General features: G+C 49.4%; 2 protein-coding genes across 9 annotated transcripts; both read left to right on the top strand.

The window, feature by feature from the left end:
• Window positions 1-8,022: 8,022 nt before the first annotated feature.
• ENO1 (enolase 1) lies at window positions 8,023-20,352 on the top strand. Its single transcript, XM_040084748.2, has 12 exons — window positions 8,023-8,141; window positions 11,487-11,580; window positions 12,855-12,950; window positions 15,113-15,171; window positions 15,800-15,869; window positions 16,049-16,182; window positions 16,320-16,542; window positions 18,041-18,238; window positions 18,477-18,678; window positions 18,853-18,961; window positions 19,362-19,420; window positions 19,887-20,352. The coding sequence occupies exons 2-12, from the start codon at window positions 11,496-11,498 to the stop codon at window positions 19,954-19,956; spliced, it is 1,305 nt and encodes a 434-aa protein (XP_039940682.1). The 5' UTR covers window positions 8,023-8,141; window positions 11,487-11,495; the 3' UTR covers window positions 19,957-20,352.
• A 9,704-nt stretch (window positions 20,353-30,056) lies between these two features.
• Window positions 30,057-202,325, top strand: RERE (arginine-glutamic acid dipeptide repeats). Of its 8 annotated transcripts, none has more exons than XM_058423346.1 (23): window positions 31,420-31,436; window positions 51,020-51,147; window positions 85,270-85,740; window positions 95,799-95,869; window positions 117,236-117,341; window positions 119,453-119,549; window positions 122,529-122,633; window positions 135,050-135,098; window positions 137,452-137,576; window positions 138,403-138,502; window positions 144,778-144,876; window positions 161,714-161,794; window positions 187,766-187,928; window positions 189,929-190,021; window positions 190,757-190,956; window positions 192,028-192,189; window positions 193,309-193,422; window positions 194,048-195,405; window positions 195,622-195,844; window positions 196,299-197,022; window positions 198,253-198,399; window positions 198,562-198,742; window positions 199,425-202,325. In XM_058423346.1, the coding sequence occupies exons 3-23, from the start codon at window positions 85,416-85,418 to the stop codon at window positions 199,456-199,458; spliced, it is 4,557 nt and encodes a 1,518-aa protein (XP_058279329.1). In that variant the 5' UTR covers window positions 31,420-31,436; window positions 51,020-51,147; window positions 85,270-85,415; the 3' UTR covers window positions 199,459-202,325. The 8 variants fall into 8 exon arrangements, with proteins under 8 accessions (XP_039940738.1, XP_058279329.1, XP_058279328.1 ...); XM_058423345.1 differs by lacking the exon at window positions 31,420-31,436 and adding an exon at window positions 49,563-49,710; XM_040084806.2 differs by lacking the exon at window positions 31,420-31,436 and adding an exon at window positions 49,563-49,710 and having other exon boundaries at window positions 50,968-51,147; window positions 196,302-197,022.
• The last annotated feature ends 16,807 nt before the right edge of the window (window positions 202,326-219,132 follow it).

Here is a 219,132-nt window from a genome sequence, read left to right as displayed (position 1 = left end):
GGGCACAAAGCACAAATTTGTTTTGGGGTTAGGACAGAACCATAATTTTAATTAAGTTCTTTAAATGTATTTGGTTATTGAGCTTTCAACTACGAGCTGAGTGTTATAGAAGTCCTCCTGTATAAAGTATTGCCCACATCAACTTCCATGGTTCTTGGAGCTTTTTTAGTGTATGTGGTATTGAACCTGGCTGGCCTGAGACTTGTCTTGGTCAGCTCTTTCTACCTGGACATAATTGCTGGAGAGAAGAATGGCCAAAGTGCCTGGGGACTCCAGGTAGCACAGCAGCACCGTGCCTGGGGTAAGCTGGGGGTTCACAGGTGAAGACTGGAACAGGACTCATCTCTGCACCGAGATTTAGCCAGTGAGAAAATCTGATGTTGTGTGTGTCAGCCATGAATATTCTTGGCATGATTTCTTCCCAGAGGCAGGGGAGTTTCACGCAGACCTCAGCCGTCCCCCTCGAGCCTGGGCTGCAGTAGGAAATAAGCCTTTTATCCCACGTCGTTGGCTTCCATGCACTTCACTTTTATCTCTACAGCTTCCCCTGACTCTTTGCCATCTTTTAAATCCTGCTTCTCCCAGGCTATTCTCTGTGTCCTCTGGCCTAAAGCTCAGCTCAAGTCTGACATTCTGAGTATTGGCGGCCACATTAAAACCTTGATGCGGCATTGAAGTAGCTGCCTCAAACCTCAGTGCTCCTTTGACCCAGAACTTGAAAGGGTTAACTCCTCTGCCTCTGAATCAGCAGGAATTCCATCGGGGCTTGCAGTCAGAGCTGCATCCCTCCCCAGCCCAGCAAACATTTGACCAGGAACAGGCTGTTTGAAGTGAGATGGACAGAGTGCCTTCAATCAGGCCGTCCAGGTTTTTCTGAGTGAGTCTAAACCCTCTTCAAACAGAGCTCTCTCTGCTGAGCTTGTGCTGGATGAGTGAGGGCATCCAGAGCCTACACAAGTTTTATGAAAGGCAAAGATCAGCCAGTGCTGGCAGGCCCAGACCCATGAGGAAAGCTGACAATAGCTGTGCGGACTGAAACACGAGATTCTTTTATTCAACAATTCCTGTAATGTTTCTACATCTTATTTCCAAAACTGGCCCTCTTTTCTTTGAAATTCTGCCCATGTTCTTTTTTCTTTCTTCCCTTTTTGCCCCTGGTTTTCAAGTACGTACAGAGATCACAGAGGCAGAAAAGCACTGGAATTCATTTCTCCAGTTCACACAATCCCTTTAGACCTCCTTCATCTTATACAATATTTTGATGTATTTGACTAAATTTAATCATAGAATCACAGAATGGTTTGGTTTGGAAGGGACCTTAAAGAACACCTAGACCAACCCTCTGCCATGGGCAGGGACACCTTCTTAACTTCTGATATAAATTCAGACACCTTGATGAATCTGCTGAAGCTTTGTGGAAGAAATGGGCTTTGAGGCAGTCAGAGACAGACACCAGAGATCTACACCAGTGCTCCTAAAGGCAGGATTTGCCCATTTGAAAGCAGAGAGGTTTCCTCTGTGATTTCCATTTCACGGTCTAACAGATCTCAGCATTAGCTACCTGCAGTTCATTGTCAACCTAAATTTTCTTTTGCTCAGTTTCAGCCAATTACTCTTAGTTATAGCTGTAACCCTTGGATTATCTTAAAATAGTTTTCCCTTTTTAATGTTCACATCACTTCTGGGGTGGTTGTCACCTTGCTGCACCATGGGCAGGAGCAGCCTTTCACTGCCATTTCCCCAAGGTGGAGAAAAGGACAATGTGATGCTATAAAAAGGAGAGAACATGGTCAAATAATCCCTCTTCATTTTCATTTCCAGGAAATGTCATTACAGCCCTTGTAATGTGTCTTTAGGGCTGCTCTACAGACTTTGCTGAAAGGGGATTTCATGTTCTGGATCTCAGCTTGAGACTTTGGAAGAGAGCAAAGCGGGGAGACAGGATTGGGAACGGGGAGGCCAAACCTGCCACTGCACTGAGCGTGAGGAGCACTGGAATGTGGTCTGAGTGTGGGGATCGAAGGAGCTGTGTGGAGAGAGAGCCTTGGAGAAACGTTTCCATCATCCCAGGGCTCTGTGCTGTGCACTGGATGGGACAGAGAAGGAATAACTCAGCGACAGCGCAGCGTGCACCAACACCTGTTCCTGGTGTAATTAGTGCTCGATAGTATCTGCACTGCTCCCTTGAAAACGCTCCGTTTGCTCCTCATCTCCCAGAGTTATGGCAGGCAGGGGAAGCACAGCTGCTGCTCCATCTCTCTGAAAACTGACATTAGCAGTGCACAAACAGAGGAGAAGACCCCAAGCCCCTTAACAAACAAAACAAACAAACACAGTGCACAGAGCAAGTAAAGGCTCTGGAAACTCCTGCTGCCCATTGCTGGCTAAGCACTTCTCCTTTCTGCTTTCAGCTGCATTGTGTGTTGAGCAGCTGTGACATCCAGTGGCCAAACACAATACGCTGGGTCTGGTACAGACCTCTTCGTATGTGGTAACAATAACAGAGCCCTTCCACGGCCCTTTTCATCTTTAAAAAGCTGTATAAGCACGAATTCATTAACCCGTGCACAGCTGAGCAAGGCAGAGCGATGCAGCGATCCCAAAAGTACACGCAGGAAGGGCACCACTCTCCAAAGGCATGGCCATCAGCTCTCCAGGCACGTGGAGAACCTGCTGCAGGAGCAGAGTGCAGGACCTTCAGCCCCAAGGCAAGGAGCAGCCGCTGCTGAGTGATAAGGGATCGGGAAAGTGCAGCGTGGTCAGCACACGATGAAGAGGCCACACCTCAGGGATGGGTTGTGCTTGTTTTCCCAAGAGCAAAAAAGTCCATGGTAAAAGAAGGGAAAAATGGGGAAAGCTGAGAGATCCCTGCAGGACCAGAGCAGCTTGTGAAGAGATTCTTTGTCAGAGGCCTGGCCTGAGGAAAAAGCTTCTGCAGAGAGTTTCTGAAAGCTTCAGAGGACTTTGCTGATAGATGTGGAAGGTAGGGAAGGCAGCACAGATGTGGATTTGGATTAAAAAATGCAGTGGTGGAATTGAAGAAATGTGACTACAAGGAGATGCCACCTTAATCTTCCTTTCTAGCCCACACAGCAAACCAGCCTTGGCAGAGATGCTGTCTTTTACATGGGTACCTCTGGGGCAATCCAGACGCGCCCATTCCTTTTGCTGATAAAAGCAAACTTCAGTGAGATGCATTGACATCCAAACTGGGGACAGATGCACCCAGTTTTTCAATGACCAAGGAACCAGTCCCTGCTTTCCCGAGGTCATCAGTGCCCCAGTGTTTGCTTGCTCAGCTCTGCAGTGCTTTTTTCTGCAGGCAAGGTCACTGCAGGGACCTTCAGAAGGAGCAAAGTGCCCAGAGTCCCTCCTCTCCCAGCAGCTCATCACCACTGCACTCTTGAGGAGATGAAAGTGATGATGGGAGCTGAAAGTGTTTCCCATGAGAATGAGGCTGATTTTTAAGGCAGGAAGACAACATGAAGGAAATTTAAATCCTACTGTCTGTGCTGTACCTGTTCTGTGGCAAGAGAATCCTGCTTGATAACTCTTGTGCTTTACATAAGTATTTTGCACTTTTTAAGGAAACAAATGAGTTGTTATTAGACTACTCTTTTTTTTTTTTTCCCCAGGTTATCATTTAAAAAAACCCCCAACCCTAAACATCAAATACAATTTCTAAATGTCTAATCAATTCCTAGCTTGCTTTCCCCTTTATAGTGGAATATATTTCAAAGAGAGGGGAAGAGGCTCCTGCTCAGCAAGGAGCCCCAGACACCCTGTGAGAGGCAGTGCAGGACTTGCACTCTGGCCCCTGCAGAGAGGATCACTTCATGGTTTCAGCATGGTTGCAACAAGCAGCTGTGGCCTTTGGATCCATAGTGCCTGACAATTAATATCCAGCTGGATCAGAAGCTCTCAGTGTCTGTACAGATCACCATATCAGATCACCAGCTCCTGGAAATGTACTCTGGTATCGTGCATCGGTTCCCTTCCAAATAACTTCCCCATGCCCTGGAAATGGATGTGGTAGTTGTGAATGTAGTTTAGCACTTAGAGTAGTAAAGAATATCCTGCCTGGTAGCCGGGTGTCTCACAGAGCCCTCGTGTGCTCAGGGAGGCTGGTGATGGAGCCTAGCACAGGTTCACAGGTGCACACAGCCCCGTGCCCACACCAACCAGCACGGACTAACCAGCCCTTCCCTAACGCCCCGCGAGGAGACAGGATAATGAAGACAAGTTAAGAGCATTAAGAAAGCCAGCGGCTCTGTCACCTCCAGCCATTTCACTATTCATGTGCCTAAAGGTGCCTCACTGCAGGGCGAAGCTGTGAGACAAAGGCACGGCAGAAACCGGGATGAAAAGTGAGGGAGAAGGATGTAAAGTCAGAGGAGGTTCTGAATGCCTGGAAGAAAACATCTTAAACATCCCACAATTTAACAGATACCCAGAAAGAACATTAGTCAGACTCTGCCATTACCTTTCCAATGAACCTTCCTTAAAAACACCGGGATGTGCAGGGTCAGTGAAGAGCAGAAATCTGAGTGACAGAGCGCTCACGTCTGCATCCGATGGTTTCCCTCTGGAGATCCCAGCTGGATCTGGACTGAGCGAGGTGCAAAGCCTGGCTCCCCGAGATGCAGAGCTCCCAAAGGAACCCGCTCAGAGCACCAACAGGCTGGCACTTGCTGAGGTGTCGGACGGAGCGGGCGAGGGAGGTGCTCAGGCAGCCACCCAGACGCATCTTCAGGTGTTCTGGGAGGCACTGGGGGGAAAGAGAAGTCCCTGAGCATGCGGGAAGTGCTTTCAAGGTGCTCCGAAAGCTCACGCCCTGGAATGTGCCCTGCACTGCGAATGGTTATTAACACTCGACTGCATCGCAAACAAGTCCTGATCTGTGGTGGTTCTGCTCCTGCCTTGGCACCCTCAGCTGCCTGAACCAGCGATTTCACGCTGCAGAGCTCAGGAGGCTCCTGCCCAAGCGCTCCGCCAGCACAGGGAAAGGCTGGCCTGGGAAAGGCTGGCCTGGTTGGCTTCTGTGCTCACCAGCGTGTCGCAAGCAATCAAAACCAATTCTATTTATCACACTTCCGATTTTACCTGCAAAGCACGAGTAATGTGAGGCCTTGCAGTGGAGGGATTTTGCTCCTGAGAGGCATTCTCCGTTTCTGGCTGGTGGGTGCCTGTGAGCCAGGTCTGTTTTTCCCCATCTGCTCCATCAGCAGTTCCTCTGCTGTGTTGGTGTTCCTGCGTGGGCTGTCGAACGGGAACACTGGCTTTATGTGTCCCCAAACTGTGTCCACCCCATTAGCCATACAGGCCCCTTCCAAACCGTGAAATATTTTAAGAGTGTACTGAGTATTTGATAAACTGGTAACAAGCTTGGATTCCCAAAGAAACTCACGCTTCCTAGATCTCTCACAGCCTTGGGGATGCTCTTTGAAGGAAGACAAAAAGAAAAATCAGGCAGGATACACGACTGAACAGCAGCACTTTTAATATCAGACGCCCTGAGTTTAATTTTAACACGTATGGAATGGTGCAATTTTAAATCTGCTGATCCAGGAAAAAAAATTATACCGGCACCTGACCAGTGCCAGGCCTGTGCTCAGGGACGCCTGACCGCTGCTGCCTGCAGTGTCCCCAGCTGTGCCCCCTCGGGGACACGGGGAGCACAGGTGTCCTGGCACGGTGTCCGTGCCCAGGGGTCCTGCCGGGATGGGCAATGCAGGCTCCCAGCCCTGGGCTCACTGCTCACGCTCCAGCCCACGAAATCTGCCCTGCGCTGCCTCTGTGCCCGCAAGGGAAGGAGAGCGAGGCAGGGGACAAGCCCTAAACTCTATAAACTCCTAAAGCCCTAAACTCCTCCCCACAAGTTCTGAGCTCTTTCTCACAAGGAGGGGTTTAGGCTGGCCGCCCACAGCCAGTTCTCCCCCACAGCTTTGCTTTGGTTGAATGGGAATAGGGCAAGAGCTCGATGCTCCAGGCAGGGGGTTTGCTTTAAACCCCACCTCTGCCCCCCACCAGGCTAATTATGACCTTTCAGAAAACGTTTTGTCCCCAAAGAGCACCCTGCTGTACTTCAGCATCAGCCTTTGCTCGGCTACTACAATGTTAATTTCCCTCAGCCTCAGGCTTTCTTGTGCTCCATTTTCTTTAGCTCATTATAAGACTTGACACCTCTGTGTGATTTTCCTTCATGGCAATAAAGGCACTTTTACAAAGTGCAAAGATAGTGAAGCATCTCTAATCCAGCAGTTAACCAGCATCAAAATCCAGCTGTAGGATTTCCAGCATCTGGACTGTGTTTTTACAGGGAATGTTCCCCTCTCATGCCCTCACACCGGGAAGAGTTAGGCTGCAGGATAAGCCAGTGCTGCCAAGGACTCAGCCATAAGAGGCACAATGCACAGTTTTGGGGAGGGCTGGCATTGCAAAGGATTATCTACCTGTGACAGTATAATTCCAAGGGCTTTTCCTGCCCAATGGTGCCTTATCTGGGCACAACCCGGCTGCATTCTGACCTGGTTCGTGGCTGTGCAGCCACAGGGATGTGCGGGGAGAGCACAAACCCCACCACAGTGGGGACACAGGGCACTGTCACAAAGCAGCCTGGCTGGCACAGCGCTTCTCCCTGCTGTCCCGGCCTGGGGCTCACAGGGCATCCGAGGGCACTGTGGAATGCCTCGGGAAGCTCAGTCCAGCAGACTTCCTTTGCTCTTTATTAGACTTTAAGCTTGCCCCAAGGGGATGTTCTCAGGAAGGAGAGAAAAATGTGCCCAGAAGGTACATCAGGCACAGGCTGGCAGGGCGAGGCAGGGCTGGGGGAGCACAAACTTCACTGATCTGTGAGCAATAAAACGGCTTTGTTGGTGCAGCCGGGGTGAACTGGGCACTGCCACATCCTCACAGATTGAACACAGAATGCTTTGGGTTGGTGGGACATTAAAGCTCAACCCGTCCCACCCCTGCCACGGGCAGGGACACTTTCCACTGTGCCGGGTGCACATCCCAGCACCCAGAACACTTGGAAAAGTTCGTGTTCCTGCTGGCACACTGCTATGAGGGGTCACAGCCCATCACTTTAGTGTTAGTGCTCCTTCTGCCCCCAGGAAGTGTGATAGTTATTCACGTCAAAATCAGAGTGAATATTTATTGTGTTTGTAATTAACCTTTCCGTGAACTATTACAAACACACCCACATTCCAGCCTTCCTCTTTCCAGGTTTACTCGTTATTCCCACACCCTCTCAGTCTCCCCGGCCCACCCAGGCCTAGCTCCCGCAGCCTCTCCTCATCACGGAGATGCTCCAGACCCCAGCTTTGTGGCCTCCCCGGACCCTCTCCAGTAGCTCCTTGTTTTTCTTGTACTGAAGAGCCCAGAACTGGACACAGCATCCAGATGGACACAATTGTGAGGAAAGGCTGAGGGAACTGGGATTGTTCTCCCTGGAGAGGAGCTCTGGGGCGGCCTCATTGTGGCCTTCCTGTGCCTGAAGGGAATTTAGAGGAGAGATGGCGAGAGACTGCTTACAAGGGCAAGTAGTGACAGGACAAGGGGGAATGGTTCAGACTGACGGAGGGCAGGTTTGGATGGGAGATTAGGAAGAAATTCTCTGTGAGGTTGGTGAGGCTCTGGCACAGGGTGTCCAGGGAGCTTTGGATGGAGGGTAACTCTGCAAGCGTCCGAGCCCAGGATGGAGGGCGCTTGGAGCGAGCTGGGACAGTAGGAGTGTGGCTGCCCAGGGCCGGGTTTTGGAGCCGGCTGCTGTCCCGTGTCCCTCCCGAGCCAGGCCGTTCCCGCCCGCCATGCGGCTCCCCCCGCGCTCCGCTCCACATGGTCTCGCCCGCTCCCCCTCGCCCGCCTGGGCCGCACCGGCCCCGCCCCCTCGGCGGGGATTTTCCACGAGGCCGCGGCCCGGCCGCACGTAGCGCACGCACGCGAGCCCGCCGCTGGCGCGAGGCGGTCGCAGCCAATCGAAGCGCGGCGAGGGGCGGCGCGGACCAATGCGCGCGGCCGGGGGGTGGGCCCTGCGCGCGAGGGCGGCTATAGCCGGGCGGCCGCCGGGCGGTTGGGTCTCAGTCAGAGCCGGGGCGGCGACAGCGGTGCGGTTGCGGAGCGGGGCTGCCGGCACAGCGGTGAGTGCGGAGGCCGTAGCGCCTCTCGCTCAGTCCCCCGCGGGCCGAGGGGCCGCGGCTTCCCTTCTCCGGGTAGCAGCCGCGGAGCCTCGGCCGTCCCCGTGGCTAAGGGCCGGGCCGAGGCTCGGTGGTCCCCGGGGGGTGCAGGCCGCTGTGTGTTCCCGCGGCACCGGCGGGGAAGGGAGGGCCTGCGGCGGCCTAAATCCCGGCAATGTGCAGGGGTGCGGATTTAAAACGGGAGGGTATGGGGGTCAGGGTGGGGCCAGAATCAGGGGAATATGATGTGTCCAGGTAGGGCCAGAATCAGGGGAATATGATGGGTCAAGGCATCCTCAAAGACAGAGTTTAACCTCTCTCTTTTAATCATTAACAGTCGCTCTCGGATTTCGTGTGGTGATTTGGACCTTCCCCTCTTTAGTGGATGTTCTTCAGCTTCCCACCTCAAATATTTAACGTTTGCTGGTGCCCCATCCGTGCCCGTGGTCTCTTAGTGGGTAATTAAGCGCTGGTTATCCCCAGGCAGCGCTGGTGGGGAGAAGCACCTGGGCGTGCAGGTGTGGATAAAGAGGTGCCTGTTAACCATCGTGCCTCGTGCGGGGCTGCCGGAGAGGATCCTGGGCTCGCTCCTGCTCCGTTACTTGCCTGCTGAGTCACAGGGTAGGGCCACGGCCCTCGGAGCCTGGCAGGAAGTAGTGAAGTTTGTCATCCAAACCCACAGGCTGAGCCAACGCAGTTTCAGGCCTCCATCTTACTAAACACCGAGAGAGAAAGTGGTTAAACGTGTCTGTGAGTTGCTCCCTGCCAGGCATTCTTCAGAACCCGTAGGATCGTGTTGTAGAGGTGAATTAATACCCCGTGGAGTGCAAAGGAGCTGGGCTGGAATGTGCACATTTGTCCACTTTCTGGGAGTGCTTTGGCAGCGGAATTAATACGTTGGGATCTGATAGAGTGCGCTCAAAGGTCTCATCTTTTTTCGGAGCGCTGGTGGTATGAGAGTTAGGGTCATAAGGACCTTTAAGTGTCAAGAGAGGCTTCCACTGATAAATGTGGCAGGCCTGTAATAGGACACTCATTAGGGCAGTTATTTCCATGGCTAAACTTTAGCGTTGCTTTTTAAATCTCCATTCAGATGCTGGCAGCACTCAGCCTTAACCCTGTATTGATTTTAAAGAAGTGTGGCTGCACAGTAGCTCACAAAAACAGGTTTTGGTGGTAGGGTTGGCTATAAAAACCAAAAATATTTGGAAATAAATTTTTAATTGGCATAATCTCCAGTTGAGAGTGCTGCATTCCCTGTGCAGGGCATGGGGTCAGATGAGGAATGGGTGGTGATTTCTTTGACTTGAGCTGGCAGGGGGCTGTTACTTACCCTTGGGGTAGGTACTCCTGGGCAGGCCAGGCGAGCTGGAGTGTGTGCCTTCCCCCTGAAGGGAGACAGTGACCTTGTCAGCAGCTTATGATGCAAAAAAAGGTTTAAGGCGGTGTGCTCGTTAAATACCACCGGGGTATTTGCGTGTTTGGCAGAGGACAAAGGTCTGAGCAGACAGTGCTGCTGTGACCTCTACTCCCTTCAGTCAGCATTTCCATGGTTAAACCTGGGCACAGGCTGACCCTTGTGTTCTAGATGAGTTGACTGAATTGATTGAGGCAGAATGCATCATGGTGAGCTAAACAGCATCAGTTTTACCCTACAGCTCAAAGGGAAAAGTGTTTCTTGAATATAGATATGGAGAGTTTGCAAAAGGAGCATCAGGAATTTCTGGGGTGATGCAATGCTGTGAAATGCCTCTTCCTGCCAAAGAGGGAGGCACCTGTGGTCCTTTGTCAGGGATGCTGGAGTAATGTCTGACCTGGCAGACATTCCCGGTGGAAGCTCTTGCCGTGTGTATTCCTGAAGTGCCTGCTTCGTGAAGGTCAGCAAACGGCTCTCACTGCAGTGAGAGTTCCTGGGAGCTGGCCATGCTTTCAAAGGATGAGGCACCTCAAGTTTTGTGGCAAAGCCAAGGTTCTGAAAATGAAAGTAAGGTCTAGCAGGTGCCAGCCTGATAAACTCTGGAAGCCCTTTTTAGATAAGTAGGCATTCTTCCTATTAGCCTTTACTCAGTGCATCTGCAGAGAGCTGAGTGTGGGTGGGACTGATAAGCAGAGAGTTGCAGGGATTTATTTCTAGCTTGTGTGTTCACTGGTTGAAGCTAAGTAGTGGCAGCATGAAGGTCAGCTCGAAGAAGTTGTCTTGTTTCATATTTTAGTCATCTCATGTGTCAGTGTGGGGGTCTGTCTGAAATCTTAGACAGCATGCAGGGGCAGGACAGCTGGAAGGGACACTTGAAAGCCAAGGGGGGAAAGCAAAGGCTGCCTGTGCCTTTGACCTGGGGAGGGCTGAGTTTGCTGTGGGGGAGGATCCAGTGCGTGCAGCTACCCCCTCACAGACTGTGAACCAGCAGCAGTGTTTTCTAAGGTCATGTTTTTTTAACGTTGCAGTAACTGTGGAAGGATTCATGACCATTTCTGTAAACAGGGTTGCCACCCACATTGGCTTGCCAATAGAACAGCTTCCAGATAGTTCTTCTGAAGATGAGCTTTCCTCAGTGCAGATGGGCTGGATTTGGTGCCAGTCTATGGCTTACAGGCATATGTATGACTTGGGTTTTTAAAATGTGGCTGGGCTTATGTAAGAATTCCCTTACTGCAGTTTTCTGAGGTGGATAAATGCGAGAAGGGAGAAAGGAAGTATTCATAAGATTGGGGGGATTTTTATTCCTTTTAAGATAAAAAAGTTAAGAGGAAAAACTATTCCTGTAAATGCTCAACAGGGTGTAACTATTAATGCAAGCTTTTAGTGAGAGCTGTGACTGCTGCTCTTCCGTCATTGGTTCCGTTTGGCTCTGAGCAGCTGCTGTGCATACTAAGAGCACTCTGTGTGTGCTGAGAGCTACTGCACTCTGGTCTCTTACCAAAGAGAACTCCTAACTGATAGCAGAAAGTTGCTGTTTTAGGATCTCTTGTCTGCTCTGACGTGGTGAGGTGACATTCCTTTAGATTTGTCATCTGCTCCTGCTGTTCTGTCTTGGGTCTGATGATACTGCAGTCAAGTCATTTGGAAATATCAGAAGATTGTCCTTTGCACATAAGGAAGTGATTTTTTTTTTTTATAACAGAGGTCATGGGACTGGAGGAGCTTGCCCAGAGAAGCTGTGGCTGCCTCATCCCTGAGAATGTTCCAGGCCAGGCTGGATGAGGCTTGTCCAGCAGCCTGGTCTGGTGGCAGGGTTTGGGATGGGTTGAGCTTTATGGTCCCTTCCAGCCCAAACCATTCAATGAGTAATTCTAAGCTCCTCTTTTCAGGTACTAAAGATGTCTATTACCAAGATCCATGCCCGTGAAATCTTTGACTCCCGTGGGAATCCCACTGTTGAGGTAGACCTCTACACCAACAAAGGTGAGTCCTCAGCTGCAGCTGTTCATCCCTGGCTTAGATCCCATAGAACTCGAGGCAGTCAGAAGTACACAACCTGTGCTGACTTTTTCCTCCACACACAAAACTTGTTGGAACTTGCTGTGAGACTTGCAGGAAAAGCCTCTGCCTCGTTCTGTTGGATGAGTTTGCTGAGCTCGAGTCCCTGGCCTGGGCAATGCGGGGTTTTTTGCTGCTTCTTACAACCTAAACTGTGTGAGAGCTGTTCCAAGCCTGCCCTCCTTCCCTTGGCCCAGCATAAACTGTGATAGCACCTGGAATTTCTGAGTTAGGGCCACTGTTCCTGTCCTTGAGCAGCTGCTAATGGCCCTGGTTGTCAGTGCTCCCCACACTCTGTATGAGTACACTTGAAGTTTAATTCTTAATTTGTCTCCACTGGTTTTCTGTAATGCCACAGTTTTCTGCTGCACAGCTGAATTTTGGGTAATGATTTCTTCTCTGCCCAAGTACTTGGGCATGAGTAAAGAACTTGTCTAATTGGGCTTTCACATGTAACATCTTATATTTTTAATTGTTGTAGGACTTTCCCTTGGTCTGTTAGTCGTTCATCCCACATCTGATAGGATCTGACAAAAGCATTGTGCAAACTCATACCAGTGTGGTTTGGTGCAATGAGCAAACACAATGGCTGTAATACACTGACTAAAGAGCTGATCTTTCTGCCTCAAAAGATTAATGCAGTCATTTAATGAGACTGCCCCCACTAAGCTCGTTGATTTAGTGGGATAAGGGAAAGACTGGCAGCTGAAGTTGGCATCTTGAACCTCAGGCAGAAATGTGCGGATTTGCTCCAAGTTCAGCATCCTTGGCTGAAGGAATGGGCTGTCTGGGTGGCTCTGCTGTTGCCAGAGGATCTCAGAACTCCTGTTAACAAAATAGGTCTCCTAAATGTCCCTCTTACGCCATGTCCTAGAAGAATTTAAGGGCTTGCCTTTCCTGAACTCAAAAGCAGATCCAGTGGATGAAGCTATCTTTTTGGACGGGGAATGGATGCCTTCCTTAACTCTTGAAATGCACAGTGGAAGAGGAGAAATCAGTTTGCTGTTGATCAGTGTGAGGGAGGTGCTGATAAATTGGTGATGCTGTAAATGAGCAGAGAGCCCTCGTAGGATCACTGTATGTGAGCAGAGGTGTGGTTTAGAGAGTCCTTCTCCCAGCTCCAGGGCTGTGTGGCAGGCTGGGATGGTGTTTTGTGGGTTTGAGTGTGCCAAGGTGTTTTCTCTTCCTGTTGTGAACAGGTCTGTTCAGAGCTGCTGTTCCCAGCGGTGCCTCAACTGGAATCTATGAGGCTCTGGAGCTTCGTGACAATGACAAGACACGCTACATGGGCAAAGGTAAATCTGGGGCTGTCACTGTGTGTGCTGGGCTCCTGTCCCACGGTGTGTTCTGCACAGGGCCTGGCAGCTGAGCAGATGGGGTGACAGCAGCGTCCGTCGGGCGTGGGCTGTGAGCTGGGGCAGAGGTTCCTGCGGTGCTTTCCCGGGCACAGCCTGGAGGGTGACTCTGCCTCCAGCAGTGCAGCTGTGCCTGGTGCTGCAGGGCAGGGCACCTGCACAGGTGGGTGTGCACGCCCAGCCAGGTGACCATGTCTGCTACAGTGTGTCCAGGTGTACTTTGTTACCCTGCTCCTCTTGCACGGTGTTGGTGTGTGGCACAGCACTTCACCAGTGTTGTAATCTAAACCTCCAGCTCCAAAAGCCTTGGTCATCCTGCAGTTAGTCACAAGGTCTTTTCATAGCCCCCATTTTCCCAGAGCCCTTAAATCTCTCAGCTCTGACACTGTAGACTCCTTAGATCCCAGCATGTTAAATCCTGAACCTGGTGTTTTATGCCAGCTGCTGTCCATGGCGAATGTGCAGCTCTGCACTGGTAGTCCTGGAAGGTGCCTCTGTTTCAGACCCCACAACCGCTACATCACTCTGGTTTTTTGTCTGCCATTACAGGCAGCCAGGATAATTAACTTTGTGTTAGTGGTGTAATATTTTACTCGTCTGGGGACTGGTTGTGTATTCTGAAAAGAAGCTAAACCCAGCAGTCACCAGGCTGGCTTGAGAGCAAATATGGGTGAGAATGAATAGCTGCAAACAAAATGTCATTGCCTAATAAACATCCCAGTAGTAATTCTTGTGATTATTCTGAGAGCCTGGACAGTCAGGGCTCCTTCTTGCTGCTCTAAAAGCATTGGGGATGCCTTTGAAGTGTAAGCAATCATCTTGACTTTTGGCTGGAAGAGAGAATTATTTTCAAAATTTACTGCCAGTCAGGTGAAAAGAAGCTGAAATATTTTTTTGCCTATTAAGAAAGAGCAATTAAAGTGGAGAGCTACTGAACTGAACTTGGAGAGCCTTGTCATAGAAGATTCATGGCTGTTAATACCTTAACAGAGAATAAATGCCTGGATGACTGAATGTCCCAAAAACCTGAGGCTCTTTGGCTGTTTACCCAGGGCACTTTTTCTTGCAAAGAGTAAATGTGTATTTACCTCACTGTGCTCAATGTGTGTGCTTAGACCTGTTAAATCTGATGCAATGGGCAGTTCTTAATGGCATTTAATTAGACTGTAGTTAACAGGCTGTAGCTGAAGGGCTTTGTCAGCTGGGAAATAACGCGAGTTATGGAAAAATAATCATCAAATGGGATGAGTTGCAGATAGCTGGTAGGCCTTTTGTAATAGAGATCTGCAGACTTAGACCATTTGAAAAAGCAATTAATATTGTTTAGGATGCAGTCAGTTAGCATTCATCATTCTGAAGCTTAGATTTTTGGAAGTCTTTAAGCACTGGACAGTAAATAAGATGATGCTATGGCAGTGTTACAGAATAGTGCCAGGTAGTGAAGTGCCTGAGCTGCTGTGTGTGTAACTTCTGGGGAAACCTTTTCCCTCCCCTTACTCCTGGATTCTGTGAGCTGATAGGAGAGCCCATCCTAAAACCTCTAAATCCTGTTGTTTGGGCCTGCAGTGATGGCAGAGTTACAGAGACCTGGGTGGAAAGCCCAAACAGAGCCTTGCACAGCTTCCTCTGCTCTTTGAGCCTTTTGCCTGCAGTCCATTGCTCAGTACCACGCTCCTGCTGTCTGTTTGTGTCCTCTCCTGCGTTCCTGTGGGGCTGGCTGTGAGTCTTCACCTGTGCCTTGACTCTGGTTTCGCTTCTGTCAGGTGTCTCCAGAGCTGTAAAATATGTAAACGAGTTCCTGGCCACAGCACTGTGCACACAGGTAATGGATGTGCTCCCAGTGCAGCCCTGGCACCGGATGAGTCTCTCCTGGCATGGCCTGGCAGACTAACCTGGCATTCCTGGACAGTTCCTAGCCAATGCACCCCTCATGCGCCTCCCAGTCCAGCCAGGGGCCTCTCAGTGTTCACAGCTGGCCACGAGCTCGGCTTGGGCTGGGGCTGGGCTGGCATGAGGTGGTTTTCCGGATGTCCCTGAGATCCCCTACTAATCCCTGCATAACCTGTGTGTTGACCAGTGTCTGATTTGCTTGTTCCTTCCAGGTGTCTCAAAAGCTGTTGAGCACGTCAATAAAACGATTGCACCTGCACTGATTAGCAAGGTAGGAGCAATCTGTCTTCTCTTAACATCTCCTACAGCCAGGCAGTGTCCAAACCATCCTCTGGTGGTGTGTGACCTGGGGAGTGTCAGCCTTTGTGTTGGGGTGCATGTGAACAAACTGACTATGGCAATGGTTTCACTTAATTTACTTAATGAGTGCAAATCTAACACGTAATGAGACATTCTCCTGCAGCCTGGTGTTGTAGTGTGCACAGACACTTCAGCCCCTGGGAGCTGCAGTGGTGCAGCCAGGATGCAAGCTGATTTATGTTTCAGAGAGGGGCTGGGTTTTATCCAAGCAGGGTAATTTGGAAGGGAATCTGAGGGGATCTAGAGACCTCTGCTTGAGTGAGATTCCTTTGAGCTTTGTGGGCACTAAGCCCTGCCTACAAAGGCTGGGGCAGAACTGAGTGACAATTGGTAAAGTGATGACAAATCGAGTTCAGCTGTCAGCCTTGGGCTGCTGCAAGTGCCCAGAGGCTGCTGCTGTGTGATAATGACAGGAATTGAGCTGCTCAGCTCTTGGTAGCTGCCCTTGAGCGAGTGTTGGGGTCAGTGCAGTGGTGGGGAGGTGAGGGTTTGTGGACCTGTGCTTGGTGTCAGTCAATGTTTTGGTTGCTTCTCTGCAGAATGTGAACGTTGTGGAGCAAGAGAAGATTGACAAGCTGATGCTGGAAATGGATGGGACAGAGAACAAATGTGAGTGGGTTTGTGTTGCAGTGAGGGGTGAAAAGATGGAGATGGGTCAATATAATTCCATTTACCAGAACCAACAGCCAGTGTTGGCCTTGTGCTGTGCACTGCCATAGTTCAAACCATGGGCTAGTGTTGCTCTCCTTTTTTAAAGACACATCTCTAAACAATTTCTTGCATTTCAGCCAAATTCGGTGCTAATGCCATCCTGGGTGTGTCTCTGGCTGTGTGCAAAGCTGGTGCTGCTGAGAAGGGTGTCCCCCTGTACCGTCACATCGCTGACCTTGCTGGAAACCCAGAAGTCATTCTCCCAGTTCCCGTAAGTGCCTAGGTGGGGCGGGCCAAGGCCTGGCTTTGACTTCAGCCTGGTGCTCTTGGCTCAAGCTCTAGACAATGAGGATGTGACTGTGAGGGCTGTTGCCACCTTCCAACCTGGCTTTTCCTGGTTCCTCCAAGGCTTTCAACGTGATCAACGGGGGCTCCCACGCTGGCAACAAGCTGGCCATGCAGGAGTTCATGATCCTGCCCGTGGGGGCAGAGAGCTTCAAGGATGCCATGCGTGTCGGGGCAGAGGTCTACCACAACCTCAAGAACGTCATCAAGGAGAAGTACGGCAAGGATGCCACCAATGTGGGGGACGAGGGTGGCTTTGCCCCCAACATCCTGGAAAACAAAGAGGGTAAGAATGGGCCAGGTGTGGGAGGAGATGGCGCTGATAGCCTGCCCAATATCAGTGACAGGCAGGATCAGTGGGATCAAAGGGGTGGAACTTCCTGCTGTGTCTTTGCTCTGTTTCTTACCCTGACAGGCATCCTAAGATGCTCTGCTGATGTGGTCAGGTGTTGGACATCAGCTTATGCAGTTTGACAGGATGGTTTTTACTTCAGTGCCTCATTACTCTCATTCCTGTAGCAGCTGAAGGGAATCTTGTGCCCTTCCAGTTGAAAAGTGATGGGGGAACATCTGTGCACTGCAGGTGTCCCAGAAGTCAACAGCTAGAGATCAGTGGAGTTGTTTTTCTGCAGACAAAGAGGGAAAACAGTTTGTGCTCTGCCTGGTCATGTGTGGGAGGGCACGAAGGCTTGCCTGGGAAGCTGAGGCAGCTGCTGCTTCCATGGCCAAACAGTTCTGCTCAGGAACCTGTGGGAGAGGCAATTTTTTTTGTGGGAAGCAAAATATCTGTTCCTACAAAAACTATTAGAGGAGCTTTCTCTGCCTGTCCAGAGATGGAGCTGCTGACAAGGCAGTAGAACACAAGCTCAGCTCAGTTGCTTTTTACTTTACAGCTGTTTGTTTTGTTACTGTGGAGGGGATTGGTGAGCTGCAGTGCCTCTTTTGAAGGTACTGAGACAGCGCCAGCAGTTGTGTCATTTGAGTCCCAGTGTCACAGGCAGCTTTGCTGGGTCTGTACCCTTGCGGACATCAGTGAAGGCGACCTTGAATGACAACTACATTCCAAGGATTTTTTGTTGCTGGCTGCAGCTGCTTTTGCAGTTTGTGCTACATTAGCATCTTACAAAACACAACCAAACCCACACAAAAAGAGCCCAAACAAAAAACCTCCCCAACAACAAGAGAAAACACTTGATCTGAGCTTCCTGCTGCAAACAGCCTGGCTGGTCCCAGCTGCTCCCCTGCAGCTCAGGAGTGGTGGGGACTCTGCCAAACACTAACACAGTGGGCAGTATCCAGAGACTTATGCTGAGTGGTTCTGTCCCCTCTAGTGTGGGTAAATGCACGTGGAGAGGAGGTAAATGCCAAGAGAGGTTTCCTGTGCAGAGACAGGCTCTGTCTCCTTGCTGCCAGGGTTTGGATGCTCACCACTTCCATGGTCAACACCTGCTCTGGAGCTAAAAGGGATTAGAGTGCAGGCACAGCTTCCTGCCCACATGCATAAAGTTGAAAGAGGATGTTAAATCTGGTATTAAGCTTTCTGGGCTGACATGCAGTCCTGCCTGAAGAGATTAGGAATCCCATAATGGTGTCTCAAGGGTATTACAAGCTAAAAGCAGTATTAGAGTAATATCTTGTTCCAGTCAGTTCAGAAGTGGGAGAATGTAAGAACCTTTTCCTTTGGGCTTTCTGAAGGGCCGAGGGAGGTGGTTTGCCAGGCGAGTGTGCTGCTGTCTGGGGCTGGGGGGCTGGCAGGCACTCAGGAGCCCCTGTCTGTGTTGCAGCTCTGGAGCTGCTGAAGACGGCCATCGCCAAGGCTGGCTACACTGACAAGGTGGTCATTGGCATGGACGTGGCTGCCTCGGAGTTCTACCGCGACGGCAAGTACGACCTGGACTTCAAATCCCCTGATGATCCCAGCAGATACATCTCCCCAGACCAGCTGGCTGACTTGTACAAGGGCTTTGTCAAGAACTACCCTGGTAAGCCACTCATCAGCGATAAGCACGGTGGCAGTGGTGAATGGAGGTTGATTGCTGGAGGAGGGAGTTGGGGTGCAGCCCCTCTTACAGGAGAGATTGAGAGCTCCAGACTCAGCCTCTCGGGGTCTCGGGACTGTTCTGGGGAGTGGGTAGCACTTGTCTGCAGCACTTTGGTGCCACTCATCCAAACAAGACCTTTGTGCTGGCGTTGTCCTAAAGCTGCTGTGTCCCTCCGCAGTGGTGTCCATTGAGGACCCCTTTGACCAGGATGACTGGAATGCTTGGAAGAAGTTCACTGGCAGTGCCAACATCCAGGTGGTTGGTGACGATCTGACTGTGACCAACCCAAAGAGAATTGCCAAGGCTGTGGAGGAGAAGGCCTGCAACTGCCTCCTCCTCAAGGTCAACCAGATCGGCTCCGTGACAGAGTCCCTGCAGGCGTAAGTTCTGTCCTCTGGGCCAGGCCAGGGTGGGGCTGGTTTTAACTGGGGGAGGTGAGCATGCAGAGCAGATCTAGGGGAACAGAAATCTGAGGGGGTATCTGTGAAGCGAGAACAAGCACAGGCTGTTGGGCACAGGGCATGGTGTGAGCTGCTTCTCTCCATCTCTTGCAGCTGCAAGCTGGCCCAGTCCAATGGCTGGGGTGTAATGGTGAGCCACCGCTCTGGAGAGACAGAAGACACCTTCATTGCTGACCTGGTAGTGGGTCTCTGCACTGGCCAGGTTGGTATCTGCAGCTGCTGCAGTTTGGCTTTTGGCTTCATGGGGTATTTGGTGGTGAAGTCAAAGCCATGGTGTGCACTGCCTCCAGGAGTGCAGATTTGCTGTGTCTGTTTACAGGGAACTGATTTGTTAATAGAGTGTGACAAGGGAACACCTTATCTTGTGCAAACTCACCTTTAACCAGCAATGTCAAAGGTCTTAACTTGGTGGCTGTACTGGGGTTTCCTGGTGCTGCAGCTGATAGCAAATGAAAAACCTCTATTGCTCCCAAGGCCTGTTGTTTGCATGTGTAGATATTGAGCCTGATGCCCACGCAGAGCTTGTGATGATGCTTGTTACTCTGAACAAGCTTTGTGTTGGCACTTGGAGTTCTTCACTAACTCTGTGATTTCCCTCTCAGATCAAAACTGGTGCCCCGTGCCGATCCGAGCGTCTGGCCAAGTACAACCAGCTGCTGAGGTGAGCCTGGGACTGGGAAAGGGCATTTATTCTGCTGCTGCTTGGGGCCACAGCGTGGGCTTTGCCTCTCACAAACACCTGCGGGACAGGCCCTGGCAGAGGTGCTTGTGGGTGCAGGTGGCTGTAGGCTGAGGAGGAGCTGGGTGGGTGAGGATGCGCACGGAGCATCCTGTGCTGCTGGGCTGAGACAGTGCCCTCTGTGCACGAGGCACTTCCCTTGGCAAGCATCTCAAACATCTGGGTCGAGCTGTGTCAGACGTGTGGCACTGCAGGGGCTTGGTGGGACCTGCCTTGGCCCTGTAGGACCTCCAGGGCCAGGTGTGCCAGGTGTCCAGTGCCACGTGGACCAGGTGTGCCAGGTGTCCAGTGCCACGTGGACCAGGTGCTCGGTGTGAGGCCCGTGGCTGTGCTAGTGCAGGGGCTCTCTGCTGGCTGCTGACTCCCCGTGCTCTCTGTCCTTCATCAGAATTGAGGAGGAGCTCGGCAGCAAGGCTCGCTTTGCTGGGAGGAACTTCAGGAACCCTCGTGTCAACTAAGTGTGGAAGAGTCCCCCCTGTTCTGGTCAGCACTAGTCATTGACTTAGATCACAATTTACCTGTACTAGAAAGATAAGGGCAGCTGAAGGAGAAGACCAGTCTGCAGGTCCTCTTCTCCCCTAGATGATCCCTTCACCCAGTGTTTTCAGCAACTCTGGTCTGTTAATTGTAATGCTCTGCTGCTTCTGTAGAACAATCCCTGGGGGTGTTCTGTGTATTTAACACCCTCAGGGGTTATGACATTGTGATTCTGGGCATAAACACTTTAGTTCCCTCCTCTGCCTGTCTGATCTTCAATGTTTGGGGCTGTGCGATTTGCAGTGCAGGAAGAGGTACCTGCAGACAGAGACAGTAGTGTTTTTACATGTGATAAATAAAAGCATCAAACAACCCAACAGCGTCTGTGGCTTGGAGTTATTTGAAGGATCCTGGGGAGCAGGGATTCCCACATTCGCAGCGTGGAGTCATGGAATGATTTGGTTAGAAGGGGCCTTAAGGCTCATATTGCCCTTTTTCCCAGGGGTTTGGCAAGAGTTTTTGGGGTGTCTCTGCCCCCATGGTGCTTCTGTTACTGTTTTGGCTCTGTCACAAGGAGCAGAATTGTGACCTCAGTCCCTTCCCAGACAGGAAAAAACAAATCAAGACACAACTGCGCGAGAGGCTGTCTCAGGCGGTTCTTGGTGCTAATGGCTGTTTTTTCCCGGAATGGCAGATTTGTAAGAGAAGCGTTAATTTCCCGTCCTGTTAATGACCTGCGCCGCTGCCCTGGGGCTGGCTGTGCTCAGCACTGCCCCCCCGTGGCCGCGCCGGGCCTCGCGCCGCGTCCCCCGAATCCATTTTGTGTCTTTGACCGTTCAAACGCGGCGGGCGGCGATGTACAGCCAGCCGTGCCTTAAAGAATATCCTCACTTCGGCGGGGGAATAACAAGGAAACAGCCTTCCCTGGGCACCTGCCAAGGGTGTTTCCTTAGGAGATTTATCTCCTTTCTCAGGCTGCTCTTAAGAAGAGCTTTGCTATAAATACCAAATTTACCAGCCCTGGCTCAGCACCCGCCCGCGGCCTCCTCTCTCCCACATTTGTCCTTTCCTCAGGCCTTGCTCTGAGCTGGTTGCACTTCGTGGCACATTTGAAGCCCACTGCACTTTTCACACTTAGCTGATCTGTGAATTAGACCTGTTAAATGAATAAACCAGCTAATTACACACAAATCCTATCAAGGGATTTTTTTTTGATTTCCACCCCCCCCCCCCCCTCAAAGAGCCAGCTGCTAATATCTGCAGAGTGATTTAGGAGGCTTTTTTAGTAGAGCTGTGTTCAGGAGCACGAGTAGGGCTGTTCCTCACCTGGCACTTCAGTAAGTGAAGTCCAAATGCTCAACGCCCTAACCTGGGCCTCTCTTTCCACCTGGTGATTTTCTTTTAATAAGCATCAGAAAGCAAAAGGAGCTGGAAAATCAGGTCACTGGTTGCCATAGATCGACCAAAGCCCGAAGGGCAGTGAGGCTGTGGTGAAATGAGTGACATGAGCAGGGCCTGGCACCGGGGCTGCTGTGCTTGTGTGCAGCCACATTAATGTGGGGAAAACCAGGCTGGAATCTTAGCTCAGTCCCGGCTCTGACAAAAGCCCCTTCCACTTGTGCTGGTTAACGCTGCCGCTGGAGCCGGGCATGAATTCATTATCGCTCACACCTTGTCGGAGGAGGTGGAGAGAACAGTTACAGGTCAATTACCAGGTGTGTCCGTGCCTTAAAATAACCGGGAAATGGCAGGGTTGGAACATTGCTTGGGCTGCACAGCCCAAAGCTGGAGTCTGCTCTATTGAACCGCGTGTTCCTCCCCGCACCGTGACTCAACCCCGCCGTGTCAGGCGCTGTGCTCACCTGTCCCATCAAACCCCTTACGTAAAGCTTTCAAGTTCAATCTCAGAGAGTATTTGGGCCAGATCAGCAAGGTGCTTCCCGCTGCAGCGGATTCAGGCTCTCCCTAATGAGGCTGCAGCGTTGAAAGGAGTCACTTGCAAAGGAAGAAAAGAGCCCCGAGTGGGGAAGTGCTGGAGCGTGGGGCTGGGGTTTGTAGATAAGAATTTTAAGCGTGTTAGAGAAAAGTGAATGATTGGTAACGCTGTGTGTGTTTGGAGTGGGGGGAATAAGTGAATAGGGAACAAGATTTGATTGCTGAAAATCAAGAGCTGAACCTGCAGTGCTGGAGCGGGGGGAGCTGTGTCTGCTCCTTAATCAGGGCTCAGCTCCTGCTGCACAGCTCCTCACCTTTCTGTGCTGTCCCCACGGAGTTGGACTCGAAAGGCTGTGCTTTATAACAGAGAGCAAATGTGGCACAGCCAGTGGCTTTATTACTGCAATAATTTGCAGGGATGGCACTCCTTGGAGCAGAGGAGGCATCAGCTTAGCAAACACGAGCTGGGAGGCTGCTCTGAGAATAGCAGCCAGGCTTAGGAGCAGAGCTGTGCTGACTGATGGGCAGAGGGGAGAGGCAGGTGGTGCTCCTGGGAGCCGTTCAGGTAACAGGATTTATAATGGAGTCCTGCAGAGGAGCGCAGTGGGGAAGCTCTCCCGTTACCCCTGGCTCTGTTTCTAGGTGTGTAGGGGTGGCTTTTCTGCCCTTAGCCCAGCCTGCTGCTAGCAGTGATTTCCTCACGTTGGTTTTGAGGTCTCGTACAGGCCCTGGGCCGATGAGTTTGCTCTGGACAGGAAGGAATGTTGCCATCCCTCAGTGATCTTGAGAAACCAGATGATTCAAAGTTTGGCTTTGCTGCCAGATGTGAGCCTCTGGTGGGAGTGAGGACATCCCTGCTGACCTTCCCTCCCAGCAGCTGGGGCTGGGGCTGAGCTCTGCCAGGACCCCGGGGGTGGCTGTGCCACCGGGCCAGGGCTGAGCCAGCCCTGCCCGCCCCCAGCAGCTCCGGGGCTGTGGCCTCACGCTCCCTTTCACAGCAGCACTGAAGGAGCTGCCAGGCACCAGCTCAGACCCACCACTCCCTTGGGAAGCTTTTATTGCTGTTCATTTGTGTTGCAGGGTGAAATGATTTCCCTGCAGATAGGAGCTGTGGGTGGGTGTGAGAACGCAGGAACCTGGCTCCTCTGAGCACGGGGAACGTGGCCTCTCCCTGCTGGGTCACCAGGGTGGTGCTGGAGCTGCAGCTGGAGCTGTCCCATCCTGGCGAGACCAGGTCTGCTCCTTTCTGCAGGGAGAGAGACCCAGGGGGAACCAGGTGCGCTTTGAATGCACTTTGTGTCCATGGGCAGACACTGAGACTGGAAATGCAGGGTGTGGAGAAGGGGAACGAGGAGAAGAAGTAAAGCCAAACCAGCTGCAGACCTCAGTTCTGCTGGGAAAACCTGGAGGTAAAAAAAGAAGGGGAAGAAAACCCAGGGGGGAAAAAAAAAAAAAAATCCCAAAAAAACCCACAAGGAAGAGAACTGAGGAATGAAGGAAGAAAAGGGGTTGAATAAAGAACTCAGATGATAAAAATGACAGATAAAAATAAACTATGAGGAAGAAAATAATCACAAAGCCCAGATGACTTCCTTGTGCCACACTGAAGTGAGCGTGTGGTAAAATCTCGGGCCTGAAGCAGAGGCGCAGCTCTGTCTGGAAACACACACGTTGAATCACCCAGGTGCCAGTTACAGGAGAAAGGAGGAATTCGGGCTAATTCTGCAAAATGAAGCCCTTGGCCGAAGGCCAGGCAAGCCGACACCTCGCTGGCAGCGGTGTGTGTGGAGCAGCCGGGGCCAGCGCGGCTCAGTGTCCCCTGCTGATGGGGCTGGGGGTGCCTGTGGTGGGCACGGGGCGTAGAGTTCCCTTGGGAAACGAGCCGGGAAAGCGCCTGGGCGGGAGCAGTCCCAGGGCGGGACTCGTGCTCCCAAGGAAGGGCAGATGTTTCCAGGTCCGAGCCCCCGAACAGGAGGGGTGGATGGCTCCAGCAAGGCAGGCAGGTTTCTCTGGTACTGAACAAACCCTGAAATGCTCTTGCCCAGCTGGTCAGGGTGAGGGACGTTAAGAGCAAGGCTCTCCAGAGGACAGAGGCCCCACGGGGCAGCCGCAGGTTTGACTCCTGCTCAGCCCCTGCACGCACCCAGAGCTCGGCTCTCTTGTGTCATTTCCCTGCCGCTCACTTGTCTCACTGTCCCCAGCGGTGGGTGACACTTTCCAGGGCGCTGGGGAGGATTCCTCAGCCGGTTTTGTACCGTGCTTTGAAGATAACAAGTGCTGAGGGGGAAAAAGAGACGGTGCTTGAAATGGAAATGTTCCCATTCGGTGGCTCTGTTCTCTCTCCCTTCAGAAAAGTCCATTCAGAGGTGCCATCAAAGGCAGCAGTGTTGCAACAGCAGAGAAAGAGCAGCCACAAGAAGGAGGTGGGAGTCAGGCACCTCCTCCTGGAGGAGCAATTTGCAGTGGGAAGGACAAAAACGCGAATCCGAAATCAATCCATCTCTCCCCTGAATGCTTTGGTCATTTATAACAGCTCAAAGCGAAGCCGGTCACTTAGGACAAGAAGGGGAGCTTGTAAATCCATTTACTGCTTCCTGCACTGGAGGAGGAGTGGTGGATTTACCATGGGGATGCAGAAGGTGCCCGGCTGAGGTGTCCCATGGGGGCAGGAGAGGTTTGCAGAAAGCACCAGGCCAGAGCTCGGGGCTCCTCTTCCCTCCCCCGCACGTCAGATTCAGCTGGTTCTACATCTGCCCGTAACTGTGAGCACTCGGTCGATAATTGATTATGAGCAATCAATTGATATTAACTGTAAGGAATGTAGAAATGAGCCAGCTGTGCTTGTGGCTGACAGTGAATTCCCTTTAGCAAAGTCCAGGCGTTCAGAAGACATTGAAAATACCCACTCTGAGCTGTGTGAGATCCCCGCTGGATCTGCACAGGGCTCCTTGTCCTTGTGCATCTGCGGGGCATGGCCTGATGGAAAACGGCTTTGCTGCTGGAAAGGAGATGGAAAAGCCTCGAGATTTTGTGTGTGTGGCCACAGAGCTGGATTGTGTGAGTGAATGTGCATGAACTCAGAGTGCAGTGGCTGCTCAGACACGAGGCTGCGAGGCTTGAAAGTGAAAAGGTACCAAAAAGCACAACAAAAAATCACCCCAAATCCTCCGGTGCTTGGATCCCTTTCCCATCTCCCTGCTTCAAAGGGCTGCTGTCAGTTTGTGATGTTGGTACCATCCAGCAGCTGTTTGGGGTTGAAAGCAAGTTAGTTCTATTTCATTTGTTTAGCAGGTTTTATCTGGTATGTAAATCCCAGAATGGGTTCCTGTGCCTGTCCCTAGGTGTAAGCAGGATACAGAGCTGAGCATCAAGGGGTGATGCAATTAATCCCGCTCATGAGGAAAGACTCATTAGTCATTTGCAGCTTCAGCACCGGTGCCTTTCAAGGTGCACAAATCTCTCGTTAGACACGTTTCATGTTCTGCAGATGCCATTTTGTCCCCTCTCCACATGCACTGGAACATGCCCAAGTTTACAAAAATGAGAGGAGCGATTGTTAGGGCTGAAATTTTTTTGTTCCCTTTCAATGGGATTTTTTTTCCCTTTGCACGGCGCACATCCTGGGCTTTGATAAATGAGTCTCACCAGACACTGTGGTAAGCCAACCTCTGCTAATATTCATTATGCAGAACCCACTAGGAAATGGTCTGAGTCAGGGAAATTGAAAACCTTTAAAAGATAAAAAGGTTTTAAATTTTTTTTTTTTAATTTAATGAGGAAACGAATTTATAACATTTTACATTTCTGGGATGTTTTAAAATATTCAAAATATTAAACCCAGAAATTTCGTGGTTGTATGTGCTGTGTGTTAGGAACCTGAGAAGGTCACACAGGAAACAGAGCTTTTCCCCCCCAAATTCCTGGGGTATTTGGGAGGTGTGTGGGGACGTGGTTTGGTGGTGCCGGGTTAATGGTTGGGCTGGGTGATGTCACAAGGCTTTTCCACCTTAATGATTCCGTGACCCATGCGTTCAAAACTCCCTGGCAAAACAGAAGGGCTGAGCCAATGCAGAGAGAAGGCACTTTGAGACGGCAGGAAATGCCTTGGAAGGTGCCTGAGGATCTGCAGGGAGCCCCCGAGGTGGGGCTGGGTGTGAAGGAGTCCCAGGACTCCCTGATCTGGGTTCCATCCCATGGCAACCCCGAGGAGCTTCTCCCTCTCCCCGAGGCCCCGGGGGACAGCAGGAGAGGCTGTGCCATGGTCACCTGCCAGCTCAGCCTGTCCTGCTGGGAACTTGTTCCTCCAGCCCGGGAGAAGTTGCATCAGATCAGGGAATAGCACAGGGCTTTTCGCCGGACTGCTCCCTCCGCTGTGTGTGAATGTGCCCAGACTGATTTAAATCTCACTTCCATTACTCCTGCTTTCATTGCGACCCATACAGCCGCTTCTAGCCAGAGATCTCTGTGTCCAGGAGGAGCTCACACATATCCAGAGCACTGGCCTCCAAGTGGGATGAGCCTTCCAAAAAATTCTCAGGTAATATCTGTGGAAATGAGATTTTAAATTCCTGAGATTTCTACAGTAAACAAAACAAAGCAGAAAACCCCCTAAAGCAAACAGTTTTCAGCTAAAGGGCTGGTATTCAGATATGACAAAGGGAAAGAAAGAATATAATCCTTTTTTGTGAGTGGAGTTAGGTCATCTGTAAAAGCCTCTCAGAATATTATCTCCCGAGCTAATCGCTGTATTGACATTTGCCTGTTTCATTAGGGCTGAGTTTTTACTGCATTGCTGAGGTTACAACCTGACTCATCTGTCATGGTCAAGGACTGGTTTGTAATTTCATGACTGGAGAATTAAAAAAAAAAAAAAACCAAACAAAAAAACCAAAAAACAACCCACCACCAACCCTCTCCATTATTTTAACTAGTTGGGTTGAAATGGTGTCCACAAAATTCTCACTGTTGGTGTGTTTTGACCTCATAGCTCCTAGTTAGATTTTTTTTCTCGTAGATTTTTGTTTCAATCAGTTGGCAAAGTGTCAGTTATTAAAAAAAGAGCCAGGCTAAAACAGATTTGTAAAGAGATAATTTTAAAAAGTGAAATGCACCACAGAGACTGCCTCATGGAGACAAGGGTTAGCAAAGGGAGAGAGAACCACCCAGCAGAATTTTGCCACTGTTTGGTTTTGTTCCCCTGAAATGGAGGAGATGGAATGGCAGCAGGTGAAGGGTGGTGCAATTTTTCCGTGATGACAACAACAACAACGCAATAATAGCAATAATTTGAAGTTCCTTATGTTTTCTTGCCTCAGTGGATCTGGATGGTGCCCAGAAGAGCTGAACTCTGTGACTGCGAGCCCTGAAAGGACAAGGCAGGGCAAAACCCAGGGAGGGTGTGGGAGATGGGGAGCAGGAGCAGGATGGGAGCCAGGAGCAGAGCCAGAACACTCAGCAGAAACTCTGCTGCTCAGATCTTCACAAACATGCGGGGTAAGGACCAGGAATGTGAGGATTAACATTCTGTGTGGCACGCTGGAATTTAGGTGTCTCTGTGGATTTGCCCAATTAGGCTTTCTCTGTGTCAGCAGTTCCCACCTCCCGGCAGCGCTGGGACACAGAGGCACAGAACATCCAGAGAGTCACACTCTGCCTTGCCAGAGACCTGCAGGATCTCACAGGGACAATCTGCATGAACATCAGATATTTTACACATAGAACACAGAACGTGCCCACCCATATCACCAGCGACCTCTCTCCACGTGGATGTGAACCACGAAAACCTGCAGCGACCTCGCAGAGGAACAGAGGTCTCTCTCAGCAGCATTTGGGTGTTCCTTGATCTTCCTTGTGTTAACTAAACCCCGTGCCTTTAGCTGGGAGAACACTGTGGGACAAGCTCTGTGGTTTTGGTTATTACTGTCCACAGGGAGAGCTGCATCTTGCCAAAAAAAGAGACAACCCCAAAAAAGCAGCAGCTTCAATTGCTATTCCTGCAGCAATCCCTTGGCTATGAACCAAACTCATCACCAGGGCAGAGGGGAGGAAAGAGGAAGAGAAAGGGACAGAGGCTGCCGTGGAGAATTTCCCCATTGCAGAGAGAGTGACTGGGAAAAGCTGAAGGCAAACCTGCCTTTGTGGCAATTCATGGAGATTTTAATGCAGACATCCAGAGGCCAAGGAACATGAAATTGTAATTAGTGTAGAAAATAGGAGAGATGGAATCGGGCTCTATCAAGGACAGCCTAAGTGTAGCTCGGAGATGGCTGTGTCAGACACTGAACTGATGTGCATTTCCAGACCCTTATCTAAATTAGTTATTAGAACACAATCAGCTCTGTGTCTCACCCTCTGGTGGTAATGGCCCCGAAGTTATGCTGGGGATAAATTTGTCCTGTACGTTCAGGGCAGAGAACTGAATTCCTCTGATGTGCAGAGCTCAGATCTCCTTGTGTGTTCTCTTCTCTGCAATGAGAACAGTTCCCACTTCCCCCTGCTGAAGGCAATAACAGCCTCAAACTTATCTCTGCAGCACCACTGGAATCGACCACGGAGACAGTTTACAGAGACAGCAAACAGTTGGGGTTACACGAGTGTAATTGAGGGCAAAATCTGCCCTGACACACCCGAGTGCCTTTTCAGAAGGAAGATATAATTCCACATGAAAATGCTCAGATCCCCGGGAAGAATGTGTGACTTTCTTTACAGCCATGTGATTTATTTTGCTGGCCTGTGGAGGAGAGGTGAGGTTAATGTTAAATAACAAGTTTGCTCTATTTTCAGCTCCGGTACCTTCACGTTATCTTGTCTAAATATGTGATAGCTCAGAGATGAAGAAGCTTAAAAAAAATCTCCTAAGTGACCAAGTGTTTTATTAATTGCTACTCAGTAATTTGGAATTCTGCTGTTGTGTCAACTTCCTCGCTGCACAGAGCAGCAAGAAGCAGCATCAGCTGTTTATCCAGCAAAGCACTTATGCATAATCTGAATATCCAGTGCAGGGCCAGTAACAGCAGCTTAATGTGACTGATACAGAGCGTGAACCTTAGAGAGCTGATGGACTGGAGATTCTGACACAGCCAGAAAATTCTGCACCTCGCCTCCCACTGAAGACCCTTCAAACGCATTTACTCGAATGCTGATAACTGTTCACTAATCCATGAGAACGAGACAGCTCGGGGCAAACACCGCCCGTTGGACAGGTCCAGGACACATCGCCCTCACCGGGGCCGCTCTGCCCGGCACCAGCCTCGGGCACCGGCATCGCCCTCACCGGGGCTGCCCCGTCCCCGGCCGGCTGGAGCAGCCCGGGACAGCGGGCTGGGCTTCAGGGGCTCTCCAAGCCGAGCTATTCAGCCACTCCATCAATTTCCGCCTGCAGCTGCACCGGGGAAGGCTCGGGCCGGACCTCTGGAAGGTCGGTGTTGTCAGGATCTTTGGAAATTCAGAATTTCCTCACACGAGGGGTGGTCAGACACTGGCAGGGGCTGCCCAGGGAGGTTTGGAGTCTCCATCTCCGGACTCAGTGTCTGGGATGGGGACAAGGTGGGCACGGCTGGACTCGATGATCCCGGAGGTCTTTTCTAACCTCACCGGTGCTGCGATTCCACGGCCGGCGCCGGGGCGGGCACGGGCTGGGCGGAGCGGGGGACAAAGACACCTCAAAACAACAACGACACCCCCAGGGGCGCTCGGGACAGCGATCATGAACCCGGCCCGCAGAACCAGGGGAACAAATGGAGGAAGAAGGGAAGAAAGGGATGGGGGGCAAAGGGAAGCGCTGCCGGGGCCGATCCCGATCCCGCCCCTCCCTCACGCCGCCTTTGTGCCCGGCGCCGCCCCCGCCTCCCCTCGCGTTTAAATCCCCTCCATCCCGCGCTGCCATTGGCTGCCGGGTCACGCGGCGTGGCGCGGCGGCCAATGGCGCGCGGCGATACTGGCGGGGCGCGCGGCCGGCGGCGTTGCTGGGCGCCCGCGGTGCGTGCGTGCGCGAGGGCAGGGGCGGGCGGGGGCAGCGCGGGACCGGCCGCTGCTCCTCCTCCTCCTCCTCCTCCTCCTCCTCCTCCTCCGTCCCCTCCTTGTTCCCCGGGAAGATGCCCCTGGGCTGCCGCTGCTGAGGCACCGCGCGGGGTCCCCGCCGCTCGCTCCCCCCGCGCCGCCGCCGCCGCCGCCGCCGCTTTGTCCCGGCAGCGCCCCGGAGCCGCCGCGGATGGTGTAGAGCCCGCCGAGGTGGGTGGGCGGCGGGCGCGCCGCGGGGCCGCGGTGGCGGGGAGAGGCCGCGGCCGCCCCCGGGGAGCGCGGGGAGGGAGCGAGCTCCGCCGGGGCTGCGGGGATGCTCCCGCGGGGGCACGGAGCGCCTCGGCGGAGTTCTGCCTCTGTGTGTGTGTGTGTGTGTGTGTGTGTTTGGGGGTTATTTGTTTGCTTTATCTGCGTTTCTTTATTTATTTCGTTGTTTTACTGCTCGTCTTGTCGTGTCTGCCTGATGCTCCATAGGAATAATGTGCTCGGGAAAAGGCTTAACTTGTTAAGCACCCAAATAAAGGGGGTGTATGACTTATGTATGATTTAAATGCACGCACCCGGGAGAACGACTTAGCTTGTTTTAAAAGGCACGCTTGCTTTCATGTGTGTAGGTATGGAATCCTGAAATTAAGATTTTATGCAAATTGATTTAATCACAACATTTTCAGTAGCATAGAAAGGGGTGGGGTTTTCTCTATCTTCTTTTTTTTTTTTTTTCTTTTTTTTTTTTTTCCCCTCCTCTTTTGTTTGTTTTGTTTTGTTCCCATTTCTCTTTCTAAAGCGTGAAAAGAAGATGCCCAGAACCAGGAAAGTAGTAGGAGGTAGACAACATTGGAGGCTTCATTGCTGAAACTGACTGCTCAAGAAATTGCTGGGGAGAAAACAATATGATTCATTGTTGAGGTGTCTCTGCCCTTAGATTTATTTTTACAGGCTGCTTACAGTTATTTTGGTTTGCTGAGTTCTTATGCTGAGTTTTTCCTCGAAGCAGCAGCGTTCTTGGAGATGAGGAGCTCAGAAGGTTTTTATGCAGTCAGCAGGCTGCTGTCTGATGGCTGTTTACTCCTGGCTTACATTGGCCAATTATTGAAATCAAAGGTGTTATTTTGCTTGTGCACCAGTGCAGCTGGATTGAGGAGCCTCATGCACTAGTTCATCCTGTTAGAATTCGGTAGAAATGCTTTCTCAGAACAGATCTGAAGTGACAATTCAGGTAATGTGTCTGTTGTAAAATGTGGGGTTTAACCAGACGAAAATGAACACTGTGTCAAAAGAAGTAGTTCTTGGTTGTGAAAGGCGCATGTCAAATTTTTGAATAACGTGCAATGTACAACATTTTTTTATTGTTCTGGTATTTCCAGGCAAACATTTTGGGGTTTGTTTTTTTTTTTTTTCTTTTTTTCTTTTTTTTTTTTTTTTTTAAATATCCAGCTCCCTTAGAATTGAGAAATCCATGGTGGTTAAGAGGCGTGGAAACGTTTCTATGATAATAAAAGCACTCCAGGTAAAGACGTCTCCTCCCGGTTTTCCTGCCCGAGTTTGCCCCACCGATGATGGAGGGGGTTCCTTTCCGTGCCCGGCGTGGCCCAGGAGCGATTTTGGGTGTTTGTGGCCGGGTCTGGAGGGAAGAGCAGGAGGTGGCTGCACACAATGCCCGGGCTGGGAGCTCATTGTTCTTCTGCTCTCGCCGCCTCCGGGACTCCGCTCTCTCGCACGGCGCCTTTTTCCGCGGAGCAGGGGCAGACGGAGCCCCAGCAGCGCTTCCTGCCCTTCCCTGCTTCCCCAGCACGGCCTTTTGGTGCCTCGGAGGAGGAGAACGGCGGATTCGCGGCTGAAGGGCGCGCAGACATCGCGTGTGCGCTGTGCTGTGCGCGGAGTGACCGGAGCGGGAGCACGCGAGGTGAGGTGAGGCTGGGAAGTGCACTCCACTGAACCCTGGCAACTTTCCTTCCTTCCTTCCTTCCGCACCGGCTCCCCACCGGCCTGGGAGCTGCTGAGCCCCCCGTGCTGCCCCTGGGCTTGTCCCGGGGGTGTGTGTGCCGGGGATGCTGCTCTCAGGGGAGGACACGTCGGTAAAAGCCTCGGGAATGACAAAAGCAAGAGGAAGTGCAGAGGTTGACTTCGGTGTGTACACGGTTCCCCTTCCTGGTGATTGTTTCAGGCTTTTGTTTTTCCAGCAGCATCTGTGAAAAGGCCCAGAGCAGCTGTAGGATTGTAGGATGTCTGGAGCTGGAGTCACTGAGTGCAGCCCCTTCCTCCTCGTGGTGGTGCTGAGGATGGAAAAGAGCAACTGCTGCACACGGGCTTCACATTTGGGGTTGTCTGGCTGCTGAGGTATGGCCAAGTCTCAGTTGGCTCGCTGGTGACATCAGCTAGCTGGTGATGCTGAGGTGTGCAGAAGGGAATGAAAAATAACGTGGTTGTTGAGCAAAAGTTGCCAGTGTGCTGGATCCTTTGGAAAACAGGAAACAGTGGCTGTCATAGTTTAATCATGAGGTGTCTGAGTTTTGGGTTTGACTCTTTAGCTGACTTCAGTGGGCAATTTTGGTAAATGACTTCATTTTCCTTACCTGGATAAAATGTGGTGGTTCCCTCTGGGTTGAGGACACTTTTTGGGTATTTTTCTCTCACTCCCAGCTTTGGTGTGGCCGAAGACTGGCTATTGTCCTCGTGAGTGCTGTGGTGTGAGTTCAGAGAGGTGCTGTGGAACGCTTGTGCTGCCTCTCTGTGGCTCTGGGATTCCTGTGCCTGGGAATTTGTACTGTGCAGAGACTGGGAAGGGTAACTGCACCTAGACAAAGCTCCTGATATTCCTGTGTGAAATAGGGAGCGTTTCCTGAGCAGAAAAGGCAAGTGGGACCAGGAGAGACAGACCTACCCTCAGCAGCCATTCCTGGTGGCTTAGCAAGCAGCGATTCCTGTGCGTCCAGGGATTTGTTTTACCTTGGTGGGGTTGTTTGCATGCAGAGCCCTCCCTGTGGAGCTGTGGCTGTGGATCCAGGGCTGCCACAGCAAAAGGACAGTAAGTGACAACACTCACTGGTTCAGAGATGTGGTGTGTGTGATTTTTGAAGCTGTGAACTTAGAAAGCTGTGCCAGGGGAGGGTCAGGTTGGATTTTGGGAAGGGCTCTTCCCCTAGAGGGTGGAATTGTCACAGCCCCGAGGCTTCCCGAGCTCCAGGAGGATTGGGACACCGCTCCCAGCAATGCCCAGGCTGGGATTTTGGGGTGTCTGGGCAGGGGTGAGAGCTGGACTCTGATCCCTGGGGGTCCCTTTCAGCTCAGGAGATTCTCTGATCCTGTAAACTGGTTGCAGCTTAGGTGAGAAAAAGGGCATTTTGATGTTGTGGTTTAATAACTGACTTTTAAAAATAACGCTCAGTCTGTAAATTTATTCTCACAGCTCCAAAACGCATCTTTCTGTTGAAGCCACGCCGGGTGGTTGTTTCGCCCATAAAGAATTTATTTCACTTTCGGGAGAGGGAGGGGACCCAGGTGTGCTCGGAGCACAGAGAACTCAGCGGGTGTGTGTTCGTGGAGGGGTCATGGCCCTGCAGAAGGTGCCTGTCCCCCAGCAGGGCTCTTCACACCCTGGCATTGCCCGAGGGCAGCGCTGGCTTCACTGGGAGCCTCGGTGCCAGGTTACACTCTGCTCTCGGTGTGTGAACACAGTGCCCGAATTGTGCTTCATTTCTAGCTGGAAAAATAATGACAATTGGAAAACAATTAGTTATTATGTGATCCTGAAATGAGATGAAGGGAGCAAGGACGTAAATTAAAAAAGGGGTGGCTGAGGTTGGAGTTAACTGTTAAAATCCCTGACAATCTCAAAACAAGCAGCTCTAAGTTTCTAATGAACTGGTATTTGGGGTTTTTTAGGTGGTGTCCTGGCTAGACTAACTGTTTTTAATGTTTGGCTATTTTTCACTTTGGTTTTGCTATATTTTGCAGTTGTCTCAGTTGCATGAAGTCTAAACAAATCGTCGTGCTTGACTTAAAAGGGATGCATACTCTCCGATTTTAGCTCAGAGCTTAAATTTAAATCAATGGACTTAAAATATGGTGTATTTTTAAGTGAAACTGATCTTTGAACCATAACAGAACAAACCCCCTATTGATTGGAAACCCGTTTATTTAATGTGTTTTTTTTTTAAAGCGGCCTGGAACGAAGTTTGCAGGTTAGTGCAGTGGAGTTGGTTTGTTGGAACAGGGAGATGGGGAAGGTGGCAAAGGGAGGTGAGTGTGATCAGCTGCACTTGGGGAATGGCTTTTCCAGCAAGCTGCTGGGAAGAAAATCCGTGCCCTCCTTGGAGGGACGGAGGTGTTGGGGAGCAGGATCCACAAGGCAGCTTTGTGCTCTGGCTGTGGGTTTGCCAGCAGCGTTTTACACAGGCTTTGCTCATGTTGGTGGCTGTGCCCAACTGCTCCTTTCAGAGAGGCTGATGGGGGAACAAAGGAGCAAACAAGATATGAATGCTGCCCTGGCTCCTTCTGCCTTCGCAGCCCGCAGGGGCAAGGGCTGCCTGGAAGGGACTGAAAAGCACAAACAGATCGAAATATCAGCCCGGCTGTGCCCGCCTCAATAGGTGTTGTGTGCTTCGGCTTTGCGTTTGTTTTTTAATGCAAATGTTTGTTAGTTCACTGAGCACCCAGAATTGTACACTGACCAAGAGAAAAGTGAGACTAGCGAGGATACAAACGTCACTTTTCCCTCTGTGCCCAGCGGGGGTAATGATCACCTTTTTTTCCTTTTGTTTTCTTTTTCTGTGGAATTCATAGAAACGTGTGTTTGGAAGGCACTGTGTCGGAGCTGCTGGTGTTTCTCCGGATTCCAGACAGAAAGGGTTCTATTTGCATTTGGCATCTTGGTTGTGTTACAAGTGCAATTCTGAAAATGTGGATCACTTTAGGTATTGCATAAATTCGATAGATTAAAAAGTTTTGATGATTGAGTTACTGAAAGATGGGCTATTCTCTGACTATGTAGGTTGTCTTTTGTTCTTCCTCCAGAACACGAATGAGAGGCCAGTTCACATTATAAGATTCTGGATAAGTGGAAGAAAAGGAGTGCTCGTTAATTTCGAGGTCTTAGTTAATCTATGTATTTAATCTACTTGTCTGTAATAAAAAAAAAGTTACTGTGGTATTATTAATCCCTAGTACTGAGAGTCAATTTTGGCCTGTTTCAAATATGTAACAGGATTTCTCTTTTATGATGATGGGTGTTTCGTGATCTTTTCTAGTACGGGCAGTGAGGGCTGGAGTGTAAATTTATTTTCCTGATCAGCAGAATTAATGAAGGTTCTGTTTTAGTGTTTCTGCTGAGGAGACAGGAGCTTGTAAGTCCTGAAGTTTTCTCCCTCCATCTCTGCTGCCAGTGAAATCCTCTTTTTTCCAGTGTCCTTCCTAACAGCTGAGTGGGCAATAACATGGCTGTGCCTTCGGGCTCCTGGCTGCCAAGCAAAACCCCAAATGCTGCTTTCTGTCTGGCCATGCCTTACTGGGGATGTAATTAATTAGAGAGTTTTTTCCTATCCATCTGCTGGCTTGCACAAAACTTTCAGGAATGTTGGTTATTGCTGAGATGACTGTCGTGGCAGGCTGGTTGGAAATTCATTATGCACTCCAAGTTACTGGCATGAAATAAGAGAAGAGGGAATTGGGGAGGGGGGAAGGGGGAAGTGAGGTGAATTAGGGAAGTTTGTTTTCTCTGAGGAAAGGGCATAAAGAAAGAGAAAGGAAGTTGTGTCATCCAGTGCTAATAAATATTTCTGTCGGGGTGATGAGCAGTGTCTCCTTTATGTTGGTCCTTTTCATGTGGCCAGCTGGTTTGGGGTGGAAGCAGACAAGTTCTTGGGCACTGGGCCCATCTTCCTGCAGATTCTCCTTCTTTTTTGTGCTCCTTGGAAGCATTGGCAGTGTCAGCTGGGCTGGGAGCAGGCATCTCCTACAACTGCTGGTAAAATACATAGGGGAAACGTTCCTGTCCTGCACTGAGGATGAATAAAACCAGTAAGAGCAGAATTTCTTACCAGTGTGAAGTCGCTGTTAAAACTCTTAGAAAACCTGGCTTTTCTTTGGTTTGATATGAATTCTGTGTGTGTGATTGTAGCATTTTCCCCACAAATGTCAGTGTTAGACATCCAGCAGGTGTTCAGTGCCATGGCAGCACGTGGAAGGTGCCGGTTTTCCTTCCCTGAAGGACAGGTGACTTCCAGCAGCCCTTCTGTGTCTGTGCTTTAGGAGATGGCTCTGGACACTTCACTCGGGGGGCTCTGGCTCCTGGGGTCTCAGCCCCGCACCCAGAGCTTGGCTCAGCAGACTTTTAGCACTGCCTGTTCCATAACCACGTGTTGCATAAACTGACACACGGTCTCATTTCAGCTAATATCTTTAAAATTTGGACAAAACCTAAGCCAGAGAGGCCTTTCATCTCTTGCTGCTGGGCTCACAGTGGTCTGGAGGGAGCCGGTAGGACCGCACCATGTTCTAAACCTGAGCACCTACACTAATTACGTGGTTGCATTGCAATGTAAAGCGGGATGATCTAGACTTGTTTTGGTGTGGTGAAATAGAGAATTAAACCAAAATATGATGATTTCTGTCAAAGCTTACTATTTTGGCAACCAGTTTATTCCCTGGTTTAAAGAAAATGGCAAATTCAGTTAGTAATTAACTGTGCATTATAGGGTGTTAGGGGATCAGCAGCTTTGTGCTAAATATCAAAGCTATTAAATATATGTGTTTAAGGATTATGAATCTTCTTAAACAAGTGCATATATGGCAGTAGTCTGCTGATGTCAGCATCCACAAGGGACTGGAATATGTTTGCATGAAAAGTGTCATGAATATGAAAGAAGAAAGTGCTGTAGATCATGGAATTGTAGTGCTTTAAGGGGTGTATTTCCCTGAGAAATAGCCAGTAAGAAACGGTGGTGTCAGACAATGGGGACCTTCAGATGGGCGTTGACTGAAGGAAGGACGCAGGTTCATCAGAGCACTGGGTTCCTGCTTTAGGTGAATGAAGCTCAGTTTACCCGTGGCTGTGTGTCCTGTGGTGCTGCCGTGCCAGGGGGTGCAGCCTGGCTAAGAAGGAATGCAGTGTCTCCCTTAAAGATCTTCTAATGAGGTCGGTGCAGGAGATTTAAACACTTAATCCTCATTTCTACAAACTGGGAGTGAGATGCAGGAAATCTAATTTATGTCTCTAGGGTCATTCATTTTCATGAAACTTAATAGACCTGGCTCTGACTGCTCCTTAAACCACTGAATTATGTTACTTGCCTTCCATGAACCCTTCAGAGGAGAGCCTTTACTCAATGATTCAACAAACCTATTTACCTGTACACTTAGAGATTCCTGTGAGTCAAATGCCCAGCTGGTAACTCCCCACGGGCTTATCCTCTGGATCTGCCCCTCCTGTCTGTGGTAGATCAGGGAAACCTTGCTCTTGGAGGAAAGCTGAGGCAGAATGCAGGTTTTCTGCTCTGCTGGAGCAGCCCTGGCTGCTGTTTGAATGCTTCATCAGAGTTCTGAGCTGTTCGGGGCAGTGGGTGAAGAGGCAGCGGTGCACACAGTCTGGTAAGCTGAAGGGTGTTTTTAATTGTACTAATTTCATGGGGACGGTTCTGGATTTATCAGTGACACTTTCCTGTCTCTCCCACAGAGATTACAGGAAATGCATGTGACGTGTTTATTTTGTACATCTGCTGGGGTTTTTTTCATAGTTCTGCCCATTTCCCCGCTGTAGACTTTGAGACACTCCCTGTTCTGCTTTTTAGTGATTATTGTGAGTGTTTGAGGATGTTTCTTTTTCCCCGAGTCTCAGTCCCTGTCACAGCTCACCTTCCAGGGCTGGCTTTGTTAAACAGCCTGTAAACAGCATATCTGCTCATTCTTCTGGCTGGAAAAAGTCATTTGATTCTTATTTCCTGCTTGTCTTCATGCTGAATAGCTTCAGTGCTTCATTGTTGGGTTTTATTGTGTAACTGCTTCTCTTTGGAGCGTGAGCAGTGGAACTGCTGCGCTCGTGTTCTCTGGGTCCGTCACTGCTCTCTGCAGCCCTGCCTCAATTAACGTGCTCTTCCCTGCGCTAATTAGTCATCAAATAACTCTTTCCACAGCTTTTGTCCCAAAGTACGAGTTCAGCAAGATGTGGAATGTAATTACTTTTGTGTATGTTTAGTCAAGTCTTGGGAGTCCCCAGAAGTTACCTCCGTGCTTCTCCTTGCTGGGAGAACATCTCGGATGTTCTTGGAGAGAAGCGAAGGCTGGGAGGGATCCTGAGTGAATCTCTTGTTCATGACATTGTTGGAAACTGAACGTCTTTCCTGTATTGGATACCACAGATATCATAATTGGGTAATATGTTTAACTTCTGGAGATGATAAAGGGTCAGGGTACAAGCGGACAACAAGAGAGACTGGGAAGATTCCAGGTTGTTAATTCCTGACGAGAATTTAGATGTTGGTATCACAATATTTGGATCGTGCTCCAGACACTTAAGAAACTCTCAGAACTCATTGCATGACCTTGAGCCAAGTAGCTCATTGCAGTTTTGTTTTTCTGCTTACAAAAGAGGTGTGAGGGAGCCTTGTTATCGGGGGTTTTATAGCTGTTGGGCAATAAGAAAGTGCCAATTTGCTGTGTCTGTTTACTCTGCTAATCTAAAATTGTGTTTGACTTAGTTAAACATGACGTTTCCTTTCCTCAGTGATCGTGAAACAGGCAGTTAATGCATTAAAAACATATATATATATATATAAACATCTATAGATAATGGTACACTTGCATCAAAACATCGCTGAGCTCTGTTCCATGTCACTGCAGATCACCAGGCTCTCGCTGTACATTTGAGTTTATGACATTTGCTCTTCTTTTACTTCAATGCCTCATTCTGATGGCAACTGCATGTTGTGTCTTTGTATTTGTTATTTTATGTCCCAGTATATCTATTTGGTATTACTTGGCCATAGCAAAGTAGTTCAGGATCTTGCCATACCAGCAGCTGTAGAGAATATCTAATTCCTTGGTGTTGAATGGAAATTATTCTTATTGTTTTTTTAAATGCCTCTTCCGTTAGATGCCAAATTTGAGCTTATATTAATTTTTTTTTCCTTAAATCTTTCAGAATAAATTTCTGGTTTGTTGTTTTCCATGGTTTTCAGAAGCCTTTTTATGCTGTAATTCTTGTCCTGGATCAAGTTTGCCCTTAAAATAAGCTTTGTAGGAATAATCTTGCTCTTAGTTTTCATATTTGTGCTTTCAGTGGAGCAGAAGGATGGGGCAGGAACAGCTCTGAGCATTCCTGGTGGTGAGACCTGCCCTTGGTGTCCCTCCCGTTGCTGATGGGCTCTTGGCTCCTGCAGGGAGCACTTCCCAATCAATACTGGAAATCCTCCCTGGGGAACCTTCCCTCTGCCTCCTGAAACTGCTTGGAGTTGGGATTTCACTTTCAGGTGCACAGAGGTGAAGTTCTGAACGAGCCTTCCAGGATGGAAGGAGGTGGAGTCACCCTCCTGGAAGCTGAGGAAAGCCAGGGGGATATTTCCTCTGTACATGTTTGGTTTTAATAAAAATCTGTTCTGTAGAATCCAGTTCAGTAGGAACGTAATTTGCACCTCATTTAAATAAGGTTCTTTAAATCAGTCTGTGGTCCAGTGGGTGTATGAAGAATCAAATCTGTGTTCTCTCTTCCCTGGGGAGAGGAAGGGCGGGCTCCAGGGAGGAAAATTAGGCAGAAGAGATTAATACTTGCAGTGCAGGAAACACTGATCCCTCTGTGATCTAAAGTTTCTGTCTGAAGTCCAACCAGGTCTATTCTCTGTGTGCCTGGATGTGTTTTTGAGCTGCTGTGGCCTTCTGTCTGGGCTGAGATTAGAGAAGAGGCGGTGGCTGTAGTGAGCTGGTGTCACAAGTAAAACCAAAATATTGCTTAAGCTCTAAAATAAAACCTAAACGATTATCAGGGAGCATGGCTGTGGCAGGAGGGTTTCCTTCTGTGGTGACTGTACCTAGGCATGTGCATGAGTTTGCCTTGTTTCTTGAATGTGACTTAATTATTTTCCCCCTCTGGCTGGGTTTTTTGAGATCCACTGCGTTAATTTTCCACATTATGTTGATACAGAAAGGCACCTTAAAAGTACCTCTTGGCAGCAGCAAAGCCCTTGTTTTCAGTGCTCATGCCTCAAAAAAGACTTGAAACTTTGAAAGGAGCGGATTTTTGTGTGGGCAGAACCGATTTGGGTAGCATCCCTTAAGCGTCCCTGGGAGATTGCTGCCTGCTTAGTTCCTTGATGTTCAGAGTTCTCAGGTCATCAGTTCCTACTTGCAGAAATAGGACTTCAGGGGCCAGTCATCCATAGCACAGTTTGACTTCTGCAGCTGTGGAAAAATGTCTGGTGTTTCAGAAGACTGCAGATGTTAAGTGTTTGTCAGGAGGAGCTGCCGAGCGTGGCACGTGCCTCGTGTGCTTGCTCTGGTGACTTGATTAGCTCTGAATTTGGACTGCAGATAAATTGGCTGTCAGGAGGGGCTGCGAGTGTTGTCTCTATAGCACAGTGCAATTTTTAGGTGGGTTTTTTTTTTCTTGGTTTTTGGGGTTTTTTTTAAGCCACTGGTATCAAAACAAACCTCGAGTGCTCTGGGGACTGAACGCTGCCTGGATTGGAAGCGTTCACATTAGTGAGAATCCGCTTGGAGGTGAAGGGTGCGCTGGGAGTCTGACATTTGGGGTAGCCCTGGGTAGTGAAATGCATCAAATCATTGAAGAGGAGGGAGCTGCTAAATGCTGTTACAGTGCAGCATCTAAAGGGCTTGCCTTGCACATGTGAGAGTCCTTCCTCTGAGCCACAGCACCCTCCCAGGTCCCTGCAGGAGCTGGAAATCCACGGGAATTGCATTTGTCTGCTCCGATTAGTGGAGTGTGTTCCTGAAAGGACAAAGCCTTTGTACAGTCTGGCTTTTTTGATGATCCCGAGCTTGAGGAAACCCACATTTCTCTGTAGTGGTAACTCATTCAGCTGTGTCTAAGATTTGATTCTCTCTTGTAGGAGGCAAAAATATTTGCTATGCCTTTAGTTCTCAGTGAAGTGTCAGAGCTGAAACACGTTTAAAGGAATCTGTGTTAGATCACAAGGTTTAATTTTGCTTGCTTGTGCGCTTTTTTCCCTCCAGCATGGGATTTCTTGCTGTTTTCTTGGTGTGAAAAAGAGCCCTCACAGTGCCTTTCACCATGGCACAGACTCATCCAAAGGGAAAATGGAACAAAAAAATGGGGAAAACTTACGGGTTTGGGGAATGTGCTTCTCAAAAAGAATGTGACAGCTCACCTGCACATCACTTCATTCTCTGTGTGTCAGGAGGGTTCACCAGAGGTGTATTTGCTCATCTGTGTTAAAGAGAATTCCTTCTGTGGCTGAGTAGCTGCAAAGCTCGGAGTCTCTCAGCTGGTGATTCTGGTTTGGGACACAGGTGGGTGCCACTTCTGCGTTTGTGACAGTTTGGCTGCTGGCACCACATGGCAGGGTGAAATTTTGGGTTTCGTTATTCGCAGAGCAGTGAGGAGCTGGACACACCCGTGACCACTGAGTGGCCATCGGTGGCCAGTGTGGGCCTGCCTGGGCTGATTCCTGCTTGCCACACATATGAGGCAGTGACTGTGGTCAGAGTAAGCAGAAAAAGCTTTCTGGAGGCTCTCAGGCAGCTGAAAATATTTCTGACTGGGTTTAGGAGCAGAGGAAAGAGCTGTGCAGATGATTATTAGGGGAGCTTGGGAGTGCAAACTGTATTTATTGGAAAGAAGCCAACTCTTAAACAGAACTGTAAAGACCCGTGCTCTGATCAGCTTTTGAATGTGGAAAGAGCTCCCCGGTCTGAATTACAGGGCTCTGGTTAAATGATTACATGAGGTATGTTTAAAAATAGCAAATGTCTTTTATGTCCAGTCAAATAAGGTTCTTGGCAGTCAAATGAAATCTATGTTGACTTCTATCTGACAGCCAAGTGACTCAAATTCTATGCTTCCTAAAGGAAAATGGCTTTTTTATTTTTAGTTTCTGATTAAGTCCATTGTAGCCTGTAACAAGAAATAATCTTGTACTGGATTTTCTTCGTAAAAGTAGGATCCATAGCTCTGCAAGCAAGCTTTAGTTCAGCTGTTTAAAACGGGGAGGGGTTTAAATGCTGTGCTAAGGCAAGTTAGAATTTGTGAGGGCTCTTTTTTCAGTGGGAAATGGTCTGTTGAATGCTTCTCTAGCGTGTTCCTGTGCACTTCAGTTTGCCAGATTAACAGAGCTATTAATAATAGCCACTCCTGCTCCTTCAGCCTGAAAGAGTTGGTAAGCATGGAGCTATATGTAGTTTGTATTTTTAATTAAACTTGTACTGGGATTATCTTGTATTACCAGCTACCTTCTAGAAGATTATGTTCATAAAAGGTTCATGAGTTGTTAAGTGGAAGAGATTAAAGTGATTGTTGGAGTGTTAGTAGAATTATTTGTTGCCTACGCAGCATTTGTTCATAGCTTTAATTTGCCAGTAATGGCAGACAAGTAAAATGCAAGCATCTGACTTTTAAAATCTACACTAGCTGACAAAACCAGGCCATATTTCAGAGTGATTGTCTTTTTTATTATTATTCTTTTAACGTGCTGTTTGGTTGTTTAGAAATATTGAGTGAAAGAATATTGTTTTCAGTGTTTTCGGCACTCTTACATTCCGGTGATGCTCTTAATGGTGTGACCAGGAATGTATTTTATTAAAAAATGGAAAACCACTTAAAGCGTGGAGGGGATAAAGGAGCACAAAGAACTGATGGGCAGATGCTGGAGGAGATGGTTTCTATTATAGTGGACTTGTAAATCCTTGCTGTGTTGGTCATTTAATCAATACAGGAGAGGTGTTGGAGGCATCCTGTGCTTAGGGAGATAATGTCTTTAAATGCGGCGCTTAGGATGATTTTATGCATCCAAATCTGTTTAGAATGAGCTGTGAAATAGGTCGGGGCAGTGATGAAGAATACCGTGGGTGTCTCTGCTGTTTCAGAACCCATTAGCGAGTTGTGCCTGCCTGAGCCCTCTCCTTGTGCCACCGGCTCCATCCCGGAGCAGGGAGCGCCTGGCCTCGTTCTGCGCCGCATGAAGGGTGCCTGTGTGCTGCAGCAACAATGCAGCTGCAGTGGGAATAAACATCTGCTCGCCTTTAATAATGCATGCCAGGCAGCTTGGGGAACTCCGGGCTGCGCTTTAGACGTGTGCTTTAGACCCAGGCAGTTAAAACAAACGGGGCAAACTCACACGGTGCGAATGCTGCACGGATACGCTGTGGGAAAGGGAGTTATTGCTTTGAAAGATGATCCGTGGGGTGATGTTTTGTGTGCAATGTGTTAGTGGGTAGAGTAAACCCAGTTTGCAGTGCCTTCAGTGGTGCTGAGGGAATGTGTGGCACTGTTCTGCTCTGGATGTGGTGTAAAAAAACCCCTTTCCCCTCTCCCTTTTCCCAGGAAGTTGCCCCGTAGTTGTTGGGGTGTGCGTGGCTGCGCTGGTGCCTCAGGCTGGGCTGTGCCAGAGCTGCAACCCCGGCTCCACATCAGCCCTGGCTCTGCCACAGGCCGGTACCCAGCTCTCCGGTGTGGGATGCTCGAGATGATTAAGGATTCTGATGTTAATTGCTCTTCGGTTGCCAGAAATGTATTCTGTTAACAATACGTCCAATTGCTGTTCCTGCGGCTCTGCCTGTGCCCGGGGTGAGGCTGCTCCGTGCTGGCACTGCCAACGTGCGCCTGCCCAGTGTTAGGGGCAGTCCAGGGTGTGGGATCGACTGGGAAGCTCACACAGCACCGACCATTGCCAGGCTGCTCCTGGGAACTGGGAAAACACAGCTCCCGTCTGGAGCACCCTGCAAACGCAGGTTTTCACGGCCAGGCTCGGGCGAAGCGCATCCCTGTGTTTCCAAACGTAACTCCTTGGTTCCTGAGTGCTGCCGGCGCTCAGGGTAGTACCCAGCCTACAGGCCAGTCACCACGTGGTGGCAATTTTCTCAGGAAAGGAATCTGCCTGGATAGAAAGCCTGGACTTCCCTTGCTCAAACATGAAGAATGCAAGTGTGCTTTAAGTTAGGATGTGAACTACTTTGATGGCTCTGTTTTGCAGATGTGGTGAGTTTGAAAAGGTCTGTAGATCACAGGAGACTATTGAGAAATTAACATTAGCTCTGTCCTTGAATTTAGTATTTCATGCATGTCTAGCTGGTAAAATGCTAAATGCAATTTTTTCAATTATAAAGGCTTAGCAAGGCTTAGAGATGATTTTCTGAGATTCTAAAATATGTACTATTTAATACATAATGCAAAAGGAAAAGCTGGTTTCTTAATGTAAGGACACGAAAATGGAAGCAGCTGCAACGTTATGCCACCCTGATGCAGCTTTGATGCTACACTTTTAGCAGTGGATTAAATATTGATACCTCTTTCTGCCCCCTCACCTCCCTTAAAGCTTTTGCAGTTGTTTTTAAGTGTTTATAGGAGAGCTGGTCAAGCTTCTGTAGTTTTTCCCACTAGATTTTTGTGAAGTATTAAGGGTTTATACTTGTAGTTTAGAGGGAAGAACGTATGAGCAATTCTCTTCTATAAATACATGGATGTGTTGGTGAGCAGAACTGCAGGACTCTGTAAGCTCCACGTTTATATGGGTAAGGAGGAGCACGATGTCCCTTGGCTGCAGCAAGATCAGACCCCAGATCAAGTAAACAGTATATGAAATTAAACGATAAAATGCAAAAGAAATGTGTGATTATATCCCAAATGAAAGACAGATGTGAGGAACCCAGGGATTACACGGGCTGCCATGAGAACCATGCAACAATCTGGTGTTTGTTTGAACTGTGTGTTAGCTCTCCAGTGTGGGTTACATCCCCCTGGAGCTGTTCAGGATGCTGGGGAACGCTTCCTGCACTGCCGGGCATTGGGAAAGGGGCAGGTTAAGAGGAGATTTGTAAGGCTGTTGGAATATTCTGCTCGGGGTGGGAACACTGAGTTCAGTGGGACAAGGAGCTGCCTGGCAGGGTTATGGGTCAGGGACAGTTGTCTCTGTGTCCCTGGTGGCATCTGAGGCTGAGCAGCTCCCTGTAGCCCTTGCACTTAGCTTAGTCCCTCGCCAAACATCTCAGCATCCATAAGCTACCTTGTATTTCTGGCACAGATTCTCTGAGGGATCTTTCCCTGCTGCCAGAGATGCTGAAATTTCCCCATAGTTAATAGAATCATTTTAGTGAGCTCAGGGTGGCTGCAGCATTATAACTGGAGTTGGATCAGGATCACTGAAAATGTTTCAAGGTCCTGCTGTAAGCTCTGTAAAATACTCGGTGTGCTAAATTCCTATGTCTTTATTTAGTCCTTATTGTGGTGGAAATGAAGTCAGATGTTGCAGGACCGGTCCGTACTGACCCAAATAGCAACAAGCTAAATTTATTCTTTTTTCGATTTCTCTACGTTGCATTGCCTTGCTTTTTTCTACCCTGGAAATGGAAATTGTGTCCGAACTCCCTTGCAGGATCACATCATTGACATTCCAGGGACGGAATGCAGTCGATATTCCCTGGTCCTAATAAAATGTGGCAGCTTTGCAGTGACAGCCCAGGATCAGCCTGGAGATCTCACACTTACAGCACTGCCAGAATAAGCCCTTTGACCTTGTTTTTGTAAAGAGCCATAAGCGCTGGTGTGGTGCTGTGGGTGATTCCTTAGGGCAGGTGGCTCCTCTCCACCGGCTCCAGGCTCCTGGATGTTCCTGCTGGAGCAGAGTTTGGGTGTTCCCCACATGAACTTCTTCTTTGCATGAGCCCTCCGGTGTGTTGGGGCGTGTGAAGTGGATTTATCTGTGCCTTGCCTGCTGAAAGCTCTGCTGGGATGGAGAGGGGTGGTGCTGTGAGAATCCCCCGCTCCAGAGCTGCTGTGGGAGATGGGCCAGGCAATAAAAGTGCAGCTCCACGGCAGAACGTTCTGAAAAGCAGCGTGAGGAGAGAACAGTCATATTCTGTGACAGCAGAATCAATAGGGCCTCTGTGGAAACAAATGAGAGTTTTATCTCTCCAGGCTATTGTTGAGGGCAGACTGAGGCAAATGTCTAATGGGTTCATGCTTTTGAAATCATTCTGTAACTGTAAGGGAGAGGAACATGCTTTTAAAAATGGAGTGAGCAATTATGAAAAGGAGGTTACTCTGCACTCCTGGAAATGGTGTTTTGTCGGGGCTGGGTGTTTGAGGCGGCGCTGGGGAGGGAGCAGCCAGCGCTGCCCCAGGATGGCTCTGTGTGTGTGTTTACACTCGTGTGGGTGGATCTGTGTGCCTGGAGAGCCTGGATGTCTGTCGTGTGGAGAGGAGAACCCCTGGCTTCCCTGGGAATACCTGTGCAATTACAACCTCAGAGACACAGGATTATTTGCCAGCATTTGTCATCCCTGGATGCTGGCATTCAGCTTCTCCCCCGGGGTGGCTCTGAGGAGTCAGTGGTTCTGGGGTGCTGAACATGCTGTTCTGCAGCTCTGCAGCCAGGAGCCCATTGCTGACGGCAGGGGTGTCCATAAACGTTTGGGAACAGGAATGGGAACAGGGATTACTCAGAGGAACGCTGTGGTACATGGGAGCAGTGAGGAATGGGCTGTTCTGAGCGTTCCCTGCTGCAAAGCAGATGAGAGGAGCGAATGATTTGGGAATACAGCATTCACAAAGTGTTACCATAAGCTGCACTTGGAGCTTGGAAAACCGTGATGCTCCTGCCAGCTCGTGAAGTTCTTGGGTTGTGGGGTTTTTGATACGAAACCTGGGACGTGGGGGTGCTCTGTGTTTGTTTTTGATCAAATAACTGGATGAGGTGGTGTTTTGGCCGGGCACACGGCTCGCTTTAACTGAGGAAGGAAGAAATTCCAGCTGGAATTTCTTGTTTATACAACACATGTGCCAAAGCTCTTGCCTCTTCCTTGCATGTGTATGCATATAAATATATATATATGTGTGTATGTACATAGCTGTGGTGCTGATTATGCAAACAAGGAGAGATGAGCCAGGGTGGTTTGAGCTTCAGCAATTTAGTCAAACTTTGTAATTTCATGTAAGATGGGAGATGCTTACTTTGGCCACTTGCCAAGTTTGAAACTTTCTTGTTTTGTTTTTAAAACACTTGAAGGGCCAAAAGCCTTTGTTACATCCTCACTTCTGTTACTGGAGTGGGAACCAGGAAAGAAAAATGCCCCCTTTTTTTTTTTTTTCCTTTTAAATGAAAGAATAGCCTGAGTTTCAGAAATACTAAGTTGAAGTGATTTTTTTTCTCCCCCTTTTACCTTGTCAAATTAACATGATTGCATGTTTCACTTTTTATGCTAAGGAGTTTCTGATCTTCAAAGACAATTTTCAAAAAGACATGCTGGTTCAGCCAAGGAGACTAATATTTTAGAAGGAATATTACCAGTAATAAAAAGACAGAGTTATGATAGTTTGCATTAATTTTAATAACTTTCTGTGCAGCTCTCGAGTCAAGATGTGAGAAATTAAAGGGAGGCAGCTCTTGCTTGGCCTGCAGTGCGTTTGTTCCTGCATTATCTCCCGCAGACGTGGAAAAGGCTCCAGGGAGCCTGGTGGGGCTCCAGAGGGGTCAGCTCAGCATCCCTGGGCAGCAGTGGCACCATCCTGTGCCCCCCTTGGCAGCTCTGCCCTTCAAATGGGACAGCGCAAAAATTCTCTTGGGTTTCAGGAGCGTTTGGGTTAGCAGAGGGTAAAACAATTATGTGGTCTGTGCTGCTTCAGTTCTCAGTATTAGTAATTATCTGTGCAAGTCTGATTCCTTTAAAACAGTGGGGTCAGAAATACCAGTTCAATGTCCACACAATGTGTGTTTTCCAAAGAGATGTAAAATCAGAAACACTTTAAATGTGGGGTGTAAATAGAATATCTAATGAGTTCCTGCGAAATGTCAGATCTCATTTATCGTGGTAACCATCAATAATGCACCAGATGTTTTGACTGCATTTGGTTTTGTATTAAATTAAACACAGGCAGGGGTGCATGAAGTTCATCATGAATGCTGCCAAAGCTGGGGCTGTGACAAGCACTCTGTTCTGGGGGTTTGGTGCTGCTGGGGATCCCTGTGCTGCTCCTGTGTTTGGAGGTGTCTTGCTTGTAGTAAAGAATTGCTCTGAATTGTAGTAAAGAATTGCTTGTAGTAAAGAATTGGTTTATCTTCATTCAGCCGAGCTTATACTCAAGTTAAAACTGCTTTGAACCGATTTTTTTTTTCTTCCATCCTGTCAATCAGGTCTTACGTTATTAGTTTAGTGAGTAATTACATTCACTGTTTGCATTTTACTCGCTGAGGTGGAGGCAGGGTTCTAAATGGTAATAATTAGATATAATACCTCTGTTGTGAGGTAGGCAGGACGCTTCAGATGCCTGGATCTTGTAGTTAATGGCACCTCTGCCTGGGATGCGGCCCCCCGGGATGTGGTGGTGTGCAGTTCTCAGCCTCTGGGGGTGGGGAGCGAGTGATACGCTCATTTTTGCTGCTCACGGTCGGTCTGAGCAGCCCTGGCTGCTGGGGGACAGGGATCAGTCCTGAGCGGGGCCACGTGTGGGAGCAGAGGGTAATTAAGATGGCAAACCTCGGAGATCCAACATCCCCTCCCTCTCTCCTTAGAAAATCAGCTACATCATTGAAACAAGACTTGAAAAGCGTGCTCTGAAGCCAGAATAAACACCCTGAAATTTTTATCATAATGTTGCTTTTAAAAGTCCTAAATGTCCTCTATTTAAAATGAAATTCTTTTGTATTAACCTGCTTTCATATGCTAGCTTTCACCAGACTGCAGAATTGCCTGATTTGACTTTCTAATGTAACTGTAATGAATCTTCTGGGAAATGGAGCGATTGAGTGCATACACTGAGCAACTCCATTGTGAAATATTCTCTTAGATCTGCTAGATTCCTGATTTTATTTTTTCTAAGGGGTGGGGTGTCCCTGTCAGGTATTAAAATCGAGACTAAATGCATTCTCTAGGGGTCTTGGGGAGCTCAGGCACTCCAGTGGGTACTATTGCCTTGATTAAATATGTTTGCAGCATCACACACATAAATACAGTGGGTGATGGTGGCACAGTTAGATTAAATTCAAAGGCGTGCATTTGGAGAGAAAAGAATAAAGATGAAATTTATTGGCAGCTACCTGTGTAGCTCCTTTGAATACCTACAGGACAGATTATTTTAAAAAATGTATCAAAGTGCACACAAAACTCTACATAGGGATTGTATTTTTGTGTTAAAATGCTGCCTTATTCTGCAGCTGTACTTGCACAGTGTCTGCCTTGTGAACAAAACGACCCTTTGAAGAATATTGCATATATGATATGTGAAAGGGAGGGGAGAATCCGAGTATCCCGTGCTCAGCTTGGCACCCAGCAGCCATTCCTTTCATACTTTGATTTCAGGGCTGAAATGCCCATTATTTGCACACTTTGCACTCTACTCCAGGGAAGGCCATTCCCAATTCTCTCGTGTCTTGCCTGTCTTGATACCTTTTAAAGTGGTCTATGTTTGGGTTTTTTATTTCCTGTATCTTCAGGCTTTCTTTTTGCCGTTTCTCCATAGATTTTCCAAGTTTACAAAATACTGGGAGTACCATTCAGCTTAGATATCGTGCTTGAAAAAGCCATACTTGAGAAAAAAGATTGTCCAGGCCGCCTGGGCTTGTTGGCTGTTTCAGAGGTGACGTGGAAATGACATTTCCAGAGCAGTGGTGGGTGGACTCACCGAATCTCCTGTACATCCATCTCTCTGTGGTGCCTTTGGGAATGGGGTCATGATGCATCCTCCAGCAGGGAGGACAGGAAATGTTGGCACTTGGAACTTAAGGCAGCAAAATAATCGAAAGAAATTATCTGTAGGTGCCAACTTCCAGCTCGGTGGCTGATACAGCTTCTCCTGGGAGGTCAGAGCTGCTTAAAGGGGGATTTCCCCCTGCATGTTCCCCTGATCAGGGCTGATCTGTTCATTCTGAGCACTTCTGTACAATGCCCCTTTCCTGAAAGTAATGGAAATTGCTGTGAATAAAACCAGACACAGTTTATATATCTGTGGGGAAAAAAATCAATATTTTCTTTGGGATCTGATGTTGAGTCCACTTAAATCTGTTTAACTTCAAAATGCAGGTAGTATATTGTAAGATGAAGACAGATAAGTACAAGGCAGGTTCTCAAGCCTTGGCGAATGTTAAAAATTCTATATTTTCCCTGCAGATAACCTTTTTCTTCTGTCAGTTGAGCTGGGCAATTGAAATAAAGGCTTGGAGTCGCACAAAAAAAGATGTTGTGTGGGCTTATCTCCAACTTGTGTCAGCGTTTTCTGCTCCCCCCTCTCCCCTGCCTGGTTTCCTTCCATATCAAATTTAATTCCTTAAACGCATTGTGGTAGGTGGAGTGGCGTGTCCCTGTGTGTGAGAGGAGCTGTGGGCGCTGGGGACAGGGCTGGGGACAGGGGCACACCTGGGGACAGGGCTGGGGACAGGGGCACACCTGGGGACAGGGACGGGGGCACACCTGGGGACAGGGACGGGGCACACCTGGGGACAGGGGCACTCCTGGGGACAGGGGCACACCTGGGGCAGGGCTGGCACCTGGCCGTGTCCTGGCCGGAGAACGGCCCCGGAGTGCTGCTGAAATTTCCCTGCCAGCTGTTGCCATTTTGCATTCAGTTTTTGTAATCACCCTCGATAAAATGGCTTTATTGTTCGCTGATCAGGTGTATCCTGACATAAATAAAACATTGGCAGTAATTGGCTGTGACAGCTCCGCCGCTGCCGCCCCTCCCGGCTGCGGGAGCCCCGGCCCCTCTCCCCGGGGTAATTGGCTTTGACGGCTTCTGGTTGCTGCAATAATACTGATCCATGAGCCTGTGTGAGCTGCATAATGCCTCGAGGATTTTGTACCCATCAATATGTCCTCAGCTTGAATCTTTTTTTTTTTTCATACCTTTTTTTTTTTTTTTTCCGTGGCAGTTTATTAAAAGGAACGCTTGCTGCATTTACTGTGTGTTTGGTATCTACACAGCCTCAGCTGTCATGGCAGATGAAAACACCATCCTGCAATTCCAAACGCTCCTGTGTGCCTGCTGCTGATACAAAGAAAACCCCCCTGCGATTGCCCAGAGCCGCTTGCAGTTCAAGTCTCTTACTTCTGTAGGTACATCGATGTTTTAGAATGATCCGTGATAATAAAACGCGATAATCTGTTGGCAAGAGCACAACTGCTTTTGTTTGCAAAACTTAATAAGCTGTGAGACAAACACAGAAATATGCAAAGGCAGAGCCGTACGTGCTAAGTGAGGCCTGACAGTTTCGGTTCTAACCACAGCTGAAGGCGTACTGACTTGTTTGCTACCTTGGGTAATAACTCAGATTTCTTCTGTGGTGTCTGGTGGAAAAGAAAAAAAATCAGAATCTTTTATTTGCCGGTATTGGATCACACTTGATCTTATTGGGGCATTCTGAGAAATGTAAATGGCAGCAAATCCAACTTGGTTGGATCCTAATCAGCTGCAACACCAAAGTTATTGGGTTCTTAACCAGAATTGGCACATAGAGCTGAAATTCATTAAAAGTCGTTCTTAAAGTGGGATTAGTTTTTCTCGGTTACAATTACTGCCGGCTCATCACGGAGAGCAGAATTTCTGTGGGTGAAGTGTGGCCAGAGTAATTCCCTATCTCACCAGGAGTCGTGACTCTTCTGGGAAGGAAGTTTGGATAAATATCCCTGTGAGCTTTGCTCCCTGACAAGCTTAGGGCTCTCTGCTTAGGGAAGAAAGGATTCCAGGAGTGCTTCAGGAGCCACTGCACAGCAGAGCAAGCCTGTGATGGCTGAGGAGAAGATTCTACTGCTCCTGAAGAAGGTATTACTCCTTGCTTGAAATAAGATCTGCTGGCAGCCACCAAGGCAGCTTGCTGTGTGCTGGAGGAGTGATGCATCCCTGGGAGTGACTCAGGCAAAGGGCAGGGATTTCATCTGCTCGTCAGTCAGTGCCAAACTCTGCTCCTTCACTACAATTACCTTTTTTTAAATCTTTTTTGAGCTCAAGTGTGCTGATTCTGACATGGGTTATGGGTTTGTAGTGGTGCAGTACCACAGTGCTGATGACTCTTGTGGGGAAATGGCAGATCACTCCTAGTGGGATAATCTGCATCTTTATTTTTAGAAACAAAACCCTTCCCAGAGAAACCAACCCTCTGCTTTCGTTATGTTATTGTGGGGATGTCTGGCAAAGTTTTAGTTCCTTGTTTCATGGACTCAGCTGTGTCTTGATCCTGGAAATAAAAGTTCTCTGTTTAATTAGGTGCTGTGGAGAGGAGGTTGATGATCAATGCCTGTCGGCTTTTGGGTTCCAGCTTTCCGTGACAACAAAAAATGTTTCCCACTCAGCCCGTACTTTGTTTTTTAAGACTGTTTATGTCTTGAACCTTTCAGGCAAAACCCTGAAGCAAATTATTCCTCACTCTGTGTTCCTTCCACTGGTGTTTTGGAGAAAAAGGTACTGAAATGTCATTCTTTCCACTAGATGAGCTCACAGTGCAAATAAAATTTCAGAACAGGATTTCCCTTATTTTTGGTAGATATCTCCCCTGAAAATTACAGTAATCACTTGGGTACAAGCTTTTCAGAAGCAGAAAAAACCAGTTTCAGGGGCTCACTTCTGCATTCAGAAGTATTTAGAAACCAGAACGCGGCAGGGTAGTGTTTGAATCCCTTTTCAGCTTGTGTGCACTGTGAGCACTCGTTCCGTCCCTCTGGACGCTGCAGATCATTTCTGTGTTCCAGGTAAACTTGAATTTGAGAACACGAGGATATTTCAAATCATTCAGCCTCTTCTGTAGTCTGGCATTTTTATCCACTCCATCCCAGGAACCAAAACCAGGGAATATCAGTTTGTCAAATATACCCAGCAAAGTCTTAGGAATTAAAAATAGCAAAATGCAATTACAGGCTAATTGATGAATGTAATTAGATGTAGATTTGACCACAACTAGGTTCTGCAGCATTAGCAATTTAATTACAAAATGCCTTGTGATTGTAAAACTAGTAAGAAATACTTTGCTGGTCGCTCTTTCACATCCTGTTTTTCACAAAATCAGCTTCAGGGGCCATCGTATGAACAAGTGAAATATTCGAATTTGCATCAGAGCGAATCTTGCTCTGGAAACTTAAACACAGTTTGAAATTGCTTACAAAATGTAAACTTCAGGAAAGTAACGTCAGTTCTCACAGCTTTGGGCTGTTGCATACAGATTCCATTTTATCCATATTTTATCCATATTTTTGTCTCGTGCCAGGCAGGGAGTTCTCGGAGTCCTTTGGGAATGTGCAATCCCAGCACCTTGCCCAGGGTGGGTCTCCTCACCCAGCCCCTTCCCCTCTGGGTTTAGGTCTCCTCCTTTCACCGGGGCAGCGCTGTGGGTCTCATACTTAGTTCAGGAGCTGACCCAGCCCAGGTAATTTTTTTAGAAGCTGTTTTTAAGCTCATCTTTATTGGCTTAACTAAAGCCCTTGGCTTGGGGCTTGGATTTCAGCACTGGTGTGGCTGAAGACCTTTGTACACGAGGAGGAGAAGGATTGTGTGTGGAGGGTGCAGAGCAGTTACTGCCCTGCGCTGCTTTGGGGTTTTATTGATTTTAGTTATTACCAATATTTTGAAAAGGCCCCGTTGGCTCTCAGTGAGGTTTGGCCCCCCAGAGGTGGGGTTTTGGAGCAGCTTGTGCTTGGTGTGCTGGGCTGGCGCAGGGTTTGGTGTGGGCAGGGGACAGCAGGACAGGAGGGGACAGCACTGGGAGCTGGTCTGGGTGCTCCCAGGGGGGACAGGACACAGCAGGGGACAGGACACAGCACTGGGAGCTGGTCCGGGTGCTCCCAGGGGGGACAGGACACAGCAGGGGACAGCAGTGGGAGCTGGTCCGGGTGCTCCCAGGTGGGACAGGACACAGCAGTGGGAGCTGGTCCGGGTGCTCCCAGGGGGGACAGGACACAGCAGTGGGAGCTGGTCTGGGTGCTCCCAGGGGGGACAGGACACAGCACTGGGAGCTGGTCCGGGTGCTCCCAGGTGCAGCAGGACACCAGTGGGAGATGCTGCTCCGGCCAGGCCTGGCGTTGCTGTTGGAATAGCGTCGGCAAAGGGCGCCGTCCTGCTGAGCCCCGCAATCTCGTTGGCACTCTGTGCCACCCCAGAGAGGATCGCACAGCAGTAATGGTTCAGAGGGTGTCTTCTCCTTGCTCTCCAAAGGAGATTGATTTGTTTGTCAGGTGTGTGAATGCCAAACCACAAAACTTGAGTTAACTTATTTTCTTAACAAAATGTACGCTTCATGTAACACTTGAGATGTGCTCTTCTAAATAACCTCATAATGATCAACAAGCTTGCCTTGCCTTAAGAAGATTAAGGAATTAATGTCAAATTACAGACACAACCGCAAATAGTATTTGCTGTGTTCGGTGTGCGGGAGGGGTAGACAGCTGATAAACATGAATTATATATTTTAATTTATATTTTTTTTTTCCTTGGAGGAAGAATCACAAGTGTTAGGATAATTTAATGCTGTGAGTGTGTGAGGGGAAAGGCTGCCCTGGCCAGAGAGACACTCGTGTTCTGAGCGGGTTTGGCTGAGGATCCAGGCAGAGCTCCGTGCGGCTGTGTCAGGCAGTTCCTGTGTGTCAGCGAGATCACAGTGCCACAGTCGGTGTTCGTGTGTGCAGGGGGTGAGTTTTGGGTGAGACAATGACAAAATGCCTAAGAAGATTGTCTGTGTTACATAATGCTAATGGAATTATGGTTGGATAAACACATTAATATAAGGGAGGGAGAAAATGCCCAGACTTTAGCTGTGGGAGGCATAAATGTTGCTGCTGAAAGCCATGGCATGATTTCTGGAAATGGTTTTAAGTTCAGCGTAGCTGGTTAAAAATAACACGTAATAAGTTTTCATTTTCCGAGCTGTAAATGGCTTACCTTAATCTTTCTATTTTGGTCAAGTGAAAGGGAAATGAGGTCTGAAGAAATGCTCTTTAGCAAAAGACGTGAGAGCCCCCGAGATGACTGCTCTGTCAGTGGAATTGCAGGTGATTTTTGTGATGTGCACGGCAGTTTGCTCACGTTCACAATCAGAGCAGGGGTGGGGTTACAGAAAATGGGTTCTGCTAAAACAGGGGCTGCACCATTGATCCTCCCTGAGAAGAGTCTCTGTTGAGCTTTGGAGCGATCAAAGGCTCCAGGTTTGTCTATCAATAGATGCTGTTTTTAGCTACTGTTCTCAATTATTTGTTGATGTTCTAAGGTAAATAAACTTGTAAGAAGGCTTGAGCTTAAAACTTCACATTGCTTCTTGCACTGAGTGTTACAGAACTGCAGATTCTGTGAGCAGGGAGTCCGGGAGATACCTTGCCTGGCTGTGACACTTAATTTTGGCCTTAAAAGCTGTGACCCTCTTGTAGCAAATATCTCTGAGGAAGACAGTTTGTGATGGAAGTGTGCTGCATCCTTTTTGTACATCAGTGTTTCCATCTGTTTGTGCTGCCAAGAATTTTCCTGACCTTTTCCAAATCTTTATTTTCCTGGCAGTCACTTTGTGTTGAAGAGACAAATTATTTTCTTCCGCATCTTTGGCTTTATGCTGAACTCGTTTAAATATGAAAAAAATCACTTTTATTTAAACTCCTCGTTTTCCCCGGGATTCACGTTAAAGGCGTGGTTGTTTGGAGGCAACCCTGGGTTCTTACAGCCCTCGGAGTTCTGCCTGTGTCCAGAGGAGGGTCCCCAGGAGATCTCTCGGAATCCCCTCCGGTGAAGGATAATTGTAGATTTTCTGACACCCAGGACAGGTTCCTGCTCTGAGGTGTGTGAGTGGAGCTCCAGAGCCTGTCCTTGTGTGTTCCCCTGCCCTTTTGGGCTGGAACCTGTGGCCCCAGCCCTGAGAGTGAGGATGAGGGTGGTGGGGTGAAGGCAAAACCTTCCCCCTTATTTCGGGATCGCTGGCGCTGTGTGACTGTCCTGTGTGAGTCTGCCTGATGTGGGGGAGGAAAGCAAAAAGACATCATTAAATTCTGCAGTCTGGTTTTTCTGTGGCCCTTCTCTTCCTAAAGGGCTCGGATTTGGAAGAAATGAATCCCTAATAATTGAATTAATTAACAGTTCCTGATGAGAGGCTCTCTGCACAGCTCCTTCCTTGTGTCCCTGTTATCTTTTGCTTGTACCTGCTCGAGCAAAAAGTTTACAATCAGGGAGTGAGACCTTGATACATTTGCAGTTACCCTCATTTGAGGTTGAAAAGGGTCTTTTAGTCGTAGTTTAATAGCCAAGTGGATTTTAACTAACTGAAATCCTATGCCTTAAAATCTTTCACTTACAAATGATAATTCAACTCCTAGGATGGCTCCTGCAATCCATACTCGGCCTGATACAAAATCTGGGAAACTGCAGCTCCTTTATTCACTTCAGTGAAAGGTGCATGTGAAGCCTTGGAAAACAAAGCTAAGTCTTTATTCAGGATGAGGTGGTTAATTCTCCTCCAACTGAGAAATAATGCTTTATTTTTAATAGCTTTGTTCTTTGATCAGAGGTAGTGTCTAATTTTGTTATCAGCACACGGATAGGGCTTCAGGGAGAGCAGAGATGAATGTACACAGGGTGTAAATTTAGAAAATACATTTATTCCCCGATGTGTGCAAAGCGCTGCTGAGTTCCCCGATATATAAAGTAAAATATTGCTGCTTTCAGAGCTCTGCGGGGAGCAGGGGCTGAGTGGAAGGGGCCAGGGAGTGATGTCAGGGATGAGGAGTTGGCTCTAGAGGGTGCTCTGAACCAAGGCAGCTTCTCCTTCCCCTCCTCAACAGCCACTCGTGACGTTTTGCTGAAGAAAAACAATAAAAAACCGTTCTGCCTCCCTTCTGCCCTCCTCCCCAAGCACATGGGCTCACACTTTATTGGAAACCTGAACATTACTTTGGCCTGGAGAGTTTTTCTGGAAGATGCTGCTTAATTATTTAGCTCTGGGGGGGATTCCTGCACTGTGAGCTCTGACTTCCTTCCGTGTGTTCTCATGCTGATTTAAATAATTTGGATGTTTAAGTATCTTTGGAGGTCTTTATAGAGCATAAATGAAAGGATGAATGGTTCAAACTTGATGGTATTTTCTCCCTTTCTTGGACAGGAGGTGAATCACAGCATTTTTGCCTCGATATATTAATAGAGAAAGAAGCAGTGTCTTGACCTGCTGTGATTTTTAATATCCCTTTCTAGCAGCCAGTAATAACTGGTAGTAAAACATGTAATAATAGACAAATTCCACAGTGAGATTTCACACAGGGTTGGTTTTTTTTTTTTCTCCTGTTGGCTGTAACTGTCTGTGTGACACTTTCATCTCTTCCTTTCATTTTCCAGTGCTGTGACCCTGCCCCAAACCTCCCTGGGAGGGAATTTCCTGGCACTGAGAGGCCTCCGGGTGCTGATGGTTCTCAGGTGCTCAGGGCTGGGCTAACAGCACGGGCTGACTCCCAGGTCTCTAATTCAGGTCGATTTTGAATAGATTTTTCCTCTAAGCATGGCAATTGTTTCCTTGATGCCAAAAAAAAAAAAAAAAAAAAAAGTTTAAAGCTGGAGTTTTTGGCCAGGGAATATTTCCATCTGCAAGTGTCACGTCTCTTCAGCTCTCTTGTCTCTTTGCTGGTTTTTGGCAGGGCTGTTGCATTTCTTTTCTAGCTTAGAAGAAAGCCTTGAGTGCCTGGAGTTCATGGCCATTCTGACACATTAAAAACTGGGGACTGTGGTTGTTTGGGCTCCCCTTTTTTGTTCCACTTTGTCTTTTTCCTCTGGAAAAAATGTAACTGTTTCCCCCCGAATGCGCAATCGGGTAATAGAAATCTCGTAATTTTTACCTCTGACTTGAGTGGTTATGGGGACAGTAATTGTTTCAGCCTGATGGAGATTAAAACTTGTCTCCCATGTCAGTTATTAAATGTGGAAATAGCTGCAGGCTGTGGAATAAAATATTTGATTTACAGTGCAACTCTGTGAAAGGCTGTAACGCAAGAACTGCATGGATTTGTTTGGTATAAAAGCTTCATTTGAGATGGAAGCAGCAGCCTCTGGACCATCCCTGGCTGTGGTTTCTGTTTCGGTAGGTGGGAGCCCAGTGTGGTGATTTGTGTGGTGTGATGATGCTGATTCTGAGCTGGAAGATGAGTTGTCTGTAATTCTGAGCCGCTCTCAGCGCTCCAGCTTCTTAGCACAGTTAACCAGAGCTGAGCTGGCTGTAATTCATGGAGTTTTCCTTTTCCGGAGTTAAAGGTTAAAGTTATTACAAGCATGTGTGTGAGCTGTTGTTGGCATTGCAGGGTGCTCTGGATGCTTGCACATTATTGCTGTGGACATATTTTTCTACTTAACGTGGTGAGCAGTTGTTTAATTGGAAAAGCTGGTACTTCTCTTGATCCTGAGCACAGTAAAAATCAATGTCTTCCCTGCAGTCTGAACTAATAGGAATCAAACTCATTGAAGGATGAAAATAGTTTAATCAACAGAGAGATGTCTTAAAGGTTATTTAAAAAACAAAAGCAACCACCAAGCCCACAAACAAAGCGAACAGCCCAGGCCAGGTCTGGAACTAATGAGGAAAACACTTCCCACCTTCAGCTGGACTAAGGAAGGGAAGAAAGTTTCCATCTGCCATGGATGGAGGGAGATTCTTGGGAGCCATTTGATTTCAAAGGCTTTTCTTTTAGACGCCACTTGTCTGTATCTTCAGCCTTTGTAGGAAGTGACAAAAATGAGGTCTAATGATGGGTTTCTTTGTAGTGGAAGCCATGAAAGGGACTTTGTCTTTTCATTCCAAGAACTGAATCTACAGCGATTGTCAGCCTTGTTCTTGACCTCATTTGTCCATTGAGCTCTGCTTATTTCAGACACATTTCAAATACAGTTTCCTGGCTGGTTACTGGTTCCCCAAAGGGGCGATTTCCCTGAGAAAGGAAATGACAGCTGCATGTTTACCTGCGTGTGAAGTTACACAGATGTGTGCTACAGCAGATAAGTGATTTCAGAGTTTTCCTCCTGAAACTCGATGGCTGAAGGTAATAACAAAATGGATAACCTGGCGTGTGCTCTGTGACTGCTGAATGGTGATTCTATGAAACTGGGACAAAGTGTAACCTTTAAATTACGTTTTTACTTCTTGTTGTGCCACCCCAGCACGTTCAGATCCTAAACAGCAAAGCCGCAGAACTCATTTCATGAGATGTGCCAAGCTTTAATACAAGTCTTAGGGATGGATTGTTAACGAGCTCACGATGTGACACGTACACTTCTTTCTGATAAAACATTAGTGTGAAAATTGAGCAGTTCCTGTCATTCACCTCTCAAAACCCAGAGAGTGCTCACAAAGGGGAAGGGGCAGCTCTCACAGCCGGGAAGGTGCTCGTGGTTTGCTCTGGGGATGGCACCTTGGGATCTGGCTGTGTCCCCCCATGGTCCCTGTGTGTCCCCCCACGGTCCCTGTGTGTCCCCCCAGGGTCCCTGTGTCCCCCCCCATTTTCCCTGAGCCCCCCGTGGTCCCTGAGCCCCTTGCAGGCGGGTTTTGTGGACCCTGAGGAGTTTCCCAGGACGCTCCTGAGCTCAGCGCTTTGTGGGTTTGTTTCCCTCCGCTCTCGGCGGGGCTGTGGCAGCGCTCCGGGCAGTGCAATCCCGGTTCCCAGGTGCCAGCTCCGGGCTCTGCCGCCCTCTGAGCGGGTTTTGGGTGGGTTTTGGGTGGGTTTTGGGTGGGTTTCCCTCTGTGGGTGGGAGGCTGACACTAGATGGCAATGCAGCCTGGGCACGCCTCGGAGCCCTTCGTGTTAAAGGGGCTTTCGCCGCATCTGTGTTGGCGTTAAAGCTGTCTGTTGTTGTTCCTCTGGGCCAGGAGTGTTTGTTACGCTGTGAATTTCGTGCAGGAGGTGTAAGACCTCCTTTCAATGAATGCTTGTTTTATGGGACCGACCCTCTGTGCGTGTGCTTTGCAATCTGCAGGAGTTATTTCATCCCACCTGTGATGCCTGGGACACGGCTCAGGGTGCAGGGAATGGGACTCTGATGTTTTACAGCTTTCTGCAAAGCTCTTCCAGGGAAATTCCATGGAATCCTCTCACACACCCTTATGCTAGGATGCCTTGGAATTGTTTGGTTGCCTAATCCTGGTGGGGGTTAAGTATTTGAAGTTTTTCCTGTTTTATCTCCGTACCACAAGAAGCTAAATAGAACACCTGGGGTGCTTTTTATGTTGAATTCTTTAACAGGGCATTGAAAGAACCGTGTAAGGGGAAAACTGATGTGTTGCAGGTTTAGCCTTGCTAAAAACACTGAATTCAAACGTTCCTGTAGTAGCTGCAGCACACGTGAAACCAAGGTGAATGGAGTTAAGACTACTGTGTGTTTTACTTGAGAATTTGAAGGGTGTTCAGAGTCAGAACACAGCCATGAGAATGGGATTTTTAAGCCTTCGGTGTGATTCTGTTGTTTTACGTTGAATACTGACAGGAAAACGTGCATTGTGTTGACAAGCAGCGCGAAGCTGATTTATGTTAAAATATACAGCAGGATCCTTTGCTTTTGCGAGTGTTTGCTGGGTTGGTGTGAGCCCTGCCTAACTATCGCCACCTCCTCATCTCCAGCGTGAGCAACATTGTGAAGCTAATTTTGAAAAGCCTTTTTGGCTGTTAATTGGTTGATAGCAGCTATCAAAAATCTGCTGCTTCCTTTCAGTTGACTCAGAGTTCCTGTGTAGGTGGCTGCGGGCTGAGTGCTGTGTGAAACACAGCCCTGCACCAGTAAATCCCTGTCTGCTGGAGAAAAAACAAATCAAAACGAGTCCAGCAAACTGCTAAAATAATAATGCTTCCTGTGGGAGTGAAGCTGTCTTATTTGCTTACTCTTGGAAGCTGTGGAGGGAAGAGAAGGGGGATAAACTGAGACTCTTCTCATTATTCCCTGTTTTGGGGGGATTCTGGAGGGGTGTGGTGGAACAATGCCTGAATTAGTTGCATCCACTGAGTATCTTGTCCTGTGACTTTGGGAAGTGCAGAGTTCCTTCCTGGTGTAACTGAACTGGAGTTGTGTGGTTTCAGACTGGTGATATTTTTTCAAGATTACAGTAGAAACTTCCTGTTTTTAGAGCTTATCTCCCTGTCTGGAGGGAGAGGTTATTATAGGTACGGTCACATCCTGTGGTTGTTGTCACTTAAAAAAAAATCTATTGAATTTTCAGAGGCCTTTGAATGTGTGAGTGATTACTGCTCCAAAAACTGAGCTGCAGCCACAGTTCCCATCTCCTCTGTGATCTCAATAAAAGGCCGTAAATCCATTGCAAATTCTACATCTCTGTTAGTTCAATTTCTGTGTTGAGAAAATCCCTTGGTAAAGGATCTGTCTGGCTCTGCCAGGAAGATTGCAGAGGAAGCATTTGGGAGTCATTTCCTTCAGCGTGAGCAGAGCATGCTTTATGTTCTAACAGTTTAAACATTCCACAGGCTCTTGATGGAGGTATCAAGTTTTCCATTCCCAGAGTTGCTTTTAGTTTAAACTGGAGGGAAGAACAGGCAAACTCCCATTGTTTTACAGCTGCTTTGATAGAGCTGAAAAAGATGCATTTGCTTAGCTCTTCCTTCCCTCCTTTGGCTTCACTCCTCCCACACACATTTAACTATTGAAAATTTTATTTTGTTTGGTTTTTTTTTATATTCATCTGAGAACAAAGAGCTTCTTGTTTATTTTAATCCATTTGTTACATTTTCAAGTATGTAAATTTCTCCTTTGAAATGACTTTTTTTGACAAATATTTGGATTTTTTTTTTTGTTCCGCGTAAGATAATACCTTCTAAAATGAGTTGTGTGCATTCCTTTGTGTTAAATTCAAGAAGCTGCTGAACAGGTTGGTGTCTTGCCGTAAGTACCACAAAATCTGGCAGACACACTGGATTTTGTTTTAATATTCTTGGCTTACAGTTTACCATTCTGTAATCTGGAGTTTCCCAGGGCAGGGATTTTTTTACAAAACCACTTTTGAATTTTGAAGTGTTAGTCCCTGCAGAGAAGAGGAAACAAACCAGAGGAAAAGTACCAGAAAAAGAAAAGCGATTTCTTTCCCCCTCTTCTGTCTTCCCAGAAAAAGCATCCTGTACTTCTGGCTGAATTTTGCCCTCTTTGAGGTGCAGCTGTCTTAAAACATTGCCCTAGAATTGGGGTTTTACCCTGTTGTGTCCCCTTCTCTGCCTCGGGTTTGCTTCTCCTTGGCCTCAGGGGTTTCTGTCCTGGGAGAGTTTGGTGTTCAGGAGGGTTTGGGGTCAGGGTTTCTGTCCTGGGAGAGTTTGGTGTTCAGGGGGGTTTGGGGTCAGGGTTCCAGGAGGGTTTGGGGTCAGGGTTCCAGGGGGGTTTGGGGTCAGGGTTTCTGTCCTGGCACAGTTGGGTGTTCAGGAGGGTTTGGGGTCAGGGTTTCTGTCCTAGCACAGTTGGGTGTTCAGGAGGGTTTGGGGTCAAGGTTTCAGGGGGGTTTAGGGTCAGGGTTCCAGGAGGGTTTGGGGTCAGGGTTCCAGGATGGTTTGAGGTCAGGGTTCCAGGAGGGTTTGGGGTCAGGGTTTCTGTCCTGGGTGTTCAGGAGGGGACAGCAGGGAGCAGGGGCTGGGCTGACACTGCTGGAAACACTCATTTCATTGTATGGGCACCTGGGGGTGAGCTCTGACAAGGCTGAGTTCTTTCTTGTTGGGTTGCGGATGGTTGGTTGGGTTTTTTCTGGTATTTTTGCTTGGTTTGTTTTCCCCAACACTTCCTGAGCCAGGCCTTCCTGTAAAATCCTGCTTTTCTCACGTGTTAGCACGTGGATTGCCTTCATCTTCACAGCTCCCTGGGGGAGCCACGTTACTTTTCCATTCCTCCTGTGACGGAAATGCAGCGGGCACGCAGGATGCTGTGCAGAAAGAGCCCAGGGGATTCCTCCCGAGCACACACAGAGAGCAGTGAAGCTCCTGTGTCCTTGGAGTCCCCGTTCTCAGGGATGCTGTGCCTGTGCCAGTGGCACTGCTGGGCTGTGTCACAGGGCCGGGGCTGAGGGGGAGCCCGAGGCAGCTTTGAGCTCCTATCGAGCAATTGCAGGAAGGAGCAGGAAGGAGCACAGGTGTCGGCAATGATCTGGGGGCTGTTTCTGTGTGAGGCTTTGGTTTGTGTTTGTGCACTGCCTGAGAGCCGTGTTCTGCTCACCTGGGCTCGGTCAGAGCTGTGTGACCCCCAGGGCTGGCACAGGGACAGTTGGTGGCAGTTGCTGGTGGCAGTTACAGAGGAGCATCGCCGGCAATTCTTGGGCCCGGGGGTCGTTAAGAAGAGGCTGAAGTTCCTCAGACTGTTCTGTGCTTGGGAGGGCTTTGTCCCCAGAGGGGTGATGTGGTGCTAGAGTTTAACAGAGACCTGTGAGGACTTAGAGCTTGTCCAGAGTCCCCTGGAATATCCCGAGCACCACGTAAGTACAGGGAACAGGTCACAGTTCTTGGGCCATAAAATGTGTGATAGTGTTGGTAATTGGGTTTAACAGGGGAAACGTCACCAACAAAACAAAATCTGACCCAGCAAAAAAAGCCAAGCCTCTTAAGGGCTGTAAAGGGTTCAGGTTCCTTTTGGGGATTTGGGAGAGGCAAGGAAATGGCTCATCCCAATTGCAGCGGTTATTACTGGAAATTAAATACTGTAAATGAAAATAACCCTTGGCACGCCGGTTTGTAAGACCTGCTGCGTGTGTAAATGTGGTGCAGCAGAAGTGGCCGTGGCTGCTGAGCTGTGTGCAGGGCTTGCAGCCTCCCCAGGCTGGGATTGCAGCACCCATGCATGCCCTGTGGGTTGTGCCCCAGTTTCCTCTCCCAGCAGCGTGGAGAAGCACCCTGGTGAGACCGTGGAGCAGAGGCTGGGCTGGGGTGCTGCAGCTCACAGCAGGTTTCCTGTGGATGCTCACAGATCTGCAAGTGCAGACACGACTTCTGCTGCGAGCGGATTTGAAGACATTTGTGTGTAGACAGCAGTAACTGTCTTGTCAGGAGCTGGGGCTCGGTTCCTCCCGCTGTTTGTGCCAAGAAAACAGCGCGTTATTTACACGGGAACAGAGCCTCACCTCTCACCTGACCAAAGGTTTTGTGTTTAGATAGAGCCGGGGTGCTTTGATGTCCAAGTGCAAACAATCAGGAATGGGTTGCAGACACTCAGTGCTGCTGCTGGGAGCAGAGGGAGGTGACCTTTCCTGCTGGCAGCCCAGCCAGCGATCCCTGTGCCCTGCTGAGAGATCTCCAGGTGGCCCCTGGAAGTCTCCAGCTCACTTTCAGTTTGAGCTGCCTCTGTGTCAGGTTTTTGTTTTACTGGAGGTGCCGTGGGGGTTTTGGCTGGGGTTACACCACTCACAGAGACTGAGAAACTTGTGATGAGTGCTGCAGCTGATGACACACGAGGAAAACACTGTTGGGACAACATTAAGCTGTTAGTTTGTTCTCCATGAACCTATTCCCTTCCTCTTCCCCCTGCCCAAGGCCAGATCCGAGGGGAGAGCTTGATTTACGTGGAGCTCTGAAGACAGTGTTAAGTCCCCGTTTAAAAATAGGTCCAGCTTAGCAGGGGGTTGTTGTTTGACTCCCTGCTCGCCTAAGCTGGGAAGTTGTGTTGGATTGGCTTTTAGGAAACACTTGTCATGTCCTTGTCTCCATGGGTTCTTAAAAGGAGTTTAAGGTTTCCTTGTGTTCAGTCCATGCAGGCACCAGTGTTCTCCAACCCACTTTAAAACTGACTGCGTGGGTGAACTCGGAGTCAGAGGGAGCTGCTTCCAAGTGCTTGTGGCACCTCTTTGTCCTGAGCACCTCTTGGAAAAAACCCACCTCAATGTACCCGCTTAATCTGTCTAATCTCATTAAGCCTGTTTACGGTTAGTTTGTGTTCCCAGTGTTTGGATACCTGGGAGAGCCGGAATTGCTCCTCTGGAGCGGTTTTTCCAGCGGGTGGAATGTTTATGTGTGCTCCATGGCTCATTCTGTCACAAGTGGGGAATGCTGCTGATTGATAGGCCTCGTGTCTTGGAGGGATTACATCTTCATTTAATATTCCTCCAATTTGTGTGTCTGTGTTTAATATTCTTCCAATAGGGTCGGGCTCGTGCGAAGTTATGAATTATTCGCGTTTGTTATGAGTCGTGTGTCTGGAAAGCAGCACATTTTCCAGCCCTTTGAAGATACACTGTCTGTCACTTCTCAGTGCTCAATCTTTCATGAGCTGAAGTGCGTGGGTACAGGATACAAAGTGTTACAGGATTCGGGGGAAGCGCTGAAAGCCCAAAGCTGTGAGGTAACAGGTGCTTCCCAGATTTTAGCTGCGAGAAGAGAAGGTGCACGGGGCTGGATGTGCACACGCCTTTGAGCAGCGTCAGGAATTACTGACAGCGAGTCAAAGCCTTATTTCTTCGGATTTCCAGCTTCTGTTGTTTATTGTCACGACCTTAGTGTTTCTTCAGCTAGGTGTTCTATTTAATTATGATGTTTATAGTAAATATCAATTCCCTTGGCTGTGTGCTCAGGCCTGTAGCATGCGGAGTGCTTTGCTTGTAACTGCATCCCTTGTCTCAGTTCATTATCTGTTAATGGTACTCGACATGACAGGCTTGTTTTGATAAATGGAGCCTGCCAAGAAAGCTGGGATGGATTTTGCAGGCGGTGGAGTCGAGCTTTGTTTCATTGTGCAGCACCAGAGGACTGATGCACGCTGGACCAAACCCCTCAGAGTGTAGGGAGAGGTCTCTGGGCAGTGGTTCCAACCGTGTCCGTTCACAGGATCTCCACTCAAGGTCTCTTCTTTCCAGTGTATTTTCCTGACCCATGTTAAAGTAGATTTTGCCTGGTGTTGATGGGCTTTGTGAATGTATAACTCACATTTCCCCCCCCCTTTTCAGACATCCAGCTTTCAGAAGGGATAAAAAAAAAAAAAAAAAGAGCTGTTGTGAGTTTATAATGCTGTGGCTAGCAAAGGTGTATTTCACAACCAAGAAAGGATCTTTTATAGTCCATTTTCAAAAGACAAGATAAAAAGTCCCTCTTGCAAAATGGAGCTCGAGGCTGTACTCTATGCATGTTTTTTATTTCAGTCTCTGAAATGGGGGCAGATCTCCATATCTCCTAGGAAAGCCAATTAGTGAAAGTTGAGTTGTCTCTGATGTCGGTGATTGAGTGCTGTGGCTGTTCTGCTCATTCAAGGATCTCCAGAATGCTGTATACAAACAGATGGGACTTGAGTTGATTTCTCTGCCATCTCCCACTCTGCTGAATTCGGAAGTCGGTTTGTGTTGGATTTGCAAGACGGTGTCTGAGATTCAAGAATAGTCTCCAGTTCTGTTGCCGTGCTCAGACTGCCAGATGCTGTGCTCTGCACTGTTTGAACAACTTCCATCCTGATGGGATACAAAGAAATCCACGCATTTTAAAATCATTGTCATTATCTAAGTGCATTTTTCCAGTATATACTGACTTTAGGGATTTGTGATCCAAGCTGGCTGGGTCACCTGCCCTAGAGGAATAAGGTGTTTTTGAACAAGAACCATCAAACAGGGTATTTTTCAAATGATGAAACCTGGCCTGAATTAACTTCCTGCTGGAAAGCTCTTTTGGAAGTCATTAGGAGTAAACGCTGATTTAAATACACTCTGGAACAGTCAGTTCCCTTCTAGGATCTGCCAGGTGTTGGGCCGCATTTGATTAGAAAATTGAGGAGCGAGGATAAAGGCGATGTGGTCGCTTTGTGCTGACTCGAGGATTGAATTTCAGCTCTGGCAGGTTTGGAGCTATCACACGGCTTCTTGGTTCCAAAGCGTGTTTTGCACCAGGTCTGGCGACGACAGGCTCTGGTTCAGGAGCTGTTGGACCATGAATATTGCAGGAGTGCAGCTCGTGCCTGCACCACCCTGGATTTGTATTGATCACGGCAGCCCTGCGACGCGGCGAGGGCGCCTCGGAATTAATCAGCCGCTCCGGCTGGGTGGGTGGTTTTAGGGAGCTGTTTCTAGAAAGTTCAGAATAAATTTCAAACTTAGATCTTTGTCTGCTGAAGGACTCCTGGGCTCTGGTATGAAAATGGTAGGAATGGGCATGGATAAATAGCGGGAAGATGCATAACTACAAATAATTAGCAGCCTCTGGAAAGATGAAGTTGGCAGGCAGTACTTGAGGGTGTTGCTCTAATTAACCGGGTCTGTGAACCTTAATGATTATCATTTTTTCCTATTTTTTTAAAAAAAACCTTGGCTTTGTAAAACCAGCTCGGAGGTGGTGTACTCCCATATTTATTTTATAGGTAAAATATTACTGTATGGCTAGGAAATGGATTTGCTTGGCAGGGATAAAGTGTACGTTGCCCCGAGGTAATGGATTACATAGATGACTTGTTTTGCATGTTATTCTGCAAGGGAAATAGCAGAGCTTTGCTCTAAATTTAAGTCGGTACTAACAACTGAAAGGTCATGGTTGTGGTGTTGAGGGACAACACAAGACGCTGGGAGATGAGTTACGGGTTTACGTGGAGATGCACAGTAAGACAAATATGCATTCTTTATAAAGAAATCCAATTAAATCCACTTGAAAGGTACATGCCCGGCGGAGCACACCAATTTGTGCTCTTTACGGGGAGGGGGGAGAGGAAGATTTTGAACAAAATGGCTCACTAATTGAAGGCAGCGCAGCCGAAGGTCTCCGAAGGTGGCCCCCTCGCCCGTGCCGGGGCTGCTCGGGGCTGGCGTTGCGCTCCGGGGGCCGGACGCGCGTTCGCACCCCCGCGCCGCCCGGGGCCGGGCGCTGCTGCCGCGGGTCCGGGGGATGCTCGGCCCGGCCCGGGCGCCGCTCCGCCCGCAGATGCCATTTCTCGCTGACCGCGCTCCGCCGGCGATCACGGGGCTCCCGGTTCCGGCGGCGCCGAGCGAGGAGGCGGAGCGGGGCCAGAGCCGGTGCCGGTGCCGAGCCGCCCCCGGGGCCGGTGCGTGGGGCCGGGCGGGGGCGGCGGGGCCGGGACGCTCCGCTCCGCTCCGGCCGCAGCTGCTCGGCGGAGGGGCCTCCTTTTGTTCACCAGCTGCGCCTGCCGGCCCCGCTTCCTCCGTGCCTGCCCTTCCCGGAGCCCTCCTCCTCCTCCTCTTCCTCCTCCTCCTCCTGCTGCTGCTGCCGCCGCCGCTCCTCCCGCCGGGCTCCGCCGCCGGCAGCGGGGCCGGAGCGGGGCCGCGCTCGCGGTGAGTGTCCCCGGGCACCCCGAACCCCCTGAACCCCCCGAACCGGCACCGCGGGACTCGCTGCCTTCCTTACCAGTTCTATTCCCACGAGGAGAATTAAGGCTGCTCTGCAAGTTGACTAATTGTTACCTGGCCAACGATAACTGCCTGGATGGAGGAAAGGCTTGGCTTAATTCTCTTTTCCGCTTCGGGCTACTCCAGGGGTTTTTTGAGTTTCTAATTTTATTTTTTTTCCCAGAAAAAGTTGAATCGACTTTTGGTAGGTGAGGCGTGGGTAGGTTGTTATTGGCCTGGGAAGTTCAGAATGGTCTAAAGGCTGCAGGGTTGTGTTTTTGTTTTTCTGGTGGGTTTTTTTTTTTTCCCCCTTTTTTTTCCCTTTTTTTTCTTTTTCCATAACAAATGCTTTACCTCCTTGTTCTAAATATAAACAGTTCGGGTAACTGGACTGCTGTGTTTAATTCTGGTTTTTAAAAGCAGATGAGATGAGGAGATAAGGATTGCATTTTCCTTATCCTGGAAGAAAGTACTTTTTCATTACGCTTGGTACAATGGAATGCCTTTGAAGCGCTAATTGGGACAGTGTGTGGTGTAACTTTTTTAACGATGTTTAATGGTGTTTTAGGATATTGACAGGAGACCTGCTCGGCCACTTTGTTTCCTGAGGAAGAGAGCGGCTCTGCTTTGTTTGGCAGTTGGTTTCAGCTCGTCTGAGTCGCTGTGGCTGTGCCCTGCGTGGGGCATTGTGTGGCTCCCTACAGCCATAGGGGGCTGCTGCAATTGTCGGGGAGTGGAAATGGCGCTTGACGAGGCCACTTAATTTCTTCCTTTGTTGTTTTAAACTTAACGTTGATGTTGGGCATGGAGTAGAAGAAAGTGGAGAGGAGAAACCTAGCGAAGTGTAGTTTCAAATGCTGCACTGATATGTTTCTTCTGGGAACTGGGTTTAAAGTCAGCTGGATTTCAAACCCCACAGACAGCACTATTCCAATGTAAAGCCGTTAATCTGCAGGCAATTAGTTCCAGACGTGCAACCGGCTCCACATTTTTCTCAGTTTTTGTTCTTCCAGGCAGTTTTTGAATCCGTGTGCCCAGTGAGTATCACCAGACAGACGCTTGAGATGCCTGACAAGCAAGCTGAGAATGGTGCAGGAGCAGCATTTTAAAAGCTTTTATTTGTTTTTCCAACCCTGTAATTTGGTGGTGTTTAAACTATTTTATAAAGATCTCTGGGACCCGTGAAAGGTGGTTTTAAGTCCCGAGCACTTGAGCTCTCATTGTGCTCTGGCAGGCTGGGTGCTTGGCAGGCACTTCTCGAAATGTTATTTGATCTGGCAGCACGATAGAATTGACTTGGATTACACAATTTTTTTTCACCCCCCGGTTGCTGTTTGAAAGTGATGCATCAGCGAGTGTTGTTCGAGAGCGTATTTTAAGACCTAAACTGCGTGTATTGGCTTTAAACAGGATTCCAGAGAGAGGCCGTTCAGAATTTGTCTTGTTTTGCGGTTAGGATTTATGAATTGAGGCGAGGGCTGACGTAATCTATCCGACCACTTCCTTTGTGTGTGTTTTAGAGTTGATAGTGCTTTGTTTTGCTTAAAATAGCCAGGACTGTGTTCTTGAATACTTTGCTATCTCCTTTCTGCTGTGGCCTTCAGTGTGAGCAGACAACTTGTTCCAGTTGTGTGTGATTCTGTCCCTTGGAGGAAATGGTTCCTTCCTTTTGTCACCAAGGTTCAGTGAATTGTTTGTATGCTAAGTAGATGAGGCTTTAATTTTAATTAGCATAATGATGTGTACAGCTGTTCTGCCCGTCTTTGCGATTTTTCTACAGATTGTAGAGAATCCCTTGATGTGCCTCTCAAACCCTGTTTTCCTTACTTTTGTTTGTGTAAAGGTGATAAAGATGGGGCTTTGTCTCCTGATGTGTGGTTAACAGCTCACTGCCGGAGAGCCTGGGTTTGATGTTTGTGTGTGGGGAAGGAAATGAGCTGTTTATCACTGAACTAATCCTAAACCTCCTTGTCTGTCGGGTGAAAGGGGGTTTATGCTTCCTATTGTTCTGCTTCAGAGCAGCCAGGAGTAATCTCTACATTTCTTCTTATTAATTTCTTTAATGTCTGTACAGCTTTCTAGGGCCGGCTGTGAGCGTTGGGTCACTGTGCACGTGTTAATTGTTCCTCGTTCTGGGACTTCTTCAGGAGATGTTGAGAGGTTCTGCTGATGCGGTGGATGTTGGATTGAAAGCACACGCTGCTCAGTGTTCAAACAGTGCAGAGCAGCGTTTCTGTGACTTGGTGATAATTGTGGCCAACAGGATATTTCACCTGAGAGCCAGGGACTGGCGAGAAAAGCAGCTGTGAAGATGCAGAAATAGGTGCAGGGTGCTGAGGTTGTGAAGTGCTGTTTTGGCGAGTGATTTTCAGGTGAGGGCTGTGTCTTTGGAGCATTAGGCTGGGCTCTGACAGGGTCAGGGTTGGGTTCTGTATCCAAAGGCCAGGACTCAAACCACTACCCCAGGCAAACGTTGGAATCAATACTATTTTTGTCCACTCTTGTGGGTTAGAAGGTGCTGGCTGGGGCTGCGGGGGTCCCCAGCTGGTGGCTGTGTCACTCTGGCCGGTGGCCGCTGCTAGCCCAGAGCGTCCAAACCCTGCGTGGAGCTGGGCTTTGAGCTGCTGCTGGCCCTGGCACGTGCAGTTAAACTGATCCCAGGTGTGCAGGGATGCAGCGGGACGTGCGGGGATGCAGCGGGACGTGCAGGGATGCAGGAGGACGTGCAGGGATGCAGGAGGACGTGCAGGGATGCAGTGGGGCTTGCAGGGATGCAGGAGGACATGCAGGGATGCAGGAGGAATGTGCAGGGATGCAGCGGGACGTGCGGGGATGCAGCGGGACGTGCGGGGATGCAGGAGGACATGCAGGGATGCAGCGGGACGTGCGGGGATGCAGCGGGACGTGCAGGGATGCAGCGGGACGTGCGGGGATGCAGCGGGACGTGCAGGGATGCAGCGGGACGTGCGGGGATGCAGGAGGACGTGCAGGGATGCAGCGGGACGTGCAGGGATGCAGGAGGATGTGCGGGGATGCAGGAGGAATGTGCGGGGATGCAGGAGGACGTACGGGGATGCAGCGGGATGTGCAGGAGACAGGAGCAGCTCAGGAGCTGTGCTCAGAGCTGGCTCTCAGGTGTGATGTGCTTTTGGGGACTTGGCTGGCTCAGCTCAGGGAGCTGCACAGGAGCAGCAGCATTTTGCAGGTGCTGGAGCAGGAATTCCGTGTAGCCTGTGCTGCTGGAGGCAGTTCTCAGCTACAGAGCAGCTCTCACTGCTTTCCTGGGGGTGCTCACGCCTGGGACAAGCTGCGCATCAGCTTTATTTGGTTTTGTGAGCTGCAGTGTTTTGGCCAAAATACCTATTCCTGCTTTAAAATAACTTGGATTTTCGCTTGACCCTTGCGTATTTAAAGTGCCAGACTCTGTAAGTGACACATGAGAGCACTGAGTCGTTCTGTTTTGCGTTTTAAAGGTAAATAAAGAGAGAAATGGTTTCTAAACCACTGTAGTCCTGACCAGCAGGCACCCTGTTGCTGCTGGGGTGGATATAAACGTTCAGTGCAGTGGGGAGAGCTTTACCTGGAGTAGTCACCAGCCCCTAACAGGCAGATTAATGTGCAAATCTTTATTAAAATGTATAAAACCATGTCAGGAGGAGCACTGGGGAAGGAGGGCTGTGCCAGGGGAATTGCAGCTGGCATCATTCAAACTCGTGTCAACTGGACCTTGCTTAGCCTTCCTCCTTGTTTGGCTGATTCTCCAGTATTTCAGAACACAGGACAAATTTCTGTGTTACTAAAGACTGGAAAAGCCTTTAATGATGTAACACTCCCAGATAAATAAAGAGGAACCGTAAAAATACACACTGTCGGGCAACTCCATGAAAAATAATGTCAGGCATCTTGAAATGAATCAGAGGGAAATCTGGTTTTTATACTTCAGCTTTCTTAGCAGAAGTGAAACTCTTTCCAGAAGAGTGGACAAAAATAGTATTTATTCCAGAGTTTGCCTGGGGTAGTGGTTTGAGTTCTGACCTTTGGATACGAAGTGAGAACAAACAGTGTTGAAAAATGTAAATGATTAAAACAAGCTGGCCTTCCCAAGGAAACACTTGTGTCAAGTTTATCCAAGAAAGGCTTGGTAATTGGATAAATGTTTTACTAGTGGAATAGATAGTATTTGTGATGTGTAGATTTTCTCATAATGTTTTTTTGTGTAATTGGGGCGTTTGGAATTCAGGCATTTTCTAATGTTAGCAGAAGTACAGAAAAAGTGGAGGCTGTAAATTCAGCATTAACAATGTAGCTGTGCTCTTCTCTTGGGAAGGAATAGCAAATTTTGAAAGAAAACTTGGTTTAATTGGTCTCTGTGAATGGATATCGCTTTCATTTTCATAAGATGACAATACAGTGTGAAATAACAAATCTGCAACGTGTTAGTATTGGGGCCTAAAAGTTTTTATACTTGCAGGTTTTTCATTCCTTATTTTTTCCCTTTTTTTTAATGAGCTGAGTGTAAATAGCTGTGATTAGGTAAAGCTTTTTCTGAAAGCAGCCAGTTTTGGTGTGGATAATTGCTGCTTCTGTAGCACCAATTTTGTGCATGAAATATATTTTGTCTTAAGTGCTGAATTGAATTTTCTTGAGACTAGCAAGAAAAAAATGCCTTGGTTTTGGCAATGTTTCCTTTGTGTATTTGCGGAGATCAAAATTACTTGGTGGTTTTGTTTTTTTTTTACATAAACCCGAAATTTTGCTAGCAGGCAGTAAGTGTTCCAGCAGCATCTGCAGTCGAAGGTGTCCTGACCTTACTGTGCCAAGTGTGTTTCTGTTCTTGCCCACAGCAGGTTTTTTAACCCAGGCACAAAGGGAACCTGGGAACTCAGCTAGCTGTGGTTTTTGCTGCTGAGGAGTTTCCTGGATTTGCTCGTGCCTGATGAGCACAAGCAGCCCCAGTGAGCAGTGAGATCACGAGGCAGCGTGGAAATGACTGAGCCTTGATATGAGTCAATACAATTCAAGCACTTAAGGTTGGGGACTTTTTTTCCCGAGTTTGACATAGTAACAGATCCCTACAGAATTTATTCTTCCAAGCAGTCAAAACACACAGTATTTGCTCCATTTCCTATTGAAATCTAACAAAGGAGCCAAAAATCAGATTTCCATTTCCTGGTAATAAAGCTATTCCTTTGAGATTAGAGCTGGGAATGTTTTTTTTAATATATATATGGCAGTTCCTGCTTAATAATTGAATGTTCTTTGGTGTCTTGTGTGCTGATGTGCGAGAGTATGCGAGACAGAACTCATTTTCCCAGTGTGTTTAACACCAGACTGCTCTAACTGGCTTAAAACCGGAGCCACAGCCCGGGCTTGTAGTTAAAACTGGTATTAAAGAGTTAAGAGCAGCCCAAGGTTATCAGATTGTTGGGAAAGCAATCGCCCTTTCCCAGTGCAATAAAGTAATTATGACGAGGGTATGAAAACGGGGTGCAGGCTGTCTGAGCATTCTGCCTGCCTTTACCAGAAGTTGCTTTGGCCCCTTTGTGTTGATCTCATCATTTGCACATTCCGAGCATGTTCGGTATTTGCCACTTGCAGCTGGAAATGCTGAGCAGCATTTAAAACCCAAACGATGCCATCTGTTTGTGTGGGGTTTTTTCAGATCTTGGCATTATTTCACCTTGGGTCTGTTCTCTTTGCTCTGAGGGAGTGAAGTGTGTTCTGGGTTAAACTGACGGGATGGAGGAGCTGCAGCTGAGCTGGGCTTTCACAGCTTCATCTCCTGCTGTTTCTGTGCCGCCCTGACATAAGCAAAGGTGGTGTTTGGAAAAAAGCAGTCAGGATGCTCAGTTTGTAACTCGAGCTGCACGTGACCAAATGCTCCCGCGGAGTTTTAAGACTAAAAAAATATTAGATTTTAGTCTTTACGCAAAAATGAGATCTGTGGTTTGTATTATTGTAGTTTGTGACTACGATAATCTGAAAAATAAAGCTAGCTGTGATTTTAAATCAGACTAGGCCTGGTTTACCTTGGGCTTGGTAGTTCCACTGGAATTTACGAGGGTTGGGACCTGGTGTGTCGTGTCAGGTTTGTCCACTGGTACCTGGAGACAGAGGCTGCATTTGCCCCAGGAAGATGTACAGCTCTGTGGAGTTGGAAAAAGCAGTTCCTGTGGATTTTTAGAGCACGGAGTCAGCAATATAAATTGGAATGCAGCTAAACATGTACACGCTGAACTTTAGACTTCGGCTTTTTTTAACAAAGGCTGCTGTATAAAGTTCTGGTTTGGCACAAAACTTGATTGAATCCATGCTTTTGGCCGGGTTCTTCTCTTCTGAGGGCATCTGAGATGCCAAAGGTAAATATAACTCTTGTTCTCTTCACTCGTGGGGGAGTTCACAGTGGTTTAGGATTTCAGGAGCGTGACAGAGTTCCTGACAGGGAAATCTCTGCTCGGTGCACATCTCAGTTGAAGTGCAGGGAGTTGCTGGGGATGAATTATAAGCGCTGTGTGTCAGGTTAATAAAATTCTGAGGGCTTTTTCCGCTCTGCGGAAGCCTCACTGGGATGTGCAGCGTGGAGTTGCTGTGGCTCTCCCGGGAGAGCCCTTCCATGGGAGCTGAAAGTGTTCTACCTGTTCTTCTGGGGCAGATAAACATGCTTCAGCCCTGGAGAGATGAGGAATAAAAGAAATAATCAAAGCTTCCTCATGGTTATCTTTAGGAGAGGGTTGAAACTTTTCTTGCCTCTTCCAGCCTAAATGGTGCTCGTGACAACTGCAGTTTATTTTGGTTTTGGAGCATAATGTGTGAGGAAGATAGTGGTTATGGTAGGGTTTTTTTTGTCTGGATTTATAGAGGGATTTTTTTTCTTAGAACTCTAGCTGTGGTTTTTGCCTTGTTTGGGGTTTTTGCTTTGATGTGTTCTTTTCTAGAGGTTTTGGTTTGGTGGGGTTTTTTTGCCCCCTCTCCAAAAAGACTGTTATGGGAGGTTGTTTCTTAAACTCTGAGCAGCATGTGTGGAGTTATCCCTGACTGGGAAGCAATGGACAAAGAAATAATACACGCAGCACTAACGGGAAATAATGAAAAGTTTCTCACTTGGCTGCTGGGCTGAGAGCTTGAGAAAACACCCTTCTAAGAGTTTCTTTTTTCTTGGTCTTATCAATGCCATTAGATCCTAAAACGCTCTACATTACTTCTTATTTCATGTTTTGAACAAAAAAATAATACATAACTTTGAAAACAGTTTTGAAATGTCACTTCTAGCAAAGTTCATTCTGATTCAAAGGCCAGATCAGCATATGTGAGAGGCAGTCAGCAAGTAATAAATGTGAGCGTAGCTGTGTGTGTTATCTCAGGGGAGAGGCTGCAGGACGGCAGGAGCAAACAGCCTAATCCCTCAAGTGCTGGCTAGATTTAATTAGGTCCCAGTTGCTTGGGCAACTGGCACCTAGTGAATTTTCCTGTGTAGTATTTTGAAAGTAGCTCTTAAGTCAGCTCCTGATTAGGTTAGTGTTTCAGAAAACACCGCCTGACAGGACATCCTTCTCGCTCCTGCTTGTTCAGCTGCTGGATGCTCACGTGCGCTAAGTGATGGAAACTTCACAGTCAAGAGTCTTCAAAGCTGAGCTTTTACAAGGAAGACTTCAGTGCATCAGATCCCTAATAAATCATGTAATTTGTTTTGCTGCCTTTGGTTGCTGAGGGATCACAGGTTTTCATTTGAAAGAACAAGGAGATACGGTAACCCCGGTTTGTTATTGTGGGAATAAAGAAGGGAATAAAGACTTTGCTTGGTCAGAGATGGATCAAACACTGCTCTGAACAGTTTATGGTGCTCTGCTTAGTCTGCTGTCTCGTCCACTATAGACTGCAGGTTGCTTTATTAAACATTTAATGTTGTTTCAGAGCTGTTAGTGGTGTCTAGCCTTAAAGCTTCACCTTGAAAGTAAAGCCAGGAGCTTCGCATTGCTTCATTTCAGGAAAATCACCTCCGTTTGCAAGGTGTTTTCAGTATGGTACATGGCTTGTGTGATCTTCATTTGCATGTTACGGTGTATTAGCATGTCATTGTGAAGGCTGGGAAGGGTTTATTTTTTTTGTTTTCAATTTTATTTTGTGTGTGCAAGGCCACAGACCCCCGCTGCTGCCCCAGGACCGCTGCCATGTGCTGGATTCCGCTGGTGGCAGGCGATGAGGTGTGGTGGGAGCACAGCGTGAGGGAGGCTGCCACATTTCACGTCCAGTTCAGTGGTTTTTTGCGTTGGTTATTCTGTGCTTAATGGCTTGAGGTCTTGCTCTGCAGCCTGTTCTCAGCAGCTTACAAGATCAGACCCAAACCCAGGGATCCAGCTCGTGCTGCCACAGCAGATCCTGCCTGAGTCACACTCGGCTTCAGAGCCTCTGCTGAGAGCCCTGCCAGCAGAAATGATATTAATGTCTGAAGCGTGACCACAGCCAGAAGTTATTTCATGCAGTGTTAAAGTATTTCCTCTCGGTGTAGATTAGAAGCAGATTAATCGCTAGGAGCATTTCTTAATATTCTTTTTTCCCTCTTCTCATGGAAGATGGGCCGGCAGTGAAGGCCCTGTCAGGTGTGCTCATCGGCTGTGGGTATGATGAGGTCACTCCTGTAGCTGAGACTTTGCTGTTTGAACAGAATTTTGTAGAATTGACACCCAATGTGTGAGAGCTTAGAGCTGCTCCTTTTTTATAAAAAATAGTGCTTAAAATCTCCTCAGGAGCTCGGTTGGTTGTTGCTCAGGAGCATTGACATGGTTGCAAAAGAGGTGAATTTGTCAGTTGTCTTTGAAACTGTGGTTGTTTTTTTTTTAAGAAGGAACCTCTATGGCTTTCAGAAAAGTGAACCATACTTCAGGGGAAAAAACCTGAAAGTCTGCAGGGAGAATCCATTGGATGACCCCTGAGAAACGCGGTGTTTGTGGAGTTTGGGAGCTGGGCAGCGCAGGGGCTCTTTGGGAAGTTCACCTCGGGCTCTGGGATGTGTGAGATGCAGCTCTGGGGTGAAAATATGTTGGAAGTCAAAGGCTGACATTGACAGCTTTGGTTTCTCTCACTTAAGGTCACGCAGGAGCTCATATGATCCCTTGAAACACAGACCCTCTTTGCAAATACCTTTTAACACGTGTTTGGAGCCCTTCAGCAGGAGCCCGGAGGGATGACGAGCCCTGCGTGGGACTGCCGCAGACAAACTGATTTTTAAGCGCTGCTCTTTTGTCTCACGACTTTGTGCTTGCTCTTCCTTGGCAGGATCGTGTCTGTTTGCTTTCCCAAGCGTTTTCCTGCTGCCTCGTGGCAGAACCTGCTCGTGCAGCCGGAGATTAAAGATCAAAGGTCACCCTTGCAGCGGCGAGGTTTTACTGCTTTAAATACTGGGTATTTATGAGTGTTTTCTGGGAGTGCAATAAGGGAAGCGCGGTGTAATTGAATCCATCTCGGTTGTTAAGCATTGGGAGCTGATGAGGAATAGGCTGCAGCCAGGCTCTAATGTGAGACAGGGCTCAGGCCTGCATTTCACACGTGAATAAGCACACTTAATCTCCTGATTACAGCAGCGCTGCTGCGCCCGGCACCAGCTCCCAGGGAGGGAAACTCTGACGTCTGCTCTGTCATTAACCGAAATAAGCTGCCCCTCTGAGAAAATGAGACCAGTGGCTGAAATGAAAGGCGTTCCTCCAGACAGAAATATCATCTGTCTTCATGCTTGTGCATAAAGTGTTTTAAAAGAGTGGACAAGGAAAAAAGTGTCCTCTTAATATCTCTTGCTCGTCCTGATAACCTCGTACCATCCTCCGCCCTTTGACTGAAGGAGCGGGATTTCTTTGTTTCCACTGTTGGGGAATTTCATGGAGCACTTCAGTGGCATGGCTTTGGTTAGTCTTACAGATAGTCTCTAAATCTCAGGATGCTGCTTTCCTTAGAGAGAAATTGCTTTAATTATGGGCACGTTTCCCTGGGAATGTCTGGTCAGGCAGCTCGTGGTGGGAGCCCACCCTGCAGTTACCCTTCCCTTTTGAGAAGCTCAGATGCACAACTGTGTCTGGAGTTAAATAAAACAGCTCATGTGGCTGAAGACCAGAGGTTCTGCCTTTCCTGCTCAGAGGGGTTTTCCAAAAATAACCTGATCTAGTTCTCTTTTAGGTGATTTAAATGTGTGTAGTTTGAAGCTTTCTGGAGGATGAAAGGATTGCGAGGGGACAGCTGAGTGTTCAGCCATTTAAAAAATGAAATACCCAATGGAGAAAAGCTCAGCTAAAAACATGCAGGGAGTGACAGTTTGGTAGATATTTGTAGACATGTTCCAGAGATGGAGGCACCAAAATAAAATTTAGAGTGGAAACTGGAATTAGTTGGGAGACAGTTGGAGATGAGTTCCACTTGGAAAAGCAGCAATAGGCTCGTTCTATAAACACACACAAATGAATGTGGTCAGAATTGTGCAGAATTCATTTTTGTCTTAAAATAAGTGACCTAGAGGCAGCAAAGGTTGTGATGTGCTGGTGACTTTGATAATCAGTTATCCCATAAAACCACGGGACACGTGGTTCTGTTCCACGCAAGGATTCCTTCCTGTTGCCCTTAGCTTGGCTGTTACTGTGTGCCAGGAATTTCTCTTTGTGCTTTGATTTCTTTGTTGGTATTTCTCAGATCTGAATTTACAGCACTTTGGAATGTTTTTATTTCACCTATTTTAGTAGCAATACTACAGGCTTCTCTTTTTTTTTGCCACAGATTTGCCAGTCAGGAAATCCATATGTGTGCTTTCAGGGTTTATACCCTTGTTGCTTCTCAAAGTCTGTCTATCTTTTCAAAGTAAACTGCTGTGTATAGCAACAAGTTTTTCTTCAACTTTTTAAATGTTTTTTTTCTGTTTTAAATGTCGTTAAGCAACCTCATAATGCAGATGTTTTCATGGCTCCAAATGACTTCAGGTTCCCCAGATAATTGTTCTTCTTTTAGCAGCAGCTTCTGCAGGTCCTGTGGGCCTGTTCTCCCCTAACAGGGGAGTTATCCTACATTATAGGAGGGAATTATCCTACATTATATGGTCATTTTTGAAAGTTCTGGGTTTTAATGGTGTGATGGGATGACTGCTCTACATTACTCAGCCCTGTATTGTGGTAATCATTTACATTAAGCCTGAATGACTTCAGAGAAGGGTAAATACACGGCTTCATATTTATTGTCTGTTTGCTCCCATGTGTTATGACTACAGAGGCCATTAAAGCAGCTTTTGAAACGACAAGAGGAGCTCGGAGCAGGCGCTTAATGGCAGGGATGAGTGCAGGGAGCTGCAGGGCTGTGCTGCACTCCTGCCTCTGCAGCCTGGCTGCTCTCTGCTGCTGGAGCCGCCTCCAGAGCACCTGGAGCTCCTCGGGAGCAGGGCTGGGGGTGAGAAGGGGTTTGGGAGGGGCTGCCCTCATGTTCTGTGTGCCACAGCCCGGTGGAGGAGGGCTGGACGTTCAGGTGGGGACCAGAGCAGCAGCCCTGTGTCACAGGGAGTGTGCAGGCAGCTCCTGCTGTTTCCTGCCCTCCTCACCCAGCAGTAACAGAACAGAAAGCATGGCTAATTTATCTGCTAATTTTGGCTGTGCAGAAACTTCCCAAGACTGTATGGATTTTATGTGGCTGCTCTTGAAGTACTGTGGAGAGACGATGTGGCTTATTTGGGATGGCATTACTTTTATTGGAGCCTGTGTGTAAAACTGTCTAAAAGCAGGTGTAGTCACGTCACTGTTGTGGATGTGGTGCATAAATTGCCCATCCATTTTTGGAGGAGGTAGGAGCTGATATCTTCATTCCAAATCTAATCCCCAGCCCTTCCGTCTGCTCTGTGGTCAAAGCTGACTCTTGTAGAATTTTGCTCTCAGTCCTTACCGAGTTTCTGACCTCTCACAAATAGAAAGTTGTTCTACTCGTCCTCCCTGTGCCCGCTAGAATAACACAAAGGGAAGTGTTACTTTGCTGTCTTGGGTCCTTACCACGCCAATCCTTAAAAATCCTCGTGATTTCCTGATATTTCCCTGGCAGTTTCCTCTTGGAAATGTGACTGAGGACACAGGAGATAACCTGTCACTTTTCTCTGGATAAATGCAGGGGTGTTTTTGCCGTGTGAAATCTTGCTTTGCCGCTCCTCCTGTGTTCCTTTGAGTTGTGTAGCATCCGGGTTGTGTTGAAGAGAGGGACTTAGGATCTTATCTGAGCTGTCAGCCTGCATATCTGGTGTGTCACAGCCCCCAGACCCAGATTTCGAGCGATGCCACCGCGTCCCCAGCCAGGGCTGCGTTGGCGTGGGCGGAATGAGGGGCACTGCCCGCCTGGGAGCTGAGATCTGGCTCCGAAATGTGAGATCTCCTGTTTGCTTTGCTCAGGTCAAGTCGGGTAAATAGCAGGGGGAAGGAAAGGTCACTGCCTGTCATGGGAAACACCTGGAATTGTGTGCCGGGAGGAGTGGCAGTGCCCTCCCTGCTCGAGGGGCCGATGGAGCAGAGCTGCCTCTTCCCATGCCCCGGCTCTGCTGGGGATGAGTGGCACAGAGCAGCTCAGAGTGGACAAACACGCTCGAATTGCCAGCTCAGAGTGGACAAACACGCTGGAATTGCCAGCTCAGAGTGGACAAACACACTCGAATTGCGTGGGCTTGGGGGGGCTCCCACGGGCTTTGGGCTCTGGAGATGGAGCTCCAGTGAGCAGCGCTGGCCACAGCGCTCCAGGGCTGTGCTTGTGTCAGAAACTCCAACGCCAGGGGAGGAGATAAGGGAGACAACTGATAAGAGGCACATAAATCACTGGAGAGACTCCTGAGAGCTTTTTAAGATTTTAAGCAAATCCTTCTTCCCAGGAGGGTCCCAGACTTGTCCCCTGAGCATTCCAGAATTGGCAGTGGGACCCCTTCAACACCCACGGGGCACCAGAGGGATTGGCACAGGACACAGGAGGAAAATGAACATTTTTACTGACTGGAGCATTAATGTTATGGGGAAAAACTTCAGTGTGTCTGTGTACTACTGGCAGGGAGAGATCTGGGTTTGGGCTCTGTGTCTGGTGGTTAGTTGGAAAATTCTGTAGGTAACACAGCAGGATCTGGATTTTCAAAGTTGGGGCGAGTATCTTTAGTAAAATCTCACCCCAACAGTGAAAAACTGTCCAAGAGTAGTAGGGTAAAACTCTTGCTCTACTCCCTTTTTGTTTTTTCTTGCTTTTTTTCCCTTTTCTGTTTTTTTTTTCCCTCCCATCCCCTGCTGGTGTCTCTGAATTTGGGCTCAGCCTGCAGCTGCTGGATGTGTTGTTGTCAGGAGCACAGTGCCTGGCCCTCGGAGATGATGGACGGACCCTGGGAGTGGGGAATATTCTCAGGGATGTCCTGCATGAGCTCTTCATATACTTGGTCCCTCTGAATATCTGCAGCTCATATTTTCCACGGCAAGCAGGCGATAGGGAAAGAATGTGGGAGAAAGTTGATGACAGATGTTCGCAGTCTCTCCTGAAAGCTGAAGGTTAAAGGTGTGCGGCTCCCCTGGGTTAAGGAGCTTTATCTGGGACCTGGGGTCCCTGTGGGCTCTGTGGAAACTCCCCTGCTCTGAGCAGGCTGAGGGGCTGAGCCACAGCTCCTGGAGTCCTGGAGTCCAGCTCTTCTTCTCTCTGTGGCAGCTGAGATTTCCTTCCCTTCGTGTTGGACTTATTGGGGTTATTTTTCACGAATGATCCCAAAACTTTTCCTAAAAACTTCTAAATGTATGGAGAAACCTTTTTTAATTTTTTTTTTTTTTAATTTCTTTATTTTTGGTTTTAATCCCTTGCATTTAAACCGAGTTAAAATTCTTCCTTGACATCAAAATTAGAAAAGCTCTGTGGCAGGAACTCTAGCAGTGGCAGCACATAGTTCCTTTAATCTGGCATTTGCTGGAAACAGTGCCTTTTTATCTGGCAATATGAGACTAAAAGCTTACAGAAGAATGGTCCTGTTGTGTTTATTAAGACGGGCAACACATGACCAAACAAATCTTGTTAAAAGATTGATCTGTCTAGCTTAAATAAGAAAAAGGAGCTCTTCTCCATACTTTTAGCTGCCCTGCGTTCTTAGATGCCTTCCTGTTACAGTCTCGTAGCATTTTTGGTGGACTTGCTTTCACATTATCTTTAAAACCTGACTCTTTAATTCTGGTTAAGAGGTTTAAGTACTTAGTGTGCAGAGCGGTGCTATATGTGCCTTTGGCTCTGCCAGGGGTTTGCAGGTGTACAGACAAAATAACTCTGTGGAGCAGGTAGCTTGTGGGAGTAGCAATATCCTCCTCTCCAGGCTGGGATTGGAGTGGCAGAAGGGTTTTGTGGCTGTAAAAAAGGTTGAAACTTTAATTTGAACTAGATTTAAAATGCTGGGAAAAAAAAACCAACAACAACCCCAAACCAGATGAGTATGGGGTAATGATCAGTTGAAAATAATGATTATAAACTTCTGCACTCAGATTATTAGATAAAGGTAAAGGTTAAATTGTGCCTGCTGGATTTCTCCAAAATCTCTGGTGGGAGATTCTCATTTCCTCATCACTGGAGACCTGAGCATTTTAACAGGAAAATCAACATTTGATTGCAATGGGAAGTTGTCAGTATCTGCTACAAAGCAGAGAATAGGAGACTTCAGTGAGTAACTCTGCAAATACATTTTTGGCTCATGTTTGATCTCTAAACAATTTAAGATAAAAAAGACCTTGCAAGTCTGATAGCAGAGTGGGTGGAGGTAAAGAAAGTGACCCCAGAGTGCATGTAATAAACTTACTTGGAGAAATGGCCATATCCTGAGGCTGGAGTTAAAAAATAACAACGGGAAGGTCCTAGCGTGCAGCTGCAGTGAAGTTAATGCTTTTCCTCGAGTTCTTTAGCTTGCATTGAGCAAATAATGGACGGGGGCTATTCTCCCACTCATCTGTAGTGAGGTGATTGTTCCCCTTTTAGCTTACATGGCTTTTTCCTGGGATGAATTCCCCGTGGAAGGAGCAGTGAGCTCCTGTCAAAGGCACTTCTGCCCTCCAGCCCGTGCTGCTGCTCCTGTGTCTGTGGAGCAGAAGGACAGAAGCAGCTGCTTTGGTGGGGTTTGGTGCAGGCCCAGTGAACAACTGCCAGGGAAAAACGGAGCCCCCAGGCACGGAAAAATGCCAAAAGCCACTGCAGATTTGCAGTGAGTTTGCCTGTGCAGCCCTAATCCTGAGTGCAGCATCTGTGTGGTTGTGTCAGCCTTTGCTTCAGGGTGATGCCTTGGGCGGGCAGAGCTGGAACACACACTGGACAGAGCCAGAGGATAAAGCAGAGATTTATTAAAAGGGCTTTTAGGGTACAGCTTGGGCAGGACAGGGCCTGGCCGGGGCTGTACTCAAGGTGGAACCAAAATGGTCACAAAATGGTCACGAGGTCTCACACTTTTATGAGTTTTGGTCTATTTGCATATTAAGGTTTAATTGTACAGTTACAGCTCCAGGTTATGCAGTCCCATCCTTGTTGTTTTCTCTCTTCAGCGTTGTTTGTGCTTTTGGGCTGAACACTTGTAACGTTGTCCTTGGTGTCCATGTGGAACGGGATTTGTTCTGTGTCCCTGATGTGTGCAGAGCTGAGTGACGCTGGGTGTGAGCTCAGAGCTGCACCCTGGGCACCACAGAGCCTGAAACACAGCAAAGATAAAACTCAAGGCGTCATTTCCCCCCTTCAGAGGCTTGGCAAGGCCTTTTCCTTGTCAAGTCTCTATTCTAAATATCTGCTAATAATAGGTATTCAAAAACAGACAAGTATCTAACAATAGTAAACAACTAACAATAATAAACATCTAAAAAATAAACATCATTTTGCAGCAGCAAAAGGAATTTGTCTCTTGTGCTGTTCCCAGTGCTGCGAGGAGCAGGAATATTGAGGGCTGGGATTTCCGTAGGCCTGAAGGAATTTCCAGTGCACAGGATCAGGGACTCCTCAGCTGACTTCTCAAAAATCAAGCCAGTCTTTCTCCCTCTGATGTGGTTTCTAAAGCTTAATGCATGAATACTCCATGTTCTCAGGTGCCTGCCTTCCAGACATTCTGCACCGTGGGCTAATTTTGGGTTGCACCACGTAGTAGCTTCCTGGAAACTTAGGAATTGGATGTGGACAGATTCAGCATTATTGGTGAATTAGGGGAAAAAAAAAAAAATATCTTTGTGAGTTTAATGCTTCCCCTTTGAAATGTCCTCCTTTCATGAAAGGTCCTGTTTTTATATGTGGAAAAGCAGATTTCATTAGTGCAGTTGTAACTACCGTGGTTTGGTTTGGTTTCAATTAATTAATTCCTGTAATCTGTGGATTACAGGTTAGCTCTATTTTTGGAAAAGCAGGGTAGGGGCAGGACTTGCTAACAGATTGCCCTGGAAGTGGCAGATGGCATCCCTTACCCTGTACCAGCTTTGTAGGGCATGGAGCGTGAGTGGTGCTGGGATGTAAAACAATACAGCCATTTGCTGAACTCTCTCATTTGCTTCCAGATAAAAGCTGGATACTCTTCCTCTTTGCCCTTGTCCTTTTAAAATTTTCTGGGTTTTGTTTTTGTTTTGTTTTTTTTTTTTTCTGGAATGCTCCCTATTAGCTCCAGGTATAAATATAAATAATACCTGTTCTCAGTGAGCACTCCTCATCCAAGAAGTTATTTCAAGTCTGCAGTGAACTGAAGAATTTTTTTAAGGAGCTGAGGGATCTTTTTTGAGGAGAGAGGCAGCTTCAAACATTTACAGACACTGGAGTTACCATTTCCATGAAGTTTTCAAAAGGCGGCTTTGTATTTTACTGTTTGTGTTTTCCACGCTGAATTGCTTTAGGATGTGGGGGTTTATTCGGTTTTAATTTAATTTTTATCTTCAGGAATTGAAAGAATTTGGAATACTAACATGGGCTTTTTCCTTCTTTCTCTCCCCTCACCTCTTCAAGAACCTTTTTAAAACGCTGGGGTTGTTGGAGTGGTTGAATTTTTCCTGGCTTTGAGTGAGAAATTCAGAAGACTGAAGCCCAGGCTCACTGTCTACCTTTCACGGAGGCCCAGCCGTGAGAGGACAGAAGAAGGCACGTGGCGAATCATGACAGCAGACAAGGAGAAAGACAAAGACAAAGAGAAGGACAGGGACAGGGACCGGGACAAGGAGCGGGACAAGAGGGACAAGGCGCGGGAGAGCGAGAACTCGCGGCCGCGGCGCAGCTGCACCTTGGAGGGAGGCGCCAAGAACTACGCGGAGAGCGACCACAGCGAGGACGAGGACAATGACAACAACAGTGCCACCACCGAGGAGTCCACCAAGAAGAGCAAGAAGAAGCCCCCCAAGAAGAAGTCGCGCTACGAGAGAACCGACAACGGCGAGATCACGTCCTTCATCACCGAGGACGACGTGGTGTACAGGCCTGGAGGTAAGGAGCTCTGGCTTCCTCTGCAAGCCCTGGGGGCCCCGAGCTGGCAGGGAGGGGCTGCAGGCAGCAGGTGTGCTCTGGGACTGGAGTTATCCCTGTGCAGTGCAGTGTGCTCTGGGATTGGAGTTATCCCTGTGCAGCTCAGTGTGCTCTGGGACTGGAGTTATCCCTGTGCAGTGCAGTGTGCTCTGGGATTGGAGTTATCCCTGTGCAGCAGGTGTGCTCTGGGATTGGAGTTATCCCTGTGCAGTGCAGTGTGCTCTGGGATTGGAGTTATCCCTGTGCAGCACAGTGTGCTCTGGGATTGGAGTTATCCCTGTGCAGCACAGTGTGCTCTGGGATTGGAGTTATCCCTGTGCAGCACAGTGTGCTCTGGGACTGGAGTTATCCCTGTGCAGCACAGTGTGCTCTGGGATTGGAGTTATCCCTGTGCAGCAGGTGTGCTCTGGGACTGGAGTTATCCCTGTGCAGCAGGTGTGCTCTGGGATTGGAGTTATCCCTGTGCAGCTCAGTGTGCTCTGGGACTGGAGTTGTCCCTGTCCAGCAGGTGTGCTCTGGGACTGGAGTTATCCCTGTGCAGTGCAGTGTGCTCTGGGACTGGAGTTACCCCTGTGCAGCTCAGTGTGCTCTGGGATTGGAGTTACCCCTGTGCAGCACAGTGTGCTCTGGGATTGGAGTTATCCCTGTGCAGCTCAGTGTGCTCTGGGATTGGAGTTATCCCTGTGCAGCACAGTGTGCTCTGGGATTGGAGTTATCCCTGTGCAGCTCAGTGTGCTCTGGGATTGGAGTTATCCCTGTGCAGCTCAGTGTGCTCTGGGATTGGAGTTATCCCTGTGCAGCAGGTGTGCTCTGGGATTGGAGTTATCCCTGTGCAGCACAGTGTGCTCTGGGATTGGAGTTATCCCTGTGCAGCACAGTGTGCTCTGGGATTGGAGTTATCCCTGTGCAGCTCAGTGTGCTCTGGGACTGGAGTTATCCCTGTGCAGTGCAGTGTGCTCTGGGATTGGAGTTATCCCTGTGCAGTGCAGTGTGCTCTGGGACTGGAGTTATCCCTGTGCAGCAGGTGTGCTCTGGGATTGGAGTTATCCCTGTGCAGCTCAGTGTGCTCTGGGATTGGAGTTATCCCTGTGCAGCACAGTGTGCTCTGGGATTGGAGTTATCCCTGTGCAGTGCAGTGTGCTCTGGGACTGGAGTTATCCCTGTGCAGCTCAGTGTGCATTGGGACTGGAGTTATCCCTGTCTTGGGGAGGCTGCAGCCTTTCTGTGCAGACACACATGTGTTGAAAGCTCCTGCCTGTGTCTTGTGGTATCTGACTTGTGGGAATGAACTTGGCTCCCCTTTGGAAAGGAGCCACCCTCTTTGCTTTCTACTGTGTGAATTATCTGTGTATCACATGGAATCTCTGGCCCCGGGAGATCGGGAACTAAATTGGATAATGCATTAAATGCTTCACTCCCACTTTGGAGTTGGATTTGCTCTGAGCTGGGGGGATGTGGAGACATCTTCAGCCTTCCTGGCAGGCTTTTCTGGGAACCTCTGATTGCTCAGTAGAGCTCTGCTCCTGGGCTCTGTGAAATGCAACCCAGATGTCTGAGGAGCTCAAAGCTGCTATTCCACTGATTTCACCCCTCATTAATGGCTGTGGCTGTGCCCAGCTGTTGGGCAGAGCAGTGCTGGAATCAGGGATGTTTTAGGGACAGCTCCAGGAGCTTGCAGTGTGCTCTGGAGGTCTTGGATGTGCCTCTTAATGACTGCCAAGTTCACAGGAAGCTTTTAGGGTCTCACGTAAGGTTTCAAGGTCTAAGCTGTGGCTGCTGCCAGGGAATGTTTTCCTCAAACTGCGCTGGAAGTGAGATTACCCAGCTCCCTTTTTTGAGTACAGACTTTAAAGGTGCTGTTTGGAGTTTGTTCCCCCGCAGGCTGGGGCTGGCAGTTTGATGTTCCTGTAGAGCAGAGCTGCAGTGACGCTGCTGGGGCAAGCAGAGACTGAAAACAGGGATCCACTGAGGGCACATCCATCTCATTTTCCACGAGGGGCTGCACAGGAGTCTCCTAGGCCAGATGTGAATGTTTGAAGTGCTGCACCCAGTGGCTGTGAGTGCTCAGGGTGCTCGTGCTGTGCGTGGGGGCACGTCCAGGTTGAGGTGCTGCTTTCCATCCTCCTCCTTCCACGGCAGCCTTGAGCAGTCTGGTTTTCCCTTAGCTCCACCAGCATTAGTCAGAATAGCTCCTCTTGAAATGCTTCAGCTCCAATTTCAGCTCATTTCATCCATCACTGCAAAGGAGCTGTTTTTGCCATGGTGTCAGGGCTCGTGGCTGAGTAATATTTGTTTTTGAGCAGTGGCAACTGGGAGCCTGCGGAAGCGTCAGCTTTGGTGGCAATCTGATTTTCAGTGTCAGAGGATGAAAAATAATTCGGAATCTGTTGAGAACAGCTGTTGTGTGGGCCCAGGAGTACAATGTGATACGCTGGCATTATTGCAAAAAGGGTTTGCTTTAAAATGAAGATGGGAAATCAGTCTGTGGTCTCCATTTTATCCTGCAGTGGGGTGGAGCAGTGGCTGTGGCTGCTCTGGAGGAGGTTCTCCAGGGAAGGAGCAAGGAAAGCCATACTGTTTGTGATAATGGGGATATTTTGTAACTCTTCTGAAACTTAAACCTCTGCTTATTAAATTTTACATTTTGTTAATAGTAATCAGCATGAGGGATGTACCCTGGCACTGAAACTTTTCTGTTGTGTTGGCTCTTTATGCTGTTGTAAAACTTGTCTTGGAAACTGCTGAGGGCGATGAGAACAAACATGAGCTCAGCTCTGGAGGGACCTGAGCACGGCTGAAACCTTAACTGAATATACCCATTTTTAAATTTGATTTTAAAGGTAATTTCTTATCAGGAGCGAGATCTGGAGTGCACATCCCTGTGCTGGAGGTGTTCTAAACCAAAGTTAGCGTCCATTACAGAAGGAGCTCTTCCAGCTCCTTACGTCCAGGGAGATGTATTTGTGGCTAAGGGTGAAAATTACATCAATTTTAAGAGGGATTAGAGAGTTTAAGTTAATGAGACACAGCAAGGATTAGGAAGATGAAAATTAAAGGTGTGTGCAGAAGGGATAGCTGTCTTTAGCTTATATCTTCTGGGCTTTAAGGAAAGGAAATCCTTTCCAATCATTTGGTTCTTTCTCTTAAGTGCTCTCATCTGATATGGAGGAAAGTTCAAGGTCTGCATTTCTCAGTTAAAATCTCATTCTGTGTTTACCCCATTGCTGTGGAGTACTTAATCCAGCACTTAATTCTGCTTTTTTTCCTGTGCTGAGCTCAGCAGCTGTATTGGAGTAATAGCAAATAAACTGTAAATAAACAGATAATCAAGATCATTGAATTTTTTTCGAGTGAAAGGTTTCCCTGTATTGTTACCATGTAAATACTGCTCTTATTAATTTGCATAGATATAATGAATGCTTGCACAGCTTTAAATAATGTATTAAAAAGAATTGAGCAGGGCTTAGAGAACACTATGCAATTAATCTTCTCTACTTTGCTGGAAATCACACAGACCTATCCTAAAAGCTTGTTGGCCCAGTTCCCCATCTGTCCTCTCAGTTTGCACAACCTCACTCCCGTTTCCTTCCAAATCTAATCTCTGCGCTTTTCCTTCTCTTTTCCCCTCACAGTTCTCACCTTGGTGTTGTCGGAATACCTGTTGGAGTAGCGTTAATTTTGGTTGCACAGTGTATATTCAGATTTGCTTTAGGCTTCCTTCGCATAGGGAGATGACCGTGAAAGAGTTGTGTTAAGACTGAGAGTTATGTTTCTTTCCTCCTCTTGGATTTCACTTAGATCATTTCATGCTGATTTTCCTTCCGTTTTCCATGCAGACTGATCCCTTCTATGCCACTGGCTTCTGCCACAGCCCACCTCAGGAGGGGCTGTTACTGAGTTACAGCCCTGGCATTGGTGCTGCTGTGGTGGCACCTGGAGTGCTGGGTGAAGGTCTCAGGGGGAGCCTGGGCACAGCAGGTGACTCTCACCTGGACGTGGGGACAAGATTGTTTGCTCTGCCTACGTAGAAACATTTAAAAGGATCTGCAGGAATTAAAAGGATTGGTGAGGATCTGTTTCTGCCGTGACATCAGTGGCTGTATAAACAGCACATCAGCGGGAGGCAGCACAGGGTGAAATGCTGTCACGCACTGCAGGAATCAGCAAAACAATAATACAAACAGATTTTTTTTTTTCTATAAGTTCTGTCAAGTGTATTTTGGGCTGCTGAGGCTGGAAAGAGGAAAGTTAGTTATTTTCTGGGAGGTTTTAATTTTAATTTGTTGCTTGGGCAGAAGGAAGAAATGCAAGGAAAGGGTTCTTTCAGCTGTACATTGTAATTTTAGGAGGTCTTTGGGACTGTTGTGCTCTGCGCATCACCAGGTTTGTGATCTGTGTTTTTGCACGTGGGGTCTTCTCTTCCCTCAGAAGCTCCATAGTTGACAGGAGCATGTGTTCTAGAATGGTGCAATCTGTATTTTCCTCTTCTTTTGAAAGTCTGTTACCATTGTGATAGGAGATTGTTGAAATAACTCAGTGCCAGACTTTCAGCTGCTGTAAATAGGAGCAACCTTGGGAGCTGTGCTGCTTCATGTGGTTGTAAAAGTTCCCTTGATTTTCACACTTCCACCACTGTTTTCAGCTTTTCTGCATATGTGATTAGTGGTGAGGAAAACTTAGCAATCTTTTTTAGAAAATATTATCTTCAAAACTTTTGTTTCAATGGAAACAAATGCATCTTTGCCCATTCTTCCTTTAGTAATTAAAAGAAGGAAAAAAATGTTAGAGAAAGGGTCTGGCTTAGGTGAGTCCTTAAAACATATCAGGGGAATTAACAAAATGCATGAAAACATGACAGCAGAGTTTTCTTTGAGGCTGATTGCAGTGTGCAGGAACAGCCTGTTCCAGTCCGCAGCTGGAGCTGGTTCTGTTTTGTTCTGGGACATCCCAGGGCTGTAATTAGTGACTGCACATTGGGAGAGGGGTGGATTTTAGAGATCAGCTGAGCAGGTGAATAAAACTGAGCGTGGAAGAAATAGTTCAGGCTGCAGCAGAGCCCAGATCAGCCCCTGATGCACAGAGGTGACTTTTGTCCCTGCTGTCAGTACCAACGGTGAGCAGGAGCCAGACTGAACTAAAAAAAAGACATTTACTGAGTTCACATTTCCTTCTAGCAGGGAAGGCACCGCTGTGTCCAGGGCAGCTGCTGGAGCCTGACAGATGGAGCCTTAAGTGCAGATCAAGGTTGAGCTGGCAAATGGATTCCTCTGGCTTTGTTTGGCTCTGGATAAATCAGAGAGCAGCTCCCAGGGGCTGGGGGTGCCCAGGGCTGGCTGTGAGGCTCTGGGCATGGGGGTTCTCCGTTGCTTTTCCGTACTGACCTCATCATGGGGCTTGAAGTTAGAGAGGTGCCACAGCAGGGCTGAGACAAAGTGAATACAGTTCTGCTGCAGGCTCAGCTTCACTGCTGCTGCTCTGCTCTGTCCTCTAGGAAGGGCTTCTCAGAGCTGTTTACATTTCATTTTCCTCTTCTGGCCACGTCTCTGTTCAGGGCAGCTGATGGAATGGGTGCTGCTCTCTGTCTGACCAGGGGGGTGAAGGATGGGAGGTTAGGAGGGAAATGGGAATGGCTGGCGTTGTTCTGCTTGAGGATGCACAGATAAAGCCCATCCATATGTTGATGAGGTATTGGGGTGTGTTACCCTTTAATTTTCATAAGGACAGCAAAGAGAGAGGAGTGAAGCAACTGCTTGGTGGCTTGGGAATAGCTGAGTTTTCTGAGAGGCTGTTTAAAATTAATCAAGTGAGGCCATGTAGTGATGTGGTGCATTTTTGGTGCTGTTTGTCCTTTGTGTCTCCCACGTTGTCCATGAGGAGCTTTGGGAGGCAGGTGGCTACGAGGGGATTTGTGAAATACCACCGAGAAGCACTGGGGGCAAGTCTGGCACCTCCAGCTGAAGTTTTCTGTGGCCTTAAAAGGCCAGGAAAAGCCTGTTAGAAGTGGCATGTGTGCAGCAAAGCTTATCTGGTGCTAGAGGAGGAGTTTCAGACTAACTGGTTATTTAATTAATTTCTCTTATCAGCCTGGATTCTTGTTCCCCACCCCTCCTCCCTTTTCACGTGTTTAATTGAAAAAACCACTCCAAGGCAGGAGGAGCCGTGGTGCCTTTGCTTGCAGCGTGGCATTTTTGGTGCCACAGCTTGGTGTGAAAACCTGTTTGCTTTGTGCCAGATCCGCTAACGAAGGATGTGTGAATGCACCTTACAAGGAGAACTGTGCAGTGCTGTGGACATGCTTGAAAAGTGCAGGAAAATAATTGGTGTGGGAAATGATGTAGCTGGGGGCCTGAGCTGCAGAACAGTTGCTTTTATGAAATTGGGAACTGCAGAGTACAATTAGCTGTCATTAATTTTGTTGAATAGAAATATGTTCCATTTATTGTACAATCAGGAGCCAGGCTTGAATGAGTTTAAATAGATGAAATCTAAATTATACTGACAGTCCATTAAACAGCAGCAAAACCCCTTAAAGAAAATGGATTCACTATGATACCGGTTTATAATAAAATCATTTGCCAAATAAGAACTATAGTCCAGGCGCTGGGAATACTCCTGTGAGCTTCAGATGAGCACAGTAAATTGGTTGAACCATTTACTGCAGAGCAGGGCTCGAGCTCGTCGTTCCCTGACAAGGAGCCAGCAGCGTTGCTTGAAATCTGCTCAGCAGGAAGTGACACTAAAAGATCAGACTGGCAATTTGTTTGTTGTCAGCCATATGTGGGAAGAGAGGCGGGTGCGCAGCTCCCTACCTGTCAGTGGGAATTTTCTTGGAGTCCGGGGCGCGTGGTTGGCGTCCCCAGGGCTCTCCTCGCCGCGTTTCTGTGTTTGTCACCGAACCACGGTGCCAAACGTGCTGCTGCTGAGGGTTGTCTCCGTTCCTGACCTTTGTTTGCGAGGGTTTGGCAATTTTCCTGCTCTTGGAATGCAGGCAAGTTCAGATTTCAGCCTTTGGAGCTCACTGAGTGCTGCAAACATTGGTTGTGATCCTTTGGAAGGTGCCGCTTGCTCACTGATGGTCTGTGACTGCTGGTACCCTGCTCCCAGCGCCACTGGGCTGTTCTGGGGGTGCTGGCATTGACCTTGGGGCCACTGCCAGGGTCCTGGGCTTCCCTCTGCCCCTGGCACAGCAGTTCCTGCAGAAGGATCCAGGATTGCCCGCTCGGGCTTCCTCAGGGGCTGGCACGGGGCACTGGCACCACTGAGCCTTTGCAGTCCGGGGTGCAGGGGTGTAAATAAATATTCCTTAATTCAGGAGGGTGAATATCCTTCAATTGCTGGTCCCACAGCTCGAGCTCGGGGTTTAGACATGTCTGCGCACACGTGCAAAGAGTGGGCTTGTGGCTGGTGAAACCTGATGGGGAGGGGTTGGAGATAATTCCTTGTCAAAGGCTTTCAAGGAATATCTTCCCTGTGGAAGTGTGGTGCTGTGCAGAGAGCCTGTGGCTTTGTTCCTTGGATGATGGAAGTGTTGACTCATTAGGTAGAACATGAAAGGATTCTAATTGTGAAGGTGGTTGCTACAAAAACTGCAGCGTTTAAGCTGCTAAAGGTTCAGAAAATGGAGCTGGTTGGGCTGTTTTTCCAAGGGAATTTTTATGTCCGTGCATTGAAGCTCTAATTTTAAAAAGCAGCTTTTAGTGTGGGAATATTAATGTAACCCTTCAGAAGTAGGGCACATCTGGTGAATATCAGAAGCCCAAAGGCAGAATGACTCTGTACCATGTGTCAGGGAAATGCTTCATCTCCAGTGGGACGTTTTACCCGGAATAGGGAAGTGAGCAATGCACTCATGGCTGCAGACAGGCGGGGGATCCACTCAACATTTCCTCACTCTTGTTTTCCAAAGGTTATGAAAACCCCTTTTATTTTTATTTTGGTTTATTTTTGTTAATTTTCTTTTCTTTGGGAGCATTTGCTGGTTTGTCACAGCTGAGCTCTGTGGTTTAACGCATCAGGTGTTGAACTTGTCCCGGGTGGTCCTTGGAAGCTGACACAGGGATGTTAGGTGGGGAAATCCAGAGGGGGAATTTGCAGCACCCCATTTCCCCTGTGCTCGCTGCCTTCATCCCTGCTGGCTTCCTGGTGGATGGGGAGCGTGTGAGGATGGCTGTCCTTCAGGGAAAGAAATTAAATTACACTTGACTGAAGTTGTGTGAGCCTATGCAGAAGCTCTGTGTAGAGCTGAAATGGTTCCAGCAGCGTGTGGTCAGTGGAAAAAAGGCTACAGTGGCACATTCCAGTGTGCTGAGGACGAGGAAGAGACTGCTCTGCAGCTTTCCCTGGCATAAATCTTATCTACACAGGTTTGTTGCATGTTAGAAAAATGATAATGCGGTTTTCCTTTTCTTGTGTCCCCGTGGAAGCTGTTTGGATTTCTGGTAAATGGAAGGAATTGCTCTTTAGGGTGAGGTTTTAGAGGCTGATGTAAGTGCCTCTGTAAATATTCTCCTTTTCTGGGGGCATCTTTCGAGTTTCTATCATCCACAACATTGCTGTGCACCTGAATAAACTTGTTTTTCTTATCTGCCTGGCCTCTCTTGCTTTGGAGACTCGTAACTGGATGTCATCATTGTTTTAGGGCTTGGCAGGCAGCCAGCAGTGCCTCCCTCGAACACAACCCAGAGCAGTCTTTATCCATAGGAGATGCCACATCCCCTCACTCTGTGCCAGCAGCCATTTCACAGGGATGCTGGGCTGTTTGTTCTGCCTGCTGCCTGATAAAACTCGGGAAAATGAGGCTTGCACAGCCAAGATACTGAGGAAAAAAAACCCAAAAACCAAAAAGATCTTGCAAGTTGCGGTGCTCTCTGTGTGTGAAATGTCAGAGCTTTTCCCACGCGCTCCCCAAAGCTCCTGCAGACGCGTTCCTGGTGGGGCAGGATGGGGATGGAGGCTCAGCTGGGATCCTGAGCAGCCGATGGAATCTGTGACTGCAGCCTTGTGAAGTGCAGAGGTCAGCCAGGGAAATCTGGGGTAACCAGGCTGCAGGAGCCCTTGGGTGTGCTGAAGTTGCTGGAGCTTCCAAACGAGCTGGGTTGAGTCAAACTGGGCTTTGAAATGTGTCCTATAAAACTCCAGGATTTTGGAGGTTTTCTGTAGAAACCCAAAAAAGTTGGTGGAAGTTCCCTCCTGGGCCAGTGGTGTTTGTTGTCTCTCGTGTGTTTTGAGCAGCAGTTCCTTATCAGTGTGTGAGAGGGGGCACCAGGACTGTCCTTTAAATATTTGCTTGGCGTTGGGGTTGGCATCTTTCTGTTTAGCAAGCTGTGTGTGAGTTTGCCGAGTTCCAAGGTCAGGATCATTAATCAGGCACTTCTCTCCCGTCCTGCCGTGTTTTCATTCCGAGGGCATTGCTTTCCTTGTAGCTCTTGCCAAGACTGTTTTGAATACAACAGACCTTATGTTACAGCAGCCTTGGAGAGCCCAGTTGTCAAAAGCAAACAAAAATAATTACTGTGTTTCTGTCTTGTCAAATGTAATTGGAGAAAGCGCAGGCCTTCCCTGAGGTAAATCTAATTTAAGTTTGCTGTGTTTCATTTATGATTGGTTGCCTTGGTTTTCTTCACCATTAAAAGAGAAAATATGTTAGTGCTGGGTTCTTAATGGCGAGCTGACCAGGAAAAATCTGATTACTTTCCTCTCTTATTTTGGTCTGGTTCATAGGCTGTGACCTGGGCATTGTTATTAACTCAATCCAGAGTGGTCTTGAAATTCCTTTCTTTTTGTTTTCCTAGCAAAATGTCTTTTCAAATCAAAGTTAATTTTCATGCAGTTAATTCCCTTATTTATCATCATAAATAGTTTCTATATTTAGATCACACTCAGAATAAATTACAAAATATGCAAATGAAATGGTGGTTCTTTCAAAGTTTAAGCTGTATTTGAATTTATCCTGTTTTTATGTTCTTTCTTGGAGGCACAGAAGTTAATGCCCATTATTCTAAAATCTTGTGTTTTTAAAGATTGCGTTTATATCGAAAGTCGCCGGCCGAACACGCCCTATTTCATCTGCAGCATTCAAGACTTCAAACTGGTAAGGAACATTTTCACATCTCCTCCTCTCCCCTGCCTGGATCCCTTCCTGTCGCTCCTCGTGAGTGAATCTTTACCCTCTGAAACAGGAGCTGGTTTTTATTAAACCCCAGCTCTGTCTTTGGTGCAGCCTCAGTTCACTGGGGAGTTCAGTTTGTGATCCCTGTCGTGTCCAGATGAGCAGAAGAGTGAACTTGGAGTGTTTTCAGGAAATTGTGGCTCAGGAAGTTAATTTTTTCCTGGGAAGTTAAATTTGGCTGTGCCTTCCCCAGCCCAGCTCTGGGGTGAGGGCTGGCTTGTGGCAGCCTCTGCATCTCAGCTGGCCGTGGGCTGAAGGGACACCAGAGCAGGGTGATCAGTTTAATTGGGGAAGAAAATAGAAAATAACGTTTAAGAACCTGTTAGCACTTCATTCCTTACCAGTGAAGAGTCAGGGACCTGAGCTGTGTTTGTTTCTGTCTGAGTCTGCGCTCCTGAAGGGTTCAGCCAGGAGCTGCTGCCTGGGCACAGCTTTGGGACCTGGCAGAGTTCTGTGAGCAGGAGATTTGGGAATTCCTGGGAATTCGTTACTGCTGCTCGTGCTGCTGCTGGTTATTGCTTTATTGAAGTCCTGAGCACATAATAAACTCTCCTTATCAATGTATTGTCTACAGACATAGATCACCACAGGCTGTTGCTATCAGAATAAACCTTCCTTCCTTCCTTCCAAGCTTTTCCAATTATTCTGTGAGCTGTGGGAGAATTTCCTCTGCTGATGTCCCTGGTGGTGCTTGGTGCTTGTGGGCTTGTTCCCTCTTTCCTCCCCTTCTCCCTCCCGTTTTAGGGAGGCACTGGGTGTGTGGTTTGGAGGCTCTGGCAGTGGGTTCAGAGTTTGGGGCTGCCTGGAATTACGGCGGGATGGTTCTGGGCACTCAGGTCCTGCTGAGTTGCATTAATTGCTCAGGAGGTGAACAAAAGCTCTTGTCAGTTGGACTGGACCAAGCTCTTTGCAAGACTGTGGGAAGGGAATTGCAGCTTTAGTACCTTTAGATGTTTCTGAAGTGGTTTCTCTCTACTCGTGTTTTCAGCAAAGGACTTGGCACGGGGCTGCAGGCAGTTCTGCAGAATTTCTGACACGGAAACAGTGTCTCAGTTCTGTGTTTACTTTTGCCTGCTCAGAGTTCTCAAATTTCCCTGTTGATTTAATTTTTCTTACTGACATAGTGCATAAAGGAACTTGTATAAATGACAAAACCAAAAACCTCTTGATGCTGATTATACCAGCAAAAATAAATCCCCGGTGTGTGTGTGGCTGTTGATTTTCCTGGTGGGGGAAAGGGAGGATGAGCGGTGGAAAGGACACTTGATTTCTCTTCTAGTGCAAGATACCAACAGGAAAACAGCCTTGTTTTGCCTTCAGCTAAATATGTCAAGTGAAGCAGGAAAGTTAAAGTCAACAGCTTTGAAATGTCGCCTACTAATTAAATACATTATCATGTTGGTTGTCACAAAATAAAAGTTTTTGGCTGAGTGTGTGAGCCATACCTTATGCTTCCCCTGGTTCTAGGTGCAGGCTGGGTACAGGAGTTGATGGGGGTGTTTTGCTGATAGAAACAGGAACATAAATTTAAATTTTTAACAAAAGAGAGGGAGTTAAACGTGAGCCAGCCAATGCTGTGATCCACGGGTGCATCATCCTGCAGGGTTGGAGGTGCTGAGGGCCACTAAAGTGCCCCTGAGTTTCATTCTTCAAATAACCTGGGGTTTAATTTGCTGCTTCCAGTAAGACCTGAAATCACAACTGGATGATTTTATGTTGATTGCTGAGCTAGAAGCTGCTTCTAAGGAGTCTGGCAGTCTGGTGTAGCGTTCCGGGTCGCTCCCAGCCTGGTGCAGTCCCGCTGCTGCAGAAGCAGCTGTTAAATATCGTTTCAGAGCAGCTTTGTGCTCCGGTGTCTCAGCATTGTGACTTGCAGGGAGCAGCAGTTGTTTTCCTCTGCCTGCTCTCTGCAGCTCAGCAGTTCTGGCAGGTGAAGTGCTGTTCTGTGGTGCATTCCTTTATCCTTCCATCACAACTTTCTCTTGACATTAAGATGAATCTGTCCTATTAAAAATTATATGAGAGGAGCAGCTCTTTTCCTGAAGAGCAGTTGCACGTCACCAGCAGCCCTCAGCTCCTCGTGGGGCAGCTTTGCTTTGCTGGCTGCTGCTTTCTCTGGGAAATGTCTCTGTTGCCATCCTGCCCTTGCTGCTGTGTGGCAGGGGCTGGTCCTTCCTTCCCTCTCAGCTGGGACTGTGCTGGGATGAGCTGAGCAGGGCAGGCAGAGCTGTTCCCAAGCTCCAAGGGCAGCTGCAGGAGCTGCAGGAGGGTTTGTTTGCTCAGTCAGAAAACCAAATGATGCCTTAAGGGAGGCCACGTGAGGAGCTGCTCAATGATTTGATCAATCCAGCTTAACTGTGTTGAAAACTGCCATGGATAACGTTTTATCCTCTTGTTTTTACCATTTTTTTTGTGGTCCCAGATCCCTTCAAGCTTTCAGAGATGCATGGAAATAGCTCTGTGGAACTGAGAAGTGGAATATGATTGATGCCTTAGGGGCATTTCAGTTGTTGTGTCCTTTCTGCTCTGCTCCACAACTTCCTGCAGGTGCCTTTCGCTGCAGGACCCATGGCATCCCTCAAAATCGCTTCCAACGAGCTGTGGGTGGTCTCAGATGCTTTTTGGGAAGGAGCTGAAGGGCAGCGGCCCTGAGGGTGTGACAGGAGAAGTGCTCTGCCATGGGGGTGAGCAGTGCACTGACTGTGCCTGCAGCTGGAGGAGCAGGATTTCAGAGCAGGGTGATCCTCCCAGGGCTCTGCTGGGGGATCCCATCTGTGCTGGGGGAACAGCACCTGGGAGAAGCAGGATTTCAGAGCAGGTGATCCTCCCAGGGCTCTGCTGGGGGATCCCATCTGTGCTGGGGGAACAGCACCTGGGAGAAGCAGGATTTCAGAGCAGGTGATCCTCCCAGGGCTCTGCTGCTGTCCCATCACCTGCTGGGGGAAAGGCACCTGGGAGAAGCAGGATTTCAGAGCAGGGTGATCCTCCCAGGGCTCTGCTGCTGTCCCATCACCTGCTGGGGGAACAGCACCTGGGAGGAGCAGGATTTCAGAGCAGGGTGATCCTCCCAGGGCTCTGCTGGCGGATCCCATCTGTGCTGGGGGGCGGCAGCAGCAGTTGGTGGGAGATGTGATGGGGAGCGATTCCTGTGCTCAGAGGAGGAGGAATTTTTTCGCCCAGCCACACATGGAGACAAGTTGCTCAAATGGAAGTGCCGTGGCAGGAGAGCGGGATGCGGGGTGCTTTTGGGGAGCAGCAGTTCCCTGTGCCCTGGATGCTGAGCTGCCTGCCCCGTGCAGCCCGGGCTGGGCCCACCCTGGAGAAGCAGGGTGCCCTTGCACCTGCAGCTCTGGGGGTTCCTGTTCCTCCCAGAGCAGCTCTGTTGGGGAGGGAGGAATCAAAGATGTAAAAACACAGAGTAAATGTTCCCATAGCTCCCGGGCTGCTGTGTTGGTTGTGGTGGTTCGGGTTTTGTTTGGGGTTTTGCAGAGCTTTGAGGAGTTCACTGGTTTATTTTTGTTCTGAAATGTTTGAGTGTTGGCTGTTAAAAGTGCAGCTTCTTTTTTTCCTCCTCATGGAGAGCGATGGGGAGGCAGGTCAGGTGAGAAGGTGTGATATCCATAAATGCTTTTCTTTCTTTGCTTCACTTCACCAGTTTGAATTATTGAATTTAAAACATTTTTTAAAAGTGAAATTGCTGTTGTCTCTCAGAAGAGTATGAGGTAGTTGTCTGTGTTTAAAAAAAAAAGGCACTAGATTTTTTTTCTCCACTGATTGGGTTATTTTGTGCTGTCTGTGTCCCAGAACATTTTATTAATCTCTTTTCGGTGCTAATTCATTTTCTCTGGATTAATCCTATCCTCTTCCAGGATTCAAGACCAGATTATTCTTAAGGACTTTGATTAGGAACAAACGGTGGTGAAGCAGTGATTAAATCTGAGTTTGCTCTGTTGCCTTACATGTTTTTATTGGTTATCAGCTCCTTCTTCACTGCTGATTCTCAGTGTTTGCTCTCCCTCCTCTGTCGGGGCAGCCGAGCCAGTGCTTGGGTTCAAGTGGTCTCCTGGAAATCTGGATTATGCAAGGTCATGACTGGCTTTAAAGCAACTTTTCTAACCTTGTTTTTCCCTTGGGGAGCACTTCTTTCCCCAGTCTAAGCCCGTCCTATCCAGCTTACCGTGCCAGTGACATTAAAAATGTTGTTTTTAAAGAAAAGGAAACAGCAAAATGTAATTGGGAAGCTGGAAGGTGGAGAAAGCAGTAAAAGGGCAGAGTAATGTGGCTTTAATACTTTCCTGGCACTGCTGTTGAACAGCTTTAAGGAGGAAAATGGTGTTTCACAGAACGGGAAAAGTGGGATCCTTACCGTGGGATTCGGGGTTTGCTTACGGTGGGGTTTTTTGTTCCAGAACAGTCTTACAGCTTGGGGTTTAAATTCCACAGGCAAGTCAATAAAATGGCAGCAGTTAATGCTTCGGTGCATTAAAAAACCGTAAGTTTCTCTGATTATTTCTTTTCTGTGAGAAAACGGGCAGGTTGTTTACATCAGGCATTGTCTCCTGGATGTCAATCTGCCGCTTTCCCTTCATTCTGCAATAGCACCAGTGCATTTTTAACAATGCAGTTGTTCCCACAGCAGCCTGCTGCTGTCAGAAATCCACATTTCCTATTCATCAGGAAGTTAGGGAAGCATACTTCTCGTTCATTTTAATTTGGCACGAGTCAAACGTTTTAACAATCTACAGGCTTGACGAAGTATTCCTTAAATACTCTTTGGTGCTACAAATACCTTGATCAAAGCGGAGCAGGGCTGACTGAGCCGTGTTTGAGTTGGCAGAGGAGGGGAGGTGAACTGGGAATTGTCTGCAGTTCTGAACTTCCACAGCTCTGAAAAGAGGAGCTGGGAATCAAATGTTGCTTCACCCCCCCTCAGGGTTAATTTTTCCCAAATTGATCCAATCTTCACTCATTTTGTGTCCTGCAGCCTGGCTGCAGTTGCTTATCCTGTTATTGGGGGCTCTGAGCTGCAGCCTGAGCTCTGCTAAGAATTAATCAAACCTGGCCAAAATCACTTTGATCTCCTGAGTTTCTGGCACCAGAAGAGGATCTGGAATTTCTGCAGGAAATAGCGAAGGATCTGCTCAGCCAGTCCTGTTTGTCATTCACACCCCAGCACTTTCTGCTGCCTTGTTCCACCCACTGCCCCCCAAAAGGGAAAAAGTCCTTTTTTTTAAAAAAAAAAATCTCTCTTAATTGAAGAGTGCTGTGTTTTGAAAGTGGAAATTCTCACTGAATTTCTTTTCAGATCAGGCCATTTGAAGAAACAGATTTGTATTTTCTTCAGGTTGAGGCTATGGCTTCAGAGCTAAGGGGTCTTTTTTTGTTTTGTTTTTTTTTTTATTAAATAGTAGTATTTAATGTGTTTCTTTTATAGTTTACACTGATTGTAATACAAAGGATTATAAACAGTGAAATTTCCTTTTATCTCTTTGTCTGTGGTTAATAAGTCCTAAAATTCTGTCCATTCTCTTTATCTTAATTAAAATGTTGATTGTGATTACTTCTGGCTGATGAAAACACACAATTAAAACTTAGCTGAGTGACTTGTGTGAGAAATCCAATAAATGTGCAGCAGTTCAGTTCCTGCACCCAGTGGGCTTGGGGACATTTTATAACCCCAGGTATATAAATGAAAGCTGCTTTCGGGAGAGCTCTGACACGCTGTGATGGGAAATCCAGCAGGAATATCCTCGTGAATCCATCAGAATCCCAGCAAAGCTCTCTGCAGAGCGCTCAGACCGGGGAACTCCATCCCTGGTGAAGCTGCCTCCTCAGGAGTGGTTGTGAGCGCAAAACAAACCCTGCAGTTGGCTACAGGATTGTTTCATCCCACTGAAAGTGTCTTCCTCACCTCAAATAGCCAGCTGTTGGCTTGCAATATGTGATGCAACAGCAGTAATTACATTTCAGATGTGAATATATTAATTATGTAGTGCCTCTAAACCCATGCGTATCCAGCTTTGATTAAGGCTCAATTTTAATATCAAAAGTAGTGCAGAGCCCTGTCTGTGGGAAAGGGCTTTTCTGCCTGCAGAGATCAGAAGTGGGAGAAGCTGACTGAATTTTGCTTTTGGGAGGAAGGCAGGAAGCACCAGGTGGGACTTACCTGGGCACTGGGCTCATGCCAGGGGGGTTCTGCTGCTCTGGGAAAATCCCGGGGCATGGAAGATCCTGGGGCATGGAAGATCCTGGGGCGTGGAAGATCCTGGAGCATGGAAGATCCCGGGGCATGGAAGATCCTGGGGCGTGGAAGATCCCGGAGCGTGGAAGATCCCGGGGCATGGAAGATCCCGGGGCATGGAAGATCCCGGGGCGTGGAAGATCCCGGAGCGTGGAAGATCCCGGAGCGTGGAAGATCCCGGGGCATGGAAGATCCCGGGGCATGGAAGATCCTGGGGCATGGAAGATCCCGGAGCGTGGAAGATCCTGGGGCGTGGAAGATCCTGGGGCATGGAAGATCCTGGAGCGTGGCACGGGAGCTGTGCTGAGGCTGCTGCAGCCAGGCAGCTCTGGGAGGGAGGGAGGGAGCGAGGAAGGCACCTGCACCAGGAGAGCAGCAGCAGAACTCTCCTCCAGGAACCTGCTTTTCTCTGGGACACCGAGTGGAATGAAGGGAGAAGTGGAGCAAAGAACAAAACCCACAGGGTGAGGAGAGAAGGGCAGAGGAGCTGCTGAGCCCAGGCTCCTTCTGCAGACACAGCCGCTGCCCTCTCTCTCATCCTGCTGCTCACCTTTCCTGCTGCCGATTTCCAGCTTGGGTAAATGAGTCCAAATTGCCTTTTCTAAGGTTTTCCTGTGTTCCAGAGGGACCCAGAACCCGACCAGCAGATGGATTCCAGCGTTTGTGCTTTCTCACATCCTGACTTAATTTGATGTCACATTTAAAATGCTAATGGCCGCACTCTGAATTGGAGCGTCAGAGGGAGGCTTCACACCAGAAAAACGCTGAATTTGCCACACAAAAGGAAACGTTATTAATTGTGATGCAGTTGCCCTTTGTGCCTGTGTGTTTACTTGATGGAAGCATCTTGACTGTGGAGCTTTCTCCTTGAAGCCTGATTTGAATGGAGTGTACAGCTGGATTGCCCCAGGGCCTTGTAACAATTTATAGTCTGGATGGAAAGGCAGAAGTGCATAAAAAGACAGTTGTGAAATGCTGCTAGTGCCCTGTAATAGAAAATCTGGGTATGATGACCTTGGCTGCGTGGGCCTCCGGGATCGCTCTGCTCTGATCCAAAGGATTATAAAATGGGAAGTATTGCATCTCACCTGGACTAAGGGAGGACAAAAAAAAAATCAAAAGAAATTTGTTTTTCTAAATTATGCAGTTCGTGCTTCCTCTCCTTTGCATTCCTCCTGCGTATGGCCTTGCATTTTAGCAACCGTGTTAAATTTACATCTGTTATTCTCTGCACTGTTACAGGAGCTGGGGTTTTTGCATGCAAATATCTGGGTGAGGTTTCTGTAGCCACAAGCATTTATGTATTTAAAAGCCTCATTCTGTTTGCAGATGAATTGATGTTCTGTTCCTGAACTGCAGCTGAATTAATTTGTGGCAAATTTTTCCTGGCCGGTTCCGAGGCAGCGTGACCTTTCCTTTTTGGTGTGGAAAAATTGCTGATTAATACAGATTTTTTTTTTTTTTTTTTTTCCTTTCCTGCTTCTCCAGATTCATTGCTCCTTCTACGGCCAAGAAAAGGCAAAAAAAGATTTTCTTCTTCCTCCAAATCACTGCTAAACCTTTCCAAGGCGAGGCTGGGCAGGGCTTGGAACAAGCTGCAGTGGTGGAAGGTCCCTGCCCCTGGCAGGGGTGGCACTGGAGGGGCTTTGAGTCCTGCCAGGCCAGGCCAGGCTGATTCCATGGCTCTGGAAATGCCCCATGGCTCAGGATTCCATGGCTCTGGATTCCATGGCTCTGGAAATGCTGCTCCATGGCTCAGGATTCCATGGCTCTGGAAGCGCTGCCCCATGGCTCAGGATTCCATGGCTCTGGAAGCGCTGCCCCATGGCTCAGGATTCTGTGGCTCTGGAAATGCTGCCCCATGGCTCTGGAAGCGCTGCCCCATGGCTCCGTTTGCCATTAAGGGACAGAGCAGCCTTGCTAATAGGAGCCAGACGAATGAGGCGTTTGAAGGAGCACTGAATTATTTAAAATTAAAAATGTAGCGTGCGAGTGAGGTTGGCTTTTGTGTCTGACGTGCAGCGGATGGAGGGGCCGCAGTGGCTGCACTGGGGCTGCACTGGGGCTGGCGTGGGGATGCAGATGTGGGTGCAGCAGTGGTGGAGGATCAGAGGTGACAGTTTAAGGATTGCAAGGCAGGGGCTGCTCAGTGATTAAATCCACTGATGCTGTCACTGAGCCGTGAGGCTGCAGATAACGTTCTCTCCCTGTGCTGGAAACAAGAATCAATACAAACTCCTTGACAGGGGCTAAATTATTAAATAGAGCCTTCCTTACAATGTTTCATTATCAGGGATTTACCTCAGCTGGTGATTTGTCAGCAGCGCAGGGAGATTTGCTGCGCGTTTTGTATTAAAATAATTCCAGATGCATATGAATCCGTTTTGATAATTCCCCTCCCTTTTACAATGCTTCTCTGTGTGTTTATTTATTTATTTTATTTTTTTTCTTTGGTTGTTATTACCCAGATGCCACTTTGAATTCTCCCACAGATCCTAAGCTGTGCTGCACGGTGAGGCTTGGGCTTGTCACATCTGTGTAAAAGTAAATTCTTTTTGTATGGCAGGCTGTTCTCTAAGTGCTGCTTTCAGGCTGTTGAATTAGCAGGGGATTTGCAGTGCCTCTCAGGTGAGCTTCAGGACTGAGGGAAGCGGCATGAGGCTGCTCTGTGGATTTATGGGTACTGGAGTTTCACTGGACTCAGCTGAAATATAGAGCAACATTCTTTTTATTTTATTGTACATCTTCTGGAGGAAGGCAGGAGCAGCAGCCATCCATTCTGAGGCAGCTAAACCAGCATATTCTGCTTTCCTGAGGTGCTCGGGGCTGTGTGAGGATGCTGTGTTCAGACCTGGCTGAGCTCTCTAATGTCATCAGTGCCATTATTTTGTCAATTATCCAACGTTTAATGTTTTGTGGGATTTGGGGGTGGTTTTCCTGAGTAGCCTTGATGGTGTAATGCACCAATGCAACTGAATTAATTCCTGCAGAGCTGCAGTGTTATGTCACAATTACATCATGGCCTTTTGGAGAGGCAGAGTGTTCGTATTTGGAGGTTTAAAGCAGATGGCAGCATTGTTCAGAGTGAGCATTAAACAGCTGGAAGTTAAGGCTAAATGCGAGGTTTTTAGGGCTCAAATCCATTCTTCCATATGGCCTGGATCTTTGCAATTGCAATCCAGACCTTACAACTTAGGGGCTACATAAAAAAACCCCAAACACACATAAAAACCACCAAAACAAACAGAAAAAAAAAACCCCCAAACCCACAGAATAATCCCCAGGGGGTTTGTTTTGATTTTTTTTTTCCTTTTTATTGTGATTTTCCTGTTTGTTTTTGCCCCACTTGGCATCCAGCAGTTGGAATTTTCGTGGCTGGCTTGTTGGCACAGGATTATTGGAGCTTGTGGGGGAGAGGCTCCTGGGCTGTTTCCCTAGGCTGATATTTATAATTTTGCCCTATTTTTTGCCCTAGAATTATAAATAATTTTATAATTTTAAAAGCCCTTTGTCATGGCAGCGTGGTCTTTACCACCTTTAGCTTTTTTATTTTACCTTTCTCCCGTCTTGTTTCCTCCCCCTTACCCCAAGTAAACCTGATGCCTACACCTGTGCTGAGATAATTGAGCGCTAAATAAATCATTGTGTGCCAGCTGGAAAACACGGAGAAAAAAAATGTTATCTCTGGCTTTTAGGGAAAAAAGTATCAAATTGTACATTAGCTGGGTTTTATGTAGCAAGAGAAAATGGAGTTGGAATAAATTTAGCCATGTCCTCTGGTGTTGAATAGTGAGAGCATCTGTCATGTTTAATAATGCTTCTGACCTTTAGGATTATTGAAGTTGAAATTTTCTCTCTGGTCATTTGGGGCTACTTGAGCACTGTCAGATTTCCCGTGTCTCTGCTCAGCCTCCAAAGACGCGTTGTTATGCTTGGTGAGCTGCTGAGGATAATTCATTAAAGGCATTTGTTTTCCTGCTTTCAGAAGGGTTTCCTTGAGGAATGTGAAATGTCACAGTGGCCGCTGGGTCCCGGGGTGCGTGTCCCGTCCCTGGGGCCGTGCCTGGAGTTGCTCTTTGAGGTGATGGAGCTGATGCTTCTCGTGGCACTGCAGGGCTCAGCGCAGGGTTTGGGGCTGTGGGGCGCCCAGAGCTCCCGGTGCCAGCGTGCCCTGGCAGGGGAGGGATCTGCTGTGGGCTGAGCTCCGGGGCCCCTCTGTGCCAGGGGGCTCCTTTGTGGAAGGGCATGAGATGCTGGGAGAGCTGATGAGAGGGGCAGAGGAGCTGGCACGGGGAGGGGAGGAGGGTGGAATGCTCTCTGAACACCTCTCGTGTGCCTGAGTGGCACCAAAGGCAAAATCTTGCTTTTTTCAATACCTGTTGTGTACCTGAGTGGCAGGAAAGGCAGAATCTCCTTTTTCTGAATACCTGTTGTGTACCTGAGTGGCAGGAAAGGCAGAATCTCCTTTTTTAAATACCTGTTGTGTACCTGAGTGGCAGGAAAGGCAGAATCTCCTTTTTTAAATACCTGTTGTGTACCTGAGTGGCAGGAAAGGCAGAATCTCCTTTTTCTGAATACCTGTTGTGTACCTGAGTGGCAGGAAAGGCAGAATCTCCTTTTTCTGAATACCTGTTGTGTACCTGAGTGGCAGGAAAGGCAGAATCTCCTTTTTTTCAATACCTGTTGTGTACCTGAGTGGCAGCAAAAAGCAGAATCTCCCTTTTATTCAGCAGGGACTGATGGAGCCACTTAGGAGGACTCTCCAGGTCAGCTCCAGCTTGTGCCTGTCTGGCAGAGCTCCAGGCTGGGTTTTGTCCCCTGCAGGACCTGGTGTCACCTCCGGGCTCTCGCAGGCAGGGCTGTGATGGATCCGCATTTGTGACACTGCAGTCACTGAACACTGATCCATGGAGAATTTGGACTTGTAATTTTGATTAAAATGATTGATTTTTAAAGCAGCCTCGGTTCGTTTTGGGCCATTAGAGGGTATTTGAAAGGAAAATAGCTCTTTAATTAAATTAGTGGCGCGTAAGCATCCTGCTCTGCTCTCTGAGCAGAACTTCTGGGGGTTTTTAAATCATCTTCCCCTCAGTTGTTTGTTGGCACATTTTAAGGTTAAAAGTGCTGCAAAATTATTAAAACCTACAAAATTGTGCTGAGCAGCTCTTAAACTTCAAATCAAGTTTTTCTTTTGGGAAAACACCCAAGCTATGTTGTAGTGTAGAGCAATTCTTGTCCATCCACCTGGATGTGATGTTGATACACCCCACGGAAGGAATGCTGTGTGAACAACAAAGCGCTTCCCTTTTATTTGTAAAACATCCTTTTTAGACTACAAACACATCTAAAACGTTCAGTTTATAGAGAGAATCAAATAAATAAGATAAAAGAATATATATGTTTCAGTGCTGTGGAATAGAAAGACATAATTTATGCTCTGTGTCTCCCGTCGTTGCGATTAGTGACCTGAGGCTGTTGAACTTCCTCTTTATGGATTGGGAAAATGCTGTGACAGTTTTCAAGGGAATTGCTCTCTTTGAGTTTAAAGAGATGAAAATGGGTCTGCTAACAAGGACCAGCTTCAGCGTGTGCTTTCATATTCCTCGTGCTTTATAAAAAAAAAAAAGGAAGGCAAAAAAAGAGAAAAGGCAATTGGGTGCTTTGATATGTGTGAACCGCAGGACCCCGCGAGGCAGGAGCTGCAGAATGTGAATATCACACAGGGCTGCAGGGAAGCTGCAGGAAGGTGTTCCCTGGGATGCTTTCTGCCTGTCTGAGCCTGAGAGCATGGAGAAAGGTCTTTTCCAAGAGGGGAGCTGCCATCTGCTGCCAGCTTTCCTGCTCCGAGGTGGTGAAGTTCCAGGACAGTTCCCAGACCCAGGAGTTCCCTCTCCCTGCGCTGGGCTCTTGGTCCAGGGTGATGATCACCAGCCCGGGCTGGGGCACATCTGTCAGGACATGCCTGGAAATGCTCCCTGATTTCAGCTCTGGCTTCGTGGGCTTGGCTGCACCCTCAGAACGTGAACTCGAGGAGCTTTGAGCTGGTTTGGGCCTTTCAGCTGAAAACTTCACGCTCTGAAGTGCAAAATTCCATTAAGTGTGGTGAAATATCATCATAAATCTCTGCTCTGGAGGTGATTAAACCGAGGGGCTGTTTGTTGCTAAAGACATTGGGCCAGGAAAACAAACAGCTGGGAGCACATCTGGAGCGTGGCTGCCTTTGAAACAGGCACGGTAAATATTGAAATTTGAGCTAATACTGCGTTATATCACAGATTAATTTATCATGTGCTCCTTGGGAAGCACTTGTAGCACGAGTGCTGCAGTTTGCACCAGCTCAAGTGCCGGGAAATGGCCTTGGATCTGTCAGTGTTGCTTGTGCCAGTGCAGGAATGTTTTATTTCACTTTTCCGAGGTGCTGAGCCCTCGGGGAGCTCCAGGCCTTTTCGGGTCAGGCTCCCAGGGAGATGGCACAGCCAGAGCTGCAGACAGCTGCACAGGCAGCTGGAGTGTGGGCTTCGGTATTGATCTAAGCTGGCTTCTCCCCTGAACCTCTGTGCACAGAGAGGCAGAGCTCCTCATTTGGTGACAACCTCTGACACTTCCCTTTGCCCAGACAGGCTCCTGCTCAGCACTTTGGAGAACCAAGTGCATGGAAGTGTTAAAAACAACTTTCTGAGAAGGGTGTCTGTGGTGAAAGGAAGCGGATGTAAATCATGAGCCCTCTCTAAACCGTCAAACCAAGTTAGATACAAATTCCCTGAATGACTTTTAGTCGTTTTTCTGTTTTGTAAGGTCCCCTGCCACTTTCTGCATTTATGGGCGATGGTAGCACACAGAATCCTGTCTGTGGTGAGTCTGTAAGGAAGTGGCTGTGCTCATTCCTCGGGGTAAATCCCTGTGCCCAGGCCAGGGGACAGGCAGCGCCCCTCATTCCCAGAATTCCCATTGCAGGAGGATTCCGGAGCCAGAGCCTTGGAGTCTGGCACTGAGGGTTCCATCCAGTGCCTCCAGTAATAGAGGAAATTAATTTGAGTTCTGCACAAGGACTGAGTGGTTTCTGCTGCTTGGGCTCACAGCTTTCTGCTGCTGGACCTGGGAGTGAATTAACACCTTGACTTCTTTAATAGAAGTTATTAGTGGCTTCATTTGTTGAGGTTGTAATGCTGTGGTGATTATATGGCCCAAGACAAATGATTAACTTTGGAACTGTGTGTTAGCTTGGCTGGCTGCGTTCTCTGTAATTCAAAGCAGAGTGCACATGGTGGCCATGGGTTGTGCTAGAGGCTTAAAAACCACATTTCTTTATTTCAGAGCTGCTCTTCTTGTGGACCATCTCACTTGTCTGTATGTTCACACCCAAGAAAAGTGGGGTTTTTTTCTTTGTATCTCTCTCTCAACTTTTCCTTTGAGATTTTTTTTCTCTTCCAGCAGGTAAATGCATCCTGTTTATTCTCAATGTAGTTATTTCTGATTTTAGTGCTTTTAATATCTGGCTGTTTCCAGATGAATGGAGAACATCTTCCCAACCTTTTGGTTTAGATGAGATTGCAGCCTGTGGAGCTGGTTTGGGGTATGTTTATTTAGCACTGATTTACATATAAATACAAAGGAAAACTCTAAAGCCCGGTGTTGCTAATTTACCCTTTGATACCAGGGCGGCCAGCACCGCTCCCCATTAGAAATCCCCTGTGTGGTGAGATTCAGTCCTGTCTTCTGCAAATTGACGTTTTTTTAAGATAGCTTTGTGTCCTTGATGAGCTGCTCTGGGTGTTGCCCGTTAATTACCGCAGGGTTTTTGCTGAGGCTGTGCCTGGCCCTGGCCCCCTGTGTGAGTTGTGTGTGAAAAGCTGATTTTGCTCTGGTTTGGAGCATCAGCTGGTCGATAACACACACGGCGGGGCAGTTTCTGAGAACATGTAAACGTTTCAGCGAGTGACCATTTCATAAGTAAATTACGTCCTCTGGGGAGCTGCACAAGGAAACATTCACTTTCCAGACATTTATTTTCCGAACGCACTTTGTTTCCTCGCAGGAGCAGCCTTTGCATTTGTGGTGGAACAGCCAAGCCACGGGGTCTGGCTGATCAGTGCCTTTTCTTTCCCTTTCTTTTTACGATTTCCAAGCCCAGCCTGTTGGCAGAGGTGCTTTCATTTTGCCTGCTGTAAGATTCCCCTGCCCATGAGGTGATATTTTAGCAGCGGTGACTGTTCAAACTCCGGGCTCCTGATTGTTTTATCCTCCAGCTCTCGGCGCGTCTTTGTTCAAAGGTAAACCCCGCAGCGAGACGGTAAAGAAAATGTGGCCTCTTGATATTTAAAAGGTGAGAAATCTATTTAAACTGTGTGTGATGGCTTCGAATAGCCCCACTGCTGAGTGCTGCTTGTTTTAATAGAAGTGATAAATACTGTGGCTGGTGCTGCCCTGCAATTAGATCTGAGCTATGTGCTATAAATGACATTTAATGGCAAATGTCAGGCGGGGCCCGAATGGTATCTTCATTTCAGCCTTGCACTTCTTTGGCATAGCGCTGAAAACACCTTAATGGGATTTCATGGCCGGAGCATCCATCCAGCGATCGGTTCGGTGCTGGTCCCGTTAGGGCGGTGGCTGCTGGCTCCGGTGCTGTGCTGGGCAGGGGATGCTCAGGAGGGTCCCTGTCACTTGTGGGTCAGCAGCTCCCTCCCAACCTGCTGCCGTGGAAGGGCAACATCTGTAATGGAGTGGGGCTGGGCCAGGCAGGGAGCGTGAGAGGGATGCTGCGGTCAGAAATGGTGCTTATTGCCTTCTCTCTCAGTGGTTTTAATTACAGCCCGTTAATGACTCTGGGCACGCGTTTTGGGACGTTTGTGCAGTAACGGCGGAGCTGTGGCACCTCCACGGCCTCACCTGGGCTCGGTGAATTTGTGTGAAATGTGAATTTGTCCCTGGCCAGCTGGGTGCAGTGTGATACCCTCGAGGGGCAGCAGCTCTGAGTGCTGGCGGCACCTTCGCCTGCACATTCACCGAATGTGGAGATGTGGGTGGGAAAATAAACCCAGGAAACCCGGATGGGAAAAAAGGAAATGGAGCAGAAAGAGGCCACAAAGGGATTAAATGAGGTACTAAGCAATGACCCATAACCTTCATGGAAGATCTTATCATAGTTTTATTTTAAGCCAGTCAGGTTTTAAGCATAACTGCCTTTTTTTTTTTTCTTTTTTTTTAAATAAGGTGAAGTAATCTTGTCATTTAGCATCACACTGAAATTTTAAAGGTATTTTGTGCTTTAGTGTGTTTCACTTAAATGAAAACAGTGACTTGCTGGTTCTCAGCACAGTGAGCAGCTTTGTTTCTGGTAAAGCTGGAAAGTTGATGGAATAAATAGTACAGTTTATTTTAAATACAGACATCTCTCACGGTCGTTACCTGAAATGAATAATGTTCTTTTTCTCCTTTAAAACCCTGGATCAGGCTGTGTTCAAGGTGAGACATATCAGTGACACTAAATAAACTAAAGGGCTGTGAGGGGACACTTGTTCCACAGCAGTCAGCTTTTGACCAGATGTGCTGGATTTGTTGAATTTTGCCTTAGAACTGCAGTGTGGTTGAAACACAGGGAAATCCAGTGCTGACTCCAGGTGAGGTGGGAATCACTGCTGAATTCACCAGGCTCAGGCAGCCTTTTAATGCTGTTTATTGCATTTCCTGCAGGATCTGTCCCTGCTCCACAGCTGCCAGAATTCCTGGCCCATGTGCAGCCCCTGCCTGGTGCCTCCCAGCAGAGCAGCCCGTGCTCACCGGGGGCTGTGCTGGAGCCCAGGGGCTGTGCCGTTGCTCAGGGGCTGTGCCAGGGCCCAGGGGCTGTGCCAGAGCCCAGGGGCTGTGCTGGAGCCCAGGGGCTGTGCCGGAGCCCAGGGGCTGTGCCGGAGCCCAGGGGCTGTGCCAGGGCCCAGGGGCTGTGCCGGAGCTCAGGGGCTGTGCCGGAGCCCAGGGGCTGTGCCAGGGCCCAGGGGCTGTGCCGGAGCCCAGGGGCTGTGCCGGAGCCCAGGGGCTGTGCCGGAGCTCGGGGGCTGTGCCGGAGCCCGGGGGCTGTGCCGGAGCCCAGGGGCTGTGCCGGAGCCCAGGGGCTGTGCCGGAGCCCGGGGGCTGTGCCGGAGCCCAGGGGCTGTGCCGGAGCCCAGGGGCTGTGCCGGAGCCCAGGGGCTGTGCCAGGGCCCAGGGGCTGTGCCGGAGCCCAGGGGCTGTGCTGGAGCCCAGGGGCTGTGCCGGAGCCCAGGGGCTGTGCCGGAGCCCAGGGGCTGTGCCAGGGCCCAGGGGCTGTGCCGGAGCCCAGGGGCTGTGCCAGGGCCCAGGGGCTGTGCCGGAGCTCAGGGGCTGTGCCGGAGCCCAGGGGCTGTGCCAGGGCCCAGGGGCTGTGCCGGAGCCCAGGGGCTGTGCCAGGGCCCAGGGGCTGTGCCGGAGCCCAGGGGCTGTGCCGGAGCTCGGGGGCTGTGCCGGAGCCCGGGGGCTGTGCCGGAGCCCAGGGGCTGTGCCGGAGCCCAGGGGCTGTGCCGGAGCCCAGGGGCTGTGCCAGGGCCCAGGGGCTGTGCCGGAGCTCAGGGGCTGTGCCGGAGGCCAGGGGCTGTGCCGGAGCCCAGGGGCTGTGCCAGGGCCCAGGGGCTGTGCCGGAGCTCAGGGGCTGTGCCGGAGCCCAGGGGCTGTGCCGTTGCTCAGGGCTGTGCCGGAGCCCAGGGGCTGTGCTGGAGCCCAGGGGCTGTGCCAGAGCCCGGAGCCCAGGGGCTGTGCCGGAGCCTGTGCCGGAGCCCGGAGCCTGTGCCAGGAGCTGTGTTTTTGAGCAAGTCTGGCAGCTCCGGTGCCAAACACCCACACTGGGAGACCGCAGATGGCATCTGCTCAGCGTTGGCTGCGCTGAGGCGCTGCCAGCGCCGTGTTCTGGAGAGGGCTGCAGCCCGGGGAGCTGGGATTCGGGGCTGGGGCTGCCTGGCCACGGCCTCCCGTGCACAAACAGCCCTGCAGGTGATGTGCAGCCATGGAGAACCGGCTCTGGCCACTTTTTGCAGTGTTTAAAGTTTGCTGTTGGCTGCTTGGGTGTAGGCTCAGGTGTGCAGGTGCGTTCGTGGGGCTGCGGTGCCTTCCCCTGTCCTTCTGTGAGAAGCAAGGCCACCAGTGACCTGTGTGTGATGGTTGTGACGTTTGCAGATGCTGCTGCCTCAGCTCTTGCAGGAGCTGCAGCAGAATGTAGAACAAGCACTGCTCTGGGTGTCTCTGAGCAGGAGTGTGCGTCCCTGGGTCTGGGCCAGGTGTGTCCCTGCAGGTGTGCCGGGCTCTGCGCACCTGGGACGGGCTGGAATTCAGGGCAAGGGGATGGTGAGGAGAGTTTTACCTCTCAGAGTTCCTCCCACGCCAGGCCGAATTAATTTCCGGCGTGCTGAGGTGACTCGGTGAATTCCGAAAGGAGTTTTATTTGGGAATAAAAAGGACACATGAAAAATTCTCGCCGTAAACAGTCAGAAAATGTCAGGCGCGAGCCATTGTGAAGAAACCCGATATTGTTTTGTCAATAAATTATGCTGTGCCCCGCATAGATCACAGAAATGGGCCTTTACCCTGGAAACAGCAATATTTGATACCCCAGGCAGCTTATTCCCAGCTCAGCTCACACTTGAGTGAATCCACTGATCGATTATCCGCGGCTTTCCCAAGGCTTCTCATTTCCTGCCTCGCATTACTGCGCTCAATCAGCCCTGCTTTGTGCCCAGATAAGCCATCGAGGCATGTTTCTATTAGAAAAGCCCTTGTAGATGGAGCAGTCATTAGATAACAGTAACAGGTTTAGAGGTTGCGGGCTTTGTGTTGGCTCAGGGGCAGAGGACAGCCCTGCCCGGGCTGTGGGGCAGGGGCAGGAGGATTAATCTGCATGTGGCCACGTTACTGCTTTTATTTCACGTTTGTGTTTCTTGCTGAACGCTGACAATGCCGCTCTGTTTGCGAGGAGTAATTATGTGTTGCTATGCAGGCGTCTGAATTAAATAATCAAGCTGCAAAAATAACATTCATTTGTAGTAATAACCTCTGCATTTCCAGGCTGGGTTTGCTTGGCTTACTAACAGCTGATCAGTTTTCTTAATTAATTAGCAAACTGTCTACAAAAAGATACCCTGAGAACGTGAAATTACACGTGCTGTTGTGGAGAGGGAAGAGAAATAATCCTTGCTGGATCTCTATGGCTGCTGATTTCCAGATAGGTTCATTTGTGTCCCCCCTCTGTTTTACTTTTTTAATCCCCACAATGAGGCTGAGTGGTGTTTATTTTTCCTTTTCTCTCCTTTGACTCTTGGTAAATGTTAGAATTGACTGAGAGTAAAACGCGGTTCTCCAGCAGAGTGAGGTTTCCTGGCGGAAGGCACCTTGGAAAGGGAAGATGTTCTGTTCCTCGTCCCTGTTTTGCTGTTTGTTTCTCTGGAATTGCTGCTCCTCCCTGACTCCAGCGTGCCCATCTGTCATCTCCAGCCTTTGGCACGTTGTTCCCAAAGCTAGTTGTGATTTAAAGTGGCTCTAAATAGGGCAAGGAGTGAAGTGCAGCGATTAAATCCCTCTGGGAGGATCTGCAGGACATCTGTGGTGTTTGCAGAGTTTGGTTCCTCCCTGCCCTGGAAAGAGAACCTGGAATCTCTGGAGATCTGCTCTGGGGTGTTGCTGGGAAAACAGGCACAAATGCTCTGGAAATCAGGACATTCCTGCTTTTTGAAGAGAACTTGCAGCATTATTTTTGCCCCTTTAAGTCAGAGGCTCATTTTAAATAGAAGCTGACCAGATGCTTGTGAACTGAGATGCTTTAATCCATTTACAGATCCCATCTAATTCTTGTTCAATGTCCAAAACTGATTCACGCTGTTTAAAAGGAACAAAACCCAAAATGTCAGCGAGAACAAAACCCCCAAATGAGCACTTTGTGAGCGCTGCAGTAAAAGACAATATTTTCATTAAAGGGGAGAATGTGGTTTTGTAGCACAGGGAATCGTTTTGAGCTGACAGAAGGACGCTTGAAATTTAAAGCTCTTGCCATGGCTGCAGTTTCTGCGAGCCTGGATTTGGCATGTGAGTGTCTGCAGCTTTTCAGACGTAAAGGTGTAAAAAAGGAAAAAAAAAAGAAAAGTCACACTTTGGGAGGTAGGGGACACTTCTTTTGTGTGCACATGGTTTGAAAATAAATAGTCTGCCGCAGAAGTTGGCGCCTTGACACCTCCGAGTGTAGTCTGCTTTATAAATGACATACGTATTTAGGAAGTTGGCTGACAAAATAGCATGTCTAGGAATTTCTGTGCCATGAGGGATGTAAATGTGAAAAGGGAGACTCTGACAGACGTTTTGTATTTTTAGCAAGATTGAAGCTTCAGGTTAAACCCCACAGAATCGTCTGTGTTGGAGAGTGGGCCCAGAAAAGGGCTTGTCAGGGGGCAGCTGTTAAATGAATTGGGCAAAAATGACCAAGAGTGGTAAAAATAGGTATTTAGGAAGGAGATCAGGTCATCCCCCCCAAACAAAACCCCAAAGAAACCCAGAACCCAACCAACACAACCCCCAGTGCATCATTGTCACAGACTTTGCTGTGAGCAGCTCCTTGCACGTCTCACTGTAAATGACATTTTTGTTGCTGCTCTGCCCCGCTGTCCTTACGTGTGGGAATGGGTTTCGTGCCGGAGTGAAGCTCCCTGAGCATCCTCTCAGGGATTGTGTAACAAAAGAATGGGGGTTTTGTCCTCTCAGCTGAGAAATACAAAGAGAATTTGCAGAGAAATGCTGGGTTGATGTTTCCCATCATTGCTGCGAGCTCCACTAATAGAATTTATGAACTCTTAGCGAGAGGGTAACAGATTATTTACTTGGACTTTTTTTTTGTCTCCAGAATTCAGAGAGGCCGCTCCTAAAAGCTGTGATGCACAGAGCATTATTTCAGCAGAGACAAGTCTGCAGCCCCAATTTTTGAACGGCAGGCAGCAGGAATCAGAGCCGCCTCTCGCTCGTTGTCCCTTGGATGGTTTTTTCCCCGTTTGCCGTGCCTCAGGCGGGCTCGCTGGCGCGGAGCGAGGCGCGTTCCCGCGGCCGGGGCCCGGGCGCTGCGCCGCGGCGTTCCCGGCGCAATGCTGCCGCCGGCAGCGCTCCGCTGGTACTGCACGGCCGCGCTCGGGAGCGCTCTCCCCGCGGCCTGCGGGGCTGCTCCTCCGGCAGAAGAGCTCCGACGGCCGCACGGAGGGACAGCGGAACCCCGCGGAGCCTCCCGGGCCCGTGCAGCTCGGGACTGGCGCCTCAGAGGGCTCTGAGCATCGAGTCCGGAGGAAAACAAGCTTGCGGTTGCCTCATGCCGAAAGAATGTTCCTTTCCCCGCAGGCCTTTGTTTCTTCAAGTGTTTTGGAGCAGCGGGGAGAATTGCAGACCGAGGGGTTTGGGGATAAAGTCGGCAGAGTGTGTGATCTAAAAATTCTCTTTAAGTGGTGCTTCTGCTTCGGTTTCCTTCTAAGAAAGAGAAAATTGGTGGCTGGAGCCTCAATGAGAAAAGAGCATTTGGGAAGGAGAGTTTTGTGTAAATTTTGCTGTGAGGTTGATGAGCAGTCAGAGCCTGTAATTATTGTGATTGAAGTGCAGTATCGTATTCTTTTGTGTAATAAAGAACGTCTATGATTATGTCTGGATCCATCTGTCCTTGGGGGGAAAGAAATCTATTATCTCTTGGTTTCCACTGCTGAGGATGGTTGCACTGAATGGTGTTCCTGTGGGCATTCTTTTTTTGCATGTTTGGCCATAAATACTTCTTATTTGTGGAAATTAGCAGACTGCATGAGGCCAAAATTCGCAATCCTTTTCTGATCCCTGGGCTGGGAGTGGATTGGGGTTTGCTGGTCAGATGCAGAGGCACAACTGCAGCTGATGCGGATCAATCTGTCACCAGCACAGGCTGCAGAAATGCATTTCCCCTCTGGGTCCGAGCCCCCAGGGGTTTTTCCCAGCGAGGTCTGTGGGGCTCTGTGCTGATTTCCCTGTCAGTAACACCCGGGGTTGTTTTTCAGAGCAAGAGGGACCATCTGCTGATGAACGTGAAGTGGTACTACCGCCAGTCCGAGGTGCCCGACTCGGTGTACCAGCACCTGGTGCAGGACAGGCACAACGAGAACGGTGAGTGGGCTCTGCTCAGCCAGCCCTGCCCTGTCCCTGCCTTAATCCCAGTTCTAACTGAGCCAGCCCTGCCCTGTTCCTGTCCCCAGTCCCAGTTTAACAGAGCCAGGACACTTCTGCACAGGGCTGTGGGAGCAGGACGTGGTGTTAGCCAAGGGCTGGTGGTTTCTTACCTGCCTGGAGTCACTGGTGTGGGTCCTGTCCCTGTAGTCAGGGGCATTCCAGGTGTGCTGGAAGTGCTGGGACTCTGGTGTTACTAATAAGAAATAATTATCCATTAATTAATATTAATTAGTAATTAAATATTAATTAACACTCATGTTATTGTTAATAATTAATAAGCCAAATAACTGTATTAATTAGTATTAGTATTATTATTATTCTCTCCTTGAGAGAGGCTAGAAAAGCAAAATCACCCTGCATCCTTGGTGGGGCTCCTGGACACTGTACTGATAATAACTGAACACCAAATTACCTGCACAAATTGGGGATCTGCTCTGTTTTTTGTGGTTCTGCCGCAGTGTCATGAGCACCGAGTCTTTTTCAGTCATGCTCACACACATGAATATTCAGTGTGATTAATCTTGCAGCGAGGGATGGAACTGAGGCACTTGGAGCTGAGTTTCCCCTTTTCTCTTTGCAAAAACAAGTGTGATCTTGGGTCTCACAGAAACAGAAGAAACTTCAGTACATATCCCAGTGTCATTTATCTCCTGCCTCCAGGGAAGACATAACATTTGCTTCTGTTCTTACCAGGAAATTTCCTTGAGGCAACTGTTAAAAATTCTGAAGATTCTCCAAGGTGAACCGTGATGATAAAAGTTGATGATTGAAATATGGAATGCAGCAACTTTCTGGTGCCTGACAGAACAAAGTTGAGCACACGTTCCCCTTTTAAAGGGCATTTTGTGTGTGCTTTTAGCAAAAACTCCACAAATCTAACATTTCTGTTACTAATTTATTTGAAACTTCTAACAATGAGATTACAGGCGCAGTGTCAAAAAGTATTTTTGATAGCGTGGCTGCTTTTTAATGCAGTCTCCTGTGTGTGGAGAATTTTTGTGTCTTCCTCAAAGGTACCAGGAAGAAGTCATGGAAAAAGTTTTCTTGAAGTTCTTTGTTAACACTCAGAATTTTCTGTGTTTGAACATGAATGTCAATATTTACCTCAAAGCCCGAGCACTATGCAGTTACCACTGTCAGGATTTTGTTGAAGATTTGACATTAAATATGCACAGGAACCAAAACCTTATCCTGAAAACCAGAACAAATTAATTTCCTTGGTTCCTTTCACCTGGCAGTGACTGCTCCCAGTGGTCCAGATGCATCACCCAGTGCCCTTAAAAAGGTTTTCCCCTTCAGAAATCCTGGGGGAATTGATAGATAAGGATAGATATGATGTTCTTATGATGCCTTGGGAAGGCTGAGCTGGAACAGACTGGACAGAGCTGGAGAATCAAATAGATATTTATTAAAAGGCCTTCAAGGATCCACCTTGGGCAGGACAGGCCTGGCCAGGGTACACCCAAGGTGGACCCAAAATGGTCACAAAATGGACCAACAGTCACGAGGTCTCACACTTTTATAAATTCTGGTCCATTTGCACATTGGGGTTTAATTGTCCAATTCCAGCTCCAGGTTGTGAGGTCCCATCCTTCTTGTTCCTCCCTCAGCCACCCTTGTTTGTGCTTTTGGGCTGAGAGTTGTCCTTGGTGTCCATGTGGAACAGGATTTGTTCTGTGCCCTGCTGTGTGCAGAGCTGAGTGACGCTGGGTGTGAGCTCAGAGCTGCACCCTGGGCACCACAGAACATGGAATACACGAAAGATAAAACTTTAGGCTTCACTTGCACATTAATTCTCTCATCCCACACTTCACTGACCACAAGAACAGCAGTGAACAGCATCTTTGTCACCTCAGTGTGCACCTGAGGAACACCCTGGGGCTGTCACCTGCCAGGACAGGGCTGTGTTTGTGATCTCCCAGGGGCAGGGTCACTGCCAGGGGCAGGGCTGGCCCGGCTGCAGTGCCAGGGCTGTGTTTGTGATCTCCCTGTGCCAGGGCTGGCCCAGCTGCAGTGTCAGAGCTGTGTTTGTGATTTCCCCTCTGCAGATTCGGGACGGGAGCTGGTGATCACAGATCCGGTGATCAAGAACCGTGAGCTCTTCATCTCCGACTACGTGGACACGTACCACGCTGCTGCCCTCAGGTCAGGACGGGCTGGGGCAGCCTGGGGGGACAGCCTGGGGGGACAGGGGTGTCTGGGGGTCCCTGACACCCAGCCCAGCTGTGTCCCCCTCCCCTGCAGTGGTGCAGTGCTCTCTGCCCAGGGAGCTGCAGCCCTGCAGTCTCCTCTCCGTGCCGGTCACTCGGTGCTCAGCAGCTCTTGTTGTTGCTGTTGTTGTTGTTGTTGTTGCCATCGCTGCCAGTTCAGGTCGTTGCTGGTTCCAGCAGCAGCGCTGCCCTTCCCTCAGAGCCCGATTTCCCCGGGAGCAGTGGCTCCTCCTGCAGCACTGACTGTCCCTGGTTAAATGGCATTGAAGGCTGTTTCTGGGTGCTCTCCGTGGCCACAGCTCAGCCCAGAGCTGAGGAGGATCTGCCTGCCCGGGTGTGTGCCCTGCGCTCTGCCCTGCCCGGGGGCTGCTGCTCTGCCACCCTCCAGGCTCTTGGCAGGGCTGAGGGAAACACCCTCCCTTCGAGTGTTACCGGATCCCGAGGCAAGGCATTATTTGTCAGCTGATTTTCAGCATGCCAAACATGCATGGATATTGTCAAGATGCAAATTGAATAATCTCCCTGATAATGGTGCTCAGATGGTGTTTCACCAGAGCCATCTGGAGACATTTTTTTGTTCAGAGTCACTTTTTGCTGAAGCCACTTACTTCAAGACAAACTGGCTTCTGTTCTGGCAGGGGAAGCCTTTGATTTAAATATTAAACCTTTCTTATAAACTCAGAGCATTCCAGCGGTGCGGTGGGAGCCCCTGGAATTCCACAGTGCCTCTGCTGAGTCCCTTCCAGTTTAAAATCAGCAGCTTGGCTGTCCTGATGGAGCCAGGCTGGAAATCTGCTCAAACACAGAGAAACTCAGCTCTGTGTCTGCAGTTTTCCCTGGGACTGTTCTGACTCCCCTTCTGCATCCTTTCAGTTCTTTTTTCTTTTTTTTCCCCCTTTAAATAAAAGATAGAAACGGAAAGATAAAAATGGAATCTACGTGTGTGCCAAACAAACTTGGAAAATAACCTCTGAGTGTAGAAGATGAGCAGAAGGATAATTGCACATGGTGTTCTTGCAGAGAACGTGGGGGAGGCAGAATGTGTCGTGATGCATGAAAGGTTAACATGAAATTCTAATTTATTATAACATGGGATTATTTCTCTGCCCCCTGCAAACAAATGGCTCTGGACACACAACGAATCGATGGCAAACTGGGGAATAAAACCAGTGATTGTAACTCCCAATATTCTGCTCTAACCAGTGGAGAAATTTAACTGGAGGGTAGTTGTAGATCTCTGTGGAAGTGTGTAATAAACATGGTGTTCTTTTTACCTCTCTGGTAAATCTTGCTGGTGAAATGCAGAACTCCTGGGCTGCAGTGCTGTGCACAGGATGTGCTGCTGCCATTGAGAGAGATAATGCCACTTATCTGGAATATGCTAATTAGCTGGCAGGTGAATTATTGAAAGGAAGCTAAACATTTTTCCCCAGAATACTTTAAAAATGCGAATCTGATGTGAAATATCAAAACAAATCCCCCTGCTCATTTTCTGTCTCTCTAAATGACCAAACTTGGAAAGCAGCATCAGCCTCCAGGGAGAAAATCAGCATTGTGAGTGAGCCTGGCCCTCGGTGTTTGTGTGTGGGGCCTCTCTCAGACCTTGCTGCTGGTCCTTTACAGCCTGCCAGGACCTGGGCAGCGTCCAGGGCTGCTCTGGCTCTGCCAGAGGGCTGGGAGCTCTGCAGCCTCCGCTCCCAGGGGCTGTTTATTCACCCTCCATGCCTTGATTCAACCTCCATCCTGCCTAGTCCTGGTCCAGAGCAGGGCTCTGAGAGCCTTCTGGGAGCGCTTTCCCCATTCTGGGAGCACTTTCCCCTTTCTGGGAGCGCTTTCCCCATTCTGGGAGCGCTTTCCCCTTTCTGGGAGCGCTTTCCCCATTCTGGGAGCGCTTTCCCCATTCTGGGAGCGCTTTCCCCTTTCTGGGAGCGCTTTCCCCTTTCTGGGAGCGCTTTCCCCTTTCTGGGAGCGCTTTCCCCATTCTGGGAGCGCTTTCCCCATTCTGGGAGCGCTTTCCCCTTCCTGGGAGCGCTTTCCCCTTTCTGGGAGCGCTTTCCCCTGGAAAGATGAGGATGGGGAGCACGCTGAGCGTTCCAGCCTCATCCTGAGGGGTGCAGAGTTCTCCAGGGGCACATCTCGTCCCTCCAGCTCTGTGTGGCTGACAGAGCTGGAGCAGCTGTGCAGCACCAAGAGCCCAGCAAACCCTCCAGGAAATGAGAGGCAACTTCTTACAGTCAGTCTTAATGCTCTTCTTAAGGATAATGACTTCATCAGCAAGCTGTATTAAAAAAATTATTAGCAATCTGGGGTAGAATAAGCTAATAAATCCTCAGGTATCTTTTTTTTCTCATTTTCTGTAATAAGTCTTTGTGTGTTTCACTCTCTCAGGTGTGAAAATAAAAGAACGAGACTTCTGTCTGCTTGGAATTTGGATTGCACACGTGCTAAAAGCACCACAGCTTTGCTTTGTATTTGGAGCTTTTATTAAACTGAAGTTTTATTTAGCTTCCTAAATAGAAAGCTGACTTCAACAATGTGGAATTTTGGAAGATGGAACTGTAACAGGACTGTAAAAGCTTTGTAAATTAGAGATTGTCAGGATCGCATTTCGAGCTATTGTTTGTTGGGCTGATTGAATTTGGGCTCCTCAGGACTGTGCTGGCTGAGGGAGAATTAATGAATGTTTGTAGAGCACCATCTGAGCCACTGTAGCTGCATTTCCTTCCCTTTCCACCGTGGGAAGAGCCCACGTGGATTTTTGTTCAAGCAGCCTGGTATTTATGATGTTTTGGACATTTATGAGAGCAGGGATGCCTGTGGCTTCTACCCAGATTGCAGTGGCACTTAATTAAAGTAGCTGTTACTCAAGCTGGAATTCTGATGCCATTTTCTCCTCTTTCTTTCTTTCTCTCAGAGGGAAGTGCAACATCTCCCATTTCTCTGACATATTTGCTGCTAGAGAGTTCAAGGCACGAGTGGATTCATTTTTCTACATCCTGGGCTATAATCCAGAGACAAGGTAAGTGAAAATGGCTTTTAAACTCCACTTCACCATGACCTGAGCTGGTGTTCAAATGTTGGGCTTGATGATCCTGAAAGTCTTTTCCAACCTTAATTCTATGAAAATTACTCAAGGGAAGAAAGGTTAAAATCCAGCTGGTAGGAGGCTGGGGTGGAAGGGATGTAAGGGAGAATCTTCCTGAGCGTGTTTATTCAGAAGAAAAATAAGAATAGAAAATAAAATTGTGCTGTGAGTTCTGATGTCCAGTTGCATCTCTGGGTAAATAATGTGCTGCTTCCAAACAGCTTCTTGGAAATATGGAAGTCTGTTAGAGCTTGCAAACTTCAGCAGGAATTCTTGGCTGAATATACACCCCTGAAAATACTTGTACAAATCATTGGCACGTTCTAGTCAGCAAAGTTGAAATTTAGACACTTCTGAGAAATCAAATTGAAAGTTTTTCAGTGTGGAAATTCCCACTTTCCTGTGTGGATAATGGTCCAGAGTCCCATTTCAGGAGTGCCTGGTTTATGCTTTGCTGCCTAGAACAAATGAGGGGCACAGAAAGAAGTTTTTCTGGGAGTCAGTTCCTATTTGGGGAAGGTGTGTCCAGCCAGCCTTGGTCAGCTCTGTTCGGAAAGCTCAGTCCAGGCTGTAGCTTTGTTATTTTCAAAGGTGACACTTTCTCCATTACGGGATTTTCTAACACGCAAAATGCCTCACAATGCCGGCCCTGAGGAGTTTGCTGTTAGGGGAGGATATTTCCATGAGCATTCCAGTGGGAGATGAATAATTTGGCCCAGGTCTGTGCCCACTGGAAGGGAATTGTTCTTTCAGTGCAGAACCATCAGCTGTGGCCTTGATTTCCAGAGATACCCTGGAGAAAAGTCTCATTTGAAAGGGGGAGGTTAGATAAGCATATAAACAATAAATATTTGAATTGTTCCATGGTAGATTTGCTGTTTCTAATGCAGATCTGAATCTCTGTGCTTCAGGGCATTGCCAGCCACTAACTGCCTGCAGTTAGGAAGGAGTAATTATTGTTGTTGTTATTATTATTATTTTTGTTGTTATTGTTATTATTATTGTTATTATCGGTGTGGGTATTTATGATGAAATTTCCTATTTATGAGGCTTCCTGTGCCTTATTCTGAAGTGTTTCAATGCGTCTTTGTGGCTGTGAAATCCCTCACTCGGGCATTCCCCTTCCTCTGGGGGTCCCTTGCTGGTGGTGGATGGTGCTGAGCCCTGGGAAAATCCCGAATTCAAGCACCAGGTGTGAGAATGCTTCTGGAACATCACAGGTGTGTTTTCTCTGGAGCCTTCCAGGCCTTGATGAGGTTTTCAGGGTGCCTGTCCCTGGCCCCTCTGTTGGTGCTTCAGTGCATTTTGGTTGGAGTGTTTGGGGTGCTGGCCAAGGGACGATTTCCCCTGTGAAATGGCATTTTTTTGTTGCTGTCGGTGGGGTTTTAAACCCATTTTCTGGGCAGACTTAGCTGTTAATTCTTCCAGCTATTAGAGGATGACTGAGCCTGAAAGGATCAATGAGATGACAAAGCAGAGCACTTAGTGATCAGCTAATTACTCAGACTGGCCAGCTCTGAAAAGTCGGTTTTTCTTCATTTAGTTTCGGCCAGGTTTTTTAAAATCTAATTCCAGCTCTCAGGCCTGTGTTTTGTCTTGGAATGGGGGAGGCTCAGAGGGAGGAGTGAAGGGAGGTTGTTGGGTGATTTTTGACGTGCGTGTTTTGCTGCTGCGTTTCTGATGCCGGATCTCCTTTGCTTTGGGAAGTGAAAGCGTTGTAAAACACATTTCAGGGGCTTTGTCGCTTTTACCTTTCCCAAAGCAGTGTTTTGTGTCACTGCCGGGGTGAGAAACACTCCTGGTTGTTTGAAAGGGTTGTGGGAGAAGGTTCTGGATGCTGCCGGGAGCCCTGGCTGTGGGGACGTGCGGTGGGATTCCACAGCCCCGAGGGGATTTCTGTCTCGGGCACTCCAGCCTCAGCAGAAGATGCTCAGAAACTTTTGCAGGACTCAGACGCAGCTCAGTGTGGTGGGAATCTATTTTAGTGTGTTTATATGTTTGCCAAGAAGCTATTTTTGTGTGTTTGTATTTGCAAAATTACTTGGGGAAAAAGCCAGCCTGCAGAACGTCCCCAGCGCCGGGGGATGTGTAGGACGGGGTTCTTCTGTTGTTGGAGGACACAGAGCTCAAGGAAAAGTTGTTTTGTCCTTTCTGTGCTGCTGAAATTTGTGATTCTCAGTTTATCTCTGGCAGTATCCACCTTGGTGCTGGCGTTGATGGTTTCTGTGCTCTGGGGTTGGTCACCCTGGCCCTTTTGGGATAACCTTTGTCCCTCCGGTTTTCTCTGCGGAGTCCAGCACAGGGCTCCAGAGGGTGTGTCAGTAATTCTCACATCCCTGGGAGAACTGGGATTGTGGAATGAAGCCCTGAGCTAATCCGAGGGGTAGAGGCAGAGTGTTCTCACCTCGAGCAGGGTTCCTCAGGCCAGAGCTGCCGAGTGTTCCTGGCTCTCCGGAGTGGGGACGCAGCTCAGCACTGCCAGCTGAGAGAAAAAAAGTCATTTTATGTCAAGGACTTGAAAATAATTAATTTTGTGTCTCTTCAGAGGAGTGACTGCTTTGACAGTGACTGATTCCACTACCAGGAATGCCGCTGCCACCTCCAGTCCTTGTTTTTGTGCTCTGGCATCCTGTGAGCACCTGGGGAACTTCTCGGAGCTCTCCTGGAGGATGCAGAAGTGCCAAACCCACGGGTGGCAGCGGCTCCCTTGTGTGGCATCTTCCCAGCCAGAGCTGCTGTGGTCCCAGGAGTAAATAAAGATATTACAAAGTTTCCTCTGACACTGACATCTCCAAATATACAGAGATTAAAAAGCTGCTGAATTTTTTGTTGGAACTAGAAATAACCAGGTATTATTCTACAAAGAGTCTCATGGTTCAGGATTTCCCAGCATTGTTTGGTGTTGTAAAAATAAATAATACCAAACATTGGAGGCCTGGGTGAATTTCAGCATGGATGTTTTGGGAAGCGTTTGTCTGTGTTTTGGTTGCACAGCATTCGCTTTTCCTTTATTTTTAATCTTCTGGAGCGTCCTTGTTGTAGGTTGTTGTGATGTGAGTGAGTATTGGGGTGTCCTGTGTCCTAGGGAACGGCTTTAGATCCTTTCAGCAGAGCCGCAGGAGCTGATACACTCGATTTTCTGAACATTTCAATTGTTGTGGCACCTTCATTGAAGGATTCAGGCTGTTGGGGAAGGTTCCCAAGCAGGGTCTGGGAGGAAATTGTGTATCCACCTCTGCTACAATGAAAATTCCTCGCTGGATTATTGTAAAGAAAAGGCAGGGTTGTTCTGGGGCCTGATGTGTTTTGCTTACTCTGTCTTTCAAAATACAATATTTGGGGAGCTTCTTCTCCTTCTTTCTCCTCGTGGTAGATTGAGGCATCTCGGGAGCTGGAAAACAGAGGGATGAATCCCGATTAAAGCCGTGTGTGCTGGAGGGGAAGGGATTGTTACCTCTGAGTAAGAGCATCTTTGGGATTACCCAGTAAATAGAGGACTCAGAGATGCAGGCTGCTGCAGGAAGTTGAGGCTGGAAGAATCCAGCCTGGCTCCCGGGGCTGTGTTCACACCTGCTGGCTGGGAGAATAATATTCCTTATTGCTCCCAAGCCTGCAGCACCACCCGGAGAAGGGGAGGGTTCTGTGCCTCAGTTTCCTGCCCGCTTTCCGGCACAAACTGCTGGGAATCCCCTCCCGCCCTGCCGAGGAGGGCTGGGCTGCGTCTGTGGAGCAAAACCCCGGCCGGGGTTGATTGCTCTATTAGTGGATCCTGGCTGCATTTATTAGTGGATCCCCAGCCATATTTATTAGTGGATCCCAGCTGTATTTATTAGCAGATCCCTCCTGTATTTATTAGTGGATCCCAGCTGTATTTATTAGTGGATCCCCAGCTATATTTATTAGTGGATCCAGGCTGCATTTACTGTCGGATCCCCAGCTCTATTCACTGATCCCTGGCCACATTTATTAGCAGTTCCCTGGCCATATTAGCAGATCTCAGCTGTTTTATTTATTTATTAGCAGATCCCCGGCCATATTTATTAGCGGATCCCTGGCTGTATTTATTTACTTGCAGATCCTCAGATGTATTTATTTATTAGCTGATCCCCAGTTGTTTCAGTGGATTCCTGGCTGTATTTATTTACAGATCCCTGGCTGTATGTATTTATTCAGTCGCGGATCCCCGGCTGTATTTATTTATTTACTGGTGGATCCCTGGCTGTCTCAGTGGATCCCTGGCTGTATTCATTTATTCGTTTGCAGATCCCCAGCTGTATTTGTTGATTGACTTGTGGATCCCGGCTGTTTTTACGGATCCCCGGCTGTATTTACTTATTTACTGGTGGATCCCCGGCTGTATTTACTTATTTACTGGTGGATCCCCGGCTGTATTTATTGATTCACTCGCGGATCCCGGCTGTATTTACGGATCCCTGGCTGTATTTATTGATTCACTCGCGGATCCCCGGCTGTATTTACGGATCCCCGGCTGTATTTATTGATTCACTCGCGGATCCCCGGCTGTATTTACGGATCCCCGGCTGTATTTATTGATTCACTCGCGGATCCCGGCTGTATTTACGGATCCCCGGCTGTATTTATTGATTCACTCGCGGATCCCGGCTGTATTTATTTATCCGCTGGCGGATCCCGGCCGTCCCAGCGGTCCCCGCCGCGTTCCTTAGCGGAGCAGCGCGGGCGCCGGGCGCCGTTCCGGAGGGAGGAGGAGGAGGAGGAGGAGGAAGGAGGAGGGAGGGTCACAGCACATGCTCAGTGCCGCCGGTCCGAGGGCGAAGTTTCTGCGTTCTGCGTGCGGGCTTAGGTCACAGCACAAGCTCAGTGCAGGCTCGGCGAGGGCTCCCAGCCCGCATGTGCCTCCATTTTGAGTTGGTAGAGTGGAAAAGGCAGAGTTTGGGCTGGGAGCAGAGGGCTCAGCAATCCGTCCCAGCCCACGGCCGCCTGGCACAGTCATGGATGATCCATTCAGCCCCTGCAGGTAGGCTGCACCACCCCGGCCTCCCGAAAGCACGGCGATCTGCGCTGTGGTTCCTCGCTCCCGCAGTGTTCCTGGGGTCGTTTGCTGGGGGTCGTGCGTTCCTGAGAGCGCTGCCAGCGGGGCACTGCCGGGGGGGCACGGCACCGGCTGCGGCTGCCGCCTCCGGGGGCACCGGGGCGCCCCAGCACGGCTCTGTGCGCAGGGCGGGCACCAGGGCTGCTGGGGCCTGCCGGGTGATGTGACAGGAGGGTCACAGAGCAGCAGCAGCCGCGGCTGGCTCCCAGGACGGAGCCACGGCTGGCTCCCAGGATGGAGCCACTGCTTGCTCCCAGGATGGAGCCACTGCTGGCTCTGAGGATGGAGCCACTGCTGGCTCTGAGGATGGAGCCACGGCTTGCTCCCAGGATGGAGCCCCTGCTTGCTCCCAGGATGGAGCCCCTGCTTGCTCCCAGGATGGAGCCACGGCTTGCTCCCAGGATGGAGCCACGGCTTGCTCCCAGGATGGAGCCACGGCTTGCTCCCAGGATGGAGCCACTGCTCGCTCCCAGGATGAAGCCACTGCTCGCTCCCAGGATGAAGCCACGGCTTGCTCCCAGGATGGAGCCACGGCTTGCTCCCAGGATGGAGCCACGGCTTGCTCCCAGGATGGAGCCACTGCTGGCTCTGAGGATGGAGCCACTGCTCGCTCCCAGGATGGAGCCACGGCTTGGTTTTGAGGATGGAGCCACTGCTGGCTCTGAGGATGGAGCCACTGCTGGCTCTGAGGATGGAGCCACTGCTGGCTCTGAGGATGGAGTCACTGCTGGCTCTGAGGATGGAGCCACTGCTGGCTCTGAGGATGGAGCCACTGCTGGCTCTGAGGATGGAGCCACTGCTTGGTTTTGAGGATGGAGCCACTGCTGGCTCTGAGGATGGAGCCCCTGCTTGCTCCCAGGATGGAGCCCCTGCTTGCTCCCAGGATGAAGCCCCTGCTTGCTCCCAGGATGGAGCCACTGCTTGCTCCCAGGATGGAGCCACTGCTTGCTCCCAGGATGGAGCCCCTGCTGGCTCCCAGGGTGCGTGGTTCTGTGCTGGCTGGGGCACTGAGCACACTGAGCACACTGACACTTTGCCAGGAGCTGCTGTGGCTGTGCTGGCCTGTCAGTGCCATGCAGGTAACGCTGGTGCACCTGAATCGCAGCACTGCTGCCCCGTGCAGGAGAGCAGCTCGGGAGCAGCTGTGCAGGCACTCATCAGGCTGATGGGATAAAGTGCAGGGTTTGTGCTCCCAGGTCCCTGTGGGACAGCCAGCAGTGCCACTGCCAGGTACAGATGGGTGTGAGGGGAGCTGGGTGCTGTGTTCTCTGTCCCTGTGTCCTGCAGAGCTGCCCTCTCCCCTGGGCTCGGGGCAGCTCCTTTGCAGATGTGCAGTGTTTGGGTGGAAAGGGGCCAGGGCTGTGTGTGCTGCTCACTGTGACACCTCTGCCACCAGCCCTGCTCACATTGTCACCCACCCAGCAGGAGCTGTGCCGCTGGGGCTTGCAGGGACAGCGACTCCTCAGGTGGGCACAGAGTGACAGACAAGGCGGTGCAGCTTCAGACTCAGGGAGCAGAGGCTTGGATAGAAGTTAGGAAGGAATTGTTCCCTGGGAGGGTGGGCAGCCCTGGCACAGAGCAGCTGTGGATCATTCCCTGGATCCCTGGCAGTGCCCAAGGCCAGGTTGGACGTTGGGGCTGGAGCAGCCTGGGACAGTGGGAGGTGTCCCTGCCATGGCAGGGGTGGCACTGGCTGGGATTTGAGGTCCTTTCCAACACAACCCAGATGGTGATTCTTGTCAGGAGCTGAGGAATGAGTGAACAAACCTGCAGAATTCTGCCCACGTCAGTGCCACCTCCATGTCTGTATCCTACCCCAAGTGTCATTCCTGTACCATTTCCTTTTATACCTGCAGAGCATAAAAAAATCAGGAGCACCTATTTCATGTGGATCACTGGTCACTTTTGCCATTGGCTGAAGCAAAGTCCTGCTATTGATGACAGAGCTCAACTCCCCTGAACTTCAGCCTGGCTGGATCACCTCACAGTTTAGAGAGGAGTCTCCACAGGCCTGAGCTTTGGACACATTCTTATTCCTAATAAAGGAACTCCTTGAATTCCTCCTGGTGCAGGAATCTGCCAGTGCTCTGCAGGAATACAGGGATATGGCAGCTTGTGTCCTTAACGCTGGTTTTAAATGTTCACTTCTAGACAGAGGAGAAAGCTTTGGGCAGCCAGTTCACAGCCAAGCAGCTCCTCAGGTCTGTGTGGAGGGGCACACTTGGCTTTAAAAAGAAAACAAAACATAAATAGAAACCCAACCTCGCTGCTCCTCCCACCCAGGGAAAACCCCAAACCCCAAAAACACCCAGGGAGAGGCTGGGTGGCAGCAGGGTCAGGTGTGAGGTGTCCTGGTGCTGCTGGCAGCATCTGCAGTGCTCTGAGCTGCCCCAGCTCAGCCTGCAGCTGTGCTCCTGCCCTTTCTCCATTCCTCAGGGAGAGTTTTTTCCTGGCTGGATGCCCAGCAGATTCTCCCAGCTCAGGCCCTGCTGGGAGGTGGTCTGGTGAGTTAGTGCCACTCCAAACAGCTGTTAGAAATTGCAGGTACATCAGGGGAAGTGCTTGAATATTGTCCTTTGGATGAAGAATTTTCTCTGCCTTTGTTCTGCCTTCATTTCAGCTCTTTTCCCAGGCATAAATCAGTAAGATTACCTCTCTCCCCTTCCTTCCAATTCTTTAGGATGTAATTTGTTTTAATTAGAGCTCTTTTCCAGGTGTATGGTGGAACTAGGGATATCTTCCAGCTCCTTTCGTGCTCCCCATTCTTCACGCTTCTCACCTCTGACACGAGCTGTCGCGTGTGCTGCTCAGGGAAGCTGTGCTTGGCACATTTGTGTTGTCAGGCAAGTGGAGAGCCCCAGAGGTCGATCAGTGCCTCTGATGTGATGCAGCTCTGTGGGGAAGGTCCCTGCAGCGCTGCTGCCCAGTTGCACTGCCCTGTGCTGGAGCAGTGGTGCTGCTGGGGAGGTCAGGCTGCTTTAACCGAGGAGCTTTGCTCTTTGCTTGGCCATTCAGAGACTGCACAGGGCAAACAAACAGCATCAACCATGCTGAATTCATTCACTGGTGTAAATGCTGCTTGTAAACAACATTCTGGTTCTATTAAAATCACATGCAACCGGATAAAAAAACCCCTTTGCATTACGCAATGGTTCCCAGTAACGGATTTTTTTGAACTTATAACCAAAATGCTGGTGTGTTCCTTATGTGGAGGTGAACAGGTGTTAGAGAGGTGCTCCATGGCACCTGCCAGCAAAATACCCCCACACAGGTCATTCCTGAGTGGAGAGAACACTTCCTTCCTCTGCAGGGACTTGGCTGAACTATTGTCACCTCCATCCCACCTTTTGGGTAGGGGACAGCACTGAGAAGAACTCTCTGTGTTTTGTTTTTTTTTTTTTTTTCCCTCCTCTCTAAACATGATGAAAAACCAACTTTTATCTCAAAAAAAAGCTTTTCCTGTCTGACTGGAGCTTGTGCAAGAACCTCCTCCTGCAGGAGCAGCAGGGAGCAGAGCAGGCTGCAGTCCCTGCCTGGTCCCCTGCCGTCGGGAGCAGGCTGCAGCTTGCTCTGCAGGGCAGGTGTTGGGACACGTTTGCTCATTGCTGCTTTGGGGAGAGCAGGGACTGAGAACCTTCCCTTGTGAGCTCCTCTGCGTGAAGTACAGCTTGGATTTTTCACCCAGAAGACAAAATTGCTTCTGCTTTTTATTTATCATTTTTTTAAATTATTACAACACACAGTTACAACAGGTTTTTAATGAGGCTTAAGCATACAAGGGGCGAGAAGATTTTCTGAGCATTTGGGTACTATTTCTATAAAATGAAATTTGAAATCTGGCTTAAGGAATGAAGGTTTGAGGCACAGGTGAATTTGGGGGACTTGTTCCTCTGAGGTATTTAACTCAGGTTTGAGGCAGTTGTGTGTTTTTTTGGTTAAAGGTTGAGAGGCCTGAACGTGTTTGTCCCTTTTGAGTTTTGAAGCGTGCAGTGTTTGAACATGACGTGCAGAAGATAACTTTGTGTTAAAATTAAGGACTCACTTGGCTCAGTATCCTGCCTCCCAACAGTGACCATAAACAGATGCTCTTGGCTGCGGTGCCAGTCACTTCCAGGCCCTGATAAACTGGTTTTTAATCTGCTGAAGTTGGAGTGGAGTAATTCTGTTCTGCCCTGTTTTGTCCCTCTAGAGATGGAACAAAATGATCCTTGCCAGATGTTTTTAGAACTGCCTCTGAAGAGCAGAGGTCTCTCATCTTGGGTATTAGACTATTGGAATTAAAGGATTTAAAAAAAAAAATCCCTTTTCTTTCTTGGGAGTTTCTATTAACTTTACAGAAATCACGAGTGTGCAGGAATTGCTTTGCTGTGTCCCACTCTCAGTGGGTGTAACTGATTGTGTGGCCATTAATAATGGCTGGTTAATCAGTGCTAAGTGTATGACTGCAGTTTATCATTATCCTAGAACACGTATCTAACATGGGCTTGGTTTTATTCAGCAAAGCCACTGATGTTGATACCAGGCTTCACACATAACCCCAAATCTCCGAAGATTCAGTGCTACAGCTTGTTACTGCTCCTTAAAAACAAGCATACAGCCCCAGCCCCTCATATCCTGCCTTTAGGATGGGTCTCTCCTCTTGTCACCTTTGGCTGTGTAGGAACAATGACCTTTCCCAGCTGTTTTTGGACACTTCCTTAGCAATGGCCTGTGCTCACACAGGGCTCCCTGTCCTGGGGCCAGTCCCACAGCCCTGACCCTGCTGCACGGGAACTCTGTCACAGCAGGCACTGGGCTGGAGCGGGTTTGCTTCGAAAACCCTTCTTGGAGAGCTCCTAAGAGAGTCAGTAGGGTTGTTTGAGAGGAGGTTTGTGGCTGGTTTAAGAAAGCATCCCTCTAATTGAGTTAGGGATCACCTCAGTCTGCAGTCAGGGCTGACCGTGCCCGGGGTGGTTCCGTGGGCAGCACAGATTGCTGCCCTGTGTGTGATGATTGGGTTCTGGTTTTGTTTTGGGGTTTCGTTGTGGGTTGTTGTTTTAAGCTCAGTGGCAGCACTGAGTTATTTCCGTGGGGTTTGTGCTGTTGCTCAGAGCACCGAGGCTCAGGACCCAGCCAGGCTGCTGCTGGCTGGAAGGAGCTGCGAGGAGCAGGGCTGGTCCCCGTGGGGCTCAGCCCCGTGCCAGCCGCTGCAGAGCAGCCCTGGTGCTGAGCTCTGGCAGTGAAAAGGGGAAGGTGAAAGGAGCAGCAGCACCATTTCTGAGATGCTGGCCCTGCAGGGGCACCCGGGCTGTGTGCTTCCATCAGCAGCCTGCCAGGCTGCTGGCAGAGCCCTTCCCTGGCGTGCTGGGCAGGGAACTGGCTGGGATTCACCTCAGGGATGGGCAGGGCTGGGCACAAATCCCCAGGGGCCTCTTGCTACTGCCCCCAGCCTTGGAGAGCTTTGCTGTGAATTCCCAGCCCTGGATCCCACCAGGCTCTGGCCGTTCTGTGACAGAATCCTGAGCCCAGGCTCTCGCAGAGCGCTTCTGCCGTGCTTGGGGGCACCTCTGGTGGCCATGGCCCAGTCCTGGGTGGTACTGTGGCCGTGGGCAGAGCTGCCAGCTGTGCCAGCCTTGGGTAACTGCTGAGCAGTGTCTACAACAAGGCAGGTGACAAACAGAGGGTGAAGCTCGTTTTGGTGCTGGGAATTGCGCAGGCACTGCTGTGCCAGCCTTCCTCCCTCCCTCCTCCTCCCCAGAGCAGGGACACGAGGGCTGTGCCCCAGCCTGTGCCCAGCCCTGCCCTCTGCCCTGAGCCCGAGGCTGCAGGAGCTGGAGGTGCTCGCTGCCCTCCTGGAGCTCTGTGAGCTCGCCTCCCTGGGTCAGGGCGTGCTGTTTGCCCTGCTCTGCCTCTGCCTTTTTGATATTCCAGCGCTGGCTCCCGGCTCCTTTCTGACCAGCCCCTGTTTACTTTGCAGAACACAACGTTGCCATGGCAACAGGTTACTTTTCAAAGGGAACATCTTGTCATTATATTTAATCCACTGCAGCTGAGGAGGACTGAAATATTAAGTTGTTGTTGCTATGGATACTGCTTTGTTACAGCAGTTTCTTTTGTGTCACATTTCATATACAGTGTTGGCTCCTTTTTTCCCTTTCCCGTCGAATAAACACAGGATGCCATTCCATTCTCACTGTAATTGCTCTCACCGATATGATTTAGCTTCAAATCCGCGGTGCCTTTTAGTTTCCATAGCAAGAATTTTTCTTTCCATTTGAACCCCGTTCCTGGGGATGTGGAAACAGTAGAAATTACGGAGCAGATGGTGTGTCCTTGAGGAGCCAGGGGCTTTGTGCCCTTTTAAAATCCGAGTGGGACCTTGAACAGCCTGCCAGAGCTTCCTGCACAGCAGCTCAGCACAGCCCTCACCTTCTGGGTGCACCTTGAGGTGTGAATATTCCCAGGAAATGGTGCCTGGGTGATGGGAGGACACACAGAAATATTTCTGCATCACGAGGAATGGTTGGAGAGCCCCACCGAGTTCCCACAGAAAGAGTTGGGAGCAGAAATCCCATCCCAAACTTTGCTTTTAACTTTGCAATCACAGGATGTTCCAGCCACGTTCTTAAATGTCTTATTTGTCATATTCAGTGTGGTGCAGCTGAAGGAATTGGGAGCTGGGGGATGTTTGGTTCTTCCAGTGTGAGCTGAAAGCAGCCCATGTTCAGGGTGGGCACAAATCCTGCCCAGGAACCTTGTGAGCTTCACTTGCACTGATGGGCAGGGATGTGCACGGCCTTAAAATGAATTCTGGGATGAAAGGAAGAGCATCAGCATTTTGTTTTGTCAGCTTCCCCTCTGCTCCTCACAGGGAAGAATTCTGACACCTTGTAGTAACCTGGTATTTAATGTATAACTCTGTAAATAGAGAATTGATTTCCCAGGTCAGTCATTTCCTTGCATAACCTGAAAACAAGAAAATTATGTCAGGTTGTCTTGCAAAAACACGCGTTGGGGGAAAACATTCTGACGCATTCTCACTGTTTTCTGGGGGCTTTTGGCTGATCTTCGGAGTGGATTTGTTTCCTGGGAGGGTGGCAGTGTCCCAGCCCCTGCCAAGGGCCACCTTCCCCAGACCAGGTTACTCAGCACCCCTGAGCACATCCCCTCGTTTCCTAAGTGATGTGTTATTTCTGCTGCTGCTCCATTTGCATTGGAAACGCAATACCAAAAAGGAATATGACCCTGAATTTCATTAATTGCAATTCTTTCTCATTGCTGTTTTTCCTTTGTGTCTTAGGAGGCTGAACAGTACCCAGGGCGAGATCAGAGTTGGACCCAGCCACCAGGTAAGGGGCTCTGTTTGTGTTCAGTACGCAGTGATGCTCTTGTCTCCTGATCTGTGCAGATGTCAGTTGTTTGAAATTGCAAGTGTTCAGATCTGGGGAGGGTTTTTAAACCATCTTTAGATGACTCACTCCAGTGAGTTCTTTAGTATTCCTTAGCTCAGTTACTGAGACTTTTCTGTGTCAGATGTTGATATGTTAATGACTCTCAGTAGCAGAAGTGCTGTTGGGTTAATTCTTGACTACGACTGAGGGAATGCTGGAAGTTAAAGAAAGAAGTGCTTTAAGTCATTTGAATTGTTAAAACACGACTTGGGGAAGCTGCTGAGTGTGTTCACGAACTGGGAAGCAGAGTAAGGTTAAGACTCTAGATGTTCCTGGTATGTTAATTCTAATTTGAGAGAAATCCTTCATAAGCATTGGAAATAATCTGTTCTTAGAGAGTATTAACATACAGCTTGCTGTGGTTCATCGGGCCAGATCTGTCACTGGGAGCTGAGGCCTCTCCTTCTCCCGAGGAATTGACTCTGTAGTGTCCAAGTGCTGGAGTTCTGCATCCAGGTGATGAATATTCATTCAGGCCCTCTTAAAAATCTCGTTTAAGGACTAGTGAAAGTAAATATTTATGGAACCTGATGTTACATTCTTGAGGATGTTTTGCCTTCAGAGGAAAAAAGTCCTTGGCAATTAAACCTGTAGTGTTCTTTTCAGTAGTCATAACAAGAGTACTGCAAATGATACCTTCAAAACATCTTTCATCTCAAATTGTCATCTAATATTTTGGCAGGCATTAGTCACCCTGCTCTAAGGTATAATTACCAACTGCATTTATGGATGGGGAAATGAAAAGGAGGAAGAAGGTCCATTGGTTTAGAATACTGTTAATTCTTGCCTGCTTCATGTTTTAGACTTCCATTGTTCCCTCAGTCATCGTTGTTTGTGACAGATGTCATCACTGACACCCCCCTCAGTGAGCAGCAGCTGAGAGCAGCAGAATGCAGAGCCTGGGGTCCCACCAGGGGCTCCTGGTGCGCTGGTTTCCCCTCAGCTGTGCACATGCCGGGGTCAGAGGGGTTGGGGTTCCCTCAGATCCCCCCACTCCTGCCTGTGTCCCCACGGCAGCAGGGACACCAGAGCACACAAATGTTGTGCAGGATGGCAGAGCTCTGGGAATTCACCTCCCAGGGGAGCAGGGTGGGTCCCTGCTCAGTGCTCTCCTGGGACAGCTTCTGGCTCCATGGAGCAGCCAGGGAGGTTTGCAGTCCCCACCGCTGGAGGTGGCACTCGGTGCTCTGGGCTGGGCACGGACTTGATCACCCTGCAGATCTTCTCCAGCCCCAGTGGTGCTGTGAGGAAGAGGAAGCTGCTCCTGGGAGTATTGAAGCGCATTCCAGGGGTGGAGGAGGCTGACCAGGGCTTGTGCAGCCCCCTGGGTGCCGGGGTGCTTCTGCCACAGAAATCCAGGGCTGCCTTATCCCACAAGAGAAGTTCAGTGACAGATCCATTTTCCCAGGCAAGAAGTAAAATAAAGTACAGATTAAAGAGCAGAACATGAAAGACATCTGAACCTGTGACTTGTAATTACTGGTTATGTATAAATGTTGCCTCTCAAATACGTTTAGCGTTGTAAGTATTGGAGGTAATTATAGGGCTTAAAAGCTGTTTCTGAAGAGGCTCTCAGCTATCTCATCTCAGAGCAGGAGATGACTAAAGATGCTAATTGGGTCTCTGGATGGAGTGTAATACTTATTTAGAGGCAGTGTTCATTTTGCTGAGCTATCTCCCTTTCAGGAAATGTCTTTGTTTCTCTTTAGAGTTCTGATGATTTACCGAGCATTTAATTTTAAACTCGGTGTCAAATGTGTGGGGTTTCTTGCTGATTTCAAGCGGAGCACACAGGATAACTCCCCTCCTGCCTTCCTTCACGTGGAGTGTTCTCTGAGGGTTTCATGGCAGGCAGCAGCTGGATCAGCGTCCCTGTGACAGATGCAGCTGCTGTGTCTGGAGGGAATTGTCCCCCCGCTCTGTGCTTCCAAACCACGGGGCTGTGCAGCACAGAGTGCTTTCCTTCCAGCCTCTGCTGTGTGCACAGGGGCTCCTCTGGCAGTGGCTGAGGGGGTGTTGGCCCTGAATGATCCTCAGGGGAATCCCTGAGCAGGGAGTGCTGCGTGAAGGGAAGGGGTTGGGGCTTGGTGCCTCAGCATCCTCAGAGTTCTGAAACGTGAAACAAACCCCCTCCACCCCCTGTCTGAGCACCTCCCACCTACCAGCTGCTGCTGCTGCAGAGAATTTAGACACCTGTGCGTCCTCCTGACGTTAGGAGCACCTGCCATGCATGTGTGACCCTGTTTTGCAGGCCAAGCTCCCTGACCTGCAGCCGTTCCCTTCCCCGGACGGGGACACGGTGACACAGCACGAGGAGCTCGTGTGGATGCCAGGAGTCAACGACTGTGACCTGCTGATGTACCTCAGGGCAGCCAGGTGAGTTCAGCACCGCCCTGCTGTGCCCCTGCTGGGCTGGGCATGGCTGCAGCCCCTCCCTCGCTCCCGGGAGCTGTGGCGTTGAGCTTTTCTCCCAAACCAGTTCAGAGAGGGACCCTTTAAATTCACTTCCCAAAAAGACCCCGTTCAAAAGCTTTCTCCCAAATTTACCCCAAGCCAAGACAGCGGCATCAGCTGAGAGGTTGGGTTTGAGACAAGGACGCTGAGATTTGGGCCAGCGCAGCGCCCTGCCATTGTCTGTGGCTCTGGAGTCCCAGTGCAGAGGCAGCAGCAGGTGTGGGCTGGGAAACACGGGAGGAGCTGCTGGGGTGGAGCAGCTGGGACAGCAGAGGGTCCCTGCAGGGAGCTCCAGTTTGCAGTTCTGTTCTCCCCTGGTGGGATCAGCTGCTCTGCTGGTGGCCTTCACAGTGCTGCAGAGTCTCAGTGAATTACTTGTAGCTTGCAGGAAGCCAGGGGCTGAGGAATCTGCAGTTTCAGTCAGTTTTGTGACACAATAAAACCAAGGTGACAGCACAAAGTTTGCTGTCTCTGCTGAGACTCCTTTCCCCTGTCTGCAGCTTTCAGCTTCTGTAATCCTGAGCAGGCCCTGCTCCTTCGGCACTGCAGACTTCCAGCTGATGAAAGCAAATGAGATTGGATTTTAATGCTGGATTTATTCCGTGTGCTGGGGTGACTCAGCTTTGCAGTTTCCTGGTACCTCCTTTGATCCATAGTGTCTCCAGGCCCTGCAATTCCTGATTTAGGGTGTAAATGCAGCGTTTGTGCGGTGCCCTGTGAGGAACTGAGCGTTGCCCTGCCGTTCCAGGAGCATGGCAGCCTTTGCAGGGATGTGTGACGGGGGATCCACGGAGGATGGATGCGTGGCGGCCTCCCGGGACGACACCACCCTCAACGCCCTCAACACCGTAAGTGCCCCCTGGGGAGGTGTTTCCTTGCTGCCCTCCTGGGCCCCCCGCAGCGGGGCCCGGCCGGAATCGGCTGTGCAGGCCGCGTTCTGGGGATCCCCTCCTTTCGGCGGTGACCTCCTCTCAAGTACCGAGTGCTTTTCGGAGGAGGTGCGGTGGCGCCTCGAAGGTGACCCCAGTCAGTGTTTGGGGGAAGCCGCTCGGGTCAGGGCCAGCTGGAACTGGGACTTGCTCAGCTGCCCCTGACCTGGCCCTTGGGGCTTCCACTCAGCCCAGCGTGGGGTTCTAACTGGAGCTGGAATGCCTGCACTCTGCACAGGGAAATGTTCCTGGTGTTCCTTTCCCTTGGGGCGGAGGCTGGTGCCTCACCACCCTGCACTTGGCTGAGCTGCTCCCCGACAGCCTTCTCAAATTTCTCTTAAGGTCAATAATCATTAAAGAGGTTTTTGGAATTGGAATTTCTTTCCCCTTATCTATAATAATAGCTTAATGCAGAAAATTCATTTAACTTCACTGCTTCTCTATCTACTTTAATTACTCCCTTTAATCGCTTGGCAGCCCGAGGAATCTGCAGTTGCACTTGTGGAGTTCTTGCTTCTGAAATTAGATTAGTCCCAAAATATTTTGGTTTTGTTCTTCTGGTTCTTTTCTCTTTGTGTTTCTAGTGCATGTCTGTTTTAGAAAATGCTTTCCTTTTCCACTTCGAATTTTTCTAGAAAAGAGTTTCCTTATAAATAATAGCTCTGTCAGGGATATTTTAAGAAACTTTGACTTTTTCCTGAGACCCTGCTTTTTTGACTTTAAACAGTTTAGATAGGTCACCTGTTGTCCTGGCAAAACGGCCCCTTTTTATCTCTCAGGTCACCACCTGTTTAAAAGAGATCAGATTTATCTGATCCATGATTTGTGAGCCTCTTAACCTGCACTAAGTTGTGTCTTTGTTTAGAAATTATCATATGCAACCCAGAAGATGAATGTAAAAGAAAATGGTGTGCCGTGATTCCTTATTATGAAAATCCAATAAACTTCAGGGCAGCACTTCACATAAATCAGTCTTGACAAGCTCCTTTGCTGCTGTTTTATTTATGTAATAACAGGTGCTGTAAGCCCCCAGAATGATTTATTGTTAATTATGCCAGATAGAAATGAAGATCATGGAAGGCACAATGCAACATACAGAACTCACATACGTGTATTTGTATCTCAGCTCAGTGCAGTGATTATTCACTCAACGTTCCAGGTGAATTCCAGCTCCTGATCCTTTGTTTGGCTGCTGGGGTTTGCTGCCACGTTTGTCACTGTGACCCTTAGGAAGGAAGTGAAGTTTTCATTTGGAGTTTGCTGCCCTCCTGATGGGTGCTGGTGTCAGTGTGGCAGGGCTGGAGGAGAACACAGCAGCTCCTGCGAGTCTTTCACCATGATAATGGTGAAAAAAATGCTCCCAGAAAGCTCCTCGTGCTCCGTGGGGGGAAGGTGATGCCAGGTCTGAAGGTCCAAGGAAGGATGGAGCAGGGGGAATGTTGAGCACAAACCTTGCTGCTGCTGCTGGCAGTGCTGAGGAGGGAGAGCTGGGGGAAATTCTGGAGCAGCTCCTTCCCCTCCCTCCTCCGAGGGAGGGGGCAAGTTCCCGTTGCCCTCCGAACTCTGATGGAGCGTCAGCCGTGGTGTGAAGGATCCTTGCCGTGTCCGTGGCGGTGCAGAGGCAGACACTCGGGAGCCCTCTAATCCTTTGGAGCCGTGCCTCTGGTCAGAGGCTCCGCAGCGCTGTTCCCGGGGGTCCCAGGCCAAGCAGGAGTTCCTTCTCTGCCCTGTGCTCGGGTCTGGCCGGGCTGCACAGGAGGAGTTCATTCCCAGCGGTCAGCCTCGCCTGCTGCTCGGTGGGACGGGGCCTGGGGCGGGCAGGCTGCACGCTCCGCCGGGAGCACGGCGTCGCGGGGGTTTGCTTCGTGCTGTTGCGGGGGAAATCGGAGCCAGCCGCTCCTCTTCATCCTCATGAGCGGGAAAAATAGCACCACTTAAGCTCGTTAGTGCTACATGGAGGAGAGGCCAAACAATGATATGCTAATATTGTGTAAATCTCTCTTTACTAATAGTGCTGTTGTGCCTTCTCATGGCTCTGCTGCATGGGAACGTGTCATTATGAGTGACAAACATGACAGGCTAATCTCAGTGCAAGGAAATTCACTTCTAACTAAGATGTCACCCAGACAAATTACTCCCTGTTTTAACTTGCCCTTAGACCAGATTTTCTTGTTCATTAACTACAGACAAGGTTGAAAGCATTAAAAAAAAAAAAAAAAAAAATTAAATATATGTTAGCATTTCTCCTTCTGACTAGTTTTCCTCGTGGATGATGTTAATGAGCAGCTGCTCTCCTGGTTCACACGAGGCAGGGCCGGGCTCCCTGCCCGGGCCTGTCCCAGGCCGGAGCCACCTCAGTGCAGGAGACAGTTCTGCCACCTGGAATTCCCGTTCACCCTCACCCTCGCTCTTACAGGCAGGAAAACAGGGCCAAACCCGACTGCCAGCACTGCTGGTAAAATCTGGGGGGAGTGAGCAAAGTATTCCTGGTTTTTGAAAGGTGTTTTTAAAGTGCTGTCCCAAGTTTTGCGGGCGATTGGCAAGTTCTTGGCCTGGCTCTGTGTGGGGCACTGGCCTTGCCTCTGTTGCCCCACAGCTGTTTGGCTGCTCCCTGGCAATGCATCACAAATATCAGGCTTTTTAATCTTCAGCAGCAGCTTTAGATGCTTAAAATAGATTAGAACTGGGGGAAAGAGATGGAAGTTGGGGTTTTGTGGTGGTTGTTGGGGTTTTTTTGTTTGTTTGTTTTTGATTTTGTCTGATACCCAAATTATACCCTGAAGGGCACTTGGGGCTCTTTTCCTGCTGGGTTTTAGAAATGGTTGATGAAAATTAGAAGGAGCATATTCCATTTCCAGAGCAGGGCAAGATGTCCCTAGCTCTACAGAATATCCACAGCCCACTGAAATTTGTCAGCTCTGCTACTGAAAGAAGTGGCCTGAATTCCATTTTGTGTTAAATGAGGCGTTGGGTTGGAGTTATCACAGCCCTGGAGCTGCTCCTGGCAGTAATCCCCATCCTGCTGCTCCTTGTCCTGGTCTTTTTCCCTCTCCCTTGGGATGTGATTTGTCCAGGACAAGGCATCATCCCATGGAAGAGGCAGCTCTGGAACCTGCAGAGCTCTGCAATTCCAGTGCTGTCCTGTCCATGCTGGCCGTGCTGCAGCCCCAGGAAAGTGGGGTTGGCTGGACAATCCTTTCTGTTTAAGGTCCAACCCAAACCAGGCTGGGACTCCGTGATTTTTGAAGCGGTTCAGTAAAACTCTCATGAGATAGCAGCAATTTTTCCTTGGAGAAAAAGTCTCTGGGATCTCAGCGTTCTTAATGGACCGCAATTATTTAATGCTGAGCCCTGAATGCAGCCTCACTGAGCCGGGCTTTGCAAGGCAGATGATAATGGCTGTAATTGCCAAAGGAAGCCTTGCTGGAGCAGGAGCTGCCAGATGCAATGGCACTCTGCTCTAAAAAGGTCACAGGAAAGGGACATTTAAATTAAGTTATAAATTACAATTGAAGAACAATATTTTGATGAGCAAGCCCAGAGATGTCAGAGCTGCAAGATGTAATTCATGGGTTCATTACAGACTGGAGGTGCCTGACAGCTGAGCCATGCCAAAGGAGAATTTATTTGCAGCATCACCCAGACAGAAATGGCAGCTCTGCTCAGAGGCTGCAGGAGGGACTGGAACTGTGTGGGAATGTGCAGCCTTGATGTGAAATCCCTTCCCTGGGACCTGGCTTTCTTTAATAGCAATGTAAGGGAGGCTTTTGGACGTGTGCACATCCAGAATCTTGCTTTCATCCTGTCCGGTGATGCAGAAGTTGCTGTATTTTCTGTTTCAAGGTACATTTGTGGTGGTTCCCTTTCTTGCAGATCAAATCTCACGGTGGTGCCAAATTTGGATGCAGAGTTAATGCTCAAAATGGAGATTCTCTGCTGGCTGGACAGTGATCAGTGTTTATAGAAATACCTGGAGAAGTTCAAGCAGGAGTTGATGAAACCAGAGGCAGTCATCATTGGTTGTTACTTACACATTTGAATCTTGCCCGTAAAGTGCTCAGGAATACTAAATGGCTGAAAGTAAAAAGCAGAAATGAGCCAGACTGGAATGTGTCAATTTAACTCCAGCACTCAGAGAAAACAGTTTTCCTTTCTGCTGCATTATTCTACTCCTGACATTTATAAAACTTTTTTTTTTTTCCATTCCCACCTGCTAAAATTAACATTTTTCAGGAGACTCTCAGCCTGTATCATGTTTTCACAGGGGTCTTCTCTGCTCCGTGGCTCCACTCTCGCATCTGTGCTGCTGGGGTTTGGGATTGTTATTAATGAAATCACTTGCTCAGAAGTTAATTATTACATTATCTGTTGGTGATCTGGGCCAGCCTTGCTGGCCTGTAAACTTTTCATTTTCTGGAGTAGTCGCCTGTCAGACCAGGCTGTTCCTTCTGGGCTTGTCTGGTTTATTTTTCTTGCAGATTGAGCTGCTTGGGCAGTGGGGCTGCCAGGGAAAAACACGTGTTGTCCTTGAGGCAAAATAAAGATGCCCTCCAAGTTACAAAGAGGCTTTGGCATTCCTCGTGCTTTGGGAGGGAGCAGAGAGGGGAGGGAAAGAGCAGCACCGTTCTCCTCAGCACTGTCACGTCTCCGGAGTGAAAAATCTTCTAGGTAGTGGCATGCACAGAAAAGAGGCATTTGCAAGGTGAGCTGGCAAAACAAACAGTGCTTTTTTCTTTGAGATGGATTTGTTCCCACTGCTGGAGTGCAAACAGGGAGGAAAATTAATGTGTGCCCAGCAGAAAAGGCAACATCTTATTTTCATGCCTGTAAGTGGGCATTGCATACCCCGGCAGCCTTAGAACTAAATTTTTTTAAGTTGTTTTTTTTTTTCTTTTCCAGGCAGTTTTGGTGCTTGAGCAGAGCCAGTGAGGGCTGGCAGTGCAGGCTGAGCTCAGAGCAGGGCTCAGCTCAGGGGGGCTGAGCTCGCTGTGCCCCTTCAGCCCAGGTTTGCAGCCACTCCCTGCTGTCCCCAGGTAATTCCCGGGCTGGAAGCAGGAGCTGTGCCCAGGCAGTGCCAGCCGGGGCTGCTGCTGGCCCCGGTGGTGGCCCCATTGCTGGCCCTGCTGCTGGTGGTAGCCCCATTGGTGGCCCCATTGCTGGTGGTGGCCCCATTGCTGGCCCCATTGCTGGCCCCATTGCTGGCCCTGCTGCTGGTGGTGGCCCCATTGCTGGCCCCATTGCTGGTGGTGGCCCCATTGGTGGCCCTGCTGCTGGTGGTGGCCCCATTGCTGGCCCTGCTGCTGGTGGTGGCCCCATTGCTGGCCCCATTGGTGGCCCTGCTGCTGGTGGCACCTCCCAGGGCCAGCCTGGAAGGGGCCCCAGGAAGAACTGAACCTCTGGAAGTCGGAGCGTTGCTGTCTCTGGTTTCCCTGCATCAGTGCATTCCTTGCTGCCCCCAGTGCCTCCCTCAAGGTGCCAAATAAAAGCTCGGAATTAACAGAAAATCTCACTGTGGCTTTGTCTTCTGTCCACCTTCTGTTACTGAGGCGCTCGTTTCACTGCAGAAATCCTGTTTGTATTGTTGTTTTTGTTGGTGGTGAGGAGAAAGAGTTCTGGCTGCCGGCTGAGGAGCATTTCTGTTTGTTCCAAAAACACTGCAGGTAACAGCAGAGGTCTGTGCCCAGGAGTGACCTGGTATTTTTAGAAGTACTTTTTTTTTTTTTTTCCTTTAAAGTTCCCCTAAGTATTCAAAACTAATGGATGCCCCAGTAACTTGGTGGAGGGGGAAGAGCACCTTCAGCAGTTCAGATCTGTTCCTGCTGACGACAGGAGATTTGAGCCACTTTGTGTGAAGTATAACCCACCCTGTATTAATTTTTATTTTATCGTGGCTGACATCACATTGAGCCCTGGGAGCAGAAGGGAGCAGTGTGACTTTGGTTTAAACATTACCTGGGACAGGTTTAGGAAGGAAGGGGGAACCCTGCTTGGTTTAATGCTGCTTCTTCTCCTGATAAAACCTCAGTTCCCCTTCAGGTTGTTTAAATTCCACTTCATACATCAACAGTAAAAATAATTAAGCAGAGAATATCTCATGTGACTCCCTGTAGTGGGGTTTTTTTTTTTTTTTTTCCTCCAATATCAGATCACTGCTAATTCCTTTGAATGATCTATTTGTCTTCTTTATTTTTCAGCTACATGAAAGTAACTACGATGCTGGAAAAGCCCTGCAGCGCTTGGTGAAGAAACCTGTGCCAAAGCTGATTGAGAAGTGTTGGACTGAAGATGAAGTGGTAGGAAATGATTTATCTCCTCCAGCCTTTATGGTTCACGTTGCTGCTCCTTGCCTTTTTATCTTGTTGTTTTTTTCCTAAAGAGGTTATCTTTATGAGCAAGGAGAGGGTGGGTGTGTAAATAAAAACACACGTGCATGGGTATATAAATGAAAATACAGGGGTTTATAAATGAAAAAATCTGATCCAGTGCATAGCAGAATTGCTCATGGAAAAGTGCAGGAGAAGAGGAGAATATTTTGGCTGATTTTTTTTTTTTTTTTTTTTTTTTGCCTTGAGTGGGTCAATTTTTAAGCTGGCTAATTGGTGAAGCGTTTAAAGAAGTAAACAAAAATAAAAATGTCATCTTGTTAAGCTACTAATAAGGCTGGCATTGGTGTTAGAAAATAGAACTGATTAATGGAGGAAACTTTCATGTTCTCTTAGTGGTTTTAATTATTCAGGCAATGGCTGGAGAGGTTTCTTGAGCTGCGTGTTCTCCGCGTGGCTTTCAGGGAGTTGTGGCAGTGCCTGACGTGTGCTCTGCTCTCCTCATTTCAGCCTTGCTGCAGGAGCTGGAGGGGGCCTGGGCCAGCCCAGAGCCGTCCTGGGGCAGGTTCCAGGCCCAACAAAGAACCTTTGTGGCTGCCTGGAGCCAGGGAGGGAGGGAGGGAAGGAGGATGGATGCAGCCTGGCAGCGACACCAGGGCAGGGGCAGAGCCTGGGACACCCCCTCCTGATCACTCTGCACTTTTCTTGTCCCAAAAGGAGCTTTGTGTAGGGACTGACTGCTGCAGCAAGTCCTTGGAGTGCTCTGCCCCGTGTTTGCTCACTCTGGGTTGAGATGCTGCAGCCTGAGCTCTCTGCACACACCCAGGGGTAAATCCTGCCAGCACCTCTCTCTCCCTCCCTCCCTCTCTCCCTGTGTTGCTTTCTTCCCCTCTCCTCATTTTTTTCCATCAGCTGCCCTGAGCTGTGAGTGCTGGAGCTGCTGCACTCAGGGGTTTTGATGATCCACCCATGTTAAATGAGAGAGAATTGAGCCTCACTGATGGAAAAAACTAAAAGTTTATTGAAAAGTGAAGCATTACTGCAGAAGTGCAGCCTGTGAGCACAGAGTAATGATCACTGACTCTATAAATCATTGTCAGCCCCAGCTCATTTTATCATATTTGTTCTTGTTCTGCTCCATCCAAGTTTCCAGAAACATTTGGCAGCCCTCCAGCCTGGGCAGAGCCAAAGATCAAACTGTGCTCGTATTTATAGACAGCAAAGCTCCACCTGCACAGCCTCAGAGCCTCTTGGTCCCTGCAGCTGGGAGCCAGCTCCAGCCTGAAGCAGCTGTGCTGCACTTCAGAGCTTTTTGGAGCCTTGCAGGGGAAGTTTCCTTAGTGCAGGCCCTGGGAAACTGAGGGGAGCTCTGATGCACAGGGTGCCAGAGCTGCACAGGAACTCTACAGTGAAGTGTTGGTCAGAAAATACGCAGGTGTCAAACCCTAATTCTGGCCAAGACAATGAAATTGTGGTGACAGCATTAACTCTGTGTGTCCCCTGCATCTCAGGGAGGCACGGGATGGAGCCTCCAGTGGTGTGGGTGACAATCCCAGAGGGAGTTCTGGGGGAAATGGAGAGCCAGGTGCAATCCCTGGCCTTACCTGGGCTAGACTAGTAATTAATCTCCTCTTGCAGCCCAGCAGGTGTGGCTTACTTAAATTTAAAGACTTAAATTTAAGTTTTGCAGTTGGATAGATAAGCAGATCCCAGACCTGATACAGAGCTTTGGTCAGTTAACCATAATAGTAACAATAATAACAATAATAATAGTACCACCACATTTAAAACTTTTTTTTGTGGACTCTGAGCTGCCCAAAGACAAAACCTTTGTTTTCCATTAGAACAGCTCTGGTGCCTGTGTCCAGACTGTGAGGTAGGAGCTGCTCGCCAACATCAGACCTGATTAAAACAGGGGATGGGAGTTGTGTTATTTTTCCTGCTGCTGAGGTGGTTGCAGATGTTTAGATGGAATTAAACAGAGGATAAAATTGGCCACTGATTGAGTTACGTGAGGGCTGTGTAAATATGGAGGCTGGGGTTTGTTGTCTCCCTCGTGTCCCTGAACCTGTGGCTATTTTTAAAGGGTTTTTTTGTCCCAGTATGTAAATTCAGAGGCACAGAGTGAGAGCCAGCCTTGCACCCTGCGTGTGAGAGCAGCTCCAGCACCTCCTGCACTGGAGTGTGCAGCTCTGAGCAGCTGTTTCCTGTTTGTGAAGGCTCCTTCCCCACCTGACAGCATCAATTTCCAGCAGAGATTTGATGGGCAGGGCTTGGTTTCTCTTGTAATGCTCACAAATTCACTTCTGTGAGCAAGTTGCAGCAATTGTCACGTTTAATGCCTGACTGAGGCCCGTTCTGAGTGCACAGCACCTCGTGCTGGGGGGCTGCAGTTTCCATGGAAAGCAGGATGGAGCAGGGGGATTATCTGGGGAGAAGCCAGGAGCAAAGCTGTCTTGGTTTGATACAACTCGTGCCTCCTGCGGGTTTAATCTCCACTCAGAACCAGCCCAGGATGTCAGAGCAGTGAGTTCTGCTCTGCACCTCGTGGTCACCTCAAAAAATGCCCCTTAAGTCTTTGGGATTTCGGGTTCAGGCAGTCAGAAATCCCCCCAGGGAGGGAATGGTGCTGGTCTGTTCTTCTCCTCCAGAGCCGCTGTGGGAGCGGAGTTTGGGACCGTGGCAGGAGTGTGACAGTGCCTCTGCTTCCTCTGCTGCTGCCCTGATGATGGAGCCAGTCCTTTCCACACATCCCAAATCTGGAGCCAGGATCATGAACTCCTTGAGCTGAGGTTCAACTGAGCATCACCATTCCCTGCTGGGTTCCAGTGGGAACCCAGGACAAGCTGTCCTTGGAAGATTTCCACGTGTCTTGGGACAGAACCTGCGCTGTGAAATGGCTTTTATACCTCAGTGATGCTCAGAACAGTTCTGAGCCTGCACTTGCTCCAGGTCCAGGAATGAGCTCCCATTTGGATCAATAATCTATCAAAGAGCTGTGATTTATGCAGGGTACAGTGATCATCCCTAGTTTTGGTAACCTGATGGAGAGGTTTTCTGTTCTGGAGTGCTTCCTGTGCTGGAAATGTGGAAGGAGAGGAGCTGGTTCTGGCTGCTCCTCACCCACCAACCCCGGTTCCACCTCACATTTTTATCTCTTCATTCAGAATGTGCTTTTTCTTCTGTCTTTATCAAAAGTTCTGACGAAATCAATAGGGCTCGCAGGAGAGAGAAATCGGAATCACAACTAAAGGAACCTCCAGTTTATTAGGTTTTTAATTAAACATGATGAACACATTTTAAATACCACAAAGGCCTGGGGCTGAGCTGCATCTAATCGAAACAGATTAAGTCACCCGTCCACACTCGGGTAGTTATTAATTCTGTTTATTTATGCATGCTTGCTACAGGCAGAGTTTGCTGCTGCTCTGCTGCAGTTTATTGCACAGGGATGCTCTCCTGCATGGAGCTGTGCTCCTCATTAGCATTCAGATGTTGATTATGAAGAGCTGGTGAGGCTTAATGGCAGCACCTTTGGAACTTGGGGCCGTGTCTTCCAGAGTTAAAGGAGATCTGGGTGAAGCAGAACCTGGACATTCTTTATTGGGCAGTTCCTCCCTTTCCCTCTACACTTTGTCCCATCCATGTGAAATTCTCTAAGGGAAGTTGCCAAGTGTTCCTTGGGAAGATTCTTTCACCGTGTGCATCTCTGTGCAGAGCTGTCAGTGCCACCCCCTGACATCCCTGATAACTGCCTTTTATCTTGAAATATTCTGCCTTTTAAATATTTTACATCGCTCTTGATGTCGAGTAGTTGAGGTAAACAACCTCCATTCAAGCAACCTCCTCAATTTATGTGCAGGGGTAGTTAATCCTGGCAGGTGCTAAATCTTAATTGGCCGTGTACATCGATTTACAAGTTCATAAATTTTAAAATATCCACACCTGGCTTCAGCTTGAACACGTTCATCATAAAACACAAGTGGAGATCCTTGTGCCAGAAAGGACAAGCCAGAGCAAACTCCTTTCCTGATACGTTTGCGAGTGTTTGTAATCCAGCGTGGCAGGTCAAGGAGTTACTTACGCAAAACCCACAGACTTATTTGCTTGGCTTCTTTGCCTGGAATCATCCTCAAATGCCTCATCCACCCTTTTTGGAGTGTGTGCTCATGAAAACATTGTTCTCATGTTCTCCGTTGAAACCAGGGCTCTTCTGATATGCTGGGAGACAGAGCTGCTTACCGGGGCAAAAATACCATGAATTTTATTTATTGTTTATGTGGCAGCTATAGAAAATGGAATTCAGAGCCAGATTGAAACAGAGCCTCTGGAATGGTCAAGTGGAAAAAAATCATAAAAGGGGTATTGGGAAAGCTGAGCAGCATTGCAGGGCTGACTCCTGAAGTGGGCTTGGAAGGTGAAAACGCCAGTTACTGCTCAGTCTCATTGTTCTACCCACAAAAAATAAACATTGCAGCTTCCCAGTGGAGTGACAGATCCACCAAATGAACGTTTGCTGGAATTCAGTGATCCAGCCACGTCTGCAAGTGTGATAATCCGTAACAATTGAAACTTAGCTGAGCACTGAGATAAAAACCCACCAAACTCAGATTGCCGTGGCCCTGTAGGACCTGTGTGTTAAGAATAAATAAGATTTTAGCTTAAGCAGGTGTGGGAAGGTCTTGTCTGTGTCTTATCCTAAGAACTCAGAGTGGAAAAGAACCATCAGCCCTCCCAGTCAAAAGTGACCAGTGAAGGATGAAATTATTCTGCTTGGGGGAAAAAGTTGTTATTTAAAGGTTGCATAAAATTATAGTTACTGAGTAGCTGGCAGGCTTACAAAATGCTGAGGTGCAGTACAGCTGGAAAATACAAGGTTTATTACAGCTCAAAAAGGGGAATTTGGTTTAAACACAGGTTCCTCGATGAAAGATAACAATCTTTTGTTTGTGATTAACTTGCATCAGTCTTTGATCCAAGCCCTTGTTGAAAGATCAATACTGCACATACAGCACCGAGTTTATTGTCAAGTCCTTTTGGAAATAAGGCAGTGAATTAAAAATCAATTATACGTGCAGAAAAGTTTGTGTAGGGCAATCAATTCTGTCCTTTTAGTTTGCCAAAAGATTCCATTGTTTAACCAGCTGTGAAAAGGAATGAATTTTAAAAGCCTCCAGCAAATGAGGGAGCCCAAAGGGGCGGGGGGAGAGATTAAAAAAAAAAATTATTTCAGCATTTCATGTTCAGCACAGGCTCTTCAGGGATAAATCTATAAATCCTGTCAGTGACCTTGGCCTCAGAGTGGGCGATTTCGCTGCTTTCCCTGATGTTGATCTCTGCCCAGCTGCCAGAGAAGCTGCTGTTTCCTTAACAGTATCATTCTGGGGTTTGTTGAACTGCCATGTGCTCCTCTCTGCCTGCACGTGGAATGTTTTTATCTGTTAAGCACTCACCCCAAACCACCAGCACAGCTCCTTGCCCTGGCGGGGAGCCACGGCTCCGGAGCTGATTCTGTGCGGGACAGGAGAGAAACTCCAAACAGCTCCAGCACAAACCACACCATCCTGAGGTGCCTTCGGGGGCTGCTGCTTTGTTGTGCAGCGCTGGGGCTGCACTCCCCACGCCCCCTGAGCTCCCTGCTGCCGAGGGGAAGGGTTGTGCTGCTCCGAGGATGAGCAAACACGCAGAGTTGATGGCCAGAACCGCGGTTTGCGTCTCATTTTCCAGGGCATCTTAAGGATGGAGCTGGCTCGCACTTGTGGCGCTCTCCACCACCCCTGCGTGTGCATTTCCAGCCGGGAATGGGTGCTGGGGGAGGTGAGGGATTGCCTTTGTCCCCCCGGAGGGCAGAGGGGTGGTTTTATCAGCAGAGAGCCCACGGAGCTGCGGCTCCTCGGCAGCAGGGTCCCTTTGGTGTCCGTGGGTCTGTCCCACCCGTGGGCACAGCTGGAGCTGAGCCTGTGCTGGACACAGAACAGCCCCAGGTTCTGCCTGGACCCTCTGCTGGTGTCTGCCAGGGTCACAGCTCCTGCTGCACCACCCTGACCTTTCATCCAGATTTTATCTGCTCAGGGATCCGGAATCTGGGTTAAATATAACCTCCTGCTGTATCCTGTTCTGCTCCAAAAGGAAACTGAGTCATGACATTCTGAGAGCAGCTGGGGACTGCAGGGATCATCACAATTGAGGATTTTGTGAGCTTCGTGCTTTTGGCACGGCAAGAGACCCGAGGGAGGGATTGTAACTCACCTCTGGTGCTTGTGGTGAAAGTGCAATTGGAATATAGTAATGAATAATGAAGTGCTTTGATATTTTCTGTTTGCAGTGTATGACAGAAATCTGCAGCTTCTTTCCAAGCGATTTTGGCTTAGCCCAGGTTGATATAGGTAAAAGTGTCTCCTTTTCAAATGCTTAAGTTGGAATTACACTTTATGAAACTGATGAAATCCATCCAGGAATTGATTACTTGACATGGCAAATGTCTGTTTTATTTTGGAGGAGTTGTTTGCTGTCTAAATGGCAATTTGCTGTTCCTAGCAAGATTGCTTTACAAACACAAAACCCCCAACCCCTAAAACAAAGCGAGTGCAGACAGATGACAGCATTGTCTGCAACTTGACAAGATGATATTTGATTTTTGAATGTTTTTTTCCCTGCTAGTTTGGGTCTCTCTCTGAGTCTTGACTTTGATTCTTTGTTTGCGCACAGAGGCTGACAGCCCCAAAGCCCCAAACTTCCACTGGGTTCTCTGTGTTCCGCCCAACAGCTGAGCTGGGAATTATTTAGTCTGGCCCAGTGGCCATTGCAGCAGCAAATGACAAAATGCTCTTCAAATGGGTGTAGTGACATAATTCCTGTTGAAGAAATGTTGATTACTGTCACAATGTGGATGCTCTGTGTGCTTTAGTGCTCAGGGCTTATCTTTCTTGCACAACATTAGCAGTATGAATGCCAAAATACACCTCATTTGCAAGTGCTGTTTGCATGATAAATTTTATTTTTCTAATCTCCCCTATCAACAGCACCAATTTTTTTTTTAATCTTTCCGATGACATAAAAATGCATTTTAATGAAGCAAATTATCGAGCTTTGTCTCTTCTGAGTACGAGCGGGGCGGCCACATTCAATTAGGCTGAAAAATGATCATTTGTTCTATTACAGGCTGTAACAGAGCGAGTGCAAAACCGTGATCCATCACCAGTTGCTGAGCTTTATGTTACTTAAATCACTTGCCATCCTGTCAGGGGCTCGGAATCCTCCACGGGAGCCATTATTTAATTTAAGTTTGTAAAGGTGTCACTTGTTTGATAATAGGCTGCTTCCGTAGTAGATGAATAGGGACTAAATATTCATCATTTTCTGCATCCATCCCAGATCCCTAATGAGTTCCAAGGGATAGCAGTGCCAGCAGAGCTGATGGTGGTGTGCCGTGGAAGGAATTGGGCAGCAGTGAGGATTTGAGCCAGGGGAAAGTGCTCAGCCTGCAGTGGGGAAGGGCACTGGAAGGCTCCCCAGGGAACGGGCAGGGCCCGAGGCACAGGGAGGGGTTGCTGGGGTGCTCCGGGCAGGGGTGAGGGTTGGATCCATGCTCCAGCTCGGGATGTCCCAGGATCCTGGGAATCCTGCTGGAGCTGGACAAGCTTGCCTTGGGAGCCTGGCCCACGCTCCTCCAGAGCCAGCGTGAGGGGTCTCGAATGGGCCGCAGGGAAGCTCCGATTTGGGGGTGGAAATGGAAGGAAGGAAGCTGGGGTCCATCCCTGGCCACCGAGGAGCTTCTCTCTGAGGCTGTGGAGCAGCTCCTGGGGCGCCGAGGGTGCTGTGCCGGCTGCCCTCTGCCTGTCCCACACGTGCTGCTCCCTGCCCAGGAGGCTGCCCTGAGAACCTGCCGCTCCCTGCCCGCTCTTGTTTCTGTGCTTCGTGCCCCGTGGCTGTGACACGTTTGTGTGGAGGCTCCGTGGTTGTGCTCCAGCTTTTACGCCTCTGGTACCTCCCCTGCTCGCCCCGTGCCTGTTCCACCGTGGGTTTCCCTGTCCCTTTGTTCTTCCCTCCTCCCCCCAGCCCTCTCCCTCATCCCTCAGATTTATATGGCTTTTAGGCTGCGTGGGGAGATTGATCAGCCAGGCCTCATGCATTTAGAGGGGCTGATAAATGGCACGGCAGCGCATTCCCCTCCGCTGCTCTGGAATAACTCCAGCGCTCGAATCAAACATCCCATTTGCCACAAATTGGGGAAGGCAAAGAGGGCACCTCTGGTTTATTAGGGTGCATATTTCATTTATCTGTTATGGGAGGTGTTGTCCAGTTCTACGTGTCTGGGGAGGTAATTCCAGTCTCGGCACCACCTCCCCCCTGCCCCTCTTCCCTGATATCCGCCTTCAAGGTTTCCTTTCCAGCCTTCACCTTTGTTACAGCTGCGCTCCTGCCTTTCATTTTCAATTCTTTAATCATTTCCTCTCTTATTTGTGGTCCCTTTTTCACTACTGGCCCCATTCTCCCCCTCAATGAGGATGTGTCCCTCAGCCTGGAATTTGATTTTGTCATCACCAGGATTTCTTCCACCCAGATTTGCATGCTCAGGTGTGTCTTCACTCCACTGCAGCCAGTGGAGTGAGAGGAATTAAATTCCTCTGAGAGGAATTTAGGGAGTTTCCAGAGGTTGTTTGGCGTCATTTTGGCAAGGGTCAAAAACTGGAATTTGTATTTGAGTGCCTGAATTCCAGCCTGGGCACTGCTGCAGTCCCAGCCCCTCTGTTAATGATTTACCTGGGAAGGCACCTACAGAAATACTGCCTCTGAGAGGGATCATTTCCATTTTGTCTCATTTTTCTTGGATTTGTTCATTGCTCCAAAGTCTGAGGGCTCTTGAAGTGCTTTTATTTGTTTCCTTCTGCTATTTGCATAAAAATCCCTGTGTGATGGCAGAAACTGTCTCCAGAATAATTGACAATAATGGTTGAAATCCCAGTGGAACAACATTTCTGTAGTAGGGAGCTTCCACTGGAAATGCTGTGTTTGAGCCTTGAAGGATCACACAAGATATTTCAGGGAGTCCTTGAAAAGGAACATGTCCAGCTCTTCCTTTTTACTTCTTGTTCTTCGGTTTTGACATACAAGAAAGCTTTTTGTATATTAGCATTTTAACAGCAGTTAAATAACAGCCAGGAATTAATCTCTTTGTGTACAGAAAAGGCAATCTGAAGTATAATCAAAAGCTTTCTGTTGTCTCTTGTCAGCAGCACATTGTTTTGCCTTTCTGGGTCACAAATGTGCCAGACCTTTGTTCTGTTTAACTCTTAAAAGGCACCTTTAAAAAATGATTTATGTGAAATACACACTCAGACCGTTTTAGCTTTGTTTGCAACAGGGAGGAACTGCCGATTGCAGGAGGCAGAGAATGTTGGATAAACAGAAAGCTCTCCTTTGTCAGCGAGGGCAGGCCCGGGACTTGTTGCTCCCTTTGGAAGATCCTCCCGCCCTCACCAGCGTGCAGTGCCCCTGGTTTGGAAAGGGAATGCCTCCTCTCCCCTCTCTTCTTCTCGGGGAGGAGAGGGAACTGCAAAGTGAGCGGCCTTCCAGCCAGGTCCATCTGTGCTGCCTCTTCATCCCCCTGCTGAAAGGTGGGACCCTTCGCACGTCGTGGAAGTGACGTTACCAGGGCTGCTAATCCCGGAATAATCCAGGAAGTGTTCTGCCGAGAGGCCAGGCTGTTTATCCAACACCCCTCAGAGCTGCAGGAGAGCACACTCAGCTTTCCTCCGCTGCTGCTGCGGCTTTAACACGCAGGCAGGGCTTGATCCCAGCATCAGCTGCTCTGCTCCGCGGGCTGCTGGCTGATTTTATCTCTTTCAGGGGATCACGGTTCTGCTGCCACACTGTGGGATCGCTGTGGGATCTGCGGGATTGCTGGGTGATCTCTGGGATTGCTGTGGGATCTCTGTGGGATCACTGGGTGATCTGTGGGATCACTGTGGGATCGCTGGGTTATCCGTGGGATCACTGTGGGATCGCTGGGTGATCTGTGGGATCGCTGGGTGATCTCTGGGATTGCTGTGGGATCTCTGTGGGATCACTGGGTTATCTGTGGCATCACTGTGGGATCGCTGGGTTATCCGTGGGATCACTGGGATTGCTGGGTTATCTGTGGGATCACTGTGGGATCGCTGGGTTATCAGTGGGATCACTGTGGGATCGCTGTGGGATCGCTGGGTTATCTGTGGGATCGCTGTGGGATCACTGTGGGATCACTGGGTGATCTGTGGGATCACTGTGGGATCGCTGGGTTATCCGTGGGATCACTGTGGGATCACTGTGGGATCGCTGGGTGATCTGTGGGATCGCTGGGTGATCTCTGGGATTGCTGTGGGATCACTGTGGGATCACTGCCTCCCCACAGCTTGGCAGCAGTCAGGAAGGGGGCAGGGAGCGTTTGTTCCTCACAGAAGCCTTTGGAGTTGGATTTTAGCGTCGTGCCGAGCAGGGGCGGGCAGGGCCAGGGGCCAGGCTGTTGGTGCAGCCCCTTGGCCGTTTGTCAGCAGCTCCCAGACATCCATCTGTCCATCCCTGCCTCCCTCCCTGCATCCGTCCCTGCATCCCTCTGCACAGGTTGCCTGGCAACCCGGGAGCCTCCGGAGCAGGTCGGGGATGATTTATCGGCGGGGCCGGGCAGGGACCCCGGAGCTTTTAACGGGAACCGAGGCCTTGGGAGCGTTTGATCCGGGATGTGCAGTGACAGCACCCAGAGCCGATAATCAGGGTGCAGTTAGAGCAAGCAGAAAGGCTCCTCGTTCAGACAGGATTGATTTTTATTTTATTTTATTTTTAATTTATTATTTTTGGGGTTTTTTTGCTGTTTGGTTTTTCCCATCGGGACTCCCCCGCAGACACAGGCAGAGCGCAGAAAGGGAATCAAAGCTTTGCCTGGTGCTTCGGGTGAACCTGTAATCTTTCTCTTTATAAAAATAGCTCTGGTAAAAATCCTGATGGGAAAATACAGCTGGGGTCAGCACAAAAGGTTAGCAACACCCTGACAGCTCCAGGCCCGGGGTGAAGGAAGAGCTGAATTCTCCTGCAGCCCTGGAAATGTCTGAGCGCTGTTGTGTCACCTTCAATATCATGTTGCCTTTCATGCAGACTCCTGCATTGATCCCTGGCATTAAACAGAGCGGGGGAAGAGGAGTTTTGTAGACTGGCATTAAGGTGGTGGTGCCTGCTGTGGTCACAAGGAGAGCTCTCACCCCCTTGAAACATCACCTTCAGTAAAACAAACGGGAGGAAACTGGGGCAGCCTTTGGGTCGAGCCCCTCAGTTCAGCTCCTTCTGCTGGCTGGAGCCCTTTTCCCAGCCTAGCTCTGAGGAGGGGTGGGCAATCCCTGCAAAGCGTGTTGACAAGAGCGTTTGTGTGTGTCTGAGGAGGCAGAGAGGAGAAAAAGGATGATGAATCCACTCTGACCTCCTGAATGGCAATATAAATACTTTATTGAAAATTCTAAATAAATGTGTTTGTAACCAGTAATCCTGCTCTGCATGCAATCTCATTTAGCCAACTGGGTATGCAAATGTGCTATTAATGTGTTTGCATCCAGTATAAATACACAAATCTAATCTGTTTATATATGTCATTTACACACAGCTGTGCTCACGCTCACTTAATACCAATATTTCCAGCCAGCGAGAGGTACCATGGGAGCTCCATTGTTCCCGACAAAAGCAGCTCCATGGAAGGGGGGTCATTATCATCCAGGATCTTTTGGCATTCCCTCCAGGGAGGCTGGGAATGGCTCTGTCTGTGGCTGCTGTGGGTACTCAGAGCTCAGGCTGGGAGGTGCAAAGCTTTGGGTTCAATCCCCCGCACTTGGGGCAGCCTCTCCCTTTTCAGTGGAATTTTTCAGGAAGACAAAGCGACGCAGTTGGGAGAGAGAGCAAATTGCTGGGCACCTTGAAGGCTTTCAGCTGATCTATTCCTTGTCGGTTTGTTTAGAGAGGACACTTGATCTCCGGGGCAGATGGCCTGGGGAGTGTAAGGTTTGTGTCACGTGTGGGTGACCAGGGCTGCACTCTGCCCAGGGGCTTTGAATTTCCAGTGGCCACATCCATGCCTGGTGATACAGAGTGGGATCGAATGAGCACCACCAAAATATTTCGGTTTTCCGTGTCTTTGGTTGAGAGAACTGGGTGAAAACGTGCTTTTATTTTCAAGTATCTCTAAATGTGCTGCACGCTGAACAGAAGTTTTGCAGCTTGTGAAGATCGAGAAGTAAAGATGCTTTCATATATTTAGTGTTTATCTGCTGTTAACTATGAAAACCCCATAAATTTTCCTACCATATTTATTATAAAACTTTAACATGCATATAAGATATGGAAGGTGGTGACAACTTCCATTGGCATCAGCCTAGAAAACCTTGGGCCTTTCCAGACATGCACTAAACCTATTGCTTTCATAATAGCAAAATCTCCCATTTTGTTTGCTTAGAATTAAGGAAAAGGTTGAGAGAAGAACTTGCTGTTCTTTGACATAGGCTAAAGCAGTGATTTGATTTTTTTATTAGAAAGGTTGAGAAATAAAATCCTTGTTTCCTGGATTGAGAAAGATCAGAAGAGGCCCCTGTGTGTTTGTAAAATGTTTAGCATTACACAATGCTCTTCACTCATTAACCAGGTGGAAATTATAGGGAGGGAATGAAACAGCACATGGAATTTCTTAGAGAAAGTAAATTAGATCTTAACTTGATTGCAGCGCCACGTCAGAAGAGATACGTTGGTAGCAGTGATGAATTTGCAGGTTCATCAGTTGTGCTGCCTTCCTGAAGGTTTCAGTCGGAAATCTCCCTTTGGAGATTGATGAAACAGCTCGGTGGTTGTTTTTGCAGTGGATGTTGTGGGTGCACGCTCTCAGCACCAGGTTTATTTGGGGTTTTTGAGGTAGAGGAGCACACGGGGAGCTGAGCTCAGCTCCCCGTGACAGCCGGGGTGCAGGGTTTGCAGCAGTTCCTGCTGCCAGGCTGTAATCTGGGGATAATGGAAACCCTGACGCACGAGCTCAGCACTGGCACTGCCAGCCCCGTGACAAACGTGCCAGCTGAGCTCTGTCAGGCACAGCAGAATGGCTTTGTGTATCTTGTCAGGAGATTTGTTGCTCGGGATAAAATATGGGACCTGCAAGTAACACACAGGCAAACATTTACATGCTTGTTCCTTGTTCTCCCTGGGTTATTTATAGCTCCCTGTGTACACGCAGGATGCTGCAGCATCTAATGCATTTCATCAAATTATCAAATGGTATTAGGAGGCCTCGTGCTGGGGCTGGTCAATAGCCATGGAAACCACTCCATAAAACAGAACCCTGTCTGTCAGCGCCGGCCGCCCCACAAGCTGTGGGATTTCCTAAAGCTGCTTCTCAGCGTTCATTACCCACAGCACTTTTTTAATTGTGGCACAGTTTGTCTTCAGTGAGCAGCACAAACAATAATGCTGACAGAATCCTGTCATAAGCAATCTTTTAAAGTTAAACAGAAGTGGTAGAATTGAAATGCTTGTCCTAAAAATCCTAATGATGTACTTAAAAAATGTAAAAAATGAAACCATTGTGCTCCAGAGCCACTTGCACTTCTTACCCAGGCTTATCCATAGGTCTGAGCCTCGTTGTTCCCCCAGCCCTGTGTCTGAGGCTATTTTAGCTCGGCAGCTGTCGCTCTCAGAGGCCTCCTGTGAGCAGTGCAGCATCTCCTGCAGCACTGACACACGGATGTGGAATTTGGTGCATGTCATCTGTGCAGGGGAGAGCAAATTCAATCAGTGCCAGGCAGTCTGCTTTGTGAGACACCGGGGAGCAACAGGTCACCTCTGATTTGGTGTGCTACTGTTTTGTTCTGTTCTGTTTAAAGCCATTTTGAGGTCTCTGTTGGGTTTGGCTTGGAGAAAACGAGTAGCTGTTCTTGCTGCGGGGAGAATGGGGCATGATGCCTGAATTAATGGAAGACTAGAATAGGAAGGGGAATCTGAAAGTGGTTTTTAAAAAATACTGTTAAGCTTTAGAATTTCTGTCTGAGTTTCTGAAATGATTGTTTGTCTGCTTTGTTGTTATTTGTATAAGAAGTGTCTCTCTCTTGCCTTTCTAAGAGGCACAAAGCTCCTTTAGAGTTGGGTATCTCACAGTGCCTCAGTGGCCCAGGGACAGTTCTGTATGACCTCAATAAAGGTGGCAGCAGAACTGACCAGAAGGATTGACTTCATTCCTACTCTGAAATTTGGAACAGCATTCCAAGGTCCCTCTAATATTCTGTTACTCAGATGGGCTCTGTGCTAGGCCTGCATTTCCAGTAGGGACTTCTGACATCCCATGGGGTCAAAGGAAAACAGTTTGTCATAGGTTTTATTAGTAGAGCCAAATCACAATACAAACCAAATATAACACAGTTTGGTTAAAAAGAGTCTTAAAAACCAAATTGAATGGTTCCCTAAGAATTGAAGTGCTCCATAGTAAGTTTGGGGCAGAGTAAGGAATAGGAATTGGGTGTTCTCATTTTGTCCATGGACCAGATCGAGCTCTCCTGTTTCCCTGAGCTGTTGCAGCTCTGGTTTCTCCTTATTCCCTACAGCGTTTTCGGTCAGCCTTTGCTGTGTGTGCTGTGAGGGGATGCTGCAGAGGCAGCATCCCCCTGAAGCAGCCCAGGAGGCAGCGATGGCAGAGCAGGGACTGAGGGCATCCTGCAGTTCCCTTTGCAGTGCCTGCCTTTCGAGGTTTCTGCATTTAGCTGCTTTCCATCCTTTGTGAATTCCTGCAGAGGGGAATTGCACTGCTCTTTGGGATGTTGGGAGCAGTGTTGGGGTGTGTTTGTCATTGCTGCTGCCACCTTTTCTTGCCCAGAGCACCAGCCAGAGGTTTGTGGTGCCAGGGGAGTGATCCACCCACCCCAGCATAATGAGAATTCCTTGGGAAATTCTTCACCTGGTAAAAATGAGTATATGTACTCTGTGGGCACTCTGGATCCTGCTCTGCAGGTACTTGGGTGACTTCTGCCTGTGTCTGGGGGCTGGTACCTTGCTCTCAGTAAAATTTCCCGTGTTTGGGAGCTCAGGCACCCCTTAAACGCTTAAACCCCGGGTGCTGTGTTGGCTGGTTTGGAAGGAGCAGGTGGGTATGAGTAAATCACACTCTGGAAGGGACTGAAATCTCCAAGCCTTTACAACCAGTGGTTAATTCTCATCTCCGTGCCCCCGGGCACGTTCTTGGCGAACTCTGCAGTCTTGCTGGTTTTGAGGGTCAGGGTTAGGTGAGGATAACCTGCTGTGGGAGCAAACCTGAGGATCCTGAGCTGGAGGTTCCAAAGAGGCTCTTCCTTCTCGTCCAGGGAGCTGCTGAGGTGCCGAGAGCACCCTTGGAGCAGTGAATTTACCTTTTTGGGGGTCCTCGTGCCCTTCCCAACATGGAAAGCTTCTGATCACTGCCTACCTCCTTCCAGCAGATGTTTGCAAAAAGATACAATCCAAAATACGTGAAGCTGACTAGAGGCTCGTTTCTCTTTAGGGAACTATAAAATCTCATCTCCCTCCCTTCCCTGGAATAGTAGGGCCCATGTACTCAGCATCCATTATCCTTTTTGCAGACAGAATTTATTTACTTATTGTTTATACCTGTGCACAGTGTTTATAGGAAAGGAAAAGGCCTTTTATTTTTTTGCTTGTTTCTTTTTAGGAAATTAGGAATTCTCATTTCCCTCCTTTCCCTGGAATAGTAGGGCCCACATACTCAACATCCCCCTATCGGTTTTGCAGGCAGAAATTTGTTATTTGCCCGTAGTTTATACCTGTGTACGGGTGTCGATAGGAAAGGAAAAGCCTTTTTTATTCTGGCGTTCATGGGAAAGGAAGAAATCCTTCTGTAGAACATCCCTTCCAGAGAGAGGCACGTTGTTTAGCCTTAAACCTCCCGGTGCTGGGGATGTGTCGGGGGCCGTGAGGGGGTCGCGGGCAGGGCCTGAGAGGCCGAGGGTACCGAGGGAAGGGGCCGGGAGAGGCCGAGGACGAGCAGGAGAGAGGAGGGGAGAGGACGAGCAGGAGAGAGGAGGGAGCGGTGCCGGCGGCCGGGGCTGCTCGGCGCTGCGAGCTGCTGAGGGGCAGCGCCGGGGGCCGGGGCCGGGCGGCGGCGGGGCCGGAGCCGCCGGGGGCGGTGTCGGGGCCGAGCCCGGCGGGCGGAGGAGGCGGCGGCGGGGCCGGGGCCGGGCCCGGGCCCGCGGCTGAGGGGGGCCGGCGATCCAGGCCGCCTTTTGCGGCGCGCCCCGCGGAGCCGCCCGCCCAGCCCCGCCGCCATCACACGCTGGGCGCCGCCGCCTCCGCCCGGGCCCTGCGCGGCTGCTCCGGGGCTCGGCTCCGCTCGGCCCCGCTCCCTGCCCGGCCCCGGCCCGCTGCGAGCCCCGCCGAGGAACGCGGGGGCTGCCAGCCTTTAACCCCTGCGGCACCTGCCCGGCGCCCCGAGGCCGGCGCTGCGCATTGCCCGGCCCCGAGCGGCTCCGGCGGCGCCGGCTCCGGCAGCGCTTCGGCGGAGCTGCGAACGCTGGAAGTTGGACGTGCGGAAGGGGATGCGGTTGGGATTTTTCGGTGTTTCCCGAGCCCTTTCCCCCGTTCGGAGCCGTGTAGGTGCGTTCGCTTCCCCGGCAGAGCTCGGGCTGCCGGCGCCGCTCGGCTCCGCTGCCGATTCGCAGCAGCCGTTTGGGGGATTTTTTTAATCTTTTTTTTTTTTTTTTTTTTTTTTTTTTTTACTTCTTTTTTTCTGCTGCTGACACGCTGTTTTTGTTATCTTTTATCACAGAAACGGTTTATTAAGGGGTTGAGGCAGTACGGCAAGAACTTCTTCAGAATCCGAAAGGAGTTGCTTCCCAATAAGGAGACCGTAAGTACATTTCGACTTTATGTAATTCGCTTTTCCTCTCGCTGCTTCGCTGTTTGATCTTGCGAAACTCTTCCCTTTTTACCCCGAATTCTCCTCAGATGAACGGAAGAGAAATCCAGAGCCAGTCGAGGCAGCTGCTGATTTTTAGTGCAGTTTTTAGGTCTTGGGGTATGAAAGATGTTACATAAAATAATCGTCATGGCTGGACGGAGGCACTGAGCCGGGGTGAAGTGTATTTATGGAGACCGAATCTAATTTTAAATCCTGACATTATGACGAGATAATACATTTTGTGTCACCCAGTCGGGCTCGAGTGGCATCGGGTAATTAAAGAAAATCTAAACCAAAAGAACATCTGATGGAATCGGGCAGCCCGAGCCTGCGACCCGCACGGAGCCAGGCTGGGCTTAACTCTTCCCCTTCCCTGGAACTCGTGTGCGGGGATGGATCCGTGATCTCTGAACTTCCCAGGGTTATGTAACCCTGTCATTCCACCCAAAATCCCACCGGGGCTCCGGGGCCACGGGCAGGGGCGGCTGGGGGACTCCTGAAGGGGAGACGGGGGCTGGGACGCCTTGGGAACCCGGTGACTTTTCCATCTGTCCTAAAAGAGCCTCGCTTTCTGTCCTGCAGGTGTCCTTTAACTGCGGGGAGCCTTTGGGAAAGTGCTTTCCTTTTTGTTCTGGGTTTAGAAGGGAGGCAGCTCCATGAAAATGGAGTTGGACTATTTTCTAGCACTGTATTAGTGATGTGGAAAACACTGATTTAAAGCATCACCGAGTGTTTAGACTTCTGTAGGTGTGGGGTCTGGTTGTGCACTGGGGAAGAGCATTGCTGTACTCATATTTAAAAACTTCTCAGATTCTGTAGGATGATTCCATTCTCCTCCGGGAGGCTCTTGTGAGACAGTGCTGTGATAACACAAATCTTTGGGTGGTAAATAGTAACACTGTGTGTCAAAAAGGAAGGGGAGGATGAGACAATGACATGTTCACTCATTCTGGTGAGAAAGGAAACTCAAATTACTGCTCAAGTGTTGGTGGACTGGAGGATTCTGTTGGATTTTGAGGCGTGGAGGCCCAGTGCTGGAAAGGTGACAGCTGGGAAGGAATGCTGGAATAACATGGATCTTATCAGCACCTGACAAACCTCGCATATATCATGCCTTTCCTCTTTCCTTCAGAAAACCTCCCGGAATGGATGTAGAACAAATCAGTGTTTGCTTTTAGAGGTGAATTCTGCTGATGGTAAAGTTGTTGAGGGGTGAAAGTCCTCTTCTGAGTCTGAATTACAGCAGCTCTGAAGTATATTGTGTTTTTATAAATTGAAATTTATATTTTAAATATGAAATGTGGGAGGTTCGGGGGGTTTTTTTGTGATGGAGGGAAGGAAAAAAAAAAACCCTGAAAAGTGGAGAGTTGGGGGCAGGTGCCTGACCCTGTTTGTGCCACTTAACTTCTTACGCTGGAGCTTGGGTATTGGGCTTAGGGTTTTTGTAAAAGTTTTGCAAGTGGTGTTAAGCCTCGCACAAGGTCTGTTTTTTCAAGTGTTATATTTTTGTTTCATTAGGTCTAATTTTTTACTACAGAGAAGACTAAATATTAAGTCTGAGCTGTGGGAAGGATCATGTTGATGGGTTTGGGCTCAGGGTTTTTTTTTAGCCCGCTGTGGTAACTGATCTACAAATAACCTTTGACCTACACGGGGTTGTTTATAATCTCCGCTTCCTATTTTTGCCCACAGGCCTCACTTCTGCTTTCTTTAATTCCCAATCTTTTTCAGCCCAATTTTACAGCTGTTTTGCTATAGGAAGACATTGCAGGATAAAGACTGCAGTAAATATTTGACTGTCCACTTCTGCTTCTGTTCCTTAGAGTGGAATAATGAATAATGTAAATGACAAGGCTGTGGATTAATTTGTCTGGGTTTTTTCATTGCCAGAATAATTTCAGATACTTTGCCTGCCATTTTTCTGTTGCAGTTTGAAGTCACCCTGTAGCAATTCCAGAAACACCAGAAAAGGCTTTATTCTCCTGTTCAGCCTCCATATCAACATCAGTGAAACTCTAAAAAGTTGTTATATGGATACTAAAGCAACTTCCAGCTACTTAAAGATGTGTTGTGGCGCCTTGGAGTGACTTGCCCTAATGGCTCTTGGACATCTGATTTATTGAGAGTTTTCATTCCTGCTCACTGCAGGTTGTGGGGAGGGGACCCAGGGGGTTTCGCCTCTGCAAGCCCCACCGAAAGTTACATCTTAATATGATGATTTTTGTAAAATGTGTCCTTTCCCAGACCTTTCACTGGGGGAAGATTCTCCCTAATGTCACCCTGAACCCTATGGCTGTAACATGGAAACAGTGGAAGGAAAGGACTGCAGCAGAAATCCAGAATTCTTGTAGAGACCAGGCCTATTTTACGTTAAATCAAGCTGAGGCTGCTGTGCACAAAGTCAGGATGTAGAGGTGAACATGACATTGTATTTCTTTCCTACTTTGGGAAGGTGTAAAGTGGCCATGGTGAGAGATGAGAATTAGGCCATCGTGTACCGAGCTTTCACAAGTGTGTTAAGGAATGTCCTATTTGAGTTGTGCCTTGGCTTTTTCCCCCCCTCCATTGTTAGTGTGCAGTATCTTTTGAGAAAGCCCTGTATTTATCAATGTGCATTTTAACTGGTTTAACATAGTTTTTCAACAGTTTTTAAATTATTTCTTCTAAATGAGTAGTCCTCAAGAAAAAAGCTTTATGAAAGAGAATGTTTATTCCATATCAAAGGCGTGTTTGGGTCTTCACTCCACTGGTTTATTTCGTGTTTCCAGTTTATTTCCATGTTTATGTCCAGGAGGGGTTCCCAGTGCACGTGGGAGTAAATAACTGCAGTGGATCAAGGAAGGTGCTGCTTTAATGTTGGATCAGTGTTAACCTGTTCCTGCTCTGGAGGAAAAGTGCCGTGAGATTTTTAAATGAAACTTGTGAAACTTCCTGGGTTTCCACTGACCTGTCTGAAATGCACCTTCTCCTCTATTTCCATGTAGTTTTCTTCCTTTTATCTTCCCTGGGTGCTTTCCCCTTAGTGCAGCTGATGCACTGCCCTGCTCTCCTTTGGTTCCCTTCTGATTGCTCCTTATGGGAAGAAGTGAATTTTGGAGGCTTTTCAGTGGAATGAGCAGTTTTCAATAATTGCTTTCATTGAAGTTCCCATGTTGTGAGAACGAAGGTACACAGCTGGCAACAGTTTTCTTAACTATCTGGTTTGGCTTTAAATGTGGTTTTATTCCCCTCCCATCCACCCATTTTGGGATAATTTGCTAAAACTTCGTGATAATACAGGATTTTCCAAGTATTTAACATTCTGCTCTGAATTCTTTAGATGATTACACTGAGCTACTTGAATTTGAGAGTTTTAGAAGCACCAGCATTGTGATAGGCCTGAGATAAAGGTACTTAAATGCCTCCAGGGTTGGGGATTGCCTTTCTGTGTTCATGGAAACAGCTTAACTCCGTGTTGGCTTTGTGCAGGAGGTAAATAGAAACAGGGAATGGACGGGAGCTGGTGAGGGCAGTGCCTGAGCAGGAGCAGGAGGGTGCCAAGAACTGGTATCACCTTGCTGGCATCCAGAGCTGGCTGCTGCTCCTCAGCCTGTCCCTGTGCTGCTCTCTCAGAGACGCTGCTGGGAGCCTCAGGCTGCACTCTGCAGTTTGTTTGAGCTGTTCAAGGCCACGGTCCCAGCGTGAGCAGAGTTGTTTCCCCGTGGCTGGGGTTCCTGCAGCCCCCTGAGGAGTGGAGCTGCAGCCTCGTGCCCCCAGAGATGGGGATGTGTGTTCCTGTCCCTTTCCTCGGTTCAGGGGTGATGTCCTGTTATCCTGCCCGACTGTCATCGTGGCCTGGGCTGCAGCTGAATTGAGATTTTGGAGCCGCCTTGTCTCTTTTGGGGATGGGCCTGAGGACTTTGGGCCCTTCTGAGAGCTGGGCTGAGAGCTCTGGGCATGTTCTGGGACTCTCCAAAGGCTGCTGTGTTCCGCAGGGACAGTTCCTGGCACTGTGCTGGGCATGGTCCCTGTGCCCCCTCTCCTCCTGGCAGCCTCAGCAGGCCCTGCAGGAAGCCCAGGAGCAGGACAGTGGATCTTTGTGCAGGCACGCAGACTCCGGGCTAATTTTGGGTTGAATTTCCCTGTTGAGCACATAGGTACCTGTGGTGTGTGTGATTCTTGGTCTGGCTGCTGAGCAAGGGATGACAGAGTGCAATCGAAAGATCTTGCCTCTGGGTGGATGCTCCTTTATTTAGCTCTAAAGCACAGCGTAAACAGGAGTTATGAATATTGGCTGTTTCCTGACATTGAAGTACCTGCAGTGTGCTGTATTTATGCACATAAGAACTAAATATGCATCATTTCTTAAGGAAAAATGGTCTCTCTTCTGATAGTAAAATCTTCCTCTTCAAATTAAATGCTGCTGGGACTTACCTCAGAGACTAAATAAGCTGTGCTCTGTTAATGTTAGGAGGCAAAACGAGAGCAGTGTGAGCTTTCAGCATAAACTTCTGTTTAATTTTAGATCGGGGTTTAGATAAACAATTTTATTCTTGCCTCATTAATGCTTAATCTTGTGTTACATAATACCCAATATTGGCTTCCTGAGTAGCTCTTAAATATAGTGCAAATGTGTAGTAGCTGAAAGGTCAGTGCAGTTACCATATGTGCGGGCTGGCGAGGTGGCTGTCCCTCCCTGTGTCGCTCCTGATGGCAGCCAGCAGCCCCGGGAATATTTGTGCAAGACTCTCCTGAGCATCTGAGAGGTAGAGCTTCTCCCTCGACACAATTGTTCACATAGCAGAGTGCCTTTGATCAAAGGAGGGGGATAATTAGATGAATATCTCTCGGTCTGTTGGTATAAAGTGATTACTTAGCCCTACATTGGCTTTTTAATATTTGCATTTAGTGGTGAGCCTTGTTTGTAGCGGGAGCTGCGTTGTGGCCGTGGCGTGGGCTTTATCCCTGCTCTGCTCTCCCCAAGGAAATCTGGTTTATTTGAGGCCATATTCCCCTAATGATGGAATATTAATACAGTGCAGTCAAGCCATATTATTTCCTGCCTTGTCTTTGCTGCGGGAGCGTTCAGAAAGGGACGAGCTCTGGAAGCCTTTTCTGTTTGAAAGCTGAACCTTTTTCTTTAATAACTTGTTCTAGCCTGGATGCGGTCAGAGCTGAAATTTTCCATTAGAGTTTGAAGCGACTGCCAACATAAACAGCCACTGCTTCTTTTCATTTCATCCTGCTCGCTGCTGCTGCTTCCAGAGCGTGGCCATTGCAGGCACAGGGGTTTGCTGCTCCTCACACTGGGGCCTGTGGGCTTCACGTTTCCCAGATGATTCCAAACGATAGGCTGAGACTTTTTTCTTTAGTCACAGCAAATATCCCACTGGGCTTCAGTCCAGTCAGAAACAGGGGCAGAGGCAGCAGTTGTTTTTCCTGTGTAAGTGAAACCACCGAATCATTTGCATAACAAACTCTTCTGGAAGGGAACGTGTTGCCTCTTTTTTTTTTTTTCCTGTTTTTGTGAGCGTGGCTGTCTCAGCTGAGGGAGGAAGAGCGCTGCATTAATGTTTGACTCAAGGTGAGGCAGGGTGCTGAGGCAGCTCCCCGCCAGGCACTCCGTGCTGCTCACCAGGAGCGGGGTGAGGAAAGCCAAGGAATGTAATGAAATGCTGAGCTCATAGGAGCTGAGCTCAGATGGAGATATTCCTGAATTTAAGTGGCTCTGAGCTGAAGGCTGTTTGCAGAGGGATGTTCTGTGTGTGTGTTCACTGTGATCTGGTTTGCTTTCAAAAGTTTAACTGTTAAACCTATTGCAAATGTCATAACTTTATTGGGTAATAAACCAGGAGGTTTGGAAAGGTCTTTAAAGAGACATAAAGGTTCAGCTCGCTCACACCATGGTGTCTTTGTTCATCTCTAGAAGGGATTCCAGGTGTTCAGGTGAGCCACAGCTCCGTGGTCCATACACGTGTGTCCCTCTAGCTCCCGTTCCCTGAGTGTATCCTGTGAATTCCCATGTCCTGGAGCTGCATCTTGCCTGCTTCTGAACAGCCCTTTCACCTGGCCTGTGCCACGTGTGTGCTCATTGATTAATGATTGATAAATGACTGGCTCCAGCTTCCAAAGACCAAAAACCCTTTCCCAAACCTGCCTGTCTCAATTCCAGCTGAAGCGAGCAAAATCAAAAAAAGAAAGTACCTAAAATGTGCTTTGTTTTTATTGTTTTTGTTTTAAATCTCTTAAGCGTTCTCTTAAGAGAATAAGAGGATTAATTTTCACTTGTATCGTTTTACTTTTGTATTCCAAAGGTAATTTACAGCGTCATCAGCTCAAAAAATGAGCTGCTTGTTTGACTTTCTTCCTAAGAAACCCTCCTAGATGGAGAGCATAAAAGCAGAAGGTGTGCTCACTGTGCCAGCTGGACTCTAGAATTGACTTTAGCATGGGCAATAAATCAGCTCTGCACTCCAGTGGCTTTTTTTTATTATTTTACATTACAAGATTGGATCTCATTGTTTATTTTTCTCTGAAGGTTTAGAGGTAGGTAGGAGTAAAATATTGTTGCAAGTAAAAGAGGGCCATTAGGCAATTGCATCGAGTTCTGTCAGGGAGCCAGGAAGGACAATTTCTGCTTTGTAGGGAAAAGTCTGTAGTCAAAGATACAAGCCAAGATTATTTGGGTAATTGATACAGTATTGTCTGAGCCTTCCTCAGCAACCGAGAGAACACAATGCTGCTCCTCAGAGTTGTGTTCCACTGCATTTTCCTTACTTTCTGTTTATAATTCACCATCCTAAGGAATTTCGGTTTGTTTATTTTCCTATTGTGAATTCCCTTTTGCATCTGTGCTGAAGGGTATGTGTGACTCTGGTTAAAATGCTTTTGTTCATCAACAGCTGTATATTTATTCTGTATTTTCTTTTCCTGTGAGAAAAACCAGCAGCTTTTCTTCTTCCCTGGCAGTTGTCAGATTGTATCAAATACTCAGACATCAACCCTGAGGTCCTGTGAATTGCAGGTACATAAAATAGGTGTCTGGTAAAGGATTTGTGCAGTTTATTTTCATGGTTGCGTGTCCCAGCCTGGTAGGACTCTTCTCCACGGCTGCCATGCATCAAACCCTTCCAGTCAGTGACTGAAGATGTGCTTTAAAACTTGAAAATGGCTTTCAGAAAGGCAAAAATAAACCAGGCGTATAAGCAGCAGTGCTGATTGTGGGACACCCAGAACAGTGCTAATGTTTTAAAATCTGGGTAACTCCTGGAAGAAATGAATCTGTATAATCCTGCCTGGGGACTGACTTTTGAAATGGCTTAGGAGGGAAATGCTCTCCAGGTAATCCTCTGTGTGCTGCTCACTGTGTGTATTTACAGTGTGTGAGACAGAGATTACAGTTTCAAGAGCTACTGCAGCAGTTTGCTTCGAATTTTCGAGTTCAAGGAGTAAATAAATACAAACAGCTTGGACTTGCTGTGAGCCGTGTTGCAGGGGAGTCAGAGGAGCTCTGCAGAGCAGAGTTTGGTCCCTTAAAACCCTCAGGACTTGTGCCTGGCTTGTGTGGGGTTCACAGAGCAGCCACCTGGGGCAGAGGATTGTGCACCAGGAAAAACCCCTCTGTTGGCAGACAGTAAAGTGTATTTTGAGTGTGCCTTGCTGCCACAGAGCATGGAATGAACTTTATTCTTCCACAGGAGATCACTGGGCTCAGTCGTCACCTCCTACCCCTGATGAACAGCGCCCAGTGCCTTCCCCTGGCTCCAAACCAGCCCCCAAACACATCAGTCACTCCTGAATATCCTGTAACGTGCTGCTGGAACTGGGAGAAGAGACAATAACAACTCCAGGAGACAGATGCACTCATTTTGTCGGTTTTGTTTCCAGCCAGCTGTAAAAAAGAAGCAGTGCTTGATTACTGGGGGTTTTTTTTGCAGTCTTTTTTTTTTTTTTTCATGCCAAGGAAGACTCCCAGGAATTACAGAGATGGTGGAATAAAGTGAGAATGGGGAGTTAAAATAGAGGCTGTGCCATAGGGGAGGTGAAGCAGTTTGTGGATAGAACTGGCTCTGTAAGCATAAGAAACATTTAACATCACACGTTGAAATCTGCTGCATTTGCTTTTGCTTTGTTTTTCCTTTCCATTCTGTATCTGAAGGGAAAACGCTTAGGAGTGTGATAAAATTCAGATTGTCAGGACATAAAGATGCTGGTGAGTACTTCTAGGTGAGGGTGATGTCATTTTGGGTGAACTTCTGTTTTCTCCCAGCACGGGGAAGGGAGGGTTCCTGTTCTGCAGGGTGCCAGGAGAGCTGTAAGTGTCAGCCAGAGCCCTGCACACCTGCACTGTGCTGGATTTATGGATATGTGGGATATGGAGGGGTTCTTTTTCCTGCCAGGAGGTGCATTAATGTCTCCTGGTATGTGGAAAGGCTGTGAAATGCTCAGGCTTTGGTTTCCTACTCCTGCTGGTGAGGAATGAGGATCTTGCAAGGCTGGGATCCCCCATTCGTGGCGTTTGTGCCTTTTCCCTGGAGCCAGGAGGGGCTGCTTCCTGCAGGACAGAAATCCAGCAGGAGGATTCCTGCTTCCCTTCCTGCCTCAGCCTGGTTAAGAAGGTGCAGGTGATGCCACAGCAAACCCTGAGCGATTAAAGCAGATTCCACAGAAAACTTCCTGCTTTTTGCACCTCTTTTCTTAAATCCCAGGATGCTGACAGGCGTGTTTGCCTTCTGATTCAGATCTTTCAAGTTTAAGTCTGTCGTTTGCCCTTTTCCTTGCAAACTTTGTGAGCTTAGGAGCTGGGCAGGTGTAAGTGAAGGAGCTGCTCTCAGAGTAATTGCTGTATTTAGGAAACAAAGTGTTACAAGAATGATGACAAAATCCCAGCAGCTGACGTTGGTGGTGGTTGGGAAATCCTTCCTGACTCTGGTCACCTGGGATGAGGAACCTTGGCAGGGAATATTGTTTGTTTAACGCTACCAAACTCCTGTACGGCAGGAAGAGATCTGGCATGAGAAGGGTGCTGTAAGTGCTTTTATTGCCATGGTGAAATAGTTTGTTCTTGGGTGGAACGGTTGAGCTGATCCTCCCCTCCCCCAGACACTCGGTGGGCTCCCTTTTCCCTTGCAGTGCCCCTGACACAACCGGAGTTACTTTGCAGGACGCCTCCAGACCCTTCAAAGAGAGGAGAGCACATTCCAGGTTATAAAGCAGCTCTCTGCTCCTGCAATCTGAGAAGTCCTCCCTGGTGTTTAACCCGAGCCTGCTTTGTGCCTCTTGTGTAACGCACCAGGACATCCCACAGGAACTCTTGATTTATTTTGCTAACTCTGCCCTTCTCTGTGGTTCACAAACCTCTAATGGGCTGTGAAGCTCCAAGATTTTGGAGTTGAACAGTAGAAGTTTTAAGAACCTTTTCTACTACATGAAAGACTTAACACTTTCCGCATGCTGGGTTTTTGGATCACGAAAAGCTGATCTCCTACAAATAGAGTTTGTAAAGCTGAGGCGTCCTGGGCCAGGGCTGGTTAATGCTCTTGTGAAATTGGGGAAGGAAAAAAATGTAATGAAAACTCTGGGCTTTGGGCCAGCAAGGAAGATCTGATACAGTGAACGTGTTTCTGTTGCCCTTTGTTACTGTTGAGTTTGATTAGCTTTGTTTCTGGTAAGTTTAATTACAGTTCTTTTTTATTTTTATGGCTAAGGAGGGGATCTTTGCCAAAGCGCAAGTCTTTCATTACCTCAGTTGCAATGAGAGGGAGCTGGAGAAATAAATCATGCCACCTCCCCAACAAACAAGCCAAAGTAAAACCAAAAGAAACCCCACTAAGCTATAAACCCAACCCTTTTCTCTCTCCTTGCCTTGTTCCTGCAGTCTGCTACTTTCCAGCTGTTATTTTCCCTTTCCAAAGTTGCTTTTAGGCTTTTAGGGTTGAGGGTGAATTTACTTTGTGCAGTAAGTTGTTGTTTTGCCTGGGCAGGGTTCTTCACCTGTGGTGGTTGTGCTTCCCTGGAGCTTGTCTGGCTCCTCTGCAGTTTTCTGTCACACAGACAACATTTCCTACCTGGATTCCTTCATTGCACTGCGGGAATACAGCTGGGATGGAAAACGGCTCAGGAACTGGGAGAACAGAGTGGACAGAAACAAGAGGGGTTTGGTTTGGGCCCTGGTTCAGCTCTGCAAAACCTTGCCCATTGAGATGTGATTAAAAATATGTGCCATAGACCTTGCACAGTCTGGGCTCTGAAGGAGCATGTGGAAAAACTCATTTCTCCCGATCCCCACTGCTGAAGGAGCTCCAGACTGAGGAACAGCTCGGGGTTGTGTAACTGGACCCTCACCTTGCTGTGGAGAAGTGACAGGGACAAAGGCCTCCCTCCTTCAGTGCTGTGCTAAACTTGTATTGATTTAACAATTCCACCTCATGTTCTTACTCTCTGCCATTTGATGGGAGAGATTTTTTTTTTCTTGTTGTTGTTGCTTGGCTTTAGAAAAACATTGCATTTAGAGCTTCTGAAAAGAAATTGTCTGCTCACTGCGGGCATAAAACTGCCCTTCCTCTCTGCCACCTATTCATTCTGTATTAAGGTTCATAATGGTTTTGTTTCAGACAAATGCAAATGGTTTTCGGCTAAAGGATGAAGAGGAGGGAAGTCTTGATGGGTTTGAGTAACCAGAGAGTTGTAACCCAGCACTGCCCAGGAGATATCTGGAAATGCTGCATTTACTTTGAGGAGGTTTTATTTAACCGGAGTGTAGGACATTGTGAGCTGCTGTTTGTGGTTGGGAATGACCCCACTTGTCCCTCTCTCCTGGCTGTTTTTCCACGGAGCACATGAACAGAGCTGCTGGAACAATTCCACGGGGCTGGTGCGTGTGTCAGTGCAAATCCCCACCTCGTCCAGTCACCCCTTTGCAGCCCTCATGCCGTGTTTACAGTCCTGAGTCACAGCTCTGCCGCGCTGGCATTTGCAGATTGCAGCTGCACGAGTTTGCATTGCTGCAGCAGTTAGGGAACACGGAGCAGATGCCTGTGAATCACCTCGGGATAGCTGGGGTTAGGTCTTCGTGTCTGCGCCAAACCAGCGTCGAGGTTTCACGTTTCTTTGAGTTGCTGAAGTTGTGCTTTGACCTTTTCAAGGGAACTTACATAGCAAAGGTATGGGAAATGTTTAAAACTGAGTTTGGCATTATGTTTGACTGCTTTAGTTGTCATGTCTGAGCTGAAATAGTGGATGGAATCCTGCAGGCTGTGGATAAACAGCGTTTCTGGCGCACTGCTCAGTCTGGGTTTGCCATTCCACAAAGGTCACGTCAAAATGAGGGGAAAACCCCAAAACAAATCAGCAGCAATAACAAAAATCCCAAACCCTGACTATTGGGGACTTCATACTTTAGGAATTAGAAGTTCTGATTTTTCAGAGACTTCTGCTTCAGTCTGTCTAGCAATGCATCCTCTCTCCTCCAGTGGTGAGAAGGGCCCAGGGTGTAACTTAATTCCCAAATACTCTGTTCAGTCTCCAGCTGCAGTTGCAGAGTTGCTGTGGTGGCAGCAGGACAGCTCCTGACGAGGGGCGGTTTCTGGGCTGGGGATAATTCTGCAGTTGGCTCTTTGCAGGTGGAGCAGGGAAACACCTCGTGGAAATGAGTGCATGGTCATTGATGGATCTGCTTTGCCTGACCCTGGTGGGACCTGCAGGGTGTGAATGGTGGCACAGGTAGGACAGGGCTGGGCACACCTGGGACAGGCAGCTCCCTGAGGTCGTTCCCCCTGACTTCCCGAGGTCACCTTGATCTGCAGGAGGGAGTGGGGATTTCCACTTTGTGTCACGAGCAGAGTTTGGAAAGGGCCGCAGGGAAGTGAGGAATGGAGTCAGTGAGCTGCTGCCAGTGCTTTGTTGCCTCTGTGCTGTTTTGTCCTGTCTCCATCGTAATTAATGTTGACGAGGCTCGCTCCAAGGCTGCTGGGCTCCTGGCAGCTCAGCTCCCTGCTCCCCAGGGATCTCTGGGGATGGGATTTCTGCCCTGGGGGATGCAGGGAAAATAATCTGCAGGTCCCTGCAGCTTTGGACAGAACCGACGTGCACCCAGGAATGAATTCCTGTGGTGGGTTCAGAGCCCTTCTGCAGTGGAGCTGAGCTCACCTGAGCCCCACACCTGCTCTGGGCCCTGCAGATTTTCCTCAGCCTGCTGAGGAACCCAACCACAGCAAAAGCCGGCCAGTGAACCACAGCCAGGGCTCTGGTGGTGTTTGACAACTGGGGTGGTTTCAGTTAGGAGCCCACTCTGCAGTAGCACGTGTATGATGGATTAGGGAAACACGAGGAGCACAAACCTGTCCTGCTGCTTTGGGGCTCTCCAGGGGAAGCCTGCAGGGCTCAGCAAAGAGTAGGGGTTTGAAGTATAAAACAGACCAAAATAAATACAGCCTAGCTGTTTTAATTCAGTTATGTGGGATACTCACAGACCTTTTTCCACTTTTAATATGGTTTTGAAAACTTGAATTTTCGTGGGTGCTGTGGGAAGTTCTCCCTGTTTGAGTTCTGGTTGTTGGGTGTTTGCCTGCTCAAGGTAACTGCTGTGACTGACTGTAAGGAAATCCTTTGTATTAGTTGCAAGTTTGTTGGGGTTTTTTGTTTGGTTTTTATTTGCAAGGGATGTTTCTTTGCGTCTGCTCCCTGATCTCCTACTCTTTTTTTAATGTTCTAGTATTTGTCTAGCTTGAAGTGTAGATCCATTTCACTGAAGTGTGGGGGTTTGCAGTTTTGCCCTGCTGTTCCCCTGAGGCAGCTCAGCCCCATTAGGATTTGCACCAGCATCACAGGAGTTGCTCCCTGCTTTTCTCTCCTGCTGTATTTGGATGAGTGGGAGTGGGTTCAGGCTGCTGGATTATCCTGCTCCCCCAGGCTCCTGTTTTCTCCTTGGGACGCTGCTCAGCTCTGCTGTCACTGATGCTCCAGAGCCCGGGTGAAGCAGTGAGCTGGAGGTGAAGAATTCCTCATCCCTGCAAAGTCCCATTCCCTGGGATTGCCAGGCGCTGCCTGTACTGTATGAGCGTATTTCACGTGCTGGAAAACAAGCACTGGAAGAATCCTTACGTGCCTGAGCTGCTGTCAGGTGTTTGTGGAGCCTCTTGAGTGTGTTTGTATATGAAAGATTCATGGGGCATTTTGAAGAGGTGGCAGTGCTGCTGTGAGAAATAACAGTGGAAAAATTCCACGCAGATTCCAGGGTTTTAGTGCATCATTTTCAGTGTTTTCCCTTGTAGTTTTATCATTAGTACCATTTGCATGAAAACACATCTTGATTTGCAGCTTTTGTTTCATTCCCACCCAAAGATGCCATTTTTTGTCCTGTTTGCTGGGTAGCAGTTGCTGACAGCGTTGTGTAGACACAGGGAATCCTGGTTATCCTCACAACCTGTGGGAATGGGCTGAATTCCAGACTGATTTCACATGTCAGGCCTGATAAAAGAAATAATGAGAGGAATTGCTTGTTTACCTTACAAACAACACCTGCAAGGATGGACCAAAACCAGATTCTGTGTCCTAGCAGTGTTACTGTGATGAGTTTAATGAGGGGGAAAGAAGAGAGTTGGAATTCCTTATGGAATGATACATGAGACACTCAGAACATCCCCTGTGCTTACATGTGGGCAGATCAAGCCTAGTCAAGTGGGGTTTTTTAAGGAGAAAACAGCTTTTGTGGTGTGTCTTTCACATGGCACAGGGTTTCTTTTCCAGGGTTGTGTAATGTCTCAAATCCCTGTTATTGCAGGATCTGTGCCTTGCTTGTGGCAGCTGCTTGGTCGTTGGATGTATTTGTAATTAAACAGGAACTGGCATCTTGAGTCTGTGTTTTTTCCTAAGGCTGTGAAATTTTGGGTTTGTGGAGGGTAGAACCAGTTTAGAAGAAGCTTTGGAGGGACCAGGATGGATGGGGGAAGGCAGGAGCTGGGGGTTCCCAGGAAGGTTTGTCCCACAGTGTCACCGTGGCTTTGTGAGGCTGTTCCTCCAGGATCAATGCGATGGGGCAGCACAGACAAACCCTTCACAGGAGGTACAAGTGTTCATCTCTGCAGGAAATGTTCCTTGTGCCCTGCCTGTGGTTGTTTGCTGGGCTTGGCCACGAGCCCAGGCGCTGTGTCACATACTGCTTTTGTTTCACAAATGGAAATCTTCCACAGCCAGAAGGGAAAATCATGTGTCCCCCCAAATCCGCTTTTATCACTCCAGTTTCCATACATACACATTGGAGCCGGTTTAGCACCCTGAACATCCATGTCAGGCTTTTTTCCAGCGCTCAGTTGTGCCTCTGGGTTTCTGCATCTTTCTGAAGAGTTTATTTAGGGTGTGATATTTTGCTGTAGTCAATGAAATCCAGAATGAAATTACACTTTCTAATAGATGAAAGCTGTCGTGCCTTGTTTAGAACCACAGGATGGTTGGTTGGTTGGTTGGTTGGTTGGTTGGTTGGTTTGCAGGGGAAGTAAACCTGTTACAGAAAAACAAAGTTTAAAGAGAAAAATGCAGTGGGGAATTTTGGCTCTCAGGGATGAAGCAGAGCAGGATGTTTCTGTGTGCAGTTTTGTTTGCAGACAGTGCACGGCTTGGAGATTAATATTTCAGCACTTTCAGAAACTCTGTGGCTGCAGCTTATCAGTTAATAACAGTTTGTCCTTCCAAGAGCCACACAAGTAGAAACATCAGCCAGGCAGCTTTGCTGTCTCCCAGAGGAGGAGGACAACAAGCACTGATGTAACATCTCCCTTGCTGTTGAAGTTCCCTGTTCTAAGGCTTCTCTCTGGGTTTCTGACACCTCGGTGCTGTGCTGACTTCAAGCTCTAATGAAGCTGATCCTCCCTGCCCTGCTGGGCAGTGGGATGGGGAGGGGCTCAGTGGTGTCACCTCCTGCCTGTGGAGCTCTGGAGCAGTCCCTGGTCCTGTCCCCAAGGCTGCTGGCTGTCACAGGAGACAATTCCTGAGCTGCCAGGGTGGGACCCTGCAGTGTTTGTGTGAGGAGTGGGCTGTGCCAAGGAGAGGAGGGCGAGTGCGCTCTGGGCTGAGCTGCAGGTCCATCTGCAAGAGCTCAGGGGTCAGAGCCCCACGTCATGCCCCAAATTACTGCTGCCTTTTGCCTTAGCCCTGATTGTGGGGATGAAATCCACGTTCTGAGGGAGCAGCTCGGGTTAATGTTTGCTGGAGACCGGGGCGGAACAGAGCTGGAAAGAATTGGTAATTTCTTTCACTTCTGAGCTCACTGTATAGGTATTATAGTGAACTACAATGAATTGCTCTTCCTAATGCTGCTTTACAACTCTTAGCTTTGTCTTCTAGTTACATTTTGCTTGCTAAGGGTTTTTCCTGACAGAAAGAATTTGAGACTGGAGGGAAGCAACAATAACTGAGGGATAAGCAGCTTACGTGGCAGTTCTTTGTGGTTTGGGGGTGGGGGGTTGCTTGATGTCCTGCTTCAGTATTCCTCTTTTCTTATGTTGCTCTGATAAACAGGAAAACACTGAAATACCCCTCAACCTTCCACACTTAATCTAGAAAGATCTCCTGGTTTAGTGAGCTGTTCTTGGAGAGCAGTAAAAGGAAAACAGCTGTTCAGGGACCAGATCTGAGAGGAAGAGAGTCTGTTTAAAATCAGGGTTTAATGACAAGGACTCTGCTGAGAGGTTGTGTTTGCTTTGTCCATAACTCAGGGCAGGAGCCATCCTCCCTCACCCTCTGTGGCGTGGGCGAGGTTTCAGTGATAAGCTGCTGGTTTGTCTGAGTTCAGTTGATATTTTCCAGGTGTAAAGTGGACAGGATTCTTCCTCCATCTGGTCTGTTCAGATGTTGGACATCCTGTGCTAGTGATTTTTATTAAGAGGTCACATTCTGTCTGTCTTGCAGCATGGGATCAGAGGGGTTGATAGTTTTCATCGTAGAATAACCAGGTGTGAGGACTTAGAAAATCATCATTTCCAGGGGATTAAATCTTCCCATTCCTCATTAGCAGTGAGGATAATTTTACAGAGTTTGTCTCCTGTATGTAATTTTCAGTATTTTGTGACTACTGCTGTATTTGTAATAAACTCTTAAACCCCAGCAGCTCCCCCATGGGTCACGAGCTCGGAGAGGAGGAAGCTGTGTCAGGGAGGGGAGTGTGTACATTTGACAAGCCAGGCTTTGTGTGATTCAGCACAGATGTGCTTGGAAAACCTAAAACATCTGGTGCATGGAAGTGTGGAATGCAGGTCAGTGGTCAGACACATCAGGAGTTCAAACAGTGCTGCTGCTGGCACAGCTGCACTGCTGGTGGGTGTCACAGGACCAAGAGGACCTTCAGTTCTGACTTCTGTATTTAAATAAAAGCAGGTACAGAATGTGACATTTGAGAAACAAGTGGCTAATTCTTCCTCACCTCTCAGCTCTCCTTGCCCTATTGGAAAGTCAGATCGGAATTTCAGAGTCTGTATTTTTTGTTTATTTGAGTGTGGTTTTTTCCCCTGGTTTTGTGGTATGTTGTCTTCTCAGCGTCCAGTACCTGATAACACAAAACCTGCCAATATAATGTAACCTGGGGAGCCAGGGGACAGCTTCTTACCAGGAAGCAAGCAGAGGCAGCAGCTCTCATTAGCAGTCCTTGGTGGGCCATGGATGCTGCAGGATTTCCGTGTGGCTGTTCCAGAGAGGCTGCAGCAGCCTGGGATTGGAGCATTCTTCCAGCCCATCCAGGGTGCCCCAGAGGTGTTGAGGGATGAGGGGTGTTCAGCCTGCTTTGCTTTGCCCACGCAGGGACCAGTGGGTGACTTAAACTGGGCTTGACAGACGGCTGGGAGCTCCTGTGTTCAGTGCCAGAGGCTGCTCAGGTGGGCAGGGCCAGGACTGTGCAGAGTGAAACCACCCCTGGAAATGCTCTTTTCACATCAGCAAGATGTCATCCATCTCATCTGGGGGGGAATTCCCAGGGCTTTGGGGTGCTGGTGTGGCCTCTGGGGCTGTGAATGTGGGGGTTATCATTGCCCCTCCTCAGAAGTGCAGTGAGAGGAGCCCTGGGTGATCTGAGCTGCAGGTCAGCGTTTGCCATCAGCCCTGCAGGGTCACCCCAGCCAGCCCAGGCAGCACTGCCCTGATGAGAGCATTGATCCCAAGTGGCACTTCCCTGGGAATGGCTTGGTTGAAATACCAGCTGGAATTATTGCTAGCTGAAGTAGTCACCTAGCAGCAAAAACCAGCTCAGTTATAGCTCAGGAAAGGTTTTGGTAAAGAGAGTTTGGTTCTGTTTGTAAAACTGGCATGATGAAATAATGAAAATATTTTTGGAGTAGTAAAACTTTCTTAATAATTACAAAGCTTAATTTGAGTTGTTGGGAAAGAAATGAGTATCTGTACACCTTCCTGAGATGCAGGGGGATTAAGTTCCCTGCTGAATAGCAGAATTAAATTTTTAATACTTTGTTTAAACAGGAATTATAAAAGTAGACAATGCCCTGTCCTTGTGTTCAGAGTGTCCCTTTCTCATGCACATTCACAAATTGGCCTTTCACTTAAATTAATTAAAGCTGACATGCAAACCACAACAGCAGGCAGTCTGGGTGGCAGATGAAATGACCAAAATCCGTCGATATTTTTTTATTGGCTTGAGTAGCTGATCATACTCGGTCTGGTTCTCAGCCCCTGTGTGAAATCCACGGAGCAGAGGAGCTGCAGTGGCTGAAGGAGCCATTCCCATTTCCTGGCAGCCATTACACGCTGCCAGCACAAAAACAGTTCTTTCTTAACAGTCCTTTCCGAGGCTCAAAAATGGATTTTCCTCCCAGCCACTGTCATTCAATTATCACCTCAGGAAATGCACAGATATAACTGATGATCCCTTTCAAACATCCTGCGGTTTTCCACTCCTCCCATCCTTCATTTCCCTGCCTGCTCCAGTCATTAGATGTAACATTGCCCATGTATATTTTATAGGGTGACCCTGACGGCTGTCGCTTTGAGGATGTGCAGAGATAATAAGATTGTGCATGTAATGAAGGGCAGATAAATAGAAAAATGTTTACAGGGTGGAGTGTGGTGGTTGGAAGTGCTTTATGGCTTCATGGCTGGCTTCTCCCTGACACACCCCCACAAGAACCACGGGTCCCTTGGCTTTAAGGAGAGAAACTGGGGTGTGTGTCTTAGGCTCTGGCAAAGGTGGCCTCGGGATGTGGCCAGCAGCAGGGAAATGGGGGTTTGTTCCACAACCTGAACTCCAGCAATACCCAACCAAGAAGTTTAATTATCGAGCTGGTGCAAAAAGAGAGTGCAGTTCAGGGGATAATTGGCACCTCCATTGAGCAAATCCTGCTCTGGGTATTGTGCTGGTAAATTCTCCTTGTAACAGTATTGATGGGGAGGTGGAAGTGGAGTGGGAAAGATACAGTCCAGTGCAGACAATGCCCTGAAAGCTTTCCTCAGTAACTGGCATTAATTTATCTGGGTATTTATCCCGCTCTCCTTTTTGTCCTGGTGTGTGAGTTCAGGAATTGAGAACTTGCCCTTAACAAGAGGCTGGCAGGGAGATGCTGCCTGGGCCAGCTGTGACCCCCAGGACTTGGATGTGGGCTGTAAAATGGAGCAGAGGCACTGCTGCCTCGAGAAAACAGCACCTTGTGCCATCTTTCAGAGGCATTGCAGCTCCTCAGGACCACGTGGAGCTTCATTCCCTGGCCCTGTGTGTGGGCTCAGGGGTGAGAGCATCCCAGCAGTGCTGCAGAATTGGGCTCTGCTGGAGGGGAGCAGCCCCCCTGTGCTGGGCAGAGCCTGGGAGCTGTGTGCAACGCCAGAGGGTAAAGTTAAATCACTGGAGATAGAAGTGGTCGAGAAAATCGGGATTTCTAACCCCAGAAATGTTGATAATGCAAGTTGCAGAGGGGAAGCTGAGTAGAAAATAATGTGTATAAGGCTGAGGTCCTTTCGTGTCCCTGTTGTGATAACCCCGTGGTGTCTGCGGCCCCAGAGAGGTCCCTGGGACGTTCCTGGTGACCCTGGCACTGCTGCCCAGGCCTGGGGAGCCACCAGTGCCGTGCTGAAGACAGGCTCTAATAATTAATAATGGATGCAGCCAACAGTGTGTGAGTTCCTGTGGGGATTGGGAGCTCTGTTGATTAACAAAGGGAGTCTCTGGAGGAAGAAGCCTTAATTACAAAAGCTTTCTTTCCATTCTGGCCTGACAGAGAGGGGCGGCAGCTTTTAACTGGGGCTCAGCCTTAAAACAATGCCCCAGTGTGCTTTGCATTTGTTCTGCAGCACTGTTAAAACTGGTACTTAAATCCCTAAAAATGGAGGGGAAAAGGAATTGTTTGCGTAGAGCCGATAGCGAGGGTAAGTTCCATAAAATGTTAATTATCTTATTTGCTGCCGGTTTGCGCAACCTTAATTACAAGCACTGAAAAAGATGAACAAATTAACTGCATGGAAATGGTGAGTTAGATGTGGCCCAGAGAGAGGTTACTGGTGTTTTTTGGGGGGGTAATTTTGATTTCTCTGTGGCTTGCTAAAGCCGTAGAGGCAGCAGTGAAGCAGGGATGTAAGCTGTAAGAAAGAGTAACTTGTGTTGGGGGCAAAAGGAAAGTGAATGTTGAGCACTCGGCCAGTCCTGTGCTTAGTAAGGATGGATAAGGCTGTCCAGTGGGCCTGGGTTGGAATTCTGAAGGAATTTCAGGGGCTGTCAGTGTCGGAGCTGCTCACAGAGTTGGAGGTTAATCGACACAATTGTCCTTCCCACTCAGGATTGATCTTGGCCAGTTTCTAAATCTTCTGTCTCTTTGTCTCCCCACATCATACAACTTCAGAAGGATGTGCTGGGACTTAATTTGTACAAGTTCATTGACTTTGCCATCAAATGGAAGATGCTGTACAGTGGTGGAGTGTTGCTGTGTTACTGCAGATAATGTTAGTTTTGAAGGAGATTATTTACATCCAGCTCATGTATTCCTTTCCTTTTTTCCCCCGACTTTGCAGTCCCCGCACTGACTCTCTTCTCTTAGAGTGATTCCATTACTCACCCATTATGTGAAAGAATTAGTAGGAGTTAAGAAGGGCAAATACATTCTCCTGGGGCAATTACAGAAGTGTGACCTCTGTGTTTAGGTGACATGCGCAGTGAAATTATCCCAGTCTCTTCACTGCTTGAGGAACTTTGTTGGAGGGTAAGCCCCCGACAGAACTTGGGAGTGAATTCTTCAGGTTCCAAGCTTATTTTAGCACTCCCAGGAGTGCCCCAGTTCTCTCAGGACCTGTGGCAGCTCTTCAGACAGAATCCTCATTTGTAGGAGAGAGGAGCTCCCTCTTCCCCTGGTGAGTGGAGGACTAAGCAGGGTACCAGTACTCATTTAGCAGAAACAATCAGAAAGCATAAAGCTCTGTCTGACTGCAGGTTTTTTCCACAACAAAATGAAATCCAGAAGATGCAGATGGAGCCTCGGCTGGGTTCCCAGGAAATTCTGTGACTGTTCCTGTGTTGGGAGTTAAATTGACAGCATAAAGCCCAAGGAGTCAGCCTGGGTTTGTTACACACCTGCCTCCTCTTTGGATTCCCACTTGCCCAGCCTCTTTGCCAGGAGTTTCAGATAAGAAAATGAAACCAGAGAGCTTAACCTTTGCTGTGTGCAGAGCAGGGAAGCAGTGGGGGCAGCCAGTCTCCCCAAACTGGAGGTGGAGTTCTTAGCAGGGGCCGTGGAGACAGGGCTGTGCTGCCATCCAGGAGATAACAAATGGCCAGAGGAGCTGCAAGGAAAATGGCTGTGCTTCTAAAATCTGCCAGAGAGCTGAGACCTGCAGGGGATTCCTCAGAGAGCATCCCACGATTTTTAATGGGGTTTTTTGTAGCGTTAAGTAAAATATTGCTTGATTTTTAAAAGCCTCTCTTAAAACCTCAGTAATGTGTTCGAATATGCAGGATTCCTGTGCACCCAAGGTGGACATTAATCAGTGCTACTGAACAAGCTGCTGAGACTTACTGCTTAATTAGAGCATGTGCAAACCTATTTGTCACGGCTGGCAGAGGCACCCAGCCCAAGCTTCACACTGGAAAAATGGCCAAGTTCAGCTCCTGGAGCTGCACACAGCTGCTCCTCAGCCTGCTGCGTGTTTTCAGTCCTTCAGCCTGTTCAGACCAAGGCAAGAGTTCCACCTTTCCTCTCTCTGGGTATGGATTCATAAGAAGAAGCAGCCTTAGAATGATTAAGGTTGGAAAAGCCCTCCAAGATCATCGAGTCCAAGGTTTAACCCAGCCCTGCCATGGTCACCACTGTGTCCCCAGGTGCCACGTTCACCTGTTCGGGGAACACCTGCAGGGATGGTGCATCCACCCCTGCCCTGGGCAGCCCCTTCTGTTTGCAGCTTTGGGGTGTGGGGTGTGTGATGGAAGGGATGCATGTTTTCAGTTTTGTGTCCTGGCAGTGCCTGGCACTGTTCCTGTGAAGCTGCAGGAGCCAGCCTGGCCCGGCTCTGCTCTGGTGGTGTGTTCCACACGCTGCCATGATCCAAACCCGTGTTCCTGATGCTGCCCTGCGGCAGATGCTGGGCCCCAGCCTGTGCCAGGGGATCCAGTGGAGGAGGGAAGCGCTGGAAACTGCTTTTACTGCAGGACTTTACAAGAGTATTAGCTAAATTGAGTTGACTTAATAAAATCTTGAGGCATTCCAGAAAGATTGTGAATTCATTAAGGCCACAGCTGGACAATCTGTTCCCCTGTGCTCTGCCATGGCTGCTTACAGCCATTGAGGAGTGCTGTCATTTACCTTTTCTCTTTCATTACAGCAAAGCTATTCCCCTCCCCCATGATTTTTCTTTTTCTTTTTTTTTTTTTTTTTTTTTTTCCCTGGCAGAGCTCGGCTCTGGGGAAATTAAACAGCAATTATTGTGTTTGCTCACTGTGTTATACCCTACCAGATAGTCGAAGGGAAGTTGATGTGTGTGTGATTGGCTTGCACAGGAGCTGCGCTCCTGCAGGGCTGTCAGAACCTTCCTGGCCAGGGATGCACACCCAGCCTTAATCCTTTGTTTACCCAGGGCAAGACTAAACACAGGCACGGGCACAGCTCGGCTGGTGGCTCTGGCCTTTGGAAACTGCTGATGGGAGGGGAGCAGGGCTCGCTGAGGGGGTGCAGGCAGAGGGGCTGCTCTGGTGGGGTGATGTGCTTGGGGGAAGGATTGAGCTGGGAGAACAGGTGAGAGTGAAAAGAGTGAGAGGCAAGGGAGAGGAGCACACAGCAAGGACAGGCCCCTGCTCCAGTCCCCTGCTCACCCCTGAGGTGAGGGCTGGGACCGCTCCAGGTGTCAGCTCGGAATTTTGCAGGGAAACCTCCCCTCTGTGAGCTCCTGCAGGAGGGATCTGAGCCGCATCTTGCTCTGCAAAAACGATCTGCAGAACGGAGCTAAAAGGAGATGAAGTGTGACTTTTTTATGTGCACTTCTACAACGTGGGGTGAAATGGCCTTGGCAGGAGGAGGCGGGAGACTTGAGTGGTGAGCTGGGAGTGTATTTCAGAACTGGTGAAAGCTGAATTGGTTTTTTTACCGAGGAACATAGTCCCCTCTGCCTTGTGAAACTTGGGAATGTAGGTGTTCTCAGGGAAACATGGTGCTAAAAGCCTGAATAATGCTTCTCATTTTGCTTTATGCGTGTTTGGGACAGTTAATCAGATGTTAACATGCACCCATGGAGTTGTGTGTGCAGGAAAAAGAGGAGATGGTGTGTATCAAGTGAAGGCGAGGCTGCTGTGGACAGGAAGGGAGCCATGAATCCTGGAAGGGGGAGCAGTCTTCTCCCCACACCGGTGGAAAAGAAAAAGTTGGGCCTTGGAGTTGGTTTGGGAGGGCATTAACAGCATCTTCTGTGGATGTGGCACGTTGCAGTCACCCTAATTAAGGAATCAGTTGTGTCTCGTTAGAGGGGTGTCACTTCCCCCTGTGCTGAGCCAGTCCCACGGTGACACGAGGGGTGGCTCAGGCTGCTTTAACCTGGCTTTACTGTGTGCTGTAGCAGTAGCCAGCCCGCAGAGAGCGCCCAGAGGAGAAGGACAGTGTGTTTGCAGGCTGGCAGGGCCGGGCTGGCCCCGGAGGATGGTCTGGTAGCCACAAAAAGGGCTTTGGAGCAGCTGGCCCAGCCCTGCCCAGGCTGGCGCTGCCGGCAGCCGCAGCTCAGGGATGTGGGATGTGCTGACTGCGAGACCTTGTGGTGAGGTGAGGTGAGATCACTGCCAACAAAATGATCATTACAGGCCATTCATGTCACAGCCTTCATGCCTCTCTGTTTGCTTGCAAGCAGAACCAGCGGCTAATTTGCAAGGCAGCCTTTTGTCCCAGGGCCTTTGATCAATGCTGGCCTGTGTTAATGTTTCAGGAGGCTATTGATTTCTGCAGCAGCTTTTGTTCCTGAATTTATGTGCCCTGGCTTTCAGCAGCACGCACTGTGCATGTTTGATTAAAGCTCATTTGACTTCTTGCAGTGAGGCTGGAAGCTGTTTTTGCTCCCTGTTTTGGGGAAACCAAAGCTTGCTGACTTAGTCCTTTGTGCTGCGGTTTGTGCCACCCGTGCAGGCACCGGGGTGGTGGGTCTGATCCTGCCAGGACCCCCCCATTCCAGCAGGGAATCCCTCGGGCACACAGTGGCATCCTGGGCAGCCAGGTGGCTGGGGAGATCTCGATGGAATTCTTTCAGTGTAACGTTGCATTCTGTGTGTGCTCCCCCTGTGACTTCTCTCTTTCTCCCAGAGCCCTTTACTGAGTGCACTTGTGCAGTCTGACCATGAATTGGAGGTACAGAATATTCTTTAGTCCTTTAATCTGTTCAGGTTTTGTAGCTGGGGTAAAAGTGGTTGTTGAATAAATAGACTTTGACTTCATCTTTATCCATGTGCAGTTGTGACTGCACTTCTGAGCGAGTCTGGGGGGAAAACGCATTATGGTCAAGAGGTTGGCATTTTCTATAAATAGCCACCATTTCTTTTTTAAAGTTTGGTTTAGATCTGCACGTAGAAGTTGTTAAACTTCCCCTGGGACCGGATGGCTTTGCAGTGTCTAAATGGAGCTCTAATAGGTTCCCATTCCCTCTTTTATGGTGGGAGGAGAACAGATTGGTTTGTACTCTGCTGTTGCCATGTGTCAGAGGACACATTAATTCACTGACATAAACACAAGGGATTTACTGACTCGCTCCTTGGTGCTGACACCTTCAGACTTGATACAAATGAATTTATAGGTAAAAAAAAATGACTGGTTTCATTTGCAAGAGACTTTGTGCCTATGCAGAGCATTGCAAAAGCCTCCCTGCAGAGCCCAGCCTGGCTCCTGGCACAGGCATATCCCCAAGTGGACAAACAGCTGTCCTGGGTGGACTTTGAGCCTGCTTAATGGGCTCAGGGAAATGGTATTTCTAAAGCAAACACGTGCAGGGAGCAGGCAGGAGCAGTGCTGGGTGCTGGGCTCCGAACTCCTGTTCTGCCCAGTTTGCTGTGCCTCGTGTGCTCATCACCAGCCGGGTTCAGATTCTCTGCAGGAAACATATCTTTAATATTTTTGGTTGGGCTTTTGTCCTTCAGAATCAAGGATTGTAGGTAACGTTTTGCCCACTTGCTCCTCCTCACCAACCATCACTCTGAATGTATTTTAATATGTAATACACAAACATAGTTCAGGTCCACGTGGGGATCAGTAGCATCATCAGATTAAAAATTATCTGTTCTGCCTGTTGCCAGAAGTCACCGTTGTGGTAGTGTTCTTTCTTCTGGGGTTTCTATTTTTAAATTAGACACTGGTAAAATTCTTAAGTGTCTTAAATGTCAGCAGTTAATGTCTAGCACAACATCCTCCCTTTGTCTTTGGAGTGTTTCAGTGGTGCAGGTATTGGTTGTGGCTGTAATTGCTTGTTTGGGGCCCTGGGGAGGGTTTGGATTCAGGCAGGGTCGTTATTGGAGTTAACTCCTGCTCTGCCCGGAGCAGGGGCTGCAGGATTTCCCCACGGAGGCAGCAGGCTGCGGTTATTTGATCACATAAAAACACAGTTCAAAGAAACCCTTTTTGTGGGCAATTCAGGTATGTTTGTTCTGATGTTGATTTTTCAAGGGGCTGGTTAGAACTTCTCCGTTTTTCTCTTGCAACTTGAAAGCAGCAACACCTTTTACCTTAGAGGCAGACAAGTCGCCAGGAAATGATGGGGTTTCAAAGTAAGAGAAAAGAGATTAAAACCACATGCTGTTCTTTGGTTCAGCATTGCATCCGCAGGTTTGAATGGCAGCTGCTGCACTTCCTGAATGTAAGCCAGATTCATTATGCTGTGAAATTATCACTCATTTCTCTAGGTGTGCTCTTTTAACTGCTTAATTAATTTAGATGTGGGTATATATATTCAAATTAAAACACGATTTAGTGTGGTAGGGTTGTGTTACAGTTGTAGACTTGTTGTTGAACATGTTTTTACTCAAACTCTCAGCTCCTTACACAGGAATACTGAACAATACCTGTCTCTGGAATGTAGGTTGACAAAATGGCAGGGTCTGTTTGGGCTGAGCCTTTCTCTTGTGGCAGCTTTGGGGTGGTTGTCAGAGCAGGGCTGAGGAGCAGAGGTGCCGGGGGATGCTGACACTGACACAAGGGCACCCTCTTCTGAAGCACTGCCCACCAGCAGCATCCAGGTGGAGGCTGGCTCCTGGTGCTTCCCAGGCTCTTTCCTTTCCTAGGGGAGGAGTGAAAAAGCATTCATTTACTTATTTTCCTCTTCTGCAAAAGCAAGCAAAAAATAATGAGGGGTTTTTTTTGTGTCTTACCTAAACATTTCTTTTTTCTGGCTGCAATACGTCACGATTCTTCCCGGAAAAATCCCCGTGTGCACACAGAGAGCCAGGGGAGGGCAGCAAGCTGACAAGGCAGGTTTGCACATCCCTCCAACATCCGTGCTGTGTGTTTGCAGGGAGAGCTGATCACCTTCTATTACTACTGGAAGAAGACTCCGGAAGCGGCGAGCTCGCGCGCGCACCGGCGGCACCGGCGCCAGGCCGTGTTCCGCAGGATCAAAACGCGCACGGCCTCCACGCCGGTGAACACCCCCTCCAGGCCCCCCTCCAGCGAGTTCCGTGAGTGACCGCGAGCCGGGCGCTCGTCTCCGTGCAGATGCAGGCAGCAGCGGCGGTGCCGCGCCTCCGAGGGGACAGCAAGGAACTGAGTTCAGGCAGTTGGCCTCTCTGTTCTGCACCCTTCTGCTGGAATGTGGGAGGTGGCTTTGATCACCCCGTGCTTTGTGCAGTCCTTCAACATGAAAGCATCCTGTAAGGATGGAAATGCTGGCCTGGGATTGGATTTCCCCGCTCCTTTCCTTGCTGTTGTGTTTTCTCCAGGCTTGTTACAGTAACAGGAATTGGAAAACACAGAAAGAAGGAGGGAAGTCCTGCATGCCTTTGGGAGAACGTCCCTTCCATCCTTCTGGGTGACCCCTACCTTCTGCTGGAGCTCTGTGCTGCAGCCAGCACTTAGAGAGTCTTGGAGAAGCATTGGCCTTGCCTGGGAGTGTCTAACCCAAGAGCAATTCCCCAAAGCAGGGCCGTGCTGCGTTGCACAGGTCCATATGGGATAGAAACCTTTGTCCATATGGGAAAGGTTTGTTACCCTGTGAGGGTTAAGTCTGTCTAAACCCGTCTGCCTCATAGAGAAAAGGGGCAGTGGAAGGCAGATTGGCAGATGTAAAAATGATCCTCCACAGCTGGAGGATGTGGTGAGCAGGCAGGACACAGAATTCCAGCCAGGGTAGAAGGGAGGGGGCAGGAAAGGGCTGGGAGCTTTTCCCTGCTGAACTGATAGGATTTACTGCTGATCCCTGCGTGCACTGGGAGTGAGGATCTGGACTCCACAGCTCAGTCCAACTCAGCATGCGAGAGCTTGTGGTGAGAGGACCCATCCCTACGGATCCAACTGCAGGATGAGAATAAAAATTCATTTAGCAAAAGAAAGCAAGTGCTAGCCTGGGGTCAGCTCTGCAGTCAGGGTTTGAACACCTGCAAGTATTAATGTAGGAATTACAGCAGTGGTAGCTATTAAATGTAACCCTGTGTTAATTTGAAGGATAACGAGTTGCTGACAAATGCTGATGGCAAGTGCTGGAGAATCTGTAGGCTTTAATCCATAAACTGTAACCTGCATGTACAAAACATCCTCTTGGAGCCTTTAGAAAAACGCTGTTCCTGCATCAAGGACTTCTCTTGTAATTAAAGATTTGAACAGAAGAAGCCAGAGGGCTTCCTGCTTGTGCCAAATTATAGCCCTGTTATGTTGTGAATTTATAGTGGTGGGACTAGAAAAATGCAGTGCTCTCAAAAGGGAAATATTTACTTCAGGGGTGTTTAGAAGGTAAGATACAGTTTCTGTGATGTCTGCGTATTTTCAGTGCTGCTTTTGAGCTCACAGATCTGTAATCAGCTAAAGGGACACTTTGCATATCCTCTTCTTCTAAACTTGACATTTTTGCAGTGTGAGTTTGCCACAGGTTAAATCTTGGAGCCTGCAGTAAGGACAGGAAAGCTGGTGTTAGTTATCCTTTAGTGCCTCTCAGCCAAAAGAATCACAACATGTTTTTCAAACAGGCCCATTGTATGTAAGCATTGATTCCTCCTCCCACAAACACCTCTGCTGCTGGGTAGCAAAACAAAAGCCAGAAAAGCCAGTACAGGACCTGTCATGGAATCTTGTAGGTTTTAAATATAGAATATTTGATTTTAAATTTGACCAGATTCTAGAGATAAACCCCTTTTCTCTTGAAAAATGTGGGTGTGGAATACAGCCTCTTGAAGTCAGCCTGGATGGTATTTGAATGACAGCTTACCTGGAAATGTACCACATGCTGAATCCGAGGTTCCAGGAGTTGTATCCCTGGGCGCATTCCCGGAATCCTCCTTTAACCTGCAGAGGGATGAGGTCTGGTTTTGCTCAGTTTTGAAAAATCAGAAATAATGACCACGCAAGGCAGGGTGGGCATAGGGAGTCACGATCTATTCTACTTAATGCTTATTTTAGCCAAGTAGGAGGAAATAGAAAATCCTGCTGAGTGTTTATTTTTCATTTTCCTCTTTCTCCCCCCCCTCAGTGGACCTGAGCTCGGCCAGTGAAGATGACTTTGACAGCGAGGACAGCGAGCAGGAGCTGAAGGGCTACGCCTGCCGCCACTGCTTCACCACCAGTACGTGCCAGTCCCTGCTGGCTTCTCCCCTGTGCTGAGCCTGGGGGGCGGCTGCAGCCAGCAGGAGCAGCTCCTGTGCTGGGACAGCTGTTCACAGCCGTGTGGGGGTGAATCAGCTAAAATATGCAGCGTTCCTAGCAGAGTTAATCAGGCTTTGCCATTGCAAATTAATACTGCGGTGACAAAGGAGAACCCTGAGGTAGACATTTAGACAGGAATAAATCTGCATAATCCATAATCTATGTAATCAATTTGTGACATAATGAATCAGTGCTGGGCTGTGCCTGTCACACACAAAACCTCCTGACGCTGCAGCAAATCTCCCGTGCATCAGCCCCGTTCCTGTGGCTGTTCCTGAAGCTTGCCTGATGTTGGGGCATTTGCAGATGGAAGTGGGAGCCCCAGAATGGGGAAGGGAATAAGAGGTTCAGCGCACACTTCTCTTGCAGAAACCACAGCTTTGGAGAACAACAGCTGCTTGTTAGTTCCCAGGCAGGGCAGATAAAGCTTCTTTCTGTGCCTCCAAACCGTAGTTTCTTAAGCAAACAACCATAGTTTGTAAATTGAATATTGAGGATGCGCCCTGGGACAGGACAAACTTCTCCAGAAACTTCTCCAACTCTGTTACCCATAGAAGAGCAGCTGTTTTTGTAGCTGTACCCTTTTTTAACAATTCCCTTTGTTTGTGCTGGGGTGCTCTGTGAGTTGCTGAGCTGTTGCTTTCCCTGCCCCAAGCCTCCAAGGACTGGCACCACGGCGGCCGAGAGAACATTCTGCTGTGCACGGACTGTCGCATTCACTTCAAGAAGTACGGGGAGCTGCCGCCCATCGAGAAGCCCGTGGACCCCCCACCCTTTATGTTCAAGCCTGTGAAAGAGGAGGATGATGGCCTCAGTGGGAAGCATAGCATGAGGACACGGCGGAGTCGAGGCTCGGTGGGTTTCACCCTCTAATGCAGGGGTAAAAGGAGCCAGAGCCCTGAGCTGCGGCTGGTTCGCTGTGGGCTGTGCCTGCTCCTGCTGTGTTTGTGTGTGCCAGGGGAGCTTCGCTCAGGCTGAGGCTTTCTCTGGAAAAAGGAGATGAAATGTCCCTGCAAGCTGTGTTATTTCTCTGTAATGACTGGCAGTGGGCTGTCATCATCAGGGGGCACTGACAGTGCACTGCAGATCCTGTAGTACATGTCCCCCTTCCAGCTGCATCCTGTCACAGTTACGCCCTTAGGAGGAGTTTAAACAAATGAGATGCTGTTCATGAGGTCTCCTCGTGTTACTGGAGTTACAGAGAGCTCTGCTTTGCCTCTGTGCTCTGAGTTGTTACTCAGGCGGGGCACCGGGAGCCTTCCTGGGAGCGTGGCACTTGTGAGGGCTCTGGCAGCAGCTCTGCGTGGTTTATCTTGGAGCTGGGTTTAGCTGAGAGAAAGCAGCAGATAGATTTCTCTCCTCATCCTCCCCTCTCTGTCCTTCTGAACAGGATGATGTGACCATTGATTCGAAATACCTCCTGAGGCTCCACTCTTGGGGAGCGTTGGCTCCATTGCTTTTTTGGTAGCCAGTCCTCCAGAAAGCTGCCAGAATGGCAGGGAAACATCATTAATTATTGAAATGTACTCTACTGACCCCTTACTGCATAGCAAGAGCACACTGGAACTGGAGGTTTAGACCTTGGCCTTGACTGCCCACAGATGGAGTTTTTTAATGGAACAAGGGGGTCCTCTCCTGCCTCATGCACCCCTGTGTGTGTGCTGTGTATTGGAACAACTTCCTAAATGCCATTTCTAACAGCTACTGCTAATTAAATAATCAGCGCTTAATGTTTGTGAGTGGGCAGATGAAGGGTTTGCCTCCTCTTACGTTTGAGTGCAGCTGAGCTTTGAAGGAAGCAGCGTAACAAGGTGAAGTGCTGTGGGTTTCGCTCCCAGGCTCTGCCGGGGGCGCGTTCTCCGTGCCCCTGCCGAGGCAGCGCGCTCTGGGAGGCCGGGCAGTGCTGAGCTGGGTGTGTTTCCCCAGATGTCGACCCTACGCAGTGGCAGGAAGAAGCAGGCAGCCAGCCCCGATGGCCGCGCCTCGCCCATCGCCGAGGACGTGCGCTCCAGCGGCCGCAACTCGCCCAGCGCCGCCAGCACCTCCAGCAACGACAGCAAGGCTGAGTCTGTGAAGAAATCCACCAAGGTAACCCCTTCCCTCTGCGCTCTCCTGGCCAGGCCGGCACACCTGGGGCAGGTACGGGAGATGCAGAGGCGGCAGGAGGCCGGGGAATCTCTCCGTGACCCGAAAAACCCCAGGAGTGTGGAGTGGTGCAGCTGAGAGCTGCTTTGTGCCTGCCCAGGGAGGGATGGGAGCGATCAGCCACAGCCCTGCTGCTCTCCCAGCCCAGTAATCCCTCCGTTTCGGATGCAAATGCAAGCGTTAAGCTCAGGGGAGTAATGCAGATCAGAAATGCTGTGTTTAAGACAAGTAGACAGTTTTGGGGATTTTTTGTAAGTAGTTCCTAATCTTTGTTTACAAAGGGAGTATGAACATTTAGTAATTGAGTCTGCTTCTGCTACTGTTTTTCTGGAGGTGTATTTGCTTGATTGTTCAGAGCAAGCTGACAGTTGAGTCTGTTCAGATGAATTAAGTGCCTTTCCAAGAGAGTTCTAAAGAAACAAAGCCACGTGAAGCATGAAGACTTACCATTAAACAGTGTGAATTGAGAAGTAGCAAGTTAAAAATAAATATTACCAAAAAAAAAAGTCAAAATGAGTATGGAGCGAGTTTTCACATTATAAAACTGAAAACTTGGCAGAATTTAAAGTTAGGTAATTATGTGATGCACAGAGCTTTTCCAGGCCATGGGAGAAGGTAGTAATCTCAGAATAGCTATTCACTGTTGGCCCTGTATTCGAGGGGATCTAAAAATATTCCTCTCAAAATATCAAGGGTAGAGCAAGACTTCAGTGTAGCAGAAAGAGGCTTATCCCATCTCCTGCAGAAACTGTGGCTCCATCTTGCACCAGTTAATAACTGGTGTTGGTCTCTGTTGGAAGGGTAACCTGGACCAGTTGATCTGCTGTGAGTTCCTGATGGTCCTGCCCAGCTCTGTTTAAAACATCCCTTCATGTGAGGAATGCTTTATGCACTTCTCCCTTTTCCTGTTTGTTTGATGTGTATTGGATTGCTATTAAATACTGACTGTGTCAGCTCCTGAGTTCTGCTGCTCCTGAATTTGTATTAATTAGGGTGGCACTGGCCTACACTCAACTTACTTTGCATTTACAACACTGTTGTGTTCTGCTTCCTTTGTGGCAGAAGATAAAAGAAGAGGTGTCTTCTCCTCTCAAGAACTCCAAGAGGCAGCGGGAGAAGGCAGCGTCGGACACGGAAGAACCTGACAGGTCCAATGCCAAAAAATCCAAAACTCAAGTGAGTCCCACAGAGGAGTATTTCCTCTTAGGAGAATGGTTTGAGGTGGGGAGGGGGTTCAAATCTGGTAACAAACCAAAAACATTAAAGCAATTTAAGCCACAGCAAATTGTAACTTAATCTGTGGCTGGAAAGAGATCAATGTTATAACGTGTTCCTTCTGCTGAAAACAGTGGAGTGATACGGGGTAGGTCCAGAATTTGGGTTTTTTCTTTGTTTTTTTTATTAATATCAACCATGTAGGACTCTACTGGATTGTTCTCCATTCCTTTCCTCCATTTTTTTTTAAATATAAATTAGGGTTTTTGTCTTCTGTGACAAGTTAGAAGACCACCACTGGAGTTGTCACAAGACAAATCTTTTCCGTTGCTGGTCACCCTCACAGTGAAGAAGTGTTTTGCCCTGTTCAGCAGGACCCCTCCTGTATTTCAGTTTGTTCCTGTTGCCCCTGGGTGCTGTGGAAGGATCCTGGTTCTGCTGTCTCTGCACTTCCCTTGGCTGTTTGTGTTCCTGTGCTGGTTCAAAGGCAGCTGCGCCTGTGTCTGCGCAGCGCGTGTGACGGACCCCGGGAGCGTGCTGGTGTGCTTTTCCCGGGCACCGTGGTCACCGTTGCGTCTCCCCACAGGAGATCAGCAGGCCCAACTCCCCCTCGGAGGGAGAGGGCGAAGGCGAGAGCTCCGACAGCCGCAGCGTCAACGACGAGGGCAGCAGCGACCCCAAGGACATCGACCAGGACAACCGCAGCACGTCCCCCAGCATCCCCAGCCCCCAGGACAACGAGAGCGACTCGGATTCCTCTGCTCAGCAGCAAGTGCTGCAGGCGCAGCCGCAGGCGCCGCAGGCCCCGAGCTCAGCGCAGGCCGCAGCTGCCGCCCCGCCGGTGCCGGCCCCGACGCCCGCGCTGCCGCCCGCGTCCGGCGCGGCCCCGGCCCCCGCGCAGGCGTCGCCGCCGGCGTCCCAGCCCTCGGGCCAGCCCCAGCCCCCCGGCCCTCACTCGCACATCCAGCAGGCCCCCGCGCTGCACCCGCAGCGGCTCCCGTCCCCGCACCCTCCCCTGCAGCCCCTGAGCGCGGCGCAGCCCCAGCCGGCGCCGGCGCAGCCCCACGCGCAGCCCCCGCCGCACGGCCAGGCGCAGCCGGCCGCTCACGGCCTGCCGGCGCAGCCGCTGCTGCCCCACGCCGGCCCTGCCCAGCCCTTCTCCCTGCCCGCTCCGTCGGCTCAGTCTCAGGTGCCCCTCCAGACGCAAGCCCCGTCCCACTCGCACTCGGGCCTGCAGGTGACGCAGCCCGCGCTGCCCGGCGCCGCCTCGCTGCAGCAGGCGCAGCCTCCGCGGGAGCAGCCGCTGCCGCCCGCCCCCATGGCCATGCCTCACATCAAACCTCCCCCCACCACGCCCATCCCGCAGCTCCCCGCTGCTCCGGCCCACAAGCACCCTCCCCATCTGTCCGGGCCGTCTCCGTTCTCCATGAACTCCAACTTGCCTCCGCCGCCCGCTCTGAAGCCTCTGAGCTCGCTCTCCACTCACCACCCTCCGTCCGCGCACCCTCCTCCCCTGCAGCTGATGCCTCAGAGCCAACCGCTGCAGTCCTCGCAAGCCCAGCCTCCTGTTCTGACCCAGAGCCAGAGCCTTCCCCCTCCTGCCAGCCACCCCCCCTCCGGACTCCATCAGGTTTCCTCGCAGCCCCCCTTCTCTCAGCACCCCTTTGTGCCCGGGGGCCCCCCTTCCATCACGCCTCCTTCGTGCCCCTCCACCTCCACGCCGCCCGCCGTGCCCGGCATCCCTCTCCAGACCCCCATCTCCACGTCAGCAGCTTCCAGCGGGACGGTGCCCGTGGTGACAGCCTGCACGCTGCCACCCATCCAGATCAAGGAGGAGGTGCCAGACGAGGCTGAGGAGCCGGAGAGCCCTCCGCCTCCGCCCCGCAGTCCATCCCCAGAGCCCACCGTGGTGGATATCCCGAGTCACGCCAGCCAGTCAGCCAGGTACGCAGCTTTCATCAGTGCTCTGCTTTCCCTGGTTTTATCCTCCACCCTCTGTGGACCAGTATGGTGCAGTTAATTTTCTCCTGGCTTTCTGGGAAGCTGGTAGTGCTTGGTCTAAGTGTAGGATGGTATTTTTTAGTTGGGACGTACAGCTCTCAAATCCCACACTCTTGCACCTTTCCCAGGGCTGAGCTCTTCCTCTTGTGTTCCTTTCAGGTTCTATAAGCACCTGGACCGTGGCTACAATTCATGCTCCAGGGCAGACCTGTACTTCATGCCTCTGGCAGGATCCAAACTGGCCAAGAAGAGAGAAGAGGCCATTGAAAAGGCCAAAAGGGAAGCGGAGCAGAAAGCCAGGGAAGAGAGGGAAAGAGAAAAAGAAAAAGAGAAGGAAAGAGAGAGGGAGCGTGAGCGTGAGAGAGAAGCGGAAAGAGCTGCGGTAGGTCCAGTTGTGTATCGGAGCTGGGGAAGGGCGTTGGTGGCTGGATCTGACCTGGGGGGATAGCTGCAGGATGCAGGTCCCCAGGAGCACTTCCATCCTGTCAGGGGTCTCTGAGCACGGAGCTGTTTGTATGGACTGAAATCCAGCCCGCTCTGAACACCCCCTGACCTGCCTGGGACTGTGTTCTTAAAGGAAATGGGGAGTTTCTGCCCCGGTCTGCTTCTGTGGGAAGCCAGAGCAGCTGGGGAGAGCTGGGCCAAGCGCTGACATTTCCTTGCAGCAGGAGAGCACTGTGCAGATACAGTGAATGCCTTTGTGTCCCTTGCACTGCTGTGCAGGCACACGAGTGCTGTCTCCTGGAAGAGGGGCTGGAGACTGGAGGGAGGTGTGTGTGTGTCTGAGGTGCTCCGAGCTCTGCACTGACCTGAGGTTCTCTCCCCATTGTGTGCAGCAGAAGGTGTCCAGCTCCTCCCACGAGGGCCGTCTGGGCGAGTCCCAGCTCAGCGGGCCAGCCCATATGAGGCCTTCCTTCGAGCCCCCCCCGACCACCATCGCGGCCGTGCCCCCCTACATCGGGCCGGACACGCCGGCGCTACGGACGCTGAGCGAGTACGCGCGGCCCCACGTCATGTCCCCGACCAACCGCAACCACCCCTTCTTCGTGCCCCTCAACCCCACGGACCCGCTGCTGGCCTACCACATGCCCGGCCTCTACAACGTGGACCCCACCATCCGGGAGCGGGAGCTGCGCGAGCGCGAGATCCGCGAGCGCGAGATCCGCGAGCGCGAGCTGCGCGAGAGGATGAAGCCCGGCTTCGAGGTGAAGCCCCCGGAGCTGGACGCGCTGCACCCCGCCACCAACCCCATGGAGCATTTCGCCAGGCACGGGGCACTGACTATCCCACCCGCGGCGGGGCCTCACCCCTTCGCCTCCTTCCACCCGGGGCTGAACCCCCTGGAGAGGGAGAGACTGGCGCTGGCGGGGCCGCAGCTGCGGCCGGAGATGAGCTACCCGGACAGGCTGGCGGCCGAGCGCATCCACGCCGAGCGCATGGCCTCGCTCACCAACGACCCCCTGGCGCGGCTGCAGATGTTCAACGTCACCCCCCACCACCACCAACACTCACACATACACTCGCATCTACACTTACACCAGCAGGACCCCCTACACCAAGGTGAGCCCCGGGAGCTGCGCGCTCGCCTAGGGAGCCCCGGAACTCAGAGAGCAAAATCCCTGTCTTCGTGTCCGTGTTGTAGTTCTGGGCTGTGTAAGGCTGTGGTGACTAAAACGTGGTTAACTCCTTGTGGGAGTGATGCAGGATGGTAACAGCACAGTGATCTTCCTTCAGACTCTCACTGTGAAATGTTTGCTGGTTTGTCGTGGGTTGGTTTTTTTAAGTACTGCTGGCCTAGAGCAGCACCTTAGAGTTGTAATAATTAATAGTCTCAGAAATTAATCTGTTCCTTGCCTGTTTCTGAAGCCAGATAGGTGGTTACTGCTCTAGAGGTCTGGAGTCCTGGAGATGAGGCACTCAGCAGAAATGTTCACTTTTTCTGGTGACAGACTGGAGAGAACGTGTCAGGCCAGGCAGCAGGGGCTGCAGCTGCCAAGTTAAGGGGGATCAGGGAAGTCAGAGTACTTTAAATGCAGGTTCTGGTGTCCAGCTGCAGTGCGGTATTGGTGCAAGCAGATGGAGCGTTCTTTGCCCTGGAGCAGTGTCCATTAAGTGTGCTGGTGTGCCCACTGTGCGGGCTGGAGAGAATGTGAGTGCTGTTGCAGAAGCCAGATTGTGCAGCAAGGACAGCAGCAGGGCGGTGGGAGGTTCTTGAGGGCTGGAGGGTTGCAGGTAGGAGATGGCAGTGCTGGGTATCAGCATTCCTGTGGCTGCTGAGGCTCACTGCTGAAGTCACGGGTGGGCTCGGTGCAGGCAGGTTTGCAAATCCCCTGGCAGCAGAGGAAATTTGACGCTGGCCGTGTCTGTGCAAGGGTTCTGTTGCCAGGTGTCAGTCACTGAGCACCTCTGTAGGTAGGTCTGGATGCTCCCCAGGTGCTTGTTGCAGACAAAACCACGGCTTGTTCATTGTCCCTCCCAGCCCAGGGAGAGGCTGGTGCACACACAGCCAAGCCCGTTCGCTGCCAGGTCTCTGTGTTTGAGCAGTAATTTGGCTTTGTGCTCTGCCAGGTTCAGGCACAGGGAGGGGCTCTTGGGTGCTTCTTGCTCCAAGTGGCTCCCCTGGTGCTCGAGGCTGTTGTAACCCCTTAGACTGGGGATGAGCAGAGGGTAAAATGACCCCACGTTTCTGCTGTGCACCGGCTGAGGGAACTGTTCTGGCTCTGTGTCCTTTCCCTGGTGGCCCCTCTGCAGTCCCCAGGCAGCTGATGGACACTTTCTCTTCTCTCTCAGGCTCAGCAGGACCTGTTCATCCACTGGTGGATCCTTTAGCAGCTGGACCCCACCTGGCACGTTTTCCCTACCCACCTGGGACCATCCCCAACCCATTGCTAGGGCAGCCACCTCACGAGCATGAAATGCTCCGACATCCGGTCTTTGGTGAGAGCATTTGAGGGTCCTTTGCTCTGAAATGTCATTTTTTCCTGTGGGCTTCAGCGTTTCTCAGTGGGGGGAGTGGAGCCGTGACTTTGGGTGGTTGTGGTGGTTTGTGGGGATGAAGAAGAAGCGAACAAGGGTGTAAAAGTGGTTCCTGTCCCCCAGGTACTCCCTACCCTCGGGATCTGCCTGGTGCCATTCCACCCCCCATGTCAGCAGCCCACCAGCTGCAGGCCATGCACGCCCAGTCCGCAGAGCTGCAGAGACTGGCAATGGAGCAGCAGTGGTTGCACGGGCACCCTCACATGCACGGTGGGCACCTACCCAGTCAGGAAGATTATTACAGGTGAGGCTGCACTGAAGGGTTTCGGGGACCTGGGAATTCCATCATATTGCTCCACGTCCCTTCTGTTTTTCCTGTGAATTTCTGCCTCTCTTTCTGTGTGCTGAGCCCTGATGCAGTTGGAGGTGAAGCTGTGCTCAGACCTGCTTTGGGCAGATGGGAAGTGAGGTCCAAATTACTGGCACAGGGTGAGAGTAGTTGAGTCTCCTGTTGCAGAATCCCCTCTGATTGGGGTTTTAATTGGGGTATTCAGTGCAACTGCTGCTTCCACAGGTCTCTCTTCCTTGAGAACAGCAGAGGAGGGTGGGCAGAGCTTTGTGGAGAACAGGAGCAATTCAGTGAATCCTGAGGAATGACTGAGGGCAGTAGGAAGTTGTGTGTGAGTAGCAGGGGTTCAGCAGCGCAGGCTGAGAACGCCTGGAGGAATCCCGGGGCTGTTCCTCCCGGGAATGCTCTGTGGGGGTGACACTGGGGGGCTTCTCTGGCCTGCCTGTGTGACACCAGCGTGGCTCCAGGCTGGCAGTGACCGCCACGCGTCCCATCTGCAGAGCTGGCACTGGTGACCACGGGTGGGGCGCCCTGTGCCAGGGCAGTGCCAGGGAGGGGTGAGCAGGAGGGCAGAGCTCCCTCCCAAGTGTCTGACACCTCCTTGGTTGTGTTAAACCGAGTCTTCTTTCTCTTGCAGTCGACTGAAAAAAGAAGGCGACAAACAGTTGTAATAAATTATTTATTTGTAACGCTGGCTATGGAAACCCCAGTCCTTGGGAAGGAGTGGAACATTTTTACATACAAGAAGAGCTACAAAAGGAAAAGAATATCTTATAAAGATTTCTTTATATATTTAAAACAGAAGCAACCACCCAAGAAGTAGAGACTTATCAGCATAGTGTTCATTTGTAGAGAAGATTTCTCAAGACTGGTGTGGGTCTCCCTGCATGAAAACGTATTCAGAAGCCTATTGGAAATACAGGACTGTGTGGAATATTCAGAGAACTTCCTGCAATCTTGTTTTTTTTTGTTTTTTTTTTCTTCTTTTCTTTTCTTTCTTACTAGTTTGTTTTCAGTAGGTGCTAGAATCAGGTTCACAACACAAGTCACTGTGCGTGAAGGGACACTCAATGCATCTATAGGTAATGAAAAAAAAAACAAGGATTGCAAGTAGGTGACATAACAAGCTCTGAATCCAAGTGCTATAATAATAATAATAAAAAATCTACTTTTATTTTAATACATTGTAGGAAATCTTCATAATTTTAAAGAGAGCTCAGTTCTGCAGCATGGCTTTTTAAGTCTGTAAATAACTTTTTTTGGGTAGAGGGGAGAAACAAAACAAAACAAACTCCAGAAACGTTTATCTTGATTTTCAGTAACATCACAAATTGTGAATTCCTACCTGGTATTGACAGAATACAGAGTTGATTTTTTAATAAAAAATATATATATAATTATCCCTTTAATTAAAGGGAATGATGGGTATCAATAATTTCCAAGGGGTAAAAGCTTGAAATTTGGTTTGATATCAACAATAAGCATTAAAGGGATTTGCAGGGATAATGTTGCAAATGACTGTTTCTGTTCTTAGTTTTTCGGTTGGTTTGGTTGTTCGGGGGTTTTTGTTTGTGTTCCATCTCTGTGTTCTGCAGTTGATTTTGTTGAGTTGGGTTTCTCGGCAGTTCAAATGTCCCTTGGACCCCGCTGGCCCTTTTGATGCCACCTTCAGCAGTTCATTTTCAATGTGGCCATAAAACGCTTCTTTCCTGTGACCTTTTGAAACTTAACCTAGCTCCGTTAGGTTTAGGCTTTGGGCAGAAGAAATAATCAGAGGAATAATCTGTTCTAAAAATCTCTTTTCAAAGATGTTCCGTGGCTCAGACTAGCGCAGCCAGAATTTTGTATGCACGTGCATACTTTGGGAGGACGTGCTTTTCCTGGCCTCCCGTTGGTTAAGTTCTTAAGAAAAGTGAACTTGGCAACTTGGTGTTAAGTTGTGTTGCAAAGACCAGTCTGTTTTTGTCTTTGACTGTTTTAGGTTTGGGTTTTTATAAGCAAAAGCTGTTCAACTGCCCCCAGTGCTGTGTCCCTCAGGAACTGGCTGCTCTGGGATGAGCGGGATCCGTGGACAGGGACATTTTCTGCCTCCCGAGCCCCTGCAGGCTGGGGAGAGGAGAGGGATACCCAGTGAGCATTAATGGACACGGCTCTGCTCACCTGGCAGATTGTTAAGGTTTTTTCCCCCAGTTTTGCCAGAGTTTTTCTTTGCCGGAGCAGAGGGTGACGCCACCAATGGACATCTGAACCTGCTGGTCGTTTTTTCTGCTGGTGCACAACTCCCCCCATTCTCTCTCTCACTCGCGAGCGCTCTCTCTGCTGTTGTAGCCTGTTCAGTGTGATGGTTGTGTCCTAGGACTGTACTGAGCCACTCTGATAAAGTTGTAGTTAATCAGCTGCAGGCACACTGCTCGTCCACCTCCTGTGCTCAGCCCAGGGCTGCTGGCAGACAGTTCACCAGTTAAAGATGTTCTAGGCCCGCAAAGGTAAGAGGAGAGGGGAGAGGGGGGGATTTTTCAGCTGTTTTTCCCTTTTTCCTGTGCCCCACTGCAGATTTCTCGGTGCTGAAGCCCTGCTGAGGTTGGGTGAAGGTGTTGGGAGGGGCAGGTTGTGTTTCTGAGGTGGGGGAACCACGAGGTCAGTCCAGAATCGGGAGGTGAAGTCCTTGTCCGTGGCTGTGGGCAGTGGTGGGGTGAAAAGGTTTCCTTATGGAACAGGGATTCCTTGTGCTCCGGGCTGAGCAGCCAGGAGGATGGGCCTGCTCAGCAGAGGGTGCCTCAGTTTGCTTTAAAGGTCTCATCAGGCACATTTCAGTTCAGTCTCTCCCCTCCTGTTTTACCGTGTGGAACTGGGGAGTTTGGGAGAGTTCAGCCACTTCAGCCATTTCTTCTGACCCTTCTCTTCCTGTTTTTTAGCCATAGTTCTTCACAAAAAGGAGAAGCCAATTCCCTCTAGCGGTCTTTTCTGTATTCCTTATTTTTCAGCTGAAGTGGCAATATGTTCTAAAGCTGTTCATTGATACTTTTTTTTTCCCAGAAGATCATTCTGATAATTTATAGGAGCTTTTTTGTTCACATCATTCAGCAATTAAGCACTGAAATTCTACTTTAGCCCAGTGATTAACTACAACTTTACCTGCAGTGGCTTCTGAAGCCATCTCGGTGTTCACTGCCCTGTTAAAAAAACAACCCAGACCTTTGGATTTCCTTTCAAGAAATCTCTCTTTATTTTTCCTCTGTTCCGAAAGTTTATTTTTAAATTTTGCTTTAGTGTTTTTGAACCGTCTCTCTTGTTCTATGTCGTCATGGTTGAGCTTGTTTCACTGCACCGTTAAAGCAGAGTGTACATTCTGACTGCTACATTTATATATATCTTGAAGCTTAATGTATATATGAGTAGTTTGCCATGGGATAACACAGTGTAAACAGAGTAGAAACCCAGAAATCGTGACTTCTGTGTTCTCTCCATTTGAGTATTTTGTAATTTTTTTGAAATATTTGTGGACATAAATAAAACCAAGCTACACTACAGCAGCCAGGTTTTGCCTGCAAGTGAAATGTGTCTTGATTGTTGTTAGTGGGAGAGGAGCTTCTTCCACCTGGGATAATGTGGGGTGCTGGCATGGCCACCTTGTCTGGCTCAAGCCTGTCTTTTCCCTCTTTGGGATAATTTTGTTTTTAATCCACAGTACACACAAGTTCTGCGTCCTTGAGTCACATTGCTGCTGTGCTGCTCAGTTTTCACTGTAGGACACGGTGTGTACCGTGGTAGCTGCATTTCTGGGAGTTGTTTCTCCTGAGAGATGCTGTCTGTGCCGGTGGCACCGTGTTGAACACAACTGATCAGAGCTGGCAAGGGATGCTTTCCAAAGGGGTAATGGCAGAGAGGGAGGTGCGCAGTGACTCACTGTCTGCTCGTTGTCTTCCGAAAAGCTGAAATTCGCCTCCAGATTCCATCGAGTTACGTTTGTGTCCACTGTGGTGTCTCAGTGTGAGTGTGACTGGTGAGGATCAGCATCTCCAAAAGCCAGGGGAGTGCTGGGATGGCACAGAGAGCTCTGCAGAGCGAATTGTTTGCTCAGAAGGGAGGTGGGAAGGTTCCTTTCCTTGGTCTGGTTGTGCTGTGTGATGGAGCACAGGTGGATGCTCTGGCTCCATCCCGGTGATTGCTGAGCGCAGTGAGAGGAGCTGTTTGCTGCTGGAGTGAGCTGGGGCAGGCAGAAAGGCTCCGTGACAGACGGCGTGAGAGCCTGCTCTGTTGGCACCCCGTGGCATTTTGAGGGGAAGGTCAGCTCTTGCCTGCTGGAAGTAGCTTCTGAGAGTGCTTTTCCCCAGCCTGTGCTATTTGACATTCCTTTAATTCCTTGTGCTCAGTGTAGAACTCGAGTGGGCTCAGGCTGCCCCGTGCTGAACGGGTTCTGAGTTTGCAGACTGGTGAATTCCACGGGGATGGGGCTGAAGAGGACTGGGAGCTCTGGATAAATTGAACAGCGCAGTTATTAATTTGCGGTTCTGTGCTAATGGGGTCGTGCCGTGGCAGGGTGAGAGCTGGAAGCCGTCCAGGCTGTGCGGCTCTGCCGCCTGCCCGCGGCAGGGTTCTGCGAGGCTGCGGCGTGGGGTGGGATTGGAGTGGGATTGGATCCTTCCCGGGCCGTGCATCCCCTTCGGATCCATGCCCGTGGGATGGAAATTCCAACGCCATGGAACTCCATGGAGGGGGGTGGCTTGGAAGGGATCTCAGACCACCTCATCCCAACCCCCGCCGTGGGCAGGGGCCTCGCTTTCCGCACCTGGATGGGCTCAGGGATTTAACGAGGAGGGGCGGGGTGTGCCAGGTGATGAGGAGAGGCGGCTCAGGTGCTGTTCGTTGGGAGATTTTGGCACCTCTGGAGCGCTGGGGGTGCGCTGAGAGGAGGGTGGAGCCCAACACCTGAGGGGCGGAGCCAGCACGTGAGGGGCGGAGCCAGCACCTGGGGCATCCAGCACGTGGGGGGCGGAGCCAAGCACGTGAGGGGTGGAGCCAGCACGTGAGGGGGTGGAGCCAAGCACGTGAGGGGTGGAGCCAGCACCTGGGGCATCCAGCATGTGAGGGGTGGAGCCAGCACGTGAGGGGGTGGAGCCAAGCACGTGAGGGGTGGAGCCAGCACGTGAGGGGGTGGAGCCAAGCACGTGAGGGGTGGAGCCAGCACCTGGGGCATCCAGCACGTGAGGGGGCGGAGCCCAGCACCTGAGGGGAGGGCGGAGCCCAGCACCACCTGAGGGATTCTGGAAGGTTCTGGAAGAGCTGGGACAGCCTCAGGTGAGGTCTTTTTCCTGCCGTGCCAGGAAAAGGTGACAAGAGGGCTGTGGGGGGTCTGGGGGCAGCCAAAGGGAACCCTGGGGCTCCTGTCCCTCAGTGCTCCTCCATCCCACCTTCCCTGGCCGTGTCCCTGTGTCCCTGGGCAGCCCAGACCCTCACCCAGGCGGTTGTGTTCTCTGTCCGTGTGGCTGCAGGTGCTCAAAATCCCGGGAGTTTGCTGTCCCTGGTGCTCCTGGGGGACAGGTGAGCCTGGGACAGCCTTGGGCTGTGCTGGGTCCCTTCTTGGGGTGGTTCCTCAGCCTCAGGGGTCAGGAGCAGCATCTGAAGGATGGAAGAGCCTTCGGGGGGGCTCTGCATGTCCAAGCCAGCCTTTGCAATCTGCCGTGCCGCTCGCGCCCTTCTTTAATTAAAGCTGATTTTTCTGCTGGTGTTGACTTTGCAAAACAAAACTGGAGCAAAAGATAAAAGCATCATAATGCAAACCACAGATCCCACGTGGACAATTTAGCCAGGTTATTTTTTTTGTTCTTAGCAAACGCTGATCTCTGTAGAAGTGGTAACTTGGCCCCTGCAAATTCAGCTACTCTTTCTCCCTAGAGAAATATCCATGTGAAGGAATCTGGCAGGGAAAAAAAAGAAAAAAAAAAATTATCTGCATGAACTCTCAGAGGTTTTTATAAAACTGAATTCCAGAATGGTCACCTGTGGCACCTGAATGATGGTGCAGAGCAGGTTTCTGACACAACATGAGAATTTGGCCCTCACAAATGAGAGAAATGAGTCTTCACAATTAATATTGATCTGACCGTTTTCTCGTCAAATGAGTCATGGGAAAGGCTCTGAAAGAGACACCATAAAAGATAGCATTTAATGAGTGGAGGACACTTGGCAGGTAGGAGTCACATCCAGGACAGGATCTGATAATTGCTTTACACATTTCAGGTTCTTGAAGTCGGAGTTTGTAAATTTCAGGACATTGAATCAAGCCCAGCTTCATGGTAAGCACAAATAACTTTGCTGATTATTAATATTAATGCAGTACCGTGCTTTCCCAAGCACCAAGGCGCCCTTGGGTAGCTCGGGAGTGCAGCTGCCGAAGATGTGGAAAGATGGAAGTGATTGGTCCTGTTGCCTGTTCTGTTACTCTGGGTGACTTTGCTGTGTCTTTCCAGTTTCTGAATCCTGCTGCAAGTCCATTTCACCATTCGTTAGCTCTTTAAATATTTGTCCCGTGTCCTTACCTGTGGCAATGTCAGCGGGAAGGAGCGCTCTCTGTGCTTCTGAGCCCTCCCGCGGCCGCCAGCCTGAGCTCCCTGCCCAGGGAGAGAGATCAGGGATGAACTCAGGGCTGGCCGTGGGAAACAGCTCCGTGTGATGCCCGTGGAGTTGTTTCACTTTGCCTGGGGTCCTGGTTCTGCTGGCACAGACTATTAGTCAGATGTGGAGGATGGAGATTTCTCTGGCCTTGCAGCTTGTTGGAATGAACCCATTACAAACTCTGGGCAGTTAGGAGGCATCTGCTGCTCTTGCCCTGGTAACGTGGCTGAATTGGAACCCAAAACACCTTTGGTGGGTTTTTCCTCCCTCTAAGTTGGATTGTTTTAGTGTCATCCAACCGTCACTTTTATCCTTCCCTCTAGTTCATTCCTTCACATCTTAATGCTCGTTATGGAGTGGCAAATAAAATGGACACGGGCAGCAGTGTTTTAAGTAAAACGGACACGGGCAGCAGTGTGTTAAATAAAACGGACACGGGCAGCAGTGTTTAAATACAATGGACACGGGCAGCAGTGTTTAAATACGATGGACACGGGCAGCAGTGTTTTAAGTAAAACGGACACGGGCAGCAGTGTTTTAAATACAATGGACACGGGCAGCAGTGTTTTAAATAAAACGGACACGGGCAGCAGTGTTTTAAATACAATGGACACGGGCAGCAGTGTTTTAAATAAAACGGACACGGGCAGCAGTGTTTTAAGTAAAACGGACACGGGCAGCAGTGTTTGAAGAGGTGCCAGAGGACACTCAGCAGCACAGGGGTAAGGGAACACAGTGTGATGTCACCACTCTACTTTCACATTCCTTTGCTGCAGATTGTGCGATTCCACACTACAACACTCAGTGGATAGAGAAAACAAATTCTCCCTTTTCCTTCTGTGTTATTTAAAGCCAAGCTCCTTGGCTTCACTGATTTCTCCTGGAGACAGTACCCGGGGCCAGAAACGGTTGGGAGGTGTTGTGATAGAAATGCCTTCATCTAAATGTAAATGTTGCTGCCCTGCCTCGGGCTGCCTTTGAGAGGCTTTTTTCTGTGGGAAGCAGCTACAAAGTAACGGTCCCAATCAATTTATTCATGTCAATAAGAGGTCTTTTATATGCTTATTTTAAATGTATTGTTCTGGGCTGATAGGACCGCATTTGTTTTCGGAGCAGGCGTGTCAGGTGGAGTGAGGAACAGGGAGCCAAGGGAGAAGGAAAGGGAATCTGTAGGGCTGGCTGGAAGCAGTTACAGTTTGGGATCACGAGGGTGGGAAGAACGAGCGGGACACGAGGAGACAGGACAGAACTCCCGGTGCTCGCCCTGAGCCTGGGACAGGCTCGGGTTGCGTTGGGGCGCAGCGAAGGAGTTCAGCGCCAAGTCCCTGACACGAATGGGGATTTTCTCAGTCACCCGAGTGCAGAAACATCTGCTTGTACATCTCGAACAAAGTCAGCTTGACATTCTGTAACCCCACCCCTCCTGCCTGCTGAAAAGGGGAAGCAGATGAGAGGGGCTACCCCAAACTGCAAAACGCAACTTTTAACGTGTTTTGTATTGCACACTGAAGTGTGAATACTGTACGTGCGTCTCCTGCCTGCGCCGCCCATGGACGGGGCTTTACATGCCTGTCTTTAATTTCCTTTTGACTTGAGCTTCAGTCTGGGGTAACCTGAGTGTTCTGGCAGCCAGAGGCCAATGGGCCCGGGCGGGTGGTGATGGCAATCCAAACTGCTCTGCCCATGGAGCTCGGTTGTATAATCCTGCCTGGGACTCCAGGCTTTTATTTCTCTCCAGTAGCAGTTCGGCATTCGTGACAAATTACTTAATGGCCAATTGAGGGATAAATCTGTGCCCCAGGGCTGGGCGATGCCTCTGCCAATCTGTCCAGGTGCAGTCGGGTTCTGCCACCACTCCCAGGGCTGCTGGTGCTGTGCCTCGGCTTCCCTGCATGCAGAACAGAGGTAAAGCTTCTTACTGGCTCTGAGTGACACTTCTGTTCTTTCATAAGAGCTTCGAACAGATGGATCCCCGCTATTTATGCAATAGAGATGGAAGAGAACTTAGTAAAGGGTTTTGAGAGCCTTGAATCCTAATGGCTCCAGGATTTGTAACTGCAGTGCCATCATTTATTCCAGTGTGATTTGGACCTTGGCTGCTGGGGTTATTTACACCTTCTGTTCTGTCCTGTAGCTCTGTGCTGTGCATCTGGCCCCTGGTGCTGTGTAGAGAGAGAACTGTCCTAATGACCCTAATGACCCTAATGACCCTGACCCTGACTCCAGAGCCTCTGGAGCGACCCACCACGAGCAGCTGGTTACAGCCCCACTGCCGGGTTCAGCTGGGTTTACCGGGACTGAGGGAGGGCCTGGAGGTGGGATCTGTGTGAGGCAAGAGCTCGTTCGTGCCACGGTCACACTCCTGGGACACCACCGAGCAGCAGCTGAGCCTGCGCTGTGACATTTGTAAAGCCGAGATCTGCGCTCGTCCTTCTTCCATTATTGCTTGTTCTGTCCAAGCCTCTGTAATGGATCAGGTCTCGCTCTCACAAAGACATCTTTTATTGGCTGAGGAATGTTAAACAGGCAGCTCTGTCCCCGGAGCGCTGGTGTGGGACTCCTCGTGTTGAATCAGCAGCCTAACACGGTGCCAGTGCAGTGCGCCTGCGAGCTGCCCAGCAGGTTCTCACCCGTGCCAGACCCAGCTCTGGCACTGCAGAGCACACACTCCGTGTCTGGCTGGGCCCCCAGGGCCCGTCCCCTGAGCTTCATTTACAACTGTGCAAATAAGGAAACACGAGCTGCTGGCTGATGGCCCTGGCGAGTATCCTGTGCCAGCCGGGCTGCAGGGGCTCGGCAAAGCTGCCTTCAGGAGGCCTCTGGCTACTGAGTGCCAGCCCTGGGCACGGAGAGTCCCTGATCCCCCTGGGGCAGTCCCTGTCCACCCTGGGGGCGAGGGGCAGCACGGGAAGGACAGGGAGTGACAGGGAACATGTCCCCAGGGATTGAGCTGGCTCGAGCTGTGTTACTGGAGAGTGGGAACTGACCGTGGGGCACTGACCATGGGGCACTGCCCATGGCACTGCCCATGACACTGACCAGAGCACTGCCTATGGGGCACTGACCATGGGGCACTGCCCATGGCACTGCCCATGACACTGCCCAGAGCACTGCCCATGGGGCACTGCCCATGGCACTGACCGTGGCACTGCCCATGGCACTGCCCATGGCACTGACCAGAGCACTGACAATGGCACTGCCCATGGGGCACTGCCCATGGCACTGCCCATGGCACTGCCCATGGCACTGCCCATGGCACTGACGGTGAGCGGCCCCCTCCCAGCCCCAGGCGGGGCCGGCGCTGTTGTCCCGGAGCCCCGGCAGGTCCCAGGTGCCATCTCAGGATTGGCCACGAGATGGCAGCAGACTCTCGGGAAAAGGGCCTCCATCCCTCGCTCCCGGTGTCCCGCCGGGGATCGCGGGAAGCAGAGACTGCACAAACACAGGAGCTTGGGCATCCCCATGGCGCGGGGAGAGCCCAGCGAGATCCGGGACACCTGCAGGGCTGCGGCTTCCCTTGGGCTTCTTTTGCTTTGCAAATATAAATTCCTGTGCCCAAACCTCCCATCTGCTTCCTCCTCTTTGCCCCTCCTGGGTGTCGCCTTTTGGCTTGACCTGGCCCTGCAGAGTGGCACCAGTTCGGTTTTACTTTGCTTGCGCCACGTTAGGGGCTGGCAGACCCAGACCTTTGAAGGGAGCTGCTCCGTGCCGGTGTGCACATTTCTATCCCGGGAATTCGGGCTGGGGGTTCCTGTCCGGGCTGCTGGCAGCTGGGTGTGACAGCGCTGGCCTGTCCCTCCCTCCGAGCAGTGCCTGGGACGCCTCCTGTGCACACAGGGATATAAACACGGGGCAGCTGCGCCGCCAGTGTTTGTCTCTCTTCGATGGCCTCCACTTTTGAACTTCAAAAACACACAAGCCACTCAGCAATGTTCAATGAAACCACCCCAGCTATCAGCAGCCCTGTTCTTCCCCACCTGAACACAAATGGGTGTGGAAGGGGCAGCGTTGCTGAGAGAGCCTCCTTTGGCTTCCACACTGTCCCCCAGCCAGGTGTTAAAGCTCTCCCAGAGCTGCCCGAGTTGCCACCAGCTTCTATACATTGCTTCTGCCTAAATTTTATTTATTGCCCTGGAAATGAGCCCACTTTAATGCCTTCTTCGTGTGTCCATATATAAAAACACCCACGGAATGGCCTCCTTTGAGTTGCCTTGCCTGTATCCACACGTAGGGATGGCCGAGCTGTTCTTGTCTCTTTAATGGCTGAGAAATGGCCGCTGTTAATTCTGTGTAATGACCGAGTTCCCTGGGTGAAGTGCGGCTCTCTGTTCCCTGTCTGAGCTCTCCTGTACTGTAAATACTTTCTTCAATATGAAAGTCCTTTCTGCCGTTCCTGATGTCCCTGGTCCAATGGCAATATTGATTTCTTATATGCGGTGAACAAGATTTAGTACTGATTTTCTGGAGACGTTTCCTTGGCCTACACTCCATCCTTCTTGCTTCCAGAGCTGCCCTTTCCTTTAACCTTCCCTGCAAGGCCCCCAACCACAATTAACTCCCCCTTCTGCATTCACAGCTTCACCTCATCTCCCCTTTGGCTCAAAGATGCAAAAAAGAGAATTGACCATGAACTCCCCCAGATAGGAAAGCCAAAGTCTGCAATTTCACCTGGGTAAACTTCTTGCCACTTTGAAAGGCAGGGAGAGGACTTTGAGATCAATGAGGTTCAACCCTGAACCAGCAATCAGGGTTTGGAAACAGAGCAGAAGGAGGCAAGAGGAACAATTCCCCTCAGGTCTCTTCCTTTGTATTGCTTTTTCCATGTCAATACATAGGCTTGGCCAGTCTGCTGTTATCCTGTGCTTCCAGGGAAATGCAGGAATAATTCTGCTGATTCCTGGGCTGTGGGGCACATCCCTGCTCTGCCTGGCTCCGTGTGCTCACAGCCTCTGGGGAGACACCCAGCCTGATCAGCAGCCACTGGGAGGCACCTCGCTCGTCAGGGTGAGGGTGCAATAAATAAAATATCGGCAAGAGTAGCTGGGTGAGCCTGGAGATGCAAACAGGGCTGTGCAGAAGGGCTTTTTTTAGAAAGAAACGCTGTGGGGAGCCCACAGCGAAGGTAAGGCTGTCAAAAATGCACACAATAATCCGTTTGCTGCCTGCCCCACTGGAATGCCTGGGATTAGGCAGTCCTGGACTTCTGGGAAATCAATCCCACGCACATGACCGTGCTTCTCTTTTCCCAATAGCAAGGAAGGATTTCAGCGCATGGCGGGGAAGGGACGTGAGGAGCTTCCCTAACTGGCTTCTGTTCCAGCACTCGTTCCGTTCATTACATGAGCCCTGTGAAGCCACCGGGGGAGGCTGCTGATGGTTCAGTGCACAGAATGTTTTTATGAGCAGGTTTATCTGCCACTGCTGGCTCAGCCTTTCCCAGGGCTTCAGCTCCTCTCCTGCAGACCTGAGGGTGGTGTGAAGTGTGCACTGAGGGCTGTTAAATGCTCTGAGATCTTCAGTGAAAAAGATTCCGAGAGGGCTCAACATCATTTTGGGAAGCCACGGTGGAAACAGCTTGCCCTTGTGTCCTAAATGGGAGATGTGCTGGATTTTAGCCTGGTTACCAGCAGCTTGGGCAAGGATGAAGCAAAGTTGAGAGGCTTTGACTAAAAAAAACCCCTCAGTGCTTAAAAAGGGGGTTTTGACCCATTCTGTCTTTTCTCCAGATGTGTAAAATAGGGAGCACCCCGGAGGGGAACTGCTCCTGGGGTAGAACAAGGTCAGACAAGTCCTTCTAGGGCAAAAGAGCAGTTAAAAAGTCATTTTGGTGCTTGACAGGGAGGCAGTGAAGCGACTAAAAAGCGGGTGTGATATGTTGAGATAATCTAATATAAGAAAAGGGCCCTGGAGGCAGAAGAAGCCATGGTTAAAACCAGCAGCAGCCACTGGAAAGGCTTATCAGGAGCAGCAGGAAGTTGGAATAATCAATCCTGGGAGGAACACGGTTCTTTGCTGCAGTAGGTAGAGCTAGGAAATATTTCACGTCTTGGTAATATGACCTGGATTATTCAGAGTCCAGCAGCTGAATAAGGCTTAAAACAACCCAGAAACAAAGAAACCAAACCCAAAATAATATTTTAAAACAAAACAAACAAAAAAAAAAAAAAAAAAAAAAAAAAAAAAAAAAAAAAAAGAGAGAAGGGAAAAAAAAACCCCCAACCATGACTCATTAAGGGTCATGTGCCACTTTTCACAAGAACTCTCTGAATCCAAATGCTGGAAAGAAAAATACATTGGAGAGCTCTGCTGGCTGACTGAGCCAGGTGACAAGAGAAATATTTATGTGGGCAGGGCCAAACAGTTAAATGTCTGTGTGTGTGTGTTCACAAACATAAACACAGAGAGGAGAGATCAGAAAACTTCCTGCGTGAGGGAGCAGGAGGCAGGTGAGGGAGGGAGGATCTGACCGTGCAGCACAGGAGAGAGAGAAGCTCTTCCAGAGGAAAAGAGGGAAGAGAAGAGAAACCATCGGCTCTGGAGCATGAAAGCAGGAGCAGTGGCACACCGAGCCAGGCTCCGACGGTGGCACGACGGAACTGGGACACAAGTTCAGCTTTACCTCTGCCTGAGCCCGGGATAATGAGGGCACGGACAACCGCGGCCGGGCTCATTAGCCATTCTGCTGCCCAATTAGGCTGGGAGCTAATTGCTCATTAATGAGACCGTACCTGCTGGGGCAGCTGGGCTTCCCTGGAACTCGCGGCTGGAGCCGCGGCAGACGCTGGGGGGAACAGAGGCGAGGATTGAAGCCGAGGAAATGGAAAAGCGGGTCTGCCGCCGAGGAGGGGCTTTGCTGCTGTGCCGCCGCCCCCTGGGGACAGCCTGGGATTCCTGACAACTAGCCCCGAGCCCCTCGGGCTCCCTGTGCCTGGCATCCTGGCAGCAGCGGCTTGAGAGAGCAGCAGCTTGGAGGGGAGAGAGCTCCTGAGCGTCCTCCCGAGCATCCCTCGGCGCGGCGCGGCGGGGGCGGGCGGGGATCTGAACCGGCGGCACGGCCCAGGGCCACGCTGGAGGCAGAGAACCCCCATGGTCCTGGCAAACCCAGCTCTGCCGGACCTGCAGCCCCGGATCTCCGCCAGGGACGGAGAGCTGGAGGCAGAAATGCGCAGAGGGCCCCACCTCAGCTGTCCTCTGACAAAAACGTGGTTCGTTCAGCGGAGAAAGCGCAGGGGCTGCGTGGAGGATGAATTTCTGTGTGTGTGCCAGTGATCCTCAGCACAGGCGGCTCTGTCAGGCACTGTGTGCACGCTCCTGTCCCCTCGGCAAAACTCGTGTTCCCACTGCCCCAAGCTGTGCTGGAGAGAGCTGCGCTGGGGAAAAGCTAAATATCCTGTTTTAGTCTGGAGACTCCTTGTCTCGAAGGGAAGCAGAGAACCACTGGCTTGGGCGGCGCACTCCTGTGGCTTTTGGAGCAGACCCACAGGGATTTTCTGCGAAGAGGTGGCTGCAGGAGGAGGGAAGGAATGCATTTCTCATTGTGCGCTGCAGCCTCTCCGCTCTGGCAGCCTGAGAAGAGAAGTTCTCTCTCCCTCCCCAGGCCCTCTACCCCCTGCAGCTCGGTGATTATTTTTGGCTGAAGTGGAAAGCACAAGCCCAGCATTTTTCCCAACAGGGAGTGACCCAGGCAGGAGGGAGGTGAAGCCTGGGCTGTCCCTTTGTGCTCTCTCAATCAATAGCCACACTTCAGCTTGTCTGGAGCTCCTTTCCTCTGAGCACACCAAAGAGCTTTAAGAGCTGTTCTGTCCTCCCAGGTCACCCTGACCTCAGCTGAGCAGGAGAGGTGAAACTGAGGCACAGGTCCCCAAAATCACACAGGGGCTGGGACTTTCTATCGATTTTCCCTGGGCTTTTGTCCTCAGGCTCTTCTCGTGCTGCTGAGGGTTCCCTGCTCTCCTCCATCGTGCTGTGGCTCCTGCACGGTGCTGCTGGTAATTCCTGTGGCTACAGCTTTTGAATGGAAAGGTCCCTCTGGGTTGTGCCTTCAATAAAATAATGCTTGAAATAAATAAAATACTCCTGCTCCACCAGGCAATCAGTTTGGCTTTTGAGGAGCAGCCGTGCCTGTGTGGGAGTCAATCTGACTACAGAACACGACCAGGAGCTGCACTTGGAAAGCTGAATGGAGAAGAAAATTGTGTGGAAGGGGGTCAAGGGCACCGCAGCGAGGCTGTGGCGGGTGTCCACTCCCAGCCACAGCACCTGTGTGCAGTGTAAGCCCGGCTGGCTTTGCCAGGTTCTCCCCCTGCCATGAGCCAAAGCCCCGGTGCTGCAGCAGCCTGCCTTGTTTTCCCAGCTAATAGAAAGCACATGAGGAGCACGGCCACAGCTGCTGGGAGTGATTCATTCGGGACACAAACAGGAATTGGATGCTGGCTGCTCCCTGGGCAGAGCTGTCCCTGCTCCAGGCTGTTCAGGGGTGGCTGAAGCTCCGAGCCCCCCTCCAGCCCCAGCAGTGACTCACTTGCTCCAGCCTTGGCAGAAGGGCTCTGCACGGGGCCCAACGATGCTTTGGGCATTAAACCTCCCAGAACTCTTCTTCCCTCTCCCCTGCCCCTTCTGAAGGTGGCTTGTTCTGCTCCGAGGGCAGAGACCCCCCTGGCTGATCGGCGGGGCTGGGAGGGGAGGCTGCACCGAGGTGTCCAGGCAGAATTAAATTGTGTTTTAACACACTGGAGCCAGTGACAGCAGGAACTGCGCTGGAAAGGCAGGAGTCAGTGTACTGGCTGGGGGTCACTGAGAGGGTGCAGCTAAAGGGGCAGGGGAGATGGCAGCCCTCAGCTTTGGGGCTTTGTCTGCTCTTTGTTCACGCCTCTTGCTGGCCCCTGCTGATTTTCTGCCGCCTTCCCAGACCACTGCACAGCCTGTGGATGGTACAGGCTGTCTGTGGTGGCCTGGGTTGGGTTTTGCCTGTCCTTACTGCTTGTCTGACAGAGTTAGTGGCCGTTCCAAAGTCTGATATGCTTTGGAGCAGCAAAGTCTAGAACAGCAAGGCTGGAGAGTCTCAGGGCACCGAGTCCTGGCTTCCCCTGGAGGGCAGCCTGCTGTTCCCCACGCTGACCCACCAGATCCCGAATCCCAGGGCTGGAAGCTGCCTGTCCCCTGGCAGATCTGCTCGCTGCTCTGCACTGTCCCTCCCGGTGTGCCAGCAGCGGGAATTACTGGAGCAGAAGAGACAGGCTGAGGTGCCACCGCTCTGGCACCAGCAGCTCAGAGAGCCAGAAAGGAGTTCAGGAGTGGGAGCATATTCCTCCCTGACCTCTCTGGAGGCTTGGCAATAAAACAGATTTGGAAAGACCCCCGGCTCCAGCCACTTTTGGAAGCAGGAGGGCTCTGTTTTAGGAAGGCTGGCTGGGTGTGCAGGAAGGGAGGGATGGTGGCACCTGCTCCCCCCGGAGCTCTGCGGGGCCATGTGTCACCCGCAGGAATCTGAACTGCGGCAGGGGGAGCCTGGCAGGCGCCACGGCGGCCCCAGAGCGGGGACAGGCTCTGAAATTGGACCCTGTGTCCCTTTGCTCCCTCAGACTGCCCCAGCTGCCTCAGCAGACAGAGCTGTGTCCCGGGAGGAATTGCTGGGACGGTCACTGAGGTACCCTCGTGTGTCTGCCACCCGTCACCCTCCTCCTCCTCCTCCTCCCATCGCCCTCCTGCCCTGGCAGTGCCCCTGGAACAGGGCCTGCCCCGGCGCCCAGAGCTGTCTGCCCCACGGCTGCGCTGCTCGGAAAGCACACGAGACATCCATGCCAGGAGAGGAAGGGAAGCAAACCCGAGGGGAGAAGGGGAGGAGACCCTGCAGCACAGCCTCACCTCCAGCTGACACAGGAGGATGAGAAGTGCACCGTCCTGTCCTGCAAAACCCTGCCCAGCACAGAGGGGAAAGAGTTTCCAGGGATTTTTCTCCTGGGAAACAACAGACAGGGCTGCTCTTGGTGATGAGGGGACCGAGAGGCTCGATGGTGTGGCTGTGGCCAGATAACTCGTGAGGAAGCCCTGGATCAGCTTGTGTCCCTGGTCAGCTGCTGGGCTTTGCCAGACACCACAGTCCTGCCCCGTAACATCTTCTGCTGCTCCAGGCTCTGACAAACATCATGTGCTTCCCTCCTGATGTGCTGCCCTGGCTCCCTCAGCCAGAGAGCTCAGCCCTGAGCTGTGCTTTCTGCTGTCCCACCCTGGGCTCCTCCCTTCTCTCCTGACAGATCCTGTATTCCGCTGCTGGGAATCCACTCAGTCCGTGACTCCAGCTCCCCTCCCTCACCCCAGCTCCCGCAGTCCTCTTCCTGTGGTTCTCAGTCCAGTGCAGCACCTCAAACAACAGCAAAGGGGAGGCAGCCCCAGGGGTGTCTTGGGACCCTCAGAGGTGGTACAAAACCAGACACGTTTGAAGCTGAGGGGAGCTCAGCCAGATGTGAGATGCTGGACTTGGTTTGTGAGATTGTAGGGTCAGACGTACAGGGCAGGAGACGTCATGATCCTCTCTAGAACCAAACCCCACTGTGACATTTCCCGGTTTTTACATTGTGATCCAGGGGCTGTTATTCTCTGCCTGACCACTTCCATTCTGGCATCCTTTGGAGGGCAGTTTTGTGCTCTCTGGCTGTTGTCTCACCTGAGCATCCCCTCCCTGGTGCTCCAATCTGTCTGGGCTTGCCCTTCCCATTGCCAAATTCCTTGGCTGGACTCTGCCAGCCCTGCTGGGCTGCTCTGAGGATGGGCTTTGTCTGTTTGGCTTCACTTTATTCTATTTCCAGTCCTAAAAGCAAGGCAGGGATTAGGGAACGAGAAGGTGGCTATTTCAGATGTTTCTGGTCACCAGCCAGCGAGCTGGGAAGGCAGGGGATGTGTGTGGTGTGTGTGTGGGGTGTGTGTGTGGGGAAGCTGGGCTTTGACAGGTCTGAAATCCTCTCCTGTTTCTGTAGGCACGAACGCAAACCCCAAACCAGAGGTGGGTTTGGTTTTGACCTTGTAAAATGAAAACACGAGGGCTGAGCTGCTGCCAAGGACAATCCCGGCCGCCTGAGCTCCAGCCTAGCTCTGGTCCCTGCTCCTGCCACCCCTGCTGGCTCTCCTGGCAGGCAGAGGCAGCAGGAAGCAGGAGGCTGCTCCTTCCCAGATGGGCTCCAACACATTCCTGCGGCAGCCGGGGCTGGGGGCGTCTGCGATGCTCCCAAAGCTCCGCTGAGTAATCACAGCTTCCTCTGTAACTTTATTGTGCAAACCTTCCCTGGAACAGGCTCTGGAACCACGTTTTGGGCTCTCCAGCACAGCTAAAGCAGGAGCTTCCCCAGGCAGGGAGCAGAGCTGCTGGATTTGTTGGAAGGCAGAGCAGCCAGATGGTGACAAGCAAGGGGACGGGAGGAGAAGGGGAATTTGGGAGGGAGCAGCTCCATATTCCATTTCCATTTGGGGCCCTGCTGCCACGAGAGTGCCCCGACAGAGGCTGGCTGTGACCAGCTGCAGAGGCTGAGAGCTGGGGAAAAAAGGGAGCAGGGGGTGGGAAATGAGGGCAGGCAGGGAGACGAGGCCATGGCAGCACATCCTGGAATGAAATTTGATATACGCACTTGTATCTTCCAAATAAAAACCCCGGCTAATAGTGCGGGTTTGAGGAGAACTTTCTTGATGCTCTTGGGTGGACACATCAGAGTTTAAGGCATGAATTTGACTGCTCCCAGATCTTACATCTTCTGGCAAGATTTCCACCAGGATTGGCCCAGACTGGGGTTTTATCAGTGCTACACCAGGAAAATGTTTACTGGCTCTGAAGCCACCCACCCCGAAACTGAGTTTAGCATGCAAATTCTTATGGATGGAAGACGTGAATGTGACCCTGCGTCTACTTCAAAAATATATTTTGGTGTTTTGCTCTGGAAATTGTATTGTAGGGTCTATGAATGGGGGGTGTGAGACCAGGACCCATTTTTTCCATCTCTGGCTTTAGCCCTTGGTGTTTGTGTTTGAGGAGGATGGAATTTCCTACTGGGCATGTAAACAGCATGTTTGAGCTAAAGTCAAGCCCTGCATGTGATGGGAATTAATCTGTTTGGGATGTTTGTTGTCTACACACAACTCCCCTTTTAAGAGGGGCTGTGAGTTTGGGGAGGTCTTAGCTCTGCACGATGGGGAAGATCAGCCATAAATAAATTTGTGACACAGCTACTGTGGATAGCCAGAACGGCTCTGAGCTTCCTGCAGGCTGCAGAAAGTGGTGGTTTAAAACAAAATCAGGGGAAAGGGGAACGGTCTTCCAAAATATGGAACACCTCGTAAAGCTGGGGAGGTAGGAAACAAGCTGAGCAGCCCCAGCCATGGTTCAAACTCTCAGGAGGCAAACTGTACAGTAACATAAAGCCCAGGGAATCGGCTCAGGATGCCAACTAATGAGGTTTTTAATTAGCTGCAATCGTAGGCAAGGTTTAAAACCCAAAGAAGTAAGTAAATTAAAGATTTAAAAGACTGAACAGAATCGATGAGGGGTCAGCACTTAAAATATTAAAACGCCAAAGCAGTTGACTTTACAGGAAGTTTGCAGTGCTGCAGCAGAGCCCCTTTAAGGAACAGCAGGCTCTGGGATTCTGCTCCAAGGCCAGTGGCTGGACCCTGCCCTCTGCAGAGATCCACACATCACCCTGCATCCAGCAGCCTCTCCACGTGTGCTGGCCCTGCCTGGAACCTGCAGGGCGTTTTCTGCAGCTCCTCTGGGCTGCTCCCGGGTGTTTCCCCCCAGACACATCCCCAGGAGCATGGCCAGGAGTTGTGCAGGCAGCCTGGCAGCCTGTCCTGTGACAGCGGCGCTGTCCCGTGCAGACTGCAGCACTGACTTCTCACAGTGCCACACCAAGAGGTGTTTGCTGGTGCCCAGGGGAAATGGGGCACTGCTGGCCCCAAAGTGCCCCTTTGCCACCCCCTCTGTGTCACCTCCGTGTCAGGAGCAATTCCAGGTCACCAGGATGTTCCTTTCTTTGCAAGCAGGCGGAGCAGAAGTAGAGGCTGCTCTTCATTAACGCTGGTGCTGCTGGCTGCCCTCAGGGGTGCAGAACGCTCAGCAACCTCGGTGCCACCAGCACCGGGGCTTTGGAGAGCCAGGCACACCCAGGCTGCCACGGGCTCCTTCTCTAGGTGCCACTGTCAGCCAGGCAATGGTCACCTCAGTGTTTGGGGCAGGAGGAGGTGGACGTGGCTGTAATCACCGTGCTTTATTAATGCTTCTGTGTGAGGATCTCAAACAGCCTTCAAAGGATCAGCTGATAAAGCCTTAGCTTGCACTTCCAGGAGGATAAATCTTCCTGTCCTGGGAAAGCCTGAGGCACAAAGAGGTCAGGTGAGAGTAGCAGAGAGGGAGGCATGGCGGAACTCTGCACTCAGTCCGGTGTTCCAGAGGCTGAACAAGGCAGGTGCTGTGTGGGATGGAGAAACGTTTGCTCCATTTCTATCAGCTGTGGTTTCATTTGCCAGTGTCCTCCTCTGCTGCTCGCTCTGCATTCCCATCCTCGAGGCTGCCCCGAGTAGAAGCTGCCACGGGGCCAACGTTCCCCTCTGGGTCAAACAATGCCTTGGACTTGATAAACCCATGGGGACTCGGGGTAGAATCTGAGCCCAGACTCTGGAAAACTCCTTCTTCCTTTCCTTTTTTCTTTCTTTTTCTTTTAGTCAAGACAGTAACACGTTAATTCAAA

The sequence above is a fragment of the Hirundo rustica genome, chromosome 22 (genome assembly GCF_015227805.2).
Source record: "Hirundo rustica isolate bHirRus1 chromosome 22, bHirRus1.pri.v3, whole genome shotgun sequence".
Lineage (NCBI taxonomy): Eukaryota > Metazoa > Chordata > Aves > Passeriformes > Hirundinidae > Hirundo > Hirundo rustica.
Note: the sequence above shows the minus strand (reverse complement) of the source record. Positions and strands in the feature narration are given on the sequence as shown.

Excerpts from the sequence above, each read along its gene's own strand:
- ENO1 (XM_040084748.2), top strand. The coding sequence starts at position 11,496 with ATGTCTATTACCAAGATCCATGCCCGTGAAATCTTTGACTCCCGTGGG. Across the intron at positions 11,581-12,854 it reads AGACCTCTACACCAACAAAG|GTCTGTTCAGAGCTGCTGTT; the intron begins GTGAGTCCTCAG and ends TGTTGTGAACAG. Across the intron at positions 18,679-18,852 it reads GTGACAGAGTCCCTGCAGGC|CTGCAAGCTGGCCCAGTCCA; the intron begins GTAAGTTCTGTC and ends CATCTCTTGCAG.
- RERE (XM_040084804.2), top strand. The coding sequence starts at position 85,416 with ATGACAGCAGACAAGGAGAAAGACAAAGACAAAGAGAAGGACAGGGAC. Across the intron at positions 85,741-95,798 it reads CGTGGTGTACAGGCCTGGAG|ATTGCGTTTATATCGAAAGT; the intron begins GTAAGGAGCTCT and ends GTGTTTTTAAAG. Across the intron at positions 187,929-189,928 it reads GCCCCCCTCCAGCGAGTTCC|TGGACCTGAGCTCGGCCAGT; the intron begins GTGAGTGACCGC and ends CCCCCCCCTCAG.